Raw genomic sequence first — 264,937 nt, 5'->3', positions numbered from 1 at the left:
CCTGTTCTTGTACTTCCTATTTTCTGCTTTTTGGCCATAAATTCTGTTCCTAGTCATGGATACAATATATTCTTGTGTTCCATTTGATGTGTTTTTGTGTGTTCTCACATGTTAAGAATTGAAATTACTAACTTTATAAATCCTAACTTATTTACTTCTTAGTTTTCCACTGTAGTTGTACAAGATTAAACATTAGAGCACTCTCTTCTTTGTGAAAATTCTGTATCCTGGGTATCTGTCCTAACCTGGGCTCGTAAAAAACTCATTTTGCATCGACATTTCTTGGCATACTCTGCAGGATATAGAACAACTGTCCTGAGATCACCTGGGGGTTCTCTGGAACTTGGTGCTTGGTACCAGCAAAGGCCCTTTGTGCCCCTTCGACATCTCAGTACCTCACAGGTATATGAGGTGAGTTCTCCTGCTATCTGGACCTCCTCAATTTGAGTTGATGGTCCTGATTTTATTCATACTCTTGAGGGTTACCAGGAATGTTCTGTAGGTGGAAATAGCTTGGAGGGGTTGGAGTTGGTGTGTTGGTTGTTTTAATGTGGCATTAAACTGATGTTATTAATGTAAGGTTTGAGTAAATTTACTGTCTAGAAATATGACAGACTAAATCACTGAGCTCCAAAGAGCAGGGACACTTGCTCCTTCCTGCCAAATGGTGCTTTCAGGTGACTGAAAGCCTAGTGGAAGTGTCTGAGGATATTCCTGGAGATGTGGTCCCACAGGAATTTCCCATCTCATAAGATACTTAATGATTGGCTAGTTCAGGGATGCACCCATAAGGATTGATCTGTCAGTGCTCTGAGCCCCCTTGATGGTCTTAGACCTCACTGAGAGAAACCGAGACAAATAAGAGAGTCTGTAATGACCATTTGGAAGTGATTGTCATAAGTAGCACCCTCTTGACTCACCACACTTGATATCCTTGGATCTTATTCAAGCCTTATTCTAAAAGCTGAGACTGAAAGAAATGGGGAACCGTGCTTCCAAGGTTGGAACAGCTCCCAGAAAACCAGCATCCACCCATGGAAAACTGCAGCAGGCTATATGTACAATGCATATGGAACCTATACTTGCAAATGGTTACTTCGATGGGAAAATTTAAGGATAACCTGGGTCTCAGCTGACCCAAAAAATGTTCTTTCGACATGTCTGAATTAGTTTTCTTGTATGCACAGAGAAACCCGGCTATAAGACCAAGTACCCAGAAACTAGGGAGTTACTTGGTCGAGTCAGTGAAGCCCCCAGCTTAAGGGGAGTAGTCTCCAGTTATAGAGATTCTCAGGGCTTGTTTGTTCGTGTTTGTTCCTGCGGCTTTTGGTATCTTTGCACAAAATGGTCGTGTTCTAACTAGAAATGAAAAATAATTAAGGGCTCCATAAATTATGACGCTGTCTCATTATTAGTTTTGTTTTAATAAAAGGGGGCTATTTGGCAATTGGGTCTTTAATGTCCTCTACACAAATATTAGTGAAACAAAGGGTAAATTTTGTCTGCATCTTGTTTGTGTCCATGTATGTTATAAATGTGAGATATTTTCTTTACCTCCGGGTAGTATGTAGCTAAAATGAACTTGTAACAGAGCTCTATTTAATTGATTTAAAGGCGAGCGCATGTCAAAAGTGGGCATTCTAAAACTCAAAAAGATAAAAACCCAAATATTTTTCAATGATGTTTTCACACGATCTGGGATAAAACTCCCTACATTTAGACTTTTATGTGACTCCATAATAAAGATGCATCACAGGAAGGGACCTAACTGGTGGTCCAAGGAGATAAAGATGAACAAAAATTTTAGACACCTCAATACTGTCCCTTCCGAATAGTCAGGATAATGGGGAAGAGGAGGAGGAAGACAGGCAGACACTAGAAATCCTAAATCTAGCCCCACCTCCAGGCGCAAGCCCCAGAACCAATGCCCAGCCCGCTGCCTGCTCCTCTTGGCTCTTCCAGAAGGCTGAAAGTCAACCAGAGAAAAAGCCTGTTCTGTAGGAGGAAAAGACAGGAGATGCAAATTATTTTCTTTTAATGTTTTTATTTATTTTTGAGAGAGAGAGAGACAGAGCACGAGTGGGGGAGGGGTGGGGGGGGGGGGGAGAGGGAGAAAGAGAGGGAGACACAGAATCCGAGGCAGGCTCCAGGCTCTGAGCGGTCAGCACAGAGCCTGGTGCAGGGCTCAAACCACGAACTGTGAGATCATGACCTAAGCCACCCAGGTGCCCCAGGAGATGGAAATTATTAAAGAGAAAAAAAAAAAAAAAAAAGATATCGTTAGTCCCAAAGTTTCAATCTGCCTCCGGCCTTGCCAGCAGCACACCTGATGCTTCCTCCTCCCCCTCCTCCTACACCGGCACCTGGGTGCTCACACAGCCCTGCCCCATTCCATCATCAGTGTCTCCACGTCACAGGCTCCCGCTCCTCCCACCCTCACTATCAAGGAGCAAAAAGCACCCCAAGCCGCTGGGCCACCTCCCTATGAGGTTCAAACTGGAGGACCTCCTCCATCAGCATGAAGAGGCCCACGTGCTCCCCTGGACCAAAGAGCCCCGCGGAAGCCCCAGGTAACACTGACTGTGGGGAACCAGTGGATTGACTTGTGAGCGGACACAGGTGCAACATATTTGGTATTAAAGCTGCTTCAAGGTTGTTGGCTTAATGAAAATAAACGTGTCTTTTGAGTTATCCTCATGAATGTAAAACCTTTATTCTACCAAGGTTTACTCAAGTCAAATAAGCTTGTGTTATCTCAGTTGCAATTTGCCAACAAAAAGTGACTGAAAATGATGGTTGATTTTTGTCTGTCTCATAAAGTTTTCATGGGTAATTGTTAAGAGCCAGTAGGTTAGGTAAAAAAGTTTACGGATACACTTTTAAATAGCTTCCAAAATCTTTGGTAACCCAAAGCTTTGGGAGTTTTGCTACGATAAATGATAAATTGAGTTGAATTCATTGGATTTCTAAGTCTCTTGTAAATAAGATAAAATACTGAAACATTAATGACTAAACCACAAGGTTTGTCTGTATTGTCTCATTACAGAAAAGCTAAAGATATCTGGGTCTGTTAGGAAACGTATGAAAACATTGCTGAAAACAATGTATGTTGTATGAAAACAACACACATTGCTGGTTCTCTACTGTTTGCGTTTCCAGATTCAGGGAAACTTTTTCTCTTAAGACATCTATGACTTACAAAATTTGATAAAATATTCCTTTATGAAAAAAATATAAGCATTTACCTTTTCTCCATAACTGAACCCTCCAGAATTAAAAAACTCTCAATGAATATTCTTCTTTCTCTTATGGAATTATAATTATTTGGATTAGTTCAATAAAAATATGTTCTTATAACACGACACCATTGGAAACATTGGCTATATTACTAAGGCTTTGACTGAAATGTCATATTTGAGAGATGCATGCATAGACTCAGATATGACCATATGACTTTAAGGAGCTCAGGTCGATTTTAAGGAACCAATAGAGCTCTTGGAAATGTTGGCCTGATACCTTGCTTACAGAGTTCCCAGCAGACTTATCAGGTGAGTAGAAGATGTCACTTCCTGGCAGGTGCAGGAACCTCAGGATATTTTGGGGACCTTGAGAAGAGAGGAATTCACCCAATATACAGGTATTGCAGATGAATCTAATGGCAAGTTATTTGGCTTGGTGTCTGGCCTTAAAAAGCTGTTAGAGTCTCCGTTTGAAATTCTTTATAAAAAGGTCTAGCATAGCAAATGAAAAAAAAAACCTATATGGTCAATCACTATTCTTACTGTGCATATGCAAATAATTTGGCCAAGTTTGTAAAAACTAGACTTATTTCACAAACAAATTAGTCTTTAAAATTTTTATTAAAAACGTTTATTTATTTTTGAGTGAGAGAGACAGAGTGTGAGTGGGGGAGGGGGGGCAGAGAGAAGGAGACACAGAATCCAAAGCAGGCTCCAGGCTGTCAGTGCAGAACCAGAGGTGGGGCTTGAACCCACAAACCGTGAGATCATGACCTGAGCTGAAGTCAGATGCTTCGCCCCTTATGAGCAAATTACCCTTAATTTGGCTATGTTTGACAGGAAAGAAGATGAGTTTAAAGAGAAAGGTTGTGTTTCAATAACACATTTTTTGTGCATGTTAGGTTCTACGTCTGGTTAATTATCTTTGAATGTTTGTTGTTTGCCTATAAAACTGGACTGACACTGAATTCTTCTCGTTTCCTCAAATATCTGACTGTGACTCTCCAAACTAAAGATTACAATCTTCTCCTGTTCTCTTATCTTAAAATCATTAAGAACGAAAACTTTCTTTTTCCTGAAGTCCTGCAAACTGAAGTTGGACAACTTGAGATAAACTTCAGAAAAATTGCCACAATAGCTCATGTATAGACAATGTTCATGCCTGTTCTCTATGAGCCACTCAAAAGGAGCACCAGAGACATTTGAACTACAAAACAGAAAAATCCATCAGATTGCTGCTGTGTGCTCCCACTCTTTCTGAGGATGCTTCAAGCCTGACACCTAAAAATCTTCTCTCTAGGACTTGGACTCAGACACTGGGCCTATAGTTTGCTCCAACAATTAACCTGTGTTTCTTTTATTTCCATTGAAATGCCTCTTGTTAATTACTGATTGCTTGCTGAAAAAGGCAGAATCTATACGATGTCTAATACCACTTGCCTTCACCCATATTAACTCCTCCTGGGAAATAAGAATCCATATAAAATCAAGCAGGAAGCCACTTGGCTACAAGAAACCATTGACTACCATACCCCCCTCCCCCTTTTCCAAGATGGCTGGGACTGGTTTACTGATCTGTTGGATACCCATCAATATCAGATCAGTTTTAGAGGGAATGAAAAACTGGATTTGACTCTACTGTTAATATTTCTGGGAGTATACTTGGGGATAAAACTAATAATGTCATATAGTGCCAAACCATGCAGAAAAATATCCAAGTTCTCAGATAAGGAAAGATCTGTGATACCCCATCCCTTAGAATAAGGGAGTTACAACCTGTACCATGTTAAATCCTTCCATTCCAAAGCCCTTCTGTGCCCTATTTTGGCTTGAAGCAGTTACAGAAGACCACCTCTGCCCCTGTTCCATAAAAATGGAATAAAGATTGACAATGGAAAATTATAACAGGAGAAAATTTAGCATGTCTGACTCTTTGTTGCTTCTATTTCCCTTGCTGCTAAGACCTATAGATTAAAAACTTCTGCTTAGTCCTGCATATAGGCATGTTACAGCTCAGATTTACAAACAAAAAATGTGTGCTTTCTTTGGCAGCACATATACTAAAATTGGAACAATACAGAGAAGATTAGTACAGCCTCTGCAGAAGGATGACATGAAAATTCATGAAGTTTTTCATATGTTTACCATGAAGGTAGACTTAGGGAACTTAGTGACTTACTAAAATATAATAACATAGGAGTCCCAGAAGATGAAGAGAAGAAAAAGGGGGCAGAAGGTTTGTTTGAGCAAATAACAGCTGAAAACTTCCCTAATCTGGGGAAGGACACAGACATCAAAATCCAAGAAGCACAGAGAACTCCCATTAAATTCAACAAAAGCCAGCCATCACCAGGCATATCATAGTCAAATTCACAAAATACACAAATAAAGAAAGAATCCTGAAAGCAGCAAGGGAAAAAAAAATCTTTAACCTACAGGGGAAGACAGATCATGTTTGCAGATCTGTCCACAAAAACTTGTCAGGCCAGGAGGGAATGGCAGGAAACACTCGATGTGCCAAATGGGAAAAATATGCAGCCAAGAATACTTTATCTGGCAAGGCTGTCATTCAGAATAGAAGGAGAGATAGAGTTTCCTAGACAAACCAAAAACTTAAGGAGATTGTGACCACTAAACCAGACCTGAAGGAAATATTAAGGGATACTCTTTGAGTGAGGTGGGGGGAGACCAAAAGCAACAAAACTAGAAAGGAACATAGATCACCAAAACACCAACTCTACAGGTAACACAATGGCATTAAATTTGTATCTTTTAATAATCACTCTGAATGTAAATGGACTAAATGCTCCAATAAAAAGACATAGGGTGTCAGGGGTGTGTGGGTGGCTTAGTTGCTTAATCTACTAATTCTTGACAGCTCAGGTCATGAGCTCATGGTTCATGAGATCAAGCTCCACATCAGACTCTGCAGTGACAATGTGGAGTCTGCTTGGGATTCTCTCTCTCCCTCTCCCTCTGCCCCTCTCCAGCTCACACACTCTCTCTCTCTCTCAAAATAAATAAATAAACATTAAAAAAAAGACACAGGTTATCAGAATGGATTAAAAAAAAAGATAAATCTATATGCTGCCTACAAGAGACTCATTTTAGATCTAAAGACACCTGCAGATGGAAGGTGGGGGGATGGAGAACCATCTATCATGCTAATGGACATCAAAGAAAGCTGAAGTAGCCATACTTATATCAGACAAACTAGATTTTAAAGTAAGGACTGTAACAAGAGATGAAGAAGGGTATTATATCATAATCAAGGGGTCTATCCATCAAGAAGATCTAACAATTGTAAATATTTATGCCCCCAACTTGTAAATACCCAATATATAAATCAATTAATAACAAACATAAAGAAACTCATTGATAATAATAGAATAATAGTAGGGGACTTTAACACCCCATGTACAACAATGGACGGCAGATCATTTAAGCAGAAAATCAACAAGGAAACAATGGTTTTGAAAATTAAAAATAGAACTACCCTACAACCCAGCAATTGCACTACTAGGTATCTATTCAAGGGATATAGGTGTGCTGTTTCAAAGGGTCACATGTACCCCAGTGTTTATAGCAGCCCTATCAACAATAGCCAAAACATGGAAAGAACTCAAATGTCCATTGACGGATGAGTGGATAAAGAAGACGTGGTATATATACTAAGTGGAGTATTACTTGGCAATCAAAAAGAATGAAATCTTGCCATTTGAAACTACATGGATAGAACTGGAGTGTATTATGCTAAGCGAAAGTAGTCAGAGAAAGACAAATATCATATGACTTCACTCATATGAGGACTTTAAGATAGAAACCAGACGAACATAAGGGAAGGGAAACAAAAATAATATAAAACCAGGGAGGAGAACAAAACATAAAAGACTCTGAAATATAGAGAACAAACAGAGGGTTGCTAAAGTGGTTGTCAGAGGGGGGGTAGTCTAAATGGGTAAGGAGCATTAAGGAATCTACTCCTGAAATCATTGTTGCACCTTATGCTCTTTGGATGTAAATTAAACAATAAATAATTTTTTTAAAAAAAGGAAACAATAGTTTTGAATGACACACTTCACTGGATGGACTTAACAGACATTTTCAGAAGATTTCATCCTAAAGCAGCAGAGTACACATTCTTTTCAAGTGCACATGAAACATTTTCCAGAATAGATCACATACTTGGTCACAAATCAGTCCTCAACAAATACAAAAAGACTGAAATCATACCATGCATATTTTCAGACCACAATGCTATGAAACATGAAGGCAACCACAAGAAAAATTTTAGAAAGACCACAAATACATGGAGGTTAAAGAATATCCTACTTGGGGTGTCTGGGTGGCTCAGTTGGTTAAGCGTCTGACTTAGGCTCAGGTCATGATCTTGCAGTCCATGAGCTTGAGTCCCACATCAGGCTCTGTGCTGACAGCTCAGAGCCTGAGGCCTGCTTTAGATTCTGTGTCTCCCTCTCTCTTGCCCCTCCCCTGCTCATGCTCTATCTCAAAAATAAATATTTAAAAAATTAAAAAAAAGAATATCCTACTAAAGAATGAATGGGTTAACCAGGAATTAAAGACAAATAAAAAAAGTACATAGAAGCAAATGAAAATGAAAACACAGTAGTCCAAAACCTTTGGGATGCAGCACAGGCAGTCCTAAGAGACAAATATTTTGCGATACAGGCCTACATCAAGAAGCAACAAAAGTCTCAAGTATACAACCTAACCCTATGCCTAAAGGAACTAGAAAAGGAATAGCAAATTAAGCCTAAAGCAAACAGAAGAAGGGAAATAATAAAGATTAGAGCAGAAATAACTGGTACAGAAACAACAACAAAAAGAGCAACAACAAAACAGTGGAAGATGATCCTGGCAATAGATGCAGAAAAAGCATTTGACAAAGTACAGCATCTATTCTTGATAAAAACCTTCAAAAAAGTAATGATAGATGCACCACACCTCACTGTCATAAAAGCCATATATGAAAGACCCACAGCTAATATCATCCTCAATGGGGAAAAATTGAGAGCCTTTCCCCTTTGGTCAGGAACAAGACAAGGATGTCCACTGTCACCTTACTATTTCACATAGTACTGGAAGTCTTAGCCTCAGCAATAAGACAGCAAAAAGAAATAAAAAGCATCCAGATCAGCAAGGAAGACATCAAACTTTCACTATTTGCAGATGACATGATACTTTATGTGGAAAACCCAAAAGACTTCACCAAAAAATTGCTAGCACTAATACATGAATTTAGCAGTCAAAGGATATAAAATCAACATGCAGAAATCTGTTGCATTTTATACACCAAAAATGAAGCATCAGAGAAAGAAATCAAGGAATCAATCCCATTTGCAATTGCACCAAAAACAGATACCTAGGAATAAACCTCACCAAAGAGATAAAAGATCTGTACTCTGAAAACTGTAGAACACTTATGAAAGAAATTGAAGAGAACACAAAGGAATGGAAAAGCATTCCATGCTCATGGATTAGAAGAACCAAATATTGTTAAAATGTCTATACTAGCCAAAGCAATCTACACATTTAATGCAATCCCTATCAAAATACCACCAGCATTTTTCACGGAGCTAGAACAAACAATCCTAAAATTTGTAAGGAACCACAAAAGACCCCGAATAACCAAAGCAATCCTGAAAAAGAAAAAGAAAATGGAGGCATCACAATTCTGGATTTCTTTTTTTTTTTTTAATTTTTTTTTTTATTATATGAAATTTATTGTCAAATTGGTTTCCATACAACACCCAGTGCTCATCCCAAAAGGTGCCCTCCTCAATACCCATCACCCACCCTCTCCTCCCTCCCACCCCCCATCAACCCTCAGTTTGTTCTCAGTTTTTAACAGTCTCTTATGCTTTGGCTCGCTCCCACTCTAACCTCTTTTTTTTTTTTTTCTTTTTTCCTCCCCCTCCCCCATGGGTTCCTGTTACGTTTCTCAGGATCCACATAAGAGTGAAACCATATGGTATCTGTCTTTCTCTGTATGGCTTATTTCACTTAGCATCACACTCTCCAGTTCCATCCACGTTGCTACAAAAGGCCATATTTCATTTTTTCTCATTGCCACGTAGTATTCCATTGTGTATATAAACCACAATTTCTTTATCCATTCATCAATTGATGGACATTTAGGCTCTTTCCATAATTTGGCTATTGTTGAGAGTGCTGCTATGAACATTGGGGTACAAGTGCCCCTATGCATCAGTACTCCTGTATCCCTTGGATAAATTCCTAGCAGTGCTATTGCTGGGTCATAGGGTAGGTCTATTTTTAATTTTCTGAGGAACCTCCACACTGCTTTCCAGAGCGGCTGCACCAATTTGCATTCCCACCAACAGTGCAAGAGGGTTCCCGTTTCTCCACATCCTCTCCAGCATCTAGAGTCTCCTGATTTGTTCATTTTGGCCACTCTGACTGGCGTGTGGTGATACCTGAGTGTGGTTTTGATTTGTATTTCCCTGATAAGGAGCGACGCTGAACATCTTTTCATGTGCCTGTTGGCCATCCGGATGTCTTCTTTAGAGAAGTGTCTATTCATGTTTTCTGCCCATTTCTTCACTGGGTTATTTGTTTTTCGGGTGTGGACTTTGGTGAGCTCTTTCTAGATTTTGGATACTAGCCCTTTGTCCGATACGTCATTTGCAAATATCTTTTCCCATTCCGTTGGTTGCCTTTTAGTTTTGTTGGTTGTTTCCTTTGCTGTGCAGAAGCTTTTTATCTTCATAAGGTCCCAGTAATTCACTTTTGCTTTTAATTCCCTTGCCTTTGGGGATGTGTCGAGTAAGAGATTGCTACGACTGAGGTCAGAGAGGTCTTTTCCTGCTTTCTCCTCTAAGGTTTTGATGGTTTCCTGTCTCACATTCAGGTCCTTTATCCATTTTGAGTTTATTTTTGTGAATGGTGTCAGAAAGTGGTCTAGTTTCAACCTTCTGCATGTTGCTGTCCAGTTCTCCCAGCACCATTTGTTAAAGAGGCTGTCTTTTTTCCATTGGATGTTCTTTCCTGCTTTGTCAAAGATGAGTTGGCCATACGTTTGTGGGTCTAGTTCTGGGGTTTCTCTTCTATTCCATTGGTCTATGTGTCTGTTTTTGTGCCAATACCATGCTGTCTTGATGATGACAGCTTTGTAGTAGAGGCTAAAGTCTGGGATTGTGATGCCTCCTGCTTTGGTCTTCTTCAAAATTCCTTTGGCTATTCGGGGCCTTTTGTGGTTCCATATGAATTTTAGGATTGCTTGTTCTAGTTTCGAGAAGAATGCTGGTGCAATTTTGATTGGGATTGCATTGAATGTGTAGATAGCTTTGGGTAGTATTGACATTTTGACAATATTTATTTTTCCAATCCATGAGCAGGGAATGTCTTTCCATTTCTTTATGTCTTCTTCAATTACCTTCATAAGCTTTCTATAGTTTTCAGCATACAGATCCTTTACATCTTTGGTGAGATTTATTCCTAGGTATTTTATGCTTCTTGGTGCAATTGTGAATGGGATCAGTTTCTTTATTTGTCTTTCTGTTGCTTCATTGTTAGTGTATAAGAATGCAACTGATTTCTGTACATTGATTTTGTATCCTGCAACTTTGCTGAATTCATGTATCAATTCTAGCAGACTTTTGGTGGAGTCTATCGGATTTTCCATGTATAATATCATGTCATCTGGAAAAAGCGAAAGCTTGATTTCATCTTTGCCAATTTTGATGCCTTTGATTTCCTTTTGTTGTCTGATTGCTGATGCTAGAACTTCCAGCACTATGTTAAACAACAGCGGTGAGAGTGGGCATCCCTGTCGTGTTCCTGATCTCAGGGAAAAAGCTCTCAGTTTTTCCCCGTTGAGGATGATGTTAGCTGTGGGCTTTTCATAAATGGCTTTTATGATCTTTAAGTATGTTCCTTCTATCCCGACTTTCTCAAGGGTTTTTATTAAGAAAGGGTGCTGGATTTTGTCAAAGGCCTTTTCTGCATCGATTGACAGGATCATATGGTTCTTCTCTTTTTTTTTTGTTAATGTGATGTATCACGTTGATTGATTTGCGAATGTTGAACCAGCCCTGCATCCCAGGAATGAATCCCACTTGATCATGGTGAATAATTCTTTTTATATGCCGTTGAATTCGATTTGCTAGTATCTTATTGAGAATTTTTGCATCCATATTCATCAGGGATATTGGCCTGTAGTTCTCTTTTTTTACTGGGTCTCTGTCTGGTTTAGGAATCAAAGTAATACTGGCTTCATAGAATGAGTCTGGAAGTTTTCCTTCCCTTTCTATTTCTTGGAATAGCTTGAGAAGGATAGGTATTATCTCTGCTTTAAACGTCTGGTAGAACTCCCCTGGGAAGCCATCTGGTCCTGGACTCTTATTTGTTGGCAGATTTTTGATAACCATTCAATTTCTTCGCTGGTTATGGGTCTGTTCAAGCTTTCTATTTCCTCCTGATTGAGTTTTGGAAGAGTGTGGGTGTTCAGGAATTTGTCCATTTCTTCCAGGTTGTCCACTTTGTTGGCATATAATTTTTCATAGTATTCCCTGATAATTGTTTGTATCTCTGAGGGATTGGTTGTAATCATTCCATTTTCATTCATGATTTTATCTATTTGGGTCATCTCCCTTTTCTTTTTGAGAAGCCTGGCTAGAGGTTTGTCAATTTTGTTTATTTTTTCAAAAAACCAACTCTTGGTTTCGTTGATCTGCTCTACAGTTTTTTTAGACTCTATATTGTTTATTTCTGCTCTGATCTTTATTATTTCTCTTCTTCTGCTGGGTTTGGGGTGTCTTTGCTGTTCTGCTTCTATTTCCTTTAGGTGTGCTGTTAGATTTTGTATTTGGGATTTTTCTTGTTTCTTGAGATAGGCCTGGATTGCAATGTATTTTCCTCTCAGGACTGCCTTCGCTGCGTCCCAAAGCGTTTGGATTGTTGTATTTTCATTTTCGTTTGTTTCCATATATTTTTTAATTTCTTCTATAATTGCCTGGTTGACCCACTCATTCGTTAGTAGGGTGTTCTTTAACCTCCATGCTTTTGGAGGTTTACAGACTTTTTTCTGTGGTTAATTTCAAGCTTCACAGCATTGTGGTCTGAAAGTATGCATGGTATAATTTCAATTCTGGTAAACTTATGAAGGGCTGTTTTGTGACCCAGTATATGATCTATCTTGGAGAATGTTCCATGTGCACTCGAGAAGAAAGTATATTTTGTTGCTTTGGGATGCAGAGTTCTAAATATATCTGTCAAGTCCATCTGATCCAATGTCTCATTCAGGGCCCTTGTTTCTTTACTGACCGTGTGTCTAGATGATCTATCCATTTCTGTAAGTGGGGTGATAAAGTCCCCTGCAATTACCACATTCTTATCAATAAGGTTGCTTATGTTTATGAGTAGTTGTTTTATATATTTGGGGGCTCCGGTATTCGGCGCATAGACATTTATAATTGTTAGCTCTTCCTGATGGATAGACCCTGTAACTATTATATAATGTCCTTCTTCATCTCTTGTTACAGCCTTTAATTTAAAGTCTAGTTTGTCTGATATAAGTATGGCTACTCCAGCTTTCTTTTGGCTTCCAGTAGCATGATAAATAGTTCTCCATCCCCTCACTCTCAATCTAAAGGTGTCCTCAGGTCTAAAATGAGTCTCTTGGAGACAGCAAATAGATGGGTCTTGTTTTTTTTATCCATTCTGATACCCTATGTCTTTTGGTTGGCGCATTTAATCCATTTACATTCAGTGTTATTATAGAAAGATATGGGTTTAGAGTCATTGTGATGTCTGTATGTTTTATGCTTGTAGTGTTGTCTCTGGTACTTTGTCTCACAGGGTCCCCCTTAGGATCTCTTGTAGGGCTGGTTTAGTGGTGACAAATTCCTTCAGTTTTTGTTTATTTGGGAAGACCTTTATCTCTCCTTCTATTCTAAATGACAGACTTGCTGGATAAAGGATTCTCGGCTGCATATTTTTTCTGTGTAGCACACTGAAAATCTTGTGCCAATTCTTTCTGGCCTGCCAAGTTTCAAAAGAGAGATCAGTCACGAGTCTTATAGGTCTCCCTTTATATGTGAGGGCACGTTTACCCCTTGCTGCTTTCAGAGTTTTCTCTTTATCCTTGTATTTTGCCAGTTTCACTATGATATGTCATGCAGAAGATCGATTCAGGTTACGTCTGAAGGGAATTCTCTGTGCCTCTTGGATTTCAATGCCTTTTTCCTTCCCCAGTTCAGGGAAGTTCTCAGCTATTATTTCTTCAAGTACCCCTTCAGCACCTTTCCCGCTCTCTTCCTCCTCTGGGATACCAATTATGCGTATATTATTTCTTTTTAGTGTATCACTTAGTTCTCTAATTTTCCCCTCATACTCCTGGATTTTTTTTTATCTCTCTTTCTCTCAGCTTCCTCTTTTTCCATAACTTTATCTTCTAGTTCACCTATTCTCTCCTCTGCCTCTTCAATCCGAGCCGTGAATGTTTCCATTTTATTTTGCATCTCGTTTAAAGCGGTTTTCAGCTCCTCGTGACTGTTCCTTAGTCCCTTGATCTCTGTAGCAAGAGATTCTCTGCTGTCCTCTATACTGTTTTCAAGCCCAGCGATTAATTTTATGACTATTATTCTAAATTCACTTTCTGTTATATTATTTAAATCCTTTTTGATCAGCTCATTAGCTGTTGTTATTTCCTGGAGATTCTTCTGAGGGGAATTCTTCCGCTTGGTCATTTTGGATAGTCCCTGGCGTGGCGAGGACCTGCAGGGCACTTCCCCTGTGCTGTGGTGTATAACTGGAGTTGGTGGGCGGGGCCACAGTCCGACCTGATGTCTGCCCCCAGCCCACCGCTGGGGCCACAGTCAAACTGGTGTGTGCCTTCTCTTCCCCTCTCCTAGGGGCGGGATTCACTGTGGGGTGGCGTGGCCCGTCTGGGCTACTTGCACACTGCCAGGCTTGTGATGCTGGGGATCTGGCGTATTAGCTGGGGTGGGTAGGCAAGGTGCACAGGGCAGGAGGGGCAGGCTTAGCTCGCTTCTCCTTAGGTGATCCACTTCAGGAGGGGCCCTGTGGCAGCGGGAGGGAGTCAGATCCGCTGCCGGCTGTTTGGCTCCGCAGAAGCACAGAGTTGGGTGTTTGCGCGGAGCGAGGAAGTTCCCTGGCAGGAACTGGTTCTCTTTGGGATTTTGGCTGGGGGATGGGCGGGGGAGATGGCACTGGCGAGCGCCTTTGTTCCCCACCAAACTGAGCTCTGTCGTCCGGGGGGGCTCAGCAGCTCTCCCTCCCTTTGTCCTCCAGCCTTCCCGCTTTCCGAGCAGAGCTGTTAACTTATGATCTCCCAGACGCTAAGTCGTGCTTGCTGTGGGAACACAGTCCGTCAGGCCCCTCCGCTTTTGCCCGCCAGACTCGTGGGCTCTGCTTGGCCGGCGAGCCGCCCCTCCACCCCGGCTCCCTCCCGCCAGTCCGTGGAGCGCGCACCGCCTTGCCGCCCTTCCTACCCTCTTCCGTGGGCCTCTCGTCTGCGCTTGGCTCCGGCGACTCCGTTCTGCTAATCCTCTGGCGGTTTTCTGGGTTATTTAGGCAGGTGTAGGTGGAATCTAAGTGATCAGCAGGACGCGCGGTGAGCCCAGCGTCCTCCTACGCCGCCATCTTCCCTCCTCCCTCCACAATTCTGGATTTCAAGCTATATCACAAAGCTGTAGTCATCAAGATAGTATGGTACTGGTACAGAAACAGATACATAGATGGACACAGATAACATAGTGGAACAGAATAGAAAACCCAGAAATGGACCCACAATTCTTTGGTCAGCTAATCTTTGACAAAGCAGAAAAAAATTGCCAATGGAAAAAAGACAGTGTCTTTAAAAAGTGGTGTTGGGAAAACTGGAAAGCAACATGCAGAAGGATGAAACTTGACTTTCTTACACTATACATAAAAATAAGTCAAAATGGATTAAAGACCTAAATGTGAGACAAGAAACCATCAAAACCCTAGAGGAGAACACAGGAGCAACCTCTTTGACCTTGACCATAGCAACTTCTTACTAGACATGTCTCTGGAGGCAAGGGAACCAAAACAAACAAACAAACAAACAAACAAAAAAGAACTATTGGGACATAACAGGATAAAAAACTTCTACATAGTGAAGGAAACAATCAACAAAACTAAAAGGCAGCCTAAGAATAGGAGAAGATATATGCAAATGACATATCTGATAAAGGGTTGGTATCCAAAGTCTACAAAAAACTTATCAAACTCAGCACCCAAGAAACAAACAATCCAGTGAAGAAATGAGCAGAAGACATGAATCGACACTTTTCCAAAGAAAACATCCAGATGGCTAACAGACACATGAAAAAATGTTCAACATGACTCATCATCAGGGAAATACAAATCAAAAGCAAAATGAGATACCACTCACACATGTCAGAATGGCTAAAATTAACAACACAAGAAACAATAGGTGTTGGTGAGGATGTGGAGAAAGGGGAACCCTCTTGAATTGTTGGTGGAAATGCAAACTGGTACAGCAACTCTGGAAAACAGTATGAAGTTTCCTCACAAAATTAAAAATAGAACTACCTCACAACCTAGCAATTGCACTAATAGGTATGTACTCGAAGGATACAAAAATATAGATTTGAAGGGGTACATGTACCCCAATGTTTACAGCAGCATTATCAACAATAGCCAAACTATGGCAAAAACCCAAATGTCCATTGACTGATGAATGAATAAAGAAGATGTGACATATACATATATATATGTATATATATATATATATATTTATACTATATATATACTATATATAGTAATATTTCATTGTGTGTATATATATACACATATATACATATACATATATATACATATATGTATATATATATACAATGAAATATTACTAAGCCATCAAAAAGAATGAAATCTTGCTGTTTGCAATGACATGGTGGAGCTGGAGTGTGTTGTGCTAAGCAAAATACGGCAGTCAGAGAAAGACAAATATATGGTTTCACTCATCTATGTGGAATTTATGAAGCAAAATAGCTGAACATATGGGAAAGATGAAAAAGAGAACAAACTGAGGGTTGGTGGAGGGATGTGGGTGGGGGATGAACTAGATGGGTGATGGGTATTAAGAAGGGTGCTTGTGATGAGCACTGGGTGTTGTAAATAAGTGAATTACTGAATTCTGCTCCTGAAACCAATATTTCACTGTATGTTAACTAAGTAGAATTCAACTAAAAATTAAAAAAAAAAAAAAGACTTAACAAAAAATGCTCTTTACCCAAAACTTACCTTATCTGAAGCAATGAGGAAGTAGCCAGAGAGGTCATCATCCCAATTCTTCAAGATTGAAAAGTGATCAAAACTCAGGGGGGAACTGAAACTGTGCCCCATAGAGTTAATGAGATTAAACTACCAGAAAGTTTAAAGTTTGTTTTTCAGATAACTGTTTCCCCCTGATCAGCTATTGTGTCTTTTCAGACCCACCCACAAACTCATTAGCTGTCTCTGCAAGAGCCTGGACTCAAGGTCCACTGATACGGTTCCAGCCTAGGAACAAGCAAGGCCCTGCATGCCTTAACCTAGACCACAAGCCTAAGACCCATCCAGGTTATACCAGCTCTCAGAGCAAGTCCATAGCCCCTTCTCCGTTCTAAAGTAATCTCCTGATGTCAGGGACTGAACTTTGTCTTGTTCTGATGTCAAGTCTCCACCCCAAAGTGAACATGGGAATATACATTACATACATGTTTGTTCAATCCACATACTCCATCTTTCCTCATAAATAATCATAAATTTCCTTACCCTTTATCATGATGTATGTAAAGGATTCTTTGGATTTTTTTCTCCTGTCTGTTCAAGTCTATTCCAATGTTGCATTGTTCCTTCACATTGTATTTATTGGAATTCTTTTGTTATCCGTGCACTCTGTTAAAAATGCTTTACCAAATGCAAAAACAGATGATCTAAGACAAACACAAACATGTTTGTTTGTCAATGGGACTTAACAGAGAATATATATCACTTTTAAGCTTTCCATCATTTGTGTTACACTAAGTTCCCCCCAATGAGCAACACTAGGTTAAAAAATATATGTATTCATATCTAGTAATGAGGGGCTCGATGGACTCGGGGAAGATCAGTCACCCTGTCACCAAGGGACATAAAAACATAAGGTTGATCATCAATGTTTTCTGAGGAAAGATTACTGGTCAACAAGGGGAAATGATAAAGGACATTTTCAACTTTTAGTGTGTGTGGGACCTGTTCCTGGGCTCTTAGAGAAGCTACACTTTAATGTTTATCAAGGACAAAATGACTCAGCAAAACCTCAAAGTGTGGGCTCCATTTCTGCCCCAAGCACACATTGTTCATCTGCTTCGTTAAAAAAAGAAAATAACCAAAAAGGGGCTTTCTGAACAGAAAGATGATAAAAACAAAGAAAACTCTCTTGTTCCCATCAGATTAAAGTCATACAGCCTTGCATATACTAAACACATAAGATAAAGTCTGTAACTTTCTAGAATGTCCTTCATCATGATAATTTGTAACTCTTTATGTAAAAAATATATATAACCCTGCATCAAATGTCCCTTTCCTGGAGCACTCTCTTCTTTGTGAAGATCGTGTATCCCTGGCAGCTGTCCTAATGTGGGCTGGAATAAAACTCTTTTCCTTTCTCCTTAAAATTTTTAAAAAGGTTTGTTCATTTTGCGTCAACAATCCTGGCCCATGGAAATTGTGAGACAATAAATACATGTTGTTGTAAGGCTACAAATTTGTGTGTGTGTGTGTGTGTGTGTGTGTGTGTGTGTGTGTGTGTGTGTTTAATGTCGTAATAGAATACAAACATGTTTCCTCTCTGGCCTCGTTTTCTTTTATGTCTCCAAATGCTCTTGCCCTTCTCTCTTCCTCTACTTTAATACAGCCCCAGGTGTCCCTGGTTTTCCTGGGGCTCTAGGGTTATTCAGCCCTTCCTGGGATGAACTGCAGACTGTGCCTGTCCTAGGAAAGCTGTCCCATCCAAACCTGACCCAGAGGCCGGGATTTAGATGGCACGGAGGGAGAGAGGAAAGGCACTCAAATATGCATCTGAGGTGGTCAGAGAATCCTAGGATACGATTCTCATTCAAAAAAGAACAAGCAATTCCAAGGAACTAGAGCACACAGCATTTAGGATATGTCTTAAGTATAGCGCTTCACATCATCATGGCTCCTGCAAGTGCTCAGACTTTCAGGGGAGCCTGTGTGTTTGGTAATTATTATGTATATGAGGGCTTTTTTTTTTTTTTTTTCAACGTTTATTTATTTTTGGGACAGAGAGAGACAGAGCATGAACGGGGGAGGGGCAGAGAGAGAGGGAGACACAGAATCGGAAACAGGCTCCAGGCTCTGAGCCATCAGCCCAGAGCCCGACGCGGGGCTCGAACTCACGGACCGCGAGATCGTGACCTGGCTGAAGTCGGACGCTTAACCGACTGCGCCACCCAGGCGCCCCTGTATATGAGGGCTTTTAAATGATGAGACAATTATGTCAAATAAAAGCTATGTTTTCTAAAATTTACAGTTCTGTAAGTATACATGGAAAGTTGTAAACTGACTGTTACCAAGGGGATTTGATTGTTGTCATACACCTCCTCTACTCAAGTGATCTCAGTTTAATCTAAATGACTTTTCAACACTGGTTTCCAGACATACATGAAACAGAAGTTACAACTGTTATCATTTAACCACTGTTGTGTGATTCCTTAAAGTATGACACCTATTGATTAATGTCATTGTTCCTTTCATGTCAAAAATAATTAGGAGAGATTGTAACAATAAAAAGCAAATTACTATAAAGCTGTACTCAAAACACTATGGTACTGGCACAAAGATAGACACATAGATTAATAGAACAGAAAGCGAGCCCAGAAATAAACCTACACTTATATGATCAATTAATCTATGACAAAGGAGGTGAGAATATGCGATGGGGAAAAGACAGTGTCTTCAATAAATGGTGTTAGGAAAACGACCACTTTCTTCCACCATACCCAAAAATAAACTCAAAATGGATTAAGGATCTAAATGCAAGACCTGAAACCATAAAAATCCTAGAAGAGAACATAGGGTCAGTAATTTCTTTGATATCAGCTGTAGAAACATTGTTCTAGATATATTTCTTCAGACAAAGGAAACAAAAGCAAAATTGAACTGCTGGGATTATAACAAAATAAAAAGCTCTTGCACAACAAAGGAAACCATCAATAAAACAAAAAGTCAACCTACTGAATGAGAGTACATTTGCAAATGACATATCTGATACGGGGTTAATACCCAAAATATATAGAGAACTTCTACAACTCGACATCAAAAAAAACTTAACAATCTGATTAAAAATGGGTGTAGGACCTGAATAGACATTGTTCCATACAGATAGCCAATGGACCAATGAAAAAATGCTCAACCTAATTAATTAGCAGGGAAATGCAAATTAAAGCCACTATGAGATATTACCTCACTCCTGTAAGAATAGCTAAGATCAAAAACACAAGAAATAACAAGTGTTGGCCAGGATGCAGAGGAAAAAGAACCCTCATGCACTGTTGGTAGGAATGCAAATTGGTGCAGCCACTGTGGAAAAAAAAGTACGGATGTTCCTTAAAAACTTAAAAATAGAACTACCGTTCCATTACTGGATATTTACCCAAAGAAAACAAACAAAAAACACATTATTGGTACATATAACAACCTGGATGAATCTTCGCAGAATTATGCTGAGTGAAATAAACCAATCCCAAAAGGTTACTTACTGTATGATTCCATTTACACAACATTCTTAAAATGACAATGTATAGAAATGGAGAAGAGACTCATGGTTGCCAGGACATCAGTAAGGGTTGGGGGTAGGACAGAGTGGGTGTGGATATGAAAAGACACAAGATGATTCTGTGGTGATGCAAATCTTCTATATCTTGTCTATATCAATGTCAAGATCCTGGTTGTGACATTGTACTATAGTTGCCCAATGAGATTTTTGTTGTGATCCCCAAACCCCATAAAGTCTTACATAATACTTAGTATAACGTGAATCACTTAGACTATACTAAATAATATAAAAAAAAAAAATAAACACAATTCATAGTGGTAACAGTAAAGGACAGTTTTAGTGATTTACCAATAAAGTTTAGGATTTAAAAATCTATATTAATAAATTTGAAGAGGGAAATAATAATTTAAAAATTGAGAAGAGCACTAGACTTGGAGTCCAAAAGGTTGAAGGGTTGAGAGGATCACTAATTGCCCATAGAACTTTGGACAATTAATCTTAATTTGCTCAGATGAAAAATGATTATGCCAGATCACAGAGCTTTTATAATTTAAATAGAACTCAAAAAGTGCTAGCTGTAAAACGAAAGACTGAAAGATAAAATTGTTAACTTGCAATACATTAAAATTAGGAACTCTTGTTTATTAAAACATACTATTACAGAATGAAAAGCCAAGCCACTAGAGGGAAAAGAAATATATGTAAATGATAAGGACTCACATCTAAACTATGTAATAAACTCCTACAACTCAATTAGAAAAGGCAAACAGCTCCGTAGAAAAGTAGACAAAAGACTTGAATTGGCACTTAAGAGATATGGCAACACATTCAACTTTTCCCTACTTTATTATTTTCAAGTAAAACAAATTAAAATCACATTATGATTTACTATACACCTATCAGAATGATTAAAATTAGAAAGACTGACAATATCAAGTATTGGCAAGGAGTAGAGTTACTGGAATTGTCATATAATGAATGCTCTTACAAATTGGCCCAGCCACTTTGGAAAACTATCTGATAGTATTTGCTAATGCTCAGCAATGCATTCCTTGAAGCCCAGCAATTCTACTCCTTAGATACTTACAGAATAGAAATGCATATGTGTATTGCTCAAAACACATGGATAAAATATTCACAGCAGCATTATTCACAATAGCCAAAAAACTGGGTATACCCAAATGTTCATAAACAGTAGAATGGTTTAAGAAAACAGTGGTATATTAATCTAATGGAATACTATACAGAAACAAAAATGAATGAACTGCTTCTGCATGCACTGGGATGTAGGAATCTCTTAAGCGATATTTTTTCAAGCCTTATTGAATTATAATTGACATATCGCATTGTGTAAGTTTAAGCTGTACAATATGATGATTTGATATAGGTATATATTGTGAAATGATTACTGCATCAAGGTTAGTTAAAACTTTTATCACCTCACATGGCTACCGTGTGTGTGTGTGTATGTGTGTGTGTGTGTCTTGAGAACTTTTAAGATCTACTCTCTTAGCAACTTGCAAGTATAGAATGCAGTATTGTTAACTGTAGTCACCATGCTATACATTACATCCCCAGAACTTATTCATCTTATAACCAGAAGTTTGTTTCCTTGGACCACTTTCACACGTTTCCGTACCCTCCTCCCTACCCCCCATTCCCACTGGCAACCAAATAAATGAGATTGACCCATGGGAACTGTGGGATAATAAATGTGACAGCTACTGATCTTGTGGTAATTTGTTAAGCAGAAATAGATAATTGATGCAATCAATTTGAGATTTGTAGTGAAGTGTAGTGAATAAGCTAGAGAGTGGCATACGATGATGTTCAAAAGTAGGCAGGAAGAACTATATTGTACAGGATGTCATTCTAAATTTAAAGAAGTCATTGGATGGGGTTTAAGTATGTAAATGACATGATCTAAGTTTTAAAATGATTGCTCTGGGTACTATGTGGGGAATAGTTTTACAGGGCAAGAGCCAAAGTAAAAAGGCTAGTTAGGAGTTTCAGTAATTGAGGCAAGAGATGATGTTGCCTTGGACTAGTACATGGAAAGAAGTGAATGGATTCAGGATATATTTAGGATATATTCAACAGGAGGTCCTGAGAGATTAGAAGTCAGGTGTGATTAACTGGCTAGATCGTGAGCCCATTTATGGGACGGGATAGACTTGAGATTTGAGGACAAAGTTCTGTTTTGCCATTTTAAGTTTGAGATATGTTCTAAATATTCTTATAGAAAAGATAAATATGCTGTTGAATGTGATAGAGTTTCAGGGGGAAAGCAAGGATCAAGATAGAGATTTGGGAGTTCTCAAAATATAGATGTATAAATCTAAAAAATGGATGAGGGTGCCTAAGGAGAATGCATAGTTAGAAAAGAGAATTCGTCACAGAACTAAATTCAACATGTAGAAATCAAGCAGAGGACAAGTAATCAGTAAAGGAGACTGAGAAAGAACAGGTAGTAAAGTAGAAAGGAAACCGGGACCGTGTGGTCTCATGGAAGAGTATTTCAGGAAAAAGGGAGTGGTTGAAAGTGTGAAATCCTGGGGCGCCTGGGTGGCGCAGTCGGTTGAGCGTCCGACTTCAGCCAGGTCACGATCTCGCTGTCCGTGAGTTCGAGCCCCGCGTCGGGCTCTGGGCTGATGGCTCGGAGCCTGGAGCCTGTTTCTGATTCTGTGTCTCCCTCTCTCTCTGCCCCTCCCCGGTTCATGCTGTGTCTCTCTCTGTCCCAAAAATAAATAAACGTAAAAAAAAAAAAAAAAAAAAAATAATAATAAAAAAAAAAAAAAAGAAAGTGTGAAATCCTACAGAGAGTTTAAAGTAAGATAAGAACATAGAAGCATCCAGTTGATTTGGCTCCATGAAAATGGTTGGTTGTCAAGAGCACTTTTAGTATAGCGGTGAAGACAACAGCATGGTTATGGCGGTCCAGATGGGGCCAAAGTAGAGACATCAGTATCATGGCTCCTTTCAAGGAGTTTTTCTATGAAAAGACTCAGAAATATTGAGGAGTGGGAGTGTATGATATCAAAGATGTGGGGTTTTCCTTTTTTCAGCGTATTAGACATGGAGCGCCTGGGTGGCTCAGTTGGTTAAGCATCTGACTTTGGCTCAGGTCGTGCCCCTGCCTTGGGCTCTGTGCTGACCAGCTCAGAGCCTGGAGCCTGCTTCAGAGTCTGTGTCCCCCTCTTTCTCTGCCCCTTCCCTGCTAGCACCCTGTCTCTCTCTCTCTCAAAAATAAACACTAAAAAAACTGTTAAAAAAAAGTAAAAAAAAAGAAAAGAAAGAGTATTAGACATGAGCCCATGTTTACATGCTGATAGCAAGGATCCAGGAAAAATAGCTATGATATTGGGAAAAGAAAGAATAACTTTAGGAGCAAACTCTTTGAAATGGCTACAGTTGGAATTCAGAGCCCAAGTAGACTTTGATGGGAGCAGAGATACCTCATGTAGACTTAAAATTATTCAACATTCCTATTTCTATTTCTCCTTTTGTTGGTTTTAGATTTCATGGTTTTCTAGGATTTTGTACATTTCAAATAAAATTTTCAAATTTACTGACAAAATGTTCATAATAAGCTTTAATCATTTCAATGCCAAGTGGCTTTGTAGTGATATTCTTTTTTCATTCCTGGTATTTTATTTGTCCTTTTTCTTTTCTTTTCTTGAAGTTTATCATGAAACTTATAATTATTAATGTATTTTAACCAAACATTTACCTTTTTTCTGGATAGGTGACACGTACACATTTATATAGAAATTTTAAAAAGAAATTAATTTTCAGACACTTGAAAAGTATCTTTTGTTTTCTACTAAAGGGTACCTGCTCCATGTAAAAAACCACTTTTGAGTATTTATCTGTAAATAACTTTATTTCCCTTGATTTCAATTAGTTACAAAAAATCACGGTATCAAGGCCAGAACTGTGCACAAAAGAAAAATTAAACTTTGTATTATTGAGTGTAGATTCGTGGAGTGTAACAGGGGCTCAACATAACAGTGGCTTACAGAAGATAGAAGTTTATTTCTCTCTCAGCTAAGTGGAGCATGAGAAACCGTGCTCATCCTTCACTTACATGGCCACCCGGCTGCATAGGAGGATGGGAAATGCTGTCTTCACTCAGCATGACCACATGCCTAACTAAAATGAGAGTACTGGAGAATGGTTTTTGGAGAAGAACTCTAAGTCCATCATAATTACACATTTTAAAATGAACCTTCTCAGGTAAAAAATTATATAGGTGGGGCGCCTGGGTGGCGCAGTCGGTTAAGCGTCCGACTTCAGCCAGGTCACGATCTCGCGGTCCGTGAGTTCGAGCCCCGCGTCGGGCTCTGGGCTGATGGCTCAGAGCCTGGAGCCTGTTTCTGATTCTGTGTCTCCCTCTCTCTCTGCCCCTCCCCCGTTCGTGCTCTGTCTCTCTCTGTCCCAAAAATGAATAAACGTTGAAAAAAAAAAATTATATAGGAACTAGTAGAGGTACCAACCTTTTCATTTTTCTTAGAATTAGCCTTTTTCCACAATTATATATATATACACACACACATACACACATACATGTATATATTATACATGTATAATATTACAAGTGTGTGTGTGTATATGCATGTACTTTGTAGTATTTATTTAACTTTTTATTGTAGGAAACCTCACAGCATGCGTATATAGCATGATAATGTAAACAGCATTTTATCAGCATTACCATTAAACAGAACCAGACTATTATTACCTGAATAACACAAATTGGGTGACTTCCTGAGAGACTGAATATATGAACTGATCAAATATGACAATGTAACTCTGACCCACAAGTCTGTAGCAACCAGTCTGAGAAGCTAAACCACAACTACTACAGTAATCTGCCCAGAATGATCAGGACTTGGTCAATGACTGTCAGCTTCCCTATTTTTTTTTTTTTTTTTTTTTTTTTTTTTTTGCCTCAAACTCAGGACCAACCAGAGAAAGGCAAACATTCTCCCCAAACCAATCATATAAGATGCCCTGCTTCTAGTTAGTTCTCCTCTAGCTTTTCCCTGTCGACAGTCTCTAATCAGAGCTTATCACCGTGAAGTTTTCCACTCCCCACTCTGCCACTTTCCCACCATGCCAAGTGCAAGTGATGGTACCTAACTCCCTAACTCTCCCTTGGTAGAGAGTAGGCTCTGAATAAATAGCCTCTGGGTGTTCTCATCTGGGTGGCCTTCATTTACTTCTTCACTCAAAATAAGCTACCAGCCCTGAGCTAGAGGTTTCGTCTTTACTCTTATGCAATTTGGTCTAATTAATTGGCAATATCACACACTGGTGGTACAATGCTTTGCAAGCCACTCTACCTTCTGTGTCTGTTTCTCCTTCTGCAAAATGGGGACAAATATTACCCACTTCACAAGGGCTAACATGAGGGCCAAATAAGTCAGTACATGCAAAACTCCCAGACCACTACATGGCACAATACACAATACATGTGATAACGAATAAATGTTAATTGTCGTCATCATCATCATCATCATCAAAGTCCAAGTCTTCTTTCATCTAAATTTTTTCTAACTCTGAGTACCTTAGGGATCTTTGTGAGTACAAATAAGGGTTCAACGATAAGTTTATGTTTTATTTTTCCACCCTGAAGATTGTGTAGTGTGTGGGTACATATACATGTGTGAACAAAATCAGTTGAAATTTGGGGCGCCTGGGTGGCTCAGTCGGTTAAGCGTCCGACTTTGGCTAAGGTCATGGTCTCGTGGTTCGTGAGTTCGAGCCCTACGTCGGGCTCTGTGCTGACAGCTCAGAGCCTGGAGCCTGTTTCAGATTCTGTGTCTCCCTCTCTCTCTGGCCCTCCCCCGTTCATGCTCTGTCTCTGTCTCAAAAATAAATTTAAAAAAACGTTAAAAAATTAAAAAAAAAACAAAATCAGTTGAAATTAGTCAATTAAAATTAGAAGACAAATTTATTAAAAGTACGTATTGTTCTCTTTCCAAAATATGTCATATATATTTGTGGTGACTGCAGGGAGAAAAAAGTTCTTTTTCCTTCTACCTCTCAGGTTCTCTGGCTGGACGCTTGTAAAGTTAGATTGGCAAACGATAGATTAACAAGAAAAAAAAACAAACAATTTATCAACATGCACAGGGCACATCATGCAGGAGAAACCCCAATGATGAGTAACTCAAAGGGGTGGTTAGAACTTGGGCTTATATAGCATCTTAACCAAAGAACAATACATTTGTAGAGAAGTGACAAGACAAAGAAAAAGTGTTTTAGGCTTTCAAGTGTGGCAAACTGTGAGAAGGTAATATATAGGGGAAACTAACGGAGTAGGATATTTTTTGTGTAGATCCATCTGGGTGCTGACCTTTAGTCTTTTTCATAGCCATAAGACTTCCCTGGAGAGAGGGGATTCGCAGCACTCCTCGTTTTTCAGATGTTTCTGCTTTTCGTCAGAGAAGAGAAGCCCTGGGATGGCTTTTGTGTGCATCTCTTGATTCACATTTACCTTTAGCTCAAAATAATCCTCAGGCTGAAGTGGTGTATTTAAAAATGTGTCATGTTCTGGCCTCCTACATCACCGTGACACCTTGACCTCAGCTCTACTGTGGTAGGCCCAACCTCTGTTCTTCTGGATCAAACTTCATAACCCCTCCATCTTCTCCTCACTACAACCCCCATGAAAAACCTCACCCCTGTGTTCTGCTTAAAGCTCACTTCTTCCAGGGGGTTCCAGCAGGCAGTGGTGCTGTAACAGGAGCATTACCATGGAACATGGGACTTATCTAACAGGAGACTATGGCTTGAGGACTCCACAACGGTGTGGTCAAAACTCTCTTAGAGATCTGCTATAAACGGAATTCCTCCTTCCCAGCCCTCCACTTTACTTTCTTCTGCACAAGTATTAGCTCTGCATCTTCTCCTGAAGTTGCTCCCCGCCTGCTCCTACTTCCCCCCTTAGCAGGTATTTCCTACCAATAAATCTTTTGCATGTTCAATCCTATCCTAGTGCCTGCTTCTGTGAGGACATGGACACAATATATAAATAAAATGCCAACCAGCTGGAAGATACCATTCCTAACACAATTTCCACCTTAAGGTTCTGATTTGGAATCAAAGTACTTAAGAGTTACTAGTTTAGTAAGGGAAATTACAGCATCATAAATAACTACTTCCTTGTGAGCTTAACTAAAATCCAGAATTAAAATTCAGTCTATTTCCAAATATAATGGTTCATCAATTCAGAGTACCGAAAGAATGTAAAACAAGAAAATTCAATGGTAAAAGAACTTGGATTTTAATGGCCATGAAAAGGAGTGACCAAAGTATCAAGCAGGAGCAGCCTGCAAAGTTCTTATTGTCAAGGTCGTTGTGCGGTAATTCCTGACTCTCTTGCAAAAGAGTAAGTGGAAGCCTCCTTTGACATCCCCTCCTTCTCTTTTATTTTTGAATGTGAGATTTACAAAATCTCCACTTCCTTCCACTAGGTAGGATCTGAAGTGGCCCATCTTCCTAGGGCAGAACCAAAAGTTGTGCCATTTTCTTAAGAATGCAACTCAGTGGATCTTCTGACTTGTAACAGAGACTTAACAGAATTTTTTCCCCTTACATGCACCCTGGGACATCTACTATAGACAGAAGATAAAGTTCAACACTATAAAGAGCTTCTATTTTGAGATATATCAAAAACTGAAAAGAATTTTTTAGAATTTCTAAGATACTAAGTTCTTATCATCTTTCATGATGAGTTATTATAGAATAATAACTTCATACCTAAAAAGTTAAGAATCAAATTTCAAATGGGTGAAATTGATCTCTAGCTCTCACAAAAACATATTTCAAATACAATTTGACCGAATGTCTTTCAAGTACCAATGAGCTTAGAATTGACACCTTTAATGAAATTTAAACTGTATTATAAAAATTAAAAAGATCAGAGTGCTATGTAATGTGTACACGCACACACACTGAAATATTACTCAGCCATAAAAAAAAGAAAGAAATCTTGACATTTACAATAACATGGATGGAGCTAGATAATATGCTAAGTGAAAGTAAGAAAAAGACAGGCACCACATGATTTCACTGAAATGTGGAATTTAAGAAACAAAATGAATGAACAAACAAAGAAAAAGACAGACAAACAGACTTAAATACAGAAAGCAAACTGGTGGCTGTCAGGGGGAAGTGGGTGAGGGGATGGGTGAAACAGGGGCTGGGGATTAAGAGTACACTTATCATGATAAGCACTGAGTAAGGTATACAATTGTTGAATCACTATATTGTACACCTGAGACTGATTTAACACTGTGTGTTAATTATACTTCAATTAAAAAAAGAAAAATAGGTGACTTAGTTGGTTGAGCTTCCAACTGTTGATTTTGTTTGTCATGATCCAATGGTCATGGGATTGAGCCCCACATCGAGCTCTGCACTAAGCATAGAGTCTGCTTAGGTTTCTCTCTCTCTCCCTCTGCCCCTCCCCACTTGTGCTTTCTCTCTCTAAAATCAAAAATAAAGGGATGCCTGAGTGGCTCAATAGGTTGAGTGTCCGACTTTGCCTCAGGTCATGATCTCACAGCTCGTGGGTTTGAGCCCCGTGTCGGGCTCCGTGCTGATGGCTCGGAGCCTGGAGCCTGCTTCGGATTCTGTGTCTCCCTCTCTCTCTGCCCCTAACCCACTCACATTCTGTCTCTGTCTCTTTCAAAAAATAAATAAACATTAAAAAAAATTTTTTTAAATAAATAAAATAAAATCAAAAATAAAAAAATAAAAATAAATAAAAGTTTATTTAAAAAAAAAGACCACAGAGGCGCCTGGGTGGCTTGGTCGGTTAAGTGTCCGACTTCAGCTCAGCTCATGATCTCATAGCTCGTGAGTTTGAGCCCTGCGTTGGGCTCTGTGCTGACAGCTCAGAGCCTGGAGCCTGTTTAAGATTCTGTGTCTCCCTCTCTCTCTGCTCCTCCCCTGTTCATGCTCTGTCTCTCTCTGTCTCAAAAATAAATAAACGTTAAAAAAAAATTAAAAAAAAAAAAAAGACCACAGTGCTGAAATGGGAACATTAGTAGGTTTTTCTATAAAAAATAATTTACTTTCTGTGGCATAGACTATAGACATATGTTGGAGATGCCAGACTTTGTGTTGACCAGTCTCTTTTTAAAGAAAACCTGCCTCCTGAGGCACCTGGGTGGCTCAGTCGGTTAAGCTTCCGACTGCGGCTCAGATCATGATCTCACGTGGGTTCGAGCCCTGCATCAGGCTCTGTGCTGACAGCTCAGAACTTGGAGCCTGCTTCAGATTCTGTGTCTCCCTCTCTCTCTGCCCCTCCCCAGCTCACACTCCCTGCCCCCCCTCCTGTCTCAAAAATAAATAAACATTTGAAATTGGAATACAGATAGTAATCCATGAGGTATTACAATGCATAGCCCATTGGAATGCACTTAACTGGGGGCAGGGAAACAAAAAGAAAGTAGAGAAAGCTATCCTAGAGAGATGAAGGAGAATGGCAAAAATAGTGGTTACCAGCATGGACTTGAGTTGAATTTCAGTTCTTACACTTAATGCAAAATGAAGAAGAATTAACCAGTTAGGAGGCTACTTAACAGTCCAAATGAAAATATTTATAATAATCTAAGGCAGTGGTATATAGGGAAAAATGTGCTTCAGTGATAATTATGAATTATCTAGAGTGTAGAGGACAACACTCTAGGTATTCTGATTCTATGGGACTATTTTAGAATTCTAAATTGCAAATAACTGATACAAATGCAAAATAATTCTTATCCAGAGCGATGCAAATCCTGTCCTATTCAGTAAATAGTAAACTGACATTCCACCCCCACTGTGAAAGAAACTAGTTTTACCTCCATTTGTATGTTCCTGTCATCGTTCCTTTACTCCATAGAAATTTGTGCTGTTTTGACTTCCTTAAACTGGTTCTAACACCTCATCAATTGCTTCACTGTTAAGTTAAATAAAGCACACATCTAACATGCATTCTTTTTCAGATCTATATGAGAGTCATGGTTTTACTTTTAAAAAGTTTTTTCTTTAATCAGTTTCAAAAGTCTTCCACCATGATGTCCAATGAATTCCTATTAGGACCAGGTAACTTGGTTCCTGGAGAAGTGCACCTCATGGGTGGATTAAGCCCATGTATGTCTTTTCTTGGTTCTTATTTATTTATTTTTATTTATTTTTTTTTAATGTTTTATTTATTTTTTGAGATGGGGAGAGACAGAGCATGAACGGGGGAGGGGCAGAGAGAGAGGGAGACACAGAATCGGAAACAGGCTCCAGGCTCTGAGCCATCAGCCCAGAGCCCGACGCGGGGCTCGAACTCACGGACCGCGAGATCGTGACCTGGCTGAAGTCGGACGCTTAACCGACTGCGCCACCCAGGCGCCCCATTTTCTTGGTTCTTAGAAGTGGATCCCAAACAACAAATTTGTGGTGCTGTTTTTTCTATTTAAAATTTACCTCTCCACTAATTTTGTGCTTTGTTTTGGTTCGTTTGCATCTGATAAACTTCTTTCTATTGGTGGCAGCAATGATTGCTGATTTGGTTTTATGGTCTGATCGTTTGATGATTTCTCTAAAAGAATTAGGGTTTTGTAGAGACCTATTCTCTGCTGGGTGAGAGACAACAGAGTATTAGGTTTGGTAGTGTTTTGTATATTTATCTATTGTGAGCTCAAATCAATTAAGAATTTCCTGGGGCACCTGGGTGGCTCAGTGGGTTAAGCGTCGACTTTGGCTCAGGTCATGATCTCATGGTTTGAGAGTTTGAGCCCCGCATCGGGTTCTGTGCTGACAGTGCGGAGGCCTAGAGCCTGATTCAGATTCTGTTTCTCCCTCTCTCTCTGTCCCTGCCTTGCTCGCGCTCTTTCTCTCTCAAGAATGAATAAACATTTTTAAAAATTTAAATAATAAAAAAAAGAATTTCCTGCCCCACACTAGGAAAAATACCTCTTTGATATTTGGACCAGACATTTACTGTGATGTTGTGTTTATTCTTGCTTGCCTTGAGGCCAAAATTTTAGAAGTGAAACTGTAAGCGCTCTCTATTTGCCTATAATTCAGAGAAAGATCTTTACTTTTCATCATGTGAGTATGTAATCTTTTCCATCTCAGGATGCTATTGACAGATGAGATCATAAACTCTGAAACAGTCCTGTTCTGATCGGTGGATAGAGGTAAATAAGCACTTACATGGATTGAATATTCCTAAAATTCCTAGAAAACAATGAAATTCTAATACTTTAAATGTGTTAGAATCTTAAAGGAAAGAAAAAGTATTCTTAGCAAAACTAACAGATAACTTTTGAAGAAGGCAAGTTCACAAAATTTAAGAGAATCTCAAGCAAACAAAAGTAGTTCAATATTTTTGGTTTAATAAGTTCAGCTATGTCTTCTCTGGTTTATCACTGTTAAGTATAGTACAAGTCTGTATCTTATTCTGGTTGGGAATGTTCTTTCTAAATTTACACTGGTTTATTGATCAAATAAGCTAGCATTACTTCCACTTAATCTTTAAGATTATAAAAAAATACAAATTTGTGTTTAGCCAAATTGAATCATTAGTCCCATTTTCAATAGTAGTTACATTGTACAGTATGTTAACTTGGAGGTAATTTCTTTAGGTGACTTAAAACCTTGGACTTCGGTGCACCTGAGTGGTTTAGTTGGTTAAGCATCTGACTTCGGCTCAGGTCATGATCTTGTGGTTCGTGGGTTCGAGCCCCAGGTTGGGCTCTGTGCTGACAGCTCATAACCTGGAATCTGCTTTGGATTTTGTGTCTCCCTCTTGCTCTGTCCCTACCCTGCTAGTACTCTGTCTCTCTCTCAAAAATAAATAAAAACATTAACAACTTAAAAAAAAAAAAACCTTGGACTTTTAAGTGCTATAAAGAGGTTATCACTGAGGGCTTGTTAATAAACGTACTTATTTTTGCCATTTAGAGAAGCCTTATAAAGGATGTATATGGCTGTAAAATATCATGTTATGTGTATTCATGAGTTTTGTCGGTCTGCTAAAATGTCAGGGTATGACATACAGTTTATAATTCTAGTTTTGTGTGAAATAAAAGTTACTTTGGTTAAAATAATAAAATAATACAAGTTACAATTAATACAAATGATTGAAACTATACCTAGGAGCAATAGTTTCAGAGACATAATTGTGCACATGCTTTTGTTTTTCAAGGAAAATATTTTTTCCAAAAGCAGCCATTCTCAGAGTTTTTTGGTCTATAAACTCTACACTACATTTCCACCAGCAATGTATGAGTGATTCAGTTTCTCTCTATCCTCACCAGCATTTGGTGTTATCATTATTTTTTATCTTAGTCATTCTGTTAGGTGTGAAGTGACATCTCATTTGGTTTTAATTTGCATTTTTCAAATGGCTAATGATGTTGAACATCTTTTCATGTGCTGATTTGCCATGTGTATATCTTCTTCGGTGAATTGTCTCTTCATTTCTTTTCCTTGTGTTCTAAATAAACTCTTTGCTTTTCTATTTGTTGAATTTTCCGAGTTGTTTGTATATTGTAGATACTCATCCTTTGCCTGATATGTATTTTGCAAATATGTTCTCCTACTCTGTAGCTTGTCTTCTCATCTTCTTAACAGTCTTTCACAAGAGCAAATCTTTTTAATTTTGTGATTTGGTTTATCAGTTTTTCCTTTCATTGATCATACTTTTGGTTTCAGTTTAGGAACTCTATGCTTAGCCTTAGGTCCTTAGTATTTTCTTTTTTCTTTTTCTAAAAGTTTTATACAGTTTTCTGTTTTACATTAAATGTATCACCCATTTTCAGCTAATTTTTGTACAAACTGTGAAACCTAGGTCAAGGTGTTGTCTTTTGTTTGTTTGTTTTTATTTATCAATGTTTCTCCAGGACCATTTGTTGAAAAGCCTATTTGCACTGAGTCCACATGTTCATTGGTAATTTATAGAAATACGGTTGAGTTTCGAATGTTTATCTTGTATCCTGAACCTTGCGTAATTCACTTACCAGGCATTAAGATGTTCTATGTAGATTTCTTGGGATTTTTCTATGTCAATAATCATGTCATTTGCAAATAAGGACAGTTTTATTTTTCCTTTCCAGTTCTGTATTGAATATTAGTGGTGTGAGTAGAATTCTTGCCTATTTCTGATCTTAGGGGGAAAGCATTCAGTCTCATCAAGCATAATGTTTGCTGTAGGTATTGTGAATGTCCTTTGTCAAGTAAGTGGAGGAAGTTTCCCTCTATTTTTTTCCTGAGAGTTTTTATCATGAATGGGTGTTGAGATTTTGTTAAATGCCTTTTCTGCATTGGTTGATATGATCATTTGAGTTATAGGCAAATAACATTAGTTGACTTTCAAATATCAAACCAGTCTTGCATCTCTGGAATACATTCTACTTGGTCAGGGTGCACAATTTTTTTATATATTGCATAACTGTATTTGCTAATATTTGGTAAGCATTTTTGTGTCTATATGCATCAGTGATATTTCTTTTCTTTTTAATAGTGTCTTTGTTTGATTTGGTATCAGGGTTATTATAGTAGTGTCATAAAATGAATTGGGTAGTGTACCCTCTTCTATTTTCTGAAGGAGATTGTGTAGAATTGGTATAAAATTGTGCAAAAATATTTGGTGGAATTCTCCAGGATACTATCTGAGTCTGGAGATTTCTTTTGGGAAATTATTAAGTTATAAATTTTATTTCCTAAATATTTATAGTGCTATTCAAATTGCCAATTTCATATTGCCTGAATCATGGTAGCTTGAATTTTTCAAGAAAATGGTTTATTTAATTTAAGTTGTCAAATTTATGTTTGTGGTAGTCCCATGTTACCCTTTTGATGTCTTCAGAATCTGTAATCTGTAGCAATAAGTAAGTTCTGTTTCATTCTTAACATTGGTGATTTGTGTACTTTGTCAGTTTTCCTAGAAACTGTCATTTTTTTTCTGTTCAAAGAACCCGTTCTTTGTTTCATTTTATTTAAGTTTTTATGATTTTAATTTCATCAATGTCTGCTTCTGCCTTTATTACTTCCTTCCTTTTGCTTACTTTGGATTTACTTTGCTCGTGTTTTTCTAGGTTTTTGAGATGGAAACTTAAACATTTTTTTTAATGTTTATTTTTGAGAGAGAGACAGAGACAGAGACAGAGACAGGGAATGAGCAGGGAAGGGGCAGAGAGAGAGACACAGAATCTGAAGTGGGCTCCAGGCTCTGAGCTGACAGCACAGAGCCTGACGTGGGACTTGAACTCACAAACCCCGAGATCGTGACCTGAGCTGAAGTTGCACGCTTAACTGACTGAACCACCCAGGTGCCCCAAGAGAGGGAAGCTTAGATTTGAGACTATTCCCTTTTCTTTTTTTTTTTTTTTAATTTTTTTTTTCAACATTTATTTATTTTTGGGACAGAGAGAGACAGAGCATGAACGGGGGAGGGGCAGAGAGAGAGGGAGACACAGAATCGGAAACAGGCTCCAGGCTCTGAGCCATCAGCCCAGAGCCCGACGCGGGGCTCAAACTCACGGACCGCGAGATCGTGACCTGGCTGAAGTCGGACGCTTAACCGACTGCGCCACCCAGGCGCCCCTCCCTTTTCTTGAATATAAGTATTTAGTACTATAATTTCCCTCTCATCACTTCATCTGTGTTCCACAAACTTTGATATATTTTCATTCATATCAATTTACTTTTTCTCTTAAGCCCTCCTCTGAGACCCATGGATTACTTAGAAGTGTGTTGTTTAGTTGGAGATATTTCTTGTAACTTTCAGTTATTGATTTCTAGCTCAATTCTGCGGGTGAAGAACACACACTTCTGTATGATTTCAATTTTTAAAATTTGTTGAGGTTTGTTTCATGGCCTATCTTGTTATATTTTCTGTGGGTTCTTGAAAAAAATGGGTATTTTTCTATTGTTGTGTGGAATGTCCTATAAATGTCAGGTAAATTCTGCTGGTTGGCAGTGTTGTTGAGCTCTTCTATATCCTTGCTGGTTTGCTGCCTGGTTGTTCTTTTTTTTTTTTTTTTTTTTTTAACACTTTTTAAAAGTTTATTTATTTTAAAAGAGAGAGAGAGAGAGCGAGAATGTGCACATGAGTGGGGGAGGGGCAGAAAGAGAGGGAGAAGGACAATCCCAAGCACGCTCTGGGCTGTCAGTAGGAGGCCCTACAAAGGGCTTGGGTCCACAAACCAACTGTGCGATCATGACCTGAGCGGAAATCAAGAGTTGGATGCTTAACCAACTGAGCCACCCAAGTGCCCCACTGCCTAATTGTTCTACCAGTTATTGAGAGATGCTGTAGTCTTCACTTATAATTGTGGATTTGTTATTTTTTATTTCAGTTCTGCCAGTTTTTGCTTTCCATATTTTGCTGTGTCGTCTCATGCATACATATTTACAATTGTTGTATTTTCTTGGTAGATTGACACTTCTTGGTAGATTGACACTCTCTTTGTAATTTTCTTTGCTCTGAAGTCTACTTTACTTGATAATGATGTAGCCACTCTTGCTTTCTTTTGAATAATGTTGGAAGCATATCTTTTTCCATTACTTTCAATATTTTGAGCAAAGGTATCCCAAATTTCTTAACCATAGTTTTGACCATAGTTAATTCTTTTGAAAATATTTCAGGAGTGGTAGTAGTTAAAATTTAACTTTGGATTATATTTAGCTTCCTAAGAGTATTTTACCTAGAGCAAATTCAATAAAGAAGAAAATATTTTTCACAAGTAGGAAAAAATGTGCAGGGAACTTGAATTTTTAACTTGTATACAGTAAGGAAAAGGTAACTTTATTTTTTTTTTTATTATTTTTTTTCAACGTTTATTTATTTTTGGGACAGAGAGAGACAGAGCATGAATGGGGGAGGGTCAGAGAGAGAGGGAGACAGAGAATTGGAAACAGGCTCCAGGCTCTGAGCCACCAGCCCAGAGCCTGACGCAGGGCTCAAACTCACGGACCGCGAGATCGTGACCTGGCTGAAGTCGGACGCTTAACCGACTGCGCCACCCAGGCGCCCCAGGAAAAGGTAACTTTAAATGATCACATAAGTATATGTATAAACACCTATGTGTTAGTAACCAAATATGAGGAAAATATACTTAAACCTTATTTATCTTTTTTATTTAGAGCTGAGCTAATGTTTTTGTTTAATCAAAATGTTCTTACATGGCAAATGACCCATGTAAGAGAATTCTGAAAAAAGATACATAGAAGATGTGATCATTGGTATCTAGTGTTGGGAATCTCCACAGATACAAACTCAATCAATACTGTTTTATTATTGTCATGTAGTAACAGACTTTATTTTCTTAGACTTTCACAAAATAAAATAAGTATGTGACGAAGAGAGGCTCAGCATTCCTACTTTGTCCTTGATAAATGTAACTCCTTTCTGTTATCATTCAAGGCCAAAATGTTGAGTCCTGGCTCTTGAGAATCTTTTGTCCTCTGGCAACATCTCTTTGTTTTACTCTCCAGCACAGAGCATGCTGTTCGGGTACACTAAATCTAACAGAGGAAATTTTAGGTGTAAACAATATATATTTGCATATTTGAGATAGAACACTGACATGTTTTCACATTATGACATTCTATTTCTGGGAACATGGTTAAAGCAGCATTTTTTTTCTGGAATTTTCTTGACATGATTCATCTTCCCTTCCTCTTATTAAAAAAAATTAGATTACCATCCCTCCAACTGGACTAATGCTTTGGCTTATGATTCTTCAGGATTTGAATACCTAACACTTGAACACAGAGCTCACTCCATGTCAGGCACTGTATTAAACACATTACACACACTATCTCTTTAATTTTATGATGTCATTGCAAGAATATTACCCCAATATAAAGTTGAGATAATAAAAAGATGAGAAGACTGATTTCAAAGAAGTTGAAAGATAACTTGCAGGCATTCATGCTGCTACTAAGTTCTTGAGCCTGCATTGGAATCTATGTTGGCCTGACTCCCCAGTTACCTTCCTACCACTATACTAATCCATGTTATACTATCAGTTCCAGAACTAGCTATTACTTTAACCTACTAGTCTTTGAAGAAAAATAGGTCTTTGTGATTTGGCCACCAGAGAAGTACTATATGCCTAACTTAGCTAATATCCCTATAGCTCAGTGTCCAGGCATCCTGTGTTTTCTGCAGCTTCTCTCTCCTCTTTCTCTCTGATTCTAGATCCTGCTCAAAATTTCTCTGTCCCTAATGTTAGATTAGTGGATTTAAACGTTCTGTCTTCTCTTCCTCCTTTCTTCTAAGTACCTTTCTTCTACAATTCTTAAGATTCTTATATAGCTTTCATATGTTCATATGAGAAACTCACAGTATAAATGCACATGTTAAAATACAATTGTCATTTTAAAGGAAATTTTGTTTATTGCTTTTCTTGCTATTTATTGCTTTCCTTAAACAGTTGTCTGGCTTAGGAACCTTCCATTTATATACTTTAGTATATAATTTTTAGAGTTTTCAAACCAGGACCCAAGATAGTTACCATCACCATAGAGTAGAGAAATATACTGAATACTAAACAAATGTTATATTCTTCCTACTTAACAATACTAAATAAATTTTTGTCAATAACTACTTGTTGCATGTCTATATGTCAGGTACCACCCTAAACACTACTACCTTTTACTCTTCCACCCAAATCTTTTTAGGTAAAAGAACATTTTAAAAAATTAAAAAAAAAAATTATTGTAGCGAGAGCAAGAGTGCACAACCAGGGGAAAGGAGCAAAGGGACAGAGAGAGACAGAGAGAGAGAGAAGAGAGAGAGAGAGAGAGAGAGAGAGAGAATCTTAAGCAGGCTCCTGACTTGGGGCTCAATCCCATGACTCTGGGATCATGACCTGAGCTGAGATCAAGAGTTGGATGCTCAACTGCCTGAGCCACCTAGGCACCCCAAAGAACATTTTTTAATATTAAAAATAAGTTTTCTCAGTATAATAATATAGAAACCCATTTTAGAAAAATAAAAAATACAAACAAAGAAAACTTAGGAAATATACACCAGCAATACTTTCAATACTTTGATGTATATCCTTCCAATTTTTATCTATATTTCTGAACTGTTAAATTTTTTTCAATTAACACCATGTAATAAACATTCTTCTATGTTTATCATTGCTAAACGATTAATTTTGTGGGTGTACAGCATAGTTTTAAAAACAGTTCAATGTTGAATTCAGCCTATTGCTAGATTTATGTAATTATATGTGACGACTATGTTGAATGTCATTGCAGGTATTTCTGTCATATATCCTTAGGCAGTTTTTTACAGTCTTAGAAATAGCATTTCTAAGGGACTGGTGGACATTTTCTAGATCTCAAAGAATTATCATTTAGTTAAAAGTTTGTAGTCTTTGCGTTCTAAGGAGGTCCTTCGTGTGTGAAATTTAACATAATTAACCAGTTAGCTAAATCCTGAATTCTTGAGAATTCTTGAAAAGCATGTCTCCTCCATTCACTGATGGAATACTTGACAGGGGGATGCAAAAATGAATAAAACCTTGTGCAGTGCAAGTAATAATTTACTGTAATATGCAGATTTGTTATCAAATAGAATACAATGTGCTTAAAATCTGTACTGGATGGATGCACTAAGACCCTTAGGCTGTGTTGAGAGCCTAAGGTAGTGTACAAAACAGTGGTTACTTGCAACATTTCTTAATGAGAAAAGAATGTATTTTTTATTAAGTATTTGGTGGTTGAGGAACAATACAACCCACCACCTCTCTTCCTTGGTTACTCATGTTTCTCACTCAGAAGGCAGCGTGCACAGTTTGCTTACTTTTGGCATGTAAATTTGGAGGCAATATACCGAAGTAGAAGAAATTTAGAAATGACTGATACAGCTAACATGGGAAGACCAAAAAAAAAAAAAAAAAATCACACTAAGGGACAATTTTCCTGAGAAAACAAACAAGATGTCACTTGGGATAACCATAACGTCAACACTACGGTGTCATGCCATAAGCGGAGTTGGTACAAGTGTTAAAGTCAGCACAGGCCTCCATGTTTCAACAGACGCCGCAAAACCTGGGCAAGTTTTCAGGGGGTGACACCGACCCCCGGCCAGGCCCAGAAGACAGGGCAGATGAGGACAGCCGTTAGGAACTGCGTTCGCGTCACGCCGGGGAGCCGACGCACAAAGCTACGTCCCCAAGCTCTCCCTCGGGGCCCCGCCCACTCCTCGTCCTAGAGCCCGCTGGGGGCCTAGAGAGGGCGTGGCCAAGGGTGAGGAGAGGAGACCGCGCAAGCGCACTCAGAACCGAGTCAATTAGCCAACTATTAATCTCGCGAGGGTTGAAAGTCGGTGGCGTAGGTAGTTGTCCTGGATGCTGGCGAGATAGATGATTTCTACCAGAGGAAGAAAAGGAGGCGGCGAAGCTAGTTCCTCGCGTCGGTCTCTTTCGCTTTCCTTTCCCCTTACCCAACCCTCCGCCCTCCCGTAAATTAACCCGCCTTCCCTGACCTCCGTGACCCAGGTGGCCCCGCCCACTCTCGTCGACGTGATTCCCGCCGTGAGGTAAGCGCCGGTCGAATCCCGAGCCCCGCGGAAGAGGAGGAAGACGAGACCGGGAGGCTGCTGGGCAGGGCTTAGGCTCTTAGCTGAGCCGCGGCGCAGGGGCGCATTCGGGTGGTCCTCTCGCACTTCCGTCAGCTCGTTGCGACGTAGCCACCCAGGCCTAGGTCTCCTCATCTCTGCCGGGCCTCTGGCAGCAGCGGGTGACGCAGACGGAACATCATGTCGTCCGCGGCCGAGCCTCCGCCACCCCCGCCTCCCGAGAGCGCGCCTTCCAAGCCAGCAGCCTCGGCCGCCGGCAGCGTGAGCAACAGCAGCAACAAAGGCGGCCCCGAGGGTGTCGCGGCCCAGGCGGCTCCCTCTGCGGCCAGCTCCGGCCCCGCGGACTCCGAGATGGAGGTGAGGGTGGCTTGTGGCGCGGGGAGAGCGTGCAGGGGGGCGAGGAGCTGGTTCCCTCGCCCAGATTTTAGTGCTCAGACGCAGAGCAGTACTCCACCCCTTCGGCACTCAAACTCGGCCTCAGACCCTTTGGAACCGGAATGATTCTTTCACCCTTGCGCCCTTGTGCTTAACCTACCCACGCCGACTCCTATGGATTTCTGGCATTTCACATTTACATTACTTATCTCTTTAGCGAACCTTGCCAAATCCTCGAACCCTTTTATCAGATGTTAGTGATTACTGAGGCAGAGAGGGATCTACCCGTTTTTGTTTTTTTTTTTTTGTTTTTTTCCCGGTGGACTCCCATAATTCCCTGGCCCATCCGATTCTTGGTTTTAGTTTCCACTAAACTTGCGGGATGGGCGAGGGAGATGCCCCTTAGTAGTCAGGGAGGGATGCACCGGGTGGGGAAGGCATTTAAAAAGCATTTAAAAGCTGCGCATCCGAGGATTCAGGCCTCCTTTTCTTAATCCCGGTCCTTGTGAGGGCGGTATCTGTTCTGGGCAGAAACAATGGCTAGAGCTGGATGGCCGAGTGCGCAGTGGGGATAAGCGGGGCGCAGCTGCTCCTGTGAAGGGAACGGAGGCTCCTCCCAAGCACTGTTCCTTTGGGAGGGAAGCGACCGAGGTAGCAGCAGCCGTCGTGGACGCCCATTTAATTTTGAGTCGGGGGATGGTTGGGAGGATGGATGAATTGATGAATCTGGGGCGGTTAGCTTTCAGTCCAGCGCAATTCCTCTTTTGAGGCCTTGGCCTTTTTTATTCACTTATTTTTTTATTTTTTGAAAATTGGTACCGCTCGCTGCCGAGCCTGCTTTAAGGACTGGGGTTGGCCAGGGTATGGTGACAGTGCTGCGGGGGTGGAAAGTTTGGGGAGTTGCCAGGCGGGTCTCTTGGGTATGCTCCAAGACTGTGCGATGTCTGGGAACAGAGTGATTGCTTGCTCCTTCCAAATTTTATTCCTGGCCTTCGATCGGTTTTGAGATATTTTAAAGTCGTAGCCCAAAGATTTCTGGGATTTTTCCATCCTTAAGATACAAGGGGTGAAGGTAATACTGCTCTAAAAAAAATGATTTTTTATACAGTATTAACAAATCAGTAAATGGAAGTGCAGTTTACCATTGAAGCGTTTTTGGCACAGCAGAGTTCTATTTGGGCACCCAAGGTCTAATCTAGAGTGAAGTAACATGTTAATAGTTTACGAGCGAACTTTTAGTGGTGAGGGTAGGTTTTGGTGCAATAGAACATTGATATCCTGTACTCTCAAGTGATTTTAGATCTGTTTCAAATTCCTCACTAGTGTTGCCTTACTTTTCTTAAGGTTTAAAGTGATTCTTCGGATTACTAGGGCTGGTTAACTTGGATTCCAGCTCCATGGTGTGGGGGTTTGAAGATCCATCAACTGAAAGCAGTTGTGTGTAAATGGACAATTCTCTGCACAGTGCTGTCCATAGTTTCTGTAAGCTTCTCAAAAGAGTCTCCATTCCAATTTTGGAATAACAACCAGTGTCTCACTAGAGATGTTATTTAAATATCAGAAAGAGTAATAAAGCCTAATTTGGCTTTTATTTGCTGTTTTTAAACTAAAGTGGAATTTAAGTATGGACATTTGTGTTTGATAGCCAGTACCAAATGAAGTCCAGGGTATTTTTATTTGCTCTATGAGGAAATTAGTCTTCTGATAAGTAGAACCTGTGGTAGAACCCAGGTCTGGCTCTGAAACTGATCCATTTCCCACACATTTTACTCTCATATTCTTTCAAGAAGGATGTTTGACAATTTCATTTCTTGAAGAATGACAGTTATTTTAACCTTCTCAGTACAGGAACATCAGTAATTTCATCTTTCATAAGTTTCTTCACTGACTAATTTTAGCCTGGATTTTTTTTCTCTGCATGTTATAGTGTGATTAAAAAAATTTTTTAAGTAAATGTACTTTCAGTCTTTTCTGAACTGAATTTGGAAGTCGTTGAGGTTCCCTGGTAAAAAACACATTTGAGCAAAAATATGTAATATATTTGGCAGTCTTAAATGCCTTTTTCTTGTTTGAAAGTAGAATTTAAGGCGGGTGTTTTTCAAAATTAGAAAACAAATGAAATCTTGCATTCACGAACTTTTTTGACAAGGCTGATCTTCCCAGAAATGTTAGCTAGCTTTCACACGTATTCAGTTAAGTTTTCATTTTTGCTTGGATACTGATAAGTCAAGGCAGTAATTCCAGTTTTTGTTTATTATAATCTTTTTGGCATTGTAGATTGAGCCTATCTTTGCCTTTTTTCGCTATTGACTAGACTGATTGATAGATAGGTACACTAAATGCCGACAGACTAGGAAGATAGACACACTGTGTATGTGTGTCATGTGACCTCAAGAGTCTTGGAGTCCAAATCCTTTTTTTTTTTTTTTTTTTTTTTAAACTATGGAAGAAATAATGACTACTGTTGGAAACCACATCTTATTTTTTTAGGGTGTATTTGGCCTTTCATGACATCCAATACTATTTTGTGAAGTAGGCTTACAGGTGGCTTTATCCTTTTTACTTGTGGAAACCAGAGATTTGTGATGAGCTTAAGTTACGGTTACACAGGTACCTAAAGCTCTTAGCAATGAAGTTAGACTAGAATTTAGGTCATTTGACCTCTTTACTACTCTACCACCTCCAGCCCTCCCAATTTTTTAATCACAGGTAGCTTTATTATAATACATAGTACCAAGCCCAGATTTGTACATTGTTAATGAAAATTATTCTTTTACCAACTATTCTTAGTTGCTGTTTTGATAGGTGAGTGAAACTTTGCAGTATAGTTGTTGCTGTTTTTTGTTTGCGGCATTTTGAATGTCAGGGTGAATAAATTCACAAGATGGGATATTTACTACCAGTTTAGGAATCAGATTGTTAAAGAGTATTTGATTTAGGATGCACGAAATTTTTTTATATTTTTCCAGAAGATGGAAATCAGCATGACTAATGATGCTGTATTTCAGGTTTATTGTTACATACAAGCAAGGTAGATACTGCAGTTTTATAATTAAAAAGGAACATGATTTCTTCATAGTATATACTATTTAATTTGGTTTCATAATTATTGAGTAAAAAAAGAGACATTTGTTGAAAGTTATTCTTTTATTCTAGGATGATGTAGATAATAGTCTTGTGTTGTTTAAATCTTGGCCAGTAGCCATGTAGTTTACATATTTGGGTTAAATAGGTTGTTTTCATCATGGCGTTTAATTTCATCAAGATATCCTATCAGGTTAGATAACAGCCATTTGAGTATCTAGCAAGTTTGCAGTAGAAATGTATTACTTAGAATGTGTTTTCAGCAGAAATTAGTTTAATAATGATGTGTTGACTATTTTTGAAGAACAATCCATGATTTTTCTTTCCTACCAGGAAGTATTTGATGATGCATCTCCTGGAAAGCAAAAAGAAATTCAAGAACCAGATCCCACTTACGAAGAAAAAATGGTATGCTCTAGGTATATGAATAGAGTCTATAATTACTTAAATTAAGTGACTGAATGGACCAAATTTCTGCATTTAATTTTTATAGTTGAGGTACAGATATTCAGTTGAAGTGTGTGTAACATAGGATACTGTAACTTTTGTTGTTTGCATACGTAAAGTACTTCTATACAAATATAGAAGTACTACATAAACGCACAAAATAATATCATATAAATATTTGGGTTATTTTATCTCCCTTTATTTTATGATTTAGTATCAGAGAGTGGGGAGAGTAAAAGACCAGAGAAGTAGTTATTCAAGATGTGTGCATTCTGCATCTATTTACTATTGTACTCTAACATTTCTTCTTGAATAGTTCAATCCTTGTCATTGGTTTTTTTCTTTTCTTTTCTTTTCTTTTCTTTTCTTTTCTTTTCTTTTCTTTTCTTTTCTTTTCTTTTCAAGGTTTTATTTCTAGGTAATCTCTGCGTCCAATGTGGGGCTTGAACTCACAACCCCAAGATCAGGTGTCAAATGCTGTATTAACTGAGCCAGTCAGGCGACCTCATCATTGGTTTTCTTTAAACTGAATTCTTCTCAATATTTACCTCTAGTCCAGATGCTTCCAACCATTGTATTTTCATTTTTTGTTGGACATTTAAGTCCCTTTGGTACCTCTTACTTAGGAATATCCAAAATTGAATTTATTCTGTGCCTCACACATATACTTAGTGTTACCTCAATCAATGACAGTTCCTCTTAATATATACCCAAGCTGTCTATAGCAGTACTTCATAATTTTAATAATCTTGCAAGTTAAACATCATAAATACTTCTCTTTTTCCCTTATTGCCCTAATTCATTTTTCTTCTGTTGCATGGGTTATTTCGTTGGCTTCTGTATTTGCTTCCTTTCTTATGATCGGGCCTCTTCCAGATATCTTCATACATTTTTCCAAATTTTTCAGTCTCCTAATCATTTCCTTTTTCAACATCATGGTCTTGACTAACATTTTCTTTTTTTAATCAAGCTCCCCTGTCATCTGCTAGCTCCTAACTATAGGTAAGTAAGTCTCAGTATCCACGCTTTATTCTTGAACCAAGGATACTGAATACTACTTGAGAAAACTGAATAATAGTGCTGATTGGTACCAAAATAAATTTATGGTTTTTACTCTCAGGCTTTTGGTATTTATTGCTCAACAATCCCACTTAGCCATTTTAAAACTTTACTTACTATTCTGGTTAAACTTTCTATTCCATTTCTGCCACAGCCTTATTTTCAGTCTTCCTCCACAAAGAATTATAGGCTTTTCTTTTCAGTTTATTTCCTATTTCCAAACATGTATGGCCTCTGCTACCCTGTGTCATTTCCTTTTGTTTCAGAGAGAGAAACTGGTTTAAAGCTACTGATTTTAATCTTCCATTTGATTTTATGATTCATGTCCTTCAGGTTCCTAATCTTACTCTATTTTTACTTTTTAAGGATCTGTTTTTTCCCTTTAAGATCTCACATCATTTTATGTTAATATTTTCATTCACAACCAAGGTCTTTGCCTGTTTTTCCCTCAATGTTTGCCATAATTATTCTGTAAATGTTGTTCTGAACTCCTCCTTGGTTCTTTGCAACTAGTTTATAATCCTACTACTACTTGAATGAATGAGTAGTGAGAATTTTGAAGTCATTGATCATGTGTAGAACTATGGTGAACTCTGTACTTAATTCCTTAAGGCTGTAGTTTCAAAACTTGATCATGCAGATCAAGTTTTGGATATTTTTGCTCTGAGGGGTTGTGAAGCACTTTGAAAATCTTAAGACATCTAGAGCCATTAAAGGTTTTTGAGCATTAGAGATATGTGATAAGATCTAAGAATGAGGGTGGAGGGGACCCTCTTCTCTGTTGAAGCATCATGTCTTAGGACTTTTCTGGTCATCCCCGTTAAAATTTTAGTGCCATTCCCAGTTCCTTTTATCCTGCTTTATTTTCCAAGCATTTACCTTCTGACCATCTTAAATAATGCCTTATGTTTATTTTTGATACTGGAATTTGATGAACAAATGTGCCTTTTCTGGTAGATACACAAAAGTAGTTGCTGAATTGAAAAGCTATTTAAGAAGATAATATTGATTGAAAACTTTGGAAGAAGTGAAGAATACTTAGTGATTTTTAAATACTGCAGAATAGCACTTCCCTTAAAATGTCTAGCTCTGACCTATCTGAATTAATTTCCATAGCTTAATTTATCTTGATTCCAAATATAATTACAAAAGTGAATAGATTTTTTTCAGGTCCAACATCTGCTAGTTGCTTGCCTTTTTTATTATATACATATAAAGAAATGAAATACTGTAAAATACGCATAAGTGTATTATCAGTACTTTAAAATAATTTTTAATCTTCATAGGGTACCTGGGTGGCTCCGTCAGTTAAACATCTGACTCTTTTTTTTTTTTTTTTTAAATTTTTTTTTCAACGTTTATTTATTTTTGGGACAGAGAGAGACAGAGCATGAACGGGGGAGGGGCAGAGAGAGAGGGAGACACAGAATCGGAAACAGGCTCCAGGCTCTGAGCCATCAGCCCAGAGCCTGACGCGGGGCTCGAACTCACGGACCGCGAGATCGTGACCTGGCTGAAGTCGGACGCTCAACCGACTGCGCCACCCAGGCGCCCCAACATCTGACTCTTGATTTCAGCTCAGGTCATGATCTCATGGTTTGTGAGATGGAACCCCACATCGGGCTCTAGGCTGACAGTGCAGAGTCTGGTGGGGATTCTCGGTCTCCTCTATCTCTCTCTGCCCCCTCCCCCCTTGCATGCTCTCTTGTGCATGCTCTCTCTCTCTCTCAAAATAAGTAAGCTTAAAATTATAAAATAGTTTGTAATTTTCAAAAACAAAAAACTGAAGCTTGTCTTCTATAGGAAATTATCATGGAGAGAAGTATGCTGATTTCAGTGATCTTAAGTTTTTTTTGGTTGAAATTCTTCCATTCTCTTAGTGTGGTAATAGAGAAGATTTCAAATGGCAGGTGTTAGAAATGAAAGGAAGAAATAGTATTAATAACTGCATTGGGTTAGTGAGTATTTCATGAACTTAATAGTTTTTGTTTTATTTTATTTTATTTTATTTTTTTTTTTAATTAAAAAAAAAATTTGTTTTTTCAACGTCTATTTATTTTTGGGACAGAGAGAGACAGAGCATGAATGGGGGAGGGGCAGAGAGAGAGGGAGACACAGAATCGGAAACAGGCTCCAGGCTCTGAGCCATCAGCCCAGAGCCCGATGCGGGGCTAGAACTCACGGACCGCGAGATCGTGACCTGGCTGAAGTCGGACGCTTAACCGACTGCGCCACCCAGGCGCCCCAATAGTTTTTGTTTTAAAGTAAGCTCTGTGCCCACCCAGCATAGGGCTCGAACTCATGACCCTGAGATTAAGAGTCTCGTGCTCTACTGACTGAGCCAGTCAGGAGCACCTTAAACATTTTCTTTCTTTCTTTGTTTCTTTTTTAATGTTTTATTTATTTTTGAGAGAGAGACAGAGCATGGATGGAGGAGGGGCAGAGAGAGAAGGAGACACAGAATCGGAAGCAGGCTCCAGACTCTGAGCTGTCAGCACAGAGCCCGACGCGGGGCTTGAACTCACGAACCGTGAGATTATGACCTGAGTCGAAGTCAGGTGCTCAACCAACTGAGCCACCCAAGCGCCCCTGGTCAGGAGCACCTTAATAGATGTATTTCAACCTGATGCCTTTTTAAAATTTGGCACAGCTTAACTGATGAATGACCAACACATTTTTTTCCATTTCTGAATAAATTCATTTCTTTGAAAACTGTTTTAATTTTTTAATGTTTTTTGGTCAACCAAATTGCTGTATAATTGACACACAACAGTTTTAATTTTAAGTTAATGAGGTTTGGCAAATTTATGCAATTAGTTAGCCACCTTATAGTCATGATGTAGGACATTTTTTTTATCCCGCCCAAAATGAGCTCTTGTCCTTATCCCCTTGAACACTCCAGATGAGCTTTCTATCTCTAGCTATAATTTCGTGTAAGTAAAATCATAGTACACAGTCTGTGTTTGTCTTCTTTCACTTAGTGTAATGCTTTTTTGTGTGTGTGTGTATGTGTGTGTGTGTGTGTGTGTGTGTGTGTGTGTATATATATATATATATGGTATAATGCTTTTGAAACTCATCTATGTTGTATGTCTCAGTAGTTCCTTTTTGCTGAGTTTATTGTATAGGGGAATGTTGAAGCTTTGATTTCTGAAGTTGTATTAATATTCTGATAAAATGTGTCTTAAAAACTTTTTGCAGCAAACCGACCGAGCAAATAGATTTGAGTATTTATTAAAGCAGACAGAACTGTTTGCACATTTCATTCAGCCTGCTGCTCAGAAGACTCCAACCTCACCTTTGAAGATGAAACCAGGGCGCCCACGAATAAAAAAGGATGAGAAACAAAACTTGCTATCAGTTGGCGAGTGAGTAAGAGTTTGTATTTCATAGTTGAAACAAACTTATTTTTGATAATCTTTATTAGAAACATTAAAATCACTTCATTAAGAATTTACTTCATTAAGAAAATTGTTTTAGGGCTGTTACTTATTTGGCCCCAGTTGTTGGCTTGATAAGATGTAGCCATACGTGTATAAATAATTAAGAATAATGCATAATGCCTTAGCTGTTACAGCATTATACTGTTTATGGAATTCAGATGTCATCCATTCCTTGGAGAGAAAACAAATGCAGAGTGTAAGCAACCTGTTTAACATCCCTTAGAAGTAATTAGAAGAGTCCAAGCTTGACTTTCGGTCTGATTTGGGATAGGCCCTAGTCATAATCCTCAAACATGCATCAAGTGGATTGCTTTTGTCTGAAGTCTGTGCTTGTGTATGGAATATAGTGATGATTTATAACACAGCAGTTTGTTTAAAATTTTTTATTATACCTAGTTGTCCTTCTGTAAATGTAAGTGCCAGATTGTGTCCTGCTCTTAGGTGGTTATTTAAAATGTGTAAAATACCTCTTAACATGTTTGGTTTATAAATACTGCCTTGGAATTTTTGTGCTGGTTGGATAATCAGGATGTTTAATTAGTAATAACTAATAGATTTAATATTAATAGATTTAGGGCAATCTCAGTTCTCTGGAATGACCATGTAATTCCCAAGGTGAAAAATGAAAAATAATCAGTAAATAAATACACTTAAAAGAGGAAATTACAAACTCACCAATAACATTAAGTTTACCACACAATTTACAGAAACACGGAAGTGTGAGCTATATCTTGAAGGGATTATGGTCAAAAAGCATAAGCATAATACCTTAATCTTACTTGGATATTCCAGTCATCTAATCTATCTTACCCATTGTGTGTAATCAGTGCTTTTGTTTTAATACTTATGAAACTTTATGAGAGACCCTTGTACTTCAGGTGTATTTAAATTGTTCTGACTTGAGAAGTTTCAGCTATTTAAATAGCATCAGATGTCGTGCTCTGGAAATGTGAACTACTATAATGGGTATTTTATAGTGTAGTTAATATGTGATGGAAAGAAACACTTGTATTAAGATTATATAACATAAAGGTATTCTATAGTAAATATATAATACATTGTTTAGCTTGGTCTTACTAGTGTTATTGGGGACAAGGAGTCTTGGTTTAGCACATTTCTTCTTTAACCTTTAGACCATCTTAAATGGAAATTTAGCTTATGTGAACTAATTAGGGTGATGGTACTGTCCTTAAGTATAAGGATGTGTGTGTGTGTGTGTGTGTGTGTGTGTATATATATATATATTTATTTATTTTAATCCATCATCCACAGTTACGTTCAGTTAACACTCAATTTGAAGTAATAAGCACATTCCAGCCTTTATCTTCAGTTTTATGACCATAATAATCAATCATCTTGATAATAGCCTGTGAGGAGATTTTGTTAAAAAAAAAAAATAAGAAAAGAAAGTTAAAGTTCTTTCCTAGTTGGAAGTGCCTGGATGGCTCAGTCAGTTAAGCATCTGACTCTTGATTTTGGCTCAGGTCGTGATCTTACGAACCAGTTCCTGAGATCGATGCAGTGCCCTGTGTTGACAGCAGAGCCTGCTTGGGATTCTCTCTCTCCCTCTCTCTGCCCCTCCCCTTTCTCTCTCTCAAAATAAACGTTTAAAAAAAAAAGTTCTTTCCTAGTTTATGGAGAATAAATTGGAATTGAGGGTAGATCTTTGTATTAAAATTTATAGGGCTAAAAGGAGGAGAAGTATGAAAAATAACTAAGACATTCTACTTTGAAGCACATGAAACAAGAATATTCTTGCATATATTTACTGCCTTGGTCTGAATTTCTGAAGAATTCTTCTGAGAAGGCTAATTATCCTCTTCTTTCAAGCATGTAGTTTTGGTACAGATCAAACTAGCACTTAGATTTAGAAGTTACAAGAGTGGCATAATCTACTGTTTTCTAACTTAAATGAAAATATTTGTTGGAAGTATGAAGGTTCAAAATTGGAAGCTTCAGAATTGGAGAATTGAAGTACTTCTAACCTGAGCCCTTTAGAGATTAAGAAATTTGGCAGTATTAAAACTGCAGAAAATTAGTTTTTAAGGGGCTGTATCCAATTCTCTTGGGATGTAGAATCTGGGCATTTGTAATAGACTTTGAGTAGTTCTGATGAAATCTTGGATGAAGAGTCATTGCTTAAGCACTAAATTTCTGTTCTGCATATTCTGCAGCTTTTGCTGAAAGTTGTAGATTTAAATATATTTATTTTTAATGGCATAGTTGACATACAATGTTACATAACTTTCAGGTGTGCAACAGTGATTCCACAACTCTATACATTATGCTATATTATTATCACAGTGAAAGTCACAGTTATATTTTTAATTTTTATTTTTGAGTATAGTTGACATACAGTTGACATTAGTTTTGGGTGTACAGCTTAATGATGGACAGATTTATACATTATGCTGTGTTCCCCATAAGTATAGTTACCATCGGTTCCATTGTATCACTGTTACAATATTATTGATTGTGTTCCTGTGCTCTGCTTTTTCTTTCTGTGACCTACTCACAGCATAACTGGAGGCCTATATGTCTCTCCCATTCACACATTTTGTCCAGTGCCCCACCCTTTTTTCCTCTGGCAACTCAGTTCTCTGTATTTACAGTTCTGATTTTGCTTTTTGTTTGTTTATTTCTTATTTATTTTTTTAGGTTTCATTTATGAGTGAAGTCATATGGTATTTGTCTTTCTCAGTCTTATTTCACTTAACATAATACCCTCTAGGTCCAACCATATTGTCTCAGATGGCACAATCTTATCCTTTTGAAAGTTGTAGTTTTTAAAATGTGATTCTGGAGCTTTTTTTTGTTTTTTTTTTTTTTTTTTTCTTTTTCCTGGTGGAAATACTTTAAAATATAACTTCAAATTACAAATTATGAAATTTTTCTGACTGCGTAGTTCCTTGAAATGAGATTATCACGTTACTTCAGGTGTTACACTGTTGTAATAATTGCATTATATGTATTTTAGAAAGCCATGTAAAATATTTCAGGTTTAAATTTACTAATACCTATTGTTCCACTTTTCTGGTCTTAATGTAAATGCCTCTTAAAAATTATTGTGGAATCTTGGTCAGCCACTTGACTATTATGTTGAAATAGTAGCTGGTAGTTAAAACTAAAGTGCTAATCAGTTGATTTTATCATGAACTTGACAGCTACCGACATCGTAGAACTGAGCAAGAGGAGGATGAAGAACTATTAACCGAAAGCTCTAAAGCAACCAATGTTTGCACTAGATTTGAAGACTCTCCATCATGTATGTTATACATATTTATAACTACTTGATTTTTTCCAGAATCCCCTTTGAAACATTCTTTGTTAATGTTTTGGATTTGTTTTGATTGTAATTTATAAAGGGAATTTTTAGTAATCTTTTGAAATTTATTGAACATGAAATAAATTTGATTTTTTTTTTTTAATTTTTTTTTTTTTTCAACGTTTATTTATTTTTGGGACAGAGAGAGACACAGCATGAACGGGGGAGGGGCAGAGAGAGAGGGAGACACAGAATCGGAAACAGGCTCCAGGCTCTGAGCCATCAGCCCAGAGCCCGACGCGGGGCTCGAACTCACGGACCGCGAGATCGTGACCTGGCTGAAGTCGGACGCTTAACCGACTGCGCCACCCAGGCGCCCCAAAAATTTCAGATTTTTTTTGGATGGGAGTGGTAGCATATTAATAGCGATGCTGTATTTCAAAGGGGCATAAAATGCCATTGTGTTTGTTGTTGCCTGAATGTATGTGTAAAACTAGGAATGGATTTTGCCTTGTTTTTGCCCCAGATAAGAAAACTTAATGTGTAAAGAAAAGCACTTCATGAACACTTTGGTTAACTGATCTCAGGATTTTGTATTAAGTTAGTTTTAAATTTTTTTCTGAAACATTTGTTTTTTAATGGTTTTCCTAAAGAAAACCTGGTTAACCAGATTTAAGTTTTACATATATATAATTTTGTCTGGTGGCATGTTTGTCTTTACTGAAGCCTGATAGTTTTTTGTTTTTTTTCGTTTTTTTTTCCTGATCTCCTTTCTCTTACTACTGGATAACTTGTTTGTGTGGTCATAATGGTTGTTAACCAACAGCAAAACTTTATAAAGGTCACTATAGGACCTATAGTTTGGACTTGTTATTTAAATTAACTGTAATTTTAACTCTTTGCAAGTTGAACTTCAGACAAGACAGGATCTGGTTAGAAATTCAGCGATCTGTTTAAAGTATGTATTTTCAGGGGTTTTTTTGGGCTGTGGAATACCCAGTTTCCATTTCTTTTCATGAAGTTAGAAAATAGACCAGGTGTTTGGTCCAAAGGGAGAAGGAAATTTGAATTATTTGGGTTGTTTCTTTCTCACATTTCTACATTGTAGCTGGTTTTCCCAGAAAGCAGTGGTTTTTGAAAGACGATAGGGTATAGATGTGCATATTTATTTATTTATTTATTTTTTTTTTTTTAATTTTTTTTTCAACGTTTATTTATTTTTGGGACAGAGAGAGACAGCGCATGAACGGGGGAGGGGCAGAGAGAGAGGGAGACACAGAATCGGAAACAGGCTCCAGGCTCTGAGCCATCAGCCCAGAGCCTGACGCGGGGCTCGAACTCCCGGACCGCGAGATCGTGACCTGGCTGAAGTCGGACGCTTAACCGACTGCGCCACCCAGGCGCCCCATAGATGTGCATATTTAAAAAAAAAATCTGGTGATTATGATGTATATACTTAGTAATTTTTCTGGGGTGGGAAATGTGTAGTAAACCCCAGAAGAGATATTATCTCTTTTGAGCCTGTTAAAAAAGTAACTTATAAAAGGTAAAGGAAAAACAATTTCTGTATATCTTGTCTTATTTCCCCTTTGTTAGGAGGAAAACTAAATCCCCAGAGAATGTCTATGGGTTATCATGGAAGGTGAAAACACTTGGTTTAAAAACATTTGTGATAACATTAAAAAAAAGGATATAAAGAGCAAAGAGAGTCTCTAGTACCAATATATATTGGTAACGTAAGAACTGAGTGATTGGGGTAGGTAATCTGATGCTTTACAGTCATGTTTTTTGCACTTGGTTATTCTCCTCATCTGTCCGCTCCTTCTCGGCTCCAGATCACAGTGGTTGCTTCTAATGACTTGCAAATTGAAGACAGGAAAGTCACAGAGTAAACCTGTGCAAGTCCAAGTTAAACCCAAGTATCAGATGAAAGGGACAGCCTTTCTTTATTTCTTGTGTCTTTAAAATGTGCATTGTGTTTTCTCTCTTATTCTCAGATGTAAAATGGGGTAAGCTGAGAGATTATCAGGTCCGAGGATTGAATTGGCTCATTTCTTTGTATGAGAATGGCATCAATGGTATCCTTGCAGATGAAATGGTATGTGTTTCATAGTTTTTTAGAAGGCCATATTTTTGTAATTGAAAATCCTTTGTACCATGAAATTTATACAAGTTAAGACAGTGGAACATAATTTTTGTTGATTACAATCTAGAACTGTTAGCAAACTAAACTCTGTCAGACTTGCTTTAGTTGCAGAAGCAGAATCTATACTTCAGTTGTGAGAAATTATTATTCATAAAAGTGTAATAAATTTAAAAGTAATACATTTTGAGAAACATGTTTTTGACAGACTTTTGTAATAAAATGTTTTGGTTGTTTCCCTCCACTTCTGTAAAACACAAGTGAGGCTCATTGATTTCTCATCAATGAATATTTTCTCAATGTGGCAGCTTGTATAATTCTGTCTCAAAACATTTACCTCGTTTACTACTTATTAGTTATGCAGTGAAATGTTTCAAAATTTCCATACAGCGATAGTGCTAAAACACTTAATTGTATGGAGTCAAAAGAAATGGGTCTTACTTCTAGCCCCACTATGCGACTTCGGGAAAGTCACTTAAACTTCTGGGCCTTATGGGCATGGTAGTAGTACCTCCTTATAGACCTCTGAAGATTAAAAAACAACACTGCTGAGCTTGACACATATCATGTGCTTGCAGTTTGTTAGTTATTACAAACACAGCTTTGCTTTTGAATATTTTTGTATGTCAGGAAATACAAATATGGATGTCTACTTTGTTTTTGTTTTTCATTGCTTTGTGGTTACTCTTTCAGGGCTTGGGAAAGACTCTTCAAACAATTTCTCTTCTTGGGTACATGAAACACTATAGAAACATTCCCGGTCCTCATATGGTTTTGGTTCCTAAGTCTACATTACACAACTGGATGAGTGAATTCAAGAGATGGGTACCAACACTTAGATCTGTTTGCTTGATAGGAGATAAAGAACAAAGAGTAAGCTTTTCATGTTCTTTACATTTTTGATATTAAAACAATTTGAATTTAGGTTTAGGGGAGGGGGGGGTAACTAGAAGAGGATAAAAGAGAAGGAGTCCAATAGTAAACTTGGGTCTTCACAAATATTCGTAATTTACAGATGTCATATATTATCTTGGTGGTCAGGAATCCTACTGGGGAAAAGGAGTTGTAGACTGTATGATGCCATATGAATATAGTTTCTTTTATTTTGAGATTGGTTGTATAAAATCAAAGGGCATGTTCTCATTCTAGAAGCAAAATCCTTGTTTAAAGAAGTTTTGAGTTTGAGAAGTGGTTGGAAATTTGAGGAGCCAGATTTTGTTTAGATTGATATGCATAATGGTAATTAATAGTCATGGTATTTTTTAAAGATGGATTGAGCCAATCACAGTATTTGGTTAGCTCGTGTGGTATTTATTGAAATAAGTTAAAATGTTGGTTAGTTGAAATTTTTTGGAAGGAAATAATGATACTTTTGAGAATATAAAGTTCAGATTTTAAATTTTTTTTTTTTTTTTTTAACGTTTATTCATTTTTGGGACAGAGAGAGACAGAGCATGAACGGGGGAGGGGCAGAGAGAGAGGGAGACACAGAATCGGAAACAGGCTCCAGGCTCTGAGCCATCAGCCCAGAGCCTGACGCGGGGCTCGAACTCCCGGACCGCGAGATCGTGACCTGGCTGAAGTCGGACGCTTAACCGACTGCGCCACCCAGGCGCCCCTAAAGTTCAGATTTTAAAGTGTACTATGTTAAAAGTAAATGTACTTAATTTTGTTTCCTCTTCATTTAGCAATCAGCGATGATTCTAGATTTCTTTTTCTCCTTGTATAGATATTTTGGGTATTTTAAGTTACCAAATTGCTTTTTATGTTTTGGAGCCCAATTTAAACCACTTGTTGCTTTACTTTCTTGTAAAATAAGATTTACAATAGCAAAGCCTTAATAGATTGTAAATATGAAAGGAGTGAAAATGGTTACTGCAAACCATCCTTGAGTCTTCACTTTATGGCACAAACCATACACTCCTTTGCCTAAACCTGTCTCTCCTAAGAATTTTAGCACCTGTTGGAAATGAAAAAAGACATTTAAGAGTTATTTAGTTTACTGAATTTTGCGCTGATCAATTTGTCAATTATTTTTTTACTAAATGGCTCTGACACTTAAAAATGATTAGTGAAAATGATTAATGAAGTTAGTTTGAGCCATTTCTGGATGCTTGCATACTATAGGTAACTATCTCTCTTTAATATTTCTACCCTCTTTTATGTATTAGATTACTTGTCATCAATAAATTTAATGTATAGTTTATTTCTGCCTGATGTAATTTATTTCTCTTGCTGCGCAGGCTGCTTTTGTCAGAGATGTTTTATTACCAGGAGAATGGGATGTATGTGTAACATCTTATGAAATGCTTATAAAAGAGAAGTCTGTTTTCAAAAAATTTAATTGGAGATACTTAGTTATAGATGAAGCTCACAGGATCAAAAATGAAAAATCCAAGGTAATTTGGTATTTGGAAATGAAAATCATTTGTACCTTCATTTAGAATTTGATCAATATGTAGAATCTTCTAATGATGAATTTGGTTCTTTTAGTTGTCAGAAATAGTGAGGGAATTCAAGACTACAAATCGACTATTATTAACTGGAACACCTCTTCAAAACAACTTGCATGAGCTCTGGTCACTTCTTAATTTTTTGTTGCCAGATGTCTTTAATTCAGCAGACGTAAGTATGTCTTACTGTTTGGTTGGAATGTTAATGTTTTTGTTTAGTGCTATACATTTTTATAATAAAATTGACCTTTCAGCCCTGCTTGAGATAATTGTTAATTTTTCATCTTTTATATGGCCTGGTATAACCTACCAAATTTTTTCTATGCCTCCTGAGAGTTTACTTGTTTGTGTCTTTGGGTTTCTTTTTTTTTAACTTCTTTTTTTAAAGTTTATTTATCTATTTTTTTTTTTTTCAATTTTTTTTTCAACGTTTATTTATTTTTTTTGGGACAGAGAGAGACAGAGCATGAACGGGGGAGGGGCAGAGAGAGAGGGAGACACAGAATCGGAAACAGGCTCCAGGCTCCGAGCCATCAGCCCAGAGCCTGACGCGGGGCTGGAACTCCCGGACCGCGAGATCGTGACCTGGCTGAAGTCGGACGCTTAACCGACTGCGCCACCCAGGCGCCCCTATCTTTTTTTTTTAACGTTTATTTATTTTTGAGACAGAGACAGAGCATGAACGGGGGAGGGTCAGAGAGAGAGAGGGAGACACAGAATCTGAAACAGGCTCCAGGCTCTGAGCTGTCAGCACAGAGCCCGACGCGGGGCTCGAACTCACGGACCGCGAGATCATGACCTGAGCTGAAGTCGGACGCTCAACCGATTGAGCCAACCAGGCGCCCCAAAGTTTGTTTATTTTTGAGGGAGGGAGGGAGAGAGAGAGAACACGAGCTGGGGAAGGGCAGAGAGAGAGAGAGGGAGACACAGAATCTGAAACAGACTCCAGGCTCCCAACTGTCAGCACAGAGCCCTACGTGGGGCTCAAACACACAAACAGTGACATCATGACTTGAGCCGAAGTCTCATGCTCAACCAACGGAGCCACCCAGACAAATATCATTTTACAAACCATTGTTTTCCCCCTCTGGAATATCATAGATTCATATACCAAACAGGTAGTCACGGCCTGAATTTCAGCGGCTGTCGGTGGACTGCCTGTGTTCTTAAGTACTGCTCAGGTTATACCCCAGGTGAATTTGTGAGCTTCACATTGCTTGTGTTTTAAGTCCCATAAATGTACTCTTCCCAAGATTGTCTTCAAATTCGGTAAAACCTGTCTAGCCATCTTTTTTTATGGTCTGACAAACATTGAACCTAAACGTTACCTTTTAATAGATTATTTGCACTCATAAAAATGGTTAGGTACTCAAACTGTTGGCTCTACCTAAGAACATAATATGTATATTGAAAGTCTATGCCGTTTGTAATTTCAATGTTGTGCTGAACCAGAGTTCATTTGTTCATTTTTTAACTTTGTTTCCATGGCTGGAGAGAGCAAGAGATACAGAGAGCGTGCGCGCGAGCGTGTGCGAGCGTGTGCGTGCGTGCGCGTGCGTGCGTGAGTGTGTGTGGCTTTGAAGAACTCAATTAAGTTCCAAAAGGGATAATTTTGGATTGTTGTGTTAAGGATCATTTTAAAAGAATAGAGAAATTTGTGTTCTTGGAAGACATTTAACTCAGAAAAATACTTTAGTTCTGCTTTTATGTATTTAGACGCTTTTGTTTGAGATCATTTCTTTTTCTTAGTGCATTGATACTTTGTTTAGCAATAAGTTAAAGTTTTCTTGTAGTTAACACCGTTAATTCTAAGATTATGCTTACTAACAGAGCACAAATATATACCAGATATGCTAAAGAGGTAAGAATATGGAAATGTTACCCTTTTTCAGATCCTACCCAAATACTAATGAAATGTTGGTAATTTAAATTAATTTAGTTAAAATTGACTATTCTGCAAACTTTGTGTTTGAGTAGTCTGAGTAGCCTTAGAGTACAAACTAAAGTGATTTTAGTTTTTAAGCTTTTCTAAAGAAAGATATTTTTCAAGAATATTAATTCTCTAATTCTACAGAATTTCTCTTCCAACTATTGTTTTTTTCATTGTGAAACTTGTCATCTTTGTTTTTGAGAAAATTGTTTAGGAAGTAATCTGATTCTCAAAGTAGTTCTAAAATTAATTGCTAACAGTGACACGTGAAATGTATGGGATTGAACCAAATGATTTTTTGCAATCTACAACTCAAATACTCAACTAATTCTAGAAATCATTGTTATCTCTAGCATAAATAGGGTATTTGTAGTTAATACTGGTAGTTAATATTTCTGATCTTAATATATTTTTGGTTTGTTAATCTAGGACTTTGATTCATGGTTTGATACAAACAATTGCCTTGGGGATCAAAAGCTAGTTGAGAGGCTTCATATGGTAAGTATTTTGGAATAAGGTTAAAGCATATTTCTAATGGAAAACATGAGAGGTTTAAATTAGTGGATTATTTTTGTGTTAACAAACAAAACATAGTGACCAGAATCAGATCTATTTGTTTTTATTTTTATTTTAATTTTAAGTTTATTTCTTTATATTTGAGAGAGAAAGAGACACCCAGTTGGGCTAGGGCAGAGAGAGAGGGAGAGAGAAAGAATCTCAAGCAGGCTCCGCACCCACAGCACGGAACCCGATGCGGGCTCAATCTCACAAATCGTGAGATCATGACCTGAGCTGAAATTAAGAGTTGGTTGCTTAACCAGGTGAGCCGCCCAGGTGCGCTGCAGAATCAGATCTATTTGAATCCTGTCACTTAACCATTTGATCTTACAGTAAGGGGTAGCAGGGTGAGGTATGGTGCTTTTAATGTTAGAACCTAGGATGAAATCCTAATTTAATAAATGCAAAAGTAATCTGAATTTAAGACATGTGGTTCTCAAAGGCTAAGGGGGTCAGTCTTTTGTTTTTAAATCCATTGACTGTATAAGCAACCGCTAATAGTGCATTGTGAGCAGAGTTGGTGATTTTTTGTTTTGATGTGTAGCTTTGTTCCTTCTTCATGAAGGTTCACAAGTGAAAGTTGGTAGGTAATTTCTCAAATAGAACCCAGATTAAGATAGCGTGTCGAGCAGAATAAAGCCAGACTTTGTAAACATGGCATACAAGGCCTTTCATGACCTAACTCATGGGTTCTCAACTCATATTGACATTTTGGTCTAGATAGTTTTAGGTGGTTTTCCTGTTTAACAGCATTTTTGACACTTCCACCCACTATATGCCAATAGCATGTCCCCATTTGTGACAACCAAACGTGTTGCTGGGCATTGTAGGTGCCCCCTGGCGGGGTGTGGGCAGCTCTCCTCCCCAACCCCCATGATTTAACTTTTCTGACATTCTCTAACTTCTGTTACACTTCTTACATCAATTTAATTTGTTAGAATTCCTGACCCCACTGTCAATTTTCTGTAAACATTGTGCTAATGGCAGTTTCTTTGTCTTTGCCTATCCTTTCTGCTACATCTAGTGTCCCCTTTCCTACTCTCCCCCTTTCCCTACCTAGTCCAGCACTCAGTGGTAATGTCGCCTTTTCCACTGAATACCCAGGACAAGGCCAGCCTAGAAATTTCTTTGTATCCCATCTTTAATAATCATGGCATTCTAACTAGAATAGGACTTTGCATAGAGTTTTGAAATGTTTAATCTACAAATGTTTTTCCTGCTGTGCATTGTAAACACAAAGTCAGGAAACATGTCTTACATTTGTATCTCCAGCACAGTGCCTCATTCATAGTGGATATTTGAACAGAGGAATAATTAAGTTTATGAATGTTCAAATACTTGTTTCTATATAAATTATGTGTTGTAAAATTCTTGTGTACTGAAATTTAATTATATTAAGTGTTTGAAGGTGATAATCTCCTAGATCTCTTTGTTCCAATTTAGGTGGCATTTCAGCATGTAAGCACCCAATTTAGATTTACTTACTAGGAGTGTGGGGTATATATGTAGACTTTGCTTTAATAAATAGGTACATGTACATAAAGCAAACTAAAACAATCCACATAACAGAACCATCCACTTTTGGCATCTCTGTTTTGTTCAGAGTAGTATGAAGATGCTTATCAAGTTGGGGCCTGGTAGCTACCTTTCTGTACTGTGTCTTGAAGTTCCCGCTGTAGTTCCTGTGGTCTCATGATGAAAGAGGATATTCAGAGTCAGCATAGGTATACTTAGAAATGAGATTTTTCTTACTTGATGTATTAGTTACCTATTACTGCAAAATATTAGTTACCTATTATTGCAAAATACTCCTAACATCCTCCCCCCCCCCCCCAAAAAAAAAAAACCCTTAATAGTATATATTTTAGTAACTCCAGAATTTATGGGTTGGCTGAGTGGTTTCTTTGCTGGTTTTACCTGGATTTGTCTAGCTGCGTTTACCTGGACAATTCTAGAAAAGGGCCAGTGGGGCTGAAGGTCTTCACTAACATGTCTGGCAGTTGGTGCTGGCTGTCAGCTAAGACTATACTAGCTTCCTTACATGATGATATTAGAGAAGTGTTGCTGATTCTTTCACCAGTTTTTCATTTGTTACATATTTTTATAGGCTAGTATAAATAGAACATAGGAAGATAAAAATAAAAAATCTTTAGTTTTGTAGATGTTTTAAATTTCATGAAAATGAAGTACATACAATATAACATGGGTAGGTTTACAAACATGCTGAATAAAAGAAATGAGATAAAATGTATGAAAATATAGATATACTGTATATATGTGGGTAAAGTTAAAAATAACAGGCAAAACTAATCTAGGATGTTAAAATAATAAGAATATTGTTTACCCTTGGGGACAAAAAAGAATAGTGATTGGGATGGTTGTAAGAGGGATTTCTGCAGTATTCTATTTTTATCTAGGTGGTAGTTGGTTACATGGGTATGTTTACTTGATTAAAATTTATTCAATTGTATACTCATGATTTGTGTACTTTATGTATGGTCTACTTCTGTAAAAAATAGGGTAGTAAAATTTTTTTTACTCGGTTTTTATTTTAATGGTATAGTATAGTGTACCATACAGTGTTATATTAGTTTTGAGTATACAGTATAGTGATCCAACAATTCAGTACATCACCAGTGCTTATCATAAGTGTACTCCTTAATCCCCATCATCTATTTCACCCATCTGCCCACCCACCAAAAGGGTGGTAAACTTAAAAACTGTAACCATAAAAACATTTAAATGTGAGCGTAGCTTTTTTTTTTTTTAATTTTTTTTTTTTTTCAACGTTTATTTATTTTTGGGACAGAGAGAGACAGAGCATGAACGGGGGAGGGGCAGAGAGAGAGGGAGACACAGAATCGGAAACAGGCTCCAGGCTCTGAGCCATCAGCCCAGCGCCTGACGCGGGGCTCGAACTCCCGGACCGCGAGATCGTGACCTGGCTGAAGTCGGACGCTTAACCGACTGCGCCACCCAGGCGCCCCGAGCGTAGCTTTAAGTACTGTTGGACAAACTACCTGCAAGTACAGTAGTCCTGTCCCGTCCCTCCCCCTCCTTCCCCACCACCTCTTGTCTGCAGGTGATATGTTCCAGGATTCCCAGAGGATGCCTGAAACCACAGATAGTACCAAACCCCATACATACGGGTTTTTTTTTATACATACATACCTGTGATAGTTCAATTCATAAATTAGTCAAGGTAAGAGATTAACAGCAGTAATTATAAAATAGGATAATTGTAAATATTCTGTAACATAAGTTGTATAAATATGGTCTCTCAAAATACCTTACTGTACTGTTGTGACAAGATGATAAAAATGCCTACATGATGAGATGAAGTGAAATGAAGGACATTAGGCATTGTGCTATAGGGTTAGGCTACTACTGACCTTATGCTATGTTAGGAGGAGGATCATCTGCTTCCAGACTGTGGTTAATACACAGATAAGGGAGTACTATGACTAGTTTTAAACCTGAAAGTCAGTGACTATTGAAAGCATCAATACTTAAATGTTTTCAGTATTTTGTGACAATATGGCAAGTATATATTCATTGTATGTGTTGAATAAGTAGTGATCTTGTATTACCCTTTAGGAATTTGGTAATAAGAAATTACATATTTAGAAGGGAGAAGTCCTAAAAAAATAGATAAATTTCCATGTAAACAATCTTGAGATCCTGAAATAATACTTATAAATAAGGGCATCTCCATTTCTTTTTGATCTGAAAGGTTTTGCGTCCATTCCTCCTTCGTCGAATTAAAGCTGATGTTGAAAAGAGTTTGCCTCCAAAGAAGGAAGTAAAAATCTATGTGGGTCTCAGCAAAATGCAAAGGGAATGGTATGTGTTCTTAGACGTTTTGAAATCACTATTGATTCTTCACTAACTTTTGTTTGTACCTTGTTTTCCTAATTGTGTCTTCAAGGAATTCCTGTTTGCTCTCTGAACTCAGACTGAAGAGTTTTCTGGTCATATGACTTAGGACTTGCTAATCAAATTTATAATACAAAGACTTGAAACTAGTAGCTGGCAGAATCAGAGTGGAAGGTTCATGAATCCAAGGATTAAACTTTGCATTTAACTAAACAGGGGTATATATATAAACCCTTCTACTTGGATTTTTTAAAAAGAAACTGATGGCATAGATGTAGGCATATAGTTAACTTGGTGGTTCACAAATACTGGATTGTGAATTAGTGCTAATCTCTGATGAAGTTGGAGATTGTAGAGATAGAAAATTCAGGTGCTTTCTTTTAAATTGTAAAGCTACATATGTTTAATTTATAAGACTCCATTCTGAGTTGATGTGTTATTTTAGGCAGGATAAAAAGGCCTTTTGTGAATTTATGGTAGTAATACATGGTAGTTATTTTTAAACATCTCTCTAGGGCGTAATAAAAATGTTGAAAACCTTGTAAGTTTTCTCTTTTCTTAGGTTTTATGTGTGTATGAAATCCAAAAGGCTATAAACCACTAATTTAATATTAAAAAAAAATTTTTTTTATAGATAGGTCACCATGAATCTACAAAGTGAAGTGGCTGTAAAAAAAAAAAAAAAAGACATTATTATCTTAGCATATATTAATATAAGTATAGTGTTCAAAGGAGGGAAATAAACAGCGCCCTTTTCTTTAGTATTTAATTCTGTACTTGATAAGTATTTGCAAAGGACTGGAGTTGTTGATAAAAGGACAGAAAAGATAGAATGTAAGAAATGGGCACATTATCTGGGAAAGAGGTAACTACTGTGGAAGGTAGTCCATCCTAAATGTCCTCAAAACTTTTGGAAGGCTTTTATAAGGTTCAAAGCTATTAGGCTTTGTCTTCTGTGGCTCTAAAATAACTACAACATTGAGTCCATGTTAAGGGAAGAGAAGTGTTTTTTTTTAGTTAAAAACTTTGGTGAACTTTGTATCAGTCAGAAATGTGATGGAAAGGTCTACCATGAATATTTTCTGCCTCGTAATTGGAATTGTTAAGCATAGATGGCTTTAGGTTATTGAAATTATTTTCTTCAGAGGATTCAAGGTCTTGAAACTTTGGTATTTAGACAGATTACTCTTACCTGCAGGATGTTTAAGTTCTTGATATGCATTCAAGGCTTTTTACAATACATATATGGCTATAGCTTTACTGCCCTCATATCTCCTCCTCCCCGCATGTACTTCTGTTTATATTTAAATCACATTGTATTCATTTTTTTCTCATCATCATGCCTTACCCTAACATGATTCTTTCCCCCTCCCCAGATCCTCACATTCTTACCCAGATTCTACACTAGCTACATTGAATAGTGGTACTCTTCCATTAGGAAAAGACTACGAATTAAAATTACATTTAAAGCTTAAGTGTTAGTTTTGATTAGTTAATGTTGTGTCATACTGCTTTCTTTTAATTCATCCCAAGGAGACCTACTGTTTTGGACCTCAAGGCCCAAAGCCTAAGTGAACATTGGAACAGTGGGGGCAATAAAGAAAAACAAGAAAAAAGAAAGATGTTATAATAGATGGTAAACTCCTAACCACACCTTAGAAGTTGATTGGTTCTTTACAGATATTTTTGGGTTGAGGTGGGGGAGGGAATTAAGTATCTAAAGTAACAGGGACTGGTCAGGGAAAACTTGAGCCCTTCTAAAATGTTTTTCTTCTCAATAGGTATACTCGGATATTAATGAAGGATATAGATATACTAAACTCTGCAGGGAAGATGGACAAAATGAGGTTATTGAACATTCTGATGCAGTTGAGGAAATGCTGTAATCATCCATATCTCTTCGATGGAGCTGAACCTGGTCCACCTTATACGACAGATATGCATCTAGTTACCAACAGTGGCAAAATGGTGGTGTTAGACAAGCTGCTCCCTAAATTAAAAGAACAAGGTATCTATGTTCTTAGTATAAAATTGAGAAGTGATGAAAACTGTTTTAAAATTTCTAATGTAAAATGAGGGACCACTACAATTTGAAATTACTAATCTGGTACTTGTAAAGTTGAAGTGTGGGACATTTACAAATTTCTATCCATTATCTGAGCTTCACTTCTACCCCCTAATTTTAGGCTTATAAATATTCTTAGTGATCAGTAGTTAGGGCAGTTATACTCCTGGACTTTGGGAGAGAGTTCTCATTTTATGGATGCTTTCCTGCATATATCAGCTTTTTGTTATAAAATGCCACGAATACGCTTTCCACCTTACACAGGTCCCAGATACTTTGGTAGACAGTGTTGTGTTCATGGTATTGTTCAATTATTTATATGGGTATTTACATAATTATTAAATAATAAATTATTTAAATTTAAACAAGTTAAACAATAAATTATAAATTATTAAATATGTGCATGGACCCAAAGCAGTTTTGTTTATAACATGTTGACTTTTTATATGAAAATGAGTATGTCTGTAGTATATGTGTAGAGATGTGTTTAAAATACATGACTATAGAACAAATTTAGTATGATGCCAGCTGCAACAATTATAAACTTATGGCAAAACTTGTTTATACATATCTGCTTTTCTCCTAGATTATTTTGAAGGAAGCCCTAGACATCAAAGCATTTCGTACACAAATTATTCTGTAATGTGAAATAATAGAAATTTCAAATTCTTCAATTTGTGTTTCTCGGTGTGTTTTGATAAGAATGATTTTTGTACCAGTCTCCTTTAGGATATTGACTATCAAAAACCTTCTAAGAGTTGTCAGTGAATTGGTTTGCTTTTTTCTTACTGCTTTTATACCTTTTTGTGGAAATGTATTTTCTAAAAATGCTTTCTTTGAAAGCTAAATAATAAAGGATTGAATTGGTGGAGAGAAATAGCAAGAACTTGGTAGGAATACTCAGATATTAATGCAAGCTGTATTAAACCCTGTAAGAAAAATGGGGGCCTACTGAACATCCTTAGTATTTCAGGTGTAAGAAGGTGAGACAACAGCAGATTATTGGCGTCAGCTTCCAAAACAAGATAATTTTATAATCATTTTTTATAATGATCCCTTGATCTTCATACATTCCACTGAAGGCATTGTGCAGCTGGCTGAAAAAATGGAAGGCAGTTGGATAACTTGAATCATGGCATAAGTGAAGGATGACCAATGTAGATGTGAGGCCACATTTATATTCTAGTCTTTTGATCTGGATTTGGGTCTTTAGAACCACAAGGAGATGGTTTTGAACGTGTTACGGGATGTTTGGGGCCATCATGTGGGAGAATTACAGTGGTGGTGATGGAAAGTTATTTTTAAATGTATGTGGAATAAAAAGAATGGTTCTCTCAGCTTTGGGATGGCAAGACCTCCCATGCCAGAACAGATAACCCTTTTCTGTTTACTTTAGTGTGTTGTACAGATTTTCCCCTTTTTCATTTGTGCCACAATGGGAAAAATGTGGAAATGACTGACTTGGGTAAATAAATAATGTGTAGTTTTCTTCTTATGACCAACTAGGTAACTTGGAATTAAGGGGGGGGTAATTGGTTAGTCTTAGTTTTGGTTAGCCTTAAATTTTTAAATATTTTTTTTTTTTACTTTTGAAGCTTCTGAAACTAGGATATTCTGTTTGCTAACAGGTTCACGAGTACTAATCTTCAGTCAGATGACAAGGGTATTGGATATTTTGGAAGATTATTGCATGTGGAGAAATTATGAGTACTGTAGATTGGATGGGCAGACACCCCATGATGAGAGACAAGTAAGTAAAACCCAAGGAGGGAAGATGAAAAATAATCAGATAAAACAATTTCCTGACATTTGTTTTATTTTGTATCTATAGGAGTCCATCAATGCGTACAATGAACCAAACAGCACAAAGTTTGTTTTCATGTTAAGTACACGTGCTGGTGGTCTTGGCATTAATCTTGCTACTGCTGATGTAGTAATTTTGTATGATTCAGATTGGAATCCCCAAGTAGATCTCCAGGCTATGGTAAGAGATGTTCTATGCTTAACATTTTCATTGGCGCAAGATAATAGTCTACAACTGTCAGTGATTTAAACCCAGTAGCATTTTATTTTTCTCTGACTTAATAATTCAGTGAGGGTATTTTATAGATCTTTCATCTAAAGCAGGATATTTCCGTCTTTATAGCTTTGCCATGTCTTAGGACCTTGGAGTCCAGCTATATCCTGTATATACTAATGACAGAAGGGGTATGACAGAGAGCTGAGGATTGCCTAGGAAATTTTTTCTGAGTCAGACCTGAAAGTGTTCCCACATTCATTGGCCAGCACTCAATCACATAGCATAACTGGGTTGAAAGAGAATTGATAAATGATAGTATAGTTGTGCCTTGGGGGGAAAGGGAAACAGGTTTGGTGAGCTACAAACCTCCCTGTTTGGGAGTGTGGGAGTACTTTGGCTAGATCAGGAAGATCATTTTTAGGTTGAGAAAATTTGTGATTTGTAGATAAATATGAAAACTTACGAATTCTTAAGTTTGGTACCATTAATGACCCATAATGTTGTTGACCATAACTCATGTTGGTTGCTTTTATCCTATACTATTTATAGGGGTAGATGGGGAATGTTGATCAATTAGAAATAAGGGATGTTTTATAAAAATGTGTTTGTTGAACTTAACAGGAGTTAAACAGAAATGGAATTTAAATTAATTTGACTACTTATATGTAGTTAATTGGGTTATATTGTTGTGGAGTTCTTTTATTCATGTTACTTCTATTCCTAATTAAGCAATGAAAATTTATATATGATTTAGGTGGAAAGGCAATTTGGATGTAAACATAAAAATAGATTTAGGAAAGATTTTTATTATCCAACCTAAAAATTATAATTTTTTCTGTTTTAGCTAGAGACGTGAATTTTATGTCAGTATAACCTAGTAATAGTAACCAGGTAGTTTCTCATAGATTTAGCATCTGATGTATTCCATACCTCTTAAAAGTTTCCCTTGTGAGATAACCAATTAATCTTATTGAAATGGAGAATCTTTGAGAATCTAAAAAATATTAATCTAATAGAAATCTACTTTTAGAGTAGTTTTGTTACCTTAAAAACTGTTTCATTCTTGAGAATATTTTATTTGCCAGTGTACATAATCAAATGTTATTTATGTGAATTTTTAACTGTATTCAAAGTAACATAGTAATTTACCTAGGACCGGGCACATAGAATTGGACAAACCAAGACAGTCCGAGTGTTCCGCTTTATAACTGATAATACTGTGGAAGAAAGAATAGTGGAACGTGCTGAGATGAAACTCAGACTGGATTCAATAGTCATTCAACAAGGTGAGCCTTAGAACTTTGAAAAATTTACCAAGTTGGATTGACACATTTGCTTCCTAGATTTTTTAGGAGGTTCTTGTTATTGAGCACCTATGGAATCAAGCTAGCAGCCTGGACGGTATTTATATTCCAGAGAAAAGTGAGCTTTAGTTTTATTAAGATTGGTTTGGGCTCAGGAAGGTTGAAGTTTGCATGTTGACTTTGTCAGTTAGCAGTTTTTTTATACCATCTGAGCCTATTTTCTCATCTGTTAGATGGGGATAATGGCAATACTGTTTAGGACTACTAAGGATTAAAGGGGATAATGCATATAAAAAACTCAGCATTTAGTGTGGTGCACATTAAATAGAGCTGTGGTGAGTATGATTTACATGTACTAATAAGCACTCTATTAATTACTCTGGGGTAAAATGAAGAAATACAAATGAAACTCAAAGAATCTGATGTTATTCTTTTTTCTAGTCTGCCAACTATTTACTGAACAGCCACCAGATGCCAGGCATTGTTCTTATTGCTGAGAATACAGTGGTGAATGAAAGCAACAAGTGTGTTTACTTCCATAGAGTTTATAATTTAGTGAGAGGGTGGGTGATGTAATGTTACAATGTAATGTTTATTACATTAATGTAAATAGGACTAGAGGGTAAGAGTGGGATTTTGTTTTGGGTTGATTGAAGAGAGTGAAGTTCTTGTGCCAGATTAGCTTTTAAGGAAGACATTTACATTTTCATGGAGCTATATCACAGTAAGGTTGGTGATGGGATGTGTAACACGGAAAAATAGGGGGGAAAACCTCATTAACCTTGGAATCACATTGGTTTCTTTCCTTCTCAAATTTGCATTATGAGCATGTACTTTTTATCTGTCTATAAAGCCCAGAGATACACTGGTTAATACTGCTCACTGATGATTCCATGTTACCTGTCTTCGTTTTGTCAACCAGCTTTTAATTTTCATGTGAGTAAGGGACTGTTACATTTCTTTGATATCCCATTAATGCCAGTCATAGTGTTAGTCATGTCTCTGCATATGTGGCAATAAATGATGGCTTATTAATTGTTTTTATTAATAATTACTATCATGTGCTTACTTTGTTCCAAGCAAGGTGCTAAATTGCATCCATTACTTCTGTAGTCTTCATGCCAGCTTGAGGTTGGCATAAGTAGAGGCAAGTCACTAGTTTACCATTCGTATAGCTAGGAGGTGACTCATCGAGGACCAAGAACTATATTAACTATTAGAGTGAAGTGTTTAATTATGAAAGTCTCTGGGGCCTGCCCAACAGTGAGTTTTCTCATGGGTAATGTAATGGCTAGTTCTTTTTTTCCCCCTCACATTCTTCATCCATGTTTTTAGAAAAACACCTGCCTTGTGTTGTTTTTAATTCTCATCTTTGAAACACTTTTTAAAAAAGATTAAAAATTAGTTGACAGTTCAGAAAAGCTGTTTGAGTTTTTTACTTAGTTGGGTTTATTGTGGAGGAGGGTGTCAAATTTTGGAGCACATTTTGTGCTAATAGCTTTACAGGAATCAAACAGTAAGCCTCAGGTGTATGTATACTTTTGTATTACTGTCTCGTGGAGTAAGGAACATAATTAAAAATATAAGAAACCATAGAATACTTTATGTCTGAATAGCTCCCCCCTGTCCAATAGGGAAGTAGTTTTAATAAGGCTAAGAACATTTTGATAGTGAGATAGCTTTCAGTCCAAAGAAACAAGTTCTGTAGGTCTATCCTAACTTTATAACTCATAGATGTTTGTGCATTCTGTTAGGGATCCAAAGCCATGATACATAAGCATTTAAGATCTGAGAGAACAACTTGGATCTTTATTCACTTATTACAATTTGATTGGAATACAAAACTTGACGCTCGTATGTTGTATGTGAATGGCCCTTCTGGGTGAAAGTAATTTTTTGTATTTTGGCTTGTTTTGTTTTGATGCCTGCATTTTTTTAATACAGTTACAGTATTGGCCAGATTCCTACCAACTGAAGATCTTAATTTTCTTATGTTGAATTTGTTCTACAATCAAAAAATACTTTCAGGAGTTTCAGTTCTTAAAATTAGGAAATTTTCAGAAATTGATGTATGTTTCAGACCTTAGATAAAGTTTGGCAATGTAAAAGTTTCTTAGTACTTCACTTTTTTTTTTACTTTTCTAGGTAGAAAAAGCTGATTGGGGAGTTAATATTAATGCTTTTCTGCTTATCAGAAATTTCTTGTGTTTATAATCTCATCTGTTGATACTTAAAAACCTTGCTAATTTGATTTTCAAAAATCCCAAATTGCTTTTATTCAGCCCATATAAGAATGTATTTTATTGAGATGGTATACAGTAGGCTTCATTATGTAATAGATAAACTTTAGAATATTTCAAAGCTTACAACTATGAATTTGGCATTGTTTATGTGAAAATGAAAATTATCAGAAATGAATAAACAGAAATGATTGATGCTTGAGGCAGAATACATGGTATTACATCTAACATTTAAAATACCAAGTTTCCAGTAAAATATAGTTTAACATTATATAACATGTGTTTTGTTTGTTTTTGTTTTTTATTTCCAGGAAGGCTTGTGGATCAGAATCTGAACAAAATTGGGAAAGATGAAATGCTTCAAATGATTAGACATGGGGCAACACATGTATTTGCTTCAAAGGAAAGTGAGATTACGGATGAGGATATTGATGGTATTTTGGAAAGAGGTGCAAAGAAGGTGAGGTACAGATTAAATGACAGTGTTTTTATTTTTTTAAGTTATTTATTTTGAGAGAGAGATGCACAAGCAGGGGAGGGGCAGGGAGAGAGAATTCCAAGTAGGCTCCATGCTGTCAGCACAAAGCTGGACACGGGGCTTGAACTCACAAACTGAGATCACGACCTGAGCCGAAATCAAGAGTCAGATCCTTAAGCAGTTGAGCCACTCAGGCACCCCTAAATGTGATAATGTTTTTAATATATAAACTGTTTTAAATCAGAACTGTTTGAGGAAGTACTTGTTAATGTGAACCATAAAAAGAAGCTTTTGTGTCTGTAAAGCCTAATTTTGACTACAATTCTTCTGGGTTTTTTTTTTTTTTTTTTGTCTCTCATCTGTTTTTTTCCCTAGACTGCAGAGATGAATGAAAAGCTCTCCAAGATGGGTGAAAGCTCCCTTAGAAACTTCACAATGGATACAGAGTCGAGTGTTTATAACTTTGAAGGAGAGGATTATAGAGAAAAACAAAAGGTAATTTTTAAAGACATTTTGGTTACTTGAACACTTTATTTTACTTGAAACTTGCAATTTTAAGTGTTAGGTGTAATGCCTTGTAAATTTGTCTCAAAGCAGTCATTTCTGTATATTCACATCTAAATTATTTTCAGTTAGTAATCTCTGAAATGTTTTAAAAATTTAATGAGGCTTACTGTATATACTATTATAGTTGAAATATGGGGTGATTATAGTTTGGAATCTTTGAAAATTAAAATAATTGGCAAAGAAATTTGTCACAACCTTACTAGATTTTTTTTTTTTTTTTTTTTTTTTTAACAAAATTGGCTGGTAATTAAAGGGAAAAACTTCCTAATTCCTTAAACAATACTTGTTTTTATTGTAGAGAAATTTAAAAATACCTACAGGTTGGAAGAAAAAAAGAATTCTACTCACTGTTTTTTCTGTTAACATTTAGGCCTGTATATCCTCTGAATGTTTTCTGGGCTAAGTACACACCTACATTTTTCTCCTAGTTTGGGTTATAGCACATTCTGTAATATTTTTCCCCCTACACGATAGAATGTTCTTCATTTGATCAAGAGGTACTTACTATGTATATATGTTATTTACTGGACACTGTCCCATGTATTGATTACATAGTTGTGAGCAAAGTAGCATAGTTCCTATCCTCCTAGAGCTTATAGTCCAGCATTTTACAAATGTCTATCCATTACAAACAAGAGGTGTAATGTACACAGTAAGAGTTGCATTCGTATAAGATTTGTGACTGTATATAATAAAAATAGGTAATATGAATTATTTCCCATATACTAGATAGCATTCACAGAGTGGATTGAACCACCAAAACGAGAAAGAAAAGCCAACTATGCTGTTGATGCCTATTTTAGGGAAGCTCTTCGTGTCAGTGAACCTAAAGCACCCAAGGTGAGTTGACAGAGCAATAAAACATTTAAAAATACCGGAAATGTAATTTTTTTCTTATATTCTTGCAGTAAAATCAGATTGAGAATTAGGTATTTTTGTCACTTCTTAGAGTGTATTTCCTTCAGTTTTTGTTAAAAAATTTTCTAAAAATTAGTTGTGAATGTATGCATTTAAAATTTGATTAATGTTCTAAAAATAGAACTACCCTATGACCCAGCAGTTGCACTACTAGGCATTTATCCAAGGGATACAGGTATGCTCTTTCGAAGGGATACATGCACCCCCATGTTTATAGCAGCACTATCAACAATAGCCAAAGTTTGGAAAGAGCCCAAATGTCCATCGATGGATGAATGGATAAAGAAGGTGTGGTATATATATACAATGGAGTATTACCCGGCAATCAAAAAGAATGAAATCTTGACATTTGCAACTACATGGATGGAACTGTAGGGTATTATGCTAAGTGAAATTAGAGAAAGACAAAAATCATATGACTTCATTCATATGAGGACTTTAAGAGACAAAACAGATGAATGTAAGGGAAAGGAAACAAAAATAATGCAAAAACAGGGAGAGGGACAAAACAGAAGAGACTCATAAATATGGAGAACAAACTGAGGGTTACGGGAGGGGTTGTGGAAGGGGGGATAGGCTAAATGGGTAAGGGGCCCTAAGGAATCTACTCTTGAAATCGTTGCACTGTATGCTAACTAATTTGGATGTAAACTTTTAAAAATAAAAAGTAAAAGAAAAAACAAACAAAAATTTGATTAATGTTCAATGTTAATAATTGATCAGTTGCTTAGAGAATTGGCTGTCACGGTGTATGGAAACAGGAAGGTTACCATTAATTAAAACAGGTTTTTTAAATGAACAATGTTTTTGTCTTTAGGCTCCTCGACCTCCGAAACAACCTAACGTTCAGGATTTCCAGTTCTTTCCTCCACGTTTATTTGAATTATTGGAAAAAGAAATTCTGTATTACAGAAAAACTATTGGATACAAGGTAATGGGAGTAACACTTTGTTCATAACTAATTTGGTTTGTTTTTAACAAATGGTATATAGCAGTATTTTTTTTCATGGTTGGATTATTATTTTTTTTTAGGTGCCTCGAAATCCTGACCTACCAAATGCAGCACAGGCACAAAAAGAAGAACAGCTTAAGATTGATGAAGCTGAACCCCTTAATGATGAAGAGTTAGAGGAAAAAGAGAAGCTTCTAACACAGGTATAGTCTTCAATCAACATAAAACTTAGTAACTATCGTTTTGTAAGGTACTGTGTTTAGGTTGTGTTGGGATATACAAAGTACAAGTCTTCTTTAAAAAATGGAGTAATTGGAGGTGATAAAGCATGCTACATTTTGATTGTCATGAGTTGTTGAGGTAGTTTAGAAGAGGAGAGATTTGCACCAGCCTTGGTAGAGTGGATAATCTTTTGATCACCTGTCTTTCAGTATTCTCATTTCCTTTTCCTGTGAATCTTCCACACTGGTATTAAGTTACTATTCTCAAACACAAGTTTCTACTTAACAACCATTAGGGTTTAATCAGGGTCTTTCAGAATCTGGCCTTACTGTAGGCCAGTATCTGGCCTACTTTTGAAGCTCTGTTTTTCTTCTGTTTTCCCACTTGTTATGTCTTTGCTCTTTGCTATATGTTTTTCATTCCTTTTTGCAAAGTCCTGCTAATCCTCAGCACTCAGCAAAAAGGTCACCTTTGCATGCAGCATTCCTTACTCTCTTCCACTCAGATTTAATTGCTTGGTTATCTAAGCAATATATGACATATTGCTAAAAATGCACATCTGTGTGTATGAAAAGTTACCACTTTAAAAACTTAAAAACAAGGAGTAGTTGAAAATTTACCAATTTTTCTTAAGTGTTACAGAAAAGTGTAGTAGCGTCTTATCCATGTTCAGTGTGTGTTAATATTTTGTTTCTGCTGCTTTGAAGGGATTTACCAATTGGAATAAGAGAGATTTTAACCAGTTTATCAAAGCTAATGAGAAGTGGGGTCGTGATGATATTGAAAATATTGCAAGAGAAGTAGAAGGAAAAACTCCAGAAGAAGTTATTGAATATTCAGGTAATTTTCTTATTTTAATAGATACAAGAATGTTCTCAGGTTCTTTGGAGAGCTATTTGGGAGGTTTAGTTTTTTTGTGTTTTTAAAAAGTCAAGTTAGGTCTTTTAAAAAATCAAGTTAGAAAATGTTATTTAAAAAAAAAAAAAGATACTTTTATTTTTTACCCTAGTGAACTGGCTATAGCCAAGAAAATAATAGGGTACTGAATACACTGAATAATTGTGCTTTCGTTTTATTTTTCTCTGTAATGACTCAAGTATTATATGCCTCTGTTTCCTGAAGTCACTTGGATTGTCGTATCAATAGGTCTGGTTGTGCTGTGATGAGTCTGCTTAGGATTCAATAATAGAAATTTAAGAGTTGGGAGATACTTAAATCATCCAGCTCATTTTTTTTTTTTTTTTACAGTTAAGAAAATTAAATAATTGACTTATTTACTTTGTAGCATTAGATACGAGAGAAATGGAAATATTTCTTAATCCTTAGCAAGTTAAATAAATGAGAGCATTTGTGAGAAATTATTTATATCTTCCCCCTTCTTCCACCTGTCCCATCTGTCCAACTTTTTTACCAGCTGTATTCTGGGAAAGATGCAATGAACTCCAGGACATAGAGAAGATTATGGCTCAGATTGAAAGGGGAGAGGCAAGAATTCAAAGAAGAATTAGTATCAAAAAAGCACTTGACACGAAGGTACTTTGTGTATTAATAAATCTGGCAGTCAGTAATATAACTTCTCCCTGAGAATATGCGAGTTAAAGTAACTTTTTAAAAGGAAATGAAATGATGGTTTCAAATGTAAATTTTCTTCAAAGAACAACATTCAAATGAAGTCTCAACAGAATTTACCTTAGTACGTCAGTTGATGGATCTTGGTCAGCAACCCTATGATTTTGCTCTTTCCTACATAGTATCAGAAAGTCTCAGCCTATATTTCTCTTTAGAATAATAAAGACTATAAGGTTGTTTCACAACAAAGGTTATATAACGTAGTTGAGGTGCTTTGGATAGAAAATTCTGATTTGGAACATAACATTTTTAGCTAATTTTACTAATGCTGATTTGAAATATGTATTATACAGGATTTATATAATATAAAATTTAACTTTGATAGATTGGACGGTACAAAGCACCTTTTCATCAGCTGAGAATATCGTATGGTACTAACAAAGGAAAAAACTATACTGAAGAAGAGGATCGTTTTCTAATCTGTATGCTTCACAAACTTGGATTCGACAAAGAAAACGTTTATGATGAATTACGACAGTGTATTCGCAACTCTCCTCAGTTCAGATTTGACTGGTTTTTGAAGTCCAGAACTGCAATGGTGAGTGCTTGGGCCTTTTTGTGTAACGTAGCAAACCATTCAGAGTAAGTATTGCTTAATAGGTAAAATTGTGGTTTCATTCCATCTTTGGAGTACATTTTAGTTACAGTATTGTAAGTATTAGAGGTTAAATCAGATCATGAGAAAACAGTTACCTATAGTTAAAAAGCTGTTATGGAGGGGCGCCTGGGTGGCTCAGTCGGTTGAGCATCTGACTTCAGCTCCGGTCATGATCTCGCGGTTTGTGAGTTCAAGCCCCGTGTCGGGCTCTGTGCTGACAGCTCAGAGCCTGGAGCCTTTTTCATATTCTGTGTCCCCCCCTCTCTCTCTCTCTCTGCCCCACCCCTGCTTGTGCTCTTTCAAAAATGAATAAACATTAAAAAAAATTAAACTGTTATCATGGATAACTTAAAAAATTTCCTGGTTCTATCCTTTAGTATCACATATCTTGTAACATCACCACTTCTGATAAGCGCTAGTTTTTGATACTGTTAATTTTAATCAGGTTCTAAATAGGAAGCATCACCATCAGTTCCACCTTTTGAATGTGATGATCATAATTTAAAACTTGAATTGTTCAGAAAATTTTGGTTTTCTAAATGAACATTTTTTTTAATTTTATTTTTTAAAATTTGCATCCAAATTAGCATATAGTACAACAATGATTTCAAGAGTAGATTCCCTAGTGCCCCTTTACCCATTTAGCCCCCCTCCCACAACCCCTGTAGTAACCCTGTTTGTTCTCCATATTTAAATTTTTTTTTTTTTTTTTTTCAACGTTTATTTATTTTTGGGACAGATAGAGACAGAGCATGAACGGGGGAGGGGCAGAGAGAGAGGGAGACACAGAATCGGAAACAGGTCCAGGCTCTGAGCCATCAGCCCAGAGCCCGACGCGGGGCTCGAACTCACGGACCGCGAGATCGTGACCTGGCTGAAGTCGGACGCTTAACCGACTGCGCCACCCAGGCGCCCCGAGTCTGGATTATTTTAAAAAGCCGTTTTTGATAAGCAAGTTCCTAAAGTTATAATTCAGGAAAGTTGGGCTTCAGTGAATTAATTCCTGTTTTTATTGTGCATTTTACTGCTTCTGAGCTTTTAACTTCCATCTTGTTTTATTTAGGATGAAAATGCTAAAAGTGTTCTGTAGTTTTAGGTTTGGGATATACAGGGATAAGCAAAGTTTAAACATCTTTCATAGTAAGATTTCTCTCAGCGTATTTATGTTGTCACTCTTTAAGATGGAGGACGGTGCACAGTCTTTTCGTGTTTGACCTCTGAAGGGTTATTTTTAACTAAGGGCGTCTCTTGTGTATCTTTGTTTGGGAAATGTTGCACTATAAATGCATTATAAATATAATTAAAGAGTGATTCAGTTGCTGTTAGGTCTGTTTTATACATTTTATCTATGGGGGGGTGTATAAATGATTTTATATTACATTAAAACATTACAATTTTTATTTTATGGAGTGCGTGAGTGGGGGGAGAGGGAGAAAGAATCTCAAGCAGGTTCCATGCTAAGCATAGAGCCCGACCCTGAGCTGAAATCAAGAGTTGGACACTCGAGCCACTCAGGCGCCCCAAAACATTATAGCTTTATAACTTGGGTATCATGAAAACAATGGAAAATACATGTTTACCATATAAATTTATTTTTATAATTCAGGAACTCCAGAGGAGGTGTAACACCTTAATTACCTTGATTGAAAGAGAAAACATGGAACTAGAAGAAAAAGAGAAGGCAGAGAAAAAGAAGAGAGGACCAAAACCTTCTGTAAGTATTCATGAATATGTAAATAACATTCTTAGAAGACTTCTTTGTAAGAATTTGAACATTGCTTAGCTATCATTGAGGTGTTAGTCCTTTTTTTTTTTTTTTTTTTTTTTTTTTAAATAAGCTGCTTTATGCATTCTGTGGGGAATCGGATGGTAGTTCATAATTTGGGCATTCATGAAAACCTAGGAAGGCATGTCCTGTAAATGCCAGGAGCTTACAGTTGACATTGAGGAGTACAAGTTACAATTTTAGAATATGTAAACTTCCCAAGATTTGGCTTATTGTCCCAGTGATATCTTAGCAATGTGAATACAGATATTTTAAGAGAAAAAAATGTCATATTTTTATTTAGATTTAATAATTTAAAAAGTCATGAATAAATGAATGCCTCTAATGTCCTTGGTATTTATGTAACTTCATAAAGTAGTACTGCTTTCTTTTGGTAGGGCATGTTATACTGGTTTGATGTGTTGACTCACTATTGCTTATTGTAAATCATTTCATTAGCAATAAAATTTGTGTTAGTAAAGTGAGTAGATAAGACTATTTGGAGTATTAAGATTATAATAGGTAAGAAAGGCTAAATACATATTACTATGTAGCAGTTATTAATAAAGTAAAAATAGTCTAGGTTTTACCTTTATTGTCTTGTGCTGAAAAGCAATCCTTCTGTTCATTTGTAGACACAGAAACGTAAAATGGATGGAGCCCCTGATGGTCGAGGAAGAAAAAAGAAGCTGAAACTATGAATACATATTTGTTTCATAATCACTAACTTTAAACCAGTAGTTCGTTAATTTACGGGTCTTCATAAGATGTACTGTACAATGCTCAATTGTTATGTCATTCAAAGACATCAGGTTCATCTGTTTACTGAGCTAGAAACATAGTATGTAGTTTCACTTTTTTAAATGCAACAGCTGTGCTGAAATTTTTTTTATCATTAACACTTGAAGTAATAAAACAGGCTTCATTTATTAATAAATGTTTCATTTGATTTATTTTTCTATTATAGTTTCATTTGTGAAGATGGTGACTTTTTGTTTATCAGCTATGATTTCTACACTCAAAGCTTAAAAAAAGAAGCTTAAAAAAACAAGCAAACAACTAAAATTGCAGATAACAAACATTTGTCCCTTTGGTCTTAGTTGTGTAATTGTTTTAATTCACTTTGCCTTTGCAGAAATTTGGGTATCTTTGTAGTGCTATATGGAGTCTCATCTGGGAAGATTATGTAAATTGCATTCTCCTTGATTATTATATGGGTAGAATGGAAAAAAAAGGCAAGACAAATTATCCTTAAATTCTATGCATATTTCTGTTATGCTTTGTGTCTGTAGTTGGTTCTGAGGTGTGAATATGCCCTATTCTGTTGGAAGACTGGCCTTTTAGTTGTATAGCCAAAGACATTTAGTATTTTCTGGTTCTGTAATGTGTTATTGTACCATTTTGTAAAAGGAATATTATTTTTACTGTTTGGTAAATGTTTTGACATACTACCTTCTTGAAGCAGCCACAACTTAGAAAGAATGTCAAAACTAAGGTGATAGTTTTTTTTTAAAAAGACCCAGCCAAAATAAGGTATGAATTTGTCATACTGTTAAATTGAAATCGGTAACAAAGTGTGTCCCCTTCCAGTTTACCTTTTTTGAGTTTTTAGAGTGAAAATTTTATATTTTAAAATAATTTCTAAGTGTGAATGGCAAGATTGAGTATAATACCAGTGTTTATTTTCTCTGAACAGACTTGATAAACTGGAGACCCTGAAGCAGGATTTACCCAAATTGTAGTGTCAGGATTTTAGCTGTACCAGAGGCCTTTATGTGCTACACATAATTTGTATAAAGTTTTATATGTGCAAATTGGGTACATAAACAGTTCTCCATTTTTCTAAGGGAATGCAATAAATGTAGCATCGTGAATAAATATAACTTTTATAATCCTTAAGTGGTCTTTTCTTTCCGTTTCTTCAATTTTCTCATTTGATTTTTACCTTTTTTCCTTAGGACATTATCTCTTTCCTTTAGATTTCTTCTAAAATTCCTATCACTTGTCATCTGCCCATACATTGAGGTTTTTATTTTCAGTGATTTTTTAAAGTATTACTAATACCGCTCACTTTTCCAAAATGTGCAATTGTTGCTATCGGTGTCCAGCAAAATTCAGTGTCGAAGACAGGCTGTAATTTGAGTTTGTGTTCCCCTCCAGATTGACCTCATTTTAACTTTGGGTTCTGAAAACAGTTTTGGGTCTTATGTACACAAAATTTGAGGAATGATCGCTCTTTTCATGAAACAAGTCACCATTAAGCGTGGGAGCCTCATTTTTGAAGAAATACTTAGAAAAATATAAGGCTAAAGGTAACTGTTGAAAGTCACCAAAGACAAGTTTTCAAGAAGAGAAACAGCCTAATAGCATCTGGTGCTAATGGGTTAGGGATGGGAAGAAGTAAACTGTGTGTGATAGAAGACAAACAGCAATATATATTGACTAGTTTTTGGTATCTACCAACCAATTAATTGACTTACCAATTTAGTGGCTTCAAATCTTTGTCAAGTAGAATTACACTTTTTAAGTACTACAAAAATACTATGAAGATTATATATATATATATATATATATATATATATAGACTATATATAAAATTATAGGGGCGCCTGGGTGGCGCAGTCGGTTGGGCGTCCGACTTCAGCCAGGTCACGATCTCACGGTCCGTGAGTTCGAGCCCCGCGTCAGGCTCTGGGCTGATGGCTCAGAGCCTGGAGCCTGTTTCCGATTCTGTGTCTCCCTCTCTCTCTGCCCCTCCCCCGTTCATGCTCTGTCTGTCTCTGTCCCCAAAATAAATAAACGTTGAAAAAAAAAAAAATTTAAAAAAAAAAAAATTATAAACATACAGAATTTTAAAGATCTGCATGTCCTAAAGAGTGGTAGATGGGTTTAGTTCTACTACCATTTTAAGGAATATTTTAAAATTTCCTTTCTAAGGAGCTGCCAGCCCTTAACACTTCTGTTAGTGTTTTAGTGGGCCAATTCAGTGGGCAGTCTCAAGCTGAAAAGATTTGAAGAGGTTGAATCAAGTGCCGAATGATGGGCTTGCTCATAGAACATGGTTGACCTGATTCCCAAAGACCATTTTCAAGGAAGGAGCAGCTTTTTATAAATATAGTGTAACCTATTTCAGTATACAGGCCTACCTCAGAGATACTGGGGATTCAGATCCAGACCACTGCAATAAAGCGAATGTTGTAGTAAAGTGAGTCAAATGGCTATTTTGGTTTCCTAGTGCATACATTTACAATGTAGTATAATAGCATTGTGTTTAAAAAAGCAACGCACATGCCTTAATATGTGGTTGCTAAAAATGCTATCTAAGCTTTCAGCAAGTTGTAATCTTTTTGCTAGTGGAAGGTCTTGCTTTGATGTTGGTGGCTGCTGACTGCTCAGAGTGGTGGTAGTTCAGGGTCGGGATGGCTGTGGCCATTTCTTATAATGAAGTTTGCCACATCAACTCTCCGTCCAATGAAAGATTAGCAGGCAGTGCTGTTAGCATTTTATCCACATTAGAACCTCTTTCAAAATTAGAGTCCATCTTAAACTCTGCTGCTGTGCATCAACTAAGTTTATGGAATATTTCTAAGTCTGTTGTCATTTCAAGTCTTCACAGCATCCTCACCAGGGATAGATTCTATCTCAAGAAACCACTGTCTTTGTTCATAAGAGGCAACTCCTCATCCGTTGAGATTTTATTAGGAGATGGCAGCAGTTTAGTCACATTTTTAGATTCCACTTATGTCTTGACACCCTTCAAAAATTATTCCAGAGGGTTCTAATCACCTTCTTCCCAACTCCTGTTCATGTGGATACTTTGACCCCTTCCCATTAATCATGAATGTTTTCAATGGCATCTAAAATGGTGAATTCTTTCCAGAAGGTTTTCAGTGTACTTTGCCCAGATCAGTAAGAGGAATCACTATGCCAACCTTATGAAGTGCATTTCTTAAATTAGAAGACTTGAAAGTCGAAATGACTCCTTGATCCATGGGTTGCAAAATCGATGCTGTGTTAGACATGAAAATAATATGCATCTTGTCTATCTCTGTTAGAGTTCTTGGGTGGACCAGATGCATTCAACATTGTCAAATAAGTAGTAATATTTTGAAAGGAACTTTTTTCTGAGCAGTAGGTCTCATCAGTATTCAGTAAACCATGTTGTAAACAGATGTACTGTCATCCAGGCTTTGTTCTTCCACTTATAGAGCACAGGCAGAGTACATTTAGCATTATTCCAAAGGGCCCTAGGATTTTCAGAATGGTCGGTGAGCACCAGTTTCAACCGAGAGTCACCAGCTGCATGAGTCCCTACCAAGAAAGCCTGGAGAGAGGTGCAGAACAGCCAAGTTAGGGAGCAGTCAGACCACATGTAACATTTATCCATTAATTTTGCCCTCTTACATGGTCATGGTTTATGGAACCCCAAACAATTACAGTAACATCAAAGATCCCAGGTCGCCATAACAATTATAATTAAGTTTAAAATACAAACCTTCAATTTGTAAAAAAAAAAAAACAAAAACAAAAACAAAACAAAACAAAACAAAAAAAACCCCACAGTATCTGCAAAGTGCAACAAAATGAGATATGGCTGCTGTATCTGGATCCAAAATACTGGTGTATAGGCCCCACACTTAAGATTTATGGCAGTCAAGTTTTATGCCACATCCCAATGCCTAAGATTGGGTGCTCACTGATCACTGGTAAAATTTGCAGAAACAGCTGGGGTAGCATTCTAATGTCCTCACCACGTACACCTCTTCCTGAAACCACTTTTCTACTTAAGTCTTAGGCATCGCTCAGCATTGCAAGTTTCACCTGCGGGGGGGGGGGGGGGGGGGGGGCGGGAAGTATCACCCTGAGTCTGATGTATTTTGAAAATTGATATCACAGTAATCTTTAGACTTAACAGTAATAGGTAAAGGTTTCAGAGCCTAGGAGCTTGTTAGAAATGTAGAATCTAAAGCCTCAGGCTAGACAGGCTGAACTAGACTCTGTATTTTAGTAAGATATTCAAAGGTGATTCATATGCACAGAAAAATTTGAAAAGCTACTGCCATAAAACACATTTTGCCAAAGCAAAATAAAACAAAACCTCAATAGCCGCTTAATAATACCTTTATATTAACATGACATCAAGGTAACATGGATTTTTTTTTTTTTTTTTGAGTTTAGGAGAGGAAAATCATTCAATACTATAAAAAAGACTTTTATCTTAAATTTGGGGGATGCAGATAATTTTACCGGATGCCCCTCTGGTGAGTTTCAATATGCTAGCATTTAAGTCATTACATCCCAAATATGTTAGGAGAGTGGAGTTTTACCCTACTGTATAGGGTCTGAGGACCAGCAGCAGTAGCAGCAGCCGGGAGCTTATTAAAAATAGATTCTCAGATCATATTCTAATCTACTAAATTGGAATCTCAGTGGGTGGGGCCCTGAAATTTAAGTCTTAAACCCATCAGGTTCAGGCATACTGCAGTTTGAGACATACTGTATTAGTACATCTCCATATACCTGTTGGTTATTGTTTCCCTTCCCTTTAAATGGAATTATTGGACTTGTGATTGTGACTTGGTCTTAAACTAATAAATCTAGTCATAAGACTAAAAGAATAGTGCTGAGCATGTCGATAATTCAATGAATGACACCTGAGCAACCTCATTCTTATAATGAATCCAAGGCACTGGTTTGGTGGTTAAAGAACAAGTCTTGCTGACAATGATTTTGGATGGATTGGGTCCTCTCACAGGAAGGACAGTTTTTAACAACAAAAACAAGTAATTCCCAGCATATCTGCTGTATATTCTTTTCAGACTCACTTTTTAAATGGTTACTCTGGTTTGAAGTCAGAAAAGCAGTTTCCCATGTTGATGTACAGAACCAGATCGGCTTCCCAGATACGGTCAAGCTCAACTTGGCAGAGAAGGGTCTTCAAAATTCATTGGACAGTTTGGACTTCTGAGGAGTCACCATAACTATATAATGGAGTTATGGTCTGATTACTGTTAAAGTTGCTTACAGATGGGTTGTTTCTCACCTGAGGCATACGTCTCAGAAGAAGGGAAGTCCATTGATCTAAAAAAAAAAAAAAAATCCATGTTATCTGGATGTTAATATAAAGGTGTCTGTTAAACAGTAATAAGAGACAAAATGCACCCTCTAAAATGGACATGGTACTGCTTTGAGTATCCATACTTATAGTTTCCACATCCATTTGCTCTCATGAGCCTTGTCATCTGGGAACTAGTTTGAAGACCACTTATTTAGAATCGTTCAGGGTGATATGTTGAATATTAATTTTCCTATTTTTATCCTGAGATTGGGTCAGGAACTCAGGATTAGCTCTTCCACTGTTTCAAGGTTTTGCCCCCAGCAAAGAAGAATATGGACTGATGATACTCCAAACTCTTCTTTCCAAATGCTGTTTGCATGCCCTCTTGATCAGACAGTGTAAATTGTGTGGATATGTCCCTATCTCCCAGTTGTCACCTTTGAAGGAAACAAAAATCTGCTTTAGGGAGTTTACAAAGTAGGAGAAGTGATAGGGACAGGGAAATTGGAGGCTACTGTTGAAATGTGAGTTGCTGGACATATATACCTGAAAGAGGGCAGCAGAGGACTGGCGAAAACATCAGATCCTGGCCATTCCCCTAAAGGAAGTGCTTCCTTGTGGCTTGTGGCTGAGTATTAAAATTCACATTGCCAAGTTTTCTGACTTGGATCTCTGGATGAGCTTTATCTTAGAAGATGACAGGAGATATTTGGTATTAGCTTTTAAACGCTAATATTCAAAAGTAAATTGTCCATAAATTTCTTTCTGAATAAAGTGTAAATTTTTTATTTCAAGAATCACCATTAAATAAAGCTCATGAAACTGGGCTCAGCATATCTAATTGGCTAGGTATGCCCCCCTTTTCCCTAAGGTACTAGATTACTGACAGAGTAGATGTTAATAAATATACAAAAATCACATACCAGGACATTGGTCCTGTAGAGTATGGAGGGTAAGTCAGCCACACAGCCATACTTATGTCCTGGAATATTTGGGGACACATTCATCTGTTTCTGTACACAGGAACACCTTCTCAATGTTGCAATGCTGAACTGGGTCCACTGTTAGATCAATGAACCTGAAAGAAAATATGCAAGTCTAATGTCATGTTGACCATAGGGGAAAAAGATCAGATGAGAGTTGTGTGCTAAAGTGTGTTCCTGAGTTTGGCATTTAGATTTTCTTTTTTAGACGCAAAGCTAGTGATTGCAAGTGTTGAAGAATGGAAAAGATCATGAAGACCTGAAGGAGACACTTTCCAGATTTTGTCAGGAACAGCCAATACATCAGATGATGAATATAAGGTGCTCCAGGAACTTCCTAATAAAGCTGAAATATATAAAAGTTATTGAGATAGAGGATAGCATTACTCTAAGTTTTTAACAATAGATTACTTATCCTGAAGAAATGAGGAATTTTTAAGATTACTGAAAGTGATATCCTTGTGCCTAAGTTCATACTAAGATTTTACCAACAGATGATAAAATTTAGGATTCCTGGCCAATGGTAGCACACTCATGCATGCAGCTTCTGTGGTATTTTAAATCATAAACAGTATCAGGTTTCATTGCTTATGACAATTCTGATAGCTAGTAGTAGCCACTTGGAGATTTGGGGGTTTCAGCAGGACAGGGAGAACACGATTAACATGTTTGTCTTAAGTTGGGAAAGAAAATGATGTCGCATTGTTACAAGGGCCATTTATTTGCTACCATTAGGCTAGAGATTGTGGACTTATGTATACTAACTATGAACATAATTCTAAATTGTACCTTAGATATAGAAGGGCCTTCACATTCAGAAAAGATCACATCAGTTTCTTCCTCAAAACTCATGGACCCATCCGATAGTCAAAGCTCCTTTTTGGAGAAAAGGAACATCTGGGTATTGAGACCAAATTAGCTGCAACTGGGTCACTGACCTAATGGGTAGGAGAGAAAGAGACAGTTATGTAATGAAACCCAAATAATTCAAAATAGAGTTATGATTTATAAGTCTAAAATGATAAAGCAATATATTCTCTCATACATAAGGCTTGCCAAGCAACACCATGAAAGTGATAGATCCCACAATACTGTGGTTTAAAGACATGATTAACATCACTATGTTAAGTTTCTGAGAATTCTTAAAGTTATAAAGAATAGTTATGTATTATAGATTAATGTCGATCAGAGAATATAACTTCTTAAGTTCTTCCTAGTGAGTGCTAGCATTCCAATTGATCTAGGATTTGCAGAGCATCTAAGAAGGTCAAAGAGACTTTTCTAGTCATTGGAGACAACAGGAAGGAAGACCATACACATGTTTGGTATAGTATTTTGGAAAGTGTGGATCCGAACTCCATTTAATATATAAATGCATTAAAAGCTAGGCTTTGGGAATAACTGAGCAACGGACACAACCTCCCATGGAGTTTGTATTAATCCTGGGGAGACAAATGATTTATTTAAGAGTTTCTTGGGGCACCTGGGTGGCTCAGTAGGTTAAGCATCTGACTCACCTCAGGTCATGACCTCGCAGTTTGCAAGTTTGAGCCCTGCGTTGGGCTCTGTGCTGACAGCTCAGAACCTGGAGTCTGCTTTGGATTCTGTGTCTCCTGCTCGTGCTGCCCCTTCCCTGTTCCTGTTCTGTCTCTCAAAAAAAAAAAAAAAAAAAAAAATTAAAGAAGTTTCTCAATCTCAATTCTATTGACATTTTGGGCCAGATAAGTTTATTGCAGAGACTGTTCTGTGCACTGTAGGATGTTTAGAAGCATCTCTGGCCTCTACCCCCTAGATGCCAGTAACGTTCTCCCTGTTGTGATAACCAAAATGTCTCCAGATATTGCCAAATGTCCTCTGGCAAGTAAAATCATTCCTGATTGAGAACCACTGATATGTAAACAATTTCATGAAGTGGTAAATGCTGTGAAGAAAAATAAAGCAGGATTTAAAAGACTAGGGAAAAACGGAGGATCGACAAGGGCTCTTCTAGACAGGATGTTTTCTGAGGAGGCTCCATTTAAGCAGAGACATGAAGGGAGGGAGGGAGCTTTGTGCAAATAACCAGATGAAATCTGCAGACAAAACAGCAAGTGTAAAGACTGAGGTCAGCAAGAGAAACAGCAAGCTAGACCTTTACTGCTAAAAAGAAATAAGCCAGGGGGAGGGCAGAGTTTAGGCTGCAGGTCTGGGGACTAGATAGTATAGAGTCTTGTAGGATACGGTGGAAGATTATGTTTTTATTCTGAGTGATATGAAAAACAATGGGAGAAGTTTGAGTAGAAGACCAGTATGAATTATCTGTGGTTCTCAAACCAAATTTTTTTTTTTTTGGCAATTTTGAATAATTTTTAAGACTAAGTTATTCTAAAATAAGTAGAGAAGAGTATAATTTGTATTTTCTCAAAAAAAATATTTACACATTCTCAAATTGCTAAGATTACTGCAAAGCCTTAAATATTAAAATGGTGATTAAGGAAACCTTATTTATTGTTTAATGGTATATCTAGCAAAATAAAGTGTTGGTAGCTACTATAAATTATAAGATATTATCTTGGAAACTTTTTGACATAAGTATATAACCCATAATACATTCAATTTATGTAAGTGCTGGTAGCTACTATAAATTATAAAATATGGTCTTGGAAACCCTTTGACATACTTAAACAATGTATTCTCAGTTATACACTTTTAAAAGTAAAACAGGAAGAGCCAAGATGGCAGAAGAGCATGGAAGTTTTTTTGGGGTCTCACGTCCCTGAAATACAGCCAGATCAACACTAAACCATCCTGCACACCTAGAAAACTGATTTGAGGGTTAACACAACAATCTGCACAACCAGAACCATAGAACTCAGCAGATATGTAGCGTGGAGAGGTGAACTGGGGGAGACAGAAGCCGCAGAGGGCAGGGAGCTATTTTTGTATGCAGAGAGAGGATGGAGATGGTGGTGGTGGGGGGGGGCAAGGGGTGCAGAGAATATAGGAAACCACCCCCCCCCCAAAAAAAAAAAGCAGCTGGAGAGAAAGTGGAAAAATGGAAACAGCCACAGGGACTGAACTAAAAAGGGAGAAAGGAGAGGATTTAAATTTCATTAAGACACTATAAACAGGGGAGCACAGTCTAAAACTCCACAGCTCGATCTGGGGGTGCCCTGGTGAGAAGGGTGAATCCTGGAGCAGAGTGAAGTCTGGGGGTCTTCAGGCAACATGGGGAGAGGCAGTTCCCTTGCTGGGAGGACATCTGGTAGAGGCTGTGTGGCTTCCCCATAGGCACAGGCCCCAGTGGACCCGGAAGAACAACCACATTCGCTGGTGCTGGAACAAGGTCATTGGGGGGTGAAGCCTGGTGCTAGATGTGTGTTGTGGTTTTCCATAATTCCTGAAACACTGCTGCTACATGATTGTGTCCTTTTTCTGGGGTGGGCTGGCATCCAGCCACAGTCTCTGGGCATTGGCAGCAGCATGGTCTTGCAAACATTCCTGGGTGTGGCTGGCACCCAGCCATTGTCAGTGAGACCCTCCTGCAGAGGGGCAGAATGGGTTAAAACCACAGTCCCGCAGAAATAAGGGGTCAGAAAACACAGCCACACCTGAGATAAAACTCAGGAGGGAGGCGCTGCTTAAGGCTTGGTCATGGACAGGGTAAAGGCAGGGAGTGGAGGCAAACTGAAGACAAAGAACAGGTGTGTGATTGCTGATAGGGGAGAACAGAGTTCCAATACTAGAGATTGGATAGCTGGGTGACGCCATTTTCACCACTCCTGTGCATGTGCATACACACCTACAAGCACCACAACAATCCACCCCAGTAAGCTAAGCAGCGCCATCTGGAGGATAAACAGAGCCATTACACTAAGCCCTGCCCAAATGGGCCAACCTCGCTCTTCAGGAACACAAATCTCTCCACCTGCTTAGTTTACAGACTGTAAAGCACTTCATAGTTTGAATTCTAGGGGAAAACAAAGTAATTTCAAATCATATTTCAGTCTGTTTGCTGGTCCATCTATTCAATTTTCTTTTTCATTTTTCTTTTTCTTGAATACAGAAAGAAAATATTTTTAATTTTTATGAAAATTTAATTTTTTCTACTATATTTTTTACTTTTTCAAAATTCTTTCAAATTTTCAAAATTTTTTCAAATTCTATTTTACTTTCATCATTTCATTTTATTCGACTTCAGTGTATTCATTTTTAAAATTTCAAATGATTTTTTTTCTTTCCCCTTTTTTTCTCTAATCTATCAAGCCCCTTTCAACACCCAGACCAAAACACACCTAGGATCTAGCATCATTTATTTGATTTTGTGTGTGTGCGTTTTAATTTAATTTTTCTTTTTACCTAATTCCTTTTCTTCCTTCAAAATGAAGAAACAAAGAAATTCACCCCAAAAGAAAGCACAGGAAGAAACAACAGCCAGGGACTTAAACAACACAGATACAAGCAAGATGTCTCAATCAGAATTTAAAATTACAATAATAAGAATACTAGGCTGAAGTTGAAAATAGGTTAGAATCCCTTTATGCAGAGATAAAAGAAGTAAAAGCTAGTCAGGATGAAATAAAAAATGTTATAACTGAGCTGCAATCTCAAATGGATGCCAGCAAGGATGGATGAGGCAGAGCAGAGAATCAGTGATATAGAGGACAAACTTACAGAGATTAATGAAGGAGATTAAGGCAAAAGAGCACAATTTAAGAATTAGAGAAATCAGTGACTCAGTAAAAATGAAAAACATCAGAACCATAGGGGTCCCACAAGAGGAAGAGAGAGAAATAGGGGTATAAGGGTTATGTGAGCAAATCATAGCGGAAAACTTTCCTAACCTGCGGACACAGACATCAAAATCCACGAAGCACAGAGGACCCCCATCAGATTCAACAAAAACCGACCATCAACAAGGTATATCATAGTCAAATTCACAAAATACTCAGGCAAGGAGAGAATCATGAAAGCAGCAAGGGAAAAAAAGTCCCTAACCTACAAGGGAAGACAGATCAATTTGCAGGAGATCTATCCACAGAAACTTGACAGGCCAGAAAAGAGTGGAAGGATATATTCAGTGTGCTGAATCAGAAAAATATGCAGCCAAGAATTCTTTATCCAGCAAAGCTGTCATTCAAAACAGAAGGAGAGATAAAAAGTTTCCCAAAGAAAAATTGAAGGAGTTTGTGACCACTAAACCAGCCCTGCAAGAAATTTTAAGGGGGACTCTCTGAGGGGAGAAAAGATGAAAAAAATATATATAGAAATAAATAAATACCAAAAGCAACAAAGATTTGAAAGGACCAGAGAATACCACCAGAAACTCCAACTCTACAAGCATCATAATGGCAATAAATTCATACCTTTCAGTACTCACTCTAAACATCAATGGACTGAATGCTCCAATCAAAATACACAGGGTAACAGAATGGATAAGAAAACAGATCCATCTACATGCTGTTTACAAGAGACCCACTTTAGACCTAAAGACACCTTCAGATTGAAAATAAGGGGATGGAGAACCATCTAACATGCTGATGGTCAACAAAAGAAAGCCGGAGTAGCTACACTTATATCAGACAATCTAGACTTTAAAATAAAGACTGTATCAAGAAATGCAGAAGGGCATTATATCATAATCAAGGGGTCTATAGACCAAGAAGACCTAACAATTGTAAACATTTATGTGCCAAATGTGATAGCACCCAAATATATAAATCAATTAATCACACACATAAAGAAACTCATCAATAGGAATACAATAATAGTAGGAGACTTCAACACCCCACTCACAACAATGGAGAGATCATCTAATCAAAAAATCAACAAGGAAACAATGGCTTTGAATGACATTGGACCAGATGGACTTAACATATATTCAGAACATTTCATCTTAAAGCAGAATATACATTCTTCTCCAGTGCACATGAAACGTTCTCCAGAATAGACCACATACTGGGACACGAATCAGCCCTCAACAAGTACAAAAAGATCGAGATCATACTGTGGATATTTTCAGACCACAACGCTATGAAACTCAAGATCAAACACAAGAAAAAAATGTGGAAAGATAAATACTTGGAGACTAAAGACCATCCTACTAAAGAATGAATGGGCTAACCAAGAAGTTAAAGAGGAAGTTAGGAAGTACATGGAAGCCAATGAAAATGATAGCACCACAACCCAAAACCTCTGGGATGCAGCAAAGGCAGTCATAAGAGGGAAGTATATAGTAACCCAGGCCTTCCTTGAGAAGTAAAAAAAGGTTTCTGATATACAACCTAACCTTATACCTTAAGGAACTGGAAAAAGGACAGCAAATAAAACCCCAAACCAGTAGAAGACAGGAAATAATAAAGATTAAAGCAGAAATCACTGCTATTGAACCAAAAAAAATGGTAGATCAATGAAACCAGAAGCTGGTTCTTTGAAATAATTAAAGAAAATTGATAAACCCCTAGTCGGTTTGATCAAAAAGAAAAAGGAAAGGACCCAAATAAATAAAATCAAGAATGAAAGAGGAAAGATCACAACACAGCAGAAATAAAAACAATAATGAATATTATGAGCCATTATATGCCAATAAAATGGGCAATCTAGAAGAAATGGGAAAATTCCTAGAAGCATATACACTACCAAAACTGAAACCAGAAAAATAAAGAATTTGAACAGACCCATAACCAGTAAAGAAATCAAATTAGTAACCAAAAATCTGCCAAAAAACAAGAATCCAGGGCCAGATGGCTTTCCAGGAGAATTCTACCAAACATTTAAGGAAGAGTTAACACCTATTCTCTTGAAGCTGTTCCAAAAATAGAAATGGAAAGAAAAGTTCCAAACTCTTTCTATGAAGCCAGCATTACCTTGATTCCAAAACCAGACAAAGAACCCACTAAAAAAGGAGAAATATAGACTAATTTCCCTGATGAACATGGATGCAAAAATCCTCAACAAGATATTAGCCAATGGGATCCAACAATACATTAAGAAAATTATTCACCACGACTAATTGGGATTTATACCTGAGATGCAGGGCTGGTTCAACATCCACAAATCAATGTGATTCATCACACCAATAAAAGGAAGGACAAGAACCATATGATCCCCTCAATAGATGCAGAGAAAGCATTTGACAAAATACAGCATCGTTTCTTGATAAAAACCCTCAAGAAAGTAAGGATAGAAGGAGCATAACTGGAGATCATAAAAGCTATATATGAACGACCCAACACTAATATCATCTTCAATGGGGAAAAACTGAGAGCTTTCCCCCTAAGGTCAAGAACAAGACAGACATGTCCACTCTTGCCACTGTTATTCAACACAGTATTGGAAGGCTTAGCCTCTGCAATCGGACAACACAAAGAAATAAAAGGCATCCAAATTGGCCAGGAGGAGGCCAAACTTTCACTCTTCGCAGATGACATGATATTCTATACGGAAAACCCAAAAGATTCCACCAAAAAACTGCTAGAATTGATTCATGAATTCAGCAAAGTTGCAGGATATAAAATCAACACACAGAAATCGGTTGCATTCCTATACACCAACAATGAAGCAACAGAAATCAAGGAATTGATCCCATTTACAATTGCACCAAAACCCATAAAATACCTAGGAATAAATCTAACCAAAGAGGTGAAAAATCTATACACTGAAAACTATAGAAAACTTATGAAAGAAATTGAAGAAGACACACACACACACCAAAAATATTCCACGCTCCTGGATAGGAAGAACAAATATTGTTAAAATGTTGATACTACCCAAGCAATCTAGATATTCAATGCAATCCCTATCAAAATAACACCAGCATTTTTCACAGAGCTAGAACAAACAACCCTAAAATTTGTATGTAACCACAGAAACCCTGAATAGCCAAAGCAATCTTTTTTTTTTTTTTTTAATTTTTTTTTTCAACATTTATTTATTTTTGGGACAGAGAGAGACAGAGCATGAACGGGGGAGGGGCAGAGAGAGAGGGAGACACAGAATCGGAAACAGGCTCCAGGCTCTGAGCCATCAGCCCAGAGCCCGACGCGGGGCTCGAACTCATGGACCGCGAGATCGTGACCTGGCTGAAGTCGGACGCTTAACCGACTGCGCCACCCAGGCGCCCCGCCAAAGCAATCTTGAAGAAAACCAAAGCAGGAGGCATCACAAACCTGGACTTCAAGCTGTATTACAAAGCTGTAATCATCAAGACAGTATGGTACTGGCACAAAAACAGACACTCAGATCAATGGAACAGAATGGAGAACCCAGAAATGGACCCACAAACGTATGGCCAACTAATCTTTGACAAAGCAGGAAAGAATATCCAATGGAACAAAGACAGTCTCTTCAGCAAGTGGTTCTGGGAACACTGGACAGCGACATGCAGAAAAATGAATCTGGACCACTTTCTTACACCATACAGAAAAATATTTTGGAACCAGGCGGAAACAGGATTGTGGGTTTCTGTAGTGTAGCGGTTATCATGTTGGCCTCACACCATACACAAAAATAAACTCAAAATGGACGAGAGACCTCAATGTAAGACAGGAAACCATCAAAATCCTCAAGGAAAAAGCAGGCAAAAACCTCTTTGACCTTGGCCGCAGCAACTTCTTACTCAACACATCTCCAGAGGCAAGGGAAACAAAAGCAAAAATGAACTATTGGGACCTCATGAAAATAAAGAGCTTCTGCACAGTGAAGGAAACAATCAGCAAAACTAAAAGGGAGAATGGGAGAAGATATTTGCAAATGACATATCAGATAAAGGGTTAATATCCAGAATCTATAAAGAACTTACCAAACTCAACACCCAAAAAACAAATAATCCAGTGAAGAAATGGGCAAAAGACATGAATAGACATGAAAAGACATGAATGCCAAGGAAGACATCCATATGGCCAACCGAAACATGAAAAAATGCTCAACATCACTCAGCATCAGGGAAATACAAATCAAAACCACAATGAGATAATCACCTCACACCTGTCAGAATGGCTAACATTAACAACTCAGGCAACAACAGATTTTGGTGAGAATGTGGAGAAAGAAACCTGTACTGCTGGTGGGAATGCAAATTGGTGCCGCCACTCTGGAAAACAGTATGCACTTTCCTCAACAAATTAAAAATAGAACTACCCTACCCAGCAATTGCACTACTAGGTATTTATCCACGGGATACAGGTATGCTGTTTTGAAGGGACACATGCACCCCCATGTTTATAGCAGCACTATCAACAACAGCCAAAGTATGGAAAGAGCCCAAATATCCATCAATGGATGAATGGATAAACAAGATGTGGTATATATATATACAATGGAGTACTACTCAGCAATCAAAAAGAATGAAATCTTGCCATTTGCAACTACGTGGATGGAACTAGAGGGATTATGCTAAGCGACATTAGTCAGAGAAAGACAAATATCATATGACTTCACTCATATGAGGACTTCAAGATACAAAACAGATGAATAGAAGGGAAGGGGAGCAAAAATAATATAAAACCAGGGAAGAGGACAAAACATAAGAGACTCCTAAACATGGAGAACAGAGGGTTACTAGAGAGGTTGAGGGAGCGGGGGATGGGCTAAATAGGTAAGGGGCATTAAGGAATCTACTCCTGAAATCACTGTTGTACCATATACTAACTTGGATGTAAATTAAACAAATAAAAAAAAATTAAAAAATGTAAGTAAAACCCAGTAAAAAGCAGCACTCTATCGGTCAGTCCTTCATAAAGCTGAGAGATGAGACTTTGAAGCATGGAGTACTTGAATGTTAATATAGGCTGGTTACATGAACTCATCTCTATTTGGTTATACAAGCTATCATTTTGCTTAGGTATGTTTCTGGGCCTCAGTTTTTGTTTTTTTTTTTTTTAAATATAATTTATTGTCAAGTTGGCCAACATACAGTGTATACAGTGTGCTCTTGGTTTTGGGGGTAGATTCTTGTGATTCATCGCTTACATACAACACCCAGTGCTCATCCCAACAAGTGCCCTCCTCAATGCCCATCACCCATTTTCCCCCTCCCCCCACCCCCACTCCTCAACCATCAACCCTCAGTTTGTTCTCTGTATTTAAGGGTCTCTTATGGTTTGCCTACCTCTCTGTTTGAAACTGTTTTTCCTCCTTCCTTTCCCCATGGTCTTCTGTAAAGTTTCTCAAGATCCACATATGACTGAAAACATATCGGTCTTTCTCTGACTTATTTCACTTAGCATAATACCCTCCAGTTCCATCCATATTGTTGCAAATGGCAGGATTTCTTTCTCATTGCCAAGCAGTATTCCATTGTATATATAAACCACATCTTCTTTATCCATTCATCGGTTAATGGACATTTGGGCTCTTTCCATAATTTGGTTATTATTGGAAGAACAGCTATAAACATTGGGGTACATGTGCCTCTATGAATCAGCATTCCTGTATCCTTTGGATAAATTGAGGATCCACTTTTAAAAACAAAATACCATATGCATATATTTTTCTTGCTAAAGGACATTAGCTTTTTTGATGCTATATTTTACAAGTTTTTCTTTATTAGTTTTCATCACTGAAGAACCCAGGATTTGAATGCCATACTGGATGACAGAAACTTTGTTCTCTTTCTAGACCAAATCCTGTCCTGAAAATTGAATTCACTGGGAAATCAGAGATGAAACTCCAGTGATGTGCTGGCCTATGGAAGGTGGAAGGTGGGTCTACTCCTTAAGAGGAACAGAGTGAAGGGGACATCCGGATGGTGTGCAGATACCACCTGAGAGGACAGAGAGGTGCCAAGCGGTCAGGGAAAGGATAGATCATAGACAATAGTAGCAACTTTCCAATGCTGGGTTATGGTGAGCATCGCTCTTACTCATCAGACATACTCGTTTCAAAGAGGCTAGAGAAATCCAGCAGAGAATAAGCATCGTTTCTACCAAGCACTGGTTGGTGAATATTTGAATATTTCTCTATGGTGAATATTTGAATTTTTGTCAAAGCTTCTCATGCAGATTGGCAACTTCTTTGGGTGAGGTGGTGCTATTTTCTCGAAGCAAGACTTACCCTGATTAGACACTCTAGCTGTCCTTGGAAGCAAAACTCTGCCCTTAGGTTTACCACCAGCATCTCATTGATGCTCATGCTAGTTGGGAATATGGTACCCAAGCAGAGAGGAAAAGAGGAATATTGTTGACATTGGTTTACTGTTTGGAGGAAGAGTGCTTACCACCTTTCCTCAAGAGCAGGTTGGAGATCAGCAGACATTCTGACTCTTTTCTAGGAGTTGGCCGGGGGTCATTTGTTCACCCTGGATTTGTAAGGTGTAATTTAACTCTCCTTTTCATTTTAGATTCCCTTTAATCCTAGCACACCAATTGCTTTTTAGTAGGTTTTCTGGTTGTGTGTGTGAGTGAGTCGGAGTAGGAGATGGAGAATATCCCAAGCAGGCTCCACGCTCAGTGCAGAGCCTGATGCAGGACATGATTCCACGATGCTGGGATCATGATCTGAGCCAAAATCTAGAGTTGGACACTCAACTGACTGAGTCACCCATGTACCCCTCCCCCTCCCATTTCTTGCCTCTTTTCCTGGAGCCAGTTTAAGGAAATGAATGGTACATGCCTTGCAGGATACTTCTGCCCAACTGTTTTTAAGTGTTGCAGACACAGCAGTTTTCCTTCTCACCCTTAATAGTCATAAAACAAGTGAGAGGGAATTTCTTCAAAACTGGACTGAGCATAGTCTCTCCATAGCAGGGATAAACCTTAAACAAATAAATGCAAGCCCTCATTTGCATCTGCATTGTACCTGAGACCCAGTGCTTGACAGACGAAACAGTCCTAGCAGTTAAAGTGAAATTGCAAATATCAGTCGAGGTCTTCTCAAGGCTCACCTGGAAGCTCAGACTCTGGGGCTCTGCAGACCCCTGTTCTCCACAGGATGGTCGGGTCATAGACGAAAGGGCGCTGCACCTGATTGCCGGCCACCAATGCAGGCTGGGGTGTGAACGATGCAGGAGACAAGAGGGGTGCACACTGTCACGTAAGCCTGGAGCAGATTTCACACCTGAAATGGTGAGGATAGAAAGTCAAACCCTCATAAGTATACATCAGGAACATTTTGGGTTTTCTAGCACTGAGACTTTTTTTGTCCTGACTGTGCACAAAATTCCTTTCCAAAAAGATTCCCTTCTCACAAACCGTCTCCAACGTTCTTTTTACATTCATTCAGATTTTGTCCTAAGTTTTCCCTCTTTAAATAACCAGTCTTGCTTTCCTTGCATACAGAGTTGCTTCCCTTATTATTTCGAGTCATCTTTAGAACTTATTATGGAACTACTTGACTTTCAGTAAACACAGGTGGAAGTTCTACATCTAATGCTAACACCTGTAAAGGCCTATTCATTTTAATTAAACAACCTTAAATTATCCTTTATATCAGATGTTTTCCCAGATCACAAAGCCTTAAACATTTGGGCTAGTTTCCATTTTTCTGAGTTTTAGAATGCCCGATTCTCACAAGGGCTTGCCTTTAAACCAACTAAGCAGAGCACTTTTACAAATTAACTTCAGCAATACCACCTGGAGGTACACAAATTATCCCCCATTTACAACATACGTGGACACAGGCACAACTACGCAAACAGGATGCAAACAAAATCTTACAGCCTTTGTTTTACTAATATTTATGGAGAACACGTTAAGGGCCCAATTTTTAAATCTCCCGTTTACAAATCTAATTACAAGATAGTATTGGGATTTATGCATAGGTTAGTCATTTTTCTTCAGAGTCTAATAAATGTTGCCAAACAGTGTAACAACAACAAAAACCATCTTATTTCTTTTCATGGGTTTATAACTCAATGCTCCCCAGTTTTGGAGGGTACAGCCCAAAGGGCTGCATTTGGGAATCAAATTGTCATTTCCTATTTTCTAATTAGAACACAGCTGGTTTTATCAAAACCTACTCACAGCTGCAGCAGCAAACAAACCAAATGAAGCCCAGGGTACCTCTGTGAGCATTGGTTCTTCTCCCAAAGTCAGGGCTTCACCGATGGAACCACACAACTTCCTGTCACCCCTTTCTGAATCATGCAAGGAAAAGGAGGCTAAGAAATCCAAACCGAACCGGAAGAAGAAGTAAACTTGCACATGAAATACTCACCAAGAGAGGTCTGTCGAAACTGAACCCCCAAACTGTTTGCCTGCTGCAGGAGTTAACACCGAAGGTCTATGGCGCCCAGTTGGGGTCTGTGCCCCAGGCAGCCCCTAAGACACAGAGCCTAGAGGTTGCTTGGACTCGTCACTGGACTCCCGTGACCAGCTGGGGGCTGACAACACACTGGCAAAAACTCCCAGGCAGCAACTCAGCTTTGTTACCAAACTCAAGTTCTCCTGCCTAATGTACGGCAGAGCCAACCATGGAGACACAGCAAAGAAAAATCTTATTGGAGAGGCAGTCAAACTAGGAGACTGGAGAGCAAGCCTCCAACCCACCTCCTGGAAGGAGGAGAGTCAGGGAAATTTAAAGGCAGATGGAAAGAGGGCTGAGTAAAAAGCTGCAGCTGGGCTTAGTAGGCACATTAACCCTTTGGTTACCAGCTTTAAGCTCACTGTATTAAAGCACTTTTGCCCATACATTTCAGTTGAATCAGTGCAAGCCTCATTGTCCGTGGCTTCCAGGATTCCTTGTTCAATTCCATCCCTACCAGCTACGTGTACGTGCTCATCGCTCCTCACTGGCATTCGAATGCATTCTCTACTTCATATGGCATATGGGGAGGCATACAATTGGGAGATGATGTGGGTTCACGCCTTAATTCCGCCCCTGTTACCCTGAGTAACTCAGGATTTTTAAAAATTTTTATTATGGGGTGTTTTTAAATATTTGCATGTGACTAAGGATTACATGAGAAAATGATTTAAAAAAACGTTTCTGTCAACTTCAAATAAGTAGCTAGTGATAATGGATTACAATGGCATCTAAAGCTCATTTGAAATTTTAGTCTTGGAGTAGCCTCACTAATGAACCCGGGATCCCCCACACTTAGGCTTTCTCCAAGTCTTACATGGCTTCTCTGTCCTCGGTCACAGGGACTGGAGTGCTGCTTTGTCCCTTCTCAGCAGAGACTCTCAGAAGACCACCTGGTCATCACCGCGCTCAGCCAGCAGTTAAGACGTGTCATAGTAATTACCGATTTCAGGTAAAAGTGGAGGGTGCAGACAGTTCTCAGGGAGGTACAGTACTCATAAGGGCTGCTCTGTCCATGCCTGGCAGGTGTTGTGGTGAAGCATTCTTGGTGAAGCTTACTGTTGTCTAGAAGATTGGAGCACTGTGACTGCCCACACAGGTGCCATTAGGACTGAGAGTGAGCTTGAAGTTTGCCCAAACCCATGTGGAGATAACAGGCAGCATTCACAGAGAGGTACCCTACATAGGTCAGGACTCAAGGACGGGCACCTGGGTCCCATCTCTAGCTCTAGTTCTTCCAGTGGCCTGTGGCATGGCCCGGAGGGTCCCCCTTCTCTCTCAGTGAAAGCAGTAATTATAGCTTTGGTTTTACAGTAATGCTTACCATTTGCCTTAAACATCATCACAATTATTTTGGTCAGATTGGGATAATCAATCCCCATCAGGCCCATATATTAAATCTTGGCTGAGGAAGTTTCAGCTTCTTCTGTGCCAGCAGGTGAGGCTGACAGCGACCTGGAGAAACAGATTCTAATGAAAACCTAAGCGACTGGCTAGTCCAGGGTTAATAAGGAAAGAAATAGCAGTTACAATTTGTCGAGTGCCTAATAATTACTAATGTACATACGTCATCACATTTATTCCCAACAATCCTACAAAGAAGATACTCTCATTTTGCAGATGAGGAAATGGAGTCACTGACAATTGTCTTTGGAAAATATTGACTTCTGTATTACAAGGGAGAAAATCTTGGAATAAATTGATTAATAATAATCTTCTAATGTATTTAATTTTTTTTAATGTTTATTATTTTGAGAGAGAGAGAGAGAGAGGTAGAGAGAGAGAGAGACACAAAATCTGAAGCAGGCTGCAGGCTCTGAGCTGTTAGCACAGAGCCTGATGTGGAGCTCCAACTCATGGACCGCGAAATCATGACCTGAGCCAAAGTTGAATGCTTAACCGACTAAACCACCCAGGCACCCATTAATGTATTTTTTAAAAAGTTTGTTTACTTATTTTATTTTTTAAAATTTTTTTTCAACGTTTTTATTTATTTTTGGGACAAAGAGAGACAGAGCATGAACGGGGGAGGGGCAGAGAGAGAGGGAGACACAGAATCGGAAACAGGCTCCAGGCTCCGAGCCATCAGCCCAGAGCCTGACGCGGGGCTCGAACTCACGGACCGCCAGATCGTGATCTGGCTGAAGTCGGACGCTTAACCGACTGCGCCACCCAGGCGCCCCTGTTTACTTATTTTTAAGTAGTCTCTAAACTCAATGTGGAGCTCAAACTCATGACCCCGCAACCAAGAATTGTGTGCTTTTCTGAGCCAGCCAGACACCCCTCTTTTAATGTATTTTTTTCCCAAACAATTCCTGTCCAAAGAGGTTTGATTTCTTGTTTCCACAAGATGCAAATGTATGGAACACTTCCCTCTGTGGAGGTTTTTAGCTGACCCTCTGATGGATTTCTTCTAGTCCTTGAAAGATAGGACTGTAGTCATAAAAAATTATAAGTACACATGAACACAAACACCTGCTTAGTGAAATTATTTTTTATTAGTTGATTTTTATGTAAAACACACAACAGATCAGATTCAGAATGACTTGTGAAAAGAAAGAGGAGGAAGAAACTCAAGTATACTTATTGCCTACGATGGCTAGATGGCTGGGAGTGTCTTAGGGGGTTGAGGAGCAGGGGAGTCTGGACCCAGTGGAAAAACACATTAGGTTTAAAAATTGTTGCATGGAGTTTGCATTGATATGAGGTCCAGGTTGTTTGTAGAGGCTTCCTCCTCATGGGGAGTCCCACCCACTAGCCCTGTTGTGGACCACTTACACACACTATCTCATGAATGGGGTGCTCTATCTTAGACAAAGTTGCTATCCATTTCACACGCTGAGACTGGGCATGCATTCTGTGACCTGAAAATGGCTATCCCTTTGATTTAACATTCATTTTATGGGTATCAAAGCTCACCCCTCTGACAACCACCAGTTTGTTCTCTGTATTTATGATTCTATTTATGTTGCTTGTTTTGCTTTTTATTTTTTAATTTAATTTAATTTTTATTTATTTATTAAAAAAATTTTTAATGTTTTTTAAATTTATTTTTGAGACAGAAAGAGACAGAGCATGAGTGGGGGAAGGGCAGATAGGGAGGGAGACATAGAATCTAAAGCAGGCTCCAGGCTCTGAGACATCAGCACAGAGCCTGATGTGGGGCTTGAACCCACAAGCTGTGAGATCATGACCTGAGCCGAAGTTGGACGCCCAACTGACTGAGCCACCCAGGTGCCCCTTGTTTTGTTTTTTAGATTCCACATATAAGTGAAATCATATGGTATTTGTCATTCTCTGTCTGAATTATTTCACTTAGCATAATGCCCGGTAGGTCCATCCATGTTGTTGCAAATGGCAATATCTCATTCTTTTTTTATGGCTGAGCAATATTCCACGTGTATGGAATCTTCTTTCATCCATGGGTGGACACTTGGGTTGCTTCCCATGGTGTCCTGGGACAATGGGTTGCTTCCCATTGGCTATTATAAATAATGCTGCAATGAATATAGGGACACATATATCTTTGAATCAGTGTTTTTATTTCCTTTGGGTAAATAGTAGTGGGATTACTACTGGATTGTATGGTGTTTCTATGTTTAATTTGTTGAGGAACTTCCATGCTATTTTCCATAGTGGCTGCACCAACTTATATTCAAACTAACAAGTGCATGGGCTTTTTTTTTTTGGAAAGTTAAAAAAAAATCAATTTATCTTCCATTCATCTCATTATAGTACAGAAAAAGATGCAAAATAGACGTAAAAAAATCCCTACCCCCAAATCTGGCTTAATGTGCTCTGAGATATTTTACATATACCAGAAGTAACGTTATTTCAGTGGTGAAGAATGAATACGACATGGACCAACTTCTGTAGGTTTCAAGCAATTATAATTTTCTCTTTTTATTATGCAGCCCTTGTGCCAAGGAATTTACTTTTGGGGTACTACCACTCCCCGTCCTCTTTGTTTACAATGACAACTGGACTCAGAAGTGCAAGCCCCACATCACCACCGGTACTGACAGTTCAGGCTGCCCACTCTCCTCTTGAGCCAGCTTGGACGGAGATGGGGTCGAGTGTGATGGATTTTGTGTCAGTGAAGAAAGTGTTGCAGTCGGCTTCCTGCAGTCCCCATCACTGCTGCTGGAGGCCCTGGCCAGCCAGCCATACGGGGTTAAGGAGCCATTAATGTTTTTAGTCAAGAACAAATCTTATAATTGGAAGATTTGGGGATTACAGGCCTAAGATGAGACAAAAAGTGGGAGAAAAAGACGCATTCTTTTAGGTTATGTCTGTGTGGATCAAACATTTCTACTGAGTAGCTCTGACTGCAAAAAGGCCATTTGGCCATGTATTTACATGTCACCCTGGGGAGCTGAGCAAGAAGAGGAAATGAGAAAACACATTTAAAATGTGTTTTAGAAGGACAGTTTTCTATTTTAGTCCATACCATATTTGTTTTCATTAAAATAGTTCGAATACATATCACTAATGTTTGAGGGAGAGGCATCAAATTTCCCATTATGATCTGGTCTGGTATAACCTGACATCCAGTCAGAGACCTGTTGGCAAGTACCCATACTCCCAATTGGAGAAGAATCATTACCTACACACTAAAACACCAAAAAATACCAATATCAATGTGTTAAGGTAATTTGGGCCTACAGGATTTCAGATTACAGAGAAATAAGAGTAAGCTAGAATAGGAGGCTCGCAGAGTTTTGTTTATGGCATACCCGTGGCATTTGTTAGCTACAAGCGCAAGTGACTATTTTGGGGGCTACAAGCGCAAGTGACTATTTTGGGGGCAAGTGACTATTTTGGGGGCTGAGCAGAGCACTGAAAATGTGTCCTATGGTCACATATGCAAGTGGGAAACCAGCAGAGGTCTTTCCTTGTTTTCAGTGGTTGACGCATCATCGTCAATAAGAAGAGACATCACTTGGGCAACAGCTGGAAAGGTGACATCTGCAACACTATGCGTGTCTTCAATGCACACAATAGGTTTGGCCATCTGAAATAGAAATACACAAATGTCATTTCAAAAGCAGCAAAATGGGTAATATGTGGTCCCAGGGCATTGCCTTATTTTTCATTAGATTATCTCAGTATTCCGCTGTGGGATGTTTACTGACAATACTAAAGTGACTGTACCGAAGAAACTGTAGTCCTTATTTTATTGCATTAATTTGTCCCTTTGTCCTTCAGATTCAGATGTAGAACACGCACCTGGTAATGATGAGCGGAGCTTTCTTATGAGTCAGATGCCCATAATTCCCATAGAGGTTGTCTGTATAGTTTACTTGTGAGCCGGTGATAGTCTCTGTCCATTTCTTCCAGATCCACTGTCCCAGTTCTCTGGTACCCTGGAAGATGACACCAGTGGACCATGAGTTCCCTTTCCCTCTGGCTTCCTGTTGGATCTGCCTGATGGGAAGTGCCCTCAGGAGAGCAGGGTGTGGGAGCAGAGAGAGCTTAGGATACTGGTTCCCTGGCTCTCCCTGCACATATGGCTCCTACTGGGTGGTTCTTCTCTCTGTAGGGTTCCAGCTATTGTTCTCTCCAGGTTCTGGCACACTGCTCTGTCCTTGCCTCTTCAGGACTCATGATGGCGACAATGGTCGCTGCTCCCTCAGTGCTTCTGCCCCCTTTTTGGTTGCCGCAATCCCGCCCACACCTCTGCAATATTCCCCTCATTGAACATTCTCCAGTTAAATGCTTTTGAGTGTGCCATGATTTCCTGTTGGGACCCTGACCCAATAAAAATTCCTTTAGGAAGAATAGCACTTTATTATTATTTTTAAATGTTTATTTATTGATTTTTGAGAGAGAGAAAGAGTAAGAGAGAGAGAGAGCACAAGCAGGGGAGGGGCAGAGCACAAGAGGGAGACACAGAATCCAAAGCAGGCTTCAGGCTCTGAGCTGTCAGTGCAGAGCCCGACACGGCGCTTGAACTCAAACTGTGAGATCATGACCTAAGCCAAAATTGGACGCTTAACCGACAGCCACCCAGGCACCCCAGAAGAATAGTACTTTAATCATGTATTTAGAGTCATCAATTTATTTGCTCATTTATTTGTAATCTTGAAAATAATCCTATGTGTCAAGTGTGGTGTTAGGTGCTGGACAAAAAAAGAGTAATGTGACAGACTCAAACTTTCTTTTACTGAAGATGTTTTAGGAATTTCAAATGCATGATCTGCATTCAGTCATTTATGTGCGTGCTTTGTGCTAGTCGCGTTATGAGGCCTAATGTAGAATATCCCAATCTTGTTTCCTTCTAGAACACTATCACATCCACATCTTTTACAGCAGTAAACTTTTTTTTTTTTTCATGCATCCTAATATTTACCAAACAAATAGATCATATTAAGAACAGTAAGTACACTGCTGAATTTCTGGAAACATGGATTGAATGGTTCTGGTTAATTAAATTCTTGGTTAGTAGAGATCACTGCATGAATCACCAATTTTTAAAGAATTATAATATAATATTCTTAACACAAAATTATGGTATACCTCTGTCTTGATTATAATTCTGAACCCAAATTGCTCGTTTAATATTATAAATGTGGGGGGTGGGTGGAGAAGGCAAGCATTTGGGATGATTCCTGACTGCCTATCATGTTTTTAAAATTGATGTTCCACTGTAGAGTCAAAAGAACAAGGCTTCATAAAAAGTCCAACATATTTGAGTTTGCTCTCACCTGAATTCAGTTGACATATCATAGTGTCAAAATATGCCTCAATACTAAGAATGGAGGGGTCTGAGGCACTGGGTCCTTCAAACGACAACATGAACCTCAGGTCAAGAGAGGCTGGTAAATGAGTAAAAAGAAAGGAAGACAGCTGCATATATGCCCCCTGCTCTGAAAATATTCTTTCAAGGATATGAAAGATCACATCATTACTTGCCCTTCATCTGAGCATTATGAATTTGACTTACAGGGGTATACAAATATAAAAGTCTGAAATCAGTATCACTGGGACAAAATCTAGGTGAGGGCAGGTGGCTCTGCTCCCAGAGGCTCTAGAGGAGGAACCACTTCTCGTCTCTCCCAGCTTTGGTGGCTGCCGGCCTCCCTTGGCTTGTGGCCCCATCACCCAATCTCTTCTCTTCTATGTGTGATCTCCAGCATCTCTCGCTTACAAGGGCATTTGTGATCACAGTTTGGGCCCATCCAGGAGTCTTCCCATCTCAAGACCCTTAATTTAATTTCATGTGCAGAGATCCTTTTTCCATGTAAGGCAAAATTCATGCACTCCAGGGAGGACCTGAATTCCTTGGAGGCCATTTTCAGCCTATTACACCTGTAAGATTCTGTTTTGTTTCCTTGTCTCCGCCTCATCATATTTAGAGACACCTTTGGTGAAACCCAGTTTTGCAACTCTGTTTACCTTTTTCTTTTATTTTCACTTCTATCGTATTTAGTTCTGGGGATACCTCTTTGTATCCAGGTCATTTTTCTAAAGTCAGGGCTAATATTCCCAAGGGACCCCATTTGCTTCTGTCATAAATTGTGATAATGTAACAGAGTGAGGTCATTATAACCTGCTTAATTTTCTTAATGTCATAAGTAGCAACAATGTGCTCTTGAACACATATATTTACCAATGTAACTATTCAGTAGGTTTGGGGGAAAAAAAGGCTGATAATCTCATTACCCTAAAACAAAGTTATTATCTTTTCCAGGCATGCCCTTTTTACTCTCTTTCATATGTTTAAAGATTACAATAGCAACATTATCACTGGTAATCTAGAATTCATATTATTCTATCAAGTAGATGTCCCACAATTCATTTAACAATTTCCCTACTAGGGAACATTTAGGTTGTTTATAATTATTCATTATTATAATAAGGTTAGGAGGTACAACATTGTGGTGCCTCATGGCAAAAAATTTGCAGAATGCTTACCTGGTAGAAAATGGATTGTGGAGTCATCAGTGTTGGGCTGCTCCTCATGGTCCATCATCAACTGGGCTGAAACCTGGTGGGTACAGCAGTGTATGGACTGACAGCTGGTGTCTCCTCTGCTCCAGTAAAATGACTGCGCTTGGCTGCTTGTCTTTTTCAGGCAGCGCTCCTGTAAATTGGGCTCCTTAAACTGGACTCTGGATACTAGAATAAAATATACAACACTTTTCCACGTATAGTTTTATGCAGTAGCAGCAACATCCTGGATGTGGCTGGTATATCTCCATTAAGTATTAATGAGAAAAATATGTACATACTTTTTATTCCCTAAAAATGTTAGCATGAGGAAAGAATATGTGAGGAGTGAAAATGAGTCCAATTTTCCATAGTGTGTCAGTCCATTCTTGGTAGGAAATTGGGCATTTTTCACTCTTTTAGACTGTTAGATCACCTTCATTCAGCATGTACATTCATTTAGTACAACTAAAGTTGTATAGAATACACCAGGTTAAATCCTAGAAGCCTAAAAAAAGTCATTTTGCTTCCAGGCATGTCTTCCTGGGAGGAAATTAGGAATCGAACAGACTGACCTCACAGAAAGCACTGTTGGTAATGTTACCCAACAAAAATGATGCATGCATAAACACTGCATTCTTCTCAATGGAGTTCCTTCACCAAGGACAGAATGAGAGAGAGAAGGGTGGGGGGAAGAGGGATAGAGAATGGCTGAAAAACACTGGAAGACCAGGATTAATTTCAGGTTCAAACTAGAATCCTCTGTGGCTTTCTCTATAAGGCTGACAATGTGGACTTATCATGGGCACAGAGGTTCTCAATGGGAAGTTTAGGATGGTTGCTTCACTTGGGGACTGTTGGGTGTACCTAAGAGTTATCCTGGCCAATACATAGTTTTTTCATTACTTAAAAAAACATTTATGAAGGGTTCATATCTTTTTGACACATTGGAGAAGCCCAATAAATATCTGTTGAGTTGAACTGAGTTTAAAAGATTTTTGATCCTGGTAACTGGGCAAATTATAAGATGAGGGAGAGTGATTTTCTGTTGATAGATAAGTACTCAGACAGGAATTAGAACTGGAAATCAAGTACAAATTTCTCATTTTAAGGAGAAGTGAGGTCAAGAGTTACAAGGTAGCTTGGAAAAATCTCCTCTCTGGTTGGAGAAGCTGACGTTGTCTAGTAAGGAAGCAAAACCCAGGTTGATGACAGGGACTTCTCTACCTAAATACGTAGATCATGTGGCAGCCAAGGGCCTTCTCGTCCCCTTCACTATCTGTGGGGAAGGCTTCTTGAAATGTTTTGTTTTGTTTTGTTTTGTTTTTTGGAACAGTTCTTATGTGCAATGTTGGCTTGCAAATAGGTTAAGTCATGTCTGAAATAGATTTAAAAAGCGTTTGTCAAAGAAATACCTAAAAGATATGATGGGAACGAAGATGTGTTTTTCAAAATAGTTGGGAAACTCGGATTTATGGGGTATTAGCTAAGGCATGCTGTCGGTAATTTATATTGCCAACTTTAAACTTCTTTAAGAACTAATTGGGCAGTTTGGGGATTATGCAACTCTTCAACTTTTCTTTCTTCTCTTTTTTGATACTTGCATTAAAAAATTATTTTATTGCTTTTTTTAAATCATCTTTTATAAAGGCATTTGCAAAAGAAGGGAGAGGTGATGAAAGGATTTTCCTACCTAAGTGGCTCTGATAAAAGGACTTGTGGAGGAAAATTAAGCAATTCGCAAAAAGGAGCTTTCAGCGTATGGGCAAATTTCAGTCAGGGCACTCTTATCACGATAACCTGAAAAACTGAAAGAGGGTGACAGTATGTATGTGGGTGAAGGGTGCTTCACGTTGAGCATCAATTGGCAAAGAGAAGCCGACCCTTTTGTTCTTAACTTTTGATTTAATTGATGACAATGTTTTTCACAAGCTTTAGAAACAAAATAAAAGAAAATAGGAAAAGGAAAACAAGAACACAGTCTAATCTTTTGTGGGCTCAGTCCTCTCTCTGTATATGTGCATATCTCTGTATCCATACAGTCACATGAGCTATATTTGTGTATATCACCAGCATACATATAACATCAATAACAGTACAATATCATTGATATTCCAGAGTTGCTAAGCTGTTAATACAGTACAGTTTCATTCTGTTGTTAGGAGACATATTTTGGCTGTTAAGTCCTTAAAGTCTTTCAATCAAAGGAACTACAAGTACTCTGCTTACAGTCAGTGATGGTGTCATTGATGAAAATGGTGGTTTTATTTGGTTCTCCAAGCACTGCACCCACTGGCATCTGGAGAACTAATTCAAACCTCTCTGGACCCTCCAAGATGGGTTGTCCCAGGTCATCAAGGATTGTCACTTGGAATATCTGCATATGCACTCCTGGTGCAAAGCCCAGATTTCGGCTGATGCCAACATAATCTATTCCAGCTAGTGGGAAAGGAAAGGTCAAGAGTGAGACTGTAGGATTCACTTTCACAAGTTTTCCTTCAAAGAAAAATTTTCTTCAGGGAATAATCACATTCTCCTATATACACGGCAATTTCAGAATCATATTTTGTGGGCTCAACCCCCAGAAAGAGAAAGTTTCCATATTCTACTGAATGCCATGATAGTCTCTCATCCATGAGCATGGGCCATCCTCATCAGTGTTCTCCATGTTGAGACCAGGCACATCACTTTTTAAGTACTTCCACAAAAATCCCACTGATAGACTGAAGGTTCTCTGAAGGCAACTTCAATTTGTAGCAAAGAATTTATCTTTTTAATTTTTATTGTTAAGATAACTATCAGGAATTTAATTTTCATTAGGTTTCACTCATTCACCTTTGCTAGATATTTGGTTAACCTTATCACATTCTGCTCAATTTTACTAAGTCATGGAGTTGGTGCCACTTTCTGCGTTATTATTTTGTAAGTTAGTTCACCTAATCATATAATTTCTTTGCTACTTATTTAAAAAAGTCATCAAATGTAAAGACAGCAGTAAATTATAACCAATAGAATACAATAGAGAACCCTAGGTAATATAAATATATTAATAAATCGAGGAACAGAATATTTATATTGTCTCAAGGTATCTCTCCATAAAATAATTATTAATTGCAAAGGAAGAAAAATAACTTCGCAGTGGGGAGACCTGGAAGATACCACTTAGCCAAGTGATCAAAGTTAACACCACCACTAATAGGATAAATGGAAATGGTGTGCCATTTGATTGGCTCCAGTGACAACACAGTGTCATCTCTGCAACTTTCCTGCCAAAGATGCAGAGCCTGAATCTAATTATAAGGAAACATCAGACCTGGTGGATCTTGAATGAGGTGTTTGGATTAAATTGCAGTAATTTTATCAAGTTAATTTCCTGATTTTATGCTTGCATTGTGGTCACAAAGGAAAATATCTTTGTAGGAATGGCAATCTAAGTTTTCAGAGAGATGGTTCCAAGTTTATTGGCAACCTACTCTCAATGATTCAGGAAAAAAAACCCCTGCTTTTCCTGTACTTGTCACTTTTCTGTTAAGTTTGAGATTGTTGCAAAGATATTTTTTAAAAAAGCCATTAAATAATTACATTTAAGAAAGACAAAGCAAGATTATGCTGAAAAATACCAGGGCAGGAGAGTAAGGAAAAGAGACTTTTGGATCTTTTACACTTTGGTTCAGGTCTTGAGTTTATTGCTTACTTGTACCAACTACTGAAACTCTCTGAGTCTCAGTTTCTTTAATTGCAAAATGGGGTAATTATTGCTCTTTTACAAGGTTGTTGTGAAGATTAGAGATAATACAGCAAAGATTCTAGCATGGAGTCTGGCAAATAGTAGGCATCTAGTACAAAGAAATTATAATTATTATTTATGTAACAAGTTATAATGATATAGTATAACTATGTATGCATAATTATTATTGTTAATTAACCAAGCTGAGCAGAAGCATTACTTACAAAAAAAATTTTTTTAACATCTACTTATTTTTGAGAGACAGAGAGAGATAGAGCACAGCAGGGGAGGAGCAGAGAGAAAGGGAGACACAGAATCCCAAGCAGGCTCCTGGCTCTGAGCTGTCAGCACAGAGCCCGATGTGGGGCTCAAACCCATGAACTGTGAGATCATGACCGGAGGCGAAGTTGGACGTTCAACTGAATTAGCCACCCAGGTGCTTCACAGATGCATTATTTCTATTAGTCCATCCCCACCTGAGAGCTAGCAGAAGGGTCATTACTTGTATGCAAAGGGGTTTATCTAAATGAATTCGAATTTTATTTTCCCAACCACAAGCAAGATAGCCCAATAAGCCAATTAGTCTATTTATTTTTGTTTCCACAAACACATAGAGAGTGAAAAATGACCTCTGTAAATTAAGAAAAAGAAAGAAGAGAAAAGAAAAAAAAGCAAGAAGAAAAAACCAAAAACCCACTAAAAAACCTTGTAAGGATCATTACTGGTTTCATGTATCATGTGCTATGATATAATCACTTGAGAGTTATAACATGTAAATTCTTCCAAGAGCAAGCACCGTGCTCTAAATTTGTCTTTATTTTCCTTCTTTATATTCCTGTTTATGGGTACATGTTGAAACTGGGTTTACAATTTGAGAGGTCAATATAGATTTTATTCTCTTGATGCCTCATTAGTTAGTGTAGACTTTAATATTGCTGGGTTTTATTTGCAAGATTTGTGCTTTTATCTTAAAATATTCTCATGTGCCTTGGATATCCTGAACTAACTGATTGTCCATGACCCAGGAGACTAAAAGGTCCCAGATGACAAATGAGAAAATGTGGATATCATTGTAGATGGAAATTTCCCTTTCTTTTCCTGTTGAATTATTCTGTGTTTTGGGTTTTTGATTGTTTGTTTTATTTTTTGGTAAAGCGGCCGACAGGCTTGCCAGAGCAGGTAGTATCCAGAACTGTCTAGCTCCACTGTCAGCCAGGCCTTAATTGTCCATATCAAGAGGGGCAAAGGTGAGTGGGCCATGAAGGCACGATGCTTAAGCCAAGGAAAATGCCTGAGTCAGAGTGCAAACCTCCTATCCTTCTAGGGTCTAACAGTACCTGGGTTTCCCCAGGAGACGGGCCTGGTTCAGCCATTAAAGAGGTATTTTGGTCTGAAATACTGTTACCAACAGCTTATAGTATCTACAAATATTCTGAACTTCAGAAAATTAATTTGGGTCCATGACAATCCAATGGGTAATGAATGGATCATAAAGTCTATTTTATAAACAGCAAAAGTCATTACATACACAGACCATCTATGTGCTCAGGTAGGAGAAACTTAAAATCAGGGTCCATTAACAAAGACCAGGCATACTACACTTAACAGACTAGTCTCCACCCTATACATATATCTTGATAATGATATATTTTTTATTTTAAAAAATGTTTATTTATTTATTTTTGAAAGAGAGAGCATGAGAGGGAGGGGACAGAGAGAGAGGGAGACAGAGAATCCCAAGCAGGCTCTGTGCTATCAGCACAGAGCCTGATGCGAGGCTAGAACTCATGAACCATGAGATATGACCTGCACCGAAATCAAGAGTCAGATGCTCAACCAAATGAACCACCCAGGAACCCCATGACACATTTTTTTTAAAAATGGCCCTCTCACCTTCTGCTGATGCTGGCTCTGTCTTCCTGGAGCGCACAGTCACAGATGATGCTTGTGAAAGGTCAGGGCCTGTCCTCCAGACACAGATCTCTAAGGAGCCAGCACTTTCATCGACATGATACTCAGCATTCCCAAAGTGCAGGGTAGGCTCTAGGGAGGCACCAAAGGACAAATTAAGAATACTTCAGCCCACCAGACCAACTATCCCATTGGCCCTGTGACCCTGGATGTTTGTCACAATCATCAGACTTGACAGATCCCACAGACTGGAGAAGGAAAAAACAACACAAACACACACACACACACCCATGTCAGAATCACATGCCACAAATTTGACTCCAGGAGGTGCAGTGAGATAAGATCAGCTAGAATTCTACTCACTTTTCTGTTTCAAGAGATTTCTGTCATACAAAGAACTTTCTCTGTTGGGGAACATTGGCCAACTAGCTGTAACTCAGGCAAGTCAGTTATTGTTTGGGAGAAGATGGTGGGGAATTTACAAGGCTTTTTCTCAGGAGAAAGTGCTTTTTATGTTGAGGGACAGTCCAGCCAGGGTTCTGAATTTGAGGACTGCTGCTGTTCCTTTTTTCATAACACTTGTTGATCACAGGGATAGACAGAAATCCTAGGGGGTGGCAGGATCCCATGAGCTGAGATGCCAGAAATGCTCCACTGGAGGCAGAGAAGGGGGTCCCTAGATAGAGTAGATTGAGGAAGCCAAAGTGGAAATCAGACTTTGGGGGGCAGGTAGAAGGGTAGCCTGTATCTCCTGAAGGGAGGAAAAGTTTGACAATGAGAAAGTTAGGACTTTTATGGGTATACCTATTTATATCTTGTTCTCGGTGTTTTAAAAAGTAGCCCATGAACTTAGCTGACTATTTAAAGCTTACACAGGTTTAGCTAGCTGTTATACCAGACAGCTATACTAGCTGTCATGGAAAGGTTTTAAAATGAATGTTTGTGTAGACTGTGAAATCTGGAGGCAAGAAAAAAATGTAAACACCAAGAAGCAGCTTCACCATGGAGGAATGACCCCAGAGAGAGTAAATGGAAAGTTAACATTATATAGGTGACATCTTTGCAAGCATAACGCAACACGGGAGCATATCTGGATTAAATTTAAAATTTTGGAAGGTGGAAATCAAATTTAATAAGCATTATTTACTCAGCATGTATTTTAGTAGATTTCTTAATGCTGAGGAAATACTCCAAGTTTTAACATGGCATACAAGACCTCTCCTTATCTGACTGGAGTCCTTTTTTCTGGAATCACTGGGCACCACAACTGGCCCTGTGCCCTGTTGCACTAAACAGCTCACTGCATACCCAACACACTGTGTGTTTCTGGGCCTTCATTGTTGCTGGTGATTTTTCCTGAGCTGGAACTCTCTTCCCAAATATCCGATTTCACACATTTCTACTCATTCTTTAAGAATGTGATTAAGAGTTACCTGCTCTGGGAAGCCATATATAACTTACTCAAGAAATTCAACATTCTTTACCCCATGCTTCTTAACGTTCTGAGTAGCTCTGTGCCTGAGGGGTGAGGCACCCTTGCTATGGGCTCACAGTAGATGGGAGAACTGCACTCACAGAAGAGGGGGGGGGGGCATCCTGTCTTTTCTTCTTGCCTAGACCTTTCAAGCCATCTCCCCATTGCTGCCGATGAATGTTTCAGATACTTCCAAGCTTGGGATAGGACAGAGGGAGGAAAGGCAAAAGGAGCAGGGAAGTTCTTTCTTAGTGGCTATCATCATGGTGATCACATGCTCTGGTCTTAGACGATGGAAGAAAACTGATTCTCTTTCTCACGGGCACTTTTGATGTTCTCTAGAGAGCCCTCACTCCCGTAGTTGTGTATTTCTCATTTGCTGTTACTTGAGGATGATGCATCTCTATTCCTGTGGGTCACTTAATCATTCCTCAGTCCATTAGCATTGGCAGTGCTTCTGCTTAGGCTCGTTCACCCCTCTAGATGGCGCCTGCAGACAAGACCTAAGACGAGTTCATTCTGGCTCTCTCCCCTGTGTGCCTGGCTCACATTTGGTCCATGGCAACCTTTCTGCAACTGTTGCCTTGACAAACTCAAGGAATACTGTCTAATCCTGATGCAGCCCCTCTTTTTTGCTCATCCATCAGAGCACCCGACCAGCTTGACTCCTACATCGTGATTTTCCAGGTAGAGCCAAACGTCAATTCGCTGTGTCCTCCCTATTGTACATGACACACATTACTTCCCAAACGGTCTCCTTAGAACTCTTAAGATGCCTGGGTGTCTCAATCCGTTAAGCATCCAACTTTGGCTCAGGTCACGATCTCACAGTTCGTGAATTTGAGCCCCGCATCGGGCTCTGTACTGACAGCTCAGAGCCTGGAGCCTGCTTCAGATTCGGTGTTTCTCTCTACGCACCTCCCCTGCTTGCGCTCTCTCTCTGTCTCTCAAAAAGAAATAAATGTTAAAAAAATTAAAAAAGAACTCCTTCTCTTGATTTATGACCTCTGTAAAAAGTTAAAATGTTAAAGCTACCAAGCTAACACGCTATTCTGTGTTTTTATGACAACCTTACACACTTCTCAGGGTCAGGGACTGTAGTCCAAGCGTACCCTCAGTGACACAGAGGCTGGTGTATTACAGAGCGTACCCTCAGTGACACAGAGGCTGAAGAATTTGTCAAAAAAATAATTTTAACTCACTTCTGTTATATTTTGAACTTACTACAAAGGGTTTTTTTTTTGTTTTGTTTTTTTTTAGGTTGGGACAAAGTGATCTGATATTTTAGCACAGAACTTATTCTGTATTATGTATAGGGAAGGGCAAGAGGTAAGAAAGAGAAAACATACTTGGGTCACATATGTCTCTATGCAGAAAAAAAAATGTGCCAAGCCTCTAGGAATATAGTCAGATGTAATATGTAAGAGGAGGATAGTGCCACTTGGAAGAAAAATAATGAAACCCTCCTGAGGTGCTCTGTGTATGGCGCGTCAGGAGATTTGTTGAAATGGAGAAAAGACCGCCTCTGTGTTGCCCAGCAGTGTCTCCAGTTATCTTTGTCCTAGGTCTGTCTAAAGAACTGAGGTGATGGCAGTAATCCTTAAGGGTAGGCAATTATGAGAGCATGACCCCATCACACTTAACGTTAAATTGATTCCACAGCCGTAGATGCGTTTTTATCTCCTTTCAAAGAAAATGATGGTTGTGACCCCAGCACACTTACGTTAAATTGATTCCACAGCCATAGATGTGTTTTATCTCCTTTCAAAGAGAATGTCCTTTAAACAGAAATAGGGAAAAGGAGTATGACAAGTTGGGAAGTGAAGCGCTTAAAAGAGATATGACCGGCATGTAATTCAGTGGAATTCAATGTCCAGATTCAGGGAAATTTCATGACAAGATCCAGAAAGGACTTTCAGAGGAAGTGACAGAAGCACTATTGGTAAACATTGAGAAACCACTCAGAACAGGATAGATGCCAAAAGATGGAAGGTAGGGGCGCCTGGGTGGCACAGTCGGTTAAGCGTCCGACTTCAGCCAGGTCACGATCTCGCGGTCTGTGAGTTCGAGCCCCGCCGGGCTCTGGGCTGATGGCTCAGAGCCTGGAGCCTGTTTCCGATTCTGTGTCTCCCTCTCTCTCTGCCCCTCCCCCGTTCATGCTCTGTCTCTCTCTGTCCCAAAAATAAATAAACGTTGAAAAAAAAAATCAAAAGATGGAAGGTAGGAAAATGTCTTTTCAGTTGCCTCAGCAGAGAAAATAAAATCCAGAAGCAAACTGGTAAACTTAATCTCTAGAAAAATTCTCGAACAGTTTATTTAAAATGATTTCTGAATTCTTAGGAAAGAAAGAGGTGATGCCTATGAGTCAATATGAGTTCTTTAATATCAGGCCTCACGAAGTCAAATTCAATTTTGTTTTGTTCAGTTAAACACCTACTGAACGTCCCCTCTGTGCTCTAAGCACTGTGGTAGCTACTGGGGATGTAGAGGAATAGGTATTTTTTGCCCTCAAGGTTTTTTGGTATAAGAGGGCAGCCACACCAGTTTCAATCAGCTGACCCCTGCGTGCTTGGACAAGAGAAGGCACAACCTCAAGGCTCAAAGGAGGAGTCCTGGGAGGAATAAAGCTGTGCTGGATCTGAGGATGAAGGAGAATGGACCAATGGGAAAGCTGGGAGGAATGTTCCAAACAGAGTGGCTAATACGGAAAAAGGCATATAAGCCTGAAGAAGCCTAGTGTCTGGGGAGAAATACAAGCCTTTGTTTCCTAGTGATATATGAGAGGAGAGTAAAGGGATGTTGGGAATGCATTAGAGAGGAAGGTAGAAGCCAGATACTGCAGGGACTTGGATCAATTTGAAGTAGACGAGTCTTTACTTTTTAGACTCTATAGAACATGGGAACCGATTTTAAGCAGTGGAAAGGTGGTTGGTTTTTGTTGTTGTTTTCTGTACATCTGTCTAACTTCAGTGTGAGCTACAGATTGAAGGAAGAGTTAATGTTACCAAGTAGGAAGCTACTGCAATTATCCAGGTGACACATGAGCATGGTTTGAAGTACATACTAGTATTAAGGTTGAAGGGGGAGATGAATGGGGTAAGTGTCCTGAGCAGCACCCAGTGGTTGGATGTAGGCAGCTTCTAGGATGCCCTGGGGTGTGGGAGTGGAATTGTCGATAACTTAGTTGGGAATATAGGAGGGGAAATAGTCTAGACCAGGAGTAAGAGAGGGCAAGATGATGACATCTGATGGGATATCCAAGTAGACAGGTCTAGAAAGGTTTAATGTGTGAATCTGGAGTTCAAGAATCAGGGCTCGAGATAAGATTTGAGGGTGTTAGGCACACAAGTTGGAGTCCATCCTGTATAGATGATATAATCATCCCATATGGATGAATAAAGAGAATTGTAGTGGGGGAATCAACCTTTAGGGAAACTGGCAGAGGGGAAAAAGTGCAAAAGAGAAACAAAAAAAAAAAAAAAGAAAGAAAGAAAAAGGAAGGACAGACAGACAGATGAATGAAAAAATGGATTGATGGCAAGAAAGGGAGAACCAGGAGTATCAAGAGCAGAGAGTTTTGAGAAAAATGAGTGGTCACAACGTCAAATGTAGTAAGCATTTCCAGAAAGATATGGGCAAGACAACAGTGGCAATCAGTACAAAACAAAAAAATACATCTTATGAAACTTTAAGCTGCAAAAAGTGAACTATGGCACCCAAGTTTAAGAACAAAAACAGCGGGGTGTTTGGGTGGCTCAGTTGGTTGAGCATCTGACTCTTGATTTCAGCTCAGGTCATGACCTCATGGTTTGTGGGTTCAAGCTCCACATTGGGCTCTGTGCTGACGGTGGGGAGTCTGCTTGGGATTCTCTCTCTCACTCTCTCTCTTTCTCTCTCAAAATAAATAAAAAAAACCTTAAAAAAAGAACTGAAATAATTTTTTCTATTTATGAAGCCTGTGGCAATTGTATTGTAATATGAACAACCCTATACAGCACAGTGATACTCTTTCTTCTGAATGGTTTCCTAGTTTTACAGCACAGAAAAAGGTCTTTCAGGTTTTAAAACCATTTATGTGTTGAACTTTATCTTGGTCTTGCAACAGTATTAACCACATAAAAAAAAAAGTTGGATGTGCTGATTTCACCAAAGTGACACTTTGCTTATATGCAATTTCTTTACACAATTTTTCTTTACAATGTTTTCTTAAATCTGTCATCATTCTGTTCAATACCCATTCAATGATAAAGATACTAATCTATGTGGCAATCTTTATAGGCAAATTTTATGCATGTTATACAAATCTTATTGCCTCAGGACAAAACTAACAGCCCTCTATGAAACTGGACATCAATTCTTTCTTTGTAGCAGATTACAAGTTTTCAAATCACATCATAAAAACCGAAAGAAACATCCTTAGTAGAAAACAGGAACCTGCTATAAGTGTTTAAATATAAAACAGACACAATTTGCTAATTAAAAGTGTCCTCAGGGGTTCCTGGGTGGCTCAGTCAGTTAAGCGTCTGACTTCTGCTCAGGTCATGATCTCACAGTTCGTGGGTTCAAGCCCCACATCGGGCTCTGTGCTGACAGCTTGGAGCCTAGAACTTGCTTTGGATTCTGTGTCTCCCTATCTGCCCCTCCCCCACTCACACTCTGTCTCTCTCTCCTTCAAAATAGATAAACATTAAAAAAAAAAAGTGTCCTCAGTTTCCTCCTGCCCCTGGTACAGGGCCAGTGGAAGTTAGGGTCTGAAGCCTACCATGCATTCATTTAGCTAATACTTATTGGCCATACTCTGTGGTATCTGCCCTCATCAGTTGCTGTTTTTTATAAGGGATTCTGTGGTAGTGCAGGGCCAGGATCTTGGATGGTTCAGTTGCCTCTGCTCCTGAATGATTTCTTTTCTTAGCATTACTCCATGGTAGTCGTCTTTACAAAGGTATTCCTGTAGGTGACCCATCTGACAAGGGGATATTTGATCTCTGTTTAAGGAGGCAAAACACTTCTCAGAATCTAGCTAAATAGAATGACAACATTTCATCCCTTAAAAGGTACAGCACAGGGAATACAGTCATTGGTATTGTAATAGCGTTGTATGGTGACAGATGGTGGCTACCCTTGTGGTGGGCACATCATAACATATAGACTTGACCATCACTATGTTTTACCCCTGAAACTAATGTAACATTATGTGTCAACTATACATCAATTAAAAAAATTATCTAAAACAACCCAAACCAACCAAACAAAAAGACCCATTGCATTCCAATTCTAATTAGAAAAAAAAAAGTTTTCCTTCAACTGGCTTGGCCACATCTTTAGATTGCTGGATAGTTGGCCTAAATGAAAACCTACTTCTGCTACAAGATGATGGACTCGACATGTCTGAACAAAGAAAGCATTATTGGTTCTTAACAAGTGCCCAGACTATGGCAAATTACACACCAAATCCTAACCCTGGAAAATGAGTGTGCACTTTGCTCAATATTTTCCCAAATCGTCAATTTTGTAAGACACTTGTTATTCCTGACCGAAATGACAACTGTATTACTGCCTGAGATAGACTACACATTAGAGTTTGATAAAAGTTTAGTGCTTAAAAACTGAATTAGAGGAATTGTCATTTAACATCAGTATTCCAAAAGATTATAATCACGTGGTAGGCACACTAATAATCACTATGGCTATTTCTCAAGGAGAAGGTAAAATGGTACCATTCAAAGGAACCAGTAGCATCATGAACGGCAAAATCTCTGAACACCTTTAGTCTAGTGACTAAAGTGGAAGAAGCACCCATAGCAGTCATTCAGGGGCAGTTGTTACCTGAGCGCCACCGCCGGGACCTGAAAGGGGGGGAAGTCACACCTTAGAATTTTACAGAATACCTTTGCTGAAATATCATTAATTCTGACCGTGGAATTGGGATGTTTTAGGGCACTTACTCAGTACAGTCCATGTGGGGCTACAGGGAACGTGACTGTGCAGCCTCAGCAGAGTAGGGCTAGATTAGTATGGTCACATCTGTAGCAAAATTGCTTTATGAAGTTTACTCTGTGTGGGACCTAGAAAAGAGAAAGCAGCCAGAAGAAAGAATGGGCTGCCCATTTCCAGCCATGTTAAAAGGAAGAGTATTCTGACCATGGACCTTGAGAGTCCAGGACTCCCGACAGTCTTTGCCCAGGCTAGATAGAGGTGGTTCTGTGGCTTGATGGCATTGCTAAGATGCACATCAAACAATTTCCTGCTTATAAGGTCGTTGCCCATGTAGTCTCCTTTAATGAGTGGGTACTGGGGTTTTCTAAGCTTAGCAAAGTGCTCTGTCGTCAATAAATGTTAAAGGATCTGAATGCAAGTTTCCTGGATTCAACCATTACTAACAGTGACTTGCTCAGAAAAGTATGTAGCGATTAAGATTGTTTATACTGAACTAAAAATCGTAATTTCTGTACATGACTGTTTCCCCATTCAAAAGATGTCATGATTTTGAGAAGTCTAAGTAGAGATCAAGTCAGATGTGACAGGAAGGCAAGAGAAAGACCTTATTTGACTTTGTGGTCCTGTGCTAAGTGCACAGTAGGTCACTATAAATGTTTCTTGAATGACTTAATTACTTAAGAATCTACTAAAATCATTTCAAACAATACTGTAAGTTAACAACTGTATCATATACTGGATTTTGTGTTAATTTTCTTCCTTTTTGTTCTATTTTTTCCCTTTTTATATTTAGCATTGGAGAGTGACACCATTTCTCCATTCTAAACATGGTAAGATTTAAAACTGCTAAGGTTTTTAGGGGTACCTGGATGGCTCAGTCAGTTGAGCATCTGACTTCAGCTCAGGTCATGATCTAGCAGTTCATGAGTTGTGAGTTCAAGCCCCACATCAGACTCACTGTTGTCAGCATAGAGACCACTTTAGATATTCTGTCACCCCCTCTATCTGCTCCCCCTCCACTTGTGCTCTCTCAAAAATAAAAAACAACATTTTGAAACTACTAAGGTTTTAAAGTAAAAAGTAAGTGGGGATATGTCAGGACTCAAAGAGAAAGTATTTCTCTTTGAGGGATTAGGACATGGACTTATTTGAGGGCCATTATTCAGCCTACCATATTGACCAATAGACTTGAATGTCCACCCCTTTGACAGTTATTCATTTCTTACTGTACACACAAACACTGAGATTTGGGTTAAGAAGCTCGGTCCAAGCTCTTCCATAAGGTGGGTCCAAGAGTAAACTCACTTTTGAGCACACCAACAAAGTCACAGTCCATTCTGAGCCCTGTGAAATTTCTTGCTTAGCTCTGATGTCTGTTGGATCATTTATGCTCATCTCTGGTATTTGTAGTTTTGCAGGACACTCTGGTGTTTTGATAAACTCTTAAAAAGTGTTAGGGAAAGAGGTTGTAAGAAATATACTTCTCACTGGGAAAAAAAAAGAGAATCATTGAAGGTTGGACAATTTTATTCTTTACTTTTGCTTTAATTTTTCAGGATGATTTTTAAGACAAATTTCTTCCTAGATGTGTGGGTAAAATTGCAATGTACTTCCTTATCAAAATGTAACTCATTATATGCTTAGAAAATGTTACAGCATGAAAAACTATATAGTGTACAGACATTATTTTGGGGGATCTCCTAGAACCCAAGTAGAAAAAATAGCATGAGTCAAACAATAGGAATTTATTTATCTGGAGGAAGCCTTGGAGAAACAGAAAACAAAATGGGTAGCCTGAATCAGAAGGCCATTCAAATTCAGTGATTAGCCATTTTACCTGACTTTTTAGGAGCAATATTTTAACACAAATTTTTAAGTTCATGACAACATTTTAAAAATACTCAAATATTCTATAGAGTATTTCATTTTATAGGTATGAGTAATGATTAACTAAAGCCTTAAGAAGGACTTCAAGAACCGTCAAATTCTAGGGGCGCCTGGGTGGCTCAGTTGGTTAAGCATCCAACTCTTGAATTTGGCTCAGGTCATGCTCTCACGGGTTCATGATATTAAGCCCTGCATCGGACTCTGTGTTGATAGCATGGAGCCTGCTTGAGATTCTCTTTCCCCCTCTCTCTCTGCTCCTCCCCTGTTCATATGCACTCACACTCTCTTTCTCAACACATACATACATACATACATACATACTTTGGAAAAAAAAAGAAACATCAAATTCTAGAGTTGGAAGGGTCCCTAGAGATAACACATTTAAACCTCCTTACTTTATGGATTGGGAAACTGAGCTCCAGATAGCTTGACCTGACCAACGTCACCTGGAGAGGTGGTAATGCCCAGCCTCAGAATGCCATCTAATCTTGCCTAGATCTGAACACAGCAACTCACGGCTGCTCAAATCCTGACAGAAGCATGTTTGAGAGATGAAGCAGTCTGAGACTGGTAATGAGATAGTCTGATCCTGCTCCTGGCTTTATCAACATTTTCTCTTGAAAGTGCCTCTTGTAGAAAGGGCAATTGAGACCTAGGAAAATAATATTGGGCTTGATACTTTGTATCACATCTGGGGCAAGGGGTTGGTGTTGAGGAGTGAGGAGACCCCTTCTTCTCTGGCCAAATTTCAGCTGGGATACCCTGGAACTAGAGCCAAATTTTTTGTCACATAGGGTAGGAAGAAAAGTCTGGATGCCTAGACATGGGAGCTCCATGGTACCCTGTACCATTTGAAGAATCATGCACTTATTGTTATAAGCAAGCCCCCTTATGCTGCTAAGATGAGGGCCACTGTGGGCAGTCCAGGTTGGAGAATCAGATACTTAACTTTGGTCCTCTTCTTGGCTTCTTTCTAAGTCTTGGGTCACATCCTTAGGCTGTTTTTTTTAATAAATTCATACACAAATATTTTATCTTCCTGAATTATTTTTTTTGTTCTTGGGGTTGGTGATATCTATGTATTTGACAAGCCACTCACAGTCTTTGGAGAAAGGAACATCAAATAGATTTATCTCTCAACTGTTGAAGGACAATGTAATAATAAGGCAGTTATTGCCAAGAGTTAATAAAAGTAAAAGGGAGCCTACAAGATGGGAGAAGATATTTGCAAACAACATATCTGATAAAAGATTAGTATCCAAAATCTGTAAAGAACTTATCAAACTCAACACCTGAAAAGCAAACATCCAATTAAGAAATAGGCAGAAAACATGAATAGACATTTTCCAAAGAAGACATCTAGATGGTAACAGACACATGTAAAGACACTCAACATCACTCATCATCAGGGAAATACAAATCAAAACGATGATGAGCTATCACCTCACATCTGTCAGAATGGCTAAAATTAACAACACAAGAAAAAACAGGTATGGGCAAGGATGAGAAGAAAGGGGAACCCTCTTGCATTGTTGGTGGGAATGCAAACTGGAGCAGCCACTCTGGAGAACAGTATGGAGGTTCCTCAAAAAACTAAAAATATAAATACTCTATGATCCAGCAATTGCATCTTTGGGTATTCATCCAAAGGATACAAAAGTACAGATTTGAAGGGGTACATACATCCCAGTGTTTATAGCAGCACTATCAACAATAGCCAAACTATGGAGAGAGCCCAAATGTTCATCAACTGATGAATGGATAAAGAAGATGTGGTACACACACACACACACACACACACACATATGCACAATGGAATTTTACTAAGCCATCAAAAAGAATGAAATCTTGCCATTTGCAATGACATAGATATATTTATGCTAAGTGAAATAAGTCAGTCAGAGAAAGACAAATACGAAATATTTCACTCATGTGGAACTTAAGAGACAAAACAAATGAACATATGGGAAAGGGGGTGGAGAGAAGAGAGGGAAACAAACCACAAGAGACTCAATGATAGAGAACAAACAGGGTTGACAGAGAGGGGTGGGTGGAAGATGGGCTAGCTGGGTGATGGGTATTAAAAAGGGCACTATTGTGATGAGCATTGGGTATGTGACATGATGAACCACTGAATTCTACTCTCGAACCCAATACTGAACTATATGTTAATTAGCTAAAGTTGAAAAAAAAAAAAAAAGAATCATGCAGATTACCTAGGAAAAAAAAAGAGTTGAAAGCAGGAAATGGACTTACCATCGTTAGGATCAGCCAGGATAACCACCTTGGTCGTGGGGAACTGGGCTCCCACTCGCCCTCCCACTGGCAGGCTCAGTGAAACACTGAAGGATTCCTCCTCTTCATAGAGGGAGTCATCGATGATCAAGACCCGGCAGCTTTTCTCAGCCTCATCCTTGTCAAAGTGGAGGATGCTGGCGCCATCTTCTGGACGGGAGACGTAGTCAGAGAAAGATAATGCAGTTGAAGGAATGGAGCCTGAGGCAGAACCTGTAGGAATATGAGATGGAACAGAGAAGGTGAGAAGAAATGGAATTCCAAGTAGGAAACCTGTTCCCCACTGGTTCTTCAAACTATTTTTAGGTAACGGCATGGAGCACAATGCTATCTGAATTATAAATCACACTTATCTCTGACAGTCATAGTTATTAATATTGTACTTAGAAGGCTTTCAGAACAGTTATTTCACAGTTAGTGGTCTTTAAATAGGGTACATACTGAATAAGTTCTGTTAAATTAGGGGCTAAATAAACTGAAGGATCATAAAATACTAGGCTTGGTTTAGCTTAATTCGTTCATGTTACAGATGGGAACACTGAAATGCAGAGAAATTAGGATCAGAGAGTCCATGCCATGGTCGTGGTACAGATGTCTTCCTGTCTCTCCCCTTCCCATAGCCACAGAGCTACAGAGTACTGTCTATGTAATCCAACTCTTCACGCCCTGACTAGAGTTCCTTGCATGGCACCAAAATGCAGCCACAAAATTACTAGTTATTTTAGAAGAAGTACAGGATTGATTGGAAGATTTTAGTTTCGATGCACTGTTTTAAATTTTATCGTAATGATTTACATACATTAACATTCACAAATTTAAACGTGCCATTTGATGAGTTTTGACAAATGTATACAGTCATGTAGCCATTACCACAAGCATAATACAGAACATTTTTATCCACCCATAAAAGATGACATATACCTGTGGCAATCCTTCTCCTTCCCTGTCTCCCAGCCCTAGAAACCACTAATCTGTTTTCTGTCACTACAGATTTACTTGCCTTTATGAGAATTTCATATAAATGAAATATACAGTTCTTACTCTTTTGTGTCTGATTTCTCTCATTTAGCACAATGTTTTTGAGATTCATCAGGTTTTTGTTTTTCCTTTTTATTACTGAATAGTATTCTCCGTTGTATGACTATGCCACAATTTATTTTTCTACTTACCACTTGATAATTTGGGTTGTTTTCCATTTTTAGCTCTTCTGAATAATGTTGCTATAAATATTCTAGTACAGGTCTTTGAATGGGTATATAATTTTATTTCTCTTGAGGACATACTTAGGAGTAGGATCTCTGGGAATTAGTGCAATTTTTTATTGTGGTAAAATAAAAATAACCTAAAATTTACCATCTTAACCATTTTTAAGTGTAATATCAATAGTGTTGTTTATTCACATTATTGTGAAATATTTAGAATTTTTTCATCTTACAAAACTGACACTCTATACCCATTAAATAGCAACTCCCCATTTTCCCCTCCCCTCTCAGTCTCCAGCAACCACCATGAATTTTCAACTCTAAGTACTTCATGTAAGTGGAATTACACAGTATTTATCTCTTTTTTGTGACTGTCTTATTTCCTCTAGCACATTGTCTTCAAGGTTTTATCCATGGTGTAGCATGTGATAGGATTTTCTTCTTCTTCTTTTTAATGTTTATTTATTTTTGAGAGAGACACACACACACAGTGCAAGTGGGGAAGGAGCAGAGAGAGGGGAGACACAGGATCCGAAGCATGCTCCAGGCTCTGAGCTGTCAGCACAGAGCCCAACACGGGGCTCGAACCCACGAATTGCAAGATCATGACCTGAGCAGAAGTCGGATGCTTAACTGACTGAGCCACCCAGGTGCCCCAATTTTCTTCTTTTTTTAAGGCTGGGTAATACTCCATTGTACATATAAATCACATTTTGTTTATCCATCCATTTGTCCATGAATACTTGGATTGCTTCACCTTGGCTACTGTGAATAATGTTGCTATGAACAAGGGTGTGCAAATATCTTTTCAATTCCTTCCAACTTCTTTGGATATAGCCCCAGAAATGGAATTGCTGGACCATATAGCAGTTCTATTTCTAATTCTTTGAGGAACCTCTCTACTTCCATAGCTGTTGTACCATTTTATAATCCCCACCAAGAGTTCAAGTCAGTATATTTTTCTGCAGTATTAAAAAAAAATATCAACACAACAGATTTAGAGCTAAAAGAGTAAAAAGTAGTTACAGTAATTTAAATGACTTAGGCAGACCAGATTTAGGTAGAATAAAGACTGTAACATTACTCAATACATTAAATAAGCACTTTTTGAAAAGAATAAATATTTCTCACCACACTTCTCCTTAATAAGAAGCAATGGGGATATGACAGTGAGCTTCTGAACTGGACATTCTAGTTTTGCAGGTGTATTTCTTATTTGTGGCTACGGTATATGCATATATACAGGCTAACACCAATGTCCACTGCCTTCCTGCTAATGTGCATTGATATAAATATAAGTTGATATCGATGAATGTGTGTTTCATGTATACACACAGCTTGTCAGAAAGTGAAGAAGATTCCTAAATTGACTTCATAGATTTTGCTCGGAAGGGCACTAACTCACAAAATGTTTCAGGATGATTTTTCAATAGCACAAATTTTAGAATTATCAGGTAGTAGCAAATTGACTGTTTTTTTTTTTTTTTTTTTATTCTGGGAACCTAAAAATAAAGGTTAGAGCTGGAGGGATTGATGGAAATAAAACATGTTTACAAAGGCAGAGGGCAGTAACTTCTAGGTGTGGATAGCTATCCTGGGGGATTGTCATTTGCTGGGGAAGCCAGCCAAGCTCCAGTTCCAGCCTGTGGTTTGAAATTTATTCCTTCATGATGTTCCCTCCCACTTCAGTCCTGTGAACTCCATGCTTGGAAGAGCTCTGTGAGCCAAGTCAAGAAGGAGAGGCTGGTTCCCAGAGTGTCAGAGACAGGGCTATCAAGAAGTGTTGGAGAGAGGCCCTCCCCAACTAAATAGAGAGGTAAGTGCCTACAACACAAAAAGTTCTCAGGAACACAATGAGACACTCTGTTGATTAGGGAGACTTTTTAGCCTTCAGGATATACACAAAAAATGGGGAAAAGCAATAAACTCTTTCAATAATCAGATTAAAAAACAACCTTTGAGATGCTTTTTTAAGAGCCCAAAGTTTAAAAGGAATTATACATTGGACAATACACTTTTTAAAAATTTTCCCTAGTCGTCTGGCATGCAGAATGTTGATATGACAGCTGAAGTGAGAAAACATCCTTATCAGAAACTGCACATTTAGCTCCTCAGGATAAATACCAAAAGCAGATATACACTGGACTTGCATAGTAAGTATCTAATGCTATCTTTATTAAATAGTAGCTGTCTTTATGAAATCTCTTTCTCAATATATTTTGTCTAGTGAATAGTCAAATAAGGATTTATCATAGTTCATAAAACAAAAGTGATTGGGATTTTTCCCCTTTCTGTTCAATTTTTTCAGCTGGCTGATCCACTTGGTGAAATAGACATTCGTGTAATTAGGTAGCTTTCTGGGTTCAATGAAAGATTAAAATATAATTGTTATTGAAAATCATTTGGCTGTGAAACTCGACTCAAACTAAAAGTAAAACAATATATTTTAGCATGTTTTTTTAAAATTTTAAAACAACAAGCATTGATAGAGAAAGGTAGTCTAATTTATATCTCATTTAATAAAATAAATTCAGTTTATTTAAGTGAAAATTAAATTTTATTAAAATAAATTAATTAATATAAATTAAATAAATTTTTATTAAAAAAATAAAAAGAATTCAGTTTATTTAAGTGGTCCATTCTTCCTAGGATTCTGGAAATTTAGCTTTGGAAAACCAATGATCAGTTATGTGTAACAGGCAAGAAGAGAGAATACTGGTATTTATTTTAGTTAAAAAAAAATTAAAGCTCTGTTTTATCGATAGCAAGGTAAGACCCCCAGGAATTAAGAGAGAAAATTCTGTTCTGAAAACATCAAATATAACCTGAGTTATAAGATCAGGTTCCTTGGCAATAGTCTGTACATATCTCTTTTTTAATAATAAAGCATGTCCAAGGAGCATGAATGTGGTTCCAGGTTGTTTTCAAAAAGATGCTTTAGCAACTGAGCCTCAAGTCTTGTTAGGCCACTTGACCAGTGGTTGCTCTATAGCATTCTTGCAAGGAACATTAGAGAAGGCTCTCCTATAATATGTCTCTTGTTCAGACATCACTAGGAGTAGGAGAATCTATGAAGTTATTTAAAAAAAAATCGTTTCTTTACAGAGACTATATGGCTTAGTTTCTGCAGCTACATAGTACATTTGCTTTATAAAAATCATAGATGGTACTTAAAGTCAGAGAAAGTTCTATCAAGAAACGACACTACAGGTTAATTGAATCACTATATTACAGTATTTGATAACTTTCTGAGGTGGCTAGGGCACTTTATCAATGAGAAAATTGAGGTAGAGAACTCCCTGATTGACTCTCCATAAGTAAAATATTCATCTCCTGATGGGGCATCTTTTACTTCCCCACATTATCTTTAGTTATTATAGTATTTAATTGTAAATTCTTTTAAACATACAAATTTCATTTAACATAGATTTTTTTAATAGGGCAGCAAGACAGAAAGTCACTCTTCTTTAGAAAAGCAGCATTTAACTCCTGGTTGAAGCAGGTTATTGTCAGAAGCCCCAGGCACAGTTCATTTCATGCCCAGGAGGGTCCATGATTGGGGGAGGTGCAGGAGCAAGTGGAATGAAAGAAAGGCTGGGAAAGGCTGGGCTGGAGCAGCACCAGAAGCTCTGTCTAGAAGAGTCTAGAAGAGTTACCAGTAGTTTGGCTGAATACTGGGGTGTACCGGGGTGCTCTCCCACTACAAATCTTCTAGAGGAAATAGTATTCTAACTTTTCTATGCTCATAGGAATAAGGAAAATCACCAGGGCCAGAATAAAACAAAAGCAAGATCTTAAAGCCCCCAAACCCCAAATGCCATAAAGCTAGAGAAGGGAATCCCACTCAGAAGCTGGTGTCATCCTGACAGCAAGTGCAGCCTCACACTTCAGGGGACACTGGGCCCCGGGCCGAGGCTCCATCAGAGAGCAGAATCTGAAACTGTACAATTAAGTCTGGGGATGCAGGGGAGCAGGAGTGTTTCTGGGTCAGCGCTGCTCTTACATCCTGGAAGAAGCAACACAAATCCTCCTTGGAGGAAAGCATCCTCAAGTAAAGCCCTCAGATCTTTCACAGATTCAGCCAAACAAATGTGAGAAGATCTTGAACGCATAGAAAAGACAGATCACTGCAAAGATGACTTTAGACCATGGGCAGGCTTTTCAACAACAGCACAAGGAGCTGGAAGATGCTGAAGTGTCAAAATGCCGGAAGAAAATAACCGTCAACCTAGAATTGCAAGATGGAAGTTGAAATAAAAACATGTTCTGATAAACGAAAAACTGAAGGAGTTTACCCCCAGCAAGCCTACAGTTAAGGAACTTCTGAATGATCCAAAGGACCCCCCCCCCCAAAATGCAAGGTATAACTTCTGTAAACTACAAACATACTTATACTCAAAGAAACAGAAGTAAAAACAATTTTTTTTAACGTTTATTCACTTTTTGAGAGACAGAGAGAGGGTGTGAGCAGGGCAGGGGCAGAGAGAAAGGGAGACACAGAATCTGAAGCAGGCTCCAGGCTCTGAGCTGTCAGCACAGAGCCCGATGAGGGGCTTGAACTCACGAACTGTGAGATCATGACCTGAACCAAAGTTGGATGCTTACCCGACTGAGCCACCCAGGTGCCCCCAGAATATTTTTTTTTTAAAGAAAAAAAAGAGAAGGTCTTTTGTTTGGATGTACTTGGAACCTGCTCAGAATAATTTGCTTTCTGTCTCCTCTTTAACATGACCCAGAGAAACAAGCCAATCAGAGAAGTGGGGCTGGGCCGTGGCTTGTGGCTTACCACATAGTCCCTTACAACTGGAGAAAGTTGATCATTTAAAAACCTCAACATATTTGACTTGGGGCTGACCAAAACCACAGGATGGTTCAGAACCAGTCCTGGGATGTTGGTTTTAGGTTCTGTGGTTTGCTCTTCATTTGCCTTTTTTTTCCCTCCCAGTAAGAGCAGTTTCCTAACAAGGATGTAACTAATGAGAAGAAAAAGATGGATATCATCTATCTTGACAATAAAACAGGGCCAAGAACTAATTTGCACACATCCTTTCCCAAGGTATCTTTGAGCTTAAGACATTTCTCTAGGGAGTAATAGTTCTCACTCATCGAGAGAGTTTATTCCTTCAGCTCTTCTTCTTCTCCCAAATAAATTTTTTAAATATTTACTTATTTAGTGCAAGCAGGGGAGAGGGGCAGAGGGACAGGGAGAGAGAATACTAAGCAGGCTTCATGCTCAGGTTGGAGTCTCATGTGGAGCTTGATCCCACAACCCTGGGATCATGACCTAAGCTAAAATCAAGAGTAGGATGCTCAACCGACTGAGCCACCCAGGCACCCCAAGAATTTCTTTAAAGTACGATGCCCCCATATCATTGTGTGAGAATACTGATGATGCACAAATCGGGCAGGTAGTAAGTTCAGGCAATGCCATGGCAGACTGAAACTTTAATGGTGGGAACTTGACATCCCCATCAAAGTACAACATAAAACTAGCCACTCATTTCATCTACATCTGTAAGTGTAATACAGTTCTAATATTTGTGAATTCCTACTAATGTACAAAGCATGAGTTTGCTTTCCATTCCACTGTTTATAGAGCTTATGTGTATTTTATTCATGAAAATAAGAATGGGTAAGGATTTATTTTAATGAGACTTCTATAAGGTTTAAAAGACCAAACTAAACTTTCATCCCCTGAGACTTTTAAGTATCTGTGGGGATTAGATGAAGATAAATACCAAGATGCCACTCAAATGCACATACAAATTTATAAGTTCTTGTTCCACAAGGATGTGCAAGAGTAAGGATATGATCATGAACACCGGGGCTTTGTGCTCCAAGGGGAAAACCCTGGCCTTTTTATTCTTTAAAAAAAAATTTTAATATGAAATTTATTGTCAAATTGGTTTCCATACAACACCCAGTGCTCATCTCAACAGGTGCCCTCCTCAATGCCCATCACCCACTTTCCCCTCCCTCCCAACCCCCATCAACCCTCAGTTTATTCTCAGTTTTTAAGAGTCTCTTATGGTTTGCCTCTCCCTCTCTGTAACTTTTTTTCCCCCTTCCCCTCCCCCACGGTCTTCTGTTAAGTTTCTCAGGATCCACATAAAAGTGAAGACATATGGTATCTGTCTTTCTCTGTATACTTATTTCACTTAGCATAACACTGTTCAGTTCCATCCACGTTGCTACAAAAGGCCACATTTCATTCTTTCTCATTGCCACGTAGTACTGCATTGTGTATATAAACCACAATTTCTTTATCCATTCATCAGTTGATGGACATTTAGGCTCTTTCCATAATTTGGCTATTCTGAGAGTGCTGCTATAAACATTGGGGTACAAGTGCCCATATGCATCAGCACTCCTGTATCCCTTGGATAAATTCCTAGAAGTGCTATTGCTGGGTCATAGGATCTATTTTTAATTTTTTGAGGAACTGTTTTCCAGAGTGGTTGCACCAGTTTGCATTCCCGCTAACAGTGCAAGAAGGTTCCCGTTTCTCCATGTCGTCTCCAGCATCTATAGTCTCCTGATTTGTTCATTTTAGCCACTCTGACTGGCGTGAGGTGATATCTCAGTGTGGTTTTGATTTGCACTTCCCTGATGAGGAGTGACAAGCATCTTTTCAAGTGCCTGTTGGCCATCTGGATGTCTTCTTTAGAGAAGTGTCTATTCATGTCTTCTGCCCATTTCTTCACTGGATTATTTGTTTTTCGGGTGTGGAGTTTCACAATTGTACCAAGAATCATGAAATACCTAGGAATAAACCTAACCAAAGATGTAAAAGATCTGTATGCTGAAAACTATAGAAAGCTTATGAAGGAAATTGAAGATGATACCAAAAAATGGAAAAACATTCTGTGCTCATGGACTGGAAGAATACATATTGTTAAAATGTCAATACTACACAAAGCAATCTGCACATTCAATGCAATCCCAATCAAAATTGCACCAGAATTCTTCTTGAAGCTAGAACAAGCAATCCTAAAATTTGTATGGAGTCACAAAAGACCCTGAATAGCCAAAATAATATCGAAGAAGGAGACCAAAGTGGGAGGCATCATAATCACAGACTTTAGCCTCTACTACAAAGCTGTAATCATCAAGACAGCATGGTATTGGCATAAAAACAGACACATAGACCAATTGAATAGAATAGAGACTGCAGAATTGGACCCACAAAAGTATGGCCAACTAATCTTTGACAAAGCAGGAAAGAATATCCAATGGAAAAAAGACAGCCTCTTTAACAAATGGTGCTGGGAGAACTGGACAACAACATGCAGAAGAATGAAACTAGACCACTTTCTTACACCATTCACAAAAATAAACTCAAAATGGAAGAAAATATTTTTTTTTACTGAAAGCATGAGAATTGTCTTTTGTGTGGGTCAAGATTCAGGTGCAGAGCAGTCTGAGTTGTGTGCCAGCTAGGTAGAAAGTTTTCTGGGACTCCTAGTCTTGAACCTAGAGACCTTATTGGAAGTTGGGTCCCACTGAAGAGTTCTATGGGAAGCTAGATCTGGGTGTAGCTTCTCCCATGTTGGGGGGAGGCATCCCCTTACTTTAGTTGGCTCACTGCCAAATCTTCTGAATGTCTTAGTTTGCTCTGCTTGTCTTTCTACAAGGTAGCTCGTTCCAGAAGTAGAGGGATAGGCAGACATTGGCAGTCTCTTCCAACTTAGCAATTGCAACTGATCTTCCAAGTTGGGCTTTTTACCACCTCATTCCTCTTATTTACATCTGGGAAACTCTAGAATCATTGTCTTCCAGACAGTATGGGTGTGGACAGAGAATATGCCACTGGTATCAGAAGCCAATCTGGAAGCGTGGAGCAGAGAATGAGTGCACTTTCTCCATCAGCTTCTTGGCCCACCTACAGCCACTCCCCTGTACGCCCAGGTCCTCATTCATTGTAAGACTTCAACCAGAGCCCTGTGTGGAGTTTGGAGAGAAAGAGAAGCATAGCCTTCCAGGGATCACCTGGCAAGGACCTCAAAGGCTGTCTCACCCTATTATTTCTTCTTGTTGCTTTTCACTTCCCACATGGGGGAACAGTAGGCTAAACCTTAAGAGATTCTGAAGTTACATGTAGCTGGCAGTGCAGCTGATCCCTTTAAGAGGGCAGTCTTAGTTACAGAATAGGCGACAGGGCAGTTCATCTCTAGACATACAGCTGAACACAAACACGAAGATCGTAAAGATGTACTACAGGGGCTTGTCCTTGTAGTTGGCTTTGAAAATCTCAAAATGAATTATCTGCTTACTGCCAAATTCCTTGTCCTCGGGGCAGAGGAGAACTTATTCTCATTCCTCTCCTCAACCTTGGCACTACTAATATTTTGGGTATATAATTCTTAATTGTGGGGGCTGTGCTGTGCATTGTTGGATGTTTAGCAAGTGTGAGCACAGATGTGGACAGATTGGATATATGAACAGAGAATGGTCAGACCATATATAAAAATAGGAATCTGACCTACCATCTCTCTGCAGCAACCAGTCTAGGAAGTGAAACCACTACCACTGTAACAATTGGCTTCAAATGGTCAGGAGTTAGTAACTGCCAGCTTCTCTAATTTTTGCCCGGGCTTCCGATTTAGGACCAACCAGAGAAAGCCAAATATACTTCCTTAATCTAATATGCAGACCCCCAACCTCCTTATGCCAACAGCCTCTAATCAAGGAATAGCTTCCTTTTTTTCCACAATAAAGCATTTCAATCCTCTGCCTGCCTTTGAGTCTCTGCCAAATGCAAGTGATGGTGGCTGATCCCCTTGCTATGGTGAGCTCTGAATAAATTAGCCTGTGACATAATAAGTAATATATACTTGGTTTCTGTCCTTGTTTCCTGGTACACAAGCTCCTTAGACCTTTAGAATCTTTGAAGTGATGTGTCTTTTTGCATGCTAAAGAGATGACTAGAGGTGAGGGCTCCTAGATAGCCTTGGGATGGAGACTGGTTGACAGGGAAACCAACCAGTGATTAGAGGGTTGGGATTTTCAGCCTTACTCCCTAACCTCCAGGGAGGGGAGAGGAGTTGGAAGAAAATTTAATCACCAACGCCCAATGATTTAATCAATCATGGCTATGTAATGAAGCCTCCATAAAAACCCTAAACAAAGGAGTTAGAGAACTTCTGGGTTGCCGAACATGTCTAGGTGCTGGGAAGGTGACCCACCCAGAGAGGACAAGGAAGCTCTGCGCCCCTTCCCACATACTTTGCCTGTGCATTTCTTCCATCTGCTGTTCCTGAGTTGTATCCTTTACAACATGTAATCTAGTAAGTAAATGGTTTCTTGAGTTCTGTGAGCTGTTCTAGAAAATTCTCAAACACAAACAGGGGTGGTGGGAACTTCTAATTGATACCCAGTAATTCAGAAACACAGGTAACAACCTTAACAGCCTAAACTTGACATAGGTGTCTGAAATGGAGGCAGTCTTCCGGGATGGAGCTCTTACCCTTTGGGGTCTGTGTTATCTCCAGGTAGATGGCATCAGAATTGAATTTTAGGGTACTCAGCTGGTGTGCATAGAAACTGGAGAATAGTTTGGTGTGGGAAAAACCTGCACACATCTAGTGTCAGAGGTGAACTACTAGTGTGAATATAGAAAAATGTAGTTTATTTTTACAGCTTATTCTTCTCATTTGCGTGGTCTTCTTATAGGTCCACCCTTTTTGCCTATTACATAGTTCTAATGAGTGAGAAAATATGACTTTGAGGGATTGGACAGAGGACAATTCAATTTTGACTGTATAGAAGTGGAGAGGTCAGAAAGAATGGGATGTTATTTTGAGGTGTGAGGACACCCAGGCCCATAATTAGGGAGTATTTTTAATTGTTGGGGGTAAGGAGAGAGAAGAGATTGAATAGTACATATGGACTACTTTACGTTGTTTCTTCAATGCAATGCTAGCTATTAAAATTAAGAATCCCTTATTTATATTTTCCACCAGCATATTTAAACTATTCCCACATAGGGGTGCCTGGGTGGCGCAGTCGGTTAAGCGTCCAACTTCAGCCAGGTCACGATCTCGCGGTCCGGGAGTTCGAGCCCCGCGTCAGGCTCTGGGCTGATGGCTCAGAGCCTGGAGCCTGTTTCCGATTCTGTGTCTCCCTCTCTCTCTGCCCCTCCCTCATTCATGCTCTGTCTCTCTCTGTCCCAAAAATAAATAAACGTTGAAAAAAAAAATTAAAAAAAAAAACTATTCCCACATAAAATATCTCATTTGACCCTCAAAAAACTTCATGAGGTAGAGAGTAAGAGGGAAGATGGCGGCGTAGGAGGACGCTGGGCTCACCGCGCGTCCTGCTGATCACTTAGATTCCACCTACACCTGCCTAAATAACCCAGAAAACCGCCAGAGGATTAGCAGAACGGAGTCGCCGGAGCAAAGCGCAGACGAGAGGCCCACGGAAGAGGGTGGGAAGGGCGGCAAGGCGGTGCGCGCTCCACGGACTGGCGGGAGGGAGCTGGGGCGGAGGGGCGGCTCGCCGGCCAAGCAGAGCCCCCGAGTCTGGCGGGCAAAAGCGGAGTGGCCTGACGGACTGTGTTCCGACAGCAAGCGCGACTTAGCGTCTGGGAGGTCATAAGTTAACAGCTCTGCACGGAAAGCGGGAAGGCTGGAGGACAAAGGGAGGGAGAGCTGCTGAGCCCCTGGACGACAGAGCTCAGTTTGGTGGGGAACAAAGGCGCTCGCCAGCGCCATCTCCCCCGCCCATCCCCCAGCCAAAATCCCAAAGAGAACCAGTTCCTGCCAGGGAACTTCCTTGCTCCGCGCAAACACCCAACTCTGTGCTTCTGCGGAGGAGCCAAACCTCCTGCAGCGGATCTGACTCCCTCCCGCTGCCACAGGGCCCCTCCCGAAGTGGATCACCTAAGGAGAAGCGAGCTAAGCCTGCCCCTCCTGCCCCTGTCACCTTGCCTACCCACCCCAGCTAATACGCCAGATCCCCAGCACCACAAGCCTGGCAGTGTGCAAGTAGCCCAGACGGGCCACACCACCCCACAGTGAATCCCGCCCCTAGGAGAGGGGAAGAGAAGGCACACACCAGTCTGACTGTGGCCCCCGCGGTGGGCTGGGGGCAGACATCAGGTCGGACTGCGGCCCCGCCCACCAACTCCAGTTATACACCACAGCACAGGGGAAGTGCCCTGCAGGTCCTCACCACGCCAGGGACTATCCAAAATGACCAAGCGGAAGAATTCCCCTCAAAAGAATCTCCAGGAAATAACAACAGCTAATGAGCTGATCAAAAAGGATTTAAATAATATAACAGAAAGTGAATTTAGAATAATAGTCATAAAATTAATCGCTGGGCTTGAAAACAGTATAGAGGACAGCAGAGAATCTCTTGCTACAGAGATCAAGGGACTAAGGAACAGTCACGAGGAGCTGAAAACCGCTTTAAACGAGATGCAAAATAAAATGGAAACATTCACGGCTCGGATTGAAGAGGCAGAGGAGAGAATAGGTGAACTAGAAGATAAAGTTATGGAAAAAGAGGAAGCTGAGAGAAAGAGAGATAAAAAAATCCAGGAGTATGAGGGGAAAATTAGAGAACTAAGTGATACACTAAAAAGAAATAATATACGCATAATTGGTATCCCAGAGGAGGAAGAGAGCGGGAAAGGTGCTGAAGGGGTACTTGAAGAAATAATAGCTGAGAACTTCCCTGAACTGGGGAAGGAAAAAGGCATTGAAATCCAAGAGGCACAGAGAACTCCCTTCAGACGTAACTTGAATCGATCTTCTGCACGACATATCATAGTGAAACTGGCAAAATACAAGGATAAAGAGAAAACTCTGAAAGCAGCAAGGGGTAAACGTGCCCTCACATATAAAGGGAGACCTATAAGACTCGTGACTGATCTCTCTTTTGAAACTTGGCAGGCCAGAAAGAATTGGCACAAGATTTTCAGTGTGCTAGACAGAAAAAATATGCAGCCGAGAATCCTTTATCCAGCAAGTCTGTCATTTAGAATAGAAGGAGAGATAAAGGTCTTCCCAAACAAACAAAAACTGAAGGAATTTGTCACCACTAAACCAGCCCTACAAGAGATCCTAAGGGGGACCCTGTGAGACAAAGTACCAGAGACAACACTACAAGCATAAAACATACAGACATCACAATGACTCTAAACCCGTATCTTTCTATAATAACACTGAATGTAAATGGATTAAATGCGCCAACCAAAAGACATAGGGTATCAGAAGGGATAAAAAAACAAGACCCATCTATTTGCTGTCTCCAAGAGACTCATTTTAGACCTGAGGACACCTTTAGATTGAGAGTGAGGGGATGGAGAACTATTTATCATGCTACTGGAAGCCAAAAGAAAGCTGGAGTAGCCATACTTATATCAGACAAACTAGACTTTCAATTAAAGGCTGTAACAAGAGATGAAGAAGGACATTATATAATAGTTACAGGGTCTATCCATCAGGAAGAGCTAACAATTATAAATGTCTATGCGCCGAATACTGGAGCCCCCAAATATATAAAACAACTACTCATAAACATAAGCAACCTTATTGATAAGAATGTGGTAATTGCAGGGGACTTTAACACCCCACTTACAGAAATGGATAGATCATCTAGACACACGGTCAATAAAGAAACAAGGGCCCTGAATGAGACATTGGATCAGATGGACTTGACAGATATATTTCGAACTCTGCATCCCAAAGCAACAGAATATACTTCCTCCTCGAGTGCACATGGAACATTCTCCAAGATAGATCATATACTGGGTCACAAAACAGCCCTTCATAAGTTTACCAGAATTGAAATTATACCATGCATACTTTCAGACCACAATGCTATGAAGCTTGAAATCAACCACAGAAAAAAGTCTGGAAAACCTCCAAAAGCATGGAGGTTAAAGAACACCCTACTAACGAATGAGTGGGTCAACCAGGCAATTAGAGAAGAAATTAAAAAATATATGGAAACAAACGAAAATGAAAATACAACAATCCAAACGCTTTGGGACGCAGCGAAGGCAGTCCTGAGAGGAAAATACATTGCAATCCAGGCCTATCTCAAGAAACAAGAAAAATCCCAAATAAAAAATCTAACAGCACACCTAAAGGAAATAGAAGCAGAACAGCAAAGACACCCCAAACCCAGCAGAAGAAGAGAAATAATAAAGATCAGAGCAGAAATAAGCAATATAGAATCTAAAACAACTGTAGAGCAGATCAACGAAACCAAGAGTTGGTTTTTTGAGAAAATAAACAAAATTGACAAACCTCTAGCCAGGCTTCTCAAAAAGAAAAGGGAGATGACCCAAATAGATAAAATCATGAATGAGAATAGAATTATTACAACCAATCCCTCAGAGATACAAACAATTATCAGGGAATACTATGAAAAATTATATACCAACAAATTGGACAACCTGGAGGAAATGGACAAATTCCTGAACACCCACACTCTTCCAAAACTCAATCAGGAGGAAATAGAAAGCTTGAACAGACCCAAAACCAGCGAAGAAATTGAATCGGTTATCAAAAATCTCCCAACAAATAAGAGTCCAGGACCAGATGGCTTCCCAGGGGAGTTCTACCAGACGTTTAAAGCAGAGATAATACCTATCCTTCTCAAGTTATTCCAAGAAATAGAAAGGGAAGGAAAACTTCCAGACTCATTCTATGAAGCCAGTATTACTTTGATTCCTAAACCAGACAGAGACCCAGCAAAAAAAGAGAACTACCGGCCAATATCCCTGATGAATATGGATGCAAAAATTCTCAATAAGATACTAGCAAATCGAATTCAACGGCATATAAAAAGAATTATTCACCATGATCAAGTGGGATTCATTCCTGGGATGCAGGGCTGGTTCAACATTCGCAAATCAATCAACGTGATACATCACATTAACAAAAAAAAAGAGAAGAACCATATGATCCTGTCAATCGATGCAGAAAAGGCCTTTGACAAAATCCAGCACCCTTTCTTAATAAAAACCCTTGAGAGAGTCGGGATAGAAGGAACATACTTAAAGATCATAAAAGCCATTTATGAAAAGCCCACAGCTAACATTATCCTCAACGGGGAAAAACTGAGAGCTTTTTCCCTGAGATCAGGAACACGACAGGGATGCCCACTCTCACCGCTGTTGTTTAACATAGTGCTGGAAGTTCTAGCATCAGCAATCAGACAACAAAAGGAAATCAAAGGCATCAAAATTGGCAAAGATGAAGTCAAGCTTTCGCTCTTTGCAGATGACATGATATTATACATGGAAAATCCGATAGACTCCACCAAAAGTCTGCTAGAATTGATACATGAATTCAGCAAAGTTGCAGGATACAAAATCAATGTACAGAAATCAGTTGCATTCTTATACACTAACAATGAAGCAACAGAAAGACAAATAAAGAAACTGATCCCATTCACAATTGTACCAAGAAGCATAAAATACCTAGGAATAAATCTAACCAAAGATGTAAAAGATCTGTATGCTGAAAACTATAGAAACTTATGAAGGTAATTGAAGAAGATTTAAAGAAATGGAAAGACATTCCCTGCTCATGGATTGGAAAAATAAATATTGTCAAAATGTCAATACTACCCAAAGCTATCTACACATTCAATGCAATCCCAATCAAAATTGCACCAGCATTCTTCTCGAAGCTAGAACAAGCAATCCTAAAATTCATATGGAACCACAAAAGGCCCCGAAAAGCCAAAGGAATTTTGAAGAAGAAGACCAAAGCAGGAGGCATCACAATCCCAGACTTTAGCCTCTACTACAAAGCTGTCATCATCAAGACAGCATGGTATTGGCACGAAAACAGACACATACACCAACAGAATAGAATAGAAACCCCAGAACTAGACCCACAAACGTATGGCCAACTCATCTTTGACAAAGCAGGAGAGAACATCCAATGTAAAAAAGACAGCCTCTTTAACAAATGGTGCTGGGAGAACTGGACAGCAACATGCAGAAGGTTGAAACTAGACCACTTTCTCACACCATTCACAAAAATAAACTCAAAATGGATAAAGGACCTGAATGTGAGACAGGAAACCATCAAAACCCTCGAGGAGAAAGCAGGAAAAAACCTCTCTGACCTCAGCCGTAGCAATCTCTTACTCGACACATCCCCAAAGGCAAGGGAATTAAAAGCAAAAGTGAATTGCTGGGACCTTATGAAGATAAAAAGCTTCTGCACAGCAAAGGAAACAACCAACAAAACTAAAAGGCAACCAACGGAATGGGAAAAGATATTTGCAAATGACGTATTGGACAAAGGGCTAGTATCCAAAATCTATAAAGAGCTCACCAAACTCCACACCCGAAAAACAAATAACCCAGTGAAGAAATGGGCAGAAAACATGAATAGACACTTCTCTAAAGAAGACATCCGGATGGCCAACAGGCACATGAAAAGATGTTCAGCGTCGCTCCTTATCAGGGAAATACAAATCAAAACCACACTCAGGTATCACCTCACGCCAGTCAGAGTGGCCAAAATGAACAAATCAGGAGACTATAGATGCTGGAGAGGATGTGGAGAAACGGGAACCCTCTTGCACTGTTGGTGGGAATGCAAATTGGTGCAGCCACTCTGGAAAACAGTGTGGAGGTTCCTCAGAAAATTAAAAATAGACCTACCCTATGACCCAGCAATAGCACTGCTAGGAATTTACCCAAGGGATACAGGAGTACTGATGCATAGGGGCACTTGTACCCCAATGTTCATAGCAGCACTCTCAACAATAGCCAAATTATGGAAAGAGCCTAAATGTCCATCAATTGATGAATGGATAAAGAAATTGTGGTTTATATACACAATGGAATACTACGTGGCAATGAGAAAAAATGAAATATGGCCTTTTGTAGCAACGTGGATGGAACTGGAGAGTGTGATGCTGAGTGAAATAAGCCATACGGAGAAAGACAGATACCATATGGTTTCACTCTTATGTGGATCCTGAGAAACTTAACAGGAACCCATGGGGGAGGGGGAGGAAAAAAGAAAAAAAGAGGTTAGAGTGGGAGACAGCCAAAGCATAAGAGACTGTTAAAAACTGAGAACAAACTGAGGGTTGATGGGGGGTGGGAGGGAGGAGAGGGTGGGTGATGGGTATTGAGGAGGGCACCTTTTGGGATGAGCACTGGGTGTTGTATGGAAACCAATTTGACAATAAATTTCATATTAAAAAAAAAAAAAAAACAACTTCATGAGGTAGTCACAACATTCGCTTTCATCCCAGTTTTGAGTAAAATTTTATCCTTGTTTGATGAGACCAGCTCCAGAGGAGTTAGGGCACCTGCATGTGGTTACAAAGTTGTCAAGCAGCAGGGCACAGAGCAGGGGCTGGTCCAGGCTTCCCAGTCCTCCCGAAGCACTTGACTCACCACTCAGCTACTCCCCACATCCCCACAATCCTAAGAATCTTATTCCTGGGTATCTGTACCCCACAAAGCCTCATACCTTCATGTGTAGAGCAAATGACCATCAGTTCTTGGCTAGAATCTCCAGATCGCCTTACAGGAATCAAAAGTTCTCCAACATGCTCCTCTATTTTGTATTCTGCCTCTGGAATATAAACTGTTGATTCTAGAAAAGATGGTAGAAGACTCTTTAGCAAGACTGAAGTTGGATTGGTGATACTGGTGATATTTTAACCTGAGTAGAAATATACATAGTCTTTGCCCCCTATATTTCTCCAACACAAATGACTACATGAAATAGAGTGGGAATAGGAAATGTTTATTATTAAGTGGAGCTGGAGAGGCAGCGCAATTGGGTTTAGGAGTCTTTTGAAAGGTTAAAAAAGGAAAGCTAGCACTAAAATGGAAAGGAAAATCTTGCAGAAATTGCGTCTTGTTTTTTTTTTTTTTTTTTTTTTTGAGGTCAAATTTTAGGTCTTTTATATAGAGATCACACATTTCTGCCCTTACTTTATTTTTACTGCTTATTTTTTTAAATGCTTTTAATGGTCAGGTAATCTAATTCATTAATGCAGAAAAATTTTTTCCCTGCTTTATTCAACAAAAATTGTATTCGACACTTATTGGACAGATATTGTGTGGAAGAACCTGGCCAGTTAATATTTTGAGAAAAATAATTTGCTGGTCCTACCCTTAATTTTTTTTAATCAGGCTTTTTATTTTAATTATAGTTAATATGCTCATATCCTTATTTTTAAAAATAATGTTCTCACTTAAATTTACTGAGCTGTGTCCAATGTGTGCACCTGCATGCATGCACATGTGTGTGTATTTATGCATGTATACACCTTACCAGAATATTCACTGAAATATGAATATTGGTCATCTCTTGTTGATGGAATTGTGTGTACTATTTTTCTTTGGGCTTTTCAATGTTTTCCAGGGCTTTTCATTAAGCATGCACACTGTATAATTAAATATGTATGTTTGTTTAAAATTTTTAAAAATATTTATTTTTGAGAGACAGAGAAAGACACAATGTGAGTGGGTGAGGGGCAGAGAGACAGGGAGACACAGAATCTAAAGCAGAGTCCAGGCTCTGAACTGTCAGCACAGAGCCCAACGTGGGGCTTGAACTCATGAGCTATGAGATCATGACCTGAGCCAAAGTTGGCTGAGCAACCGACTGAGCCACCCAGGCACCGCTTTATGTGTGTTTGTTTTAAAAATATAAAAATTTAAAGTGGGTTGTTCCTACTCACAGCGTCAAGTGGACAACTGAAGTAACTATCTGGATCAAACCATATTAAATTCTTCAGTTCTTTCCTTCATAACATATATACTCCTAGAATCTTCCTCTTGAAAGCAAGAAGGGAAAATATTGTACACTATACTTTCTTCTTTTGGAACTATTACTAAGTGAAAACCCAGAATTCAATGTTGAATTGTGTAGTTAATTATGGGTTAATTTTTTTCTTCTTTATTTTGCTGCCTAAATTAGTTTCAACAGTTACTACCTCCAAGTAAATATTGGTCCTGAGTTACAGAGGAAGAAGACAAGTGATAATTTTCTTTCTTCCATTTTACCCTCCAATGGTAGTCTACTGTCTTCACATACCTTGATTCAAAAACCTGGCATAATGGGAGAAGTTAAAAGTAAGCTAAAGTTATTGATGTCATGTGAAAAAACTTGGAAAAACACATTAATGTTGGGTTATTCAGATATGTTCTCTATTTTCACACTCTGAAAAGGCTACTCCTTTCCATCCATGCCAAATCTCATTTATTCTTCAAGACTCAGCTCAAACCCTCCCTCCTCCAGGAGGTTTAACTGCTTAGGACTATGATGTTCTCTCTACTTTCTCACCTCAGAACTCTTACTGCTTTAGCCATGTATCTTAACATTTGGCTTTCATAGTTGACTCATGTGTCTAAGTGTTGTTATCAATAAAACTGATAAGATTGGGTATTGGGGCAATGTTTTCTATTTGTTCATTGGGTGATAGGGCAATGTTTTCTACTTTTGTCTGCCAAAATGCAAAGCGTATAGAATAATATTTCCAAAATTGTATTTCAAGAAAACTATAACCAAGAGATTTTAAAGGATTTTCTGTAAGGACAATAAATTTAAAAAAAAAGTCCATGGTCTAGTTTGGGAAAACCGGTTAAACAAAGTTAAACAGGTTTCTTTACAGGCGAGTGTTTTAGAAACATTAATATGCTAGCATGAATTATGATGCTTCAAAGGAAGGAAGATATTTGAAACAGTTTCTAGATTTCTTTGGTCCATGGAAATCTTTCTGACCCTGTTGTAGAAATTCTATTATACTACTGTTCTCTGTTATGCATTTTGGGACATACTAATACAGAGGACTCTCCATGCATTCTTGTGAATTTAACTCAGACTTATGCCCTGGTAGTAAGTCATGCAATTCTAGGTGACACCTGAATTCTTTCAACTACTGTGATAATCAATGTGTCTAATTAAAATTCAAAGAAGAATTTTAAAACCTTCCTTTAAGGAGTATTCTTCTTTTACAAAAAGGGGCAGGAAGTAGCACAATTATTAGTTAAAACTTTTCTTCCCCTTTCTCTTGGGAGATATTTGTTGTATGAATGAACAAATAAATGAATAAAATGAATCTGTGAATTCAAGAGTATGATACACAACTATAACAGAACTTTTTGGAACACAGACTAAAACCAAGTTGACTGCTCCCAGAAGCCACATCTAGGACAAGGGATATCTAAAGTGCCCCTCCGATCTGGTGGGGAGCTCCCAGAAAATTGTGAGAAGATAGTGGGCCTGGAATGACCCCTGAGAATTAGCCATCTGGGGGCAAGGCTGTGCCCTACTGAGTGTGTAGAAAGTTAACTACAAGGTCTTGTGCATATTCTAAAGGGATGCTGGTAAAGTCATGTCTATTTCAATAATTTCTATTTCTATTTCTTTAAAAATACCTTAAGAGGCAAAGGAAAAATTACTGCCTTTAAGTGATCTACTTAGCTTTAAATCCTAAATGGTATGAACACATTCAGTGGCTTATGGAGCCCGAGGGAGGAGGTATAATGCCTGCAATGGACACAGGAACACGTACTGGTTGATAAATCATATCAAGAGAAACCACGTACCATCTCCAGGGTCTACAATTTCAACAGTTGCCATTTCTGGAAACTCCAGTGCAGCCATGACAGGGTTCAACAGAATGATCTGGAAGGTCTCCGAAGCCTCATATTTATTGTCAGACATAATTCTCACTCTCCACTTGGCTGTAGTCTGTCCAGGACTGAATTGGACATGTTTCTGGGACTTTCCTTTAAAATCTTTATCTTTCTTTGCAGTTTCATCTTTGGTTACAATGCCTAAATAGGAATTGGGAGACCATGAATGTAAAGCCAAGTGACTGAAGAAATATTCTTCTTTCAAAGAAGATTCTTTTGTTGATGAAAAACAGATAACATGGAAATTACTTCTTTTAATGCTTCCAAGAGACATTTATAAACTATACTTATTGGCTAAGAGTATTTGTAAGTAGAAGTACAGGGAAGTGAGAGGAAAGCAGGGAAGGAGGAGTGACAAAAAGAGAGAACGGTCTTCAACTTATTTATTTTACAAATATTTATTGAGGGCATCTGATATGCCAAACTCTACCAGGTGCTTATCAGAGATGAGTACAAAACTGTCTTAGTTTCCAGAGAGCTCAGAGTCTAAAAAAGAAGCCACTAGAATGTGTGTGCACCATATGGAGGTGGAGATCTTAGGCCGTTTTGTTCTCTGATGCACTGCTGGTGATTACAACAGTGCCTGGCATGTAATAAGTATTCCATGAATATTTATTGAGTGAATATTTTGTATCTAATAATTTTAATAATTTTCATTAATTAAATTAATTTTTTCTCATGCAGATCTTTACTCCTCGTGGCTTAATTCCTTATGTATCTAGTGATTTATGATTGTAAGAGAATTGTGAGTAATTTTCCAGACACATAGGGTGCTGTTGGTGAAAATGGAGAGATGGGGATAGATCTGAGGTCTGTGAGGAAATAGGAAATCAGCGACTCACTGAAGAAACTGAACACCAGCAACACAGTGTTAAAGTACTCAATGTGAGGTACGAGGGTAAAAGGTGCTACTCTATCCAGGCTGAATAGAGCCTCCCCACACCACAAAATGTTCAAGCAGTATTCTAGATTGTTTGGTTTGATTCCAACATTCCAAAGAAGGCCTAATGCAGCAAGAATACCTACACCTCATCACTTTAGTTCTCATTATAAGGTGAAGACTCTGTAGTTGTTCCAGTGTATGAAATTGAATATTATGACTTGACACCAGCTATTGTGGAAAGCTTTACATAAAATGAGCTGAATAGCTCCTTTTGCCCTTTCCTCTGACTCATTCTCAGAGAATCTGATATCTTTTCAAAGACACCCACATCTATAGAGTGTGAAAATAATTTCCAAGGTAAGAGAGCTTGTGTTGACTTTTAAAAACTGTTGAAGAAAGCTTACATCAATACTAGTTTGGTAACCAAGAATGAATGCTCAATATTTAGGAAGAGCCTCCTCTGGCCACATGTTGGAATTGGAGAAAATAAGGAAGAGGGAGTGTCTGTTGTCCTTAGCCACAGCTTAAGCAGAGGTAGGGGGTACTGCTGTATAAATTGAATAGGCACATGACTACTTAATATTTGGTGAGCACTCTGTGTGACGTGCTAAGAATGCAATGCTGAGGTACAGCCACCACTACCCTTTAAGAGGTTTAGAAGACGGGGTGGCCTGGGTGGCTCAGTCGGTTGAGCATCTGCTCTTGATTTTGGCTCAGGTCATGATCTCACAGTTTGTGAGTTTGAGCCCCACATCGGGATCTGCACTGACAGTGCAGAGCCTGCTTGGGATTCTTTCTCTCTCTCCCTTTCTCTGACCTTCCCCTCCTCTCAAAAATAAATAAATTATAAAAAAAAGAGGTTTACAAGGGAAGATAAACAAGTGATTTCAATTCTGTTTGATTTTGAGTGCCATGATATAATAATGATATTTAACATTTATTAAGTATTTAATGTGTGCCAGGGACTATGTTAGATTGAATTACACACATCATATTTAATCTACAAATCTTGAGATGGATATTTTACAGATAAAGACATTGAAGGTCATTAAAGCATCACAAAAAACAATATGTATCAGAGCAGGAATTCAAACCCCACAGTTGGTTTGTTTTGTTTTGCTTTGTCTTGTTTTCTTCTAGCTCCTTCACTTTGACTGCCAGCCCCAGCATGGGGTGGGGTGAAGGGATTAGATGGACTTCTTGCAGCACTAAGTTTCCCTACTTTGGTGTTGATGTGGTTTTAAGTAGTGTTTTGTAGGACAGAAGAGTTGACTGTATGTAGTTTACTTAACAATACATGGATGACTACCATATGCCCCATGCTGTTTTCAGAATTGGGCATTACCCAGGATGTAGTACCTGCCCTAGTGGAGCTGGAAATCTACTGAGGAAGACAGACAGTGGACAGATGGACATATGAGGCATGCCAGGGATGGTCCATGTAGAATAAAGCAGGACATGGGGATAGCACCTGTGTAGGGGCTGGTTCAGATAGGGAGGCTGGGGACATCTCTCTGAAGAGTTTACTCTATAACCATCCAAATGGTTCTGGGCAGATAGATGAGTTTTTTCCTTAGGCAGGATATGAAAATACTTCTTGACATACTAACCCCAATCTTATGCCTATGAGAAATCCCTGAGATAAAGAATTATAAAGACAGAACCCTACAAGAAAAAGGAGGCATATTTCACCTGAAGTTCCTGCAGTAAGTTCTACTGTGTGTTGAGAAAGTAACCCGCAGCATAGACTAAGGCTGAGGACCACCCAGAAATCAGAGTGTTCTTATGCTGACCTCTTTTCCTAGGGGAACAGTCTGATCCCAGAGCCTCAGGCCTGGAGAGGAGACTAGGGAAAAGCTTGTCTTTTCTTAATTGCCTGTTCTCAGCCGTCTCCTTCCTGGCTTCTCTCCAAATAGTTTTGATATGTTGGCAGATCTCTGGATTCCGAATGTCTGGGAAACTCAGGAAGCTCATTTGTAAAATGAAGATAACACACTCTTATCTGTCTTGTCAATAGTTAGCGAAAAATAAAGACAAAATGATCTCTGAAAGTTTTGGCAGCTACAGATATTATAAAAATCTAATGCAGTATTACAAAAATTACTGTTAATAATTAATGATGATAATGACATGTATTATGTAGTCATTATATATCTGTTTACCCCAAGTTGTAGAACATAGAAAAATTTGATGCTGTACATGTTTTGGAGGAATTTATAATCTAATAGCAGGGTGAAAACAATTATATATAATCAAAAGAATAGCTACAACAAAACATAATAATTACCATGTACTCACAAATAATTTTTCAAAAGAAATAGCTGGAACTAAGCATAATCATGTATTATATGCTTAAAAACAACTTTAAAAGAAACTGAGTGACTTGGGGATTGTGATATGTGGCTATGAAATTTTCCTGGCATCTTCTGGGTTGGAAAGAGAAATAATGTAACCTTCCAGGAAAGTCCCAACAGGAGGAGGAGGATGAAAAGTTGGAGTGTATATTTAAGCCCATAACTCACATTGAGTAAAAACTATGGCACCATTTCATACATTTTCTTTAGAAGTTTCCCCAAACCGGTTGCTGATTCTCTTCCAATCTGTTCTCTCATAATCGTTTCCAAGCTTAGATGTCATGTTTCTGTTACCTATTACCATCAACCAATCCAAATTTACTCACTGATAAAGGATGTTTCTTCAAGATACCCTCTGCGTGTGAGGGTCACTTCTAAGAATGTGGAGTCTTCATCCACAATGTAGTATTCTTTCTCCAGAGAAATCCAAGCCCAGTTCAGATGGAAAGGTTGATGTGTTAGCTTATTTCCTCCTGCAATTGATAAGGGTAAAGGAGAAGTTGGATGACAGTGAGAGAATTAGATAGAAAAATCATCTAATGCAGGGTTTGCATTTTGCTTCTAAAGCCAAGGGTTTCAAAATACATGCTCCTTTTTTTATAGAGAAAGAAGTGCTTTGCTTTTCTAGAGAATGTCATGAGCCCTATGTGAGGCCCTGTTCACCCTGCTTAATGCAGGATTATTAACCTGAGTCTATTCCTAAAAGGTCGTACACATTAGGGTTCCAAAGAACCAAAGCTTGGTAGTTTTAAATTTCACTCATATTCAACACTCCCATCTTTTGCTCACTGTTTCCTTTGTTTGCTTCCTTTCTCCCCTCATTTTCTTTCTCTGCCTTCTGATGTACTCTTTTGTATTGTTTATATATCCATTTGCTCTCACAATAGGCTACAATTTCCCTGAACACAGTGCCCACATTATATTTCCTTATTTTATTACTGTGAGGATCTGGTATGATGTCTTGAACTCAGATTCTTTTTTTCTTCTTATTTTTTTTAAATGTTTATTTATTTTTGAGAGAAAGAGAGAGAGAGACTGAGAGAGACAGACCATGAGCAGGGGAGGGGCAGAGAGAGAGGGAGACACAGAATCTGAAGTAGGTTCCAGGCTCTGAGCTGTCAACACAGAGCCCAATGAGGGGCTCAAACTCACAAACTGCGAGACCATGAGCTGAGCTGACGTCGGATGCTTAACAGAATGAGCCACCCAGGCACCTGAACTCAGATTCTTACTGTTTAAAAACTCTCCAAGTGGACTGTAAGAGGCAAGGACATAGGGGGTCTATCTTATTTCCTGTTGTCCACACTGGGTCACAGGCTTCTTTGATGATGGTTAACCTGGCTCCATATTGAGCCTGTGTAATGTGTGTGGATTGGAAGAAAGAGCAGGTTTCCCTCCACTGGGGAGCCATTGTTACAAATAATCACTTGTAAAAGGATGTTGAAATAGGACTCTCTAGGCCTCAGTTGAAACTGAGGCACCAATATAATAGATATGAGCTAACAAAGTGAGTATAGGCAGACTACCACCTACAAAGTTTACAACAGAAAGCTTTCCTAACCAGTTCCACAACTACTAAACCCCTAAATCAGATCGAGCATATCATAAAAAGGCAACATGTAGAACAAGAATGGAGGATTTGTAAAGAGAGTACTTTAGAAAAAGCTGATGGGCATCTCTACCACCACCCAAGTAGGGTGTGGGCGAGGAGTAGAGCTACATTCTTCACCTCCAGCCCAGGGAGAGTGGGCTTCAATGAACCTGTTAGACAGCTGACGTGTCCTTCATGTGACTGATGCATTACCAAAAAAGTTCATGTGGCTTTGGCAGGGTAGGGAGAGTGGAGAGGCCTGCCATTTGGGAAGTAATTAAGTACCCATTAAGACTGGGACAAGGAGAGCATGCGTGTGGGCCAGAGGTGGGTCATCTGCCCAACAGAACCTGTCGAGGAGGCAATGTGATCCCAGTGGGAAGCTGGAAGCTGACCACCAGATCCCTGTCAACTGCAGAAACGGTGAAAGATGAGGAACTGCACGTTCCATAGTCAGGACTCTTTAAGGAACTCATGAAAACACCAATGGAAGAAAGAGTCGCCGTTAAGTAGTTGCCATCCAGGGGCACCAACATTGGATGCAACAATACTTGCCACACCAGACTATGCTCTGTCCCCCATCTCCCCTCTCTCTGGGGCTAGCCGAAGGATCAAAGCTTTGCTAGGAAGCCAGGAGAACCATGAACATGGGAAGAGCAGAAGATGGCCTCTGCCCTCCCCCCTTGTCCCAGCTCTGGCTAATAGCTGCAGAGAAGGCATAACAGAACAAGTTCTGAGATTTAATTATTGCTTCGGGCTGTGAATTCTAATGACCAGACTGACACTGTGTTTTTGATTTAATATGGCTGTAAGATGTTTTTATCTGAGAGTGATTAGAAAAGTTGTGTGACTGCCAAGTATCCATTGTAGGAGGAAGGGAAGAACCTTTCCTCCCAGCACCACCACTGAAAAAAATGTTAAAAGAACATACAGCTAAAATCATAATTTGATAACATCACAAGTTGTGCTCATTTGGTGCACCAGGAACGCACTGATATATAAATGCAGGGTAAACGCACCTGCTGAATTTCATGTTTATGATCCATCTATCTTCTCTTTAAAGAACATTATTGATATTACTGTGGATATTTTGATAAGTACAGAAAAGTGTAAGACAAATATACCAGAAATCCTTTTATGTTATTTAAAGATATGATACTGGTCTTGTTTCTAGTTTGAAACCACTTAAATTCATCAAGTATGTAGTTTTGTTTTGTTTTGTTTTGATTTTGAAATCATGAGTCAAAATAATACTTCAAGTTTACTCTTTTTTGAAGTTCTGTCATATAAGCTTTATTTTGTTCTGATAACCATACTACAGAATAGGACAAATATTAGTCTCATTGTATATCTAGGCAAGTAGTTTCAGGACAATAAAGTAACTGGGCCAGGTCTGTGCAGGGTAGTGGCAAGGTCTTGTCTGGACTGCAGACTTCTAGTCCCGTGCTCTGGTTTTGACTCTGAGTGCCACTCCTATGATTAATGCTCCTGGATCAATGCAACTCAAATGCTTCAAAAGGGAAATGGGCAAGGAGCACCTGGGTGGCTCAGTCAGTTGAGCGTCCAACTTCAGCTCAGGTCATAATCTCACAGTTTGTGAGTTTGAGCCCCATGTTGGGCTCTCTGCTGTTAGCACAGAGCCCACTTCAGATCCTCTGTCTCCCTCTCTCTCTGCCCTTTCCCCACTTGCTCTCTATCAAAAATAATAAATAAACATTTTTTAAAAAATGGAAATGGGCAAAATCTATTGCAAACAAGATTCTCCGAATCAAAATATCCATGATGAAAAAGGATCAACAAGTAGAGACAAAAATATTTTCACATCCCAAATGTATATGATATGGATTTCTCAAAAAACGGGGTCTGAAAATCTTTAGACCCTAGCAGCTACCCTAAGTTTCTGCCCCTTAGATCCACATGGCTTCTTGTTAAGACTTCTCTCTGGGTGTTTGCTTCATTCTGTATTCTCTGAATACCAGCTAGCTTTCTCCACTTGTCCATGCATGTATCCTGCGTGTCCGCCATGTATCCTGATTTGCTTATCTTTATTTCACATGACCAGCAGAGATAGATTAGCCTCATGGCATTTCAATGGTCAAGCTTGGGTGTGGGTAGCTGTGGTGTTATTAGGTGTGGCCTCGCTGCAGCGTGAGGTTGAGGAGGAAGGCAGTTCTTAGTGAAAAGCGCTCGAAGATTTAGATATCTAAATGGTATTTGTGTCCTAACATCAGGATGCAAAAACTAGGTGAAAATAGTAGAGGGCCCTTTTACATTCTTGTCACCAATAGTTTTTCTGTACTCAGATTCTTTTTTTTTTTTTTTCAACGTTTATTTATTTTTGGGACAGAGAGAGACAGAGCATGAACGGGGGAGGGGCAGAGAGAGAGGGAGACACAGAATGGGAAACAGGCTCCAGGCTCTGAGCCATCAGCCCAGAGCCTGACGCGGGGCTCAAACTCATGGACCGCGAGATCGTGACCTGGCTGAAGTCGGACGCTTAACCGACTGCGCCACCCAGGTGCCCCTGTACTCAGATTCTTAAAATAAAATGTACAGATAATCCCAAGAAGCAGCTACATGGCACAGAAACAGCAGGGACTTTGGATATAGCGTCAAGTGACCACTCTGCTACTAATTAGCTATATGGACTCAGAAAAGTTACCAAGTACCGTTGAATTGTAGATTCTTTGACTGTTAAATGAGCATGATAACAATAACAATGACAGGAATAATATCTTCCTCAGAGCTGTAAGGATTACCCGAGATAGTAAAGGTAAAAATGACGAGCATGATGCCTGGCACACAGTAGGCACTCAAAGAAAGTGGTCACATTGAGGTTATACTGACATCAATGCACATAATTTAATGGAGAAGCAGGAGAAAATAAGTACAAATCAGTATCTTTAAATGTATAAATCAGTTAGGTACAGAAGACCATTTGTTTGCTCATTTACACATCCTATAAATAATTACTTTAAATTCTAACCAATCAGCAAACACAGTGCTAAGATTTGTGCTAAGTGTTGTGGATCGAAAGACATGCAAGTGATAAAGTTAATTTGTATATCAGGACCCCAAAATGGACCAGTGGCCCAGTCCATGTCACAAAATCTAAACCTAAGTCAGCCTGTGCTTACTGGAAACTCTTGTCAAGGAAACTCAACATACAAGCCTCCAACTCAACTTTGGCTACTCAAATACTTCAAAAGGGAAATGCGAGACTTATAAAGAAATCCCCAGCCTCCCAGCCAACCATGCACTGCCTCTTCTAATGCTCTATGAGACTTGCCCTCGCGCCCAAATCCTGTGGGAAGTATTCCACTGCTTGTGAGGCACTGCCTCCCCCAGTCCATGAATGGCTTTCTCTTGAATAAAGGATATCAAACTGGTTGCTCAATTGTATTATTTTTGTCACTTGACACAAGGTATAATTTCTTCAGAGAGGATATGGACAGATTTCATGAGACAGTAAGGGCTTAAGCATTGGGCGGTGATAGTGGAGAAGAAATGGACAGTTTAGAGAGGATAAAGGAGAATTGACAGGTTTGGGGGATGAGAAGCCAGAACACGTGAGGAAGGCTGTCAGAGAGGGACTCTGAGCTTAAATTGGGCAGCTGGAGGAATTGTGTAATGTGAGCAGATACAGAGAAGTTAGGAGGGGAAGACAACTTGGGAGTTTAATTTCAGATTTGGCTTTGAAGGGATGATAAGAAGTCCAAAGGGAAAGTTCATCAGTTATTTTGGATACTTGGAGATTTGGGAAAAAGTTTCAGGAATGGACAAAGGCAAGAAATGTATGTTTGGGTGTACTGTGATACAAGGAGTCTTTGAGAGGGAGTTTTAAAGTCCAGTTTTTGAAAATAACAATAAAGAGCTAAATATATATTATAAAATTTTTATAATTAAAAAAATTTTTTTACATTTATTTTTACATTTTTGAGAGACAGAGACAGAGACAGAACACAAGTGGGGGAGGGGCAGAGAGACGAGACACAGAATCCAAAGCAGGCTCCAGGATCGAGCTGTCAGCACAGAGCCCGATGCAGGGCTCGAACTCACAAACTGTGAGATCGTGACCTGAGCTGAAGTCAACTGACTGAGCCACCCAGGCGCCCCAATTTTTAAAAAAATTTTTTAATGTTTATTTATTTTTGAGATTTTGAGAGAGAGAGAGAGATGTGTAGAGTATGAGCGGGGGAGAGAGAGACAGACACAGAATCCAAAGCAGGCTCCAGGCTCCGAGCTGTCAGCACATAGCCTGACGTGAGGCTGGAACCCAAGGACTGAGAGATCATAGCTTGAGCTGAAATCGGATGCTTAACTGACTAAGCCACCCAGGCTCCCCCAGGCACCCCAATTTTTATAATTTTTTTAAGTTTATTTATTTGAGAGAGACAGAGAGAGCCCAAGATGGGGAGGGACAGAGAGAGGAGAGAGAGAATCCCAAGCAAGCTCTGAAGAGTCAGGGTGGAGCCCGATGTGGAGCTAGAACTCATGAAACTGTGAGATCATAACCTAAGCCGAAATCAAGAGTCAGATGCTTAACTGACTGAGCCACCCAGATGCTCCTATATTATACAATTTTTGTACTTTGTCAGACACTGCCTCTTAGACACTGTCTTTAGAGTAGTATGATCCTGGCTGAGCACCTTACATCAGACATCCTGGGGCCCTGAAGAAGCTGATTCAGGCATTGCCCTTTTCTACTCTCAGACCAGTTGGTCCCTGGACTTTGAAACAGGAGCCAAGCCAGGAGCAATGTGGAGGAAAGGACTTGGTCTCTACCCGTCACCTTGACTTGCATGTGTGGCTCTGACTTAGTCTCTCCTATTGGTTGGCTATGCACCATCACTTGCTGGGGAAAGGGTTGGGAGTGGGGGGTAGAAGGGATTGGAATATAAGAAAGAGGAAGTGGTTGGAATGGCCAGGGAGCCCCTGCTAAGATGGAGGTCCCACCTGTGAGGGTCAGTTACAGGGCCCTTAGCTTTGGAAGTCAGGGCATTGTGAGGAGGAGAGGAGGTGTGGGATGTGACTATGATCCTTTCCAGTGGGGGCCAGAGAGGATGGTTGCCTAGGCCTTAGCTGTGCCCTCCCAGGCTTCCGTTGGTAGCACTCTTCACAGGTGCAGCTTCTTCCCCTGGACCCAGAAGCAGGCAGGCAGCCAGCTGATGCATTAACAATTACATCCCAAATAATGAGAGGTGGTTTAATGTATAATGAATAAGAATGCAGACGTTGGATTGCATGAAAGTCCAATTTATGAAAGACTTTGCATAGATGATGTTATGTGTTTCAATAAGGAAGTAACTGTAAAAAAAAAAAAGAAGAAGAAGATCAAGAACTAAACGTTGGGGACAGTTGCCTTTGGGAGCCAGTGAAGGAAAATAAGTAATAAAATGGAAAATAAGAAGCCTTTGAGTTAGTTTCATCCCACTGTGTAAGTCTGATATAAAACTACCATCCAGAAGTAAAAAAAAAAAAGGAGAGTTTCAAGCGTAACCATAATCTTCTTATCAAAGGATGATACTTTGTTATTTGCTATATCAAATGATAACAGCTACATATCTAGTTACACTCTAGGGCAGCATTTTTCAACCTCAATACTATTGACATTTAGGCTGGATAATTCTTTGTTGTGAGGGGCTGTCCTGCGGATTGTAGGATGTTTAGCAGTATCCTTGACCTCTACCTACTAGAAACCGACAGCAGTCTCTCACCTACCCCTATCCTCCAATTGTAACAACAACAACAACAAAAAGTCTCTAGACATTGCCAAATGTCCCCTAGGGAGAAAAATAATCTTTCATTGAGAACCACTGGTGCAGATGAAATTAAAGGATTTTACTGCATCTCTGATAAAAAATGTTCCTATTGGGGCACCTGGGTGGCTCAGTCAGTTGAGTGTCCGACTTCAGCTCAGGTCATGATCTTGCAGTTCGTGAGTTCGAGCCCCGCATCAGGCTCTGTGATAACAAACAGCTCAGAGCCTGGAGCCTGCTTCAGATTCTGTATCTCTCTCTCTCTCTCTCTCCCCCTCCCCTGCTCATGTTCTGCTTCTCTCTGTCTCTCAAAAATAAATAAATGTTAAAAAAATTTTTTTAAATGTTCCTATATTTCATACTCCTATTTTGGGAGAATGACAAATGAAACATTTTGAATTTGAATTTGACATTGATAATCAAACATTCCCCGTTGACTTCAGAAGGTAGCCTGAATCTAAGTTAATCTGAGGAAAATTAGAAGGATACAATATCAAGAACATTAAAACTATTTTTCCTGTGGACAAATCAGAGTTTAAAGTTGGGGACAAGAGCGATATTCATGGGATCTGATTAACCATCACACTTTTTTCCTGGGCAGCTATTGAAATGGAAGCATCAGGTCATTAAGTTTAGGTGGGAAGACCAGAGGCAGCCCTCCCACACGTGATCTCTGTGCCATAGGCAGATGCCTCCATCCCTGCTCCCCCATCTGTAAGACTGTGGTAAAGACAGGGTCACAGGAGGCACTGGATGGGAGAGACTGTGTAGGTGGGGAAGTGTGGGCACATCATTTTTATGGTTTGAGCTATTATTACTAAGTTCCTTTTTTCTCCTTCATGAGTCAGGAGAATGAATTATTAAGAAAAGAACTATGTAGAACAAAATTAATGCTATAATGTTCTAAACAGAACATATAAACTCATAATGGGGAATGCAGGATGGGGGTAAACAGGACCAACATGTCCCAAGTGCCTGATACATGTGGAGCTCTGGGCTAGGAAGTGTGCAATCTGCCAATGAGAAAGAAGAAGAATAAGAGACAAATAAGATGGAAGAGATAGGAGTCAGGGGATAGGAACTGACAGGACCAGTCTGGACGAGGAAAAGATCTGAGTGCACAGTGAGGTGAAGAGAAGTAGAAAAGTGAATTTTGGAATGGCAATGGCTTAGAAAGCAATTGGATGTAATAATGGAGAAAAATACCCAAATGCAGAATTTCAAGCTTCTTGAATTGAAGGGCATAATGCATTTACATTTTCATAATTATCTCCCATTGAGTTTTTTAAAAAAGGAAATATATCCTAAGTGTTTTACCCAAATACTATATTCAGGAAGATCTAATTTTGATGTCACTTAGGTACCAGTTTTGGTTTCTGATATAATCTCTTCTTTTCAAATGAAATGATTGGAAAACACCTTAAAATGAAAAATAGATTATGTATTGCTAAAGACAATTTTGAAAATACATCTAAAAGAAATGCTGACTCTCATGCTTGCTTTGGCAGCACGTATACTAAATATACTAAAACTGGAACAATACAGAGAACGTTAGCATGGCCCTGTGTGAGGATGACACAGGAATTCATGAAGCATTCCATGTTGAGAAAAAAATAAAAACAAAAAACAAATAAATGCTGACTCTCAAATGAGTCAAATCACGTACTAAATGATAAGGTAGCAGTCATTGTCAAATGTTAATGGCTTATGGCCTTGAGCCTGAAAATAGATTTAATTGAATAGGATATTTGATCTCAAATGTTTAATAATTACCCAATGAAAATCTAATATCATACTCATGTTTTTTAATACTCCATGACATTTTCAAATAGCTTCATTGTCATAAGCATTTAACTTCTACAGCCACCAACTTTAAAATGTATCTGACTTCCATAAGCACCATCTCATCATAATACCTATCACTATCAATTTTCACGTAGTGTCAGTTAATACCATTTTTCTTTGGAAAATGCTTCACAGTGCCTCATTGTGATGAAATGTGTTTGAGGCTTGATGCGTACAGCTAAGTTGCATGTCTACAGAATAGAACTATAATAAATATAATGTATTCTTCCCCAGTAGAGGTACAATTTCAGGGAAAAGAAAGTAACTTGAGATAGAAGAATTAACAAAATTAGGTAAGAGAAAAAGTCAAATTGCATGTCAGACCAACTTCCATTTTCTTTCCCTAGCTGTCTCCAGTGTTCCTGGAGTTGTTAGTAGCAATTTAAAACCATGTTCTTTGTTGGGTGAGATATGCCACATCTCTTTCCTGCACAAGGATATTATTCCACCCTCTTTTCTTTTGCATAATTCACTTCTATTCAGTAATTCCATGGGCCTGCCTGATTCTTCTTTCAGTGATTCAGGGTGTGGCCACCCATGACCCAAAGCAGGGGAGGAGAGGTGGCCCTCCTCTTGGAGTCCCCAACACACAGGTGCATGTCCATTCTCTTCTTGAGGAACAACAGGTTGTTTTGTGCAAATCAGGTTTTTCAGAAAAGGAGGGGAAAACTAAAAAGCAAACAGATGAGCTATCTATAGTCATTTCTCTCATTGTGTTCTTCTAAGCTACAGCAATGTTACTTCCCAGACCGTGTTTCTATATTCACTTATACTGTCTGGAAATGTGGGGGCAAGTGATGGAGGGAGAGATCTTTGTGTTCACTGCCAGGTGGGAGGGGCTGCAGGGGCGGCAGGTGTAATGCAGTGTGACAGAGGTGTTTGGTATTCTTTTTAGAGATGTCCCCAAACTGTCTTGATGGTATATTTGGCTCTCCATTTTGAAGAATAAAAACCCAACACGTTATTGCTATGTATGACAATACAAGTTATCTGTGCCCTTTCTTGCCTTCATAATATAGAGTTCTTCAATATTACTGCAGTGGAAGCAGGGGGAAAAAGTAAAGACCAGAAGCTTCTCTTCGATTCTTTTGCATGCCTCAATAGGGGCACCACATCCTGCCCTTGACACAAAACAAAACTACCCGAAGTACTCTCAAAGCAAGACTTTAGAATATTAAAAAAAGGATGAGACTGTATTAGCAGAAGTTTCCAACTAGGAGGAAAGAAAAAATACACCAATTGCATGATCACATGCAATGGCCATTTCTCTTTGGGAGTTGGGGCTCCACATGGCATAACTGGAAGGGAGAAAACATTGTGCCTTCTTCCTTCTCAAGACTCTATAGGATTCAAGGAGGATGTTGAAGCAAACTTCCTTCCAGAGAATGTAATGTAATGTAATGTAATGTAATGTAATGTAATGTAATGTAATATTATGCAATGCAATGCAGACCAATGCAATACATATAGCAAATTCCTCTTTGGAGATCAGAACAATCATTCTCATTTTTGGATACCATCTAGATAGAGCCAGAGAAAGCAACAGGGTCTTTCTCAGAACCTCATTATTCTTTCTCTCCAAAGAGGGATGGAATTAAAACCTTTCTGATCGGTAGGAAGATGGCGGCATAGGAGGATGCTGGGCTCACCTCGCGTCCTGCTGATCACTTAGATTCCACCTACACCTGCCTAAATAACCCAGAAAACTGCCAGAGGATTAGCAGAACGGAGTCTCTGGAGCCAAGCACAGACGAGAGGCCTACGGAAGAGGGTAGGAAGGGTGGCGAAGCAGTGCGCGCTGCACGGACTGGCGGGAGGGAGCCAGGGCGGAAGGGCAGCCTGCCGGCCAAGCAGAGCCCCTGAGTCTGGCTGGCAAAAGCAGAGGGGCCAGACGGAGTGTGTTCTGACAGCAAGCGGGACTTAGCATCTGGGAGGTTATAAGTTAACAGCTCTGCTTGAAGAGCGGGAAGGCTGGAGGACAACAGGAGGGAGAGTTGCTGAGCCCCAGGACTGGACGACAGAGCTCAGTTTGGCGGGGAACAAAGGCGCTCGCCAGCGCCATCTCCCTCACCCATCCCCCAGCTAAAATCCCAAAGGGAACCGGTTCCTGCCAGGGAACTTGCTCGCTCTGCCCAAACAACCAACGCTGTGCTTCTGCAGAGCCACCCCTCCGGCAGCGGGTCTGATGCCCTCCCGCTGCCACAGGGCCCCTCCTGAAGTGGATCACCTAAGGAGAAGCGAGCTAACCCTGCCCCTCCAGCCCCCTGTGCACCTTGCCTACCCACCCCAGCTAATACGCCAGATCCCCAGCACCACAAGCCTGGCAGTGTGCAAGTAGCCCAGATGGGCCACGCCACCCCACAGTGAATCCCGCCCCTAGGAGAGGGGAAGAGAAGGTACCCACCAGTCGGACTGTGGCCCCAGCGGTGAGCTGGGGGCAGACATCAGGTCTGACTGCGGCCCCGCCCACCAACTCCAGTTATACACCACAGCACAGGGGAAGTGCCCTGCAGGTCCGCACCACTCCAGGGACTATCCAAAATGACCAAACAGAAGAATTCCCCTCAAAAGAATCTCCAGGAAATAACAACAGCTAATGAACTGATCAAAAAGGATTTAAATGATATAGCAGAAAGTGAATTTAGAATAATAGTCATAAATTAATTGCTGGGCTTGAAAACAGTATAGAGGACAGCAGAGAATCTCTTGCTACAGAGATCAAGGGACTAAGGAACAGTCAGGAGGAGCTGAAAACCGCTTTAAACGAGATGCAAAATAAAATGGAAACATTCACGGCTCGGATTGAAGAGGCAGAGGAGAGAATAGGTGAACTAGAAGATAAAGTTATGGAAAAAGAGGAAGCTGAGAGAAAGAGAGATAAAAAAATCCAGGAGTATGAGGGGAAAATTAGAGAACTAAGTGATACACTAAAAAGAAATAATATACGCATAATTGGTATCCCAGAGGAGGAAGAGAGAGGGAGAGGTGCTGAAGGGGTACTTGAAGAAATAATAGCTGAGAACTTCCCTGAACTGGGGAAGGAAAAAGGCATTGAAATCCAAGAGGCACAGAGAACTCCCTTCAGACGTAACTTGAATCGATCTTCTGCACGACATATCATAGTGAAACTGGCAAAATACAAGGATAAAGAGAAAACTCTGAAAGCAGCAAGGGGTAAACGTGCCCTCACATATAAAGGGAGACCTATAAGACTCGTGACTGATCTCTCTACTGAGACTTGGCAGGCCAGAAAGGAATGGCAGGAGATCTTCAATGTGATGAACAGAAAAAATATGCAGCCGAGAATCCTTTATCCAGCAAGTCTGTCATTTAGAATAGAAGGAGATATAAAGGTCTTCCCAAACGAACAAAAACTGAAGGAATTCGTCACCACTAAACCAGCCCTACAAGAGATCCTAAGGGGGATCCTGTGAGACAAAGTACCAGAGACATCGCTACAAGCATAAAACATATAGACATCACAATGACTCTAAACCCGTATCTTTCTATAATAACACTGAATGTAAATGGACTAAATGCGCCAACCAAAAGACATAGGGTATCAGAATGGATAAAAAAACAAGACCCATCTATTTGCTGTCTCCAAGAGACTCATTTTAGACCTGAGGACACCTTTAGATTGAGAGTGAGGGGATGGAGAACTATTTATCATGCTACTGGAAGCCAAAAGAAAGCTGGAGTAGCCATACTCATATCAGACAAACTAGACTTTAAATTAAAGTCTGTAACAAGAGATGAAGAAGGGCTTTATATAATAATTACAAGGTCTATCCATCAGGAAGAGCTAACAGTTATAAATGTCTATGCGCCGAATACGGGAGCCCCCCAAATATATAAAACAATTACTCATAAACATAAGCAACCTTATTGATAAGAATGTGGTAATTGCAGGGGACTTTAACACTCCACTTACAGAAATGGATAGATCATCTAGACACACAGTCAATAAAGAAACAAGGGCCCTGAATGAGACATTGGATCAGATGGACTTGACAGATATATTTAGAACTCTGCATCCCAAAGCAACACAATATACTTTCTTCTCGAGTGCACATGGAACATTCTCCAAGATAGATCACATAATGGGTCACAAAACAGCCCTTCATAAGTATACAAGAATTAAAATCATACCATGCATACTTTCAGACCACAATGCTATGAAGCTTGAAATCAACCACAGGAAAAAGTCTGGAAAACCTCCAAAGCATGGAGGTTAAAGAACACCCTACTAAAGAATGAGTGGGTCAACCAGGCAATTAGAGAAGAAATTAAAAAATATATGGAAACAAACGAAAATGAAAATACAACAATCCAAATGCTTTGGGATGCAGCGAAGGCGGTCCTGAGAGGAAAATACATTGCAATCCAGGCCTATCTCAAGAAACAAGAAAAATCCCAAATAAAAAATCTAACAGCACACCTAAAGGAAATAGAAGTAGAACAGCAAAGGCAGCCTAAACCCAGCAGAAGAAGAGAAATAATAAAGATCAGAGCAGAAATAAACAATATAGAATCTAAAACAACTGTAGAGCAGATCAACGAAACCAAGAGTTGGTTTTTTGAGAAAATAAACAAAATTGACAAACCTCTAGCCAGGCTTCTCAAAAAGAAAAGGGAGATGACCCAAATAGATAAAATCATGAATGAAAATGGAATTGTTACAACCAATCCCTCAGAGATACAAACAATTATCAGGGAATACTATGAAAAATTATATGCCAACAAATTGGACAACCTGGAAGAAATGGACAAATTCCTAAACACACACACTCTTCCAAAACTCAATCATCAGGAGGAAATAGAAAGCTTGAACAGACCCAAAACCAGCGAAGAAATTGAATCGGTTATCAAAAATCTCCCAACAAATAAGAGTCCAGGACCAGATGGCTTCCCAGGGGAGTTCTACCAGACGTTTAAAGCAGAGATAATACCTATCCTTCTCAAGCTATTCCAAGAAATAGAAAGGGAAGGAAAACTTCCAGACTCATTCTATGAAGCCAGTATTACTTTGATTCCTAAACCAGACAGAGACCCAGTAAAAAAAGAGAACTACAGGCCAATATCCCTGATGAATATGGATGCAAAAATTCTCAATAAGATACTAGTAAATCAAATTCAACGGCATATAAAAAGAATTATTTACCATGACCAAGTGGGATTCATTCCTGGGATGCAGGGCTGGTTCAACATTCGCAAATCAATCAACGTGATACATCACATTAATAAAAGAAAAGATAAGAACCATATGATCCTGTCAATCGATGCAGAAAAGGCCTTTGACAAAATCCAGCACCCTTTCTTAATAAAAACCCTTGAGAGAGTCGGGATAGAAGGAACATACTTAAAGATCATAAAAGCCATTTATGAAAAGCCCACAGCTAACATCATCCTCAATGGGGAAAAACTGAGAGCTTTTCCCCTGAGATCAGGAACACGACAGGGATGCCCACTCTCACCGCTGTTGTTTAACATAGCGTTGGAAGTTCTAGCACCAGCAATCAGCCAACAAAAGGAAATCAAAGGCATCAAAATTGGCAAAGATGAAGTCAAGCTTTCACTTTTTGCAGATGACATGATACTATACATGGAAAATCTGATAGACTCCACCAAAAGTCTGCTAGAACTGATACATGAATTCAGCAAAGTTGCAGGATACAAAATCAATGTACAGAAATCAGTTGCATTCTTACACACTAACAATGAAGCAACAGAAAGACAAATAAAGAAACTGATCCCATTCACAATTGCACCAAGAAGCATGAAATACCTAGGAATAAATCTAACCAAAGATGTAAAAGATCTGTATGCTGAAAACTATAGGAAGCTTATGAAGGTAATTGAAGAAGATATAAAGAAATGGAAAGACATTCCCTGCTCATGGATTGGAAGAATAAATATTGTCAAAATGTCAATACCTCCCAAAGCTATCTACACATTCAATGCAATCCCAATCAAAATTGCACCAGCATTCTTCTCGAAGCTAGAACAAGCAATCCTAAAATTCATATGGAACCACAAAAGGCCCCGAAAAGCCAAAGGAATTTTGAAGAAGAAGACCAAAGCAGGAGGCATCACAATCCCAGACTTTAGCCTCTACTACAAAGCTGTCATCATCAAGACAGCATGGTATTGGCACGAAAACAGACACATACACCAATGGAATAGAATAGAAACCCCAGAACTAGACCCACAAACGTATGGCCAACTCATCTTTGACAAAGCAGGAAAGAACATCCAATGGAAAAAAGACAGTCTCTTTAACAAATGGTGCTGGGAGAACTGGACAGCAACATGCAGAAGGTTGAAACTAGACCACTTTCTCACACCATTCACAAAAATAAACTCAAAATGGATAAAGGACCTGAATGTGAGACAGGAAACCATCAAAACCCTCGAGGAGAAAGCAGGAAAAGACCTCTCTGACCTCAGCCATAGCAATCTCTTACTCGACACATCCCCAAAGGCAAGGGAATTAAAAGCAAAAATGAATTACTGGGACCTTATGAAGATAAAAATTAAAAATAGACCTACCCTATGACCCAGCAATAGCACTGCTAGGAATTTATCCAAGGGATACAGGAGTACTGATGCATAGGGGCACTTGTACCCCAATGTTCATAGCAGCACTCTCAACAATAGCCAAATTATGGAAAGAGCCTAAATGTCCATCAACTGATGAATGGATAAAGAAATTGTGGTTTATATACACAATGGAGTACTACAGGGCAATGAGAAAGAACGAAATATGGCCCTTTGTAGCAACGTGGATGGAACTGGAGAGTGTGATGCTAAGTGAAATAAGCCATACAGAGAAAGACAGACACCATATGGTTTCACTCCTATGTGGATCCTGAGAAACTTAACAGAAACCCATGGGGGAGGGGAAGGAAGAAAAAAAAGAGGTTAGAGTGGGAGAGAGCCAAACATAAGAGACTCTTAAAAACTGAGAATAAACTGAGGGTTGATGGGGGGTGGGAGGGAGGGGAGGGTGGGTGATGGATATTGAGGAGGGCACCTTTTGGGATGAGCACTGGGTGTTGTATGGAAACCAATTTGACAACAAATTTCATATATTGAAAAAAAAAATAAAGCCTTTCTGAGTTCCTTCCAGGTTTACCATTCCCTAATTCTTTCTGTCCCCCTTGGTAGGTGGCATGGTCACAGCAATAAAGAAAACATATTAACTTATTATGTCCCAGTTTGGAAAAGTAGTATTACTCAGCATAAGTTGGTGCAACTTGATAAATCAAATACAAACTTTAAGCTCTCAAGAGGTTTATCCACATGTGAGGAGGATGAATTCTTGGGAAGGCACACCAACTATCTGGGTACAGAGGTGCACTGGCACATCCAGAGGTGTGATCTTAACCCCACTGTCATATTACAACTGAGTCCTTACATATCTGAGATCTCATGTGAAAATCCAATGCTTACCACCACCTTGAATACAGGGACGGGCATACATGACATTTGAAGTGCCTATATATAGTTCAGTAATTGTGCCTCACTCAAGGTCACATAGCTAGTCAATAAATCTAAAAGTATGCAAAGCCCTCCATGGTCTGGATTCTTTCCACCATGGCTCCCCACCCCCCGTCATCTCCTACCTCTCTTGCTGCCTTTGGAGCCTATGAGTTAGCTTATTCTAAGTTATGTGCAGTTTGTGAAGCTAACGGTGAAGCTAAAAATTCTTAGTTATCCTTCAAGGCCCAGTTTGAACATTGCTCCTTGGAAAAACTTCCCTGGGTGATGGCTCATCTCTGTCACTCATGCACATATCTCCTTGCTAGTACTTGAGTGAAATGTCTCTATGTCTGGTTCTCTTTCCATATCAGTAGCTTATTTTCATTATGGAGTTCTTAGCCCTTGGCAAAGATCCTAGAAATTACAGGGCTCAACAAATACTTGTTGAATGACTGACTGCCTCCTGGAGAAAAACTGACCTAAACATAGACTTAAAGAATAGAATGAGCACTGCCAATAATTTGACCTAGGTGCAGTTTGTAAATATATTACCTTGCTTCATAAAAATGTAGATAATGGTTTTTAAAAAATGTAGTGATATCATAGCATGGACCTGTGGTTTTATTCTAGTTAGAAAGAGAGTCAGAACCTGCAATCCAGGTTGTTATCCTCTTAGCTTAGAACTACTTCTGCAAAATACTGTGTGCACAGGCTGTGAACTGATCTTTAAACTTGAGGGTCTAGTTCTAGAGACATCTTTTAAAAAAATGATAAAAGGGGTGCCTGGGTGGCGCAGTTGGTTAAGCGTCCGACTTCAGCCAGGTCACGATCTCGCAGTCCGGGAGTTCGAGCCCCGCGTCAGGCTCTGGGCTGATGGCTCAGAGCCTGGAGCCTGTTTCCGATTCTGTGTCTCCCTGTCTCTCTGCCCCTCCCCCGTTCATGCTCTGTCTCTCTCTGTCCCAAAAATAAATAAACGTTGAAAAAAAAATTAAAAAAAAAAAGATAAAAATACTCTTTCACAGAGGCACTTGGGTGGCTTATCGGTTGAGCATCTGATTTTGGCTCAGGTCATGATCTTGTGGTCTGTGAGTTTGAGCCCTTCAACGGGCTCTGTGCTGACAGCTTAGAGCCTGGATCCTGCTTCAGATTCTGTGTTTCCCCCTCTCTCTGCCCCACCCTGCTCGTGCTCTGTTTCACTCACTCTCAAAAATAAATAATAAAACATTAAAAAATTAAAAAAATATTCTTTTACATTTCCATAGTATATATTATTTAACTCCCCCACCCCCACCCCTGCCATAGTCCAGTGTTCTGCTCATGTTCTAGAAACTGATCACATAACACTGGACATATAGATTTGTGCTTGATTGGCATTAGAAATGAGATAGTATAAGGCATGGATGAATACTTTGTTCTTTATCTCAGTAATTGATGCAGCCAGACACCATGCAAAAGTAAAGTCTTCCCTTTGAAATGTCTGTGATAACTGATAATGGATAAAGAAGATGTGATATATACATATACATATACATATACGTATACATATATATATACATATACATACATACACACACACACACACACACACACACACACACACAATGGAATACTACTGGGCAATGGGAAAGAATGAAATCTTGCCATTTGTAATAACATGGATGGAACTGGAGGGTATTATGCTGAGTGAAGTCAGAGAAAGACAGATACCATGTTTTCACTCATATGTGGAATCTGACAAACTTAACAGAAGACCATGCGGGAAGGGAAGGAGAAAAAAAATAGTTTCAAACAGAGAGGGAGGTAAACCATAAGAGACTTTTAAATACAGAGAACAAACTGAGGGCTGATGGGGGGGAAGGTGGGGAAGAGGAGAAAATGGGTGATGGACATTGAGAATGGGTGTTGGGATGAGCACTGGGTGTTGTATGTAAGTGATGTATCATGGGAATCTACTCCTGAAGCCAAGAGCACACTGTATACACTGTATGTTAGCTAACTTGACGATAAGTTATTTTTAAATAAATAAATAAATAAATATTTTATGAATTAATGAAAAAATAAACATAAATAAATAAACATAAAAAATAAATAAAATAGCTGTGATGGTATGCTAAGCTTTTTTTAAAATAGCACATTATTTTTTAAAAGTGGACAGAAATAAATGAACTAATGCTAGGAGCTTGCAAGGACTTCCAAGTACTAGTTAAATTGGGCCACTTTGCTCTTTGACATGTTGCTCACATTGCTTTCAAGTGTGATACTAACATTGTGGTGGTTATACTGAATTCTCAAGAAATGGATAGCTTTTATATACGTGTTTTCATTTTCTTAAGAATGATTCTACAGTTTTATTTGCTTTGTAGCTTAGCATTTCTCTCCTTCCCCCCAACCTAACAGAAAAAAAAAGAAATGAGATAGTATAATAAAAATTGTTATGTATATGTAATGAAAGTAATATTTTCTGAAAAGCCATAATACACTCTATACCTTAGGAAGATGTGATTCCAACTAAACCAAGTCCCTACAGTTTTTTATAGGTGTTCAACACAGGACACATCCCCCAGGGTGGCTGCTCTAATATCAGCTAAAAGCAGCTCTGAAATAGTGGGTTTGAAAACCAGAATCACTTATTCTCCTACAAAGAAAGAGACAAATGTCACATCCCCATCTCAGCTTATGTCTACAGTCAGCCCAAAGGAGATAGAAGAGTGTTTCAAGAGCAATTTGATTTGGAAGTGTTGGGGAAGGAGGAGTCACGTGAAAAAAAGGGTCAAAAGGAAGCTCTGCAGAGACATAAAAATAAAGTTCTACTCATCACAGCCCAGAATGTAGAGCCAAGTATATTCATATATCCTTGTAAGTGGGTTTGGCCAAACCTTGGAACCATCTAACTAAGCTCTAAATGAATGGGGAATGACATCTGGTAGAGTTCTTCTTAAGGTCTGACAAGACAATAATTAGGGAGGAAAGGTTGGAAGGTAAAGTAAACCGCAGCCTAGCTCTGTGTCATCTTCATTGTTAGTCCAGGCCTTACAAAAATGGGCAAGCCAGAGAGCCAACAGATGTCATTAGCCTAATTCTTGGCAAGTACTTATCAGGCAAAGAATATACACTGAGCTTTTTTTTTTTTTTCCCAGGGGAAGCATTCAATTTGTCAGCAATTCCTCTCTGCCAGACCACAAATCAACAATTGCTAGATAAATGAAAAGCTTCCACTCAACTTACAAACTCTTGGGTAAAGTATTTATTTTCTAGAAATAAAAGTGCCTTTTTTTTATATAGCACAAGCTATAAATGGTCCCAGTAGGTTCCACTAAAGCAATCAAATGCCAAATACATAAATCTTATAGACCCTTATGGAAAATGGAAGTGGCTCTGTTACACATCATGTTGAATGAGACTATAGATTCACAGAATAAAAAATGGCAGAATAGGTCATAGCTAGTAGGTCAGTGACAGACTAAACCCATTGCTGTAGTAATGGTAAGGGAAATTCAGTGTAACAATCACTTGAGATATACTTTATGAAGACAAAATTTGTTTTGAAGACTTTGGATTATATGCTTTCTGAATTATGCTGTTGCATAATTTGACATTGGCTCCTATTATATATAATGGTCAGGAGATACTCAACTGTGAAAAGAAATGTTGTGGGTGAGGTTTAACACACACAGATGTGTGTGTGTGTGTGTGTGTGTGTGTGTGTGTGTGTGTGTGTATGTGTGTTTGCTTTGTCTCTGTTTCCTTCATCCTGCCTTTCCTGTATATCTGCCTCTCCTGGATTTCCACTTCATCTTTGTGTTTACATGAGCTCTTTCCAGCTTCTAGAAGACTAGTTAGTATTTGTATACACTATATTTAAAAAATTTAAAATGTAAGGAATGGTGATTCCATAAGCAGCATCTAAGAAAAGGCTTCTCAGTTTATTCTTTGCCCGGACTATACCAAAGGGAATCCAATCTAGTAGCTCCCTTGAAGTTTACAAAACAATTTCAAGGTAATGCTTTACCCCCATGTCTTTCACCGAACATGCTGAAACATAAAAATGGGCACAACCTCTGAGGTCATTTTCGGTCTTCAGGTCTATGATTCTAAGTGGGCATAATAATGATACTGATAATAGTTTTTACAATTTCATTCTTTTTAAAATAATAAGATGAAAGCTCAATCTTTAGGGCATATAATTTCTTTTAAAAAGTGTTCCTTGGGGTTTATAAGGAAAGGAAATATTTTCCAACTCAGAGCATATGAATTTTATGGCACCAACCATAGAATGAAAATATGATGGCCCCTTAAGCCAAGGTCCTTTGCCCCGCATGATTTTCCACAGTTATATTACACTACATGGACTTTTGGTTTTCCTAGACAGGCCCAGGCAGAAGTCATGAATCAAGGATCAAAATATGCTATTTCTATCAAGATTATCCTTTCCAAAATTATTTCCATAATTTTCCAGATTCTGGATTTCTTTCTATGTATTAATACTGGCTGACACAACAGACTGGGAATAAGTATCACTAGCGAACAGAGGAGAAACACTTCTTAAGACACATGTGACTGCTTTTCTCATGCAGCACGTGCACGAGATTCCAGTGGTGCTGAAGGCGGATCTGTAGTCTGCTTCAAGAGGAGAGCAACCCAACATGTACCTTAATGTTTATAGCAGAACTATCAACAATAGCCAAAGTATAGAAAGAGCCCAAATGTCCATTGACTGATGAATGGATAAAGAAGATGTGGTATATCTGTCTATATCTATATCTATATCTATATCTATCTATATCTATATCTATCTATGGTTTTACACACACACACACACACACACACACACACACACACACTGGAATATTATTCAGCCATCAAAAAGAATGAAATCTTGACATTTGCAACAATGTGAATGCAACTAGAGTGTATTATGCTAAATGAAATATGGCAGTCAGAGAAAGACAAACGTCATATGATTTCACTCATACCTGGAATTTAAGAAAGACAACAGATGAACATAGGGGAAGGGAAGGAAAAATAAGATTAAAAACAGAGAGGGAGGCAAACCATAAAAGACGCTTAAAGATAGAAAACAAACTGAGGTTGCTGGAGGGGTGGTAGGTGGGGGGATGGGCTAATGGGTGATGAGCATTGAGGAGGGCATTTGTTGGGATGAGTACTGGGTGTCATATATAAGTGATGATTCAGTGGGTTCTACACCTGAAGCCAATAGTATACTGTAAGCTAATTAACTTGAATTTATTTGTTTATTTTTAAAATGTTTACTTGTTTTTGAGAGAGAGAGAACACAGCAGGGGAGGGACAGAGAGAGAAGGAGACACAGAATCTGAAGCAAGCTCCAGGCTTTGGGCTGTCAGCACAGAGCCCGATGTGGGCTTAAACTCACCAACTGTGAGATCATAACCTGAGCCGAAGTCAGACTCTTAATTTACTGAGCCACCCAGGTGCCCCATTGAATACTTATTGAAATAAATAAGTAAATAAGTAAGTAAATCAATCAATCAATAAATAAAGTTTTTGGCAAAACTGTTACTGTGATGTAAGTTAATTTTACGTGTCAACAAAAAAGATGATGCCCAGTATTTTTGACAAACACTAGTCTAGACATTGCTGTGAAGGTATTCTTTTGCTGTGATCAATGTTTACAATCAGTTGAATTTAAGTAAAACGGAATGTGAGTGTGGCTTTCATCCAATCAGCTGAAGGTCTTAAGAGCAATGACAGGTTTCCCCAAGAAGAAGCAATTCTAACTCAGACTGCAACATAAAAACCTGCCTCAGCTGCCCACTTGCTGGCCTACCCTGCAGATTTCAAATTTGCCAGCTCTACAACTGTGTGAACCAATACTCTGTTTCTGTCTGTCTCTCACACACACACACACTTCCTATACCTCTTCTACTCCTACTGTTCTGTGTTTCTGGAGAACAGTGACTAATACAGTCACCATAATACCTGCCCCCTCCCCCTTTTTTCCTCTGATACATTAAGCTTTTCTGAAACTATTCTAGATGCAAGCATCTCCCAACATGTCCTTTAAATCATATTTAGATGTTTGGACCCTGTCTTCCTGTTTTGTTTGCTTGTTTTAATTCAGTCAGATGCATTTAGCACACAGCCATTGCAACATGAATTCTCTGGGAAGAATTTTTCCCTTTCCCCGGTGACAGAGACGAACCATTCTGATCTACCTAATTTGCCCAAAGAGCTTTTATGAAGCTTTAAACTCAGATCCTTCAAAAAAGACAATATTAGATGGAAAAGAAAAATCTATGTTTATAAAACTGACCAAACCTGTACAACTGCTTGGAAATGCTAGGAAAGTTTAGAGATATAACACAAAGGTTTAAAAGTGTTTTTATATAAAATATACCTAATATCCATTCAAAAATCCTCTGGGGAAAAACTTGAGTTGTAGAAGGGATGCATTTGCACTCATTACTTAAAGTGTTAGGATATATCCTGATATATTTTCTGGAGCTAAGGATTATGATTTTTTTTTAAAACCTAAATTCTGTGGCTTACAAATCTTAGTTTTACAAAATAGAGTTAATTTCACATTTTAATTAGGATAGTAAAACAAGAGAATGCCATTGATGGAAAAAAATGTATCAGAACAAGTTTCTATGACTGTTACATTTCCCTGAATGTTCTAAATGCATTTGATTGCAGTTGTAGACTCTGCCTCACCGGTTTGAAAATATTAGCTATATCTGAGCTTCAGAGCAACTCCTCATTGTAACTAAGTTTTCTTTAGTTGTACTCATGTTCCATATCCCCTGCTGGATGTGATGCTCTTCCTCTGCTCATCCTGTTCATCAGGCAACCTCTGATGAGCACTGCAGCCTTTGGAAAATCTCTGGATTCCTCCTGATACCATACATGGATATACAGACTCTTGTTTATTTTTCCTTTGTGGAAGTTAAATTAATGCCAACCCAGGGAAAGAGAAATGTTGACTGGGAGTGTTAACAAGACCCTTCACAAGATTTAAATTCTCGTTACCTTGAGGCATCAATAGATACCCACTGAACATACTTTTTTTCTTTTCTTTATCCATACTTCCCATACTTCCCCCTTCCTGCCCAGTTTGAGAAAAGTTTAAGGTATGCACCATGATGGTTTGATTTATATAGATTGTGAAATGATTACAATAGGTTCAGCTAATGTCTACTTTCTTATATAGGTACAATAAAAAGTAAATAAAGAAGAAAAGAAAAAAAGGAAAAAAAATTCTTCTTGTGATGAGAGCTGTTAGGATCAATCTATTCTCATGGGAACTTTCCTGTATATTGTACAACAGTGTTAACTGTGGTCATCATGTACATTACATCCCTAGTGCTTATTTATCTTGTAACTAGAAGCTAGTACTTTTTGACCACCTTCTTCCAATTCTCCCTCTCCCAACAATTCACCTCTGGTAAGTCTAATCTCTTTTTTTCTTTTTTTAGATTCCACATTTAAGTGAGATCGTACAGTATTTTTCTTCCTCTGTCTGGCTTATTTCAGTTAGCAAAATGCCTTCATGGTCCACCCATGTTCTTGCAAATGGTAGGCTTTCCCTGTTTTATGGCTAAATAATATTACATTGTGTATATACACCACAACTTCTTTATCCACTTGTCCATTGATGGACACTAAGGTTGTCTCCATGTCTTGGCTATTGTAAATAATGGTGCTGTCAATGTAGGGATGCACAGATCTTTTTGTTAATGTTTTTGTTTCCTTTGAATATTTCCAGAAGTGGAATTGCTGTATCATATGTTATTTTTAGGAGTTTTGAGGAACCTCCATACTGTTTTCCTTAGTGACTGTCTTACAATCCCACCAGTAGTGCACAAGAGTTCCCTTTTGCCATATCCACGCCAGCATTTGTTATCTCTGGTGTTTTTGATAATGGACATTCTAACAGGCATGAGGTAATGTCATTGTGGTTTTGATTTGCATTTCCCTAATGACTAGTGATGTTGAGCATCCTTTCATGTACCTGTTGACCTTTCATATATCTTCTTTGGAAAAATGTCCATACAGGTCCTTTGCCCACTCTTTCTTTCTATCTTTCTTTCCTTCTTCCTTGCTTGCTATTGAGTTGTATGAGTTCTTTATATATTTTGGATATTAACTCCTTACCAAATCTATGGTTTGCAAATTTCCCCCCCATTTCATAGGTTATCTTTTTCACTTTCTTGATAGTTTCTTTTGATTTTGTGGCTTGCGCTTTAGATGTCATATCTGAAAAATCATTACCACTGCTCATGTTAAGAACTTTGTCCCTATGTTTTCTTCTAGAGTTTCATGGTTTCAGGGATTACATTTAAGTCTATAATCCATTTTTTTAAAGTTTATTTATTTATTTTGAGAGAGAGAGAGAGAAAGAGAGAGTGCACACACATGTATGCACAAAAGCAGGGAAGGGGCAGAGGGAGGGAGAGAGAGAATCCCAAGCAGGCTCTGCACTGTCAGTGTGGAGCCAGTCATGGGGCTCCATTTCACAACTGTGAGATCATGACCAGAGCCCAAATCAAGAGTTGCACACTTGACTGCTTAACTGACTAAACCCCTGTGATCCATTTTGAGTCAACTTTTATAAGTGGTTTAAGGTATGGGTCCAGTAATGGGTCTCATGGTGTTGAGATTGAGCTCCACAATGGGCTCCATGCTGGGCTTTGAACCTAGTTAAGATTCTCTCTCTCTCTCTCTCTCTCTCTCTCTCCCCGCCCCCCCCCCTTGTCCCTCTCTTGCTCATACATGCTCATTCTCTCTCTCAAAATAAAAATAAAAATAAAAATTGAAAGCTGTATACAAATCTTTCTCTCACCTGTTTGTCATTGCATATGAAACTATATATGTAATACATTGTTAATACATGATTGTTAATACATGAGCCTCCGTGTACTTGCTTTGATAGTATAGATAACAGAATTGCTCCAGTTTGTTTAATGGCAAATCAAGATTCTGTTTTCACACTGGTTAGCATCTTTTGTTGCTTCTTGGTGTAAGTTCTAGGACCAGTTCGTGGGACTTGCATAAAACTTAGAAGAAAACAACCGGTTGTTGAAATTGAACAAACCAATCTGTGACATCTACTTTCATGGCTTGGGCTTGGTAAAACAGGAAGCTAGTTGGCGGTATTCTATATACATTAGTTATGCTCTTTCTCTCCTTGTTCCTAAGTATTGCTCTTGTCATGTCAATTGTTAACAGAATCATAAACATTGCACCATCACTATTCCAACCATCTGATGATTCTGTAACAAAAGGAATCTGAAGGGTCTCTGATAAAGACAGTGATATTTTATGAAATTAGCCCCCCTCATCAAAATTGTGGTGTAGACCTGAAAATCTGATAATTTGCCTATCCTTCTGTAATCACTGTGTTTTGTCTAGATAGATGAAAATCAATAGGAGGGACTATAAATGAACTTTGTACCTGTGACAGCTCTTGCCTAGGAGATATCAAAAGTGGATGTTGTATTTCCCACAGTTGGTTCTAAACAGCCTTAGCTGAAACTGCTATGAATTTAAAGCACCCACCAGCTAAAGATGAACAATGATTGGTATGTTAGATCCTCACCAGACCCAAATGAAGAGTCTTCTGTGACCAATGAAAAATGTGACTTGTTTTAAGCAGTTATATCAGTACTACGGAGTCATTTCACCCTCTCTTGTATGTAAGCTTTGGTCCCTAATTAGCACAAACACAGTGAACTTCCCCTTTCTGGATACATGGGTCCCTGACTTCTCCCCTTTAGTGAACCACCCTGGATTTCCTCACTGATGTGTATTTCCTTGCCTGGCAAGTCACTAAACTCAGTGCTCCTTTATTTGACCACTGCAATGGACTCAGTATTTCTTTTAAAAACATTCATATTCTCTATATTACTCACTATTTAAATAGGAGATAACTCTATCTGGTTTGTGTGTGTGTGTGTGTGTGTGTGTGTGTGTGTTTCCAGAAGCACAGATAGCAATATAACTCCACAGTGTTAAACAAAAAACAACAGAATTCTTAAATGGTTTTTAAAACATGTCCCCCTCCCACCCCCCTGTTTAAAATGTTGCTAGTTTTCCTCTAATTGTTACAGACTCTGGAAACAAAGACTTAATGTTCATCATTAGACAGTTTTTCTATCATCCACTAAATTTCTTCAAGCATTTGGCTTGCTGTACATAAACCAAGCGAGATAGAATCTTTTGATTTCCTGTGAATTCAATAGGAGCTCATAGGATGGGTGAAAACACATTACAAAAGATGAACATCCCAATTCTCAAAAACCAAATACTTCAGATAAGATGGCTCAGAGTTGCACTTGGTAAACACCCTGGTGCCCATAATAGGGATGCACACATTCAGAGGCACAGCACAGGATGCTGGGATCTGGAGAGCCCTAGAATTCATTTACTAACAGAGAACAGAATTCATTTACTAACCACTGCTTTCACTTCAGTGGGTACTGATTAGTAAAGTGGCCAGCTAAATGTTATATATCTATTTCTTTTATTAACGACTTCATTGGACCTTAGAAAGATCCGGGTTCTATATTAATTAGAATTGTGAGAACCCAATAAGGACATCAGAAAGTCATTTGACCTGTGAGAAAGAAAGAAAGAACACTCTAAAATCAAGTCTATTTCTCTCTATACCTCTAAGAAGATAAAGGAGGAGAGGAAGGGACAGACCTACAGGGCAAGAGAATCAGTTAAGCACTTAATGGAATTGTGGCCTTTAAGTCAATATTATTATATTTTCATTTCAATGGACCAGTTGTTAGCACTACATTTATTTTAGTCTCTGAATGACTAACAGTTTAAAATTTTTTCTATCTTTTGTATTTTTCCATTAGTCCCCAACTGCGTATAGCATCTCACCATTTTGTGCTTCATATTAAACCAGTGCAAAGTGCCAGTTTCCTCTCTGTTTATTTGGTTTTCCTGGTGTGCTCTAAAGACGTGATTTTAAAAAGAACTAAACTATTCATTCAAATGGACTTTTTCCTGCCCTTAGAAGAAAAGAATAATACATAAAGAGTTTTAAAAGCCATAACAAACAATAGAAAACAGAGCTGGCAAAAGTAATGGAATGTAGAAATAAATCCCATTCAGTTTCTGGACTCAGACCTAGTTTGTGATGACATGGCTAAATGCACCAAGAAGGTTGGAATCGTCAGTAAACATGGAACTCATTATGGTGCCTCCCTCAGGAAAATGGTGAAGAAAATTGAAATTAGTCAGCAAGCCAAGTACACTTGCTCCTTTTTAGGCTAAACCAAGATGAAAAGACAAGCTGCGGGGATCTGGCACTGTGATTCCTGCATGAAAACAGCAGCAGGTAGTACCCAGACCTACATCACTACTTCTGCCATCACAGTAACATCTGCCATCATAAGACTGAAGGACTTGAAAGGCCAGGAGCAGCTCCACCATTTGAAACATTGCTAGTCTATAATAAATGAGTTAGTTTGTGTAACAGACAAAAAAAAAAAAAAAGAAAAAAAGAAGGAAAGTAAGAAGGAAGAAAAGAAAGAAAAGGAAAAGAAAGGAAAGAAAAAAGAGAGACATCACATTCAGTCCCTTTGGGTGTTGTGAGTTGGATGGAATGAGGTAAAGACCATGCATGTTTGCTATGATGCTGACACCAATTCCAATGTGTAATTTTTCCAATACTACCAGGCAATTCTCTGACACCAGCTGGGTATCCTACAATTCAAGTCATTTCTGACACTATCTACCCCAAGAGAGCATCAAATCCCACAGGGTAAGGGCCCTGTCCCACAAGACTGCCCTCACTTTAGATGACAATTACAAGTCTAGATTGTCACCTGTGCTTCTGAACAACTGGCTATAGATGGGAGGTTCCAATGACTCCCTCTTGGGTTCAACTAATTTGCTAGAGTGGCTCACAGAACTCAGAGAAACATTTTACTTACTAGATTACCAGCTTATTATAAAAGGGTATGACTCAGAAACAGCCAGGGGAGGGGGTGCAGAGCTTCCTGGCCTTCTCTGAGGGTGCCACTCTCCCAGTACCTCTACATGTTCACCAACCTGGAAGCTCCCCTAATTAATAGACCCTTTGGGTTTTTATGGAGGCTTTATTATATAGACATGACTGATTTAGTTTTTGGTCACTGATGATTGATTCAGCCCCTTTTCCCTCCCTACAGGTTGTGGGGGGTTGAAAGGGTGGAACTGAAATTTCTAACCCTCTAAACACAAGGTTGGCTCCCCAGTTAATCAGCCCCCATCCTTAGGTGCTTTCTAGAGTCGCCTCATTAACATAACAAACGATACCTTGACTGTTCTCTTTACAGGAATTCAAGGGGGTTTAGAAGCTTGGTTCCAAAATGGGGAGAAGATCAAATATATACTCTTTTTTTCTTAAACGTTTATTTATTTATTTATTTATTTATTTATTTATTTAACTTATTTCCTTTTTTATTTTTTAAAATTTACATCCAAATTAGTTAGCATATAGTGCAACAATGATTTCAGGAGTAGATTCCTTAGTGTAATGTCTATTTATTTTGAAAGAGAGAGAAAGAGAGGCAGAGAGAGAGAGAGAAAAGAGAGAGAGACTCCTGAGCAGGCTCTGTGCTGTCAGCGCAAAGCCCAGCATGGGGCTTCATCTCATGAACCATGAGATTAGACCTGAGCCAAATTCAAGAGTCAGACACTTTACTGACTGAGTCACCCAGTCGTCCCATGTATTCCTTTTTTTTTTAAGTTTATTTATTTATTTTTGAGAGAGAGAGCGCATGCACACAAGTGGGGGAGGGGCAGAGAGAGGGAGAAGGAGACAAAGAATATGAAGCAGACTTCAGGCTCTAAGTTGTCAGCACAGAGCACAACACAGGGCTCGAACCCATGAACCATCAGATCATGACCTGAGCAGAGGTTGGACACTTAACTGACTGAGCCACCCAGGTGCCTCACTCCTATGTATTCTTAGTACAAATCACAATATCATACCTGCCTGCTTGTTCTTAATGACATGAAGAGCTTGGAGAAAAAAGCTGCATAATTGATCCTAGCATTCAGCAAATCTGAAGGTTACCTCTATTCTTTTATATTCTGGGCATACATTATAAGACATAGTAAAACTGAAACACAAGTGGCTCTGACATAATTATTAGAGAGTGGTTCCTGTATTAGTATTTTACTGTCATGTAAAAATTGCCACAAACTTAGAAGCTGAATAAAGCACACACACACATTATCCTACAGCTTCAATGGACCAGGAATACAGTCCCTGGCTCAGGGTCATAAAACAGCAACCACAGTGTTAGCTGGACTGCATCCTTATCCAAAGCCTTGAGTAGGAAGGATCTGCTTCCAAGCTCATTCAGATTATTGACAGAATTCATTTTCCTGTTGTTGTGTGACTAACAGTCCCAGTTTCTTACTGGCTATTGGCTGGATGCTGCCCTCAGCTTCTAGAGGTCTCTTGAAGTTTCCTGCTGATGAGGGACCATAAGGCAGGCTGAGGGCAAAGTACAAATTAACACACCACCCTCCCTCCCCCAGGTGGTATATGTATGATATTCCTTGGGTACTCCTGGCTACCCCAAAACAGGAAGAGACAAAAAAAAAGGTTAAATTAATAAGAGTCACTATCAGTTTACAAGAAAAAAGACATCCCATCAACAGTCTAAAGTCCAGGAATTCCCTAACATCCTAGTGTTAATGCTTTGCTAGAGGGAAAGACAACCTTAGCTTGACAGTAGCTAGGCCTCCAGTAATCTGTGAATCTTTAGCATATGAAAATCACTTTGGAAACTTCCCTTTTGACTTTACCTCCCTCAGTCCCATAGTATACAAGGAGCCACTCTTCACAACCCCAGTGCAACTCTTTCTGCCCACTGGTCCTGTCCCCATGCTTTAATAAAATCACCTTTTTGCACCAAAGACACCTTCAAGAATTCTTTCTTGGTTGTCAGCTCTTAATCCCATGAACCCCACCATCACTCCAATACCCCATGACTGCCATGTGGATCTTTCAACATGTAGTTTGCAACATGGCTGTTTTCTTCTTCAAGGCCAGCAGAGAATCTTTCTAGTATGTGCTAGCAAGACAGATACTGATTTAAATTCAGACTTAGAACAACACATTAAAGAATCTTTTGTCTACAAATTAACATTAGTAACTTTGAGTGAAATGAATAAGTAATAACATGATTGTTGGTAAGAATAAAAAGAAGAGATAAATTGGAGTGAATGCAATGATTTCCAATCTTCTAGCTGTACTTGTTTTCCATTAAATGCGGCTTATATGTTTTGCCATATGATTTATAACCAGCTTCTTCCAGAGCAACTATGAGTAAAGCAATGACATCCACTAATCTGGAGTGACCCCGTTTTCCTTGGCATTTGGAACTACTGCCCGAAGGAAGAGAAGACTCAACTTTCCTGAACTTGCCATACAACAACTCTTGAAACAGGATTTCCAAACTGCATTATGCTATACTACTTTGCAGTGAGCTGTGCAGAGTATGCTCGGCTTAGAATGACACAGGTCAGAGTTAAAGAGATATGTAAGTGAAGGAATCGGAGAAGCGCAGAGGAAATGGCTGGTACGAATAGCCATAGGGGAGCTGTTCCTATTATTTCTATGTCAGGTGGTCCAAGCAGGGAATTGAGTTCTGATGGCACAGGCTGTAGCTAGTACGATAGGAAAAGATAGGATAAAATAGGCAGACAGGGAAAGGATAGGACCTGAGGTCCCTGGGTGGGAAAAACACATATTTTGGAACAATGCTAGGAGTGTCTGACGACAGCAAACCGTCTCATGCGTAAGATTTCTCTTAAGAATGTGATAGATACCACCTACTCCCCCGCAAATTTCCCTCAGGAATTTGACAAAAGACCTAACCAAAAATAAGTAGTAGACCATAAAAACGTGTGACCCACAAGGAAGTAAGGCCATAGACCATCCCTCATACCATAGAAATGAGCCAATCAGGAATGAACAACACAGCACCTAGAGCTATCAAGCCAATGAGGGTAGAACCTGAGAAGGAATGAGGGGGAAGGGAAGGGACGGCTGACCAGAACCTGATAAAACAAGGACGCTTGCCTATAGTCCTGGGGCATTCACTTTTGAATGTTCCCTCGTAAAGAGAGCTTTCATACTATTCTTCCTCTCTGATCTTATACTCTAATAGACTTTTGCCTGCTGCTCATTTTGTATCCACCTCTTCATTCTTCAAAGAGGCAAGACAACGATTTCCGGGTGTTGTGGTAAAAAAATCCTGCGACACTAGGACCAAAAGACCCTGCAGAAACGTCTGTCAGAGACCCCTTCCAAATATCCGTTATACCATACACCAGCAGGTTCCTATTTAGGGCTCTTTTTCCTAACAAGTGAGTTCACAGGAGAGACAAATTGGAGCTGCAAAGGAAAATCAATTTAAAGCTTGAAAGGTGAAATTGTGTAGAAAAAAATCACCCTTTCATGCTTAATTAATCATGGAAAATGTGTCTGCCAGCATGAAGCCATTTTATCAGAAAACAGGCCAGGTGAAACAGTTAAGGAAATGGCATTACCAATCCCAACACTGTCACACATGAGAAAACAAGAGAAGAGAAGCATTGCAGGCAGACAAAACTGTATTCACTGGTTCATAAAATTGGAGTGTTTTACATCTAGAGAGTACTTTTTCATGAATATCTCCTCAGTGCTCTAAAATTAACATTTGGGATGATTTCTAATTACTGTAATTGTTTTGGTCGACTCGACTTTTAAAATAAAAGGCAAAGGTTTAACTTCTGTGAAATGCTTTACAGGTCTAATTTTGAAGGTTGTGGCAGGTAGTTCTAGATCTTTCATTTTGAGCAGAGATAGAACTCTCTGGCCTCTGAGAAGTTTTAAATTAAAGGAACTATAAATTTGTTACTCTCATTACTTCTCAAACTTACTTAAACACAGGATTTTATTTTTTCTTTTAATGCAACATCTTTTAACAACTAGTTCCATGGCACTCCACTCAGGAAATACCAGTTAAATTATTTTCAAGTCATATCACAGCCATGTGAAAAAAAAAAAATTCCATCCATCAGTGCTTCTTAAACCTCACGCCAAAATAATCCTAAGGACATATAAAAGTGAATTTGTCCTGAGGAGGGGCAAGAACCAGGGACCTGGGGCATATAGCTATAGGCTATAAGCCGTGAAGTCTTAGAGATGTCTTAAAAATTCCCCGTGAAGCTTCATAATAGAAAAGCTTGTGTTAATAGGAAAGTAAAACTCTGCTCAAGGGATTTGTGCCAAATTTACTGAGTCTTCTCACTGCCCTCCTCTCCCCATGGACACAAACCCTGTATTAATGACTGGTATTACTTGCAGTAAGCATTATTGAAGTCATGAAGTCTCTAAAGAAAACAGACTACAGGGGCGCCTGGGTGGCTCAGTCGGTTGAGCGTCCGACTTCGGCTCAGGTCATGATCTCACGGTCTGTGAGTTTGAGCCCCGCGTCAGGCTCTGGGCTGACAGCTCAGAGCCTGGAGCCTGTTTCAGATTCTGTGTCTCCCTCTCTCTCTGCCCCACCCTGTTCACTCTCTGTCTCAAAAATAAATAAACGTTAAAAAAAATTAAAAAATAAAAAAAAAAGAAAACAGACTACAATCTTAGGTTACCGAGCCTCTCTGCAACGTACTTACTACACTACAGATTTCTCACCCTGTTGTGATGATAAACTTGCAAACAACTGACTTGTGCACACTTAAAAAATGCCTAGCCCTAAAATGTGTTTTCAAAAGAAATTCAATCGATTTTCTATTAGTTGACATTCATTATTAGTCTTCCAACTGTACTAAAGGGTTCCCCATGGCATCAGTGAGAACACATACTAAGCTCTGGGTTATTAAAACTTAGGGGAAGGCTTCCAATCCTAGGTATACACCCAAGAGAAATGAAAACATTATTCCTAATATGCAAAAAGTGGAAACAAGCCGAATGCCCATCAGCTGACGAAAGATAAATAAAAAATGGTATATCCACACCATAGAATATTATTCATCCATAAAAGGAATGATGTATTTCTATATGCTACAATGTGAATGAACTTTGAAAACACTATGCTAAGTGAGAGAAACCAGACAACAGGCTACACATTCCATGATTCCATTTATATGAAAAGTGCACGATAGGCAAATCTATAGAGACAGGAAGTAGGTTAGGGGTTGGCAAGGCCTAGGGCAGGCTAGGGGAAAATGACAGGCTAGAGGAAATGACTAGAGTGACTGCCAACAGGTACGGGTTTCTTTCTGGGGGAACGAAATGTTAGCAAACTAGATTGTGGTGATGGTTGCACAATCCTGGGAATATATTAATACCTTTGAATTGTGTACTTTATTCTTTTAAGTTCATTTTATTTATTTTGAGAGTGAGAGAGAGAGAGAGAGAATGGGGGAGGGCAGAGAGAGTGGGAGACAGAGAATCCCTAGCAGGCTCTGCGCTGTCAGCACAGAGCCCGACCTGGGGCTCGAACCCACAAACCAACCACAGGATCATGACCTGAGCTGAAATCAAGAGTCAGACGCTTAACCGAATGAGCCATCCAGGTGCCCCACCATTAAATTGTGTACTTTAAATGGGTGAATTGTATAATACACGAATTATATCTCAATAAAGGTATTAAAATATTATATTTACATTTCATGTATTTTTATGTACTTAAATTTCATGTAAATAAATAGATTTTGCAACAAAACAAAACAAAACTAAGGGACAGGGGAAGCCCCAGGAGTGGTTGCTTATGTTCAGCAATGCAGAGCATGAAATAATCTAGCAGGGAATTGTTTAGGACTTTACAGATTTTCTGCTGTTTGCAATTAAAGGCACAAGGGGAAATCAAACTTCATATATTCAATCCATAAAATGAAATCCAATAGGAGATACTAGAATTACTTCATACCCTTCTTGACTCTTCATTGCACCAAATGAATCACATTTTACCATCCCTTAGTCATATTCAATTATACTGTTTCTGCAACACATTCACATTGATCAAGTAACATATTAATCATATATGTACTTATTTGTGTAATAATAGTTTCTCAAAAGCCTAAGCCTTCTTTCCTCCATAAAGTAGGCTAATGGTGACTGAAAATTCTTGAACTGCTGTCCACAAGAATAATCCCCTTAGACCTACTAAGATCATGCTGGATATCCAATAGATTTCAAGACAACAGTTAACAACATTCTTATAATTTTAGGGCCAGAAGGGCCCTTGGAGATGATGAGTTCGACAACTTTATGTTTCAGAGGAGGACCAGTCCTCCATTGTGGAGCTAGCAGACATTCAGGTCTCCTGATTCCCTGGCTTATATTTTCCCCCTAAGCCTATCTCTAAATTTTAATTCAGGATATAAATGATGACACTGAATAAGGTTTTAGTCAGTTACTGAAGTACTCACATCTCAATCACAGTACTCTTCCGTTATATAGTTTCTAAAGGGCTTTCACAAGCATAAGTTATTAGAGCCTCATCACATCCTGTGAACCGGACAGAAATCAGCATCTCTATTTTAGACAGAGGTTCAAAAAGTCCTAAGATTTGCCCAAAGCCATAGTGCTGGTAAGTACTGGCTCTGGAATGAGAACTTGACATTCAACATTTTCCAAACAGAACTCCTTATTCCTTGCCAACATGTCCCCCAGGTTCTCACATTAAAAACCTGGGCGTCACTTTGTTTTGTTTTGTTTTGTTTTAGGTGACATAAACAAATTTCATTTAACACTTTATGAAATGAACAGTTTCCTTTTGGAGAACTGCAAAATGGGTGGAAAGCAAGAAGATTTTATAGGATAAAGAATAAAGACCAAGGAAGAAACAAATAGAGAACATCTGATTGGCTGGGGTCACCCAGTCACCCTTGATTGGGGTGAGAAGGCCCAGAGTTGGCTTGGCATTTGGAGATTGGATGACTGGGTATACTGCAGTTCTGGTCAAGTGGAGCTTTTACAGGGACACGAAAGTTATCTAAGTTTAGTTCCCTGATGTGACACCCTAGGCAGAAAGAGTTCCATCTTGGGCCTAGGAATTTATTTCAACAGTCCCCCTTTCTGATTATCCTCTTGCCCAATCAAGGGGTTTGATCAAAACATCAGTCTTAGCATGAGTCTCAGTTACCAATGCCTCTTCGAGTCTCTATGCCTTGTACAAAAGGCAATATCAGGCTTGTATTTTTCGAGCTGGTTATATTTTTCTGTTCTCTTTTGTTGTTCCAGTAGGACACAGACCATCAGTCACTGGCGAATGGCTGCTCACTTGCATTTAAAACTTTGGGAGAACACAGTATATTAGGGAGACAATAATAATGTTAGAAAGAAGACACTAGGCATCACTCTTGAGTTCCTCTCTCTGCTCCCTCAAATTCAAGAACTGTCAATTCTAGCTCCTACAAATTAAAAAAAAAAATCTATCCACTTCTCTCCACACTCATTGCTACCACTTAAGCTTATACCAACATTATTTCTCACTTATCTTACTGCAATCTCCCCCTTTCTACTTTTGCCTCTGCCTGTGATCTAGTCTCTATAATGCAAAGTTATGTGCACATAACACCTGGTAATCACGTCACCGCTCTGTCTGAACTTTACTGTTTCTTCTTCACTTTCAGGATAAAGTCCACTGACACATTGAGAACATCTTTCCTGGTCTGGAGCCTGCTCACTGCTTCAGCTCCTGCCACAGCCTCTGTCCTCTGACCCAGGCAGTTAGAGTGAGCTCACGGCAGCCCCCAAATTTCCTCTGCTCTTTCTTCTGTTTTGCCTTTCCACTCTTCTTTTCCTTTTTTCCCTCACCTGGCTACATCTTGGGAAGCCTCATTTCAGTTCTGGATAAGATGCCTTTCACATTTGCTCTCATAACAATCTAAACTGACTCTCAATATAGCATTTACCCTGACTTTTAACTTATCCCCCATGAGACTGTAAGTTGCTTCACAGCTGGGACTATGCATTTTTTCCTGTTATATATCATGAGCCTGGCATATAGCAGGTACCCAATAAATATTTGCTAATTAAATAAGAGATACTTAAGTCAGAACAGAACTATGCCATTTCTGAAATTTGAGGCAAGTTCTTCCTATGTGTTTCTTTTCATAGTTGATGACAATCATATTCCAAATCTTAAACACTTGGACGGAGTAAGTGGCTACAATATATTTCTCATTGAAAAACACAGAGTTTAAGTGAACCTCTACATAAATGACACATTAATGATAACAGATACTGTTTAATGGTTATGTGGCTTCTGTTTGAAGTGACAAGAGTTTTGAAAATATATAGCGATGATGGTTGCACAAGACTGTGAATGAATGCATTTCATGATGTTTTAAATCGACTATAGTTCTATGGGAGGGATGCAAATTGTTGAAGCGTTCATATTTTTTATTCTCTCTTTTCGGAACTCCACTGTAACTGATTGATAAATCAGCCACATTTCAGGAACGATCTGGCTTTTCAAAGTATACTCATCCAACCAGCCCTTATGCTCTAGAATACTGAAAGCCGGAACTTGTACTTACCCATTGAAGTGCATATTATGTTTTCTTAACATGTTTGTTAGTAAAGATGCCTATTATGTTATCAACCAAGAAAATTTGATTCTGAAAGCATTTTTATTATTTATTTATTTATTTATTTATTTTTTAATTTTTTTTTCGACGTTTGTTTATTTTTGGGACAGAGAGAGACAGAGCATGAACGGGGGAGGGGCAGAGAGAGAGGGAGACACAGAATCGGTAACAGGCTCCAGGCTCTGAGCCATCAGCCCAGAGCCTGACGCGGGGCTCGAACTCACGGACCGCGAGATCGTGACCTGGCTGAAGTCGGACGCTTAACCGACTGCGCCACCCAGGCGCCCCTGAAAGCATTTTTAAAGTTCAGTCCTTAGTCTAGCTCAGCTGAACTGAATTTCCAAGGTAATGCAAAATCACTATTTTTATAATGATGGACAATTTTAGTTCTAGACATCAAACACTTGCCAGGATTTCACAGATTTAAATCAGTTTGCTTAACAAAAGAGAAGCCAGTGTGCAGAGGTTCCTGACATTTTGTGTGTGTCATGGAAGCCCTTTGACAGCCTGGGGACCGTTCCTCAGACGATGTTTCTGAATGTACACAAGAAAATGATTGTAATTATGTAAAACTCAATTATATTAAAACACAGTTATCAGAATAGTAAACATTTGTCCTGAAGCTGCTATGGAAAACAGTTGGGTGGTTACTAAAAAAGCTAAGCATAGAATTAGCCCATGAGACCTATCAATTCCATTCTTAGATATATATACCCAAAGGAATGAAAATCAGGGACTAGAATAGACCCTCCTATGCTAGTGTCCATTATGACATTATTCACAACAGCCAAAAGGTGGATATGACCCAAGTATCTGTCAACAGGTGAATGGATAAGCAAAATGTAGTATATTTGGAGTATAATGGAATATTATTCAGCGATAAAAATGAAGTACTGAGGGACGCTTGGGTGGCTCAGTTGGTTAGGCATCTGACTCTTGATTTCAGTTCAGGTCACGATCTCATGGTTTGTGAGTTCAAGCCCTGCACCGGGCTGTCTGCTATCAGCACAGAGCCCACTTCAGATCCTCTGTTTCTCTCTCTCTTTTTGCCCCTTCCCGCCTCTCTCTCTCTCTCAGATAAACATTTTTTTTTTTTTAAATGAAGTACTGGTACATCTGATACTGATACATGAATGAACCTTTAAGACATCATGTTCAGTGAAATAAGCTAGACACAAAAGGACAAATATTGTATGATTCCACTTATGTGAAATATACAGAAAGACGAATTTATAGGGACAGAAAGTGGATTAGAAATTACAAGGGCTGGGGGAGAGGGGTTGGGGAATTACTGTGTAATGCTTGGAGCATTTCTGTTTGGGGTATATAAAAAATTTTGAAAATAGTGGTGATGGTTGTATGACACTGTGAATGCAATTAGTGCCACTGAATTATATATGTAAACTGGCTAAAACAGCAAATTTTATGCTACATATATGACTACAATTTAAAGAAAATTAATAATGTAGTATATCCAAACCCACTGAACTGTACACTTTAAATGGATAAATATGAATTATTATGGTACATGAATTATCTCTTAAGACTATTAAAACAATTTCCAATAGTAATTATCACCAAAATTTCAAAGTAGTGATGAATATAAAGGATACTTTGACATCTCTACAATTCCCATAATTTGATATTAAAATATCTGTTATTCCTATTGGTTGGTTACAAAGCCATAAGTTTTGCTGGTGGTATTATCATTTGTTACCTACCTGTATAATTGGGGGGAAAGCTGTATTTTAGGTGGAGGTTAGTAATTATAAAGATATTCTTTTTACTTTTTTTCATTCAAGTTCCTTGACCGTCTGAATTGTATCTACAGATCTCTTGGGTTAAGATCTACAGATTTATTTTACTGAAAATAAACTATGCAGGAGAAAAACTGGATTTGCCTTTAATGTCTTTAATTCATCTACGATTCATCTACGCACACAATTTTGGCCACGGAGACTCTGAAGCTAGGCAGCATTTATTAATTTAACAGAGCATGTAAGATCAAACTGCCTTTTTAAAAAAGGAAATGGGAAATCCATTACAGGTCTTCCCCCAAATAATCATTTAACTCCAGCAGCTCTATGCAGTCACTTAAAAAGACCAGAAAGTCATTGTCTCAAGAAACCCATTTTATTTTCTCCCAATGCTGTGCCAATTGATGCATATTCCATTTTTCTTTCATCACAGGAAGCAGAGACTACAGCCATTTTCAGGCTATCATAATCATTTCAGCTGAGAAACTCAGTTGGCTCTCCAGAGTGAAGATGCTTCCAGCTGTAACACAGCCAACTTTACCAAAGGGCCTGTCCTGAGCATGGCTTAGTGTTCACCTTGATGATTAAAGATGGGACGTCTAGCTTCTTGAAGCTCTTCATGTGAAGGAAACCTTTTACATGGCTGAGCTCAAAGGGATTCCATTTCTCTCCCTTCAGCAGGATTTTATTTTCTAGTGGATGTTTCTAATGTTCTTCGCTCTTTTTGCATGAACATCATCACACCTCAGTCTGTTTCAGAGAATGTTTAGTTCCAAAATAACAACTTGCATACCTTCCTCAGCACATTTGTTCGATGTAACTAAGGTCAGGTATTAAGAAAGTTGCTTATTATAAGATGGAGGGATTGCTTTAATAATGGTATTTTATTTTTGTCAAACACTTTGTCAAACACTTTTTAATACATACACCAAAGTATGTTCTGTTTTCTGAACACTATCTTAGAGAATGGAAAAGAATGCATAAGTAGGATTAAGAAATGTGAATAAAGTCATAGGTGAAGTATATTGCAGGGCTGGAAAAAAACCAAGAACCAGAGAAGAAGAGGAATATGACGAGCCTCCAGAACTAATTCTCTAAGTTGTGCAGAAGCAATTAAAAGCTAACAAGAAGGAAAGTGAGGACAGAAGGTGAAAGGAGAGGTAGAAAGAAGAAGAAAGTAAAAGCCAAAAAGCGGAATACTGAAGGCGTCACTTAACGATGATTTGGAAGCTCCAAGGCTCCCTCTGCTTATATCTGCAGAAGGGTACATTCCCACGTTCACTTTCTTAAACTCTTGTCACAAAAGAGTAGCAAAAGCCAAACATTCTACTTCCACACTCTATTTCTTTTTGTTGTTGTTGTTGTTTATTTATTTACCTTTGAGAGAGAGAGAGAGAGAGCATAAGCAGGGGAGGGGCAGAGAGAGAGGGAGACACAGAATCTGAAGCAGGCTCCAGGCTCTGAGCTGTCGGCACAGAGCCCAACGCAGGGCTCGAACCCACAAACCGCAAGATCATGACCTGAGCCGAAGTCGGAAGCCCAATCGGAAGTCGGAAGTCCAATCGACTGAGCCACCCAGGTGCTCCCAGGCTCTATTTCTAATAACACACCTAATGAACAAAACACTGTGATCCTTGATCATTTTATCAGTTAACCCCATACCCTAACGTTAGCTTGAGATTTCAAGAGGCTGACATCACATTGCTACTGGCTTCCTGGCTTTGTGCTACCGCTAGGACACAGCCTCTGGAAACCTGACCAGGTTAACACGAGGGATGTTTAGCATACTTAACCACATGGTCTCCTGCTAGTGAGGTCAGGGTTTGATATTCATTCTGCGCCTCTTACATAGGTTTTGTTTCTCTGACAGCTTCTCATATATTTAGGCTGAAAGGGCACAGATGGATATATGCATATTCATTCCCACTTTTTGCAAATTACTTTAGAAAAGTCTGAATCATTATCGTACATGGAGCCAAGCCAGTGTGTCTGTGGCCTGATAGCGAACGATGAGCAAAATGCCCAGCAGCCCAACTTATTTAAAGCTCTGTCAGAATGCAATCTGTAGATAATTTTTCTATTAAAAATATCGTCTTCAGTGACTCCAGTCATTCAAAACTGCAGATGAGTCATCTGACCTAAGCTGAAATAGTGACTTCTGATTTGTAAAAGTGGCAATGGCATCATTCTTTCATTTGTGCTTCTCGTCTTCCTCTCTCTGAAGGACTTGCCTTTATGCATGTGCAGTATATAAACATCAGCTTCCGAGTATTTGCCTACAATTTCTGCTTTAAATTAAATGTCTTCTGCATTCCAGAGCAACATGTAATTTCTGAACAAAGAGCAGATTGATACATTTAAGGATAATATTAATACTGACTTAATTTCATAAGAACTAGGATTTTGTGATTGTCTTATCCTTCCACATGTTCAAGTGCTAATAACATTAATACTAATAGTCATTTTACCCAATGTCACCAAGAGTTAGTTTTCCTATAAAATGGGGGGATAATACCTATCTCATGATGATACTGTGGAGATTAAATGAGAGGTAAGGAATTTAAATGTCGAGCACAATACCCGGGACAAGATAGACGTTCAATAAATGTTGAACCTGAATTTGAAACCAAACTACTTTACTTCATTATCAAGAAGATGGATACATGTTAACTAGCCATTCCAAGGAAGTCAAAATGTTTTTCTCAGTTTAGAGAGCTCTATGTGTCCATATATACCTCATAAACTAATATACATATGTGTATATACACATATGTGTATTTGTTTATAATTATCTATTTAGTAGGCACATGTGTTATGTCCATGGAATTTAATGCTAAAGTTGCCAAGTTTTATTTTATTTTACTTTTTAATGTTTATTTATTCATTTTGAGAGAGAAAGAGAGACAGAGAGACAGAGAGAGAGAGAGAGAGAGAGAGCGAGCTCATGCACATGAGTGGGGCAGGGGCGGAGAGAGAGGGAGAGAGAAGCCCAAGGAGGCTCCTTGCTGTCAGCACAGAGCCTAATGTAGGGCTTGAACTCATGACCCTGGAGATCAAGACCTGAGTGGAAATCAAGAGCTGGACACTTAACCAACTGAGCCACCGAGGCACCCCTGTCAAGTTTTATTTTAAATTCATCCCTGAAGTGATTATTTAAGAGCCTGTTTACATAACACAAGACAAAAACAGCTTTGCCTTTTTTTAAGCAATAAACTCTCTTTTCAAGCAATAAAATGTTTCTTAAATTGATGTATGTGGTAATGAGGATATTTAGCAACTGGAAAATGAAAAGCAAGCGATGCACAATAATGTGATCTAAAGGAGACACTCCCTGAATACAGTAGGTATTGACTTACTAGTAGAGAATGCTAAAAGAGCATCATTCATAAGATTTCTTAGCTTTCAAAAATGTTTTCTCCTTTCATTAATCATCCTTGTGAAGAGTGATTATTTTCTCATACCAGAGTTTTCCTAGGTTACTGCATGCTCAGCCTGGCTTTCAACTTTTATACATGGAATTGCATGGTTTAAAAAAGTAGATTACGGTAAAAAAATAAGCCTGTGTTTTATTTTATGGGGAGAAAACGATGAACAAAATGCTTTCATGCTCAAAGATAAAGTGACCAAAGCAATTTTTCTTTGAGATTATTTGCTGTTGATCATAAACTCTAAAATACATTTATTTTTTAATTTCAAAAATCTCTTTCCAAATTATCCATAATTATGATCGATATTATTTTTTAAATCACAACTATGACTAAGCATACAGTCTCTACAAATCATAAAATGAATTTGAGATTTGGTAGCTTTTTCATGAGTTTGTATTTATACTTTTGCTCAACCAATATGATTGGAGCACCTATTATATGCTAGGTATTGTCAGGAAGTCATTTCAACTCTAACACAGATTATGATCAGGATTATATGATTTGATTGAACACATCAATTTAATCAGCCAGATTATCTCCTCTTCTTCTTTACCTGGTACACACAGCCCAAACTACAATCCTAAACAACTCCCTTTTTACATAAAGATTAAAAAGCAGACAATAAGTAAATAAAATTTAAGTTATCTGCTATCTCCCAGACCTCTAGGACTTCAAAATTAATGGAAGGCATAGTTACAGCAAGAGGTATGTGTGTGTGCTAACTCTTTTGGACTATTTGAATATATTTTGTTTGTACACATATTATTTTTAGTTTAAAACAATATGGCTGAAAACATTAGCACTAGCAGAATAAAATGGAGAACTGAGAAAATCATCTGGAAATCATCTCACTTTCACCTCAACATCTGAAGAACTTTTATCTCAAATCCCCACTTAATTTTCTATGTGGAAACCAAGTAAAGAATTCTACTTGTTATTATTAAGTATATTTTAAAAAGTTGCTATGTTTATCAAGCATGGGCTAGCTGGTGTCACACAAAATAGGATGTGGGAATTATCTAGAATTATGAGGTTTAAAAGTATTCCCACACTGTGAATAAGGTGTAGTAGCCCAGCACCCGGCACTGACACACAATATTTTATAAAATGCTGTGACTTAGACTCCACTCTGCGTGTGACATGTAAATGGATGAGGTTGCCCTGTCTCTCTCGTTGTCACTGCATAGTGGTCCTCATGACCCCACTGACCAGTGAGCTAGAGATTAGCAAAACTTGTTTTTTTAATTTTTTTTTTTCAACGTTTATTTTATTTTTGGGACAGAGAGAGACAGAGCATGAACGGGGGAGGGGCAGAGAGAGAGGGAGACACAGAATCGGAAACAGGCTCCAGGCTCTGAGCCATCAGCCCAGAGCCTGACGCAGGGCTCGAACTCACTGACCGCGAGATCGTGACCTGGCTGAAGACGGACGCTTAACCGACTGCGCCACCCAGGCGCCCCAAAACTTGTTTTGACCTCTACTCAGAAGAGCGGTCCATCCTGGGCAGTTCACTGCACCTGCAGACTTCAGACTTCATTCTAAATTGGAGACTCGATCTTTGCAAGTTCAGCCATGACAGACCTTAAAAATACCAAAACTAGATACTCCTCCAAAGTCAGCCCTAGCAGAGCCAAGGAAGCAATAACTGACTGGGTATAAAACTTCAGGGATTTCTGGGAGCACTTCCCAGAAGCAAAGGCTTTCCTTTTTTTTTTTTTTTTCTTTGCTGACAATTAAAAAAAATTATTTTTTTAATGTTTATTTATTTTTGACAGAGAGAGAGACAGAGCATGAGCGGGGAAGGGGCAGAGAGAGAGAGACACACACACAGAATCCGAAACAGGCTCCAGGCTCTGAACTGTCAGCACAGAGCCCGACGCAGGGCTCAAACTCATAGAGAGATCATGACCTGACCTGAAGTGGGACGCTCAACTGACTGAGTCACCCAGGCGCCCCCGCTGACACTTTTTAACTTCTAAGGATTAATAGTTAATTTTGGAATAAACTGCTTTCACATTTTCTGTCTGAACTACATGTCTGTCTTGGTACTGTTGTGAGGAAAAGTTTTGCATGTCTGAAGCAACTGTGAATTTAGGGAAAAGCTAGAATGTTTTAGACATGTTTTAGACATGCTAATATCCAGGTTAAATCAGCATCTTTCATTGCTAAGAAAACGTATGCATTCACAAATGTAGGTCAAGAGTAAGTTCATAGTAGCACTGAAAATGAGAGAGCAAAAAATACTTTGGGTTACATAAACAGTTAATTAGGCTACAATACAGTCAAAAGTAAAATATTACATAGCTGTCTAAAACGAATAAAGCAGATAAGGTTGATCTGTTTTTACTAGTTCAATATATGTCTGGATATAATATAGACATACATTAAACACAGGAAGGCAAGTCTCAGAGCCAAGCATAGAAAATAATCTCCTCTGTGTAAATTAAAAAGGATATACATATATTTTCTGCTATGTGATTAATTTTCTTTTTGTAAGAAAACAGAAAGAACAATTCCTCCTTTGGGGAAAGGGATCAGGTATCAAGGTACAGTTTATTATTCTTTAACCATGTACATGCATTTATTTAAAAAAAAAATGTTTACAGCAAGTTATCTGGTGGAGGAATTATTGGCCATTTAAACATTTTAGACTATGTTAAAAATACCCATACAGTCAGGTATTTTTATGCAGAATTGAAGACTTAAAGCTTTCAGCAGGAAGTATAATTAGCAATGCTAAAAACAAGGCTTGAATAGGGTGCCATTAAGCTAGTTTTCATATTGTTCCTTACCATTCTCCCATTCACTGGATGCTCTTCCTAAAAATGACTCCATACTGAGTGTTGTGGAAAGATGTTGCCATTTCTAAAAGAATTAATTTGTAGCAAAATATCGCTGCAGGACAGTTAAACTACAGGTGTGGCCTCCAAACTGAGAGGAAATATGGCTGAGTTGACTGTCTAGACAGCGTGTAAGGTGATCTAAACAGAAGCACCTCTTCTCTCTTTCTATAAAGAATCAATGGCTTCGGTATAAAAGTGAAAAAATCAAATCAAATCACAAGTGACACAAAGGAAAGGTTACCTAGCATATTTCACAAAGGAAAGGGGATGACAAAGTTTTGCTTAGCACAGTATCATCACGTCCAACCCTCTAGCTACTTCGTACACTTTGTGGCTCTGAACTAATTCTTCCACAGATTGGTACTAAACATGGGACACTGGTGGTGAGCCTTTCCTGTCCCTCTAGCCGTCTGCCACATAGCCTCTGGACCTGCCTTGCTTATTATGGCTTGTCCAAGAGCTAACAGTTCATTTCTGGTCACGGTAGGAAGGGATAAAAGATATAAGCAGGTAGGATTCATGAAGGAAAGAGTCAGTGACAAGTGTAGACTGTTGATTCCTTCCCGCCTGAAAAGAATCCACCCTGATTCTCCTTTGTTTGGATTTTTGAATCCATTACATTATTAAGGGAGACATTTTTGAATTATTTATAAGCCAGAGTAACATGGTTAGCCATTTAAATCAATATTATTGAACGAAGTTGGTTGTGATGTATTCAAGTGTTCTTTTTTCTTAAATGGAAATTGCTTTTTTTTTTCCCCCTGATAATAGTGGCCACTGTAAGGCATTTACACAAGAAAATGTAAAGAAAAGTCAAAAGAAATAAAAACAACTTAAAATCCATCACTGCCATTACAAACCATTTTTAACATCTTGCTACATATACTTTAGACTTTTTGTTATGCACATACATATGGATGTATACGTGAAAATGTAATCATCCTTTACAACTTTACACACTGTTTTCTACTTTTCTTTATTTAAGAGTACATTATGAACCTCTTTCCATATTAAATTCAGGTTTATTATGACATCATCCTGAAGGCTGGCAAAATATTTCATAGTTTCACTGCAGTTATGCTTCTGCCATATTATAGTCACAGAAATACATGGAACATGTTGTCTCTTCTCTATATTGTCTCTTGGTTTCTCCTGAATTTGAATTCTGTAGCTGCTCATTTTTATCTATCCCTTCTGCATTCTGTAACTCTTTGCTTTTTACCCCCCGCTCTCTTCTTATTACTGTTTTTATTTAAAATGAAATTAGAATTGTTTGGGAAATAAGAGTAATTAGACTCCAGGAAAGGGCTTCTTCGAGTCAAGTGTGAAAATACTGGGCCATGGATTTTGATTGGACTACTCAGAGACATTTTCTGTCTTGCTCTTGAATTCACAGATGTGTTCTAGGGAGTTTAAAGTTCTAAATAAACAAGCATGATATTACCTTAAAAACAGGGGCAGACTCACTGGACTTATGGTTAGTTCTATCACTGGTCCTAAAAAAAATCATTGTTCACTACTTTATTTTCATAACTTGAAGAAGACAGTTCACCTAAACAGAAAACTGGTATTCATACGGACCATGAGGCAAGTATCAGGTCAAATGCAAATATCAAAATGCATAGTGTTAATCAAACTGGTTTTAGATGCTGAATAATTTAAGAGAAAATAAAGCAATTTGTTTCTGGTCTTAAGGACATATCTACAGTACATCGCCAAACTAAACCCATATAATCATTCAGTGTGGCTTATTAGAAAGAATGGACTTGATGTTTCTGATGGTTCCTTTGGTTGCATCATTTTAATTCTTCAAATCCATTCTTCATTGTAAAATTTGAGATGATACTTATATCTTACAGGTTATAGTAAGGATCAATTGAAATAACATCTGTAAAACACTTTGGAGAAATGTTAAGTGCTATATATATTAAGTTAATATTATTATATGGTAAGTGGAACAGATCTGTTCAGTGTTACATATAGTAGAGATATGCAAAATTTCAAGACAAATCTATAAATATAATGACTTAAGAAGGAATACAAATGCACTTGACAGTATGCTTAACTGGTATAGTTCAGAGCTTTATAAATCTAAAATGTATTCTCTATTTCACCAGTGACTTTCATGAGAACCTTGAACATAATGAAGTTTACCACCAATGTTATAAAAAAGACTGAGATCTTAAGCCGCAATGGCCTTAGTCTTGGTTACTGAAAATTGATGAGGCAGCAACTGATGCAACACACAAACCAGGTACATCGACAAAAATTTCCATGTGAATTCCCAGTTCAGCTCTGTATACAAGTATAGGTATGCTCATAACTATTTGAGAGGAAAGAAGAAACGTATCCTATTACGTTTATGGCATGTGCGACTTCATTTAACTACAGCAGAACAAAAAGAAAAAGGCACAATTGATACAGGAAACAGGATGTGGATAGGCAAGCTATTCCTTTGTGCAGAGGCTGACCAAGCACGGGCAAAACCTGTACAGTGGATTTGAGTTACTTCCTCTTCTTCCTTTGTCTCCTTAGCGGACTTCTAACAAATATGGAATCAGTTTATGAGTGGGCAGAGAAAAGAATGAGAAACCAAGAGTTCCAGGCAGTACCCCAATAAGATAACTCACCATAATAGTTTAAAGTTGACCTTTTTAAATAATCAACTGATTCAATTATAGAGTTTCAGGAATAAATTGTTAAACTTCTTTTTATCTAAAAGAAGGGAAATAAAAATTTGGTATCTCGGCTAAAAGTTCTAAAGGTAATAACATCTACTGTGTGTTTGCTTTGTGCCAGGCACTCTTCAATGCCTTGTGTGGGTTGTTTCTTTAGTACTTGTAGTACTTAGAATGATGACCCTGTAAAGACGTCCGCTGCTTAATTCCCAGAACCCATACGTATGTTTTATTACAGGGCAAGAGGGACTCTGCAGATGTGATTAAAGATTCTGCGATGGGGAGAGTATCCTGGATTATCCAGGTAAGCCCAATGTAGTCACAAGGGTTCTTGTAGTGAAAGAGGGAGGGAGGAGAGTGGTGCCTTAGTAAAGCAACATGAGAAAGACTTGGACACTTATGGCTTTTAACATGGAATGGGACATTTTCTAAAGCTGGAAAGGCAAGGACATGGGTTCTCCCCTAGGGTGTTCGTAAAGAAAGGCAGTCTTGTCTAAACCTTGATTTTAGCACAGTAAGAACCATTTTGGACTTCTGACAGACAGACTTGCAAGTCTGTGTTGTTCTAAGCCACTAAATTTGTGGTAATTCACTATAGCAGCAATAGGAAACCAATAAAATCTTCATAATAATCCTATGAGATACACACTATGATTGTCTCCAATTCACAGATGAGCAAATGAAAGCACAGTTCCTCAAAGATACACAACCACTAAACGGTGGGACTGGGGTTTGAGTGCAGGGAGCCTGGTTTCAGAGCCTATGAACTGGAAGCCTTCCTGCTGTCAAGCTTTGGGGTTTTAATAAATTGCAGCTCTAGAGTCATACTGACAATGCTTTCACCTTTAAGACCCTGAGCTCACCTGAGGATGTGCCAAATGCACAGTCCTAGAGGTAGGGCACAGTCTTCTTTTAATGCCTCCAAAGTCGGTACCACCACCACCACCACCACCAACAACAAATTCTATTTCAGCCCATTGGTAAGAAAATGTATCCCTAGAAGTGTGTCCAATTCCAAAAGCTTAAATAACTGGAAGGACTATACACTGTCAAGCTATATGCTGTCCCATTCTATTTGGGAAATATTTTAAAAATTGGGATATTTTTAAAGAAAAGATGAAGCTGGCTATTGTAGAGAAATAAATTTATACAATTTAAAAATACCTGGTACAAAAATGTTTAAGTGGGTCCTTTAGCGATTGTAAACGATTCCAAGAATTCTAAAAATGGCAACATGGATCTCAGCTCTGTGTATGGCACTCAGGACACAATAAAAAAATCCAGGGAACAAATACATGCATAAATATTTTTTAAAAGGTCACTTATTCATTTTGAGAGGGAGAGAGAGAGAAAGCATGTGCAAAAGAGGTAAGGAGTAGGGGAGGAGGGGCAGAAAGAGAGAAGAGAGAAAGAATCTCAAGCAGGCTCTGTGTCGTTCTCAGCACACAGAGCCCTATGCGGGGCTCAATCTCATGAACCGTGAGATCGTGACCTGCACTGAAATCAGGAGTTGGACACTTATTCGACTGAACCACCCAGGTGCCCCAAATAAATGCATAAATATTTAATCGGCATATGGACATACATATGTGTTTTAAGATCCAACCATGAGTAAATGTATCTGCAAATGTTTTAGAGTCTTGATTATTCTTATCACTTTAATTTGCTAGGGGCTCCTTTGTTAGGTGAAGAAGTGCTATCTTTGCCTTATTCTCTGACTTCTGTTCATGATTTTATCTTCCTGAACAGAGGTGGTATAGCAATAGTGGTTAAGAACCTTGGCTTTGAAACCTGCAACACCTGAGTTTGATTCTAGTTCACCTTCTTATTACCTGTATGGCATGAGTCCAGTTAGTCAACCTTGGTGCCTTCATTTTCAAATGGGCATCGTAACATTTACCTCTTATTTTATAGTAAAAACCCAAAGTCGTAATGTGTATAAGCATTGTCTGGCCCATAGGAAGTACATATTCAAAATAGTCGCAATATAAAATTCACACTTATCAACACAGACTGACTCTGTTTCTGATGTTGCCCAGAAAGCATAGTGTCCAAGTCAGATATATATCTTTTTAGAATATCATCCCACTCAAAATCAGAAGAATAGTCACTATAAATCATTTGGGTCTCAAAGGCACTTTACATTAGTGAATCAGTTTAGAAGACTTAAATTCATCTTCATCTTTTTAGGGACTTTCATCCTTGGGAACCTGGGGAATGAAGGAAAGCTCTGTTTTTAAACTTCATGTGAAGGGTTCCTCGGTGGCTCAGTTGATTGAGCATCTGTCTTCTGCTCAGGTTATGATCTCACAGTTTGTGAGTTCCAGCCCCATATCGGGCTTCCTGCTGTCAGGGCAGAGCCTGCTTTGGATCCTCTGTCCTCCTCCTCTCTGGCCTCCCCCCATTTGTTCACACACACACTCTGTCTCTCTCTCTCTCCAAATTAAATAAACATTTAAACTTTAAGTGAGAAGATTGAGAGGAAGGGCTAGTGGTTTCCACTATAGTTAGTCTCATTAGAAGTGGAGAAGGTAGGGGCGCCTGGGTGGCGCAGTCGGTTAAGCGTCCGACTTCAGCCAGGTCACGATCTCGCGGTCCGTGAGTTCGAGCCCCGCGTCAGGCTCTGGGCTGATGGCTCAGAGCCTGGAGCCTGTTTCCGATTCTGTGTCTCCCTCTCTCTCTGCCCCTCCCCTGTTCATGCTCTGTCTTTCTCTGTCCCAAAAATAAATAAACGTTGAAAAAAAAAAAAAAAAAGAAGTGGAGAAGGTAACTCATTATTAATGAGCATCTACTCTGTGCCAAAGGCTTACATATATTATCTCACTTAATCCTCTTGGCAGCCCTCTGGAAGTTGTATGAAGACTGCCATTTTACAGATGAGTGACATGAACCACAGAGAGGACAAGGTAACTTCTTCAAGGTCACATGGGGTCAGTTGGGATTCAAGCTCAGTATACCATATGGCCTTCATGTAGGTCTGCTTTCCAAACAGTCTTGAATGGTTACACAAGACTGAGGAAGAAAATGCATGTTACTTACTGGGAATGAGTAATGATTTATACTGAGAGAAGTTATTGAGTGGCAAGCAGCACACGGACATAATTTTTGCAATTATCGTGTTATACTGCAAAATAATTTTTCACTGACAACATAGTCAGCATATTCCTAGCTGTGTAAAGAGAGTGCCTGTTGTTAGCTAGTTGCTTCCCATTGCGCTACTTTGAAGACAGAGTAAACCAATATAGGTGCAGCACACAGGCGATTTTTTAAGCAAGTTTTCCTCTATGCCAGTCAATATATTTTTCACTGCATCCAGGAAGATTACAATTCTGAGAAGGAGCCACTGAGATTCAGTTCTGGAGCTGAAAATCCTAACAAAATCTAAGGGTGGATTTTCTAATGTGTTCCAGAATGATAGAAGCCACCAGTCAGATTCTCAGAACCTCCTGAAGAAAAGATTTACCTGCTTAAGGGATGTCATATGTAATCTAGGTCAGGTAAAATACTTCATATCTCATTATTGAAATTCCTCATTGCTTCGCCTTCCAAAAAACATTTGTCAAGGACCATTTGACATGGGATCACAAATAAAGCAAAAAGAATTCATTTGTTTGTATTATGACATATAGTGATTGTGATTACTATGCAAATGATTTCGTTTTTTTTCAATTTCATATTGCTTTTAAATAACCAAGACTCCCTTTTAAGGTTTCAATACTGACTTACCATTGTCTTCAACAGAGAAGTAGAAGAGGTCCTTTGTTGCTTTGCTGCCTTCATTCAACACATAGCAGATCCTGCTCTCATCAATGTCAGCTGATGAAAGAGCAAGTTTCACTCATCATAATGGCACAACAGAAAATGAGGATGTTAAGAACGTCAACATTTTGGGGCGCCGGAGTGGCTCAGTTGGTTAAGTGAACGACTCTTGATTTCGGGCTCAGGTCATGACTTCATGGTTTGTGAGATCCAGCCCTGTGATGGGCTCTGCACTGGCAGAGCACCGTCTGCCTGGGATTCTCTTTCTCACTCTGTTCCTCCCCTGCTTGCTTTCTCTCTGTCTGTCTCTCTCTCTCTCAAAAATGAATAAGTAAACTTAAAAAAAAAAAGTCAATATTTTAAGGCATGAAAATACTATAATAAAGAAATTTTAAAATGATGAAATGAACACAAATCTAACTTTAAAAACGATTAAGTGAACATGAATCCAAATTGTTCTTAACGTTATACCAGCAAAAATAGAACTTAGTTTAAAATTTTGTTACTGGGCTATGTGTGTGAACTTTAGGATAATACCCTCCAAAAAGGACATTCTAGATGTGCATGCTTCACAACATCTGGGCCCTCTATGGAGAGGTGAGTCCATCTGGTTTTAGGTCTTCTGCAAAAGCATGGAGCTTGGCCTGATGGCAGTTATTCATTAACTATTTGTCAAAATGAATTTAAACAAGAACAATGGCTGCATTCTAAGGAAAAAGAAAATGAGAATCAAATCATGACTTTTTATTATTACCTATTCTCTTGGATTTTTAAGAATTTGTCCCTTGGGTCTATTATTGTGTTTTTGTATTGGTAGTTACTAGTATTTTAAAGACAGTTTGCATTTTGGGGGTATTTATTTATAAAGATAATTCTTATAGGGTGCCTGGGCGGCTCACTCGACTGACTCTTGGTTTTGGCTCGGGTCATGATCTCACAGTTCCTGAGTTTGAGCCCCCTAATCAGGCTCCGTGCTGGTAGTGCGGAGCCTGCTTGGGATTCTCTATCTCTCTTCTCTCTCTTGTAAAACCATATATGATTTCATTGGCTTTAGAGACAATTCTGAAAATGTAACTAAACTATTTTTTATTTTCATTTTAAAGTTTTATTTATTTGAGAGGAAGGGAAGGACAGAGGGAGAGGGAGAGAAAGAGAGAGAGAGCGAGGGAGAAAATGAGCAGTTAAGGGACAGAGAGGGAAAATCCCAAGCAGGCCTCACCCTCAGCACGAGCTCAACACAGGGCTCAATCCCACGGCTGTGAGATCACAACCTGAGCCCATATCAAGAATCAGATGCTTGGCCTAGCCACCCAGGTACTCTGATAATTAAATTATTTTTTAAACAGCCTTCATAAGTTTTACTCTAAGACTGCATTTAGGTTTAAATGTATCGTATGTAGAAAATTCCTTTAATCTCTTCACATCTCATGCACACAGAGCTGCATGAAAAAGTGTTAAGACAATGTAAAGGGCTACCAAAGAGACCAGGTGTCACATTGCCTGGGAGAACAGAGGAACCTGCCTCAAGTTCACCATTAGTAGTAACAACAAATATATTTAGAAAGAAAAAATCCTTCAAACATATCCTTCCGCATTTAGGGAAATTTAGTTCTATGCTTTTTTTTTTTAGATGCAGAAATTACTTGAAAATTATTTGAACACAATAAAATGCGCAGTGTAGTATTTGTCTCTAAAGTCTAAATATAAAATATCATCTTCAGAAAACTAAACTTACTAATGAACTATGAAAACAATTCCTAGGTATGCTTCTTTACTTAAAATTTGAAATTCAATGGATATTTTCAAAATTAATGTAATCATATCTTATGATGATATTTTTCAGAAGCTGTCCACCTGTGTTCTGTAATTTTAAGGCATAACTAAAAGCCTTACTAGCTGTCCAAGGGTTCCTGTTAAGTGGGCATTCTGAGGAAATAGCTGAAGAAAGACTACTTGCCTTTTTTTGTTATCTGAATAATCTCGCATTCCATTGTATTTCATCAGAATCAGAATTTTTCTGCAAATGCAGAGCTTGGGACAATTTTAAACAGAACTGGGAGATCTAATCTGCTCAAGGAGAGGGACAGAGGCATCGGGGACATTGTTTACTAACCTTGTGTAAACACTCGCGTACTCTTGTTCCCAAGGCCAGTGTTGATAATGAAGCCATGCTCTGGTCCTCTGGTCACTTTATACTTCAGGAGCCCATGGACACTGTTCTGATCCTCTGTCCTCAGAGACCTGCTGGTAATCAAGAAGCTCATGTGTCCAGTGTGAAGGCGCTTCAAGGCCGATGCACCTCTGTTAATGGCAATCTGCGGGAGTCTGTTATCTAGGGAACTTATGTGGATCCTCATTACCTGAGGTTTGTGTGTCTCTAGGACAGTGTCTGGGAAGACATAGAAGTCAGCATGAGTGCCATCTGTCACAGTCAAAGAGAAACAGTCTTCAGTCGCCTCACTGCCGTCATGCCAGTAGCTAATCAGGTTGTCATTCAGGTCTCGCTTGGTGAAGGTGGTCACAGGATGGTGGCCATTATACAAAATCCTGCCATGTATGGGGAGCTGGGTGATAGTAAAGAGGAGAAGATCATCTGGAGTATCCTTATCTTCCGCTGTTAACTCAAAGGGAGTGATCTGTTTGCTTTCCCCTTCTTGCAGCATTAGTTTGTGGATGGTCAAGATAGGTTTCTTATCATCCACATCTATGATGTAGATCCTGAAGGTTCGGAACACAGGGTTGTGTCCATCAGTCACTTGAAACTCAAAGCTGTCCGTCTTTATCTCATCATTTGAAGTGTGGACATAGCATATTTTGTTGCTAGCCAACTGTAGCTGAGTGAAAGAGGCAATGGGCTTCCCAGAGTGGTCAGAGCTCTCCAAGTGCCCGAGGCTAGGAGCCCGTGTGACTCTGAAGTGAAGCTGTTCATTAGGGCTGTTGATGTCGCTGGTGCTAAGCAGATTGGTGGTAAGGGTCACTCTGCCACCTTCTGTCAGGGTAATCCCTTTGCTAACCACCTCAGGTGAGACTCTGTCTAAACTGCCAACAGTGATGTAGAAGGAGCGGTCTATCAAAGGGTTAATCCCATCAGTCACATCAAATTTGACAATGTCAAGAACTCCTTCTTGGCCTGTGTGAGTGTAACAGATGAGGCCTCTGTTAATCTCATCCTGGGTAAAGTTCATCCCAAGGGTGAGGTTGTTCCTCACCTCCCCTCTGGGTTTTCTCAATCGCTGTAGAAGCCCTTGTTGAGGCCCTGAACGGAGGACAAAACTGAGGCTCTTCTCATCAGAGTCAAGATCTGTGGCTTTGAGGACCCAATTTGTAATGACCTTAGTGTGTCTGGTCTCTACTTCCAGCCCATCATTAATGGTCAGCTGAGGGGTTTCATCATCCACTAGGATCACCACAATGGGTACCTTCCTGTGGGTAACGTGCTTGCCGTCACTCAGCCAGACCTCAAAACTGTCCTCTGTGGTCTCGGAGTCATCATGCTCATACACAATGGTGGAGGCCTCCTGGATCTCCTGTAAGGTAAAACTGTGGATGGGCTGGCTGCCTGTGGCCAGCTGCTGTACGATTCGTCCATGCTGAGGGAGGGCCGTGAGCTGAAAGCGAAGCTCATTCTGTGGCAAGTCAGCATCTGCTCCATTGAGCAGTGGGGTGTCTATGACCAGGCTCATCCCCTCTAATACCACAAACTCACCAGCAAAAAGTTCAGGCTGCTCGTCATTGGTGGGTAAAATGATTATGGGGAAGACAACATTTGGGGAGAAGTTGATGCCATCAGAACAATAAAAGGTGAATTGATCTTTTTGTGGCTCTACCCCCTTGTGAATACTCTGTACATAATTGATATGCCTCACCTGGACATCACTGATGGAGAAAGCACTGATGGGGCTACCAGCCCGTGATTCTTTTGAGCCAGGAGCTGGTGCAATGTTTTCCAGGTAGCCAGAGGCTGGCTGACTGGTCACTGTGCATAGGATTTCATCTTGGGGTGTGTCCACATCTTCAATACTGAGATGTTGTAAGGTCAAGGGACTCTTCCCACCTTCATCAACAATATAAGACTCTGCCACTGAGACTTTGGGTGCCACATTGTCCACAGGCAGCACAACCACTTGCACCTGTACTCTTTCCACTATGCTGTTCCCCACCAACCACTGATAAGAACCCTTGGAGAGGGTGAGGCTGAAGGCATCATGTTGTTTCTGGAAACCAACTTCACCCCCAGTGTGGACATAGACTACTGCCCCACTGATGAGGTCCTCTTGGGTGAATCGTTCTGCAGGTAAACCATGCACGAGAATAGTACCCAATTTTGGGCTATCTTCCAAAATGAAAGACAACATCAAGTCATCTGTGCCCTTCTTTTTGCCATGTATGATGCCCGTGGTGATCTCAGCGGCTCTGTTCTCTAGTACATCAATGGAAACATCTAATAATGGACCACCTGTAATAGAGATCCTGGGAGTTTTGTCAGCTGTAGTGGGATGCACAGAAATCTGGATGGTGATGGGTATGCGGTGAACCCCGTCACTTACCTCCAGATGGAAGGTGTCATTGGTAGTCTGGTCTCTGCTGTGCTGGTAAGAGACACTCCCATTAATTACATCAGCTTGCATGAAAAGCTCTCCTGGGGTCATATGTTTGTTTAAGTAGTACAAGTGTCCATGTTGGGGACCCCAGACTAATATGAAGACAATCTGGTCAACGTCTGTGTCAGGATCTATGACACCCAGTTCATTCCTGCTGAGGATAAAACTTTCTCCCTCTAAGACAGTAAAGCCTCTGTTGGTGACTTTGGGAGGCTGATTGTCCACAGGCTTTAGGAATAACGTGAATGTGCCAGGCACACTATTGCCTGCAGCATCCTCCACTCGGTAGGTGAACTGCACAACCCGTCGTGCGACACCCAGCATCTTCTGTGGGGGCTGATAGGCAACTTGGTGCAGATTTACCTGGGCCTGGGTGAAGTGCATGATGGGCATGTCTGGCGAATCAGTGAGGACAATTTCTCCAGCCAGGACTTGGTGGTTGTCATCTGTGTCAGTTGGGGGTGTCAGCAGGGTGTACCACAGGTTCTGGTCATCTGAGTCCTCATCAGTATATTGGAGGAATTTCTTCTGGAAGTGAGTGAGTTGGTATTGTTGCACAGTCATTTCTAGAGTAGTTCCTGGAAATAGTTCCGGACTCTTCAGATCCACTGGTTGGACCCTGACAGTGAAGAAGTGTTGGTTGGATAGATTGGGTGGCTCATGGTCATCCTGTACACGGAAAGTCAGCCGGGCCACTACAGGTTGAGGGCTATGGGGTCCAAGATAGCGGTAGAAGAGTTTCCCTCCCATTATGTCTTGCTGAAGCCATTCAGTCACCACCTTCTCATAAAGTCCTTCTCTTTCCACATAAGACCAGTCCTCATCTTCAGGGGACTGAGGTGGTTCAGTCTGCCGCAGCAGCATCTCCCCCTGGTACTGACTGGAGTAGGAGGAACCAGGGGCTAGATCCCGCCCTCCCTCTTCCTTTTTCCCTTCCAGAGGCTGGTCCTCCAGCACAAAGTGGATGGTTGAGTCCTCAGAGTCAATATCAGTAGCACTCAGGACAAAGGGGGAAATCTGGACCACATGTCCTTCTGTAACAGAGAGCCCGGTGTTGGCCTTGACCTTTGGTGGTTCATCATCCACAGGTATGATGGTGACGGGGAAGAGGAATTCCACCTGGTGGTGTCCATCCTCCATCCGGAAGATGATGTTGTCACTGTAGGTGTTGCTGCCATCATGCTGGTAAACCACTCGCCCTGCTGCCAGGTCCACCGGTGTGAAATGCTTGCACCCAGCAGGTGCCCCAAGCACCATCAGCTGCCCATGTCTTAAGCCCCTAACTGCAGTTACTGTCACTTCTTCCAGGTTATCGTTATCACTGATCTGAAGGCTGTGGGTGCTGGACAGGGGCTTGGACTGACCTTCAAATAGCAGCAGTCCCCGGTTATATCTAGCCACTGGGGCCAGAGTGTTCGCGGGCTTCATTATCACCATGAAGGCAAAGGGGTCTGAGGTGGCACCGTCTCCATCCACCACCTCCAGCTCCAACTGGAAGAGCTGCTCTGAATCCAATTTCTTTGTAGGGGGCTGATAGGCAATTTTCAGTTCCCGAAGCTCCCGCTGGGTGAAGAAGGAGACTGGAAGGCCCAGGGGGTCGTCAGTGCTGACCACGTACCCCTCGTGCCCTCGTGTGGTGGTGGGGGCATTGAGAATGTTGAAGACCAGGTCATCAGGGTCAGACTCCGTGTCTTCCGCAGCCAGTGCGTCAGGGGTCAGGGCTGTCAGCAAGAACTGACTGACCTCCATCATCATCAGGGCCACAAAACTGGGCCGAGGTGCGGTGTTCTCTACTCCGTCGCGGATGTTCACCAGCAGCTGGAAATGCTCACGGAGCAGCACCTCGGCTGACCCCGCGCCTCTGTCTTCTGGCCCTAGCAGCTCCGCCATAAAGGGCACATAGTCCCGACTGGGCGACAGGGTGGTGGCAGTATGCTGGTAGCGCACCCCAGCTCTGACAAAAGCCTCACAGTCGACGCCCTTGCCCCTGGGGAGAGGGGCCCCCATGGCGTCCACCAAACGCCCATACTTGGGCAGTGGGCCGCCCTGGGGAGGAAGAAGGGTGAGCCGGCACCTGCTGGGGGCAGAGCCTGCGGACGCCAGGGACGCAAAGTCCAGCACTCTCTTGTCGATGGCGTGGCTCCAGCCCCGCAGCTTCTCCACCGCCAAAGGCCTGTTGCGCATCACAAGCTCCGGCTGGGGAAACACCACGTCCACAGCCAGTGTGAAGGGCAGTGCTAGCGTGTAAGTCGGGGCGTCGTAGCGCAGCTGCAGCCGCACCCGAGCGCGCCCGGGGCTTCGGGAGCCGAAGTGGGTGTACTGGACCTGGCGGGGTCCGAAGGCGCAGGGGAAGCGGCCTGGGGAGAGCGCGCCGTGGCTCAGCGGCAGGGCTTCCAGCACCGTCACCTCGCACCAGTCCCCCGGCTGCACTCGAATCACCAGGTCCCGGAGCGGGTCGAGCCAAAGCGAGCGGCCCACAGGAACCCGGAGTCCGGGGTTGGCGATCAGGACGCTAGGGCCGTCGGGGCTACTGAGACCCGGTGCGCCCCAGGTGGGCCAGTAGAGCGCAGGGTGGGCTTCAGTCCCAGGCGAGGGCACCTGTCCATGTAGCACGGGGCAGCTCAGGAGCACGTAGGCGAGCGCCGCGACAAGCTGCCGGGGCGTCCCAGCGGGGCGCCGAGAAGTCCCAGCCATGGGACCTCGGCGCTGGAATGTCCCGGAGACTGCCCAGTCCGAAGAGGGCCGGCTCAGCTGCAGGTGCAGGCTGGGGAGGGAGTGGCTGCTGTCCAGTCGGGAGCCGAGGCGCGGACTCAGCAAGAGCCGGTGACCGTGCTTCGGCTGTGGCAGGTAAAGGCTGCGGGGAGAAGGGGCTCTGCCCACCTTCTGCCCTGCTTGAGTCCCAAGTCTCTCCTCGCCTGGTTCCCGGGACCGCTGGATTTGTCCCAACGCCCCGACACCTATGCCGGAGTTCGCCCCTCCTCTCCTTTGTGCCTTTAACCTGGCTACCTTACTGACCTTCTTGCCCGGAGGGGTAGTCGGCCACCGCGCAGCCCCGGCTGCCTGCTTCAAACCAGCTGGTCGGGATGTTCTCCCCGGACGCCTCAAAGAGATTGTCCTTTAGGACTGGGAGAGTGACAGCGACTGTACCGGGTCAGTTCTGCGCGTGGAAGACACAGCGCTCCCGCGGTCCGTTCACCCAGGCAACCGTGTTTCTGATGGGGGGGAGCGCCACCATACCTCTTCCTTACCGCTGACAGGCGTGCATTTTCTAGCCGAAATTGAGTCTCACTTCGGACATAAAAGAAGCTAGTGGGAGCTATTTTGCAAACAGGATTTTCTAGCTGCCTGTCTGATGAAGCTGCTTATTCCAGATCTTGTAATTCGGTGCTTCCAAAATAACCCTGGCATTTTTCTTCTGCTCACTTCTTGAGGAACAAGATGCGCATCCAGGCAGGCGAACTCGAATAGCTTTTAAAATTGGTTTCTAGTCAGTGGGTCTCACATACCACAACGGGGGCGCAGGTTGGCTGCCTTCGTTTTTTTTAGAATGTGGTTTCCAAATCTGATCAACAGTGACTCCCTCTGAGTTTATTAGACATGCTGTTTCCTAAGTACTTTCTTTATAGAAAAATATAATAGTAGCCAGAGGCGAGAATGTCAAGAGAAACAGCAGAATACCCCAGGCCCTTGGATCGATTTCTGTGAATTAATCTATTTAACACTTGGAATGCCATCAGGCTCTTTCTTTCTGGCTTTTAGTTAAGGATGCTTGCCTTCCGTGGGTGTAGTGTTAGTTACTTAGCTTCCCATCCTTGTTTTTAAAAAAATATTAGAGGTGTCCTTTTAGCACAGGGAAGACTGATCTTTTCCTGTAAATAAAATGGCAATGCGCTTTCTTATGCAATTAATGTAAATGTGAGACTTGTTGATGTCCATGAAAATAGAGGCATCCAAAACTGTAGTGGTAAAAATGACTTCAAGGGGAATTTAAACATGTAGAATGTTATCCTCAGATTATTTTGTTTTACTGTGTTGCAGATGTCGGTTTGATTCATTTCAGCAGCAGCAGCAGCAGCAGCACTGACTCCCAGAGTAGAAATAATCTGCTGTTGCCTTGAAAGAGTTAATTTTCTAAATATTTTAATCAGCCAGTGAAATGCCAGGGGTCTACATAATCCACTAAGGTAGAATGCTAGTATACCCCATTAGTATAGATTTGTTCACATAACAATATTAAGAGATAGCAAATTTAAAACAAAATGTTTAGCCTAATTATGCTAGTCCAGTGTGCCCAGAAATTAAAAAAATATATATATTTTGAATTGAAACAGGTAAAATTCCATTGTAAATGCAAGAGGAATTATAGTTCATACAGCTACTGCCTTGTCCAAAGGATGGTTTTTCGATCATTGAACTTTTTTGCATATATTAAACTTTACCAAATGAATGTTCCTGTGTGAGTGTAATTTTGGTTCCTGTCCAAACACCACTCACTCTGGGCAACTATCTGGTCCACGTGCTATTTTCATCATAGGCAGAGATGGGTGTAGGCAGCTGAGATGACGGAAGGCTAAACTACCAAGTTTTTATTTTTGTCCTCAAACCCTCCAGCTAACATTCTCTCTGTTCTGTTTTTTTCCTACCAAACTTCTTGAAAGTGGGGTTTGGGTTTTTGTTTTTCCTGCTGTCTAAATTACTTATCCTCCCACTCCCTCCCTCCTAGAACACTACTGTCTGGCTTCCACGTTAAAACATCAACAAAATTCTACCTGAGGTCATTGGCAAACTCCATGTGGCTAAATCTCATGGCTATTTTTCATATTGTCCATTGGCCACATCCTTCTGGCTTTCCTCCTTCCTCTCAGTTCATGTCCATCTTCTTCAGGAACACTTTTTCCTATGCTCCCCAAGCCACTTTAAATCAGTTTGTAATTACGCATTTGTGGATAACTTGATGAAGCAACGTGAGAGTAGGGAGGATGCGATGTTGACCCTGATAGCCAGTGCTTATGCCAAGGACTGGCACACAGCAGGTACATAAGAGCTATTTGTTGATTGAATGAATAAAAGATTAAGAAGTAGTAATCGATGTACTATGAAGTCCAGATATCAGGCAAAACAAACAAAAATAGTGCAAGGATAGGTTAACTTTTTTGTAACTGCACCCAAGTCCATCTGCCTGATGCACAGCAAAGACAATTACTAGAACATGGAGCATGCAGCAAGGAAAGGCTTTATTCAGGAGGCTGCCAAAGGAGGAGATGAACAGACAGGAGGGCAAGCCTCCAATCCACCTCCCTGAAGGAGGAGGGTCGTGAGATTTAAAGGCAATGAAAAGGGTCTGGGTAAAAGCTGCAGCTGTGCTTATTAGTCCTGTTAACCCTTAGGTTACCAGTCTTTTGATCCTTTCTCATTCTTGAGGAAATTGGGACAATGACCATTCTAGGCACTTCCTGCTAAAATGGGGCAAAGATCAGGATGAGAGGAATGAGAGCTTTCTGCGCTCTTTTAGCAATCTTTAGCTCTACGCTGAAACTCAACATTTTACATTACCTGGATTTTTATATTTTTATAGTTCTTGTACTATAGTTTATCTAGAGCCTTCAGGGAGATTTGTTATAACCAAGTAGCTTGTTGTACTTATCCATATATTTCTTTGAACTAGCTTTCCTAAATAGTTACAAGTCCTTCAGAGGCTTCCTGGTCCAACCGAGGTTCTTTTTGATGTTCTCCTTGCTGACAGGATGTAAGGAACCTGTGGATTCTTCTAATTTGAGTGTCATGAATCCATGGCTTAATTCCCTTTAGTTTCACTGAGGGATGGGTGGTCAACAGCACCTTGCAAGGTTTTGTACAAGGAAGTTGGAGTCGGTGCTCTGGGTGTTTGGACTTCCAGCTTCAGTAACACTAAGTCCAGGATTCGGGTGCTGTAAGGGCACATCTGTGGAGTGCTTCAACCTGCTGGAAGCAAATATATACACTGAACATACCTGATAGAGTTCCAGACAGGACAGGACTCATACTTTTTTTTTTTTTAATGTTTATTTATTTATTTATTTTGAGAAAGAAAGCATGAGCAGGGGAGGGAAAGAGATAGAGAAAATCCCAATCAGGCTCTGCCCTGGCCACAGGACTCAATCTCATGAACCATGAGATCGTGACCTGAGCCAAAGTCAAGAGCCAGATGCTTAACCGACTAAGCCATCCAGGTGCCCCAGGACCTTTAAAAAAAAATTAATGTTTATTTTTGAGAGATAAAGAGAGAGAGAAAGAGAGAGCAGAGGAGGGGTAGAGAGGGAGGGAGACACAGAATCTGAAGCAGACTCCAGGCTCTGAGCTGTCAGCATAGAGACTGATGTGGGGCTCAAACCCACCGACAGTGAGATCATGACCTAAGCCAAAGTTGGACGCTCAACCAACTGAGCCACCCAGGCACCCCTGGTGCCCCAGGAACTCTTAAGTCATGAAAAAAGTGTAGAGTCCTCCATATGACATTTCTCAGGGGCTTAAACCAAGCCTACTTCTAAGGAGCTGCTCTAACCCAAAGCAAGGCACCTGTCAAGGCTTTTTCCCAAGTTGGTGTCTTGGCATATCCTAGCTAAAGTTCATTTATTCTGTTTTTCCAGTTTATTTGGGTCTCCAGGAAGGAGTTTAATTTCTGTTAATTCCCAAGGCTTTGGACACTGCTTGTATGACGTTTGCCACAAATGCAGCTCTACGGTCGCTCTGAGTTATTAGCAGCAATTCAAACCTAGGAATGATTTTGTTTAAAAGTATTTTGACAATTTCTGAGGACTTCTCTGAACAGCATGGAAAAGCTTCAACCCAGTCTGTAAAGTTGTCTACAAATAGAAAATATCAAAAATTACCTGTTGTTTTGGTATCATGGTGACATCTACCTGCCAATCTTCTCCAAGTTTGGTGTTTCTAAATTGCATACCTTTTAGCACTGGGACGGGCCCAGTCTTAAGATTGTTTTTTAGTCCAGCTGTCACATTTTTAATAGTTCTCTAAATATTGGGATCTGCAATATACTTCTGGATCCACTGAAGGGTATCATCTCACCCATAATAGGTGCTTGGGTGAATATAGTTAATTATTTCTCCCACAAGAGGTTCTGAAATAAGGATTCATTATATTTCCAGCTGGCTTTAATGTCAGCATGGTGTTTAAATCCCCATTCCTTAGCGTTTTTTTTTTTTTTTCCTCCAAGGAATATTGGGGCTGATACTTTAGTTAAATCTATGTCTAGCACTAAAGTCTATAATTATAGAGGGTTTTGGACCTTAGTATAGGCCGCCAGCTTGGTAGCTTGATCTGCCCAGTTCCCTTGGGCAATCAGTCTAATTTCTGGTGTCCTCAGCAGTGGACAGTAGCTGATGGGTCACCATTGCAATCAGCTCTTAATGGTTTTGGATCCATACAACTGTTCTTGTCCATAAACATCTCAAACTCTGGATTTTCCAATAGCAAATCCATCAGATCAGGATGTCTGGAATAAACTTGCTCAATTATCTGTATGTCTCTGGTGATCTTTGAGTGGTTTATGAAGCAACAGGCATAAAGACAGTCTAAACATGGGGCATCGCGACAGTTTTTCTCGAAATTTACCTCAAGTTGTCCAGCTTCAGTTTGCAGGGCTTCCGTAAAAAGAACAGTTTTATTTCTCAGTGATTGCATGTCAAGAGAATGGGAGAAAATAGGAAATATTAGTTTGGAGAGTCATAGCCAGATATTTGAGGAAACCAGAAGAATTCAGAACCCAGCTCAGTTTTATAGGCAAACAACAAACACTCGAAAGACAGTTAATCAGAACTAGAATCTAACTAGTAACAAAGGTGTGTTACTGAAATAGAATTTCTCTAAAATCACCCCCATTTCCAAAAATAATTAAATTAGCACTAATTTGTTTCTAAAATAAGTCCAGTTATGACAAACTTGGCCTAATTATTTACCCTAAGTGCAGCAAAACAGTGATTGACCATATAGGTTTTTGTTTGTTTGCTTGTTTTTTAAATCTGCTTTCCTGGAAACTTTCATATTGAATTTCATATCTGATTTTCAGATTGAACTTTTGATTGCCTCTCAAGACTAAGAAGCCAAGCCAAATACTTGCCATCAGATTTCACCTGCAATACCTACAGGTTTGGCTGAATTCCTCTCTTCTCAAGGTCCCCCAAGTATCCTGAGGTTCTTGCATCTGCCAGGAAGTGACCTTCTTTACTCACCTGGGAAGGCTGCTGGAACCCTGTAAGCAAGGTATCAGGCTGATTTTTCAGAGAGACTACATTGGCTCCATGAAGTCAACCTTAATTCCTTAAAGCAGTCTGGTCATAGCTGAGTCTATGCATATCTCCCTAAATTAGGACATTCCAGTCAAAGCCTTGGCAATATAACCAATGTTTTTTCCATTGTGTTCTGACATCAGGAGAACAGATTCTTATTAAACTTATGCAAATAAATACATTGCCATGAAAATAGAAGTGTCTGAATTCTGGAGGGATCAGGTAGGGAGATAAAGACAAATGTACATATTTGTTTACAAAGGAATATTTTATGAAATTTCTACAAATCATAGGTAGCCTTAAATCTGGAAGAGCAAACATTAGAGAACCAGCAATGTTTTTAACAAGAGTCTGTTTGCAGTTTTCCCATTAGTTCCAGATTTAGTTTTATGACCTTAAAGATATCAGAGACCTGTATTTGTTATTACAATGCAATTGACAAGAAAATTCTGTGACACACAACACTTTAATAATTAGAATTGCAAGTGATGACATTACACCAGGACATATCAACACCTTAGGAATTTTATACAAATTCTGAACAGTTCTAGCATTCAACCATGTAACATAACCTAAGGAGATTTATCATCACTTATTTGATAATGCTTCCCATGTGATTTGACATAACAAGCCTAATTAGTCAAAAAGATTTAATTTAGAAGCTTAATTTTGGGAAGTTTTTCTGAAATATCAAGGTTTTAAAGCACATGCCTAAATAAAATTAGAGATCATTGTAAAATTATATATTCAGCGAAGGTGGCAATAAGATTCTAAGGTAAATGCAGAGGGTTACATAGTTGTAATTTTTAATATTGAGAAGATGCAGCATTAAGTAATCAAATACCTAATAAAGACAAAACATAGAAGCTTCATTTTTCTAGACAGTTTAAAGATAAAAAACCTTTATTTATAATTTAGACCAATAATCTAAGAAAAATCTCATTTTAACAGAGACACACCAAATTCTAATCTTTTACTGGTATACTTATGATATTAAGACTCATTCTTTCCAGGAAGATGAATTTTAAAAAATGATTCAATCTCTCCCTTTTTTCTTACCTGTTATTTCCCATGTTGATGTTGAGACCAGGAAGTCCAGGGAACCGTGTGGATCCGAGTTCCTGTGGCGGGTGCTGGGATGTGCTGACCAGAATCCCCATCAGAAATGTCGGACTCTGGGCTGTAGGGACACCACCGATGGTCCCCAACTCTGATGCCACTGGGGGGTTGCCCTGACTGAAGACAGCTGCCTTGCCAAGGGCATGCCCTCTCCCCAGGTGCTCACATCCAATGACTGTTCAACAGGGGGGTATAAAAGTCCGACCCTTTTGTCCCAATTTAGGAGGATTCTGAAGGGCAATCCAACATTTGGAACTCCTCAGAGAGTCAGTTAAGGTTTCTGTTGATGTGCTACCACTCAACTCCTGCCTAAACTTGTTCTTACCCTCCCCTTCTCCTTGCCAGGTGCTGATCACTCCCTAACACACTTGTTTACACACTAATCTCCATAATCCTTGTCCTGACCGTGCACAAAATTCCTTTCCAAAGATTCCCTTCTCACAAACCTTCTCCAATGTTCCTTTTACATTCATTCAGATTTTGTCTTAAGTTTTCCCTCTTTAAATAACCAGTCTTGCTTTCCTTGCATACATAGTTGTTTCCCTTATTTTCAGTAGTCTTAATTACATTTATTAAAATTGTTTACATCTGTTTGTTCTTATATTGCCCATAAAACTTTCTAAGGCATTTGACAAAGTTCTCAGGTCTTTTTTTTTTTTTTTTTTCCTGACAAATGGAATGGAAACTTATGAACTTATTTGACTTATTTGACTTTCAATAAACATGAGTGAAATAAGAGTTTACATTTAATGCTGATAATTCTAAAAACATGTCCATTTTAATTAAACCAACAACCCTAAGTTAGTTTTACTACTGAGTATTTTCCAAGATTGCATGAATTTGAAATACATTTGAGTTAGTTTCTATCTTTCTGAGTTTTAGAATGTCCAAATTCTTATAAGCGCTTGCCTTTAAACCAACTAAATAGGGCTCTTCTACAAATTTATTTTAGCAACACCTTTGAAGGTTATCTCACAACATACCACATACATGAACACATACAAATGCAAAGATGCAAACAAAATTTTAGAGGCCCAATTTACAAGTTTTTCTCTTTTACAAAATAAGTTTGATTGCAAGATAGTATTATAATTCATGGAACCATTACTTGGTCACCTTTCTGAATATTGTGGCCAAGCAATGTTTAAAAGAAAAAAAAGATTGCTCAGTTTTAGAGAATACGGCCCAACGGCTGCATCTGGGAATCAAATTGTCATTTCCCATTTTCCAGTTAGAACATGGTCAGTTTTATAGAAACCTACCCAAAGCTGCAGCAGCAAACAAACCAAATGAAGCCTAGGGTACCTCTGCAAGTGTTGGTTCCTCCCCAGAAGTTAGTGCTTCACCAACTGAACCAGATGGCTTTCAACTTCCTGCCTAAGGGTCGGAGCATCACTGACTGAGCCAAATGGCTTCCTTATCAGCTTCTTAAGCTAGAAAAGACGGTGACGAGAACCCACACTGCCTATATGGAGACAACCGAATGGGAGGAGGAAATCTAAGAGAGGGAGAGCCCGGCCAGAGAGGAGGAAGAAATATGCTCAGGTGCTGTTCCCCACGAAGTACTCACCACAAGCTGTGTCTGTCTGTGCAAACCAAATCCCAAAACCCTTTTCTTGCAGCAAGAGTTAAATTGAGTGCCAAAGGTTAGCGGCACCCAGGTGGGGGGGGGGGGGTTGCCTAGGGAAGGTCCCTAGGAAAGAATGCCCAGGCAGCTGCTTGGAGTCCTCACTGGACTCCCAGTACACGCTGGGGGCCCATTAAACACAGGCAAAAAGCTCCTGGCTAGCTTGCCAAATTCATGTGCTTGACAGGCAGCAAAGATGATCATTGAGACATCAAGGGTGCAGCAAGGAAAGGGCTTATTTGAAAGGCACCCAAATGGAGGCGATGCAAAGACAAGCCTTCGATCCACCTCCCGGAAGGAGGAGACTCGGAAATTTAAGGGCAAATGAAAAAGGTCTGGGTAAAAATTGCAGCTGTGCTTATTGGTCCCATTAACCCTTCTGTTACCAGCTTTGCTTGCTCCCATCCTCAGACTTTGTTCGTTCCTTAGAGGCTGGTGACAGCTCTGCTTAGAGAATGCAAATTTGACATCTAGCTAAATATTTATTTTGTGAAAGCTTCCCCCGCCCACCCAACACAGAGCAATTTCACTTATCCATATTGCATGTTTTTTATCTCTCATCATCCCAAATGTATTGTTTAAACTGAGCCGCATTTTACCTTCTAAATTAATTCAACTTTCACTAAAAGTGCATCCTGCAGGGAAGGACTCCTCATATGTCCCTGTCACTCCAGGGAACTTTCTGTCAAGTCCCACTCCATAAATAATGGTCTCTGCTCTGGAGTACATAAATGACATTTAATAGGTCATAGAAAGGAGACAATGTGTCCAAATATCCTGCCTATGCTTTGGCAGGGAGGCAGTCCATTTTCAGAAAAGTCACATCTAGCTTTCAGGGGAAATGACTGAGAACAAGTAGGTCAGGTTCCTGCCCCATGAACTGAGAAGTTCCACAACACTCTCTCTGCTCCCTGTGTCAGGGCTAAGCTATTCAATTGGTCTTCGCTGCAGCTGTTTTTTTTTTTTTTTTTTTTTTTTTTTTTTTTTCTCTACCAGCTGGAGAATAAAAGGGCCTAAATTCTAAATATCACAAGATGAATGCCTTGAATCAGATTGCTTGCAAATGTTTAACATTATAAACTGCAGCGAAACCTAGCTGGAGACTTCACTCTAATTGGCCTTGGGGCCGGCAATGGTCTCTTAGACATCAAAGAACATGTTCTAGGAAGGCTATAGGTCAAGAAAACAAATAAGCCTCCCCCTCAAAAAAAAAGAAAGAAAAAAGAAAATGGCATCCATTGGCCATGTAGGTCATTTGTCATCTGTCAGGACAGCAACTTTAAGAGAGGTTAAGTCAGTTAAGAACATAGCCCATCAGTGGCCAAGTCAGCTTTGTCCCACAGAGTTAGCGGGGCGTCTGTATTTCTTATTGGTCCCTTCATCCTGAAGAAGGCAGTGGTTGCCGCTGCATCTCAATGATTGTATCCAGGACCATATCTTCTTTGGCGTGGATCTGGACAGGGATCTCCATGCCCGGGGATGGGCACCACTGTTCTCTGTGCCTCCACATACTACAGGGTGTTGTCAAAGGCAAGCTTCACCCAATGGGGCAAAGAGATCATCATGCGCTTATATGTAACCATGCAGCTTGTATCAAAGATGTGGCACTGCATTCATTACCTTCTAAAATTTTCCCAACAATGACTTCTAGTTATCCTATTAATGTAAAGTGCACGGTTGGACCCTTTGGGAACCAGGGCATGTGGGGCGGGAGAGGGAGGAGAGGAATCAGAATGGTTTGTCTGCTCTTCTGAGATTTCAACTGACATCTGGAAAAGAGCAGGTGGTCCTATAGCTCTCATGCCGGAAAGAGCCATCCTTCCGGCTGTTGGGTGCATGACCCCTGACTTCCAGGGTTCCCGTTCAGGCTGTCGCTGTTCAGAGAAGATGATGGGTGGCAAGGAGTCAAGGGCAGGGGAGCCTGTGGGAGGTAGACGAAGAACTCTCTTCTTTGCACCAGTACAAAGAGTTGATTCAAATGGCCTCATTCCTGGTTGAAAACAAGACCCTGGAAGAACAAAAGACAATATTCAGGGGTGATTTATGACATGTTAAGTGATCATGTTACTTTATTTTTTATTTTTAAAAAATTTTTAATGTTTACTTATTTTTGAGAGAGAGAGAGAGAGAGAGAGAGAGAGAGAGAGTGAGTGGGGGAGGGGCAGAGAGAGAGGGAGACACAGAATCCAAAGCAGGCTCCAGGCTCTGAGCTGTCAGCACAGAGACCAACATGGGGCTCGAACCCACAGACTGTGAGATCATGACCTGAGCTGAAGTCAGACGCTTAACTGACTGAGCCACCCAGGCTCCCCTGACCATGTTCCTTTAAACTATTCAACACATAAAAGAAGTAACTATTTTTTATTTCAAAGAAAGGCATGAAGAACACATATAAAAAAAGGATCAAAGTTAAAAGATTGAATGTTTTCTAATGTACTTGGTATTCTTTATTCACTTGTAGTGTACATAGGTACAATGTTTATTTAGCAGAGATTTGCTTTAGAGAAGTTTCAAATTTTAGAAGCAAGAGCTCTCATGAGTGATATTATTTAATTGGCAGTGTTTTTTTTGAGAAATCTCAGTTGAATCTGACGTCAGAATGACTTAAGGATGCTATTTTGTTCGTTATTTGAGTTTTTCCTTAATCTAATTTGAATGAGTTAAGTAAGAGGAAGTCTGACTTTTAGACATAGTTCTATTTATTTGTATACAAGCTTTATCTCATGGGGAATTATGCATTTTTAATAAATCAACTTTTCATTCTCTTAAGAATTGATTTGTTGAATAGTACAATCATGGTCTCAGCTCTGAAATGTAAAGCTCAGCCAAATTCTGAAAAGGACTTGGTAGCATATTTATCCATTATATATAATTACTATTACTTTTAACAATTTTTTCTTTGGCATATGCTGTCAGAGTGTTCTATTTTGACTTTTTTCCTTTAAATCAATTATACAAATGCAGAATATGCATAGTAAATACATGACTTTTAAGATATAATTCTATGTTTATTAATTATGTTTTATAAGGAAATTAAAGCTTTATCAATATCTTACTGCAAAATATAATTTATAGCATTGAATAAATGTTCAAATATCACATAAGCTTTATGATTTAAAGATCAGCATATTTTCTGTGTTAATTCATTAGTATTAAATTTTGTTGTGTTAGTTTGCTAGGGCTGCTATCACAAAGTACCACACACTGTGTGGCTTAAACAACAGAAATTTATGGTCTCACCACTCTGAAGGCTACAAATCTGAAAGCAAGGTTCAGCAGGCTTGGTTCTTTCCTATGGCTTCTAAGGGGAGGCTCTGTTCCAGATGTAGATGTAGATGGCCATCTCCTCCCTCTATGTCTTCATATCATCTTCCCTCTATGCAGATCTCTGTGCCCAAATTTCTCTTTTCTTTTTCTTTTCTTTTCTTTTCTTTTCTTTTCTTTTCTTTTCTTTTCTTTTCTTTTCTTTTCTTTTTTTCTTTTCTTTTCTTTTCTTTTCTTTCTTTCTTTCCTTCTTTCTTCTTTCTTTCTTTCTTTTTTTAAATGTTTATTCATTTTTGAGAGACAGGGAGAGACAGAGCACAAGCAGGGGAGGGGCAGAGAGAGAGGGAGACACAGAATCCGAGGCACGCTCCAGGCTCTGAGCTGTCAACACAGAGCCCAACATGGGGCTTGAACCCACGAACTGTGAGATCATGATCTGAGCCAAAGTCGGACACTCAACAAACTGAGCCAGTGAGGCACCCCCAAATTTCCCTTTTCTCAGGAAACCAATTATATTGGATTAGGGCCTGCTCTAATGGCCTCATTTAAATTTTATTATCTTTGTAAAGACGCTATCTCCAAATAAGATCACACTGTGAGGTAATGAGGGTCAGGACTGAAATGTATGGATCTTGGGGAGACATGGTTTAAACCATGGCACTGTCGCTTTGTCCTCCCCCGGATTCCTACCGTTTTCACATACAAAACACATTCACCCCATCCCAACATCTCCAAATGTTTTAACCAATTCCAGCATCAACTCTAAGTCCAAAATATCCAAATACCATTTAAATCAGTTATGGTTGACTCTTGGGATATGATTCATCCTGGGGCAAAAGTCCTCTCCATCTGCAAACCAATGAAACCAGAAAGCAAAGTTACTGGTGGGGCAGGCGTAGGATACACATTTCCACTCCAAAAGGGGTAAGATCAGAAAGGAAGAAAGAGGGACACCTGGGTGGCTCAGTTAGTTCAGTGGCTGACTCTTGATTTCGGCTCAGAATCCCAGTGTGGAGCCTACTTAAGATTCTCTCTCTCTCTCTCTCTCTCTCTCTCTCCCGCCCCTCCCCCTACGCTGTCCCTCTTCTGTACCTGCATTCTTTCTCATTCTCTCTAAAATTAAAAGAAGAAGAAGAAGAAGAAGAAGAAGAAGAAGAAGAAGAAGAAGAAGAAGGAATAGTCATGGGTCCCAAGCAAGTCTGACACTGGCAGGGCTAATGACATTAGATTTTAAGTCTTGAGAATAACCCTCTTTGGCTGGATACTCTGACCACTCTGTCCTTCAGAACCACCTGAGTAGCAGCCCCACCCCAGCCAAGGGTGGGTATGTAACAATATTATGAACTAGTTGTAACCTGTAAAGATTGCTAACTTGGTAGGAAAACATTTACCACGCAAGCTGAAGGGGGAGATTCTAATTTGAATTCTACCTCATTAGTAAGGGACTGATTATTCATACTTAGAGTTAATGCAGTGCTCCATGTAAATTCATGTGTGGGTGGTTAGGTAGGAAATCAATTCTGGAGCCTCTTACGAAGAAGAGCAAATCACTTTAGTACTAGTTTTTTCCCCCCAGAAATAATGACAATAAAGAATACCAACAATATATCATGTAGCCACACTTATTCCTACCATGATTTCTTTAGAGCCAATTTTTTGCAAACCAACTGATAAATGAGAAATCCTCGGGCTATAAATGTGTGTATTTCCATCAGTTTGGACTACAAACTCCTGCAACTTTCCCATTTAAAGTGATCCGAAAATGAAGACAGAGAAGATGTCATGTAAATGTTGCTTCACTAATTGACCTGATGATTTTGAAATATCATTCAGAATAATCGCAAGGAAGCTTTAATTATGATGTTTAATATTTTTAAAGTGGTGAATTTATTTAATTTTGACTTTCAAGGGCATTTTCAATATATTCAGTAAACTTGAACAAGTTTTATTAAACTATTAGCGATGCCAAAGGAAATTGACCTAATCATTTACTGAAAGCTAATTTATAATGGGCATACAAAAGTATTTTAAAAGAAGATTCTGAAAGTAGCAGGATGATCCAACGAGACTATATTTGCATGTGTCCTAGAATGAGAGAAACACACTGGACCTGCTGAAAGCAGCCTGTAGACCAGCAGATATGGCTTCCTGAGATCACATCAAGTAGCACAAGCTGTCATTCTTCCCCTCCTGATTATAGGATAGGTGTGGGCACCTTGGTGTCACTGGACAAATTTTGCTTAGGAGAGAAAAACTAACTTCTGAATCATTAATGCCAAATGTCATTATTATTTTGGAGGGTCGACAACGTTAACATGTGTGATCATATTGTGCTTGGACAGTGTAAAAGAGCTCTGATCTCAAATACTTAACGATTAGACAGATAACATGAATTAATCAAGACATAAAAAGAAAATAGAGGAGAAAGACTATGTCTTGGTCTCTGCTGGGAGAACAAAGTGCATGCTTCACACTCAAGCATGGTTGTCATCGATAAAGGACACAATGTTGTTGCACAAAGTCTCTTTTGTTTGCTAAGAAATTAGCAATTTTTGGAAGATGTCCATCTTTTCGGCACTATGGGAATATTTAGCAATACAGGGTGTATAGCGTAGCATGGGCCAGGGAGAGAGGACCTGCCCATACATTTAGTTTCATTTTAAATTGGGATCATAAGAAATGACCATGGGTATAGAGTTGTGTCCTTTGACCCCATAGTAGAGATGAAAGCTGTATGTCACGAAAGCTTCCTGGGCAGACAGCAATTGACCTTAGGCGGCTGTGATGCAGCAGGGAGGTTGAAGCCAAGAGTGGGTTTCATAGTGGCCATACACTGACCTGATCTTAAATTTCGTATGCAAGCCATCTTTTGGAGCAATATCTTCCCAGTGCCTCTTATTATATCTGGAGGATTTATGGCAAAGGGGGAGTAATTAGGATGTCTTAGAGGGAGGAAAAGACAGAGGAAAGGGAAGTAGTGGTGGATAAATGTAGGGGAAGACACAACAGAAGGGGAGAGAAGGTTCACAGGGAGAGAAAGAATGAGGCGATGGGACAACCTCTCAGAGTGAGATTTAAATGAGATGACCCAGAAAGTAACTGGCATGGAGGCATCCAGGCATCCCAGCATCTGTGGTTTCCTTGCTCATGCCTTCCCTTTGGGGGCAAGAATTGTTTTCATTTATTTGTGCCTCCAGGACCCAACACATAGTAGGTGTCCAGTAAGATGTTTTCATTGAATTACTCCAAAGTTTATGTCCAGTTGCCGTATTTCACATAATTAAACATGGTCTGTTATGTACAGATCTCTTTAGATTTGGCCTCCATACCTACATAATTTTCAGGGGAATACATAGTCTGTATTTTGAAGATTGTGTCTATTTTCCTTTACAGGTCTTCTTGAAACAAAAATCTTATAAACAGATGCAAATATGCAGCATATGAAGCTTCTTAAGAGTTGACCCCATCCATTCATATATTTGAGCATGTAGACCCATTGTAATACGGGGATTGACATTTATGGTTTTAGGTTTCAAAAGTTATATTTTGGGGGCGCCTAGGTGGCTCAGTCGGTTAAGTTCCAACTTCTGCTCAGGTCATGATCTCACGGTTTGTGAGTTCGAGCCCCGCGTCGGGCTCTGTGCTGACCACTCAGAGCCTGGAGCCTGCTTCGGATTCTGTGTCTCCTCCTCTCTCTGCCCCTCCCCAGCTCGTGCTCTGTCTCTCTATCTCTCTAAAAAATAAATAAACATGAAAAAGAAATTTTTTAAGTTGTATTTTTGGGCTATGAGGGAAACATTTTTAAGTAGTCCAAATCATATAGCATTTGGAAAAGTCTAGATTGCTTTAGTGTCAGTTGTAAAATGTAAAATTTTAATAATACAAAACAGCTGCAGTAGGAGAGTGCACATACCAGCTGCTCTCTTTGCTTCTGTTACTGTGTTGAATGATTTTATTTTTAGTAATGTAACATGTTTATTATTCATTTAAAGTGATTGTAAAAGCAAATTTTGAATGGATGCCTTAAGCATACATATAAATCCTCTACGAGTTTTCTTACTGCATGCATTATCTTGAGTAATATTTTTATTGGTTTATTTGTTATCGAGACATTTATGGTGTTCAGTACCATTACTTTTACTTCTATGCCTTATAATGTCAGATGCTCTAAATTAAAGATGTGGTGGGTAATTACACAGTTATTTGAATTTGTGAGCTAAGTTTGCAAACTGCCGTCTTTATGAGGAAAATTGGATAACATTTTCAGACTTGGCAGAAATAGAGAATGTCCTTTTATATAAAAAGGCTCACAGAAGCACTGATTAAAAAAATGATGAACAAGTGAGAGAATAAGTCCAACTAAATAATCTGTTTGGGACTGAATTTTTTTTTTCTTGGTCTTAAAATAGCTAGTGAGTACTACTCATTAGTGAACAGTTCACCCACTTCTGTGTACCTGTGATACAGTCCACGTCATGCCAGATGTATTTCACGTTTGGTGTCATTACAGGTTCTTGGGATCTGAGGTCTGAGGAACCATTGTCAGGGGGTTGTCTTTTGTCCCCTTGGCTATACAGTGTGGGCTAGATGGTGCTCCCATGGACTGGGCCTTTTTGGTGCTATGGTTTCAGGCTGAGCGCAATCGGTCCTTTTTTTTTTCTTTGCTCTCATAATTACTTCCCAGAGTTACAGAAGTTTGGCGTTAGGAACTTAGCAAAGAAGACAGTCATCCTGAGGAAAGGAATGACTCATGTTATTGTACAGACGCCAGCAGGACCTGACCTAAAAACAATTTTGTGGGTCAGTAATAGATTAGGTGTGGTAACGGGGACTGGGATAATGGTGATATTCCAATTCAACACAGTTATCGAATTTCATTCTACAGACATATCTTGGAGATAGTGCAGGTTTAGTTCCGAACCACTGCATTAAAGCAAGTATCTCAATAAAGCGAGTCAAATGAAATTTTCTGATTTCCCAGTACATATAAAAGTTATGTTTACACTGCACTGTAGTCTATTAAGTGTGCAATAGCATTAAGTCTAAAAAATGTACATACCTTATTTTAAAAATGCTTTATTGCTAAAAAAAAAAAAAAAAAAATGCTAGCTATCGGCTGAGCTTTCAGTGAGTTGTAATCTTTGTGCGGGTGGAGGGTGTTGCCTCAGTGTTGATGGCTGCTGACTGATCCGGTGGTTGCTGAAGACTGGTGTGCCCGTGGCAGTTTCTTAAATTAAGACAACAATGAAGTCTGCCACATCGATTGACACTTCCTTTCACAAATGATTTCTCTGTAGCATGTGATGATATTGTAGAGCATTTCACCCATGGTAGAATTTTCAAAATTGGAGTCAGTCCTCTCAAACCCTGCCTCTGCTTTATCAACCAAGTCTCTGGAACATTCTAACTCCTGTGTTGTCATTTTAACAATCTTCACCACATCTTCACCAGGAGCAGTTTCAAGACACCACTTTCGTGTTCGCCCAACTCCTCATCTATTAACATTTTGTCATGAGATCACAGCAACTCAAAATAATAATAATGAGAAATTTGAAATACTGTGGGAATTAGCAAAATGTGACAGAGACACGAAGTGAGCAAATGCTGTTGGAAAAATGGTGCTGACAGACTTGCATGTCGCAGGGTTGCCACAGACCTTCAGTTTGTCAAAAACGCAAGTATCTTCAAAGCACAGTAAGGTGAGGTTTGCTTACAGTCATTTTTAATATCAGAATGGTCTCACCACTGATTTTCCCATTTTAGTTAACAATGCCACCTTTCTTCTAGCTGCTTAGGTTCAAAAGTGTAATCAGTGGGGCTCCTGGGTGGCTCAGTTGGTTAAGCCTCTGACTCTTGATTTCAGTTTAGGTCACGATCTCGTGATTGTGAGATCGGACCCCGCCATCAGGCTCTGTGCTGAATGGATCCTGCTTGGAATTCTTTCTTTTCTCTCTCTCTCTCTCAAAATAAATAAATAAACTTTTTTTTTTTTTTAAAGTGTAATCATTAAAAGCCTTCCTTCTTTTCTCTTCTGTATTCATTCTCTCTGCAAAAATCCAGATGTCCAAATACCGGCCTGCTAAGAGTCAGCCACTGTGGTAAACACAATGCAATCTCTGTCCTCCAGGCGATGTAGAGTCTAGTCAGAGCCTTGGTTAGTTAAGACTTAATTGTTTTCATATCTTCACTTTCCTTTTCCACTGCAACTACCCTCCTCCAGACTTTTGTTACTTTATGCCTGGACAATTTCCCAAGTCTCTAATCATCTTGCACCCTACCACTTGATCATGCTTCTCCCTTCCCTCAAAGCTTTGTGTGGTTGCCTTTCTTGGACAGAGTTCAAATTATATAGTCTGTCAGGTAATGACTCCCCAAAAGGCTACAGCCTGCCTTTTTTTTTTTTTTTTTTTTCAATTTTAGAGAGAGAGAGGGAGACAGAGAGACAGAGGGGGAGAGGGACAGAGAGATAGAGCAGGTTCCATACCCAGCACAGAGCCCGATGTGGGCTGAATCTCACCACACTCGGATCATGACCTGAGCCGAAATCAAGAGTCAGATTCTTAACTGACTGAGTCACCTAGGCACCAGCCCCCCCACCGTCCCCCTTTATAAACTACAGAGTAGTTTGTGGTATCTACTTTTTAAAAAAAAAAAATTTTTAACGTTTATTTATTTTTGAGACAGAGAGAGACAGAGCATGAACGGGGGAGGGGCAGAGAGAGAGGGAGACACAGAATCGGAAGCAGGCTCCAGGCTCTGAGCCATCAGCCCAGAACCGACACGGGCCTCGAACTCACGGAGCGTGAGATCGTGACCTGAGCCGAAGTCGGACGCCCAACCGACTAAGCCATCCAGGCGCCCCCTGTGGTATCTACTTTTGCCTGGAATGCCCTTCTTCCATTTTTCTGTGAGTCCAGTTTCAATCACCTATCAGACACCAGCTGAACCCCCTCTACAACATCCTGAATCCCCGGGATGGAAGCGATTTCTCCCCTTCTGAACCACTTGACTACTTACTGTTCACAAGACTCTCATGGTACTCATTATTCACTTCTCTGTAAGGTTGGTTATCTGTTCCTGTTTGTTCTTCATTATTAACTTCTATTTAGACTGTGTCTTTATATCCCCTAGAGTTCATAACATTGTGGTTTTAGCAAGCAGAAGTCACTCAGTAAATATCTATGGATTGATTGCCTCAAATAAAGATGAATTAACTCATTTGTTTGTTCTTTCATTCATAAAGCTCAGACACAGGAATATAATTATCTAAGACCAATTCTTCAGCACTGTAAGCTTCTCGCATAGCCCTCTTATACAACCCAATTAATTCTTGTTGATAAAGTCATTTGTTTATCACCCTTATTGTTTTTTCAAAGATTCAGAGCAAACTTTGGTGGCATACACATAGAGTAATACCTTGTTTTTCAGATACTTGACTCTAATTTCAAGTCATTATATATATGTATGTGTTTATATATATCGCTGCCTCCATATGTATCTCTGTATATGTATATACACATGTGTATGTCATAGATATCATATGTATGTATACATACATATTATATACATAGAATAGTGCTTGTATATGCACACAGACACTGTTGAAACTATGTTATAAAAACAACAGGTACATTGAATTCTGTACCTTTATTCATTGGAGACAACTCTATAATTTGTGCTGCCAGCTTAACTCATTTTTATGCAGTTATTGGAAAAAATGCTTTTTCTGTTATTTTTATTTAATTGAAATTTTCTTGAAATTACAAGAGGAGCTATTAAAAAAATTGTTACTATTTACAACTGTGTATCCATTTGAATCAGATTTCCTATATCCTGTGCAATCAAAGCAGGAGAAAGAAACAAACTGGATCATAGGCTGATGAAACATGTTAAAATTTACATGGTAGGAGAAGTCGTTGCCAACAGTAAAGTTTGGAGCTTCTGGTAATAACAGGGGAGTCCAAATGTGAGGTACTGGGAAGAGGAGTGAGCCTGTTTGGGAGAAGGTCTGGACTCTGCTTATTAGTTATGTTCCCTTAGGCAAGTGCCACAACCCAAGTCAGGTCGCCTTCTGGGTCTCTGTTCCCCTGGCTGCAATATGTAGTTAGTAAAACCTGCCTCCCCACAATGAGGTCTGAAGAAAGTAATGTACGGAAAGCTCTTTGTAATATGTGAAATCCTCTGTAATGTAAATGATGACCAGAGCTGGAGCCTGGTTTTCTGTATCCCTTCCTAGAAGTGCTTCTCCAGGCCCTTCCCTTGTTCCCTGTCACACACTGACCTCTGTCCTCTGGCTGTTGGGAATTTCTCCGTCACTCTTGGTGATCTTGACTTCCCTTAACAAACTGACTTCTCTCTACAGCCTTCCCTCCAACCTCAACCCCTCCCCTAACGGATAACATCTGTGGTATGTTTTTAATGTGGATTTTTGGCATGAGATGGGTTATATTCCTGAAATGAGATGTTTGGTAAAGGGCTATTAAATTAGATGCTGCCCTCACCATATGCCTTCCTCACTCCTTCATAGACAACAAAAGTTCCAGTTTAAAGATTCATGTGTGAATGTTGAATATAAGGAAAACTTATTTATCTCTGTGTCATCGATGTCTGGGGCTGAAATTTTACCCAGCTCCAGAAAGTCTGTTGGCAATGCTCTATCCTTTCTAATTTTTAAATTCAGAAACACTTTTTTAAAAAGCAATTCAAAATTCCAGAGCTACAGGAGTTCAGTTCATTCAAAGGTAATAATAGTGGATAGTAATTAAAAGGTAATATGCTCTTTGCCTCAGTTTCTATGTTTGAAAAAACAGAAATTAGTTAAAATTTTCATCGTATGTTGAGAGACATGTGCTTCCTGCTTAAAAAGAACAAAATTAATTTTCCAGAATCTGAAGCTAGTAAGGTAAATTATATATTGTCTGCTGAAGAAGAAATTTTATCATAATTATCTCCCCAGTCTCCTATGGCAAAATAATCTAAATCCTCAGGAACATGTAGAAAGCACCTTTGATCTTTCTATAAGAGGACATGGGACCATCAAGTAATATTAAAATACATGTAGTTGGGAGCAGATCTTTTATGTGGTATTTGACTATGTGTTACATTTGAGGGTAATGTGATTTTTTTTTTAATTTTTTTTTAACATTTTATTTATTTTTGGGACAGAGAGAGACAGAGCATGAACGGGGGAGGGGCAGAGAGAGAGGGAGACACAGAATCAGAAGCAGGCTCCAGGCTCTGAGCCATCAGCCCAGAGCCCGAGGCGGGGCTCGAACTCACTGACCGCGAGATCGTGACCTGAGCTGAAGTCGGATGCTTAACTGACTGAGCCCCCCAGGCGCCCCTGTGATTTTTTTTTTAAGTTTATTTATTTTTGAGACAGAGAGACAGAGCATGAAAAGGGGAGGGGCAGAGAGAGAGAGGGAGACACAGAATCAGAAGTAGGCTCCAGGCTCTGAGTCATCAGCCCAGAGCCCGACGCGGGGCTCGAACTCACAGACCGCGAGATCGTGACCTGAGCCGAAGTCGGAGACTTAACCGACTGAGCCACCCAGGCGCCCTGAGGATAATGTGATTTTCAACGAATTTGCAAAGGATTATTTCATGCGATGTATGTTTATTGAAGAAAATGGAATAGATTCACTAGGATTATATCAGTGAATTTGGCAATAAACAAAATGTACTATAGAAAAAAAAACTACCTTTCACTATTGTATGCAGCTTTGCTTGCATATTAGTGCAACTTTATTTGGCTACTGGTGGAAAGGGGTTTTAAGGTTTCATATCTTTTTTTTTTTTTTTATTAAATAAATTATCCTACAAAGGTTTCATATCTTAAAGCACTTTTCCTTGGCTTTAATACTCTACATTTTGCCCAAAACACACAATTTTCTTTTTCTTCCCAACCATGTTCGACGTCCTTGTATTACTTACCTTGAAAATGCCACAAAGACATTATCATCTCTGTATTTTACAATCCAGGAGGTCCCCTGTTTCTTGTTCTCTTTTAAAACATTTTGCAACACTGGGTAATGATTTAATTAATGATTTTCAGGTCTTGTTTAATCTTTACTTTCTCTCTACACCTGTAAGCTTTCTGAGGGCAGCAACCTGCTGTGCTTTGTGCACACAGCACTTGGGCTGTCTAGTACTGTGTCTAAGCACATGGTGAGTGTGAAACGGAATTGCATTCACTGACTGCAAATGGTGGATAAAACTCTGCTTCTAATACTTCACTGATATAACCAGTGAATAAATCCCACTTCTTAAAGATATGACAAGTATGCATTTTAAATAGACTTATTCACCATGAGAAGAAAACTGATTGAGAATGTAGAATGTCACACTGATGCTTCAATTATTACAAGATGAGGATATTAAGTAAACAGCAAATCAGAACACCACTCAATATTTTAGGAACTCTGTGATTCTTGGTCTAAACCCCTGGACATCCACTTAAGACAATTAAGGTACAGTAATAAGTAGAATCGGAATCTCAAAAAGTCTCAAGTTCAAAGAGAGGTAACTTGTGGAAGGAAAGTTAGCTTAGCTGACAGATTCAATCTGATCGACGACCATTTTTGTTTCTTCAGCTTTATTGAGATACAACTGACAAAATTGTAGTATATTAAGGGTACAAAGTGATGATTTGATACATGTATATAATTTGAAAATTTTCCCACCACTGAATTAATTAACATATCTATCACTTCACATATTTACCTTATTATTATTATTGGGAATATTTAAGTTCTCTCTGCAAATTTCAATTCTGCAATACAGAATTATCAACCACAGTCACCATGTTTCACATTAGGTTCTCAGATCTTTTCATCTTATAACTGAAAGTTTGTACCCTTTCACCAGCCTCTCCCTATTCCACACCCACCTCCTAAGCCCCTGGCAATCACCATTCTCTATTTATTTTGTTTTTAATGTTTACTTGTTTATTTTGAGGAGAGAGAGAGAGAGAGAGAGAGAGAGAGAGAGAAAGAGGGAGAGAGACAGAGAGGAGGGGCAGGGAGAGAGGGAGAGAGAGAATCCCAAGCAGGCTCCACACAGCACGGAGTCTGATGCAGGGCTCTATCCCACGAACCATGAGATCATGACATGAGCTGAAATCGAGAGTCCGACACTCAAATGACTGAGCCACCAGGCACCCCATCATTCTCTATTTCTATGAGCTCAACTTTTTTCTTTCTGTTTTTTAGATTCTACACCTAAGTGATACCATGCAGCATTTATTTGTCTTTTCCTGTCTGGCTTATTTCACTCAGCGTCATGTCCTCCAGGTCCTTCCATGCCGCTAAAAATGGCAGGGTTTCCTTCCCTTTTTTTTTTTTTTTAAGCCACATAATATTTCCTTGTGTATACATAACACATTTTCTTCACTTACTCATTTAGCAACAGACAGGTAAGTTGTTTCCATATCTTGGCTGTTGTAAATAATGCTACAATGAACATTGGAGTGCGGCTATCTCTTGGAGATAATAATTTCATTTGGATATATACCCAGAATCAGGATTGCTGGAACAAACTCTGTTTCCTAATAGCAGTTTTTTGTTTTTTGTTTTTTTTTCTTTTCCTGTGCCGCAGAATCTCAGTACTAGAATTGAATTGAGTATAAGATGATTCTCCTTTGGATTTCATCACAAAGTTTAAAGGGGTTCTAAGATATGAGCAACAATTATAGAAATAGTTTGTGTGGTATCTTGGTAGTTTGTAGAGTTAATGGGTCATTTAAAGTGAGATTTTTTTTTTTTTAATGGGGGAAAGGGCAAGTGCCATATTTTAGGAGCAGACATTATTTTTTTATTTTGCTTGATTTCCTTTTCTTTCCTCTCTTTGCATGTAAGTGGGTGGGGTTCTCTGTGTAGACTGCCCAGGATTTCATTCTTCAACTACTGCAGGACCTGAGGGACAGTTTTAGAATCACTTAGCCTCCTTGGAATCCTTCTGGGACCATTCCATTCTGAAGGTTTCTCCTCGGAGATTCTGGTTGTTTCCTTATCTTGAGCAATCAAATCTAAGTCTAAACTTTTCCTCCCTCTATAAATGCCTTTTATTTACTTTTTATTATGAAAAATTGCAAACATGTAAAAAGTAGAGAGAATATGATAATGAACAGCCATGTCTACCACACTTGGATATAACAATTATAATCTGCCATATTTCCTTCATCATTCTTTTTTGCTGAAATATTTCAAAGAAAACCATATACATCACCACACTCTGCCTCTAAATATCACAGTCTGCATTTCCAAAACAAGGATTCCTTCTTACCCAATCTGCTATCATCACATCAAATACCACCCAACACCATAATACAAATTATTTATCTGCAGTCCTTATTTGTGTTTTTCTAATGTTTCAAAAATATCCTTTACAACTGTTTTCTTAAGAATCCAATCAAGAACTACTCCCTGCATTTGGTTGCTATGTATCTTAAGTTTCTTAGAAACCCTGGTCTAGCACCTGAATATCTATGCTGGGAAAGGAAAAACTGAGAAGGTAGAGTTTGCAGCCTTAGCAAGTCTCCTAAGTCAAAGTCAGACCCTGATGGACAAGAGATGGGACTTCGAGACTTGAGACAAAAACATCATGGTGGATGTCCTGGAGAACAGTAATCCCCAGGCAAAAGTGCAGAGAACACATCTGGAAATGGATATCAAGGGGGCTGGACTGGGGTGTGGAGGCAGAAGATAAGTCTGAGTAAGGTTAAATTTATTGATATGCATCATTCTTCAATGATTTAGGATATAATGCTCTGGCAAGGGCTCCTGGAACCATTCTTATACTGCTAGGATGGCTCTTAAGTTTGGAAAAAGCAAGAACACACACTAAATGAGGTGGAGAGGTCAGAGTTGCCTTGGTAGAGTGTTGAGGAAGGGCTCAAAAAGTGCAGAGAAATAAGGATAGAGTAAAACCTTAATAATGGTTTGTGGGCATAATTTGTTCTGGAAACATGCTTGTAATCCAAAGTACTTGTACATCAAAGTGAATTTCCCCTTAAGAAATAATGGAAACTCAGATGATTCGTTCCACAACCCAAAAATATTCATATAAAAATTATTTCAATACTGTAAGGTAATACATAATAATAAAGAAAATACAAACTATATAGAAAAATAAACACATTAACCTAACTTACCTTGGAAAACCTTCATGATTGGTGTGAGGGAGACAAGAGAGAAGGGTTATTGTGTAGGACGACTTTCACTATCACTAACAGAATCATTGCTATCTATTGCCTCAATGGAATCTTTTTCTTTTCGTGCAACTTTAACGAGGAACCTATCTAAAGACACTTGCTCTTACCTCCTTTTGAGGATTTCATGGAAATGTGACATTGCATTGTCATTAGATTCATCGCTCGCACTGCTACAGCCTTATTTGGTGGTGCTCTTCTATAAAATTTTGCACTGTTTCCCACAGTTTACGCATCTCCCTAATCTCATTTGAAGTAAGGGATTCCTCTGCCTTCTCCTCCTCCCCCTCTGCAGACAAGATGCTGATGTAGACTTCTTACAAAATCTTGCAATTTCGGCCACTTGCATACCTTATTCATACTTCTCAATGATTTCCTTCTTAACTGATTCCACTGTAACTTTCTCCTTCTTCTTATCACCTTTCAACCTTTCTCTGTATGGGGGCCATTGTATATGCTCACTCAGATGTTGACTGTAGTACAGTATTAATAAACTCTTCTCATATACTGTATTTAATGTAATTGGCAATAAGGCAGCAGAAGAAAGGGTCTATATCCTCAGGCAGCCTGACCTAGAATGAAGCAAAGCATTCTTAAACTTACTCATGTATGGAAAAAGCAAAGGACTGTCCATAGGTGTTTTGAGGTAACAAAAAAATACACTAGTGCCAGTTGTGGACACCTTCCAACGTTCTGAAAAATCACTAATTTCTGCCAAGCACCACAGCCTGAGACCAAGCATCTGAGCTTGGGAGCTGACCACCCACAATCCCACAGAGAAAGAGAGAGAGAGAGAACCATCAGCTCAGTTGTGATCATGTGACATTCGGCATCATATACTACTCATATTGCAAGACATCGCTTGTTTATCAAGTTAAAATTTATTAAAGATGTTTTCTCATCTTGCAGAACAACTCATGGAACAAGTTACTTGCAATCCAAGGTTTTACTGTATCTGAATGGATTTATTCTATAAGACCCCATCTGAGAATCTCCAGATTATTACGTCCTTTAGGACACTCTAGTGTTCTCTGGACACTCCCTTCACCAATGTATTAAGAAATCTGCTGGTATTATTTAGGTGACTAGCATCATCTATAAACCCAATAATGTCCTTGTACTAATGGCTGTTAGAGGATTTTTTTTATTATGAGATGTACTTGCTAGTGTAATGGAAATGATAGAATTTGAGACCAGATAATCAGAGTTAAAATGGAGTTAAGTAATGGCCAACATTAAGTAATGGGCTGTCAGAATGGCAGCTGGGGGCTCTGGCCTATAGAAACACATGACTAACAGATTACTATATTCATAAAGACTTCTGAAGAGGGATCGTATAATCAAAAGATATCAGAATGGATGAACATAAGTCAGATGTTAGACATGCAAGTGGGTTTTCATAAGTGAGCCAGTTCTTAGACACAAAGTTCATGGAATAAATGGCTGTGTCCTCTTGAAGAAGCACACTGGAAAAGCACAACAAATGTACATAATAGAAATTTTCTGTCTTTCCCCAAAGAGATCAATGGCCACTTATCCAGTAACTGGGCACTGACAGCACACTAGGTGTTTTGAGGGCAGTTTGATACAGGATTTGAGCTGACACTATAGCAAGGGACCCAAGCTACCTATCATGAGTAGAGGTATGTTGAGTTCAGGTGATAAATTCATTCCTGGCATGGGATGGACGCTCTATTCTCATTTTGATTCATTGGTTTATGAAATAAAAACATATTATAAGAAAAGACTGAGTGGAAGCTCCTGACCCTTTCCCCCATACCTCTGAAACTGCCAAGTTAAGACAATAAATCACCAAATGATAAAAGTGTGAGTGGCCCCACTCACCATCATTCATTGTAAGCCCTTAGGGGATTTTTTGATTCTGGTTCCAATAGCTTTAGGTTCTATGGGTGGAGAGGTCTGCTTCCTAGAGAGGGGACTCAGTAAGAATCTTATAAAAGCTAAAACTACAGAGGTTGCCTGGTTATTTGGTTGCTACTAGATCAGTAGGCAATTGATTCAGTTTGTCAGGAGGAGGTATAATTGCTGTTACACAATGGGGATAGAGAGAAGTGTGTTTGGAATTTGTAGGATCCACGGGGCATCTCTTGGTACTCTTATGCCTAAATTTAATTGTGAATGGGCAATTATTCAACCACCACCTTCATGGTCACCAGAAGCTCACCAGGAATGAAGGCCAGGACAAAGATCACCCCATCAGGTGAGCGATGTAGACAACAGAAGGGTTAAGCAAGGGTGAGAAAATATAAAGTGGGTGGTATGATTAGTTTCAGCCTCCACACCAGTTGTAGCAGTGGAGATTGTAGTTTGTACCAGTGATCCTTGTCTCATAATTTTTCTCACTAGACATTGTAACCAAGCACCATTCTGGAGCACACAACAGTATGGACTGAAATATGGGTGCATGTGTGCAGTTCACGGAGTGGACCATAGTAGACAGAGTTGATGCTCTGCTCCAATCAGATGCATTTGATTGCCATTGTACCATTTCCGTGAATATCCCACCTTTGGTGTACTTTTTTTTTTTTTTGGCCCTGGAAGACTGACCTTGAGACATATAGTCCATTTATCTCCACATCCTTCAGAGACCCAGAACTGCCCAGAAACATGTCCCCCCTACCTCTTACTGGCAGTTCTTCATGAATGACTGATGAGCACAAGAGTAAGAAATCTCAACTTTCTTGCCTGAGAGCTCCAAGACATAACTCACACTCTAGAGCAGGGTTTCTCAAGCTTGACATTATTTACACTTTGGATGTGATAGTTCCTTGTCACGGGGGCTGCCCTATATATTGAAGAATGGTTAGCTACATCCCTGCCTTCTACCCCCTAGATGCTGGTGGCAACCCATAATTGTGACCATCAAGAAAATATCTCCAGACATTGCCAGATATCCCCTGGGGTCAAAAATCACCCCCTGTTAAGAACCACTGCTTTAGAGGTTTCTGCAGGATGGGCTGCACCTACTTTCTGTAGGGCTTGCCTGACATTGCATTCTTGGTTGGCTTTCTCCCATCCCTTGCTTCCAAATCCCTTAGAACTTTCCCTAGAAACGTGTCCTTAATGAGTCACCTGCACAAAGATCCTCATCTTAGGAACTACTTCCAAAGCACTCAACCTAAGACAGCATCCATATTTAAACAGTCCAGGTGGTTTAAAGTACTAAATGTAAATGGCAAAAACATAAAGCTTTTTAAAAAGTTATAAAAATATATTTTGGTGACCTTGCTGTAGGTCAGATTTTCTCAGACAAGATACAAAAATCACTACACAAAGGAAAGGACTGATTCTAGTGATGTAAAATCAAGAACTTCTTCACATATAAGAAATCTCCATAACAAGAGAGAAAAGATAAGCCATGGAATGATGAAGATACACACAACACATATAGCCAACAAGAACCAGTATCCAGAATATATAAGGAATGCTCTCATAAGTTGACAAGAAAGACAGACATCCAAATAGAAAAGTGGGCAAAGGACTTGAGTAAGCCTCTTATGAGAACCTAACTCCAAATAAGCAATAATCATATAAAAAGGTGTTCAGTCTCAATAGTAATAAGGAAATTGAAATTACACATGTATTTTGATATATTAAGCATCTACTGGATTAACAATTAAAAAGTTTGACAACATTAAATATTGATGAGGTGTAGAGCAATAGGAATTTTTAAACGTTGCAGGTGGGAGCATAAGTTGGCAAAACTGCTTTGGAAAATCATTTGGGATAACCTGCTAAAATTCACAGATCCTAAAACCCTTCAATTCTCTTCCTACTTATGTGTACTGGAGAAATTCATGCACGTATGAATCAGGATGCTTATACAAATATGTGCATTGCAGTACTGTTATAACACCCCAAACTGGAAATGACCCAATGCTCATCGACACTCAAGTGGATAAATTGTGGTGTGCTCATACAATATTACATTATACATCATTGAAAATTAAAGAACTATAGCTATTTGCAAAAATATGGATGTATATTACAAACATAAGGAAAGAGCAAGCGAACATCAGTTGAAAAATAATACATTCAAGATGACTCCATTTAAATATAGTTTAAAATAGACAAAACCAAACTATACTGTTTACGGAAAATACAGAGATGGCAAAACTACAGAAAAGCCAGAAATGATTTTCACAAAAGTAAATGTGATCATCTCCTGAAGAAAGAAAGGGGTATTGGATCAAAGGGCTTCTAGGATGCTGCAAACTTTTTTTTTTTTTTGACATAGTGGTTAATTTCATAATTATTTCAAAAATTTTAATCTTTATGCACATTTTTTCTCTCAGTAAAGGAATTCAGAGAAAATCTAATACTCTTCTCTTTGATCACTGTTTTAATTTGTTCGGGCTGCTCTAACAAATTACCACAGCCTGGGTGGCTTATAAACAACACACATTTATTTCTCACAGTTCTGGAGGCGAAAAGTGGGAGATCAAAGAACCAGCAAGTTCTATGTCTAGTGAGAGCCCACTTCCTGGTTCCTGCATGCCGCCTTCTCCGGGGTCCCCAGTTGGTGAGAGGAGTGAGCTAACTCTCTGGGGTCTCTTTCATGAGGGCACTAATCTCACTCAGGAGGGATCTCTCCTCATGACCTAGTCACCTCTGAAAGACCTCATCTCCTAATATCATCACCTTAGGGGCAAGGATTTCAACATTCAAACTTTAGGGGACACACTCAGACCATAGCAACCACAGTGTTTTATAACTCCCCGTTATCTCATCTCCTTCCCTAGGGTCTGATTTCAATGTCACCTTAGACCTTTGATTCCTTTAATTTTTTTCAAAGCCACCAACCTTTGTCTGACTAGTCCCTTCCCCTGCGGAGACCCCTTGACATTTCACACTCATCATTCATGTTGTGTTAGCACTTTTAGCTTCTTTAGTCCCTTGCCTTCTTACCACATTTGCTCAGGAAACTGCCAATGTTGGCAGTTTTGATCATCTGCCTTCTCAAAAGCTCTGGACTCTGGGGTGATACAGGGATCATCAAACATTAAAACAGATTTACAACTTGAGTCACTTATGTTATTTAGTCTTGGTTAGACTGTCAATCTGCTTGGAAATCATTTTTAAGGTCCCAGTTAGCTTTTTATTCCATTCTCTCAAGTGGCTGTGCTATAATTTTATCAGTTAACTAAATTTCTTATCATGTTTTTGCTAAGTTTTATACCCTTGTGATACATGTTTCACTGGTGCATGTATCATGTTACCATGTAACATGTTTGATACATGTTTTCACCTGAAAATCCTATAGACACCTCAAACTCAGTATAGCCGCATTGAAGACATCATATCCCTTCTTCTCCTTGGAAGAACCCTGAACTTTGGAATTCTCCTCTTTTATGGAAAGCCAGCTCTTTGTCTCTGTCATCTCATGGCATGGCATTCTTTCTGTGTCTCTGTCATCATATGATGTTTTCTATTTCCAAAGGATAGCAGTCATATTGGATTAGGGCCTACCTTAATGACCTCAACTTGATTACATGTGCAAAGACTATTTCTCCATAAGGTGATTCATATGGGCATATACCTATATATAGGGGGTTAGAACATTAATATATTTGGGGGGAAGAGTTCAAGCTAGCACACCCCCATAAGTTCCTTTTCACAATATTAATCACCCTATATGGTAAGTATTCCATGTTCGCCTTCCCAGATAGACCATTCTTTCCTTTTTCATTGGATCCTCATTGTTTGAGATAATAGAGCACTTGTTCAAAGAAGGACTATTATCTGAGAAGCAACACTGTAGGCTGAAGACTAGAGAAGCGGGTCAACAAAGAAATTGAAGCTGGAAAGTTTTAAGTTAAAATAAACAGCAGGATCCAATCACAAGCTGGGGCTAGACACAGAGTGGGCAAAGATATGGGGGAGACTTTGGGGAGAAGGTCAACTCAGTAACAAATTTTATAAAAGTAGAATTCTAATTTGCTGCCTCTCTTTTGCATAAGGTCTGCCAGCCTCTTGGGCCGGGGACAGAGCCCTAAATTTTTGGACTTTTTCTCCAGAGCTGCTGAAATGCTTTTCCATATCCTTATACTTACTTCTCTTAGTTTATAGAGTGTGATTATGACCACACAACCTGGCTTCCTCAACACAAATTTTATGATCCACAGGAAAGAGAACAGAATACAGAGAACATACACAATATTTATGGATATATCATTGTGCTTCTCTAGCTCTTGTTTATTACTTTTCCCTGGAAAGACACATTTGTATGTATAATTCAGTGGCTGACTGTCCATGCCCTTGTCTCCCCACTTCCCAGCTCCCATATAGTTTAGTTTTCGATTCACTATCACTATAAACAAATCACAATCAAAGTTTCCTAGAACATGACATGAAAATCTTTCAACCTAGTAATTTAGAAAACATTTTTTTAAAGGCACTGGTAGAAGTTAATGCTATTGATGAGAGTAAAACCAGCGAAAATATTTTGTGTGCTTCTTTTATGCATAATTTCTCTTATTTTCATATTGGAATCAATCAAAATAAGAGTCATGGTGAGAGTTCAGCTATTAATTGGTTGTACTGGACTCATCTTTTCATGATTTACTATGGGATACAGGGATTTGGGGATATAGTTACTGAAGGGAGAGATGGGAATTATGATTTGAGAAAAAAGTTTGAAATGTACTGGTTTAGTTCATTCAGATCTGCTGGCCTAATATTCTCTGACAAAATTCTGATACGTGCATGTGTGCATGTGAACATATATACAATTAAAATTACTGATGGGGCCCCTATGAGGCTCAGTCAGTTGAGCGTCAGACTCTTGATTTCAACTCAGGTTATGATCTCATGGTTCATGAGATCAGCCCCACTGACAGTGTGGAGTCTGCTTGGGATTCTCTTTCTCCCACCTCCCCCTGCTGCTCCTTCCCTGCTCATGTGCACACACGCTCTCTTTCTCTCCTCTCTCTCTCAAAAAAATAAAAAAAAGAATAAAATTACTTATAATTTATTTAAAAGTGCTACAAGGGTGAGTTTAGAGAAGTGGTTCTCAAGCAGAGACAATCTTTCTCCAGTGGGACGTTTGGCAATGTGTGGAGACATTTTTGGTTGTCATAGGGGTGGGGAGGAGAGGGGAAGGGAGGGATGCTTACTGTCATCTGGTGGAAAGGCCCAGATGCTGCTAAACATCCTACAGTGCACAGGACAGCTCCTACAACAGAGGGTTGCTGAGCTCAAAATGTCAGTAGTCCTGAGGGTGAGAAGCCCTAATTTAGAGGATAAACATTTAGTGGACATAAAAAAGTTTTCTATTTCTCAAAATTCCCTTTTTTCTTTTCTTTTTTTAAAAAGAATTTTAATGTCTATTTTTGAGAGAGAGTGAGAGAGAGAGAGAGCATGAGTGGAGGAGGGGCACAGAGAGAGGGAGACATAGAATCAGAAGCAGCTCCAGGCTCTGAGCCATCAGCACAGAGCCCAACGCAGGGCTCAAACTCAACGAACCATGAGATCATGACCTGAGAAGAAGTCAGATGCTCAGCTGACCCACTAAGCCACCCAGGCACCCCTCTGTTTTTTCTTTCTAATTCTGCCACACTCTATAATCCTATTACTAAAATCCTTAAATATTAATTATCAAAATGGAAAAATAAAATGGAAGAGAATGGGAGTTGTTCTGCTTCAGGCTAAATCATCTGGTTGGAAATTAGGTGGAAAATGCAATCTTTTCAAAAATGATTCTTTCAACCACTAGGGAGCCCTAGCATCCTCACTGAATCAACATGATGGTGACAGCACCTGCCCATTTCCAGCGAGAGAGGTATTGTATCTGTAAGCTTTTGTTGAAAACATGAGACTATTCCTGGGTGTTATCATTTAGGAAGAAGTCTATTTCTAGTATTTATTCTGAAACAAACAAAAAAATATCTACAATGATGGAAAAAGTGGTCTATATATTTTTTTCAAAAGCTCAAAAGAAAATAACTTCCTCAAAATGAAGCCATGTGGTTGGTTCCCTGACAGCCAGGATGTAATTATGGTAATGTGACATCTCTGGCATTTATGGAACAGAAGTATTGGCAGTATTTACACCCGACTTTTAAGACAATACAAATCTGAGAGGAGGGTGATTATTTTTAGAGTTTTCAAATTAATGTTTATATTTAGATTTTGGATAAAGCCCATAATGAATACTTCTTCTGTAATGATAGATTCTATTATGCAAAAGTAAGACCGAGAACATGACTAATAATGCCATTGAAAGAATGGATATTATCAGTGTTTAAGAGTGACAGTCCTAAACCCTGACATGGCTCACTCCTTCACTTTATTCACCCTCCATCTTAGCAGAGGCAATTGCTGTCCACTGCGCCTAAAAAAGCAGTTTGCAGTCCTGCTCTATTACTCTCCTTTCTCTACTTTCTTGTTATGTAACGTTTATCATTACCTGAAAAAAAATGTATATTTATTTGCTTATTCATTTATTATCTTCCCCCCGTTTCATTCTCCCGTATGATACAAGCTACACGCATGGCAGAGATTTTGATTTTCAAAGTTGTATTTAACAAGCACTTATATAGGACCTACTATTTGCCAGGTTTTGTTCTAAGGATTCTGTAAAGATGAACTCATTCATTTAAACTTTTAACAATTCTAAGATATCAATTCTATTTTTATCTCCACTTTTTAGAGGAGAGATCTAAGGTACAGAGAACTTAATGAGCTTGTCCAAAGTTAGAGAGGGAGTTAATGGCAGAGCCAGCATTACAATCAGAACTGCTCATTCTAGAGTCTGTCTAAACTCTGATGCTTACTAGTAGGTGTGCAACCCCTAGACTCAGATGAAGCCTCAATCAATTCTTGTTGGTTGAATGAAATGGTACTGAAAACACATATGAAAATAATCAAGTAGCATTTAACCAAGTTATTTAGACCAAGAATTTAACTTCTAAACACCCAAGTATGTAAATCACAATTAGACTATTCAACATCAAGGCGTAAATCTAATTATGCATTTTGTGTATAAAGGGCAGTAGGTTTTTAAATTTGTCATCAGTTAGAAAGTATTTAAATCTGTGGAAATAGTACCAATTCAATGAATTAAGAAATATTAACCTACTTCCACATCAACATTTATTAATTCAACAAATAGTTATTGACTGCTTATTCAGTGGTTCTAGGTGTTTGAGATACATTAGTGAGTAAGGAGAAAGTGAAAACAGTGCCAAGTAAAGCACAGATCCTGCTCACATATTATACTTACAGTAAACACTGTTTTATTATTATTATTATTATTTTTTTAAACGTTTATTTATTTTTGGGACAGAGAGAGACAGAGCATGAACGGGGGAGGGGCAGAGAGAGAGGGAGACACAGAATCGGAAACAGGCTCCAGGCTCTGAGCCATCAGCCCAGAGCCCGACGCGGGGCTCGAACTCACGGACCGCGAGATCGTGACCTGGCTGAAGTCGGACGCTTAACCGACTGCGCCACCCAGGCGCCCCGTTTTATTATTTTTTAATGTTAAAATTGGGGTCATTTGTTTTTAAATACTAATTAACAGTCATATCCTCACATCATGGATGGTAGAGTTCAACAGAAAGTTTGGGAACATGTAATAATTGAGTCTAGCTCTTATTGGAAGGAAAAACAGTGTGGATAAAAATCAAACATATTCTATGAAAAATTTTTTGTGTTGTAACTCTTAAGATCTTATTGATCTCTCATTGACGCATCCCCGTAAAAGGTACAACTTAACCTAGAGGGATGAGTTCTGTGACTGACCGGTGACCACTGAACCACAGGGACCCATAAAAAGACCTCTCGTTCTGCCTGGGGGTGTGAGGAAAGGTTTTCAAGCGTAAGTAGAAATTTGCCTGGAGAGGAGGGAAGAGGAAGCTCACTTTGAGAAGAAAGTTTATGAAAAGGCACATACAAATGTCATAAATTAGTTAATTCAAGCAAACATGTTCGTGACTATTAAAAATTTTTGGGGGGCGCCTGGATGGCTCAGTCGGTTGAGCGTCTGACTTCGGCTCAGGTCATGATCCCATGGTTTGTGGGGTCAATCCCTGCGTTGGGTTCTGTGCTGACAGCTCAGAGGCTGGAGAAAATTGGAAACAGACAGAAAATAGAAAATTGGAACAAAGACAAAAATAGTAAGGACCTTAATCATAAGACAGTATTGCTGAGTTGTGCTTCAAAATTAACTGAGAGTGTCAAGGTTAACCAAAAGAAAAAGTGACACATAATTGATGATTCTTATGTATAAAGAATGATGCACAGCAGCTCCTCAGGAGAAGTAGAGCTCTTCCTGGATGGAAAAGCCAAAGGAAATTTCCCATGGGGGGTACCATGAGGGATGTAGTGGACAGTCTCCATAGCAGTATTTTACAGCAATGGTATCAACATTAATGGAACCCTGTGAGGGGCTTAGTGACTTGCTCCAAGCATGAAACAGGACGTCCGTTGATACAATTTGGTCTACAGATTGAATTTAAAGTACATACAGGAAACAAAAGAAGCAAAGGGGGAAAAAGTAAGCGAGAGAGAGAGAGAGAGAGAGAGAGTCCAATCAAGAAACAGACTTAAGAATAGAGAACAAACTGATGGTTACCAGAGGGGAGGTGGGGGGGGATGGGTGAAATAGGTGATGGGGATTAGGGGGGCATTTGATGCGAGGAGCACTTCCTTGTATGGAAGTGCTGAATCACTATACTGTACACCTGAAACTAATATTACTCTGTATGTTAACTAACTGGAATTAAAATAAAAACTAAAAATAAATATAAAAAAATAAAAAAAGATGTTTCCAAGAAAAAAAAAAAAGTACACACCGGAGTGAATGGATTGTTGTCTTTAAATGATCTGCAGAAAATGTTATTTTCTCTCTGCCAGCACTTTGATAGACTTTTTCTATCATTGAGGTAGTATTTTCTGAAAAGCTTCCATAGCTTTTTATAAGAATTATGAACTATTTCAAATAAAAAAAAATAGAGAAATATTAGCATGTATCTATGAATTTACCCCTCAGAATTAACAATGATAAAATCTACCTTAGATTTAAAAAAACGTATACATAAATTGGAGGGCCTCTCTACTTTTGTACTCAGATCTTCTCCTGCTCTCTCTGTAAGGAGGTAACACCATTCTGAAGCTGGTACACATTTTTGAGACGTTTACCACGTATGTGTGCACTTAGGAATATTGGCATTATTTTGTATTCTCCACATGTACTTATGTGACTCTGTACTAAGTATTTTTTCTTATGTTTTAAAAATTAATTTCACTTAGTTTTAAATAGGTTCTATATATATATGGTACAAAATAAAGAGAGCACAAAAGGATATTCTATGCAAACTCTATTTTTAAAATGTCAGTATCCAATTTATACACTCTCCTTTTCCAGAGGCTGAAATCCATGATGTACAAATTTCAGTGTAGTTTAAGTTTCTCCCATTAGGGGTGAATTGAAAGATCTTTTCATATACTTAATGTTCATTTGTAAATCTGTTTCTGAGGATGGTTTTTTTCATGTATTATGACCATTTTTTCTATTGGATGTTAGCCATTTTCCTTTGATGAGTAGAAGCTCTTAGGATGGCTGTATATGAATTTGTTTTCTAAGCTTGTTTTCCATGTTTGTTATTTTTTTTTTACTGTTCTGTGTTTTTTCCCCTAAGCAGAAAATGATTGATTTTTATGCGCTTGAATTGAATATATTTTTTAAATGGCTTCTGGGGGTTTGTGGCCTACCCTTCCCATTCTGAGGTTAAAAAAATTTTCCCATTTGTTCCTCATGTTTTATGGTTCCATATTTTATTAACTTACGTCTTTCATCAGTCTGGCATTTATTTGGGTAATGTATGTGAAATAGAAATCCAAGTTAATATATTTTTTTTCTAGATGGCAACTCAGTTATCCAAACACCATTTGTTGAATAGCCCACTGATTTAGGAGGCCGCTTTTAGTACATCCTAAACTTCCTTATACATTTGGATCTATAGCTGAAACTTGAGGTCTCTTCCTCTGTCAGAGCTTGCATTGCCATTTTATATTACTGCATGTTTCCATCATAGCACCATTATTGTGGATACGTATCATAGGGTTATAATGCATTTCAATATTTGGTTGTCCTTGTTTTTATATGAAGAGCATAAATACCTTGCTCACTTTCCAAAGGAATCACGATCCTATTTCTTATTGAGACTGTGTTTAATTATTAATTTGGGGGGCCTTCATATTATTACATGATGGTAGACTCTATGACACAAGAACATGATTTGACTTTTATTAATTCTTCTTTCCACTTGTTTCCTTTTTCCTTTTTTTTTTTCTTAGTCTTTCACATTATGAAGTTTTCTTCATATAGGTTTTGTATATCCTTGTTAGCTATTTCCTTAAGTATTTTTGTTGTTGTTGTTGTGCTGTTGTTATTGAATATGGGGCATTTTAATCTATTTTATAACTTATAACTGGTGGCTCTTTATTACATGTAGGACGTTGAGTTTCATATATTAATTTTTTCCTCCATCATTGTACCAAATTGTCTTATTATTTGGAATAATTTTCTTAGGGGAATCTCTGGAATTTTCTAGGTGTACAATTATATTAGCTACAAAACCAATGTTTTTATCTGTTTTCTCTCCAATTTTTATGCTGATTTTATCCTTTTCTTATGTATTGCATTGTCATACACTATTGGGGACAGTGAGAATCTTTGTGTTGTTCCTAACTGGATAGTTTTCTACCTTCTCCATTGAACATGTGTAGGAAGTTTACATTTGTTCCAATTTTAAAATCTGTGTATATGTGTGTGTATATATATATATTTTTTTTCAACGTTTACTTATTTTTGGGACAGAGAGAGACAGAGCATGAACGGGGGAGGGGCAGAGAGAGAGGGAGACACAGAATCGGAAACAGGCTCCAGGCTCTGAGCCATCAGCCCAGAGCCCGACGCGGGGCTCGAACTCACGGACCGCGAGATCGTGACCTGGCTGAAGTCGGACGCTCAACCGGCTGCGCCACCCAGGCGCCCCTATATATATATTTTTAACAAGAATGGATATTGAATTTATCAAGTCCTTTTCAGCATCTATTGGAATGATATTATGATTTTTCTCTTTTGGTCAATTATTATGAGTTACAAATTTTTCTTATAGTGAATCTTCATCCTTAAATTCCTGATGGAATATATTTGCTAGTATTTTATTTAGAAGTTTGCTTCAACAGTCATAGGTGAGTGTAGTCTATAGTTTTCTTATGTGATCATGATGGTTTTTAGTAACATTTTTATTGTAGTTTTATAAAAATAATCTAAAACACATCTTTTTTTCATGCTCTGGAACAGTTCAAGAACATTGGGATTTTAATTTTTAAACATCTGGTAAAATGTCACTGTGAAATTATTTAATCATACTGCTTTATTTGGGGGGGAAGTTTGCCCTTTGATACTTTTCTCTATTTCTAATGGCAATCTGTTTGTTTAAATTTTTTATATTTCTAGAATTATTCTTGGTAATTCATATTTTCCCAGAAAATAGTCATGCATGCAAGTTTTCAAATTTATTTTCTTAGAATTGAGAAAAAAATCTTTCAATACTTTTGTAATTTTGTTGATATCTGTGGTTTTATATATCTTTGTCTTTTTAAATTTGTGCTTTTATGTGCCCCCTTTTCTTCATTAGGTCATCTAATAGTTTACCTATTTTATTAGCTCCCTTACCAAGAAATCAGTGCTCAGATATAATTATTAGCACCACCTTTTTCTATGTTTCCTGTCGTTGACTTTCTACTTTCTGTTCTTTTGTTAAGTTAATTTTACTCTTTTTCTAAAATTTTGGGTTTAATGCTTAATTTGTTTATTTTTTATTCTTTGTTGATTATTAATGTATTTAAGGATATGGATTTTTTTTTCAGTACTACTTTATCTGTGGCAAAGATCATAATAGCTAACATTTAATAAGTGCTAACCATGTCTTAGGGACTGTTCTAAAATTTTGCAGCAGCACTAGGAGGTAGTTATGATTGTAATTACCATCATTTATCAATGAAGAAACTTAGTCTCTGAGGAAACAAACAATGATAACAAGAGTGAAACAGAGCTTTCTTTCTCTTTAAAAAAATTTTTTTTAATGTTTTTATTTATTTTTGAGACAGAGAGAGACAGAGCATGAATGGGGGAGGGGCAGAGAGAGAGGGAGACACAGAATCGGAAACAGGCTCCAGGCTCTGAGCCATCAGCCCAGAGCCTGACGCGGGGCTCGAACTCACGGACCGCAAGATCGTGACCTGGCTGAAGTCGGAGGCTTAACCGACTGCGCCACCCAGGCGCCCCTTAAAAAATTTTTTTAATGTTTATTTATTTTTGAGAGAAAGAGAGAGAGAGAGTGAGTGAGCATGCCCCAGTCAGGGAGGGGCAGAGAGAGAGGGAGACACAGAATCGGAAGTAGGCTCCAGGCTCTGAGCCATCAGCCCAGAGCCGGATGCGGGGCTCGAACTCACGGACCGCGAGATCATGACCTGAGCTGAAGTCAGACGCTTAACCGACTGAGCCACCCAGGCGCCCCATAAGAGCTTTCTTTTTCAAGGTCAGACAGCCACCTACAGTCTCCATGAATGAGTAAAACAAGACATATGCTGACACTGTCAGTTCTTCCACTCTCTGCCTCGGATTAGGCCAAATTTAATATTTACGCACCAAACAATTTTTACACACCAAACAATTTTTACACACTAACATATCTGTCTCTGCTGGCTTGTGAAAAGGAGCATTTGTTTTTCCTTAATACCAGGAGTTGCTTACTAGGCAAGGCAAAGTTAGGAGGCAGAAAGATGGCAAAAGCAAGGAAGGGTTGTATACACATTCTGCTTGTGTCTCATCATTGAGACATATGTTCCTAGGGCCAGGAGGAGGGTCAGAGAGAATACTGAGCTTCCTTACTGTGCTTCAGGTAACTGGACTTTTCCTGTATCATCCTATATTCATCCAAGGCCACTGAGCTTCCCCCCACCCAGGATTCTTCACGTAGTTTCTAAATAAGTCAATAATCAGTACTTGGGCAAGTAGTCAAGAAGGCACAATATCCTGGATTCAGTGTTAGTAATCACGGAGAGGGAAAGAACACACATTTTGTAGGTTTATATCTATATTACTAATAGGGCTCTTTTTAAATCAACATAATAACACCTTCTAGATGACCTATGCACATCCCCATGGTCATAGGAAATGTGAATTCACCTACACTGGCAGCAGCTGATTGAAACATGTATAGAGGGGCGCCTGGGTGGCTCAGTCGGTTAAGCGTCCGACTTCGGCTCAGGTCATGATCTCGCGGTCCGTGAGTTCGAGCCCCGCGTCAGGCTCTGTGCTGACAGCTCAGAGCCTGGAGCCTGTTTTGGATTCTGTGTCTCCCTCTCTCTCTGACCCTCCCCCATTCATGCTGTCTCTCCCTGTCTCAAAAATAAATAAACATTAAAAAAAATTAAAAAAAAAAAAGAAACATGTATGGAAATCTAGTTCAAAGTAGGCCAATAAAGTTCTCTTTCCTAGGGATTGGAATACAAGGACTTTAGTTAATTTCTGTTGGATTTTAATTAGAGAAACTATTTCCAGCTAGGCCTGGGACAATCATGTGTACACTAAACTGGAGAAAGCAAAGGGAAGGGACAGACAGAAAGAGAGAGACAGAAACAGAGACAGACAGAGAGAGAGGGAGGGAGGTAGAAGGAGGAGGGAGAAATTTAGCATATATGGAGGGTCAGTAGAAACTGAGTGCTCTGTGACCCCAGAAGAGAGGGAGCAAATGACCTCATTTATTGACATTCAGTCCCTGGTTCCAGTTCTTTGTGAGACTTGTTTGTATCTCCTACCACTGAGTTTCATGAGACATTCTTATATTTTTTCCTTTTGCTTAAACATAATTCATTGAGTTCTGTTGATGGTTACCAAGCAATCTCTAACTAAGAAAGTAAATTTTTTTCAATGTTTATTTATTTTTGAGAGACAGAGAGACACAAAGTATGAGTAGGGAAGGGGCAGAGAGAGAGGGAGACACAGAATTCAAAGCAGGCTCCAGGCTCTGAGCTGTCGGCACAGAGCCCAGTGTGGGGCTCAAACCCACGAACTGTGAGATCATGACCCAGGCCAAAGTCAGACGCCCAACTGACCGAGCCACTCAGGCGCCCCAACACCAAAAATTTGAAAGTAGAGGAATACAGTGCAATGTAAAATTGTATGTGTATGAGTGTGTGTGTGTGTGTGTGTGTGTGTGTGTGTGATATTTAAATCTGTCCTATATCCCATGGTACATTTGAAATATATTTATTCATGATTAGAATTGAAAGAGGTAATAATGTATGCTAAATTTAAGTGGTGAATATTTATAATCATAAACTATAGGGATGAAAGAACAGATGATAATCAGGTCATCTTATTTGGCCCACCTATTTCTTGGGAGACTATGCTACTCTTATGTAGCAAGACACTTAGATATGCAATATTATGAAATATTAAAAATTTTTAATTTAATACAGAATTTGGGTTTGGTATTTTCTTTTCTTTTGAAAGTTTTCAGCAATTATTTCTCAAGTGTTGGAATCTTCACCTAGTTGAAAAGTTGGAACTTCTAAGACAATTCTGTGAATAGGCTCTATTCAATAAATATTTATTGAATTCTTCTTTTGATCAAAGCACAGAGTCCTGAGCCCATTTGGGCTTAATAAGGTAGGTCACAAGAAGTTTTTTCTAGATAAAAAGCTCAGAAAGAAACAAAGCCAGGGAGAGCAAGCATGAATTTCCTGTTTATGAGGGGAAAATTCTACTTGGATTCAATGAGACTCTATTTGGGTTGAGACAATCTTTTCACCTCCTGTCCAGACAATGGGGTGAACCTCTGGCCCTGAAATCTAAGGTTCTCAGGAGAACTAAGACTTTCATGAACTCTAGAGAACTGCAATTTGCAGGATTAGGAAATGAAAACAGTGATTCAGAAAAATCCAAAGGGTAGCTATGGTTTCCTTTAACCAGAAATCAGCAGGAAATGTACATCACTTAAACAGAGCCAAAATGCAGAGTACAAAATACAATACATCAACCAGTAGAATAGAAGAACCATGTTAGTCATGTATGGTTATGATAGATGTACACACGCTACTTAGCATTCTATGGAAAATTGTGGAGTGCAATTTATTGAGATCTTTAATGTAGAATAACTTAACTATAGGATAGGATTCTATTTCCTGTTTCAGTGGTCATCATGTAAGTAAATGAGGATTAGGAATAGAGATCAGAAGGCCAATTTTTGCAGTGTACTTGCAAAACTCTAAAGAAAAAAAAATATTTATTGTATATATTTCTGAGAGGTGGCATCTGATTATGTCTCTAAGCAATTGCAGTCTGAACCACCTACCTTATCTCACCTCATCTCTGTCAATTTTCCTTAACTGTTCATTGTATCTCAAAACTCAAGCTGAGTTAATAATGTGTAATTATTCATATGTGAATATCATGTGAATTTTTATATAATAATAATAATAATAAAGGTTGTTATAATAGGGGCGCCTGGGTGGCTCAGTCGGTTGAGCGTCCAACTTCAGCTCAGGTCATGATCTCGCGGTCCGTGAGTTCGAGCCCCGCGTCGGGCTCTGGGCTGATGGCTCAGAGCCTGGACCCTGCTTCCGATTCTGTGTCTCCCTCTCTCTCTGCCCCTCCCCCGTTCGTGCTCTGTCTCTCTCTGTCTCAAAAATAAATAAAACGTTAAAAAAAAAAAAAAAGGTTGTTATAATAGACCAGAGAGAAATTACCAGCTCATACGGTGGTTTTTGGCCATTTCAGTGGTGTAAGAATAATAACAATTTCTATTTATTCAGCTTTAGACTTTTAAAAGTCCAATTACATTTTTTATAGAATAATGGAGGTAAGTGGAGTTAAATGCTCTTTACTGCTCAGATTATATGCAATTGACATGGATAAATTTAATATAAGGCCAAACTAGTAAGAAGAGAGAATGCAAGTTGGTAGGAAAAAAAGAAAAACTCAAATAATACTTAAAAGTAATAGTTGGAGGAACGGGATTCGGGAAAAGTCCGAATGTTAGCAGTAGCAGGACTTTTATTTATAACTAGTACTGATCTGTTAGCTCTGGGTTTACCAGGGAGCAATGAGATAAGTACAGAAATTAGATTATGCATTTAGAAACTTCTGCAGCAATTTAACATTGGCATGATACTTTTATTCTATTTTTATGCATAGATAAATAGGTACAGCATAGGAAGTACAGTCTATGATATTGTAATAGTGTTGTATGGTGACATTTATAACCACATTTGTGGTGAACATAGCATAACAGAAAGACCTGTCTAAAGCACTATGTTGTACACCTGAAACTAATGTAACATTGTGTCAACTATACTTTAGTAAAAAATTTAAGTGTATCTCTGTATGTGTGTATTCTGATAGTTCTGTATTGCTATTCAGATATAAGCTCTTTAACCTAAAAGTTTTGCTGACTTTTGTAAATTATCTTTGTATCTTGTGCTGTGCTAAATTCTCTTATTAATTTTAGTTATTCCTTATATTCCCTATAATTTTATATGTAAGCAATTAAGTAACCTGAAAATAGACGGGTTTACACCTTCCTCCCTTCCTCCCTCCCTGCCTCCCTCTCTCCTTCCCTCCTTCCTTCCTTCTTTCCTACCTTCCTTCCTTCCTTCTTCCTTCTTCTGTGCTTCCTCCCTCCCTCCCCCTCCCTCTCTCTCTCCTTCTCTTCCCCCACTCTTTCTTTCTTTTCTTTCTTTTCTTTCTTTCTTTCTTTCTTTCTTTCTTTCTTTCTTTCTTTCTTTCTTATTTTCATGAATTTTTGTCTTTTTCTTGCCTTATTGGAAGAATTAGGACAATGTTAAGTGGAGGTAGAAGAAAATGGGCATTCTTGCCCTGTTTCTATCTCAGGAAGAAATTCTTCAATATCTCACTATTAAGTATGATGTTAGCTATTGGTTTTCTATAGATAATCTTTTCCAAACTAAGGAAAATGTTTTATTCTAAGTTTGCTGAAAGGTTTCTTTTTTTAAAAAATACTTTTTAAAAGATGTTTATTTATTTTTGAGAGAGAGAGACAGAGACAGAGACAGAGCATAAGTGAGGAAGGGGTAGAAAGACAGGGAGACACAGTATCTGAAACAGGCTCCAGGTTCCAAGCTCTCAGCAAGAGCTTGATGTGGCGCTAGAGCTCACAGACCATAAGATCATGACCTGAGCCAAAGTCAGATGCTTAACCAACTGAGCCACCCAGGCTCCCGCTTCTTGAACCGAAAAGTTTCTTTTCTTTTCTTTCTTTCTTTTTTTTTTTTTTTTGTTCATAAATTTGTCAAGTGCATTTTTTTAACCTATTGAAATGTTCATGTGTTTTTTTTCTTTTTAAAATTTGTTAATATGTTAATTTTTTAAATGTTTATTTATTTTTGAGAGAGAGAGTCAGAGTGTGAGCGGCAGAGGGGCAGAGAGAAAGGGGGACATAGAATCTGAAGCAGGCTCCAGGCTCCAAGCCATCAGCACAGAGCCCGCGGGGCTCAAACTCACGAACTGTGAGATCATGACCTGAGCCAAAGTTGGATGCTCAACCGACTGAGCCACCCAGGCGCTCCCAAAAATTTGTTAATCTGTTAAATTATCTTGTTTTTCTTTTACAGTTAGAATCCACCTTGACTGTTACAACCAATTTTTATTTCCAGAATAGAATCTTTTTTTTTTTTTTAATGTTTTATTTAAGACAGAGAGAGACAGAGCATGAGTGAGAATGGGGCAGAGAGAGAGGGAGACACAGAATCTGAAGCAGGCTCCAGGCTCTGAGCTGTCAGCACAGAGCCCAACGCGGGGCTTGAACTCACGAACTGTGAGATCATGACCTGAGCCGAAGTCGGACGCTCAACCAACTGAGCCACCCAGGTGCCTAGGGAATAGAATCTTTTAAAGAAGATGTATACCTTCCTTAAATCATTGGTGAAAGGCCTTATTAAACAGAAGTAAAGCAAAACATCACAGGACAAATTTTACTTAAGTTAATAGCAGTACATAGAATAGAAATTAAATTTTGAACGCATAAATATACAACAAAAATAGGAAGTATATTGTCAAACAGAGTAACAAATTCTTAGACTTTCTGAGGCATATCAAAATGCCTCCATCAAAAGTTGCATTCACTTGAGAGGCATTACTGTATTTTCAGTGCTGAGACTATTCATAGCACCTACGGTATACACAATGCAGCATTATACTACCATAGTTCACATTTGATACACATGGTTTAAGCTTTATGCCACAATTTCCCAATCCAAGATATAGTTAATACAATGACAATTATTTAGTTTATCTTTTTCTCTTAAACCTACATAAAGAAATTATCATTTAGGCACAAGGTATAATGTTATGTCTTCTTCTTTATACTAATGATATATTTTAAATTAAAAAATATTTTTTAAATGTTTATTTATTTACTTTCCAGAGAGAGAGAACAAGCAGGAGAGGGACAGAGGGGGAGAGAGAGAGAGAGAGAGAGGAAGACACAAATCTGAAGCAGGCTCCAGGCTCTGAGCTCTCAGCACAGATCCCAATGCGGGTCTTGGACTCATGAACTGTGAGTTCATGACCTAAGCCAAAGTCAGAAGCTTAACTGACTGAGCCACCCAGGGACCCCAAACTTCAAATACTTCATTTCATGGAAACTGACCTAGATGAACAAAGGCTCCTAAATCCAGCAGAGTAAAAACGTTTCCCCCTTTGCAGATTCCAACCATTTATGGTTATTTCAGTCCAGATGAGTGCAGGGAATGATTTCAGATTATTGAACAACAACAAAAAATTCACTGTGTCACTATCGACATGAAAATAGCACCACACTACAAGCACAACAATGGCAGTAAGCACGGTTGTCTCTTCCCCCTTTTATGGGATCTTTTCCAGGTCGCAGAAGATAGCTTATTTAGATACAATAGGTTTCAACTTGTCTTTGAAAGTTCCTTTTGAGGGGCGCCTGGGTGGTGCGGTCGGTTAAGCGTCCGACTTCAGCCAGGTCACGATCTCGCGGTCCGTGAGTTCGAGCCCCGCATCAGGCTCTGGGCTGATGGCTCAGAGCCTGGAGCCGGTTTCCGATTCTGTGTCTCCCTCTCTCTCTGCCCCTCCCCCGTTCATGCTCTGTCTCTCTCTGTCCCAAAAATAAATAAACGTTGAAAAAAAAAAAAAAAAGTTCCTTTTGAAATGTAACTAACAGGACCACCCACAACTCTAATCAGTCACCTTTTTCTTACTCCTCACTAATCAGTTCCTATATAAGATGTCATATTTTTAATTTTAAAAAAGACTTTATTTTTTAGATTAGTTTTATGTTCATAGCAAAATTGAGAGGAAAGGACAGGGATTTCTCTGTATCCCTTGCTCTCCCACCCACATAGCCCCTTCATGATCAACATTCTCTACCAGAGTGGCATATTTATTACAATTGATGAGCCTACACTGACACACCACTGCCACCCAAAAACCATAGTTTAGTGGGAGAGAGCCAAAGCATAAGAGACTCTTAAAAACTGAGAACAAACTGAGGGTTGATGGGGGGTGGGAGGGAGGGGAGGGTGGGTGATGGGTATTGAAGAGGGCATCTTTTGGGAGGAGCACTGGGTGTTGTATGGAAACCAATTTGACAGTAAATTTCATATATTTAAACAAACAAACAAACAAACAAACAAAAAACCCATAGTTTATATTAGTTATTAACTTAAAACTTCTTATCAGTGTTTTATTAAAGTGATTGATGATATTCATCACACCAGTAATGGGTAAGATGTAGACAAAACATGCCTACATTTAGGAACTACTATTTTAGATAAATATTTTAGAGAGCAATTTTTTTCATAACTAGAAAACCATAGGATTTATACTGAACACAGATATGAATGTCCCTAACACAAAAGAATATTTTCCATGTCCATTATCTCCTTTTCCTATCCACATGGTACACAGCTCTTATCCCTTTCATATTATGACCCAGAAAAGAATTTTTTTAGTGTAAAAATACCTGTTCAGAAAAATCTAATTTATTTTATAATATATGCTATCATTTTCAGTTTTCAAGTATTTAAGTAATGCTAATTGAAGTAATTATTTTTTAGTAACACATTTATAGACTGAGCTTCAAAGAAAGGGAAAAAATAATTTAAAATAATGGATATACTTTTCTGTCCGAAGGTTTAAAACCCAAGGCATAACACTGTAATGACAGAGGTGGAATGCAATCGGAAATAAAAAGAGAAAAAAATGGTTCAATATAACTAATATCTTCTTTAAAAAAAAAAAAAACAAACTTACAAAACAGACAAAACATATTGACTTAATGTGTCCCCAAAGGACATGCTAAAATCTAATGGGTTAAAGAAGAAAAATCAGAGCAAATCCATTGTGAAATAAAGATAAAGCTGCTTTACTACATACTTGTAAATCTTTTTTCCTCTGTGCATAATAATTACCAGCACTTGCCTTCTTTTCTCTAAAGTAACACAAATTGCTGCCAATAACAAAACTCTCCTCCTAGTGTAAAAACATTGTTAACTTTCTCTGTCAACTGAATGACTGATTAATATTAAAAACTTAAGCCTATATCACTTTGGACTGCAGTAAAAATGCTCATTAAAAGAAATTTAAGGCAGGAAATCAAACTATTAGATAATATTTTTATTTGTATTACCAAGTAAGGAATTCTCAAAATCATACTGAAGTCTGTGGCTAGTCTAAAATAAATATCTGTATAATTTTAAAAGTTGAGGTTTCTAACCTTTCAGACAATGTTCTTTTCTTTAAATCTGGAAGGTTTATTAACATATATTTACGAAGTTAAAATGAAGTTAAGATAAATATCTCTCTGAATAACTAAGAGATCACTCACGTCTTTTCTATCTTTTACAGTTCCCTGATGAACAATTTTATTTAGAGAAGCCAATGAGATATGCTTAAGTTGAACTGAGAGTTATTATTATCATATCTTTTATGTATGTGGGGTTTAGATTCACACTGAGATATGTGCAATTCAAGAGTTTTCCTTTTTTTTTTCTTTTGGTAGAAAAAGGAAATAAGAAAGAGTAATACTTCAGTTTGCAATCATTAGATTATATTTTAAATTTATTTTAGCTTCGACTCAATGAATGGAGCTCTATTAATATAACTGTGTTAATTGATTGCTTCTAGAATCTAACCTCACAAAAATGAATGGCCAACTCAAGAAGAAATATCATATTGGGCACTGAAAGACTATATAAATAAGTACTGACATTAATATAAAAACTGATAAACCTTATTTCCACTTCCTCTGTTATCCCACTATGTAGCTAGAACTGTTGGCTGTTTCTAGTTCACAACCAAAGAGCTGGATCATTTTCTGACAGATAAATTTCTAATAAGAAAGAGAATGCAAAGCAATACACACTCATATATATATATATATATATATATATATATATATATATGTATATACATATATATACACATATAATGAGATAAATTTTACAGTAATTTGTGAATTTTTATTTATACTCCTTTATATACATCCGAGGAAGATCTGGTTGATGAGTTTTGTGTTCATATTTCAGATGATCATTTACAACCATATCTCTTTGATTTCCAGAAAAGTATGGGATTGTAAGGGGAAAAAAATCAAATAGCACCGTCAGATAAAATTGTATAAGGATATAAGGAAAAAAGGAACAAGATTGAATTTGGCTTGCTAAATATGTATTTGTGTACCACTTCTAACACGCTTTTCGTATTACAAATTGGGCCTACCACCAGTTACTAGGTAAAGCATTCAAGCTCTCTAGCTTAACATAAAAAGACAACAGACATCTCAGGAAGCCACAGTACAAATTAGAGGAATATTTTAACAACACCGTTGAGATTTAGGTTTTTTAAGAAATGCTAAAATGATCAATATAAAGAGAAACAATATGAATATACTGCTGACCTGTACAGAAAGTATGAGCATCTTAGCACTAAAAAGACACAAAATCTCACCAAAGAGTGGGGACAATACCTTAAACATCTCACTTTGTTCCTAACATCCATGCATATTCCCTGGGCTAACATGAGAGCTATTATTCCCTGTTAGATTCACCTTTACATAAATCCCTCTGAAAAAGCCTACAACAGCACCACAGCTGGCAATTGTGCCCAGGCTACCAGAAATGGCTCAGTGAATCTCTACTCAAAATGATTTGAAATAACATTATGGAGTAAGGTAGAAAAATGATCACCCCCTCCCCCAGTTCTCCAAGATATACACTGTCATACTTTAAGAGATTGGTAAGCAAAAAATCAAGAGTGTTGCAAATTCTTTATGGCTCTATAAAAATGTTCCACTAATAGATGAAGATTCCACCAAAAACACATTTTCAGGTTCATTCTACCACTATAAAAATTGTTTAATTGTTTCTACTCATTTAATTAACTAGATAAATTTCTATTGACTCTGTAGTAATATGGTTTATAAAAATAAAAGGGAATGTTTATAACATTGGGGAGGTGGAAAAAAATCTTGTTCTAATACAGTTATAGATACAGATTTTAAGATTCTATTTACATAATTAGAATTTGCCATTTAAAATGGCACTTAGCTGTTTCTACTTACATTATTAGCTTTAAATGCCTTGAAATAATCCAAGTATTTTGAAACACTTGTCTGAGAATGTATATCATCTGGAATCACATACCAAACTCCTACATAATTTCTCAGAGAATTTGTAGCTGCATATTTTGAATATCCGGATCCATTAAGCCAACTTTGCGTAGAGGCACTCATATGACTAAAACACAAAGCGTGTCAGACTCATTTTCAAAGTAAAGTAGGACTATGAAACTCTACACAGCAATTTCTGAAACTTGATGTCTACTTATCTATCCTAGAGATTTAATTCCTTCCATATACTAACGGCCTTCCCCTCATCCCCAAACAAAATAAAAAATACAAGACCAAAGAAACAAAACAGAAGCCTTGTACCATAAGTATTTATTTCACACTTTGTTAGATCATATTTACGTGTACAACATCAGTGTCCTAATTGTTCCTTATTAAATCTTTTTAGACACTTCAACATATTTCTCTTAACTTAATGTAGCAAGTAGTCATTGAATATGGAACCAAAATAAAACATGAGACCAAAATGTAAGGAATGAAGTGAGGGAGGTAAAAATGAATCATCTAAATGATATCGATTTGTCCCCAAGTAGGGTAAACTTGCTACATTTGTTTAGAAAATTAGCAATAAGTGTTACTACTTAATAACAAACAAAACCTAGAATATGTTGGTTATAAAACATTTTTTATTAGAAACAATTTGACAATAAAATTTTAAAAACTGAAACTGACAGGGGCATCTGGGTAGCTCCATCTGTTTTTGACTCTGGATGTGTTTGACTCTGGATTTTCAGCTCAGGTTGTGAGCCAGAGCCCCAAGTCTGGCTCTGTGGTAGGTGTGGAGCCTGCTTAAGGTACTCTCTCTCTCTCTCTCTCTCTCTCTCTCCCACTCTCCCTCTCCCTCTCCTTCTCTCTCTCTCTTTTCCTCTGCCCCTTGTGTGCTCTCTCTCTCTCAAGTAAATAAATTAATTAATTTAAAAAATAAAAAAAAAAACCTGAAACTGACCATATATAGCCTATGGAAACATCAATGTAATTTTGATAACATTAAATAATCATTTCTATTCCAGAATCATATGGCAAATATTAATATTTCTACTGCCAGACTCTGCAGGGAAAGGGAAACTTAATTCTAAAATAGATTTCCCCAAAAGAATTGCTTTTCAATATTCAATTCAAAAAGATGTACCACCAACATAGAAGGTAAATGTATTTCACCCTTCTAAACATACATTTTTAATGTCAGCATTCCAAATTATCTATGCAAGAGACTGACATTTAAAGACTAAATGATTCATGGTGTGCCTGGGTGGTTCAGTAGGTAGAACATGTGACTCTTGATCTCAGGGTCATGATTTCAAGCCCCACGTTGGGTGTAGAGCTTACTTTAAAAAAAAAAAAAAAAGAATAAATAATCCATTTTACTTACAGTGCATTAAGATTACAATGTTTAGGGGCGCCTGGGTGGCGCAGTCGGTTGAGCGTCCGACTTCAGCCAGGTCACGATCTCGCGGTCCGTGAGTTCGAGCCCCGCGTCGGGCTCTGGGCTGATGGCTCGGAGCCTGGAGCCTGTTTCCGATTCTGCGTCTCCCTCTCTCTCTGCCCCTCCCCCGTTCATGCTCTGTCTCTCTCTGTCCCAAAAATAAATAAACGTTGAAAAAAAAAAAATTAAAAAAAAAAAAGATTACAATGTTTACAATGAATACCTAGAATGTTTACTAAAATTAATCTAATTAAAGTAAAACTTAACTTTATTCTAGAACATTCTCATTGCTTACATTCAACAAACAGATAAAACAGATGAAAGTCACAGAATCCTGTTAAATTTATAACCATTCACATATAACATAGATTACATTATCAAAGAAAGGATTAAACGGACATCTTCATAGCTTTTTGCAAATTCAACATATTTCTAGGCCTCCACATAGTGAAAGCAACAGGCAGATTTCTTGACATCATTCAATCTATTTAAACAATAAAAAGATTGATTGTATAGGGGCACAATTTGTCAAGCAAGATTAACAGAATTCTAATTAATATTGGCTTTTCAGAATTTCTTAAGAAGAGACATACAAGGATTGCTCAGTGCCTACAAATAATTAAATCTCTTAAGCACTTAATACGGTAACTGCAGGCTTCATTTTGAAGTCTTTGTTAAAACGAACAATTGCATACTCAGGGAAATCAAACTCAACAGTGGAGTATTTGGCTTTAATCAGAGCCCACAATCCCCAAAGATAAGAGAAGCCAGTGCAAACTGACTTGACTATTTTTACCTCCTTTTCCGTAACTTCTGTCTCTAAAGTCCTTATATTCTTTGTAGGCTTCAAGGTAAGAATATAGTCACTGGCCCTGGAGTTTCCCATCTGGATAGAGAATATAGTCTTTACCACTCGGACATACACATTCACTGAAATGATTTCTAATATCATGTAGCAGGTAGTTATGCCAGGAATTTTAGAATCAATGAACTGTATGACAGCCTGTTTCTCACCATAAATTCTATTCTTCCACAAGAGGACATCACGGCAAAGCACAACTAACTGGTAATCCCAGGTTGGAAAGAATCTTCTTGAATGCCTCCTGAAGAACCTGAGGGTTTCGTATATTACTTCGGAACATTTTCTTAATGTCTCTATCTGCAAATGCTGTGGGAATGGGAGAGAAATATCTTCCCATCTGTAGCCACTGATTACATTTGGGAATTCAACCATTGTGTGCATGAATAGTATAGATTTTAGCAAGCTGATGAGCTATTAGCCTGAAAAAAAGCTGAGTTGCAGACACCACAGTGTTTTTCTCGGTATAAACTTATAGCATGGTTCATTACTGAAGGTCCAACTGAGCTGTGGTGTGCAACTATGAGCTTACAATACTCAAAAACTCTTTATTTCCATATCTCACCAACTAACCTCTCAGTCTTATTGTTGTAGCTTGTCACTAGGATTGTATCTTCCATTATATTATTCACATAGCAGCCAGTAAGTTTGTGATTTCATCTATAATGATCTGCAGGTCTCCTCCTGGTTGGGGGAGGCTGTGGGGGGGGGGGAGGGCTCCCACCGTGGCCACAGGTATTGAAGGTGGTTCAGAGACCTTCCTGACAGCTCTGCTCCTCCTGACCCTGAATCATGACGTTCAACTTAAGCACCTCCAGGGAGCCCACTGATATAATTAGCCATGGTCCAGGCCACAGTAGAGACCACTGTAAAGAAAGTGCCAAAGCCAAAAACCATGGTGGGTGCTGACTAGCTGGCCTGTGACTTCCTGAGAGACTCCATGCATCTGATGCCTTCTGTTTAGTTGTTTAGTTTATTACTTTTGACTCCAAACCACTGCTTCAAAGCCGATTCATGTTCACCTTCTTCCCTCTCTAGGATGAGTAAAGATTTTGTCTTCAAATTTTAGGCTTCGAGATTATGGCCTTTCCCTGGTTTTACTGATGATAGGATATTTTTTTATTTTCCACTGCTCAGTTTGTTCCTTATTGGTTCTATGAGTAAGAGAGAATTTTAAAAATCTTTACTACTCCCTCAGCCAGATTAAAACTCAGGTAGTGTTTTCTTACTACAAAGCGGTGGTTCTCAATTCTGGCTGCACATTAGAATTACTTGGAGGAGCTTTTATAATTCCAGTGACTTGACTATATGCCAGGCCTTTAAACCAGAACTTCCAGAGCTACAGCCAGGCATCCCCATTTGAAAAAATCTCCCAGGTGATTCTGAAGCTCAACCACCAACGTAGGGTCTAATACTTCTTTCTCTATGTGTTTTTGTTTTGTTTGTTTTGTTTTTCTTTCAGAATATGTGTACATTTCCATAGCTATTCACATAAATTTATCTCTGTGGAACAAATTCAATTATTTTTAGCATCAACAAATTTCAATTAAAACTTATTTTTTCAATGTTTTCAATTGAGCTACTATCAGATTACGACAAATTATTTTCACAGTGATACTGTTTCTAGGAATGAACAGTTATTACCAGAAACTAATTACTAAATTGTACAATATAGAGAATAAGATTTAAAAAGATGCAGAGAGAATTGAGACTCATACTGAATAGTGATTCACTGTGCTAGTTGAGACTGCCATAAAAAATGACCACAGACTGGTGGCTCAAACAATGGAAATTCATTTTCTCATAGTTCTGGAGGCCAGGAGTCCAAACTCAGGATATGGGCAGAGGTGGTTTTTTCTAGGCCTCTCTCTTTGTCTTATAGGTGTCTGCCTTTCTCTGGTTCTGCACAAAGTCTTCCCTCTGTACCTGTCTGTCTGTGTCTTTACAATTTCTTTTTAAATGTTTATTTTTGAGAAAGAGAGAGAGAACATGGGTTGGGCAGGGGCAGAGAGAGAGAGCGAGACACAGAATCTGAAGCAGGTTTCAGGCTCTGAGCTGTCAGCACAGAGCCTGGCATGGGCCTCGAACTCATGAACGGCGAGATCATGACCTGAGCTGAAGTCGGACACCTAAACAACTGAGCCACCCAGGCACCCCATGTCTGTCTGTATCTTAATCTTCTGTTATGAGGACACCAGTCAAATTGGACCAGGTTCCAATTTGATCTTATGATCTCATTTTATCTTAATTAGCTCTTTAATAATCTATCACCAAATACAATAACATTCGGAGGTACCAGAGGTTAGTACATCAACATATGAATTTTAGAGGAACACAATTCAGACCATAACATACACCAAATAACAAAATTTTGAGTTTATAACTATGCCAGAATTTTGAAATTATAAAACTAAAACAACAGATAGGACATCAAGTATAATTAAGAATAAAACTTTATCAAAAGTTTTCAAGTGTAAGTTATTATTCTTTTCCATAGCAAAGATAGTACGTACTCAGAAATTTTGGAAGACACAAAACAGTAGAAAGGAGAGTAGGAGAAAAATTGTTTTCTACCACTCATAAGTACTCTTCACATATCGATGCCTGTCCTCCTATTTTTTTTCCTATTCACGTTAAAAAATAAACATAGTTGGTAAACATGATACCTATGAAATGATGCATTCTGCTTTTCAAATATTTACTCAATATAATTTAAACATTTTCTCTTTTAGACTTTTCATTGAAATATTTTTAACAGGTGTATGATGCTACAGCTAGTCAAGAGAAACTGTTTTCTTAACCATTCTGCTTCTGGTTTGAATTCATTTGGATTATTAGTCAGCGTCCTACCAAGAAAACTACACAGTTAAACTGGATAATTGAGAAGATTTTTGAAAAACAGACTTTAGTTTTGAGAACAGTTTTGGATTTACATGAAAACTGAGATGACGATACAGACAGTTCTTTTACATACTTTCTTGCCCAGTGTCTCTTATTAACATTTCATCTCACTATGGTGCATGTTACAATTAATGAACCAATATTGATTCTTTGCTATTTACTAAAGCCCATAGTTTATTCAGATTTCCTTAGTTTCACATAATGTCTTTTTCTGTTTCAGGGTCCCAACTGCGATACAACATTACACTGAGCAGTCAAATCCCTTTAGGCACCTCTTGGCTGTGATAGTTTCTCAGACATTCCTTGTTTTTCATGACCTTGACAGTTTGCAGAATACTCGTCAGGTATGTTGTAGAATGCTACACTAATGGAATTTTTCTTATTTTCTATTTTATGATTAGACTGGAGCTATGAGTTTTGAGAAGACCATGCTATTTTTCATTATGTCATATTAAGGGTACATATGTTAGCATGATTTATCACTGTTGGCGTTGACCTCAGTCAGCTGGTTGAAGTCATATTTGCCAGGTTCTTCTACTGTAAAGTTACTGTCCCCACTTCCTTTTCCTTAATGTATTCAATGGGGAAAAAATTACTATGTACAGCACACACTTAAAAAGTGAAGATTCATGCTCCCCCTCCTTGAGGGATATGTCTGTATGTATTATTCAGACTTCTTCTGCAAGGGGTCTTGTCTTTTATCCCTACTTGTTTATTTATTCATTTTTTACTAGTATGGGCTCATGGATATATATTTTATTCTTTAGGTTTTAATACAATGCTACTTTATTTTGTTACTCAAATCATTCCAGATTTGGTCACTGGGGGCTCTTTCAGTTGCCTCCTATGTTCCTCTGACATACTCCCATCAATGTAGGATTTTTTAGAGTACTTCCTTACTTTCTGACACTATAAAATGCTGTAGGCTTATCTTGTTTATTTCTTGCCCTAGTATTCGGATCAGCCATTTTTTCAAGGAGCCCTAGGTCCTTTTATTGGAGAATAATTATTAGAAAACTAAGATCTGGACATTTGGTGTGGTCATTGTTACTGAGATTTGTTACTTTTTGACTTGCTCAGCTGACAGAGCAGAGAAATATATCTGTGTATACTAACTCATGAATATATTCATATTTATAATTATCTCTATATGTAAACATCTCTATATTAAGCTAAAGATGAGTTCATACTGATGTCTTCAACTCTGATCCATTACCACACGGATTATTTTAGATTTCTCCCTTGCCTGTCTGTAAATTTCCACTCCAACAATGAGAAACCTGGCTCTGACCATCCACTAGCCATTTACTTAATTGTTCAATTATGATATATACATAGGAGTATTAGAATTGTTAACTTTTACTTCGGTAGAAAACAACTTTATCAAATAGGGTATAATGCTCATGTGCAGTTTCTTTTGCCTTTAGTCTTCCAGATTCAACTCATTTCCAAAGTTACTTAGGTCAGTACCTTTCTCTCGTATCCTTTTACACTGAGGTTGTTTCATATATTTGTAATATAGTTAGATTCTCTGCTCAGAGTCTGCATTCCATCCTGGGATCCTCTGACCTCCTAAATAATGTTTTAAAATTTACATGCATTACGGTTTACTCCTTGTGCTGTAAGTTCTACGGGGGTTAACAAATGCATGATGTAATGTACTCACCATTATAGTAACATACAGAACAGTTAGTTTCACTGCCCTAAAATCCTCTGTAATTCACCTATGCAACCCTCTTCCACAACAAACCCATGGCTACCACTGATAGTTTTACTCTCTTCACAGTTTTGTCTTTCCCAGAATATTACATAATCATGTAATTGAGATCAGACAGGATGTACCCTTTTCAGACTGGCTTCTCTCACTTAGCAATGTGTATTTAAAGTTTCTCCATGTTTTCTGTGGTGGCTTGATAGTTCCTTTCTTTCTGCTGCAGAGTAACATTCCATTGTGAGAATGAACCACAGTGCATTTATCCATTTGCCTATTAAAGGACATCTTGGGGAAATAAGCAAGGGATAGTGCCACACACTGGAGCTACCAATAGTGCACGTGGAGGAAAAGGGTCCTGGAGCAGCTGAAGGGAATGTGCTGCCTCTCTGGAGTTAAGGCCTTGGGGAAAGGAGCATAGAAAACCAGCCAACACTTGGAGATCTAAAAAGGAGATTCATGGCTGTAAATACCCCAGCTTTACTCTTCTCCCTTCTGATTGTTCTGCTGCTTGTGCCTCTCATTGACTAAACACAACTAGAAGCCAGGGAAGAAGGCATCTGTTGATGCAATCTAAACAGTTCAGCCTCTCATACCACAGAGCAGGCCGCAGGAAAAGTGGGCAACATCTTGCAGGTAACATGAAAATATCCAGCATATTTATGCCTCTGCAAATTTTTACTGTTTTTTTTTTTTTTTTTGCATTTCAGATTATTTCCCCTTGGAAATAGTATTTCCAATTGTGTGTTACTAGACAAAAGAAAATGAAACTTTTGAAGGTTGCTGAAGGACTTCTACATGTCACATAAATAATATCTAAAGTTAGCCTATCATAGTTCTAAGATCTTATGATTTCAGCATCATTGTTGATATACATAGGTATATATATGTTGATATACAATTGATATATATATATATATAAATTGATATATATACACATATGGATATATTGATATATATATGACATAATTTTATACACTTCCACAGGCATTACTTCTTTTTTCATTTGTGGTTACTATTTTTGGCACATGCAAATTTTAATTTAATTTGGGAACAAGACTGTATATGATGCAAGAGTTGGGTACATATTAGAAACAAGGTTTCATATATTTTTTTCTTTTAAAAATGAATAAACACCACTACCCAAATATTGACATAAATATAGATATTTACCAAAGATAGTGGCCAAAATCTGTCTTCAGAAACATATGGTAAATAGTCTCACCTTAAAGGCATGATAATCATGACTTCAAATATGTGTTCAAATTGTTCACTTGTGTCATTAATGCTAGTTTCTCGCTATCGGGGCATTTTCATGAAAACTGGAAGTTTGTAGACTGTTTTGTCTCTGTTCCTTTCAGGTTTTGTTGTTTTTTTTTTCTCGATAACAGTGACTTCTCTAGTGTCACTGTGGGCTTCTTGCTCCTTTTTCCTTTCTTCACTATCCTTCACTCTGATCAGGGGATGCTGACAATTCCTAAGATTGCTGAAAAGAAGTCACTGAAGAGACAACAATTTTTAAATCTCTCATTGTTTCTCACTTAACAGAGATATACGCCTTTTTAGTCCACTGAAAATGCTCTTACCAAGGTCACCAATGACTCACTTTTTGCTAAATCCGGTGAGCACTCGTGAGTTCTTATTCAATTATTTGACCTTTCAGCAGCAGCTGGCACTATCGATGATTACCCTTTTCTGCAAGCACTGTCATTCCTTGTCATGGAAGACACTGCAGTCTCCCTATTTTTCAGGTCTCTGGAGTCAGACTGTCTGGGCTCAACTCTTGGCTCTGATTCTTAGCTGCATGACCTTGGTTAGGTCACTCAGTATATTTAGGATCCAGTTTCCTTACAGTTAAAATGGGGATGATAATAGTACCTATCTCTTTGGGTAGGTGTAAGTAGTCATTAAGTGAATGTATGAAAAATGATTCAGACAATGCTGGGTACTTCAGCACCTCTTCAGTCATAGCCAGTGTTATGATGGTAAATTAGCTTTCTTTTTAGAAATAAATAAATAAATAGAAATAAATATTTCTAAAATATTTCTTTTTAGAAATAAATAAATAAATAAATAAATAAATAAATAAATAAATAAAGGCCTTTGTAGTGTTGCCAATTTCTTTGGTGTGAATACTTCCGCCAGGGCCTGAAATACTCCTACCCTTCTTGAAAAATTAAAAAATTGGCTTTCTCAGGAGCTGGCTTCAGCACACTGCCAGTAGCTACTTTCCCCCTTGGCTTCTTAATCTATGCTTAACCTCCATTGTGGGCTCTTCTTCCTTCCATTTGTTAAACATCATTCCTCTTCAGTGGTATGCCCTAAGCTTCTCTATTGTTTTATTTTGTATATTTTCTGTGAACAATCTCATTCATTAAAAAAAAAAAAGGATATACAGACTTCTGGGGAAGATGACAGAGTAAGGGGATTCTAAGCTCACCTTGTCCCATGGATACAACTGGATAATACCCACATCAGTGTAAATACCCCAGAAAACAGCACAAAGACTGCCAGGACAGAATCTCTACAGCTAAATGTAGAGAAGAGGCCACATCAGAGAGGGCAGAAAGGGCAGAGACATGTTTGGGAGACTAAAGGACCCACAGCAGTGTCTGAGGGAAGGAGGGATGACACAAGTGCAAAGAGGAGAGAGGGCCAGACCCCACACCAGGCACCCCAGGCACAGGGGACCCTCATGGGGAAGACAAAATCCCCGTAACATTTAACTTCGAAAATCAGAGGGGCCTAAAAATCAGTGTGGCTAAACACTTGGAACTTTAAAAATCAGCAGGCTCAACTCTGGGAGAAACAGCACAACAAACAGCTCTGTAGAGATACGGCATAAAAGCAGCAGTTTGAAAATTGCCTAGAGTATACAGGAAGGAGATTTATTTATTACTTTCAGAGCATGTGCTGGAGGGAGAGGGATCTTTGGGAGTCTTCTCCAACAACAGAACAGCTG

General features: G+C 38.9%; 2 protein-coding genes, 3 non-coding genes and 2 pseudogenes across 5 annotated transcripts; 5 read left to right on the top strand and 2 right to left on the bottom strand.

Moving 5' to 3' along the window:
* Positions 1-5,275: 5,275 nt before the first annotated feature.
* LOC123596537 lies at positions 5,276-5,382 on the top strand. Its single transcript, XR_006711713.1, has one exon. It is a non-coding gene; the product is annotated as a U6 spliceosomal RNA (small nuclear RNA).
* Positions 5,383-39,345: 33,963 nt separating this feature from the next.
* SMARCA5 (SWI/SNF related, matrix associated, actin dependent regulator of chromatin, subfamily a, member 5) lies at positions 39,346-78,930 on the top strand. The gene is made up of 24 exons (XM_045466691.1): positions 39,346-39,997; positions 43,433-43,507; positions 47,807-47,973; positions 51,213-51,313; positions 53,311-53,411; positions 54,150-54,329; positions 55,700-55,855; positions 55,950-56,081; positions 58,269-58,337; positions 62,131-62,240; positions 64,055-64,281; positions 65,967-66,088; positions 66,170-66,322; positions 67,512-67,644; positions 70,214-70,362; positions 70,756-70,875; positions 71,677-71,787; positions 72,683-72,796; positions 72,898-73,020; positions 73,747-73,879; positions 74,454-74,572; positions 74,994-75,206; positions 76,873-76,980; positions 77,667-78,930. The coding sequence occupies exons 1-24, from the start codon at positions 39,821-39,823 to the stop codon at positions 77,730-77,732; spliced, it is 3,159 nt and encodes a 1,052-aa protein (XP_045322647.1). The 5' UTR covers positions 39,346-39,820; the 3' UTR covers positions 77,733-78,930.
* Positions 78,931-106,935: 28,005 nt separating this feature from the next.
* FREM3 (FRAS1 related extracellular matrix 3) lies at positions 106,936-206,291 on the bottom strand. The gene is made up of 8 exons (XM_045466678.1): positions 200,379-206,291; positions 198,233-198,322; positions 146,864-147,010; positions 143,211-143,441; positions 140,119-140,244; positions 122,415-122,666; positions 110,843-110,992; positions 106,936-107,661 (listed from the first exon to the last, which is right to left on the bottom strand). The coding sequence occupies exons 1-8, from the start codon at positions 205,558-205,560 to the stop codon at positions 107,420-107,422; spliced, it is 6,420 nt and encodes a 2,139-aa protein (XP_045322634.1). The 5' UTR covers positions 205,561-206,291; the 3' UTR covers positions 106,936-107,419.
* Positions 155,389-155,494, top strand: LOC123596593. Its single transcript, XR_006711760.1, has one exon. It is a non-coding gene; the product is annotated as a U6 spliceosomal RNA (small nuclear RNA).
* LOC123596632 lies at positions 164,612-164,731 on the top strand. Its single transcript, XR_006711788.1, has one exon. It is a non-coding gene; the product is annotated as a small nucleolar RNA SNORA15 (small nucleolar RNA).
* On the top strand, positions 174,354-174,659 carry LOC123583838 (annotated as a pseudogene).
* A 50,841-nt stretch (positions 206,292-257,132) lies between the features above and the next one.
* On the bottom strand, positions 257,133-258,260 carry LOC123596393 (annotated as a pseudogene).
* Between the last annotated feature and the right edge of the window lie 6,677 nt (positions 258,261-264,937).

The sequence above is a fragment of the Leopardus geoffroyi genome, chromosome B1, assembly GCF_018350155.1.
Source record: "Leopardus geoffroyi isolate Oge1 chromosome B1, O.geoffroyi_Oge1_pat1.0, whole genome shotgun sequence".
Classification (NCBI taxonomy): Eukaryota; Metazoa; Chordata; class Mammalia; order Carnivora; family Felidae; genus Leopardus; species Leopardus geoffroyi.
The sequence above is the reverse complement of the archived record's forward strand: the minus strand, read 5'-3'. Positions and strand labels throughout refer to the sequence as shown.

Excerpts from the sequence above, each read along its gene's own strand:
- SMARCA5 (XM_045466691.1), top strand. The coding sequence starts at position 39,821 with ATGTCGTCCGCGGCCGAGCCTCCGCCACCCCCGCCTCCCGAGAGCGCG. Across the intron at positions 62,241-64,054 it reads AGCAAAATGCAAAGGGAATG|GTATACTCGGATATTAATGA; the intron begins GTATGTGTTCTT and ends TCTTCTCAATAG. Across the intron at positions 72,797-72,897 it reads GAAAAACTATTGGATACAAG|GTGCCTCGAAATCCTGACCT; the intron begins GTAATGGGAGTA and ends ATTTTTTTTTAG.
- FREM3 (XM_045466678.1), bottom strand. The coding sequence starts at position 205,560 with ATGGCTGGGACTTCTCGGCGCCCCGCTGGGACGCCCCGGCAGCTTGTC. Across the intron at positions 143,442-146,863 it reads TGAAGAAACATCCTTTATCA|GCATTGTAACCAAAGATGAA; the intron begins GTGAGTAAATTT and ends ATTCCTATTTAG. Across the intron at positions 110,993-122,414 it reads CCTGGCTGATCCTAACGATG|AGCCTACCCTGCACTTTGGG; the intron begins GTAAGTCCATTT and ends GTGCCTCCCTAG.